The 259131-nt window shown below is 40.3% G+C and overlaps 7 protein-coding genes and 1 long non-coding RNA gene across 16 annotated transcripts; 3 read left to right on the plus strand and 5 right to left on the minus strand.

Moving 5' to 3' along the window:
• Nucleotides 1–8860: 8860 nt before the first annotated feature.
• On the plus strand, nt 8861–33402 carry LOC129769005 (uncharacterized). 2 transcript variants are annotated; one of them, XM_055771010.1, is made up of 7 exons: nt 8861–9013; nt 28327–28433; nt 28494–28678; nt 28745–28847; nt 32341–32473; nt 32534–32839; nt 33118–33402. In XM_055771010.1, exons 2-6 carry the CDS (start codon nt 28335–28337, stop codon nt 32818–32820), a joined length of 807 nt encoding a protein of 268 aa, XP_055626985.1. In that variant the 5' UTR covers nt 8861–9013; nt 28327–28334; the 3' UTR covers nt 32821–32839; nt 33118–33402. The 2 variants fall into 2 exon arrangements, with proteins under 2 accessions (XP_055626985.1, XP_055626984.1); XM_055771009.1 differs by having other exon boundaries at nt 33133–33402.
• Nucleotides 33403–36968: 3566 nt separating this feature from the next.
• On the plus strand, nt 36969–38044 carry LOC129766346 (tigger transposable element-derived protein 1-like). Its single transcript, XM_055766865.1, has 3 exons — nt 36969–37161; nt 37230–37904; nt 37948–38044. Exons 2-3 carry the CDS (start codon nt 37237–37239, stop codon nt 38042–38044), a joined length of 765 nt encoding a protein of 254 aa, XP_055622840.1. The 5' UTR covers nt 36969–37161; nt 37230–37236.
• Nucleotides 38045–70462: 32418 nt separating this feature from the next.
• LOC129766347 (uncharacterized) lies at nt 70463–75910 on the minus strand. The gene has a single exon (XM_055766866.1). It carries the CDS (start codon nt 75908–75910, stop codon nt 70463–70465), a length of 5448 nt encoding a protein of 1815 aa, XP_055622841.1.
• Nucleotides 75911–82187: 6277 nt separating this feature from the next.
• LOC129768998 (anoctamin-1) lies at nt 82188–143207 on the minus strand. 6 transcript variants are annotated; one of them, XM_055770976.1, is made up of 17 exons: nt 143061–143169; nt 142909–142997; nt 142086–142302; nt 141626–141950; nt 141493–141561; nt 141295–141366; nt 128009–128169; nt 123520–123688; nt 123223–123455; nt 122800–122960; nt 86224–86456; nt 85788–86156; nt 84634–84880; nt 84375–84580; nt 84037–84318; nt 83294–83432; nt 82188–83236 (listed from the first exon to the last, which is right to left on the minus strand). In XM_055770976.1, exons 1-17 carry the CDS (start codon nt 143096–143098, stop codon nt 83058–83060), a joined length of 3189 nt encoding a protein of 1062 aa, XP_055626951.1. In that variant the 5' UTR covers nt 143099–143169; the 3' UTR covers nt 82188–83057. The 6 variants fall into 6 exon arrangements, with proteins under 6 accessions (XP_055626951.1, XP_055626953.1, XP_055626952.1 ...); XM_055770978.1 differs by lacking the exon at nt 142909–142997 and having other exon boundaries at nt 82202–83236; nt 143095–143207; XM_055770977.1 differs by lacking the exon at nt 141295–141366 and having other exon boundaries at nt 82205–83236; nt 143061–143167.
• LOC129768996 (uncharacterized) lies at nt 94457–98779 on the minus strand. 3 transcript variants are annotated; one of them, XM_055770975.1, is made up of 3 exons: nt 97990–98779; nt 97849–97921; nt 94457–97794 (listed from the first exon to the last, which is right to left on the minus strand). In XM_055770975.1, exon 3 carries the CDS (start codon nt 97713–97715, stop codon nt 94599–94601), a length of 3117 nt encoding a protein of 1038 aa, XP_055626950.1. In that variant the 5' UTR covers nt 97716–97794; nt 97849–97921; nt 97990–98779; the 3' UTR covers nt 94457–94598. The 3 variants fall into 3 exon arrangements, with proteins under 3 accessions (XP_055626950.1, XP_055626948.1, XP_055626949.1); XM_055770973.1 differs by having other exon boundaries at nt 94457–97921; XM_055770974.1 differs by having other exon boundaries at nt 97849–98779.
• A 17794-nt stretch (nt 143208–161001) lies between the features above and the next one.
• Nucleotides 161002–163688, minus strand: LOC129769014 (uncharacterized). Its single transcript, XR_008741782.1, has 4 exons — nt 163482–163688; nt 162978–163422; nt 161476–162854; nt 161002–161419 (listed from the first exon to the last, which is right to left on the minus strand). It is a non-coding gene; the product is annotated as an uncharacterized LOC129769014 (long non-coding RNA).
• An 11897-nt stretch (nt 163689–175585) lies between these two features.
• Nucleotides 175586–176299, plus strand: LOC129769006 (iron-sulfur cluster assembly 2 homolog, mitochondrial). The gene is made up of 2 exons (XM_055771011.1): nt 175586–175808; nt 175866–176299. The coding sequence occupies exons 1-2, from the start codon at nt 175759–175761 to the stop codon at nt 176242–176244; spliced, it is 429 nt and encodes a 142-aa protein (XP_055626986.1). The 5' UTR covers nt 175586–175758; the 3' UTR covers nt 176245–176299.
• Nucleotides 176282–180480, minus strand: LOC129769004 (4'-phosphopantetheine phosphatase). Its single transcript, XM_055771008.1, has 5 exons — nt 180151–180480; nt 179900–180099; nt 176962–177104; nt 176591–176879; nt 176282–176539 (listed from the first exon to the last, which is right to left on the minus strand). The coding sequence occupies exons 1-5, from the start codon at nt 180396–180398 to the stop codon at nt 176352–176354; spliced, it is 1068 nt and encodes a 355-aa protein (XP_055626983.1). The 5' UTR covers nt 180399–180480; the 3' UTR covers nt 176282–176351.
• Between the last annotated feature and the right edge of the window lie 78651 nt (nt 180481–259131).

Below are 259131 nucleotides of genomic sequence, written 5' to 3' on the forward strand. Positions count from 1 at the left end.
TTCCAGGGAAAGCTGTGCTCGTTCATGATTCTTCATAGCTGTCGTCGGTCGATGGCATCATTTGCGGCTTTGAAGTCAACGAAGATGTTGTGCGTAGGGATCTGCCGCGGTGTAAATATCTGGTCCTGGTCCGTTGTCGAGCAACTGGGCAATAGTAAGCAGGAGTAAGTTACTGATCGATGCGACATAGAAACTCTTGTAAAACCAGTGGAAGAATTTGTATCGTATTTTTGCGAAAAAATAGAAAAATTACTTACTCATGATTACATTAAAACACAACAGTCCACATTTCTTAACAATATAAAAGCTAATTTGCAAGAAAATGAGGTTGTTGTGATTTGCGATTTTTCCGAAAATTATTCATTTGTGCTTCAAGATGAAGTTCAAAGTCATCACTGGAACAATGTTCAAGCAACAATCCATCCATTCGTTGTTTATTATAGAGATGAAAAAGGTTCTCTGGCAAATTTAAGCTTTGTAGTTATATCTGAAGTTTTAAGTCATGACACAATAGCTGTGCAAGTATTTATTCCGAAATTGGTAACATTTTTGAAACAACAAATGCAGGTAAAAAGAATAAAATTCATGTCGAATGGTGCTGCATCCCAGTATAAAAATAGGAAAAATTTTGCGAGTTTATGTCAGTTTAAATCGAAATACACGGCAAAGGACCTTGTGATGCAGTTGGTGGTACATTAAAACGGATGGCAACAAGAGCTAGTTTGGCTAGGCAGCATGAACTCCGATTACGAGTGCAAAAACGTTATTTGACTGGGCTAGCAAGCGAAAAGAAGACTATCTTACAAAATTGTCATTTTCATATATGTCACAAGAAGAATATGATCAGGGTGTGGAAGAGTTGAGCAGTATGTATGATAACACCAAACAAATTCCATTAAAACAAAATTAAAAAATATGTACTTTGGATATTGCAAATTAAATTTTTTTTTGTTTTAAATTGCTCTATGGGGACCAAATCGTTCAGGAAATGAGGAACTTGCTCAGACCAAAAAAGAGAAAACTTCTAGACTGAATTCGTCAATCATTGACATGAGAACAACTGGATCGCACGATTCACTGCTATAAGTCTTGTAGTTTGCAAGTTCCCAAGGGCTTTCGGAAGAGAATAAACGAGGTGATAAACCGAGAGAATTGCTCTCTGTGCACCGTAGAAACGAGTTGCTAGTTTTTTCTAATTTTTTTTCTAATTTGCTAACTCCACGACCGTGTTGTACGGTTCTTCGGAACGCGTGAAAGTCAAGGAAAAAAGTTTACAGTAGACCGCTTTCGTGACGGAAATGTGCCGGTGAGCACTGTTTACCGGATCCTGGCATCCCGAAACGTCGAGCGAATGACACGTAGTGGCCATTCGCTAAGATCATGACGAAAAAGAAGAAGGAATCTGTGAAGAAGCTGTTCGATAACAAGGACGGTACGAGTCTGCGTGACGCCGGCCGAAAATTCCGCTGCTCCCATTTCTACATACACAGGACCCTCAGGCAGGAGGACATCGTCTGTCGGAAGAAGACTAGGTCCCTAGAGTACACGAACGAGCAGATAGCGACCGTGAAATCTCAGTGCCGGTGGATGATAAAGAATTATCGCGACCGTGAAATCTCAGTTCCGGTGGATGACGAAGAATTATCGCGGGACGTCGTTCATGCTGGACGACGAGAGTTATTTTCCGCTGTCAAAGTCCCACATTCCCGGCAATGACCGATACTATACTCTCGACAAGGCGTCCATACCCCCGGGGTGAAATACAAATGCAAGCATAAGTTTGAGAAGAAAGTTATGCTGTATATTGCAATCTCCGACAAAGGGATCTCAATGCCCTGGTTTAACAAGTCGAGCGGACTTGCCATCAACCAGAAGGGGTACCAGGAGGAGTGCCTGGAGAGGATTCTGGTTCCGTTCTTAGAGGTTCTTAGAATTGAGCCGTACGACTGAGCACGACCCCTTTGCCAACATTCACTGACTTTTTTTAAAGAACAACCGTTATTTTTAATAAAAAAATACTAATTCTGATTCTTATTTTTTTATTGAACACCCGTTGATCTCAAATATTTTAGAACAAGCGTCACGGGAAGTGATCCCTCGATAATTTTCGACGTTCTGCTTGTCTCCTTCCTTAACCCATTAACGACCAAACTGTAAAAAATATTTTTTTAACGAAAGCCAATGGTGTAATTTTGATTATTGGCGTTACAGAAATCCCTATCTTCAAGAATTGTTTTTTTCCGTTCTTCCGTTTTCCGGAAAATCGCCAAACAAAAACATTGGTTCAAAACCTACATTTTCGTTCCTGTAGGAGGTTCAATTCAATGGTTTCCTGCCTACATCACATCGCATCAAAAAAAATTTTTCGAAACCCCCGATTTCCTTTACTTTTCCTTGGGAGATTTTTCGATTTTCAAAAAACTCAAACTTTGACCGCTTTGCGCCACTCTCCCTTAAGTCCGATTGAGCTAATATTTGGCATAGGGTGTTTTTTCGAGGTGGTAAATATTTTGTATAGGGTAACTTTTTGAATTTTTTTCCCATATATTCATTGGCACCCTAGTGCTCATACACTGTTTGACCGAAGTCAAATATTTGACCCTTTTTGATAGATAGAATTTGATTATCGTGTACTGATCAAATATATTCGACACAAAACACTACAAGCAAATATTCAATTATTAAACGCCTAAAATATTTTTTCGGTCTGTTCGTCAAACCTGTCGGTACATGGTTAGGTTACCTTAACACTAAATCTACCGATATTCATGTATACCTATTCCTACCACAGCGGGTCAAATGACCCTTCTTTGAAATATTATTATGTAAAGCTCAATATATATTATTTCGCACAATTTTATAAGGAGTAAATATTGAAGAATACACTGATGATTTTTCTAAGAAAAGTAGTAAAGACAAATGACGATGAGGTAATGTTACTTGTATAGCAATTTTGAAAAAAATTCAAAAGGGGTCATTTAACACCGCCGTGGTAGGTTTAGTGTTAAATATTTCAGTAGATTTTTTTACATGTTCGCTGTTTGACGTTGTTTGCCATTATTGATAATTGAAGAGTGGCAAAACAAATAGTTTTTGTACAAATTTCAAACCAAACATTATCTGTCCAAAAGTGAATGGCCAACTTTAGAAAATTTTAGTTTTTTGATGATAAATTCGACCCCGGCTTATACAATTCATCTGAAATAACAACGAATATATCATTTGAATATATATGTTTTGATTCATCATAACACGAGAAAAAGGTTCATCTGATTCTGTTCTATTTCTAAATAATCCAAGCTCTATAACGAAAAGATATATATATAACTGAGATATCATATATTTTCACATAGTTTAACATAGAAGCAAACGGGATATCACTATGTATATAGCTATACCAACATTCAACTCGGCACACATTTAGCATTCCATATGGTATGAACCATGTGATGTATTAAATTACACCTCGATAAGAGCGGTTTGTGTACACACCTTCAATACCCCATCAAACATCATTCAAAATAAACATCAAACCACCATTAACACTGTGTGTTTCACAGATTAAATGAATATTATTTCTACGTGTAATACAAGCTGATACTAACTAACAAATTTAGTGCGATTTTTTCGTAACTTTGTAATACAAGGTTGAATGAGAACGAAGAATTTCCTATCAAACATTGGATGAAAAAGCAAAATATGCAAAACAGAAATGGATTAAAAATTACACTTGTTTTCTACTGATATATTGCTCTCCCACCGAGTTCTGCTCTACGGAAAACAACTTGATAGTTTGAACAAATTTCCACGACCTAAAGCGAAAACAAAATTGATGGCGATTTATTATGCTATTGGAGATTTAGTCAAGCATTCGATTTTTTTTTGCGGCGTGTTTAGGGCATGTTTGAAGACATTTTTAAGAAATTTTAGGACTATAAATATTGTTCATTAGGACGCTGGCAGTTGTGCGCGTAAGTGCTCTCTAAAAGCCGTTGGAACAACCTCTCGAAAAGGCTTGAAACAATCAGAATCCGGAATCACAAAACCAGCGGTATCTAGGGATTTTTATTTATCCCGTTTGTTTATTTATTCAGGCTCACTAGTATTTTAGCTGTAACAGAGCCGCGTTTTAATCGTGTACATGCTACATGTTTTTATGGATTCTATAAATTGTACATCATTGTTGGATTACTAACCGCTTGTCATATTATTTGATTTTAAGCAGAATGAACCAAACACGAACACAACGAGTCATTCCCCTACTGTGCTGTGTGTGCGTATTTAAGTTGTACCGATGAAAGAGACATGTTTTGAGCCTTCCTTTCCAACGAATACCATGCGACTGGAGCTATGCAATCATTTTATATCGATGCACCACGAGTGAGGTTCGATGTTATACGTTCTGGCACAGTCTAATCGTCACGAGTGTCGTTCGACGTTGTACGCCAAAGGGTTAATAGCACAACAGCCCGATGTTTCTAGCAGAGCAGAACAGTTGTATGAATGAATCGATCTTCATTCGACCGTGGATCGATTTCCATCGATGACAGTTGTTGTCTGGACGTAGTTATCCTATAACAGCGTAAAGATGGACCACGCGCAACCAGTGTGGCTACGAAGACCCTCATATATTTTATTCCGCGATCTCTTCATGTATGCAACATCCAGAGTCATCCCGAATTTTCGGTTGGGCTAAATTGAGGGTAATTGAGAGAATTGAAGTCTTTTTCAATGTAATCGACCCCATTGTCACGGTACCACTGAAGCACTTCTCGACTGTGGTGGCAGTTTATCAAATCTGGCCAAAACTTTACAGGACCTTTTGTGAGCCTTAATAAACAGAAGAATGCCTGCGAAAACGTCGAGTCCATTGACTTGTTTTCTGTTCAGAGCTGCAAATCCCTTGGCGAATCAAGAGCGTTCTGGCAAAATTATCAGCGGAAACGAGCATGAATTTTCTGAGGACATCTCCTTTGACAGTGTCCCGATATAATTTCAGGTCTAGGAGATGTCCAAAATACATCTTCACGTACGTTTCGTCACCCACCAACATACATTCTTTGTACTCCGTACCTTGTTGTTTTTTGAGTTTGAATTCATCGACGAATTTCCGGCTATTCCGTACGCCCTTCGGCCTAACTATTCCGTACGCCACTACGCGTAACTAAAAAAGATTCGTTATGTATATATATATACCCTACAAACACATTGGAGAGCCCCTCTGGACAGTGTCAATCTGGTATCGATCTTTGTATGTTATCAAAAAAGAGAGACTCCTAAGAACGGTCAACTATCCACGTGCCAATCCGCCGCTAATCACATCAAATGCAACAATTTTGTTTGTTGACGTACGAGGGTAGTCCGATAAGTATTTAGCCTATAAAAAAAACAAAAGTTTTGGAAAAGTGGCGATTTATTTCGGCGGCATTTCCATTTTTTCCATTTTTCTAAAATACGCGGATACGCCCGCTTCCACACACGGTCAAAACAAAACAACGAGTCCGATTTGGCTGAAATTTTGACAGTAGCCGGAACGGGTGGTTGTAGCCGTAGTTCGCTCTATGGTATGGGACTGCTATTAGTGCTATTACATATAGGAATGACGATTGAGGCAGTCGGAGCGGGAGTAAAGTAAGCAACATTTCACGTAGTATATCTGGACGTAGCAAATATTATTCATCAGGAGGTCGAATATGGACAACTGTTGCAGCCTCAGTCTTCACACCGACAGAAGCTTCAGGACAATCACACCGCAACGATCTTAGTAATCAGAAAAATTGAAAATCACTCTCTAATTCCATGACAGGTTCCGAAAGGCGAAATGTATATACAGTTTCCGGGGGTAGATCATCTAGGACATGGGTGGTATAGCGGCGTTCCTACCCACAATAAGGAAACTCAAAGAGGGGAAGGATAACATTTCGGGTTTATATATTTTTTTCTTTTTTTTCTGGTCATCTATTACTCACGGCACAATGGTAGGAACTGCCAGTCACCGGATGTTGCGGCTCCAACACGTTGTGGAGAATTCGGTGGAAATTGCACTGCGTCCTGGAATTCCGTCAGAATTCATCGAGCGGGAAACTCTTCCACCATTCGCTCGGGTAACACTTTCCACTACCCGCACTCGCACGTCACACGGAAACGGATTCTTGCTTTTTTTCCACCACGTCGTTTCTGCTCAATTTTCCGCGCTCGTTTTCGTATTTTCACAACTCACGGCTTTCGCGGTCGCCACCAAAGTGCTTTCGTTTCTGATCATTCTTCCCGAGCTCCTCTCTTTCTTTCTTCGAGACTTGTCCTCCCTTCGCCACTTTGCCAGCCTCTTTCTTTTTTTTTGTTCAGAAGAATACGTATTTCCGATCCACTTAAGGTGAAGGTGGAAGCTAGCCATTATAGTAGTATAGGTAAACCCACGTGTAAAAATGGGGTAATAGTGTTTGTGAGAGAAGAGCAAAGCACACGTAAATAGATCAATTAACTTATCTGACTGTGTGGCGCTTCATTGACGCGGGTCTTTGAATACATGTGAAAAAAAAATTAAAAACTCAATACTGAAGTTAAATGTATGAACGATATGTTCCGATGAACAATTGCAAACATAAATATATATATATAGAAGGTGCATTTGCATATGAACTAAAATTCTAATTATACGCGAGCGTAACATGAGTAAATTTATAACACATGCGAATTGGGGCTTTTTTGATATTAACAGGTTCTTCCACATCTGCATACTAACTCGATGCTGATCATTCCTTAATATTTTCCTTCGTTGGTCGTATTGTTTTCACACATTCACGTTGGAGAGCCTTAACCCTTCTCTTCGTTGGCCGAGGCATTTTGATTGAATGTAATACTTTTCCGTTTATTGGGACGGAGATGAAAGAAATGAGCGCCATTGTGGCAGCCATTTGTGGCTAGCTTCCACCTTCACCTTAACATCGCAGGGAAGATTGAGTGGAGAATGTGGAGAACGAGAAATGACTTGAAAACGGAACATATATTCTCCGTCGACGTTAAGATGGCGCTAGTCGATATCCGCTCTTGGAATTAACAGAACGTTTACAAACGGTAGTCCGCGGCCTACCGGCCGTTCGCGTAGCTGTTCCTAGGCGCTCGCCAGATGATCTACGATAGTGTTTCCTTCATATGCAATGTATTGAATATCCCTTTACCTTTTGCTGTGATCATTTCAAAATGTGTTTATATTGATCTCAATGAAACATTTTGAGTGCGCAACTCAATTAATTCCTTTTTTTTGTATGAAAAACAGATTTAAAAAATAAAATGAATTATAATATTATCCAAAGTATTGGCTACTTTGTCCAATTTCTCTTGCAATTTACGGATTCCGGCACCATAGACGCGTACATCTTTTGAATCCATGAATGAATCCAGCCAATTTTTGATACCCCGTTCTACAGTGAAGCTCCATTTCACTCCAAGTATTCTGCATCAATCGAAACAAATGGTAGTCGGAAGGGGTAGGGCCTGTGCTATAAAATGGATGAACCAGAATTTTCCATTCGCTATTTTCCCAATAGATGAGAAGCATGAGGTTGAACGTTGTCATGACGGAATATTATTTGCTCGTGCCTGATCGCATAATCTGGTGAAGGATTTCGTACAATTTTTCGTAGGATAGGAGAAAGTTTTTGTCGATGAACTGTGCGTATGTCAGTTGATGTAAAATATTGTCAGTTGATGGAATGTAAAATGGAGTAAAATTATGTCAGTTGATGGAATAAAACGTGGCACTCAGCAAATCGAACTTGAATCACCTGAAGGTCAAGAAAACGATTGAGGTTTTTGGCTGGGAAGAACTCTCCCACGTGAATTATTCGTCGTATAGCTAGAGTTGTGTTGTTGAACGAAATAAATAGTTTCATATGATAAATATGTTCTATCTTTTTTCTGTTCAAATGTTTTATATCTTATATCTTTCATATTTTTTTTTGTATTATAGTAACTTTCAACACTTTTGGTTGGTTCGTCACTTTACTTCCATTTATGAAAGAATGTCGGGAGTGAGAATTAAACTCGTGACATTGAGTGTGAGGTGTACGGATGTTACCACTACACCAGATCACCTCCTACCATTTCTTTATGTCTTCTATGTCTTATATTTATATATTTATTTTTTCATAACTGGCAACATTAACATCATTCTTAATGAGCGTCTCATTCGATCTGAGAATTTTCTCCGTAAAGTAACGAAGTGAAATTCATTGCAAATACAAGACGCACAGAATTAGACATGTTTAACACTATAAATGATGTTATACTTCGGCGCAATGACATACAATAAATTCAATGCTAGCTTAGATTTCATTATGAATGTGCTACTATCTTAAACTTTATTGTGAACTTATTATCGGCAACTATAAGAACTATATTGTTTAATGTCAGCTAGGTTGTATCATAGAAAAGTTATGTTTCATTACTTAGAACATTAGTCAAAACAACGTTAGATTTTGGTTTTGAACTCTATGTTCAATGTGTTAATATCTTAGGGCGATTCATTCGACTAAAATGTCACTTGATCACGTTCTTCCTACTTCTTCTGTACAGTATAGAAAGCAGAGAAGTTCATACATATTTTTCTGATTTTCTATTGCCTGCGGCAATAGTATACACAATTGTTTATTCCTTCTTGTTTTACGGAGTGATCATCTTTAAATCCTCCAGAATGTAAAATGTGAAACCCTCGGTAACAGGTGATACTGTGGACAAATAATAATAATGCATTGTGGAGAATAGTATACATGTGATGCATGCTGCGCATGTCACTCTTTCCTTTTTTTCATACCACAACATCATTCCCTACGCTGTATTTAAAATCAAATGCAAAAGCTTGCACTTCGACATCGGTTGGTTTCATTCATTTATCAGGTTTCTATCAGGTAACGTGGTTTGTACTGACTCTGTTGAATTGCGGTGTAAAAATTAGTAAGAGTGCAATATTCAGTGTTGGCGCCTAAAAACGACGGTTGGGCTTGTTTATGATCAGGTTGGTGGTTCGAATGTATCGTGAGGGTTCCGTGGGAAAATATTTTAGACAAAAGTTTAATATACATAAGATCATGAAATTATGAATTTGTTTTGCAAATGACGGATGAAATGAACATTATGAACAATACATAATTACTTCGCGAGGCTAGCTTAAGTTAATATGATTTTGAGTTGATCAATTTTCCAACGTTGTGACTACCAAGGTTTGTGACCGTTACGTGTTGAGCGACATCAGTGCTAATTATTCCGGTTTGAACTTCCGTTCGGACCGGAGAATTTTTCGTTGAATACTCGTGTGCTTGGATTTGTTACTCCAAACTATAATTATGTCTAGTCATTTGACAAAGGATTAATTCAAATAACGCAATACATACTTTTAAAAGGCAGAGCTCCTCTAGTATGTGTATTTTATGTGTAACATAGAAGACAAACAAACATTTGAAATAAATCAAATTTGTGTTGTTTTCTTTTTGAATTGTGTTATTAATTCGTACTGAAGTCAGTAACATTTTGCGATCAATCAAGTTGAGTAAATGCATATAAATAGTTATTGATGATTTTTCTTGATTTCGGTTGAGTAAATCCACAACAAGTCCGTTCAGATTTCAGTAAATAGTTGCATCTTACTTAACACTATTACTTAACTTATTACTATAACAAAAATGTTATAAAATAATATTCAAATTGATCATCAAAAATTTTCAACTTAAGAAATATGGCAAACGAGTGTTACATTCTGTCAAATATATTCCGGGAATTTGAAATTTTAAATCTTTCCACTGTACATTGTTTAATTTTTTTTATAGTTGGTACTACTGTGAGTGGTCTTAATGACTCGACTACACGGGTCTATGAATGGTATAAGATATTCAAAGACTACCGAGAAAAGGAAAGATTTGCCATATCAAGGACAACCATCCATGATAAAAACATCGACGAAATAGAAGGAATGGTGCTCGGAAATCGTCATTGAGATGTGTGAGAGCTAGTCCGTGAATTAAATGTCTCTCAGGGGCCCGTTTGTCATATTTTGTTTTGGGCATGAGAAAAGTTGCAGCACAACTAGTGCCAGAAGAGCTCATTTTTCTTTAAAAATTTCATCACAACGAAATGACTGAAGACATACTTGAACGATCAAATTCTGATCCTACGTTCATCCAATGCATAATTACTGGCGACGAAACACGGGTCTACGAGTATGACATGCAAACGAGTCAACAATCATGAGCATGGACCGCTGCCATCGAGTCGAAAACGAAATAAACGTATTAAAGTCGATCAGAAGTGAATGTAATGCTGACCTTTTACTTCGATAATCGTGGTGTTATTCATTCGGAATTCCTCCCGGAGGCCCAAATGGTCAATAAAGAGTATTACATTGGCGTTATGAGGCGTTTGAATTTGAAAATTCGTCGCAAACTTCCAGATTTGTGGAAGGATAATACTTGGGTTTAACATGTTAATGCACCATCTCATCGATTGATCATTGAGAACGAATTTTTGATCAAAAATGGCACAGATGTGATTGAACAACCACCGTACTCTCGAGATATAGCCTCGTGTGACTTTTTCCTATTTCCGAAACTCAAAATACCGCTTCGTAGGCCCGTTTTGATAGCATTGAAGACATAAAAACGAATTGACTCCCTGAACTGAAGACAATTCCTAAAAACAGCTACAAAAATGTTTCGATGACTAGATTCGGTGTTCAAAAACACCAAGTGCTCGTGAGTCCTCTTGGAACTTCGTCCATGCTTCGTGCCCGTAGAGGACTACGTGTCAGAGATGTGTACACTTCGTACAGGGTCGGACTTTGTGGAATTATAGAAACTTGTGGAGCCCACAGTCTCTCCATAGTCTCTCGTTGATTACGCGCCTTTAAACTACACACTTGTTGTCAACGAGATTAGGTGGATAAATTCGTCGATTATTTCGAGCTCCTTGCCGTCGATTACAACACTACTACAAAAAGGGATTCTGTTAAGATCAGCCCCTTCTGTTGAGCTATAAGGACTGTATCGAAAAATCTTTAGAAACATCTATTCGCGAATAAAAATAAAACGCGATCATTATTTCAACTTTTCTGTATGTTTATTGTAGATCAGTACAATGTGAAACAATAGTGTAGCTAACATAAGTCAAAATATTATGCTCTATAGAACGAACGCACTTTTAACGAAAGACCTTTCATCAAAATTTGCACAGTAGCTGTTGTGCATTTCCTGGATGCTGCTGTCCATTTTTTTCTGAATTCTTACATGGTTTGGAAAACTGTTCCCTCCTTCTTGAACATCATTTTCACAATCGCCAAGTAACGTTCAATTGGTCGGAGCTCTGTACAATTTGGCAGCAATCTTTTCTTCAAGCATCCATCAGAACTAATAGCTTTCCATATTAGAACCTTCTCTCCAATTTTTCTCAGCGTAATCGTGCATTCAGTATCGTCCACCTCCTCTTCCGCTTGACATGTTGACATGTAAACAAACTTTTGCTTCCATCCACACTTAAACATGTTCACCCATTTTTGAGTAGAATCTTTATAAGTGTTGCTAATTACTTTTCGGTACAATTCTCATTTGATCTTTGATGCATCGATCCCAAACCCAACCAGCCCTGCTTTGTGTTTCAGTCGGGTATTCGAATCCGCTACCGTTTCCGATTATACCCACGTCATTGGTGAGGTAAATAATCTAACTGAATTTGTTGAAAATCGTGCTTGGAATGAAAAAGCAAGCGTATCATTAATTTAGAAAGATCCGGTTCATGAGATGACATGAGATTCCATCAACTCAAACGATTCCGACAGATCACCTGAGATAAACACTCTGCATCGGACACCGTTTATCGTTGGCTCTTGAATCAGTTTTGTCAGCATTCGGGATAAGCCGTACTCTTCCATAATTCTCCATAGCAGCCGTCGGTCGATGGTATCATATGCGGCTCTGAGGTCGACGAAGACATGGTACCTAGTCACTTGATACTTGCGGCATTTATGGAGAATTTGCCGTAGTGTAAAAGTCTAGTCAGTTATCGAGCAACCGGGCATTAATCCGGCATGATAGCTTCCCACAAATCTGCTTACTATCGACCAAGGTGCGTATATATATACATACCAGGTGAAGCAATCATGTGAAACGTACTTTCGGCTATATTGGAATTGCTGTCGGTATTGTTTACAAACAACTCTGGTGAAAATCTTTACCCTAATCATTAGGTAAAGATGATTAGAACGAGCAGGTAATACTACAGGCGGTCAAGCACCGGCGTAGTGAGGGTAGACAGCGCCCCCGACAAGCGATGAAAATGGCGCCCCAGAAAGTACCACTTTTTTCGATTTTTTTACTAGTTTTGAAATTGTGATATTTTGTATAAATATGAGGAAAACTACTCACTTATACCAATGTTCACTTTGAGCAGTTTATTCTTATTTAGAAGTCTAGAAATATCATTACCAGCTTCGCTTATTCGCTAGCCAAATTATTGCATCGCGTGCTTTAGCTGAATCGAAATGGACCAAAATTGCATCAAAATCAAGGTCTTAGCGATTATTTATCGCCGTTGAGTCGGCCCTGGCTTATTTTAGAACGCAAATAATTTTCAATCAATTTAAGCTTGCTGAAACTGCGTTCGCACGATGTCACTGCAACTGGAAGCGTTTGTAAAATTCGTAGCGCCGTCTCGATGTTAGGATAAAATACACCGAGAGAATATCTGGAAATAATGTTCAAGATGCCTAAAGGCATCGAAGAGTTCAGGTCGGGGAATTGGTCCTCCATCTGCGTCTCAAACACTCTAACCTCTGATACAAGTTCCTCTGTTTCAACATATGATCATTGATCCTGATCCAAATGATCTATGCTCATAGATGTTAGTCAGTCTCTCGTTATAAATGAAAAATCTGCTATGCTATATCCGTTATAGCAGGGATGGCCGAACTTCTCAACAACCCTTCCTACCAATACAATATGTTTTTCAAGTCATCGTTAATAAGTAGAAGTTTGATTGTGGAATGTTGTTTTAGGTAGCGAGAATAAAGATTTCTTCCCTAAAACTAGTTAGTTTTCAGCATGTTTCATCTCTCTTGATTTTAAAAATATATCGCCATGAAATTGAAGATTTCATTTCCAATCAATGCTGTTTATTTTCATTGACATTTCTTCTATGTTGATACCATCATTGAATAGAAATGACATGAATTATATAATGGATTATATTATTTTTGGAATATTTTCAAATCTTCTGTCAAACTCGTTTTGTAAACAAAAACAAAAAAAAAAAGATCGGCATAAGGATCGTATTCATGTGTTTTAATCTGCTGATTTAGTCGCAATATTTGCGAATTTCTTCAAATCTCGTCTCCTAAATTGTGCTTTTAAGAGTGTTTTTAGTTTGTTTTTCCATGATGTTTCAAATTTAATTCATTTTGTTTCGCTATGATGACACATTGAAGAACGAGATCATATCGATAATTTCTTTTTATTTTAATATTTTTTGGGAACGACTCCTTTTATATGTATATGTATACGGATTTTAGTGACGTGTAAATATCAGACAGGCGGACGACTAAGAAAAGCTACACGGGCGACCAGTCGCTCGCAGTCTACGCCTTGGCCACTCCTGCGCTATAGCTTCTCCACGCTGTTCCAACTGTATGCACAGTATGCGTTCTTATAATGTAAAGGGTGTGTCACATCAAATTGCATCACGGAAAAAACGCTGTAGAAATTTAGTTTTTAGGAATTATATCTTCAGCTTTCGCTTATAATCAGATAAGAGTGTATAGATCACGTTGGCCATGCTTCACTGTCAATTTTTCGTAAATTTGGAAAAATGTCGTCGAACGAAAAAGAGCGTCGTGAATTAATCCTGTGCACTCATTTCGAGAATCCGGAGTTGTCACATCGGGACATCGGTAAGATGCTGGGAATCGTCCAATCCACGGTCAGCAGAGTACTAAAACGATACTTCGAGAACCTAACCATCGACCGGAAGGTGAAGAACGGCAAAAATGGATGCTCCGTCAGTGAAAAAGATCACAAGCGCGTAGTTAAGCAGTTTAGACGTGATCCGAGAAGTTCGGTCCGGGATGTCGCCAATAAGCTGAATTTGTCAAGTTCATTCGTCCAGCGGACCAAGCAGCGGGAGGGCCTGCGTACATACAAGGTTCAGAAGGCTCCTAACCGCGACGAAAGGCAATGGTGGGGAAGACGCGAGCCCGGAAGCTGTACACCGAAATGCTGACGAAGCCGCATTGCCTAGTAATGGACGACGAAACCTACATCAAAGCGGACTTTCGTCAGCTGCCGGGCCTGTTGTTCTTCTCCGCAGAGGACAAATTCAGCGTTCCGGAGGAGATTCGCAAGCAGAAACTATCCAAGTTTGCCAAAAAGTACATGGTGTGGCAAGCGATCTGCTCTTGCAAATCGGAGGCGGACTTCAAGAGAAAATGGATTTCTGTTCAAAAAAAAACTACAACCTGACGTTGTACAGAACCTTATGGACGGGGTAAAGAGGAAGGTGTGAGCATACGGGCTTGGGCTCGAAGTATGAATAAAAAGAAAATGCCAAAAGTTGTTTAATAGTTTTTATTTTACTGTCTAAAATTTTCAAAAGGATCGGTCTACTGGGCGAATTTCTACAGCGTTTTTTCCGTGATGCAATTTGATGTGACACACCCTTTAGCTTAAGGGGGGAGCCCGGTCTGGAAGGTCGAAAAAAACGATTTTTTTTTATTTTTCGGTAGTTTATGCCCTCAGAAATGTTGTGCTGAAATGAGTTTTCGATATTTGATTTCGTTGGAAAGTTTCAGTCAAAAAAATGAGGTCACCTCAAGAAATATAGTATTGCTGTACGAACTTTTCAACGCGTTTTTTTCTGGAAACCATGTGTTTTCAGCTGGGTTTATCGATGCTTCAGGATTTACTCGTCCGATTTAACTGAAATTTGTTTTCAGCATGTAAAAATGGATTATCTGAAGCGTTAAATAGCCGTTTTCTGATATTTCATTTCTTAAAGTTTTTTACGAGCTTTCAAACACCGATTTTTCATTAAAAACAACTCATTTTTAACAAAAATGGCTACAATTTTGGCATTTTTTCGGATTTTCAAAAAACCCCTATTTTACGCTTTAGGTATTGTCCTGAAGTTTCAAAATATTTATTGAAATTTGTTTTGCGACACCCCGTTACTTTAGAACCGATACCAAGGTACCGATTTTCAGACAGCATCTACGCATCGAGCTGTCAACAGCGTAATGATCATTATTCGTACATTAAACAATAACAAAAATACCCGAATATTTCACTTTATTCCTAACATCCGTTAAAAAAAAATCACGAAAATTCATTATTTTTCGACCTTCCAGGAAGGGGTCCGCCTTTAATCCCTCCACGTATAACGTCGAACCACACTCGTGGCGATTAGACCAAGGCGCCTCTATATGTACCAGGTGAAACAATCATATGAAATGCACTTTCAGCCATATTGGAAATGCTGTCGGTATTGTTTACAAACAGCATCAGAACGCTGCCGGCGGCTCTCTACAAACTGCTACGACGCTTATTCGAACGATGCCTACTATGTTCGGGTTTCGCGAATTTATGTGAAAAAGAAAGAATGATTTTGTAGAATTTCATTCTCATATCCACTACTCTTGCATGTGAAAATGCAAAAATGGCGTATCCTAGCAATAACAAAACAAACAACCCCCGCTCCACAAACCGTAATCCCCTTCTTATTGAAGTGATGATGTTGCTTCACCTGTTCTACATTTATGCAAGCGCCTTGGATTAGACTATGCCAGAACGTACAACATCGAACCTCACTTGTCGTCTATCGATGTGAAATAGATACGTGTGATGATGCGGGACTGCTACGATCGCAAGTAAGATACACACACTCAGCAGAGTATCGAAACGACTCACTGTGCTCGTGTTCGGGCCCTGTTGTTGGAAATTAAGGTCGGGTTAAGCATTAACTGTAAAACAACGCATAGCATATAGAGGGGCGCCCAGGCATACGTGGCAAAAAATTAAAAGGGTATTGATATGAGTGATGTTGCTTCAATTTTGCGAAAATTAAAAAAGGTTATCGGTTTCATGTACGGGCAGAAGCAACTACTCATAATAGATGTTTTTTTTACTCAATTGAAAAATGAAATATAATACAGGAAAAAAATTGCAATTGAAAATTCTTGGATTTTGGCGCCCCAAAGAAAGAGGTTCTGGGGTAGATTTTTTTTAGACATACCTCAGGGTTGTGATTGCGCGGTAGTTCTCAGAATCAAGCTTGTCTTGTAATCTATCACAATGTATGGAATTGACCTAACATTGTATTTGTTCTAACTCTTTTGAAAAGAGAGCAAAAGCAACTTTTCTCGTAGCTTTGTTAAACTCAGAATAGGCCGCAAGGCGCAAGATCTGGCGAATTACACAGATTGTTGATGGAGGCTGTAGTTGAGCAGAAACCTCTTGACAGTGTTGACCAGAACGGCCGTTGCAAATTTGGGGAGTCGGGTCAGGACCGCGTGCTCCCTTGGCCGAGTGGTTAGCGTCATAACTAACATGCCGGGTGTTCGGGTTCGATTCCCGTTCTGGTCGGGGGAATTTTTCGTCAAAGAAATTTCTTCCGACTTGCACTGTGATCACGCGTATTCTAGAGCTTGCCACTCAGAATGCATTCAAGGCGTGTTATTTGGCATAGAAATCTCAACTAAGTACTAATAAAAATGACGCAAGTAATACTACGTTGAGACGGCGAAGTTCCTCTAGGAACGTTAGTGCCATTGAAGAAGAAGAAGAAGAAGAAGTCAGGACCGCTTTCCCCTAACACATTATAAGCGAAAATCAGTGCTTCATTTATGTCAATTATCAAAAATTAAACTGTGTACAAAAATTCACAAAAACGTGTAACTTTTTTCATTTGGGTTTCAGTTTAGGGATACGATTCGATAGAGCATGTTCGCCATACGATTCCATAAAAAAACATTAACCTTTATGCAATTTTTTATGCAATCGCTTAACGAAACGCTTTTTTTAAATCATTTACATGATTTCATTTTCAACTCAGATGTTCTTAAATTCTGAAAAAATAAATCAATCAGTGCTACCACGTATTCCTAGAATATATGAACACAAATATTATTTCATAGCTCGAAGAAAGAAGCAAGACGAACATATTAATCTCCATCTATAATTCCATCTATGTTTCATTAATCCATATCTGAAGTGGTGCGGAGTGCTGGAATGAACTAATGCTAGGGGAGCAAATGCATGTGTTAAACCAACGTTTACGATAATACAAGCTAAAAGATAGAAGAATTGAAATTCAATTACAGTTAAACGTAATTAACATGAACGCATATTAACCAAGAACAGCAAAAGCTTTCCGATGCATTTACTTTTAAGCTACCCACATGTATACATGCGATGGTAAATTTGCTGTACTTGGCCAGAAACATTTCGACAGTGAGTGTAAAACACACTTGTAAAGGTTATTATGTGAAATTTTAATATGTCTTACTTGCTAGCCGATTAGTTCTTGAGTTATGCAGAAATTTATGCATCATTTGTATGGCAGCTCCTTTCCTTAGAGAAGGGGGAGGAGTGTCTATTCATCATAGAAACGTTTCTTGTCCCCTAAAACCTTCACATGTCAAATTTGGCTCCATTTGATTGATTAGTTTTCGTGTTATGCAGAAATTTATGTTTCATTTGTATGGCAGCGAAAAATCTACAATTTGTCGGTGGTCATCTTGAAAACGCTGAAAGTATTAGAAAAAGTAATCCATTATTCTCTCGGTAGCTGAGCTAAATCGGACAATCCGAAGCATATTAAATAAATTTTTGAATTTAACCCAAAAATGGATTTCGTTTTCCTCAACCTTATATTTAAAAACACGTTCACGTGTATGACAATCAACTACGTCATACCCTTCTTCGAATAGAATAAATCAGCAATTCCATCAGACGCGATTCTCTCCATTTTGTTTTGAAAAATGCGCATATGGTGGTAGCTAACTTAAATCACAATTTTCATTGTCATATGACTAATTCTAATTATGACTGATTTTTGTTAGGGCGTATGCAGAAGGAAGGTATTGAATTAGAGAGACTTTAAACTCTGAGAGTTCATTCGTCTCTGGCGTATGCAGAGTGATTAATCTCTTATTTTAAAAAAATCGTATCTCGGAATTTAGACGTCTGATGCACGACAAAATTTTTGGGAAATCAATGAACTATTTAGGAAAAATAATATTTTAAATCACCGTTGGAAAATTAGATTGGATTTTTATGTCTACGAACAACTTTGTGACAGCCTGTATCAAACGCCAATGATTCTTTTAATTTAGATTTGTGCAAATACATTTTACCAGAGCAGTGATTACAGTATGAACGTTGAGAGCTTTTGTTAGGAATCCACGCAATAATCGTACGCTTTAACAACATCGGATAACGATAATCGAAAGGGAGACAATGCAAACACACATTTTTGTGTATGGGCACGAGTTGTTTATGTTGCACTGTTTTATTTATTCCATCATTTACTTGTTTATCCATCCAATTGATAACACAAATATTGTCGATTAATATTTTCTGTGAAAATACATGGAGTTCATACAATGAAGCAGAAATTTTGTTTGTTTTTTACTTATCACTTTGGGCGTCATACTCGTATATGGTGTTCAGTCAGACCGGACTAATTATGATGCCTAGTAAGTCGATCTCAAAATTTGAAGCTGTTTAGTTTTAATAGGTTTCGATCATTCTCCCTAATTGTTTTTGTGCAACTCTTAGTTACTTTTTAACAAGGTCGTGTAATTATATTATTACACAAAAAACAGGAAGTGGGTTATATCTATGGTATAACCGCAAGGGTGACGTAGGACTATCGTTGATTTAGAAATCATTTGTTTGAAGTTGAATCTAAATCCATTCTGAATGAATGAATAAATGAATATTTGGGGGACTTCGAAAACGAGAGCGTTACGTTGGAGGCACAAGGTTTTATGCATCCAATATAGGATACGAAAAACCTTGTTCTGAAGAATAATCTTCAGAAGCTAACCTGCTAACTGTACTTGATTGACAAATCACAAACCCAAATGTATTATATGTATATTTTATGGATAGAAAACATTAAAATAAACTCTTTCACATGAATGTAATTTTCAATTCCAAGGGGAACTGGCAGATTATTTTCCAGCAACGTTTAGATATTTCCACATTTTCCTCGATACTGGAAGCCCACCAGTGGTTAATACTAACTCGATAACCACCTGTTAATAGTACTTGATTGAAAAATATTTGGTCACAGTGTTACATGGATAGAAAACATTCAAATAAACTCTTTCACATGAATGTATTTTTAAATTCCCAGAGGAACTGGCAGATTATTTTCCAGCAATGTTTAGATCTTTCCGGAACTTTTTCGATGCTGAATGGCATCCAAACGGAAAGAATTCTGCGCGTGTATGTGTCGATCCTTCGCCGTCCACCTCCTCCAGCACGTTAGGCAACGATGTTGTCTTGTCGATGTCCTCACGAAAAATGAATGTGTCTCACCACCAGAATATCGCTTAAGTATGCTTTTTGTGTGTGATTGAATCGAGAGAAGGTGTGGTTTACAATGGCAATTTGGAAGGCAAACTAGAGGGGAATGATCTCTCTGAGCTCGGAACTTTCGGCGACTGAGCAATAATCGATTGCGGGCGCATACAATATTGGATACCGAAATATCCTACTGATGGGGAAGAATAATCTTCAGAAGCTGTTAATTGCGATTGATTGAAAAATCACAAAACCAAATGTATTTGGTCACAGTGTTACATGGATAGAAAACATTCAAATAAACTCTTTCACATGAATGTATTTTTAAATTCCCAGAGGAACTGGCAGATTATTTTCAGTAACGATTAGATATTTCCACATTTTCCTCGATACTGGAAGCCCACCAGTGGTTAATACTAATTCGATAACCACCTGTTAATAGCACTTGATTGAAACATATTTGGTCACAGTGTTACATGGATAGAAAACATTAAAATAAACTCTTTCACGTGAATGTATTTTTAAATTCCCAGAGGAACTGGCAGATTATTTTCAGTAACGATTAGATATTTCCACATTTTCCTCGATACTGGAAGCCCACCAGTGGTTAATACTAACTCGATAACCACCTGTTAATAGCACTTGATTGAAAATATTTGGTCACAGTGTTACATGGATAGAAAACATTAAAATAAACTCTTTCACATGAATGTATTTTTAATTTCCCAGAGGAACTGGCAGATTATTTTCAGTAACGATTAGATATTTCCACATTTTCCTCGATACTGGAAGCCCACCAGTGGTTAATACTAACTCGATAACCACTTGTTAATAGCACTTGATTGAAACATATTTGGTCACAGTGTTACATGAATAGAAAACATTAAAATAAACTTTTTCACATGAATGTATTTTTAAATTCCCAGAGGAACTTGCAGATTATTTTCAGTAACGATTAGATATTTCCACATTTTCCTCGATACTGGAAGCCCACCAGTGGTTAATACTAACTCGGTAACCACCTGTTAATGGTACTTGATTGAAAAATATGTGGTCACAGTGTTACATGCATAGAAAACATTCAAATAAACTCTTTCACATGAATGTATTTTTAAATTCCCAGAGGAACTGGCAGATTATTTTCCAGCAATGATTAGATCTTTCCGGAACTTTCTCGATGCTGAATGGCATCCAAACGAAAAGAATTCTGCGCGTGTATGTGTGTGTAGCGATGTCTTCCCGGGGAACCGTTTGTGGCATCACTCTCCTCCTGATGGATTCCCTTCTGGCCTAGGGTGCACAAACAGGCTCTTGGTGACACCGTTCATCCGCGCTTTCATGATAAACGAAGAGCTTCACCACAACAGCGACAACATGCTCCAATCGCTGTTCAATTAGAACTGAGTGGATTTCCGAGCGGCGCTCGCTTATATACCGATTGGTGATTTCAATAGCCTGTTTTGAAAGCAATTTTAAGACTATTGAAACAAGTTTTTGGATCAAAAAGTAACAAGTATAGAACGCGTAGACATTTTATCTTTCGAATGAAGTGTTTATCATACCATTTCGTTCAGTTGTTTAGGAGCTATTAACGCTCAAAATCTCGGTCTCCGGCGTAACGCTTTCGTTTTCGAAACTTTGATTTTACACCCCGGTATAGAAATGAAAGACGTAGTCCTACGTCAAAAAACTTTTTAATATCAATCAAGAGGGTTTTACGATGTAACAGATGTATAGCTGAATATAATATGTATTTAGCTTTTCACCAAGTGACACATGGCGAATGGCGCGTTTGTGAGACCGAACGGAAATACTTTTACACTTTCTTCGCCCCGTCGCCCAGATATGGGTGACACTTTCCTCGTTCAAATTGAATAGGATTTTTAAAAGGAATTTGATAGAATAGGCACCTAAGTGTAACTATAGGATACGTAGAAGAAAAAAAATCTTACCATTATAATGTTTATACTACACTACACATTGGGCTCCGCAAGAAACCCAAAAAAGTCGCTTTGGGTGACGAACGTGTTAAATCGAAATAATCCCTTCAATGTTTTGAACGCCGTATAATCTCGATTTTCTTCCTTTAGCAGAATTTGGAAATAAGCGTCCTCGATCACCGAGAAAAATTGATCGGTTTCCAAGCGATGAAAAATGTCCTTCATATCCTTCATAGGATCAGAAAGGATATGGATATGAATCCTTTTTTTGTTAGAGCGTTTATTCGACGTGAATCTAAACACACTCTACTAATGGTTCTGGAAGGTCTAATTCTGGAATATCCAGTGATTTATCCGGTGCTGATTCTACCATAATAGGAATTGAATCAATTGGGTGAGTTGAGATCGGAAGGTTAACGTATTCTAGACAAGAATATCGGATTCGATCAGTTGTGCAGATTCTTCTGGGATGCTTGTTGCAAGATGACGAAATTTTCCCCGAGTTACTACAAACATAACAAAATGTTGTTTTTGGTTCTAAACTTTCTCTTCAGAAGTGTCCTTGATGACAGTAAATCCAGCAACTAGGAACCCTCGTTGTCAATTGACAATTATTTTGTTGAGTTCCATGCTATGACAATCGCAAGAAGCATATTTCTTGACTTCTGAGTTGATTCCTTTGCATTCTCCTGTTTATCATGTTCACTTTTTGATCTGATTCATCTTCGTTTGAGCTTGCCTCTATATTGTATACTGAGTATCTTGATCCGATAAGATGCAAAGTTGGATTGATGACGAAGTTTGATTGTACACGAAGTCTTCTAAACTTGTTGTACGCGAAAAGCTGAGGTTTCACTTTCCTATCCTTCTTTTTGGCTTTGAAAAGTATTTCTATCCTTCGATCGTAGTGATTTTCTGTATAACGGTTTCATTGGTTCCAGATTGCTAACGGTTCCATTGTATCTTCAATGTCACTACTATCTCTATGCGGTTCCTTTCGACGGAGTTGCCTTAGTGGCTATTCTAGGTAATTCGTTGATTATTCGAAGGCTCTGCTCTATATGTGGAAGGATGTCTGGAATAATTTATCCATCTCATTAATTTGAGTATGTCGAGAAGCTAATTCCTGATTTTCGTTTCTCACAGATCCGCTAGGTTGGAAGCATTTGGAAGATTCTGTTGTCAATTGTAATCCCTCTGGCTGGTTTATTGAAATTTGTGGAAGTTTAACACTAGTTAGTTATTAAACCAGTAAGTTCTTGAGTTCGTTAATTTGTGTTCCAAGTTGACAACTTTGTTTTTCAATTCCTCCTCGTATAGCGAGTTGTGTAAAATGATTGAGCTTTATAATATCCTCAGTACACTGTGTTGAGCCGTCCGACAAAAACAATATTTACTGGTGACGTTATGCGAGATTGTTCGGATAAAAGAAAAGAAAAAGGTCTAATGACTTTCGAAAAATTTTGGATTAATCTGAAAGGACAGACAATCCCAATACAAAAATGAAAACCCCTACTTATCAGATGAAGCGAATGTTAGAATCATAACCTATGTTAGTACTTACACTTAATGTTAAAGTTTTAAAAGGATACAGCTTTGCTGACCTGGCACTTCGTCTATTTTCATAAACTTGTCGCTTAGCCAACGAATACCAATGTATTTTTGAAGGTTGTGCATGCCAGGTGCACATTTCGTTATTGCATGGTTCTCTGTTTATTTTATAACTAGCTGACCGGGAAACTTGGTCCCGCCAAACATTTGTTTTTTGTTATCAATACCTTCAAACATTCATGTTTTCTTACTATTAGCAAGTTCATGGGTCCAATCGCAGAACTGTTCATTGATTGATCTTCTATTCGTCTCCGTTGAATTTACTTTTTACTATAAAATTCCTAATATTTCTAACAAAACTCATCATTATAATATCAGATTATTTTCAGACACAATTCTCGTTCAAGATTTTTCAACCACTTGTAAATAAAGGGTGTGTCACATCAAATTGCATCACGGAAAAAACGCTGTAGTAATTCGCCCAGTAGACCGATCCTTTTGAAAATTTTAGACAGTAAAATAAAAACTATTAAACAACTTTTGGCATTTTCTTTTTATTCATACTTCGAGCCCAAGCCCGTATGCTCGCACCTTCCTCTTTACCCCGTCCATAAGGTTCTGTACAACGTCAGGTTGTAGTTTTTTTTGAACAGAAATCCATTTTCTCTTGAAGTCCGCCTCCGGTTTGACAACTTTTGGGTTCTTCCGGAGGGCCTGCTTCATAATCGCCCAATATTTCTCTATTGGGCGAAGCTCCGGCGCGTTGGGCGGGTTCATTTCCTTTGGCACGAAGGTGACCCCGTTGGCTTCGTACCACTCCAACACGTCCTTTGAATAGTGGCACGAAGCGAGATCCGGCTAGAAGATGGTCGGGCCCTCGTGCTGCTTCAATAGTGGTAGTAAGCGCTTCTGTAGGCACTCCTTGAGGTAAACCTGCCCGTTTACCGTGCCGGTCATCACGAAGGGGGCGCTCCGCTTTCCGCAAGAGCAGATCGCTTGCCACACCATGTACTTTTTGGCAAACTTGGATAGTTTCTGCTTGCGAATCTCCTCCGGAACGCTGAATTTGTCCTCTGCGGAGAAGAACAACAGGCCCGGCAGCTGACGAAAGTCCGCTTTGATGTAGGTTTCGTCGTCCATTACCAGGCAATGCGGCTTCGTCAGCATTTCGGTGTACAGCTTCCGGGCTCGCGTCTTCCCCACCATGTTTTGCCTTTCGTCGCGGTTAGGAGCCTTCTGAACCTTGTATGTACACAGGCCCTCCCGCTGCTTGGTCCGCTGGACGAATGCACTTGACAAATTCAGCTTATTGGCGACATCCCGGACCGAACTTCTCGGATCACGTCTAAACTGCTTAACTACGCGCTTGTGATCTTTTTCACTGACGGAGCATCCATTTTTGCCGTTCTTCACCTTCCGGTCGATGGTTAGGTTCTCGAAGTATCGTTTTAGTACTCTGCTGACCGTGGATTGGACGATTCCCAGCATCTTATCGATGTCCCGATGTGACAACTCCGGATTCTCGAAATGAGTGCACTGGTTAATTCACGACGCTCTTTTTCGTTCGACGACATTTTTCCAAATTTACGAAAAATTTACAGTGAAGCATGGCCAACGTGATCTATACACTCTTATCTGATTATAAGCGAAAGCTGAAGATATAATTCCTTAAAATTAAATTTCTACAGCGTTTTTTCCGTGATGCAATTTGATGTGACACACCCTTTAACATGTTTCTCCGTTACATGGAATAAATGTTTTACACAGAAAATATGATAGAATAAAGATAGCCCTAAATCGGACAATTACTTCCTCAAGTTCTGCTCTTATCAACACATCTGGCGATCCTTTTTTTGGGTATAGATAAAAGAAGATATAGGAGTGCGTTTCATCACATTAAAATCCATTTCCAGTTTCGCACAAAGATCAATTTCGTTAGCACAAACATCAAATGGACTAACAGTCCTTGTCACTATGCACTTGTAGAACATATGTCAATTTTATTTTCCGAATTTTCCCTTTTTCCTTCAGAATTTTCCGAAAATTTTCAACTGTCATGTTTGGCTGAAATATTTTTGGTTGAACTATGTGTAATATTTTTATGGGACCCCCTCTTCATTCCCGAGGTGAGAGGGGGTCATACCATAATAGAAACATTTCTCATACTCAAAAACCCTTACATCCCAAATTGTGCTTGATTAGCTTTCGAGTTATGCAGAAATTTGTGTTTCATTTGTATGACACCCCACCCTCAGAGAGTGGGAGAAGTGTCTAACCACCATAGAAATATTTATTGCATCCTAAAACCTCCACATGCCAAATTTGGTTTCGTTTGCTTGATTAATTCTCGAGTAATTCAGAAATTTGTGTTTCAATTGTATGGCCATACCGCCATAGCCATAGAGGGGGGGGGGGGGTAGGGAGTCTAACCATCATAGAAATATTTATTGCACCCTAAAACCTCCACATGCCAAATTTGGGTTCATTTGCTTGATTAATTCGCGAGTAATGCAGAAATTTGTGTTTCATTTGTATGGCAGCCACCCTTAGAGAGGGGAAGAGTCTAACTACCATAGAAACATTTATTGCATCCTAAAACCTTCACATGCAAAATTTGGTTTCATTTGCTTGATTAATTCTCGAGTAATGCAGAAATTTGTATTTCATTTGTATGGCAGCCCCTTAAAGAGGGGGGTGGGGAGTCTAACCATCATAGGAACATTTATTGCACCCTATAACCTCCATATGCTTGATAGTTCTCGAGTTATGCAGAAATATGTGTTTCATTTGTATGGCAGCCCCAACAAGTTATGTAAATGAATACTCTCCGTCCGTTCTTCAGGATCTTCCTGCTTTTTATTCTTGTCGAAATTTAGCAATGCTAGTTACGATCAGTCTTTCGTACTTCTATTTTCGTCGTATCCGTATGAATTCGTCATCTGTTTTTTCATTTTTGTTTGGTATTTCAATCCACTGCAATTGTTAAGGCGTGCATAAGTTGGTGGAATATTTCGTATAACAGTTATAAGAAAATATTTCAATATTTCGAAATTAATTTTGTCAAATTCGCGATGACAGTGGTGCGGGGCCCACGTCTTGTGGCGACTTTCAATTAGGGGCCTTAATTTGGGGTCCAAACTCGTTAGTGTGAACTCTATTAGATTAAAAGACACCAAACCGGTTTTAAAATGTTAAAATTTGAATGAAAATTTTCACGTATTTCTGGCTTTTATTCAATCATCAATGCTCAATGCCGTCGAGGCGGATAGTGATTTGATGTAGAATTTAAGGTAGTATTGCGCTTGGTGGCAGAAGTGGATATGTTTCTGATGTTGATATTCAGGGTAGGCCATTACTCCACAAACAGTTTGTGCGATGAGAATGTTCTTTATAGTGAAGCACTTAGCATTAGTCTTCCGTAGTTTAGGGTAGAGTTTCGGATTGTGGACGTTTAGGTTTGAAATTCGTAAGTCTGATTGATAGATTGAGTTCCGATATCTCTCAAAATCAATAGGACCTTCTGGAAGTTGAGTCTCACATGCTGGATGAATCGAGCACTGGCGCGTGGTCCTCTCCCGAGGTGGCTCATAAGCCACTCGCTCAAAGGGAACCAAATTTGAATTCTTTTAAGGACCACATGATTCGGTCTGCGGATTTTAGCTAGCGATGTTCTCATTACCGCTCTACACCGAACCGCTACAACGGCTGGCTATGTGTACTTGGTCAACTATGACTTAACAATTTGATAATGAAATCATACCATTTAATTAGTACGCAGTCGACGTTTATTTCAAACTGTACCTTTTTATCCACTAGACCTGGGCTGAAAAGTCCCGGGATTTTTAATAAAAACAATCGTTTATTAGGCAAAGCTGTTTATTCCTCAACATAGTTTCCTTCGAGAGCAATACACTCGGTCTAGCGAGTTTCCAACATTTTGATTCCCTTCTGTAGTACGAAACGTCTAAGTCTTCGAAATATGTCTCAGTGCCACTCTGCAAACTGTCTATGGGACTCAAGAGTGTGGTAATGGATCCACTTTTCATCCATTGTCACAAAACGTCGAGAAAAGTCCACTCGATTACGCTTCAACAATCGCGCGGATAGTTTTTTCAAGTCAAAAATGTCGTGCAAAATGTATCGCTCTTTTGAAACGATCGTTCAAAACGAGTCGATGCACTTATTTTACGATTTCTGAATTCGTAGCCTCTTTTGGTCTTCCAGAGCGAGGTGCATCTGCGGTAAAGCTTGTACGGCCCATTTTAAATTCACTAAACCACCGACATTTCGACATTTCGTCAACCACAGCATTAATTGTTCAGGAGTTTTCCCGGCCAAATAAACTATGTTTGATCAAAATACAATATTCCTCTTTTTCCCTTTTCTATACGAATGCTCAGATAGTGCCAATTAAACTACTGTAGTTCGTGAACAAATCAACGAAATGTCAGGAAACTTCACACATAATCTAGTGACAGACGAACCTCTCGAAATGAATCTTGTTCATTTGATTGATAGGAAGCCAGAGAGAGGTTGGAACTGGTGAGAATTGTTGAATGGGCCTCGAGTGTAATTGTTTCATCTCAATCCGTAACTCGGAAATAGGCGTCAAAAGCGAATTCAATAGCGGATCAGTATGGTTCGAGATATGTAATGCGAAGTATGTAATACGAAAACGAGAGTTCAAAAGCAAATTGGCGTTAGGGTGCTCATACACTGTTTGACCGAAGCCAAATATTTGACTCTTTTTGACAGATAAAATTTGGTCAACGTGTACTGATCAAATATATTCTACACAAAACACGACAAGCAAATAATCAATTATTGGATGCCTAAAATATTTTTTCAGTCTGTTCTTCGAACCTGTCGATACATGGTTAGGTTACCTTGAATATTTCAGTTGATTTTTTCCATGTTCGGTGTTTGGTATTGTTTACTACTGTTGAAAATTGAAGAGTGGCTATTTGTTGTTTGTACAAATATCAAATCAAACCTTATCTGTCAAAAAATAACAAATATTTGACCTCCGGGCAAACAGTGTACGGCCACCTTTAACAACACATATCTCAACAACCATCCTGAGCAGGTGATTGTATGGAAAAAAAAACGCACAAACACACACACACACACATCACAAAACCCCTTTTTTTCTGAAAATTACATCCATAATTTACAAACGGCACACATATCATTAACATAATTGATGAATATTCTGAATAACAACTACTTTTTTCTTTCGTCACTTAATTTTATTTAACCGTGTATCATTTTAGAACTAACCATGGATAAGAGAAAAATAATTCAAGGATGTACAATACTTGTCGTAATAAATATATCCTGGATAAACGCCAAACAAAGCGAATATATTTCAGACCCAATGGTAAAGATAATGTTTTTTTGAAAAAGTTGAATAATTGTAACTTGCTATATTATTTCCCAGAATATACAGATGAAGAGTGGTGCCGGGTTCGTCGGGCATAGTAATGAAGATTTTTACTCAGATGTCAATCAAATTGATGATGTAATATTGCCACTCTCGCTGCCAAACGGAAGAGACATGCCACATGTTCCTGAGATTAATTCTCTCGTCCCAAATGCACCTGAAAACGTATTCAATTATACTCGGTAATCAATAAATCAATTTGACTCAACAAAATCAAATTATCAGCCAACAAAATGATATTACTATAGGGATGCAGTAGGAAGTAAAATCAGCGACAAAACGGGAGTTTATGATAATTATATATCACTGGAAAAACCCTCCATTCAATTCCCTGCCAATGAAGGTTTTGTGGTGAGTATGAGTGTGCAGTAAATTGGATAAGGGGAAAATAGTCTTAATATTCTTACTATTCCAATAAAATGATAGGTTCAGTGTTATTTTTTTGTGAAACTTAAAAGACTCATCATCATGCACTGACTTGATGATTATTCGAAGAAGAGAATTTATCCTATTCATAGCTCTAATTACTTGGAATCCGTTTTATAGCAACGCTCTAATAACATATACATTAATCCTCCTGTACTCGCGCGCAAAATCATAACACGTTTACTCGCGCACGGTGTCACAGACCGAAAATTGAACTTCTGTTTAATGTTGCCATTGTGTATTTTTCAGGCTTTATTAGCATTTATTTGAAGAAGAGGGTATGATTGAATGAAAAAACTCCAAAACATATGTTTTCCTCGTCTTTATTATGTTTTAATAGTCATCTAATTCAGCCTCCTCAAAATAGAGTAATTTTTGATACTCCAACACAAATAACGAAATTCAAATTTTTCACTGTTATTAATTAAAAGTAAGCAACTGAATATAATTTATGGAAGTATAAAGAGCTATAAAATAACATAAAAACGTATTAATCGATTGTGGTTTCATTGGAGTAAGAATCATAACATAGCATTACTGCATGCTCGAAACAAACATATTTTTTTTACATTTCATGCAGTTGTTGCGTGTTTTTCGGGTCTTTTATCGAAGAGAAGAATGTATAACGACCTTGTAGATAGTTACTAGATCATAAAGGTTCTGGAATATGAAATTTGCATATTTCTAATATTCTTTGTCTCTGTTTTCTTGGTAAACTAAGAATTAATGCTTTTTTTAGATGGGGCATAAAAAGATGATATAAAAGGATTTCTAGGAACTTCCTTTTCTTTTTCTTGTTTTCTTGTCGATATTGTCCATTATTAAAAAAATATCCCCGAAACTGTAACTGTTACAAAATAACCATAAGCCACCGATTAGTTTATAGTTCACTGTTTACAATTCTTCCATAAGTGAAATTATTTCACAAGTGTGTATATGTATGTATGTAGCGAATAACTATACGAAAGTCAAACATTTATATTTTGCTTTCAAACGTATGAATCTAACGACGAATAGTTAATATATGGATCCATTCAATCCAGTTACAAAAGGGACTGAAATCAAATAAGAATAGTCCGGAATATTTAATAAGAATATTTAATAAAGATTCCACGCCACTAACATTAATTTATACATTTCATTCAACAATATTCTGGAATATAAAAAAAGCCACTTGTCCAAAAAAGTTACTCCTATACTCGCGTCGGAGTGTCAGACCGAAAGTGTTAAAAAAGTGGCACACGTCCCCTTTGTACCAACACATGCGATACGCTAAACGATGACGAACGCCGAATAACGAAGCTAGAGAGAATCGTAAAGTCGTAGTGTTGATATTTTCTGAGAAATGAACGGATTATTGATTTCTCGGTCTGACAGACCAATGCGCGAGTATAGGAGTGTTAAAGAAAATGGATTCATTTCGGATGGTGATGAAAAAAGCTATAGATGATATTCAATGGATCGAATTTTCCTTAACATTTTCGTCGCCCAGAGCGATTCGGTCGAGTTCAGGTTCGATTGAGGATTACTTTTCTGTTGAATCCGAATGAAATCAACCGACTGCTGATTAGAAAACTTATAAAATTTTTCAGCCAATTGTACAGTGTTGCCAATGATAAAAAAATGAAATTCAACCGAACGTACTTGCTCTGTATACTACGAGGGTCGTTCAAAAAATAAGTTTCAGTGCCTTAGAAATCGCGGAAAAATAAAGTTAGGACAAAAAGCAAGGTGATTTTCGTAATCTACGTTTTATTTTCTATTTTTCTACATAAACGCTGTAACGTTCGAAACATTTTTCATAGCGTGGCACGAGTTTTTCTATTCTGAGCGCGAAGTGTGTAGCGTCCAACTTTTTGAAGTACGATGTAACTGCGTCACGAATTTCTTCCGTGTTATCGAATCATAGACCGCTGAACGCGAACGTTACGCGAGCAGAATGGGGCCGCGCATTATCGTGGATAAGGAACACGTTAATAAACCTGGCCGTATTTTGTTCTTAATCGATCCAAAACTTCACAATAGTACGGTGATGTAACAGGCGTTCAGCGGTCAAACGGATTTCTGAGGTACTGAAACTTATTTTTTGAACGACCCTCGTATATTCGATGACGATGGATAATTACAATTTTATTGGAGAATATGAAATATTCTGTTCAATCGATTGCGAAGATTCTGTGTATATATTATACCAAGAACATATGTCACTTTTGTGGGAAAATAATTGTCATAAACTATATCACATTTGGCAACCCCGACTTTCCACGAGATTCGTTTTCATTATTCTTTGCGCTTGGTTGGTAAAAAGCTGAAAGGAGAGGCAAGTTGCAAGTTTTTTTTTCTGAGAATGAGAATAATAATTGCGCAACTCGGATAGGCCACTGTTCATTCTTAAAGATTTTTCTTAGACGCCATGTGTTTTTTCAACCTCAAAATGTTCACCGGACGGCGTAATAGTAAATCTGAAAGCGATGGAAGTAGTGACGACGAAATAGTGCGAAGAGTTAGAAGAAAAGTTTCGAGTATTATCTCATATGTCATCTAGATCGGGGTGACGGGGCGATCAAAGTGTTAAACCGTACTTTCTTCTACAAATCCCATCCTCCCTCGCGTCATACTTCTTGATGAAGACGACAACTTCGTGTTGTATATCTCCCCGTTCACCGCAAGCTCCAAAGGTAAGATCAGCGGTTAGACATTCCCCTCTCGTTGATCGTCAACCACAGACGGAACTTCTTCGAGAACTTGATATGGTAGATATATTTGGCGTCATCGCTTACCACATGATGGGGGACGTAAAGTACCTGACCGTCGTTGCCGAACAACGTCATGTAGGTCTCGTTATCCCATTATGACCACGACGTCGCGCTTTGCCAAAAAAATATTTTTCACCAAAAAAATATTTTTCAGCCTACCATGCCATTCGGCGACACATTCTAAACTTAGTCATGGTTTAATGTTCTCCACTGAGTACTTATTCGCAAGCGAGTTTTGCTTTTGGGTACTTTATCTCGTTCCCCTATTATTTAATACGTCACACATCAAGTGATTTCACTACTCCGGTGAGCGCCACGAGTGAGACTCGATGTTGTAGGGAAAGGGTTAATCGGAATATTATTCACGATTTCCCTAACATAAGCCCCTTCACATTATTTCATTCGGACAGCAATAAAATGTAGTTATGCTGCATTCATAGAATATTGCAAACCATTGTAATTGTTTACCATATTAATTGTTTAAATCGCTGAGAACGCAAGGTAGGACAATTGAGTATGCCGCATCAGGATATTTTGACTATTCGTGCCAAAACCATGTTATTCAATTATGGAATTTTTCTTTCATGCGTTATCACATTTTTTTTATAAAACATTGATTCATTCGAGGTTGCATTATATTCACGTTTCATTTTCATTCTCAGGATATTCATGGTAAAACTGTTTTAGCAAGATATCCCCCGGTATTGAATTCAAAGCGTGCTCCTTCTGGCTTTCTTGGTTTAAGAGGCAAAAAACATAATAATGCGCCTTGGCGTTCATCTAAGGAATATTTGGGTAGGCAGTGGATCTTAAAAAGCTTATATTGAGGGTTACTCATTTTTTGTTCCGTTGTAGGAACACTCCAAAGAAAAACCAACTTCGATGGAACCAAAGAGATGACTAATGAATCAGCAGATTATAAACTACCTGTAATGTTAGAACTTCATGACCTAATTCGAGAAAATCGTAAAATTTTGGGTGAAATTAATGAAATTAAGCAATTTAACGAAAATTTGTTGGACCTTATTAGTACTGAAACCATTGCGCTACGTCCGGTTAAAAAGCGTGTTCCATCTGGATTTCTTGGGATGCGTGGAAAAAAGATGGTCGACATGGAGAGAGAACATGTAGCAGAAAAATGATCACCTTTAGGATTTCTTGGTGAGTATCTTGGTCTTTGTAAACGTATAGCGCATGTTTTAAATTTGTATAATTTTGAATGACAAGGAAGCCGAATTAATAAATTTAAACATTCAACACACATTTCCATTACAATGGATCTGATTGCACTTGTAAAAACAATTAACCAACTCATCCAGTGATGGCTGTGGCATATTTTCGTACCCCAATGTTTACAATTTTTTACAAACTACGATCGTTTCTTGCACATAACCATGTTTGCCTTATGCTAACATCTAACTAACTAACATTGAAAAAAGAAACTTTATTTGCAGGCACAAATCTTGGAAACAAGTGATCTGGTCTAGTCTGAGTAGGAAATAAGGAACGATACTTTCCATTATTCGTTAACCAATAATAAAAAATTACTACATCTTACTGAATGGTACAGAACAATGAAAATATAAATTAGTTATATAGCGATGTGATATGAAATTATATTATCTCTAAGGAATGTTAAGAGTACTATACTATGAAATTCATGTTTATACAGTGAGAAATAAATATTGAAATCATCAACGCAGAAAAATCTGTTATCCTTGCAAGCATTTTGTTTCAATTTTTGTTCACAGTTTCTTTCGGATGCAATGATCGAGTATTTCGTCAACTGATCCAGATCCTCACGAATGTTAACCAGTTTGATTTTAGCGATATTAATAAACTTGTAGGCTTTGTAGTTGCTGGAATACCCCACCAGTAGCGTTGAGTGCGGGCGGCAAACCAAACCAATTTTCAATTGAATTTTTTTACCGTATTATATTTTATCTTTCAATTGAGTTAAAAAAACATCCATCATGAGTAGTTGCTTCTGTCCGTACATAAAACCAATAACCTCTCTTTGATTTTCGTGAAACTGAAACACATAACGTCACAATACACCAATACTCTTTTAATTTTTCGCTACGCATGCCTGTCTTGAAGGTCGAAAAATAATGAATTTCCGTGATAGTTTTTCGGATGTTAGGAATAAAGTGAATTATTCGAGTATTTTGGTTATTGTTTAATGTATATTTGAAAATGTATTTTCCATTTTTTAAATGCAGGAATAATGATTATTACGCTGTTGACGGCTGGATCGTAGATGCTGTCTGAAAATCGGTACCTTGCTGGTGGTATCGGTTCTGAAGCAACGGAGTGTCGCAGAACGATTTCCAATGAATATTTCGAAAATTTATGACAATACCTAATGCGTCATATAGGGATTTTTGAAGATCCGAAAAATGCCAAAATTGCGGCCTTTTTTTGTTAAAAATGAGTTATTTTTAATGAAAAATCGGTATTTGAAAGCTAATAACAGGGTGTCGACTACCTTGAAAATCCATGAAAATCAGGGAATTCAAACAATGTCAGGGAAAGTCAGGGCATATCAGGGAATTTCGTCACCAATCTAGAAAAAATGAAGTTCTATCAACCATAATTTTGATTATTACAATAGTTACAAAGTTAATGACTAGTTTGGGTCTCTGTAGGTTTTTCAGTATATGTTGTTTGCTTTTGCCTGTAGGTGAACTTAGTCCTTCCGAAGGGTAAGCAGCGCAAAAGTACACGGCTTTCACATTCGCGATGTTTTACTGGCATTTTTGGCATCAGTATCTGCCGTTCAGCTTCAACCAATTCCCTTCCTTTTCTTCGTCGAAAACTATTGATAAATTAATGCTTGAAAATCATACTATGAAAGTTGAGCTCCTGTGGTGTCTGGAAACAGTTATGTAGCACAAATCACTCCACACTGTTGAAAGATACATTATTGTATTGAGAAGAATGTTTCATGACAACCAGGAAGCTGAGAAGGTCTAACTAGGGCGTGATAAAATGAGCTTTATGACGATTTTTGGTTCGATGAAACTATGTAAGCTATACATTGCCTTTGGTTTCGGCGAATCTTTAAACAATACTACAAAGAGTATACAGATGGATCTGAATGTCAGATTTTGGGATGAAAATTAGAAGGATTTGGTAAATCTTTACATGACGTCAATGTTCTTGGGACATTCTCAAGCATCAGGACTTGCAGCTTTTGAAGAAGGCATGGAAATTATATATTTGAACAAACTTCCTTCTGTGTCGATGGACGGTATAAACGTGAATTGGTCATATTACCCGAGCTGCAACTGGTTTTGAAGAGAAAAAAAAATCTTGAAAACTCGCCAACATTTTACGACTGACAAATAACCATGGAATCCCAGATCACCTACGCTCCGATTCTATTCCGCCGATATTTTCGGCAGAATATGGGAAAGTTAGATTTGATAAAATGTTCTTTACTGACGGTTCATACATAAACGGGTCCACTGGCTTCGCCATTTTCAATGAAAATTCCAGTGCCTCTTTCAAACTCAAAGATCCTTGTTCCGTGTATGTCGCTGAACTGGGTGCGATATACTTCTTCTTCTTCTTCTTCAATGGCACTAACGTTCCTAGAGGAACTTCGCCGTCTCAATGTAGTATTACTTGTGTCATTTTTATTAGTACTTAGTTGAGATTTCTATGCCAAATAACTCGGCTTGAATGCATTCTGAGTGGCAAACTCTAGAATACGCGTGATCACAGTGCAAGTCGGAGGAAATTTCTTTGACGAAAAATTCCCCCGACCAGAACGGGAATCGAACCCGAACACCCGGCATGTTAGTTATGACGCTAACCACTCGGCCAAGGGTGCGATATACTACGCTACGCTACTACGATAAACGCTCATCTTATTTCCTAACAAGAATAAGACATCTATTGAGTGTTTTGGTCGAAAAATTATTCAAGATTACCTTAGCATGGGTTCCCTCTCATTGCTCGATTCCGGGGAATGAGAAAGCGGACTCGCTAACTAAGGTGGGCGCATCAGAAGGCACACTTTTTGAAAGGCAAATTGCTTATAATGAATTTTTCCACATTTCTCGTCAGCACACGCTCGTAAGTTGGCAGCGCATGTGGAGTGAAGATGAGTTCGGTCGTTGGTTACACACGATTATCCCTAAGGTCTCGACGAGTGCATGGTTCAAGGGATTGAATATAGGTCGTGATTTCATTCGCGTGATAACTCGACTTATGTCCAATCACTACAACCTAAACGCGTATCTTTATCGCATTGGGCTCGCAGCAAGCAATCTATGTGATTGTGGCGATGGCTACCACGACATCGAGCATATTGTCTGGTCGTGTATCTGGTTCCATGCTGCCCACTCTCAGCTCTCCAGAGCATTGAGGGCACAAGGCAGACAATCAGATATCCCCGTCCGGGATATCTTAGGTAGCCGTGATCCTGATCTTCTGCTCCATCTATACCTGTTCCTCAGAAACGCCGATGTCAACGTTTAATGATGTTTCCTTCGTTGTGTCCCTGTTTCATATCCCTCCTATCCGATCTATAAACTTTTACTTAGTCGCGGCAATACATACACACACTCTTTACAGATACATGGGCCGAAGGTTGTGCAGTCCACTGATGATTAAACAAGAGCCAAAGTTTGTACCGCTCATGACAACTCTACACGAGCTGATGATTGCGCCGGCTAGTGATCATTCTATCCTGGATTCCTCGAGTCGAGAAAGACGCACCACGCTAGATATGGGATGCAAACTAGGGGGGCGTTGCTGATTAACGGTCAGCTGCATCCCAATAGGAAGTATCCTGTGTCGGGCACACGTACAGAGCACTGAAGATCGCAACATCCCAATTATGAGAACACTTGTAATACTAACCTCGAGCCAACCGCGAATAATCGGTTACATATTACTAACATAGTTGTAAGCAAACATTGTCAAAATATTGAACTCCCGGCCCCGTTAGGCTGACGCCATATGAGCCTTAATAAAAATATATATTTTGGATAAAAAAAAATCTTGAAATTCCGTCTGAGATGCGAAGCACTGCGTTGAAGTATCCTCGATCTTTCCATCATTGATTCCGATAAAAAATGGAGGAAAAACGATTCGAGAAGCTTGATTTTTTTTTTGACTTTTTGATATTTGACGGATTCACTATGATCCGAAAAATGAACGACTGAACAATTTTTGAAAAGGACAGGTTTACGAAAGTTTTACCCAAAACGGTCTTCTGTCTCTCATTAGAAACCCCAACGTTGAGAGGGCTTGTCCATTAGCGAATGTTTATACAGTCGAATTTCACTCGTTGCACTAAGCTCTTAGCCCAATTTGTGAAAGACTTTCACTCGTTGGGCTGAACTGTCAAAGTCGAAAATCGATCGAGGGTCACACCGATTGTTTGTTGTTATGGGAAACGCAGAAAAGTTTTCACACCACTGACGTTTATTTCATTCGTGGTTGAGTTTCGTTCTAGGTTGGATTAATTGGTAAGTTCTTAATGAAGTTTGATATTAAAATTAGCGTAGATTTAATATACGTTCATTTCGATCGCAAGGCTCAAAATGGATGGTTTGCAAGGATCCAGTACGAACGTTAACCGGAAACGGAGGAGCAATTTCCTGACGCTGGTGGAGAAGGTTCGCATAATTGAAGATTTTGAAGCAGGAGGTGGTACGCATGACTTTCTTGGGAAGAAGTACGGCGTAGGATCTTCTACGGTCACGAGAATAATCCAAAAGAAAGAAGCAATTCGTGAGGCGGTGGACAAGTTCAAGGAATATGGTGTAAATAATCGAAAAACATTGAAAGAGCAGACGTTCCCTTTGCTGGAAGAAGCTATTTACATCTGGATTTTACAGCAGCGGCAGTCCAACATTTTGTTGACAGTGGATATTCTTAAAGCAAAGGCGGAGCTGCTGTTTAAGATGTTCCAGGACCGGGGGCTCTATGCGGTGCACGGTTTTTCTGCTTCGGATGGCTGGATGCATCGTTTTAAGCAGCGGTTTGGATTGCGCGTGAAAGCCGTAACAGGAGAAAAGGCATCGGTAAACGTTGAAGCGTACCTAAATTTCAAGAAGGTTCTACAGAAGAAGATTCAGGAAATGCAGCTATCACTATCCCAAGTATTTAATGCAGATGAATCTGCCTTGTTCATCAAGCTCCTAGCCACACGCTCTGTCGTTACCTGTGATGAGACCGTGGCAAGCGGACGGAAGCAAAACAAGACAAGGTATACGTTTATGCCTTGCTCCAACATAGATGGTTCCCTAAAGCTTCCGTTGTATTTCATTTGCACTGCTGCAAAACCACGAGGAATCAACATCGAAGAACTTCCCGTTTCATATAATCATTCCAAAAAGGCTTGGATGACCAGACTGTTGTTCCGTCAATGGTTCCACGAAGAGTTTGTCCCCGCTGTTCGAAAATTTTCGGCCGAGAGAGGATTGGAGCCAAAGGCATTGCTGGTTCTTGATAATTGCACCAGTCATTATGACGTTGACGAATCTCTACATAGTGACGATGGATTGATTCAAGTGATCTACTTCCCACCAAATGTAACTGCTGAATGCCAGCCGATGGACCAAGCGGTCATCAATGCAATCAAGCGAAAGTATAAAAGAAAACTGATGCTCGCATTAATTCTGGAAAACGAACACTTAAGGTAAATTTCCAAATATTAAACATTAAATTTTTGTAATTAATTCCAAATATAAACACAAAACTATGCGCACGATAGTTTTTCATCTGTGCTTTTTCAAAATTTAAATTCAAATTCTAATTGAGGTTTTATTTATGTACTTTCCTCTTTAGTTTCGATGAACGATTGAAGAAGATTAATCTTCAACAGTGTATTTCGTGGTTGGCAACCTCTTGGGAGGAGATATCTGACAAAACTATACGTAATTCGTGGAAGAAATTGATCGATGGTTTGCCGGAGGATGCTGTTAATGTAGACTCGAAAGCGGCCGATGATGACTTCAAAGCGCTTGTGTCCAGGATTGACAGTTTGGCAGGAACAAAAACATCTGAGCAAGATATGGAAGTAATTCGTTTGATACATCCATTACTAGTACCGGAGATGCTGATTTTGGCGATGCAATCAAGTCAATTGATTGCCTAGTTCGCTATATGAAGCATGATGTTGCAGAAGTATGCCGTTTGAACGCGCTACGTTCGAAAATCACTGAAGTTGAATGGCTAAAACGAGCATGTTGAAGAACTCTACCATTTTGTTGAAAATGAATTTACGTGGTTTGTTTAATTTTGTTTGAAACGTTTAAAATAAATATTGTTTTTGTTGAATAATATTCGATTTTATTTATTTCAATGATTCATTTAAAATTTATTTTAAACCTAAAAACACCATCCACGAGCCCCTCGAAAAAAATTTTACGTTGTCAGAATTTACGTTTGTCTTCGATTTAGTTGGGCTATAGCCCAACGAACGGGAGCCCAACTAAATCGAAGCCCAACTAAAGATAGCCCAACGAGTGAAATTCAACTGTATGAAAGTAGGTGGGAGGAAACGGTTGTTTTTTTTTTTTTTTTTTTTTTTTTTTTTTTAAAGAGGTGAGGAACGCTCTACCAGCCTTACCTGGGAAGGGTTAACCCAGACGTCGAGTGGGGATCGCACCCACAAAAACCAAGCCCTCTACTCGTTGCCTTATTCCCCCTGGGACCACATCTAGGCGACTACTTCAGGGGGCGGCTGTGCTCATGCACTTCTCGAGTTTTCAACGCTAACTAGCGTTGTCCTTCCCTTTTTCTCAATATTTTTTTCTTTCCATTCGTTATTAATTCCACTGCGCTGATGTCCTCTTCGCAGGCATTTTGAATTTACCCGTCGAGACGTGAACCGATTAGGAATTGCCCTCCAACTTGACGCGCAACCCGTCACAGCCACCCTGCGGGGTTTCTCACCTGTCGAGACGTGAACCGATTAGGAAGCGCCCTCCAACTTGACGCGCGCCCCGTCACAGTCACCCTCGCAGGATTTCTCTTCCCAACGGAGCGCCGATTAGGCAGTGCCCTCCAACCTGACGTGCACTCCGTCACAGCTACTCTCGTGGGGTATTCACCATTTTGATCGTGGCTTCATACTTGATGCTCGTTCCTTCGAAATGTTCGCGGTGTTCCTCCATCCAGGCCACGATCAGGCGTTGTCAGGCAGGCCTTTTGCTGTTCTCCGCGGCAGTATCCGTTTACCTGTCGAGACGTGCACCGATTAGGAAACGGTTGTGCTATGCGACAAGTGTATGATGCTATACTTCACTTTGGACGGATAGCTTCAATAAAGATGTTGAGCTCTTTTTATTGTCATATGAATCAAAGTTAATAAAACGGATACGGGAAACAGAAGTGGAATCTCTGGAGGTAAAACGGGAAAAATTTTGGAAAACGTACAGAAGGAAGCCAAAAGATTGCGAGATAAAACATTTCGTTAAAATCGTAACAGTTTCATGAAATTGATCCAAATCAAAATGAAAATGTCTCATTCTGTACTAGTATTTGAGGCTCCTTCAAGAAAACTTTGAACTGTATTAGAAAATCCATTTTTTGAAATCTTTTAGGACCCTTATCAGTCGTCGTTAAACTCAATTAAAAATCACAAACAATTCATTAATTGTAAAATATCGACAGAGGTTCATTGTTTAAGCTAACTAAATGTTTTAGGAGCTACAGCTAAAGTACTTTTAGATAATTTAATTACTAGTCTACATCTGGAATTTTTCTGAAAAAATTACTGGAAAATCAGGGAAATCAGGGAATTTATTTTCGGATTTTGAGTCGACACCCTGAATAAAAAAATGAAAAATAAGACATCAAAAAAAGGCTATTGGCTTTAGATAATCCATTTTTACATGTTGAAAGAAAAATCAGCCAAATCGGTCAAGTATATTTTGAGATATCGATACAACCAGCTGAAAAAAACATGGTTTCGAGAAAAACGCGCTTAAAAATGTATACAGCAACTAGTTGTACCCAGCCATGCTTTGATGTGGAACATTGTGGTTACATGGTTGAGTTGATTTTCTTCAATTTTTCATGTCGTAAGAACAATCTAACAAGTGTAGGTTGTTTTGTATATTGTATCATAGTTTGAGCTCAATCGGTTCCGAATTTTTGGAGTTTTCGAAACGTACACAAACGAACAGAACATTTTTTTATATGAATAGAAAGAGATGGAGGGAAATCGATAAATTTTAAATCATTATGAAACACAATTTCAGTTCACGATTTTGTCAAACACTTGGAAAAAGGATGTTTCCATCACATAGAAGTCATATTTAACACAGAATGGTCGATTTTCATCGGAAGCTTAATTTCAGAAATGCACTATGGCCATTTAAAAAATCGTTTTTCTCCAATTTTTTCAATTTTTTATGCCGTAACAATATTCCTTGAAGTGAATTGTATATTGTGTCCAACTGTGAGCTCAATCGGTTCCGTATTTTTCGAGTTTTTGACGCGTACACAAACGAACACAACATTTTTATATAAATAGAGATGATATATCCCTAGAGGTGGCTTCATATTTTTGGCTGTATCTTTTCAACGAAATCAAATATCGAAAAATCCTCTTATTAAAATAAAAAGAAAGTATCGTTGGCTCCAAATCAATGTTCCGCAGAGTTTGTTTTCTCTAAATCGAATTCGAGGTTGAAAACAGCCACAATTGCATCATTTGAAGTAAATGAAATTTCATTAAAGCATAGGAACCCTTTTGAATACGGTGAAAGGAGTTTTATTGCATCAGGAGAATCATTGTTTGAAAATTTTAACAATGTTTCTGAAATATTTTTTTTTATCCAAAATATATATTTTTATTGAGGCTCATCTGGCGTTGGCCTAACGGGGCCGAGAGTTCAATATTTTGACAATGTTTGCTTACAACTATGTTAGTAATATGTAACCGATTACTCGCGGTTGTCTCGAGGTTAGTATTACGAGTGTTCTCATAATTGGGATGTTGCGGTCTTCAATGCTCTGTACGTGTTCCCGACACAGGATACATCCTATTGGGATGCAGCTGACCGTTAATCAGCAACGCCCCCCTAGTCTGCATCCCATATCTAGCGTGGTGCGTCTTTCTCGACTCGAGGAATCCAGGATAGAATGATCACTAGCCGGCGCAATCATCAGCTCGTGTAGAGTTGTCATGAGCGGTACAAACTTTGGCTCTTGTTTAATCATCAGTGGACTGCACAACCTTCGGCCCATGTAACTGTTAAGAGTGTGTGTATGTATTGCCGCGACTAAGTAAAAGTTTATAGATCGGATAGGAGGGATATGAAACAGGGACACAACGAAGGAAACATCATTAAACGTTGACATCGGCGTTTCTGAGGAACAGGTATAGATGGAGCAGAAGATCAGGATCACGGCTAACTAAGATATCCCGGACGGGGATATCCGATTGTCTGCCTTGTGCCCTCAATGCTCTGGAGAGCTGAGAGCGGGCAGCATGGAACCGGATACACGACTAGACAATATGCTCGATGTCGTGGTAGCCATCGCCACAATCACATAGATTGCTTGCTGCGAGCCCAATGCGATAAAGATACGCGTTTAGGTTGTAGTGATTGGACATAAGTCGAGATATCACGCGAATGAAATCACCACCTACATTCAATCCCTTGAACCATGCACTCGTCGAGACCTTGGGGATAATCGTGTGTAACCAACGACCGAACTCATCTTCACTCCACATGCGCTGCCAACTTACGAGCGTGTGCTGACGAAGAATGTGGAAAAATTCATTATAAGCAATTTGCCTATCAAAAAGTGTGCCTTCTGATGCGCCCACCTTAGCTAGCGAGTCCGCTTTCTCATTCCCCGGAATCGAGCAATGAGAGGGAACCCATGCTATGGTAATCTTGAATAATTTTTCGACCAAAACACTCAATAGATGTCTTATTCTTGTTAGGAAATAAGATGAGCGTTTATCAACATTCATTGAGCGGATTGTCTCTATTGAGCTGAGACTGTCATTGACTGGTAATTGATTTGATTAAAAAAAAGTTGCTGTCAAGAAAAACACTTACAAATAGTTATGAGTAGAACATAAGCTAAAAGTACAACTCTATGAATGAACTGATACCGCACGGTTATGTGTATCAATAAGGATGTGTTTGCAGGATATGTCTAATAAAAAAGTATTTTTAACATTTTTTTTTATCAAAGAAAGGACAAACGGCATGTCGAAATATATGTATACGACTCGTTCAAGTCCTTCATCACTAAAACATGATTTACAATAAAAAATTGGTATCGATTACGACTGATGGAACTCCTCGCACGGTTGAAAATCATAATGGATTGCAAAATTAATGATAATATTCCAAATTTTATCAATTACCATTGTACACATTAGTAAGTACTGTGCGCAAAAATGTTGAAATCCGATGACGTGAGGAATTTGACACTCGAAAATGTCAATATAGTTAGTTGAAATAGTTAACTACGTATAGAAAACAGTTTGCAGAAACGCAAATTCAGGGCAATAGAATTGTGAATCAAATATTTTTTATTATTATTATACCCCGAGGTGCCAATTTATTTTATAAAAGATTTAATGGCAACTGCCAAGAAATCATATCCTAAATAAATAATGCATGATCTCGTTTTTCGTTGTGTCATCCAAGTGAAGCAAAATGAATTAAATTTGAAACATCAAGGAAAAAACTGAAAACACCCTTAGAAGCACAATTTAGGAGATGAAATTTAAAGCGATTCGAAAATTTAACACATGGATACGATCGTTACGCAGATTAAATTTTTTCGTTGCGAAATGAGTTCGACAGAAGATTTGAAGTTATTCCAAAAATAGACGACATAATATAATTCATGCATTGCATTGAGGATTGCCGTCAGTTACAAAGCTTGCTCAACAGCTTCTGGGTGTGGTGTCAATTGAACAAAATGACAGTAAGCATTGCCAAATGTGTTATCATGACATTTCATCGCAAGAAGCAACCAATATCCTTTGACTACTCTCTGGAAAACCATGTGCTGGCCCGTGCCAATCAGGTGAACGACCTCGGTGTGATACTGGATCCGAAGCTTACTTTCAGCATACATCGCTCGACGTTAGCTTCCAAGGCCTACCGTCAACTTGGATTCATCTTGAGGATCTCCCGAGAATTCACGGATCCTTATTGTTTGAAGGCGCTATATTGTTCATTAGTGCGCCCTATTTTGGAAAATGCTTCTGTAGTGTGGATGCCCTATCAACTATCGTGGATCCTACGTATTGAACGAGTACAGAAAATGTTTATTCGTCGTGCTCTCAGCTCCCTGCCATGGCGCTGTCCTCAGAATCTTCCGCCTTATCCTGACAGATGTCTCTTGCTATGGTTGGCTACTCTTGAGCGAAGACGGAAACATCAACAATGTACGCTCGTCGCCAAGATACTCAACGATGAAATTGACTCACCCGTGCTGCATTCCCGCATCAATATGCGTGCGCCATCTAGAGTTCTTCGCTTAACAAGCCTTTTACAACCCGCGACACACCGTTCTAGTTTTGGTCATAATGAACCCGTAACGGGAATGATTCGTGCTTTCTCGATAGTAGAAGATCTGTTCGAGTTTGGAGAGTCATCTACCAGATTTCGTCAATGGATTGGACGCATTCGTGTTTTTAAATGTTTTGTTTTGTTTTTAATGTTTGTATTTTAAAATTTGTTTTTTTATTTTTATATTCATTAAGACATTTGTCAGATGAACAAAGAAATAAATAATAATAATAATAATAAAAATAATAATAAAAAATAAAAGAGATGATTTTTGGACGTTAAAATTTGATGCGGGGTAATTTGGACCGTCTGTGGGGTGATTTGGTCCAGTGTGTGTTTCATCGAAAAAAAACTTATGTTTATGTAAAGTATTTTGGGATAATGTTACAATCAGTAACAATATTTTGGGATCGATACCAGGTGTCTTAGTCAGATTCCAGACCAGAAAAGTTGGATTGACGCCATCTCGAATTCTGCATGAATCTTTTCACTGTTGGTCGAGCATTTTCAAACACTTTTGATGCTTGTTCAAAGAAAATCCGTTCTCAATAGCCTGCGTTGCTCTTTCAAGATCCTCCTTCTTCCAACGTTGTCTGTCCATCCTATATTTGTAATTCAGCGGCATCTGGAATCAATTATACCAAAGAAAAGTCTCAAACCTGTAGGACAAATTCACCCCACAGAAACGTGTCCATGTCACCCCACACAACACGCAAAAATTAAAATGCAATTAATTTCATTTATTGTTATCAAACTTACAGTTTCGCTACATCAAATTGTTCCTCTTCTGTAGGCGAACAAAACTTTACTGCACAATACACGAAAAGTTTGTTTAATTAGCGGGAAAAACCTTAAAATCAGTATCGGAAAACTCACATTTTCTGACGATCAAAGTGCTTGCTGTGTTTATGCTACCGTTTCCTTCTACTTGTGAAGTTTAACCAAAGTTTTTTACTTTAGGTTCATACAGTTCAACAATAGAAGGGAATTGACATTATAAAAAATCCAAGTTGAGCCATAATTTTTTAGATAAAGGGGTGGTCCAAATCACCCCGTTGTATCCTATATGAAATAATGCGCTCCTACCTACTGGGAAGAAAGTTTCATGTTCGGTATAACCAAACACTATTGTCAGAGCGAGAAATTTATGCTGGCATTCCTCAGGGCAGTGTTCTTGGACCAATTCTCTATCTCATCTACACAGCTGATCTCCCGACCGCGCGGAACTTAATGACTACAATATTCGCAGATGACACTGCTATTCTCAGCAGTCACAAAAACAGAACGATTGCGTCACGGGATCTCCAGGAACATATAACGGTCGTGGAAAAGTGGCTTCAAAAATGGAGAAATCAAGTAAATGAAACAAAATGTGTCCATATTACGTTCACACTTAATCAGAACCCCTTTCCTTAGCAGTTGCAAGGACGTGGCCAGGACAATTCTTAACTGTTGGAGAAAACATGCTTTCATCTAAGAGATATTACCAATCATCAGCAACGGATGGAGGCTAGTTTCTAACCTGACAGTATTGAATTCGTACCACCTACGATATTGTGCAACTTGCTCAATGCTAATGCTAATGCTAATATTACGTTCACACTTAATCAGAACACATGCCCACAAATCAAGCTCAATGGATCTGCAGTGCCTCAATCAAATGAAATTAAATATCTCGGTGTACATCTAAACCGCTGTCTAACCTGGAAGAAACACATAGAAGCAAAGAAAACGCAATTGAAATTGCGAGCACATCAAATACATTGGCTAATTGGGAGGAAGTCGAAATTAAAACTAGAGTTCAAACTACTTCTATACAAATCCATGCTGAAGCCTATTTGGCATTATGGCTGTAAACTTTGGCAAACAGCTTCAGCAAGTAATATCGAAATCATCGAAAGAGTACAAAATAAACTGCTAAGACAAATTACTGGCGCCCCTTGGTACATCCGCAATAGTGTCATACATCTAGACTTAAGGCTGATTTAGACGATGCCAGTCAGCGCTCTAGTTGAAGTATCCAGTGAATAGAGAACAGACACTCTGTTCAAGTTAGAGGCCAATTACTTGTTCGATACTGGTACAAGTAACTTGAACAGAGTGTCTGTTCTCTGTTCACTGGATACTTCAACTAGAGCGCTGACTGGCATCGTCTAAATCAGCCTTTAGGGATAGCGACGGTTAAAGAAGAACTTCATAAAACGAGGAAGAAATATGCGGAAAAGGTGAAGAATCATCCAAAGTTCTAACAGCAAGGCGACTCGGTCAACCTATGGTAACACGTCTGAAGAAAAAAACCTTAATTATTTGAACGAGATCAAACGCTAGTGTTGTGCTCCAGCACACATGTGAAATTTGAACTGTAAGAATTGATAACAAACGTAATACTTTATTATGTTAGAACTAATTGTATAACCAAATATTGTTATTTCCACATCATGGAAGATTTAATAAATGTATGTATTCAAAAAAATTTTTCCAGCGCTTTATCAGATACAAAACAATCATTCAGGATAAAATATATTTAAAATAAAATCGTTAGCAGTAAAAATTAAAAAAATTAAATAAAAGAGCCTATTGTTATTATAACTAATTAGTTTTTGAGTTGAAATCATCATTCTTGCTAACTAAAACAATATTTTACATAACATTTCACAATCAAACTACTACTTATTATCGGTCACTTAAAAAATATTTTGTATTGGTAGTCCGCCGTCTGCTTTTGAAAAAAGGCGCACATGGTGGTGAAAAGTTTGGCCAATCCTGCTATTGCGGATATAGCATCAGATTTTTTTGTTTATAACGAGAGACTGACTAACATCTATGAGCATGGATCAATTGAAGCAGGTTGCGTTAAATTTCGGGCGGAAGTATTCTTCAGATGTTGAAACAGAGGAACTTGTATCAGAGGTGGAAGTGTTCAAAAGATAGATGAAGGACCTATTCCCTGACCCGAACTCTTAGACATCTTGAATATTATTCTCAGATATTTTCTCGAAGCATTTTATCCTAACATTGAAACGGCGATACGAATTTTACTGACGCTTCTAGTTACAACGTGCGAACGCAGTTTCAGCATGTTTAAAATAATTAAAAATTATCTGCGTTCTAAAATAAGTCAAGACCTACTCAATGGTTTAGCAAATCATTGGAAAAAATGGCTGAATAATCGCTAAGACCTTAATTTAGATGCAATTGAGGATGATTTTGCTTCAGCTAAAGCACGCAATGCAAATATTTGCCTAGAGAATAAGCGAAGCTGGTAATGATTTTTCTAGTTTTCTAAATACGAATAAACTGCTTAAAGTGAATATTGGTATAAGTGAGTAGTTTTCACAAAATAACAGGTGTTAAATAAAAAATGAGCATTTTTTCAATCACATATAAAAAAAATTTTTTTTTTTCATCGATTTCAGTATTTTTTATTAATAACATAATGTATTTTCTTCAAAAAAATGTCAGTGAAATGTTTGAGTAAGGACGGTGGTCTGCTGTTCGACGCAACTTTGTCGCGATGCTCTCACAAGAACGTTGTACGGCACTTACGTCCATTTTCCGGATACAATTCCGGATTCTTGTAGTCAGTTGCTTCGTGTCCTTGGCCCTCCAATTGTTTTTATACACTAGGGCACTGAGTGAGCCAAAGAAATCCTCTATTGGGCGGCACTGAGGCAAGTTTGTTGGGTTACGATCTTTCGGCACGAACGGTATCTTTTTCTCTTCAAGATACGCCAGCGTCTTCTTGGCGTAATGGGAAGACGCCTTGTCCGGCCAGAAGACGTACTTCCCATCCGCGTGATGCTCGTTCAGGAACGGCAGCAGGATTTTATCGAGGCATTCTTCTCGATAGATTTGTTGGTTGATTGCCAGACCGCTCGGCTTAAACCAAGGTTTTGAAATGCCCCGGTCGGAAATGGCGATGTACAACATAACCTTTTTTTCAAACTTGTGCTTGAACTTGTATTTCACTTCAGGCGGTGTGGATGACTTGTCGCTGGAGTAGTAATTATCATTTCCTGGAATATGCGTTTTGGACAGCGGAAAATAGCTTTCGTCGTCCAGAACGAAAGACGTCCCGCGGTATTTTTTGGTCATCCACCGACACTGTGATTTAACCGTCTCTATCTGCTCCTCCGTGTACTCTGGCGACCTCGTCTTCTACCTGCAGACGATTCCTTCCATCTTGAGGGTCCGATGGATCAATACGTGGGAGCAGCCATATTTCCGACCGGCGTCACGCAAACTGGTTGCGTCCTTGTTGTCAAACAGCTTCTTTAACGATGTCTTCCTCTGCTTCGTTATTATCGTCACCGGACGACCACTTCCGACCTTCCGCTCTACGTTCAGGGAACCCAGGATACGATATACCGTACTGACAGGTACATTTTCTTCCTTAAAATGTGCCACCGTGAACTTTTTCCTTGCTGGAAATGCGTTTCGTAGAACCGTACAATGCGTTCGCGGAGCACGTGCTGTTTCGACGCCATCTTTGCTTTGACTAAATTCAAACTAGCAAAACACGCCTACTGTTTCTAGGGAGCCCAAAGAGCAATTTTCTTGGAGAAATAAAATTTTACGCTCTTTATTTGAGTTACTGAAAGGTAGTGAAAAAATTCTCATTTTTTATTTAACACCCGTTACGCTGAAGGAAAAACTTGACATACGATAACAAGATAATGAGAAAGCGTTCAACGACTACATTTTCGACGAGAAGCCCGACAACAGCGAAGGTTTGCCAAGGTATGATGATGATAATGATGGTCCCGCCCCTTCCCCTACAGAGGTTTAAGCAAGACGAGTTATAATATTAGGTAATATTATTTTTCGTCAGTTTTGAAATCAGTTTTACAAAAGAAACAAACTGATTTTAATTACAGATATAAATTCAAAAAAATGCATTTTTATTGCATTATCGAAAGACAAGCCAATAGTCAGTCTTGTTCACCACAGAGCCGATACGGTCCCAACAAGGCCTACTACGGTCGACTAACGGTCGCAAAATTTGCAAGTACCAACCATTGGCTGTGGAACTGTGGGGAATAAGGGAGATCCCAAGAATTATTCCAGTCGTTCTCTCTAGAGCTGGAATTGTCCCGAAGACGCTCCTAGAGACATCCAAAAGTCGGACATAAAGAAACAGGGTTCACTGTGGTGGAGTTGCCTACCTTCCAATTTTTCCTGTATATTGCCAGCTTGTTTTTAAGCATGCCAACGTAACAGCCAAAGGCAAAAAATCTCCAGTTTTTTTTTAAATTTTCACAATTTTATCCAGCTTTTTCATTTGATCGGGATTTGCAAGTTTTTTTTCTCCCCAAAATTATATTCTTTTCTTCCAGATGTGAGAATTCTTCTCCGTTCCACTCACTCCACTCACATTTCGACGATTATCGTATTTAACTATATCTAATATACGAGGTATGGCTATTAAATAACGAGACTGGTTACGAAAAAGGGTTATATTTAAAAAATTACGGTACAACGATATGCTCCCCTTCAATATACTCCCCTTGGCTCCTCACACACCTTTCCATACGTTTTTTCCATTGTTCGAAGCAGTGCTGAAACTCTTCTTTTGTGATGGCATTCAAAAGCCGCGTCGTTTTTTTCCTTCGCCTCTTCTACGGACTGAAATCGGGTACCTTTCAACACGGGTTTGATCTTGGGGAATAGAAAAAAGTCGCATGGGGCTAGATCTGGCGAGTACGGGGCATGTTCGAGCACTGGAATGCCCTTATCGGCTAAAAATTGCTTCAGGTACGGCTAATATGGGCAGGTACGTTGTTGTTCGTGTTTTTCGTCACATGATTTCCGACGCACACTACAAACCACGTTCCATTCAAACCACTGCTGCTCGCAAACTACTATAGTGTTTTCGTACGTTTTCGTACGTGTTTTCGTACGTTTATAGTAGACACTTCAAGCTATCGAACGCACTATACGTTTTCCCCACTAGTTTCCCTCTCACTAGTTTCCCTCTCTTTTATCGATATTCAGTTCGACCAGGATAATTATATCAGTTTGGATAATGTTTATGTAGATGCTGCTATCGAAATGTTGATCAATAAATATTTGGGCCCTATTATAGAAATCGAGGCGATAAGAATTTTGCTCGTTAGCTTTATATTATTATTATAGAAATCGAGCAATTCGATAGCACCGAGCGAGTGATAACTATCGATGCAAGTGTCAGAACTTTTCGAGTTGTTTGGTTCACTTGTTGCATATCTTCAGAGAATTATTTTGTTTTGGCTTGCATCCCTTTGGGAAACATTTCAGAAACGCTTCAATATATGCAATTTGCAACACATGTTCGTTTGTTTTGATCAGCATTTGTTTTACGGTGCTGCCAGAATAGTCAATACAAGGTAAGTGTTCAATCCAACATTATTTATATTAATCATGTTATAACTTATAATGCAGAATTTACTTCCAGCGCATATTTCAGTGGCTGAAAATGAGTGGCGGAAGAAAAAAAAACAAATCACCACCAGTTTGAACGGCTCCTTGAAACAATGGAAGCGAATGTAGACATAGCTCGAGGTTTTTGTGGAGGCATTTCTAATATAATCCCGGTGTAGGAAAAGTTGGAGGAATTCAAAGAGGAGCTTAATGCACTGGGACCACTAATGCATCTAGGTTCAGAACGGCAAAAAGTAAGTATTTCTTTTACGATACACATAACTTTCATAAGTAAATTTTATCATACTCTTTGAATTTCTTTCAACCGAATTTCCTACCAAAAATTGCTTACTTCTACTAGCATACATTAGAACGTTATTTTTGGCAGCAATTTTCTTTTTTTTTTGCTATACTATGCCAAACTATACCACTTTAATTACAATAGATCAAACTATTGGTCGGAGTGGTTTACTGCTCTATACCATATGCTAAAGCTATCCTGCAAAACAATAATGATTTTAGTTAAATTACAGGTTTGGATTGACATGAGGGGAAAGGTAAAGAAAACATTACCACACAACCAGTGAGAATTTAGAGCAACAGGTGGTGGCCCCAATACAATAAAGCTATCGACGCCGCTACAACAAGAAATCGACGCTAAAAGAGAATTACATGTTGCAATACATGAATAACAAAAATTGTTTTGCTAAAAAAAGTGAAATTCGTGCATGACTCTTTACGGAATTTCATAGATTTTCTAATAATTATATTTTTTGTACAGCAAATTGTTCCACGCTGTCGTTTTTATAACACATGCATGCGTGCCTTACGCCTATTAAGCTTTATTCTTTGAGGAAATATCAATTTACTCCAAAACATAACCATATTAACACTTTTGGAAATACATTTTCATAGCAGATGCCCAAAAAAAAAGATTTGGCATCCTTTTTATACTGCTTCATGAAACATTTCAAACTTGTTTCAAAATATTTTATCACAACCGCTGACATTCGAGCTTGCTAACGAATTGAGCAGTTTTCCTCGATTTCTATAATTCCAGATTTAACTCGGTGTGATAGTGATAGTGATTGTATCGAATCCTCGATTCGATTTCTATAATAGGGCCCTTTGTCAGTATGTAAAATTTCTTCACTTCACTTCACTATAAACAAACAGGATCCTTTTTTTCTTTTGGAATAAAATTTCATCAAAAAAAAAGACGGGTGGGTAATGTCGGGGACATAACCGGAGTGACGTAGGACTATACAAAGGGGACAGCTTTTGTTAAATATATATTTTAAATATATTGTTTTATTTTCTTCTCCTATGTGAATACCTACCTATATACCTGAAAAATGGATTAGTTTACTGTTTACTCTTTATGAATATGTTGATGGTTCTGAAAAGAACCTTTGGTGTTGTGTTTTTGTTATCACTCGATAGTCCCATCTTGTTCGGTTAAACCTTCCTGTTTAGCTATTGCGTTTGCCACAGCTTTCACAGTTGGAAAATTTCTTCCCATCCAGCTTGTGACATATTGTTCAGTAAATTACATTTAATGCGACCTGCCGGAGAAACACTTTGCCACTCACTGAAACTAATTGTTGTCTTGATGAGCGCCGAAACGAAGCTGCTCTGTTCTTGATGCGGGTTTTCTGATTGTCGTGAGCAGCTTTGCAAGCCAACTCGAGCACTCCGACGGCCGAAACTCTATAATCGCTGTTAGGTATACTGGTGCTCCGGCACCAATCCGTTCGGCCTAGTTACCCTTGCGGAGCAATCAGTGAATGCGACCAACAGTGAACTGGAGACCTGTACGGTTCGAGTGGGACTTTGCCTTTCCCTTAACTTGTCCTCCTTTGTTACGTCCACGATGCCGATGCCGTACAACCACACGGGTTTACGGTTTGAAAGAAAATAAGATATTTTTTTGGGGTCCGCGTGTTTTATACTCTAGCGGTACACACTCACAGGATAGAGACAAATCGGCAAACTCAGCCAGAGGGGCGAGTCCAACGAGACGAACGAATGAGCGTTAAAAGGGAGCGATGGCAAAAAAAATACATTCATTACGATTTGTTCGCTCGTTTAATTCACATGCAGGCTAAAAAGGGTCCTTTTTAGGATCACAAAATTATCTTCAATCTAAAGAGTTTATTGTTTTGTTATCACTCGATATCCCCATCTTGTTCGGCTAAACCTTTCTGTTCAGCGATTGCATTTGCCACTCGCCACAGCTTTCACAGTTGGAAAATTTCTTCCCATCCAGCTTGTGACTTATTTTAGAGTAAATTACATTCAATGGCAATTGAACATTTGCGATGACAGTGGTACAGTGTCGACTTTCAATGTGGGGTCATAATTTGGACCCCGAACTCTATGTTTACAAAAATGTCCAACTAAATATGTCGCATTGCAGGTCCGTCCAATTAGCTAAATGTCGAGATAAGTGTAAATTACTGTACTTTCAATCTAGAAGCAATTTAAGAATTGGTGAAAATCAATAAGCTCAGAACAACTACCAAATTCACATACTCATCATATCCTGGCAAACAAATTATGAAAAAATCAATTTGTGTTTTATTATTATTTTGGATATTGTTTTAGAAAGCATTGAACTGTATTTCCTAAACTCTTTTTTGGAAGGTTTAATGGCCCTGAAAAGCGCCTTGTTTTATGGAATGGTTCCAATTTAGAAAACTTAGTACTCGTGGTTTTGAAAAAAACAATTTCGAGCGCCCTCGATGCCGCCTTGTTCTGGATTTGCCACCAAAGCAGTTTGTATAAAGAACAAACTTTTTTCTTCTGCTACCTGATGCCGTTTTGCGATTGCGTTTGCCACTCGCCACTCGCCGCAACTGCCTGTTGTTGTCTTGATGTCCACCGAACCGAATGTGTTCTGTTCCGAATGTGGGTTTTCTTATCGTTGCGACCAGCTTTGCCAGCTAACTCGATCACTTCGGCGGCCGAAACTATATAACGCCGGCTAGGTGGACTGGTGCACTGGTACTAACGCGCTCGGCCTAGCTACCCTTGCGGGGAACTCCAGATCAACACGGTTCGAGCGGGATTTTGCCTTTCCCTTCACTTTTCCTTCTTTACCATGTCCAGACATGGCTGCTTGGGTTGGTTTGTTGATGTGTTGTGATGCGAACCGATGTGGTGTACGGTTTGAACGAGAATGATTGTTACGGTAGGTAGGTGGGTATTGTATTATAGAGACTTTAAACTTTTGCAGTTCATTCGTCTCTAGCCTTGAGGAAGGCCCTTTGAAAACTCTACTCTACTCTACTCCAGCGCTACCACCTCCGCCCTCTTGCCTTGAGAAAGGCACTCGATCCCTCGCCGTCCAGCAACGATGTTGTCCAGTCGGTGTCCACACAAAGAATGATCGTTACGGCAGCGGAGCGGGGATTTTTAAGCTGACTGGCTGGCTCGAGAATTACGCATGTGTGAGACTGCGACCAATGTTTCGTCTTTTTTTTCTTTTTCCTTTCCAATCGTGCTTCATTCTATTTCGCTGCTGCTCTGGTTACCCGTTTTGGTCGGTACGATTTGAGGAGCACAAAATGGACCAATCAAAAATGGGCACATAGTGCATTTTGACAATGCTTGATATTTCACAATTATTCAATTATTTATCTCAAGAAAAATGAAATGTTATTCGTTATGATAGATGCGTAGATATATTTCCTATCAATTGATGCAAAAACCTTTGCGATCTATTGAGAAATGATCGAGTTATAAGCGTTCCAAATCTTGCATTTTTTCCTACTTGTTCAGTGCCTAGATTTCCATTTCACCCCCTATATCTTCCGGTTAGACGTAGTCCTACGTCAAAAGTATGACATTAATTCAGCTTTCCCCAAATTGAAATAAAAAAAAATTCAACATTTCTGATTCTGCCGCATTCTTCAGCAAGCGTTGAACGATTATTTTCAGAATACAAATTGAATAAAACAATACTAAGAAATCGAACAGGAACAAAAAAGACGCGAGGAATTCTAGCTTCCAAAAGTCAGGATTATTTAGAATGACATAAAATGTAAAACAAAAAGTATAATGATTAAATGTATGTTCTCAAACAGGATGAGAAAAATTAAAAATGCTACAGTACTTACGTGTTAACGCCACCCGGGTGCAATTTTTATAAATATATTTTTCTCAATAACATTGATTCGCATGTTAATGTAATGGGGAGCGAAGTCTCCATCTAATGAGGATAATGGTAATGGTAATGAATTAGAGAGACTTTAAACTCTGAGAGTTCATTCGTCTCTTGCCCTTGAGGGCGGGAAATTTAACTAAAGGAAAACTAAGAAAAACTATTGCAAAATTCGTTATTCTCGCTCAACTCAGTCCTAGTAATCGCTATGGATGTATGTCGCAACGCCGCACCCTACACGGCTCTGGGGCCAAAAACACAACCAAACAAATGGAGCAGGGAAAAAGCCCCTTTTAGTGTGCTTGACGAGCTCGCTTCTAAAAAGGGCGTAAAAAACCTGCTCATCTTTTGCTGAAATTAGAAGAGAAAACAAACGTAGTTTTATCAGTATAGGTAGATTTAGTAATTTGACATTAGATCTGATCGAATAAACCTGTATCCTTTAGGAACTCGATGGTCCTTTTTTGCTCGACGGCGTCGTCCGATAGTGCTGTCCTTATGGTGTCTGCAACCGTGAGTCTTCGCCATCACTCCCACTGAGTGAAATGGAGGACAACTCCCGGCCTTTAGAGAAAATATAATATTAGACTAGGAACCGCCGCTCACCCTACCATCTCCAAAATAAGGTGAGAGTCGGTTTCCGGTCCTACGATTTTGAAAGTTATTTAAAGAATTAATCAGATTAAATATAATATGAATAAGTGAAAGCCCGAAGACCGCCCTCCGTCCCATCCCTCTTAAATAAGGCGGAAGGTGACTCCAGGTCTTTCGATTTATGAATTATTTTATGAAAAGTATGGTAAATAGTATCAAGAGATCGAGGGCTGGAGCCGCCGTCCATCCTACCTCCCTCAAAAATAAGGTGGACGGCAACTCCGGGCCGTTCGGTTTAACTAAAATAATATTGATTGATATAAAAATGCTGCAGATCAAAGGTTAAAATTATGTAATAGAAGGAATAATTTATTTGTTTTTATTATTACCCTTTGGAGGGCTGGAAACTTTCCTGGTGTGTGTGTTATTTGTGTTAGTGTTATTTTTATTTGGAGTGGAGTGGTATAGAGTGTTAGCATGTGATTGTTGATTGTTGTTATGTGGGTGTTTATTGTTGGTGTGTGTGTGTTGTTTCTTTCATTTATTTGATTTGTTTGTTCGTTCCTTGTCCGTTTCCGTTGGACTTCTTTGGTTTGCTTGTTTTCCTCATCAGAAGACTTGAGATTAGGAATGGGTAGATTTGCTGGGTTTGTTCTTCAGTCTAGGATCATTTTTGGAAGCTTTGGCAATTGATTTGTTGCCAGGTGGGGTGGGTTTGTTTGAATGGTTGGATTGGTTGGAAGTTTTAGTTTTGGTTGCGGTGATTGGTTGGAATGAAGTGGATGGCTGGGGGGAAGTGGATGGTTGGAAGGAAGTGGATGGTTTGGATTCGTTGGCTGGTTGGGTTGAGTTATATTTTTGGTTTTTGGATTTCTTCCTATTGGATTCTTTTCCTCTAAAAATTTCCTCTTCTGATGATTTGAATTCATCTGAGGTTGACCTTTTGTTTGTATTTTTCCTCTTGTTGGAAGGGGTAGTTTCGATTTCCATAGAAATTTCTGGGTCGGATTCTGAATCTGACGAGGAGGTGCTGAGTTCCGATTCCTGTGGATTACTGGACGGGGTTGGAACTGCTTTTTCTGAAGAAGTTAGCTTAGCCTGATTGCAGTTGCATTTGCATTGAGAACAACCAGTATTCTGGATTTTGACTAGTCTTTCTTGAAGCTTACTAGCAAAGGAAGGACCATTTTTGTTTTCAAAAATGGATTTAGCTTCCTTATAAGATACACCTTGGTCAATTCGGACTCTGGTGATGTTATCCTCTGCGATCCACGCTGGGCACTTCCTACTGGTAGAGGCGTGATTTCCCTTGCAGTTCACACAAGAGGCAGGTGCATTGCAGATAAAATTTTTAATTTTGTCCTTCTCATTACTATTTGTGTTAAGTTCAGGGTGGGCTACACCGCAGTTACGACAAAGTTGGATTTTTTTGGCGCACTTTTTGGCAGTGTGGCCGAAAGCGAAGCATCCGAAGCATTGCATCGGGTTTGGGTAGAAGTTTCTTGTTGAAGCACGGAGGAATCCGAAGTTAATTGCTTCAGGGATAACTGTTCCGTTAATGGTGAGGATCATGGTTGAAGTAGGAACTCTTTCCTTCAAGACTGGGTCAAATCGTAAGATTTTTTTAACGCCGATTACATTTTGGTCGGCTAGTTCAGATAGGAGGAGGTCTTCGTTTAAGAACATTACGTCACGACAGGACACAACGCATTTGCGTTGGTTCAAGGTGGGATGGTATAAAATTTCAATGGGTGTTTCGTCGATCAGCGACTTTGTACCCAAAAGCAATTGAACGAGTTTTTCATCTCGTAGATGTAGCGCATATTGAAGGCGATTTTTATCGTCGCGTTGAGGTTTAGCGTCTTTAAATTCCGTACCGATCACTCCTTGGATCGATTTGGAAACGGTGAAAGGATTCGATGGGAGAATGTTACCTTCAGTGGCTCTCAACAGTAATATTTGCAAATTGCCACCTAAAGGATCAGCCCATCTGGGCAAGGTACGAGTGGTGGTAACACCTCTGTAAATATTGGTTGGCTTTCCGGCGCCGGAGCTGCTGGAAGCCATGATTGGGGCCTGGCTATATCGAAATACAGCCAGGCGCGGAAAAATATTCACGAACCAAAGTAGACTATACGACGTGCGACGGGGGACGAAAACGGCGGAGGACGGTAACGGCGGGGGACAATGCCAACGCAGTTACAAGAACAAACACCGAAATCACTTGGCGGAAAAACACTATTTTTTAAAACACTTGGAAAAAATCACTTTTTAAATGTCAGTTAAATTAAAATCAATTTGGGATATGTAGTAAAAAATTTTTTCTAACCTATACCCTATGGGCGTCCTATTTCTCACTAGCTCCTGGTATTAATAAAGGTTTGGTCACTCACCGATCGTGTTGAAGAACCGCTCCTAATACACCACCAAATGGTAGTGGGGTAGCGGGGAAGGGACCAGATACCGCCGACGGCAGGGCAATCGCCGCAGCGGTTCGAAGCGACGAAGCGAAGAAAAACTCTTTTCACACCTCCTGAGCTGCTGATGATTGATGAGAAGAAAATTGCGCCAAAATCGCGCGTCACTGGCAGGGAAAACGTTGCTGATGAAACGGGCGCAAACAGCGGGACACGCAAGGGGCAGTGAAAACTGCCGGTCAAAGTGGCCAATCCGACCGAACCAACTTCCTGAATGGCCGTTGGGGGCTTCTCGGCTGCTTCCTCCTTTCCTGATGTCCGGACAACTGTTGCTGAAAAAGAACGCTTTATTTAGTACCGAAGACAGCTTTGAAAAAAGCTATGCATCCGGTTGTAGGAGAAAACTTCTATAGTTATTATTCTCTTTTAGGATGGCGCTAAAACATAACCGTTGCGGTCGAGTGTCAGTAGCACCATAAATGAGGATAAGAATCCGAGGCGTCCTTAAAATTGGCATCAGAATGAATTTCATTTAAAAAAATCCCTACGGTGGCATTAATACGTAAATACCAATGCTACATATTGACACTGTCCTTTTTTATCCTATTTTTTATTGTTAATATAAAGAAATTGTCGACGTAACAACTCCGCCACCCCCAAACAGTACTGTTATCCAACTAGTGTCATCTACGCAAAGCTTGCACGTTGTCGATCAAATCATCTGCCCTTCCAATCTTGACACTGCGGCAACATTATTCTCAAAACATTTGACACTTTATTATCAAAATGTTCGAGACATGCGTACTAAAACTTGCGAGTTCCGTAGGAAAACGACGAGTTGTGACTACGACATAATTGTTCTGACCGAGACGTGGTTGCGCCCAGACGTAGTAAACGCTGAGCTTGCATCAAACTACAGCATTTTTTGTTGTGACCGTAATGCCAACACAAGCACTCTACAACGCGGTGGTGGCGTTTTGGTCGCCGTTAATCCGATATTCGGTGTTGTGCGTTTACGTTAACAAACTGTACTCATCTCGAACAAACGGTCGTTTCTATTAGTCTTCCCGGGACAACTATTTACGTCTGCGGAATTTATATTCGCCCGAGCTCTCGTCCTGATATTTATGAATCGCACGCAGCTGCTGTTCAAGAGATTTGCTACCTGTCCTCCGCAAACGACGTCATTGTTGTACTTGGCGACTATAATCTCCCACATCTATCATGGTGTTTCGACGACGACTGCAACAGTTACCTGTCAATCAACGCCTCTACCGAATCAGAAATTGCATTTGCAGAATCCATCCTCACATCCGGACTTTACCAAATCAACTCAGTTCGTAACGCAAACGGACGTCTTCTTGACTTGGCGTTTGTGAGCGAATCTACCTATGTAGAGCTCATTGATCCACCATCTTCGCTTTTAAAAATTGATCCTCACCATAACCCGTTTGTTCTCCGGCTTGAAATCGTGACTGAAAATCAAAACCCTATCAGCGTAAGTGATGTTGATGATTTCGATTTTAAACGATGTGACTTCGTAGCGCTTAATGACCTGCTTGCGGCGGTTGACTGGGATGCTATACTCGGCGACGCATCCACAGACCAGACAGCCGCACTGTTCTATGAAAAGGTTTTTGGCATACTCGATGATCAAGTTCCACGAAAACACAGGACTTCCGCAATTCACTCAAAACTTCCTTGGTGGACACCAGAACTACGACACCTTCGTAATATCGTTCGGAAATCACGTAAACGTTTTTTCCGCGAAAGATCTTCGTGCAACAGGGATAGATTAAAACACCTTGAAACGCTCTACAATGAATGTCAAGAATACGCGTTTCGAAGTTACAACAACCGCACAACCGAATCGAACTTGAAACGTGATCCAGCATCTTTCTGGTCCTATATTAGGAACCAGAAAAATACTACTCGAATTCCTTCAGGAATGACACATGATGGAGCTACTGCGGACTCGCCCGAGAATATCGCTGACTTATTTAGTAGCGTGCACAATCGTGACACTCCCAGTTTATCAGCGGCTGGTCGAAACATTCCATCGTTTGACATAAACCTTCCGCTATTAACTTTCGCTCCAAATGACGTAGCTGCAGTTTTGAAAAACCTTGACGCTTCCAAGGGTGTCGGTACAGACTGTCTACCTCCAGCATTTCTAAAGGAATGTGCAGATGCATTGAAAACTCCTATCAGCACAATCTTCAACCGTTCCCTGAGCGAGCGTAGGTTTCCAGAGGTGAGGAAGATGGCATCGATCACTCCAATTCACAAGTCTGGTAGTGTTCACGCCATTGGTAACTAGCGAGGAATCTCGATACTATGCTGCATTGCTAAAGTTTTTGAAGAACTCGTCCACCGGAGTCTCTTTAATGCGGTTCGTTCGTTCATATTTGATGCTCAACATGGTTTTGTGAAGAAAAGTTCAACCGTTTCAAATCTGATGAGTTACATGAGCGTTCTGTCGGAAACTGTAGAAAGTCGCAGTCAGGTAGATGCTATCTATTTTGATTTCTCGAAAGCTTTTGATAAAGTCCCCCACGAATTGGCTATCGCGAAACTCAAACATATTGGACTTCCTGAATGGATAAATGAGTGGCTCAGATCGTATCTAATCGATAGAAAAGCTTTCGTGAGAGTTGGAAATGCTCGTTCCCGTACATATCATATTTCATCCGGCGTCTCTCAAGGGAGCGTTCTTGGGCCCTTGATTTTCATTCTCTTCGTCAATGATCTCGCCAGCCGGCTGAGGTCTGGTAAGCTTTTCTACGCTGATGACCTAAAAATATTTAGGAAAATCTCTTCCATATTGGACTGCTGTGCTCTACAAGCTGACGTGAATGAATTGTTTGCATGGTGTGCTGATAATGGCATGGAGTTGAACATCAGCAAGTGCAAGACAATCACATTTACAAGGCGCCAATCGTTTCTGTCCCATGACTACATCATCGGTTCTGCTGTTATCGATCGTTTTAACTCCATTCGAGATCTCGGGGTAATTCTCGATATCAAACTAAAGTTTACCGAACACATCAACAACGTCATCGCAAAAGGATACGCTGTTCTAGGGTTTATCCGGCGGAACACGCAGTCCTTCCGTGACCCATACACGCTGAAGGCTCTGTACAGCTCAATGGTTCGAAGTGTCCTTGAATACGCAGCATGCGTGTGGGCTCCTTACCATACAACTCACATCATCAGGATCGAAAAAGTGCAACGCTGTTTTATTCGCTACGCCTTAAGACAACTGCCATGGAATGATCCCGCTCATCTTCCTGATTACGAGAGTCGCTGCATGCTTATTGATATAGAAACGCTTTCGGCGAGGCGGAAGAAAATTCAACGTCTGTTTGTCTTTGATTTACTGTCCGGAAACATCGACTGTGCGGAGTTAATCAGCGAGATACGGTTTTACGCTCCCACCAGACAGCTCCGCGAAAGACAGCTATTGGCGATACGGCCGCATACAACGTCGTACGGGCAAAACTGTCCTTTGTCCAGCTGCTTCCGTGCGTTTAATGAAGTTCAATGTCACTTCGATTTGAATGTATCTAAATGTGCTTTTAAACGTAGAATTAGGAATATTAGGTAGTATTTAAGATTTGTCAGTCTGTGAGATGTTTTGACGTGGGACTACGTCTAACCGGAGTATATGGGGGGTAAAATGAAAACCTAAACACAGAACATGCAGGAGAAAATGAAAGATTCCGAATGCTTATAACTTGAACATTCCTTACTGGATCGGAAAGATGTTTGCATCAATTGATAGGGAATTTTTCTACGCGTCTATTGTAATTAATAAAATGTTATTTTTCATTAGATAAACAATTGAATAACTGTAAAATGTTAAGCGTTATCTAAACGCCCTAACTGCCTCGTTTTGATTGGCCCAATTTACGGCTTCCCCAACACAGCCATCTTAACCAAGCAGCCTTGGGGAAATCGGCATTGCAAACACAACACAGACTTCAGAATCAAGATGTCTGGGGAGTTGGTATTGCAAATTCATGCAGGTCAGGAGTATTTTTGTTCCGACCGGAATGTATTTCCCTAACACAGACTTTAAATCCAAGGAGCGTGGGAAATTGGCATTACAAATAACGTAAGTTGGAGGCATTTTTCTTCCAACTGAAATGTGTTCCCCTAACACAGACTTCAAATTCATGAAGCGTGGGGAAATTGGCATTGCTAATTCATGCAAGTCGGGGGTATTTTTGTTCCGATTGAAATGTGTTTAACCAGTATACGTACTTTGGTACTCGCTTATCTTTGTGCAGACTAATATATGTTTCCTTTACACTGTCTTCTAAACTTAGGAACCTGGGAAAATCGTGCAGACATTAGAGGTGAATGAACTTTCAAGTTTAAGCAAGCAAAATTCATGTTTGCTGCTCACTGAATTTCTACGCATACCATTTGATGATTAGGCAAAAAAGACGGGTGGGTAATGTCGGGGACATAACCGGAGTGACGTAGGACTATACAAAGGGGACAGCTTTTGTCAAATATATATTTTAAATATATTGCTTTATTTTCTTCTCCTACGTGAATACCTACCTATCTACCTGAAAAATTGATTAGTTTACTGTTTACTCTTTATGAATATGTTGATGGTTCTGAAAAGAACCTTTGGTGTTGTGTTTTTGTTATCACTCGATATTCCCATCTTGTTCGGTTAAACCTTCCTGTTTAGCTATTGCGTTTGCCACTCGCCACAGCTTTCACAGTTGGAAAATTTCTTCCCATCCAGCTTGTGACATGTTGTTCAGTAAATTACATTTAATGCGACGTGCCGGAGAAACACTTTGCCACTCACTGAAACTAATTGTTGCCTTGATGAGCGCCGAACCGAAGCTGCTCTGTTCTTGATGCGGGTTTTCTGATTGTCGTGAGCAGCTTTGCAAGCCAACTCGAGCACTCCGACGGCCGAAACTCTATAATCGCTGTTAGGTATACTGGTGCTCCGGCACCAATCCGTTCGGCCTAGTTACCCTTGCGGAGCAATCAGTGAATGCGGCCAACAGGGAACTGGAGACCGGCACGGTTCGAGTGAGACTTTGCCTTTCCCTTAACTTGTCCTCCTTTGTTACGTCCACGATGCCGATGCCGTACAACCACACGGGTTTACGGTTTGAAAGAAAATAAGATATTTTTTTGGGGTCCGCGTGTTTTATACTCTAGCGGTACATACTCACAGGATAGAGACAAATCGGCAGACTCAGCCAGAAGGGCGAGTCCAACGAGATGAACGAATGAGCGTTAAAAGGGAGCGATGGCAAAAAAATACATTCATTACGATTTGTTCGCTCGTTGAATTCACATGCAGGCTAAAAAGGGTCCTTTTCAGGATCACAAAATTATCTTCAATCTAAAGAGTTTATTGTTTTGTTATCACTCGATATCCCCATCTTGTTCGGCTAAACCTTTCTGTTTAGCGATTGCATTTGCCAGTCGCCACAGCTTTCACAGTTGGAAAATTTCTTCCCATCCAGCTTTTGACATATTTTACAGTAAATTACATTCAATGACACGTAGCATTACCACCACTCAGTATCGGATTGGAGGTAATTTTAACCTGTAATTGAACATTTGCGATGACAGTGGTACAGTGTCGACTTTCAATGTGGGGTCATAATTTGGACCCCGAACTCTATGTTTACAAAAATTTCCAACTAAATATGTCGCATTACATGTCCGTCCAATTAGCTAAATGTCGAGATAAGTGTAAATTACTGTACTTTCAATCTAGAAGCAATTTAAGAATTGGTGAAAATCAATAAGCTCAGAACAACTGCCAAATTCAAATACTCATCATATCCTGGCAAACAAATTATGAAAAAATCAATTTGTGTTTTATTATTATTTTGGATATTGTTTTAGAAAGCATTGAACTGTATTTCCTAAACTCTTTTTTGGAAGGTTTAATGGCCCTGAAAAGCGCCTTGTTTTATGGAATGGTTCCAATTCAGAAAACTTAGTACTCGTGGTTTTGAAAAAAACCATTTCGAACGCCCTCGATGCCGTCTTGTTCTGGATTTGCCACCAAAGCAGTTTGTATAAAGAACAAACTTTTTTCTTCTGCTACCTGATGCCGTTTTGCGATTGCGTTTGCCACTCGCCACTCGCTTTCCGTCAGTGGACTGCACAACCTTCGGCCCGTGCATCTGTAAAGAGTGTGTGTATGTATTGCCGCGACTATGTAAAAGTTTATCGATCGGATAGGAGGGATATGAAACGGGGACACAACGAAGGAAACATCATTAAACGTTGACATCGGCGTTTCTGAGGAACAGGTATAGATGAAACAGAAGATCAGGATCCCGGCTACCTAAGATATCCCGGACGGGGATATCCGATTTTCTGCCTTGTGCTCTCAGTGCTCTAGAGAGCTGAGAGCGAGCAGCATGGAACCGTATACACGACCAGACAACATGCTCGATGTCGTGGTAGCCATCGCCACAATCACAAAGATTGTTTGCTGCGAGCCCAATGCGATAGAGATGCGCGTTTAGGTTGTAACGATTGGACATAAGCCGAGATATCACGCGAATGAAATCACGACCTACATTCAATCCCTTGAACCATGCACTCGTCGAGACCTTAGGGATAATCGTGTGTAACCAACGACCGAACTCATCTTCACTCCACATGCGCTGCCAACTAACGAGTGTGTCCTGACGAGGAATGTGAAAAAATTCATTATAGGCAATTTGCCTTTCAAAAAGTGTGCCTTCTGAAGCGCCCACCTTAGCTAGCGAGTCCGCTTTCTCATTCCCCGGAATCGAGCAATGAGAGGGAACCCATGCTAAGGTAATCTTGAATAATTTTTCGACCAAAACACTCAATAGATGTCTTATTCTTGTTAGGAAATAAGATGAGCGTTTATCAACCTTCATTGAGCGGATTGCCTCTATTGAGCTGAGACTGTCTGAAAAAATAAAATAATGGTCGATGGGCAGTGTTTCAATGATCCCTAGAGCATAGTATATCGCACCCATTTCTGCGACATACACGGAACAAGGATCTTTGAGTTTGAAAGAGGCACTGGAATTTTCATTGAAGATGCCGAAGCCAGTGGACCCGTTTATGTATGAACCGTCAGTAAAGAACATTTTATCAGATCCAACTTTCTCATATTTTTCCGAAAATATCGACGGAATAACATTGGAGCGTAGGTGATCTGGTATTCCATGGATTTTTTGTCGCATGGACAGATCAAAAATGACAGAGGAATTGCAAAAGTATGGGAAGCAAACTTGGTTGGAGATGCCTGGTGAAGGGTGCACGTCGTGGGTAAGGTACTCATGGTATAAAGACATAAAACTTGACTGAGGAGTCAGTTGGAGTAGATTTTCGAAGTTATCAATCACCAATGGATTCATGATCTTGCAACGGATGAGAAATCTGTAGGATAATTCTGTGAACCGAAGAGTAAGCGGGGGTACTCCTGCCAAAACTTCGAGACTCATCGTATGTGTCGAATGCAAACACCCCATAGCTATACGCAAGCAACGATATTGTATCCTCTCCAGCTTGAGAATATGAATCCTGGCAGCTGATCGGAAGCAAAAACTGCCATATTCTAACACTGACAATATCGTTGTTTTGTACAACTGAATGAGGTCTCCTGGATGGGCGCCCCACCATGTTCCGGTTATTGTTTGGAGAAAATTGATTCTTTGCTGGCATTTCTGTTTCAAATACGCAATGTGTCTCCCCCAGGTACATTTAGAATCAAAATATACACCCAGGTATTTGAAAAACATAGAGTGTTGGATCGTTTTGCCGGATAGGTAAAGCTGGAATTGGGCGGGTTCGTGCTTCCTAGAAAAAACGACCATTTCAGTTTTCTCCGTAGAGAATTCGATACCCAGCTTGAGGGCCCACGTGAACAGATTGTTCAGGGTATCTTGCAACGACTTTTGCAGAGCGACGGGATTAGTACCCATGATGGAAATAACTCCATCGTCTGCAAGTTGTCTCAGCGTGCAGTCTCTAGTGAGACAATCATCCATATCATTGACGTAAAAACTGTACAAGAGGGGGCTTAGGCAGGAGCCTTGCGGTAGGCCCATAAAACTGTATCGAGAAGATTTCAAGCTGCCATGATTGAAAAACATGTGCTTTTCTGACAGTAAATTGTACAGGAAATTATTCAGAATTGGTGAAAGTCCACGATTATGAAGCTTCTCTGAGAGAATTTCCATGGAAACTGAATCAAATGCCCCTTTGATATCGAGAAAAACGGAAGTCATTTGTTCTTTGCGAGCAAATGCGATTTGGATTTCAGAAGATAGCAGCGCGAGACAATCATTCGTCCCTTTACCTCGGCGGAAGCCAAACTGCGTATTTGACAGCAAATTGTTCGCTTCAACCCACTTGTCCAAACGAAGTAGAATCATTTTCTCTAACAATTTGCGAATACAGGATAACATTGCAATCGGCCTATACGAGTTGTGATCGCAAGCCGGCTTGTTGGGTTTCCGTATGGCTATCACTCTCACTTGTCTCCAGTCATGCGGGACAATATTCAGCTCCAGAAACTTGTTGAACAAGTTCAGCAAACGCTGTTTTGCCAAGTCGGGAAGATTCTTCAACAAGTTGAATTTAATCTTGTCCAACCCCGGAGCTGAATTGTTACATGAGAGGAGGGCAATTGAGAATTCCACCATCGAAAAATTCTCATAATCGCATTGGAGCGGAATATCGCGTACGACGCTTTGTGCAGGAACAGAATCGGGACAAACCTTCCTTGCAAATTTGAAAATCCAACGGTCAGAGTATTCCTCACTTTCATTGGTATGGTTCCAGCCACGCATTCTCCTAGCCGTATTCCAAAGAGTACTCATAGCGGTCTCCCTTGACAAACCATTGACGAATTTCCGCCAATATCCACGCTTTTTTGCTTTAATCAGACCTTTTAGTTTGGCTTCTAGAGCTTGGTACTTTCGAAACCATTCCACTGATCCAGTTTTCCTGAATTTTTTGAAAGCGGATGATTTTTCAAGGTAGACCTTTGAACACTCCTTGTCCCACCAAAGTGATGGAGGACGACGTCGGAAAGTGGTAGCCGGTACACGTTTCTTTTGAGCTTGAAGTGCGCTATCGTAAATCAAACTTGATATAAAATTATACTCTTCAAGGGGAGGAAGTTCATGCATCGAAATGATTGCTTCAGATATTAATTCTGCAAATTTTCTCCAGTCAATATTCTTCGTGAGGTCATACGCAATATCGACTGACTCACTAGATTTTGATTCATTGGCGATCGATAAAATTATTGGTAGGTGATCACTACCGTGGGGATCTTGGATTACCTTCCATGTGCAATCCAGGGATAATGAAGAAGAGCAGAGAGATATGTCTAGCATGCTTGCCCGTGCAGGAGGGTTGGCTATCCTAGTTGCTTCCCCAGTATTTAAAACTGTCATGTTGAAGTTGTCGCACAGATCATAAATCAACGTGGCACGGTTGTCATCGTAGAGTGACCCCCATGCTGTTCCATGGGAGTTGAAGTCACCTAAGATTAACCGCGGCTCCGGCAATGCCTCGATAATATCAAAGAACTGATGGCGGCCTACAGTAGTCCTGGGAGGAATATATATCGAAGCAATGCAGAGTTCTTTGCCATTGATTTGTATCTGGCAAGCGACAACTTCAATGCCTGTAATCGATGGGATAGTGACTCTATAGAAGGAGTGACGTTTTTTGATCCCCAATAGTACGCCACCAAACGAGTCGTTACGATCTAGGCGAATAATGTTGAAATCGTGAAAATTCAGCTCGTCGGCTGAACAAAGCCATGTTTCACAGAGAGAAAATACATCACAGTTAGAACTGTGAACTAAAAATTTAAATTGGTCTAGTTTAGGGATGATGCTTCTGCAATTCCACTGTATGACAGTGGTCAAATCCTTGACCTCTTGCGCTGAATTAGGCATCGAGGGAAATGAACGCTGCTAAAAAACCACATTTTTCTTTCAAAAATGTTCTCACAACCGGAAGCAAACATAATACTATGCTTTTAAGAGGATCATTTATATTTAAAGCATTTAAAATGTTATCCACAAGGTCTGAAAGCGCAAGCAGGCCAGGTAGTGGCTGTTGCTTCGACCGCGAAAATGGAACAGACGTGTTCGTTGTTGTTCCGGGAAGTGCTGAGGACCCCTGGTTGGTAGCATGACCACGTAAACCGGGAGGTACTTGCTTCGGCCTATTCTCAGCACGTTCAGTTCGAGGCTTCATTCCAACTTGGGAAGTTTCGGTATTCTTTCTGGGGAGTGATGGAAAAGAAGTAATTTTTCTTTTCCTGATGGCACCCTGCGATGTACCGGAACATCCGGCATTGGGAGCGTCAGCAACAGGCTCGTCGTTCTGCAGAATGGAGTAGGGATTGTCCTGTGTCGTTGGCACGGAACTCTTAAGCATTTCTGCAAAAGTCCGCTTGGAACGTTCCTTTAAGGAACGTTTGAGTTTTTCCCCTCGTTGTTTGTACACCGGGCATTGAATAAGATCATGAGGAGTCCCGCCGCAATGAAGACACTTGTGCTCTTTCGCGCAAGGATTCTCATCATGGCTCTCTCCACAATCTGCGCAACGTTTTTTATTGCAACAATAGGCGGCCGTGTGACCGAGTTGCATACATTTGTTGCATTTCATTACCCGGGGTACAAACAATCGAACAGGTAAACGAAGTGCCCCTATTGCAACGTAATTTGGAAGGGCGGAACCCTCAAAAGTCACACGAAAAGAGTTTGTCCGATTGAGAATTCTTTTGTCATTTTTATGTGACACAGATTTCAGTCGATCGCATGCAAGAATCTTCACAGTTTTTAGTGTGGAGTTCTTGAAGCGACCGACACCATCGATTATCTCTTTTCGGGTCAAACCCTTTTCGGTTATTACGCCGTCTATTTCGACGTTGCAACAGGGTACGTATACACGATACTCAATCGCAAAGAGGTCGCAGCGCGTTATTTTGTTCGCTTGGGTCCTGCTTGAGACGACAACTCGTAGTTTGTCTGGCCCCATCCGTGTAATTTCGGTAACGTCAGAAAAATGTTGAGTTAGTTTCTTCGTGATACGAATGACATTGAGAGGTTTGGATTTTCGTCTAAAGTACACAATGAATGGGCCTTTGGAGCCTTCAGGGTATTCTTTAGGACGAAAATCCTGTTTCTCGTCGATTTCCTCATCTTCGGAACTATCAACTTCGTAAACAGAATTTTCTACCTCAATTTCTGCTTCATCCTCCTGCTCTTCAGGAGGAGGTTCGGTATCAGAAATATTCAATTGCGTCAACGGGGGGTCCTTTCCGCCCTCAGCCATATTAGAAAAATCGGCCAACTGTTCGATATGAACAGAATATAATAATTATCAAAATGAATAAGTAAAAAAAAATATATTATAAGGTTATGCTGCGGATAATATTTATATTAATTTATTTTATTTATATAAAATTCTAAAATGAAAAAAAGGTCCAATAAAATTTCAACGGTAATGTAACCAAGAAAAAATAGACACCCCTAATGCCAACGTTTGCCGATTTGGTAAACACACAGATGAACAATGGTGTAAATCGAGCACAGATGGTAGAAGGAATGATAGGAGGACAAAAGAAAAATAAACTTATACTTGCCGCTGCTGTGTGGCGTGTGTGATAAATCTGTCTGAATTGTATCCTCTGCGTCTCGGTCGCGCCCCACTTTGAGCTTCGCTCTACTCGCAAGCGTAACCGATGAAAAAAAACACAGTCTGATTCGCTGTGGAAAAAAACACCTTTGTTGGATCGTTTCGAAAACCTATCCGATCTACTTGCGAGTTATCGAACGAATGAATGACATTACAAATTAAACTAATAAAAACAACTTAGCTCAATTCTTTCCAAGTGTCAAAAATTTTTACACCCCCTAAATATAAAAATATTTTAACTAATAAAATTTTTCAATTAATTTATAAAAAAAAATAATTAATTTAATAATATATTCATCATAATCAAACAAACAAATTAAACTAATAAAAACAACTTAGCTCAATTCTTTCCAAGTGTCAAAAATTTTTACACCCCCTAAATATAAAAATATTTTAACTAATAAAATTTTTCAATTAATTTATAAAAAAAAATAATTAATTTAATAATATATTCATCATAATCAAACAAACAAATTAAACTAATAAAAACAACTTAGCTCAAATGGACCAATCAAAAATGGGCACATAGTGCATTTTGACAATGCTTGATATTTTACAATTATTTAATTATTTATCTCAAGAAAAATTAAATGTTATTCGTTATTGTTGCGAGCGACGAGGGACTGGTATTCCTGTCCCAACTCCACGGCCGACTGCCAACTAGTACTAACTGAATAATTCGATCGACTTATTTCGGATAGACTTTAAAATACTGTTGCTTCTTCAACGTTTGTATTTCGACTGACTGATATCGGACACATAGAGGATAGATCGTACGACTTTCTACAATAGTGTGAATGGCGAACAAAGAAACGCAGAAGGCGATCTATTTCCTGTTGACTGTCACTCTGACTGTCATTCAATTGCGTTTTCATAATGGTAATTTTTATAGCAAAGGTTTGAGTTCATTTAATTCAACTTTATATTCAATATAATTAAACCTAATCGACGACACACCGGGCCCCGTTGAAACCGTCCGTTTCAACGTTTATTGTGGTGGTTGGGATACTCCATTATCCTCTCCCAACACCCGATGCTCATGGTTTCCTTCGTTCTCCAGCGGTAGGACTCGAACTTCGGTGATGGCTCGCTTGTACGTTCCTTGACCAGTTCGTACAAGTACCACCCTTACCAACCCATCGGAACCGACGTACGTCTCTACCACCCGGCCAAGATTCCACATGAACGGTGGTAGTCCATCCTGCTTAAGCAAGACTAGCGCTCCCTTTCGGACGTTGGTAACAGCTGTCTTCCATTTCGATCGCTGGTGAAGTTGGCTGACATAATCCCTGGACCATTTGTTCCAGAAATCTTGCTTCAATCTCTGCATTTCCTGTAATCGAGAGAGACGCGTCAAATTTACGTCTGAAACATCGGGCTGAGGTATCGAGAACATTGGCTCCCCGATCAGAAAGTGGCCGGGAGTCAATACGTCAAGGTCATCTGGATGGTCTGTTAAGGGAGTGAGAGGCCGAGAGTTTAAGATACATTCGATGTGGGCAGCAGCAGTAGAGAACTCGTCCAGTGTATAGGACCCGTTTCCGAATATCCGGCGGAAGTGATATTTGAAGGATTTCACTCCGGCCTCCCACAACCCCCCGAAGTGTGGTGAGCGAGCCGGGATGAAGTGGAACTCAATTCCTGAATCCAGGCAGTAGTTCTCCCATTCGTTCGTTTGGAACTGCTGCAGATAACGCGCGCGTGCTGCTCTCAACTCGCGATCAGCCCCGACGAAAGCTGTCGCATTATCACAATGGAGCTCAAGTAATCGGCCGTATCGCGAGACGAATCGTGTAATTGCGTTTATACAGGCAGCGGACGTAAGGTCGGGAACGATTTCAAAATGCACCGCCTTTACCGCCAGGCAAACGAAAACCGCGATATACATTTTCACGTTTGCCCCCCTCCCATATAACGGACGAATTAGAAATGGCCCGCAGTAATCGAGGCCAGCCTTTGAAAACACTCGGGACGGAACAACTCTAACCGCAGGTAACGGTGCCATTTGTTGGTGCATATTAGGTGGGCGACACTTGAAGCAGGTAATACAATAGCGCACGATCTTACGCACCAGCTGCCGACCACGCAAAGGCCAAAACCGTTGGCGCATGGTTGCTAACAGCAATGAAGGTCCAGAGTGAGCTGTTTGCAAATGCAGTGATCGAGCTAGGAGGAGGCTCAAGCGATGGTCTGCTGGGAGAATCATCGGATATTTCGAATCGTAGGGGATTGACGCATTCCGCAAACGTCCATCGAGGCGTAGTAAACTATTGATGTCGAGGAAGACATTCAGATGTTTCAGGGGGGATTTATTATCAAGTTCGACCGTGTAGTTGGAATCACGTCTTTGTAATTCGAGCTGTATAATCTCACGATGAAAAACTGTTACCTGTGCCTTACGAACGAGGATCTTCAACGCGCTATCTATCTCGTGTGGTGTAATCCTTTCAAAGTTACGTTCATCCTTCTGGCGACGACAGTTTGCGGCAAACCGGATGCACCATGCAGATATTCTCAGCAAGCGTCCCAGCTCGGCGTAACGATAAAAAATGGAATTATCCACGACGATGGAAGTCAAAGCGATGATTTGGCGCCGTTCCTGGATAACATCGATGTCTGATGAGTTTGGCAAGATTTCAGGCCAGTCCTCCTTCGGTCCAGCGAGAAAGTTTGGACCGTGCCACCACAATGTGTCTTCCTGTATTTGTGTTGGGCGGACGCCACGTGAAATACGATCCGCTGGATTTAGATGTGTAGGAACGTGTCTCCATTGAGAGCCTCTGGTGAGACCCTGAACCTCAGCTATTCTGTTGGAGACGAACACCTTCCATTTTGTAGACACCGAACGAATCCAGTGTAGTACCACAGTTGAGTCTGTCCAAAATGTAGCACTAGCGACGACGAATTCGGTGGTCCGTAATTTCTGTACCAGCTGACTTCCGAGAACCGCAGCACATAACTCTAGGCGCGGTATTGATAAGCCACGTAACGGAGCGACACGTGACTTGGCGATCAAAAGGTGTCTTTCAATTTCTCCACTTGCGTTTTGTCCCACAACATAGACACAGGAACCATACCCTCGCTGAGACGCATCACTGAAACAATGGAGTTGATATTCGCGTTGTTGATTGGGAAGCACACACCGGGGCACTGTGATCTTCGCGAGAATGGGTAATTCCACACGAAAATTCTGCCACCAATTGCTGTCTTCGTCAGATAACTCTTCGTCCCAAGATAGACACTTCGTCCATAGCTCCTGAATGAACATTTTGACGTTAATCACTACCGGTCCAAGGAATCCGAGTGGGTCGAAAAGCTGAGACATCTCCGACACCACGACGCGCTTGGTTACTCCATTCAATTCCGTCAGCGAAGGAATTTTTATTCTGAAGCAATCTGAGCTGGCATCCCATAGCAGTCCGAGAGTTTTTGTAAGATGGGACTGACCGATTTCGATTTGCGAAGCATTTTCCCACAGCTCGCTAGGGATGTGTTGCAACACTCTTGAATCGTTTGTGCACCACTTCCGCAATGTGAATCCTCCCTTTGCTAACAGAGCCTGCAACTGTCGACAAGTTTCCGCTACCTCCCCTGGATCGTCTCCTCCGGCCAAAACATCGTCAACGTAGAAACGTTCTTTTACGACGGGTGCCGCAAGAGGATATTTCTGTCCTTCGTCCTCTGCCAGTTTGTTGAGCACAGCAGCTGCATGGTACGGAGAACTAGTGAGCCCGTACGTGACCGTTTTGAGCTGATATGTTTGTACTGGTTGCGAAGGATCTCGGCGCCAGAGGATCTGCTGAAACTTCCGATCTTCCGGGTGTATCCAGACTTGGCGGAACATTTTCTCCGCGTCAGCCGTGAAAACAAACTTGGGCATCCGGAAATTGATCACTGTCGAGATCAGTGGGGGCTGTACGATGGGGCCAGTCTGCAACACTTCGTTTAGTGATAGATGACCAGTTGCTTTGCTGCTGGCGTCGAAAACGATACGGGTTTTAGTGGTGCTGCTTTCCGGACGATGGATGGCGTGGTGTGGCAAGAAGAACTGCGGGCCCGCGACGCGTATGACCACTTCCATATGTCCCAAATTGACGTATTCATCCATAAACCTGATGTACTCTTCTCGAAGGCTTGAGTTTTTAGCGAAACGTCTCTCGATCATCAAAAGGCGGTGAAGAGCAGAGCTGTAAGAGTCACCAAGCAGCGGCAGCATGGATTGTCGCAGGGGGAGACGAACAGTGTAGCGACCATCTCCGCTCCTTGTGACGTTTCTTGTGAAGTGGTGTTCCACTTCCCTTTCCTCCTGGGTCAGAGCCTTCCCAACATCGAAGTCATCAACTTCCCACATTCGAGCTAGCTGGTCATTTAGATCTTGGTCAGTTACTAAGTGGCACGACACCAAACCAGGTGTGGGAGTGTGAGCCTTCCCAGAGACAACGTAGCCTAAGAGTGTTTTCTGTAATAGAGGGTAATTATCAGCGATTGTGATTTGATGAGATTCGAGAAGAGTGTAGAATAATTCCGCTCCGATAATTAGATCGACTCTTTGACTTATGTTAAATTTTGGATCGGCTAGCTGCAGATTACGAGGCATGTTCCATTGGGAAATATCCACATGGCGACTAGGCAAGCAAACCGTTAGTCTTGGCAGCACCAAACAGTCGAGTAGATGCTCGAAGTTTCCAAACCGAGAAGCGATCATAACATCGACTTTAAAATGAACGCTTACTGTTGCTTGGCCTATTCCGCTGATGGGAAGATTGATTCGCGAACGTTTTAGACCCAATTTTTGCGCAAGGGATTCGGAAACGAAATTCGATTGTGAGCCACTATCAAGTAGTGCCCTGGCATAATGATAGGCACCGTTGATATCTCGAACTCGTACCACGGCTGTTGAGAGGAATATGGTTGCTTGATGAGGCTCATTTGATTGTGTTAACGATGCGGCTGGAACATGGGAACTATATGGAAGCGGCTCTGATTCGAAAGGACCGTACGAAACCACCGGCGACGAAGAAGGGGGACTTTCGACCGAAGTGCTTATCGACAGCGGTCTACGCGAAACCGACTTAATTGCCTGGGGTAATGTATGTGTTGGTACCACCGATGGTACCATCGCGCCCGAATACGAAACTTCTGATTTAGAAGTGGTGGCTGGTGTGGCGCAGACTGCTATGCGTGTATGTGATGTGCCTTCTTCGTCGCTCGTGCTAACAGCTGCGGGGATCGACGTTACTGTTGGTAGATGAAGCAGGCTGTGGTGCTTCTTGCCGCAGATTCTACAAAGACCACTACGGCATTCCTTGGCCATGTGGCCACCCCTTAAGCAATTGATGCACAGGCGATGACTTTTCGCGAAATCGAAACGGTTATTCGGAGTCAGCTTCTGGAACATTTCACACTGTGTTAGAGGATGAGAGTTTTTACATCCCGGACACTTCGACACACTTTCGGAAGCAACATGGGAAGAGGAAGCTTTGCCTTTCACTGGTTTAGAAATGTTTTCAACGGGAGTATTGACAAATGCAGAGCACTTCTGTAAAGTACGGGACCTTTTGTGCATAAAGTCGAGTAAGTCGTCGTATTTCGGAGTTTCTTCCTCCTTGCACTGAGTCTCCCATTCCAGCAGGGATTTTCCATCAAGCAAGCTACTTAAACGTTCCACTAGGAATGAATTCCAGTGGTCGTTTACGTCTTCAAGTTTGTCGAGGATTCTAACGTGTCGGTTGAATTCATCTGCCAGCTCGTCCAAGGCAGCAGCGGACCCCTTCTTGGCGGGAGGGGTTTTGAAAAGAGCTGTCATATGTTGCTTGACTAGGTAATTTTTATTCTCATATCGGTCGGTGATGATCTTCCAGGCTATAGGATAGTTATCCGCTGTAAGGGCGGTAGACGAGATTAAACGTGACGCATCACCCGCTAGCGAGCTTCGAAGGTAATGTAGTTTTTGAACCGCTGACAGCTGGGTGTTCGAATGGATAACCGCTTTAAAGAGATCCCGAAATTCTATCCATTGCTCCGGTTTTCCGCTGAACTCCGGAATCCGCAGTTCCGGAAGCTTGACGGACATAGTAGGGTTCACATGCACGGGCGGAGTCTGAACTAGAGACGCAGACTGAAGAACGGGGGCTGTTTGCGGAAGTTTACCCATTAGAGACGCCTTCAACTCAAAATATTTATCTTGGAACTGCTCACGGTCATCAAGAAACTCTTCTTCCCTATCCTCGATCAATTCTATTTCATCCTGCACACTCTCAAATTTCCTGAATAGCTCATCGAGCCGTTCGATCCGTAGCGCTACCTGATTTATTTGCGAAACCTCGAAATTTTCATCGAACGTTTTTATCAGTTCAGCCGAAGCAATAACCGATTCTCTCCGACGCAAAAGTGTTTTCAGGTTGAGAGCACCCTTTCGCAGAGCCGATTTCCTCATCTTGCGGTTAAATAGTAATTTTACCCACCTTCAGATACGGCTTAGCTAAACTTACTCCTCCTCGACCACGTGTTCTTTATAACCTCACTCCCAAGTACTGGAAAGCTATTTGGCAGCCTCGAGTATCGGGACTGTCGGAACGGTCCTCTTGATCACTGCTTCGATACGCCGGAAGTCTCCTTCGTGATTCCCTCGACAGATAGTAGTGATGTGGCTACTGGAGCCACCGACGACAGGATGGTGTAGCGGGATACCACTTATAAATCTTCCGGAGCACGTGGTATCAAGATCCTTTGATCCACGAGACGTCGACAGAACGGGATTTCCTCCCGGGTTTCGGCACCAGAATGTTGCGAGCGAAGACCTTCCAAACGACGAGGGACTGGTATTCCTGTCCCAACTCCACGGCCGACTGCCAACTAGTACTAACTGAATAATTCGATCGACTTATTTCGGATAGACTTTAAAATACTGTTGCTTCTTCAACGTTTGTATTTCGACTGACTGATATCGGACACATAGAGGATAGATCGTACGACTTTCTACAATAGTGTGAATGGCGAACAAAGAAACGCAGAAGGCGATCTATTTCCTGTTGACTGTCATTCAATTGCGTTTTCATAATGGTAATTTTTATAGCAAAGGTTTGAGTTCATTTAATTCAACTTTATATTCAATATAATTAAACCTAATCGACGACAGTTATGATAGATGCGTAGATATATTTCCTATCAATTGATGCAAAAACCTTTGCGATCTATTGAGAAATGCTCGAGTTATAAGCGTTCCAAATCTTGCATTTTTTCCTACTTGTTCAGTGCCTAGATTTCCATTTCACCCCCTATATCTTCCGGTTAGACGTAGTCCTACGTCAATATTGATAACCATTTGCTGCGATAACGCCTATCGATCAAACAATATGCGTTCGACGTACATGTCAAAATCGAAACTGAGTACCAGAAGTTCATCAATTCATGCAAATCCGCTGTTCGAAGAAGTACGTACACTTGAGAGATGCACCTTCAGAGTGAAATGTAAAATAAAAAATAATCGTTTGAAAATTCTTCCGTTCACATATTTTGTCCTAGACATCAAACCAAACGTAAAAGGACTGTCATTCAATTTACTTGGAACGAAGAACATAATCTATCACAATGCATGCATGACATTACATGGCATTTATTCAATCTCTTTACTTAAAAAGCAAAGATATTGAATTCAATTAAATTCAGAAATTGTTTTACTCAATCAAAAATTCAATCAATACAAACAAATGATTGCTATGCTAAGGTAGTCCCACGTAAACCTTGCGGTTATATCAAAGATATAACCCACCCATTTTTTTTAAATCTAAGACGAAGTGAAAGTAAATATAATTGAGAAAAACATTTTAAAAAAATCTTCCAGCATTCCTCCAGTTTTTCCTAGATTTCCAGTTTTTTCTAGTTTTTTTTTCAATCTTTTCCAGCTTTTCAAAAAAATTGGTTGGTATCTCTGGTGGTAGTTGATGTGATAAGGCGGAGTTCACATTTTCTTGAAATGCCGCGTAAGTTTACATTACAGTGTCGGACAAAACATTAAGAGCACTGCTCAAGAAAAAAAAAAGAAAGTGACAAAACTTTGAGAAAAAATAATCCAATCCAGTGCTTCAATTCATTTATAATAATTTATGTGCTATGTTCGAAGAAATTTATAACATCTGTACTGCCGTTCTACGCATAGTTGTCCCATGTTTCTTTTTGACGATTTTCACTTTTCTTCATAAAACGTTGTTTTTATGCATAATCTTACGAAAAAAAAACAAAAAACTTATAATTTGTTCCCAGCTTTAAAAAAAAAACAACATCAAGCTCACTTGTTCCATGTTGATATTCTATTCATAACTGTCCCACCATGTATTTTTGTAGATCAATATCGAATAAATCGGTTCAAGAACAAGAATTTCAAGTCACACTTTCAGCAGGGCTAATGCACTCATTTCTGGTTTGGAAGAACGAACTAATTCTCAAACAAATAAGAAAAAGTTGAACAGAACACGTGTACACCTTGGTAGCGAATGCCTAATAACAATGAGATTCATATTCTGCGAAGGTGTTGCAGATCACTCATTTCTTCATAAAACGATATTTTATGCACAATCTTTCGGAAAAAACACAAAAAAACTTATTGTTTGTTCCCAGTATATTAAAAAACAACATCAAGTTCTATTGTCCCATGTTGATATTATAGGCATAACAGTTCCACCATGAACTTTTACACCCGTAATCAAACTTGATTGATTCAGTGAGGGGATCTCATCACATTTCATTAAACAATAATATAGTGCTTATAAAAAAACCCGGTGAATTGCTGAATTGAAACGCTTAAAGCTGTAGACTTTATATACTAGTGACGAAAAGTTTGAGTTTTTTGAGAACCATAAAATCACACAAGGAGGAAGTTTGATTTTATGGTTCTCAAAAAACTCAAACTTTGCGTCACTAGTATATAAAGTCCTATTCAGCTGAAATTTTGCATAGGGTATTTTTTTGGGAAAACTACATTATACAGGATGTCCCATTCGAACACTCGCATACATTCATTGGCACTCTAATGTACACAGTTACTCTTTACGCTGAGTTATCAATATTACATATGAAATGTGAGCATGATGATTTTCTGTACACTCTGTTATATGACCTGGATCCAGTGTTTGGATTTCGATCAAAATCAAATGATACACAATGTGTCATGCAAGTAAACTCTCACGAACATATAACCAAATATGAGAGGATCATTCAGATACTTGTATGAATGTCAGCAATCACTTTTGTAACATTTAGTGATTAAACGAAGAGAGGAACGAAGACTGTTGTTTGCATATTCGAGTTGTATCAAACATGGCACACTATTTTCGAAGCCTGCATACAAGTTTGAACCGCATATATCGTCTCATTTTACTATAGCGAAACCCACTGCACAGACAAGTGTAAAGCAATAAATGATACAAGAAAAATTACGTCATCATTACGTCACCATTTGCGGAGAGCAGCGAATAGGAAAAGAGATAAAACTCGAGAGTTTTTGCTTCTCACTGGAGCGGTGTTGCTAGTAAAACTATGCGGTCTATATGAATATACACATTTCAAGGGATAGCGACGTTAAAAATGGAAAATATAATCTGACTACCCTTCCCTTAGCCTCTATCGAGCTAAATAATCATATAGTTTGCACTCTCTGAGACTTTAAAATCAGGATCTGCTACATTAGCTGAATATGACTCTTTCGCTTTGCGTTGTCCGTATGATCCTGCTGTTTCATGATGCATGGAGAGGTCGGTATGCATATGTTAGAGGCAAAGAAGAAAATAAGCTTTCTGCACTGAAAGCGTATATGTTAGCTTTGCTTGCATGCTGGTGTGCAATGAAGTGCGAGTCGATGCAGAGTTGTCTCGTTCTCTTTTGTGTCGTGATTTGCAGCACATAACAATAATAGAATACCGCTGGGGGAAATGTTTCCTGAAAGATCATATTTGAACGAACGAAAGCGATTTTTTCAATGAGTGGATCATTTGGCAAACACTGCCTGGATCTTCACAAATATCTCGAGGCTATCGAGACTGCGATTTTTGACGTAGAACTACGTCTTTCATTAAGGGTGCCAAATCAGAAAACAGGTCACGTTTTTATGAAATAAAGTTAACTTTAATAACTTTTTTTGTCGCGAACGGATTCTGGCGATTTACATACTAAACGAATCGGAAATTCCGTAAGATTAGTTTAAGGGGGTATTCTAGTGTAGAGACACGAATTTCGGACGTTTTTTCGAACTCCGTAAAAATAAAACAAAGAATATTTTTACTATCCATTATATCATTATTCGTTTATCTATCTTTCAACAATAAAACAAAAATAGGACGGAAAAAAAATATTCATAATTAGAATAGTTACATGCTGGTGAAGTGAGGGTGTTCAAAAAAAAGTTGTGCCATGGCGTACACGATTCCAGTCCTTCTGGTTATCTGAAACAAAAAAATCGAACAGATTCTGAATCAGTAAAGATGTCGCTATGGCATGAACCTCGGACAAGTCAAAAACATGGGTTTTAACAAAATGGCGGTCGTTTGAAAACAAAAATGCTGTTTAAAACGTTTTTTTGCGTTTACCGATTTTTTAAAAATAGTAAAATTAAATAGTTATAATTTTTTATTGGTTCATGCGATAGAGAGATGTATGCAGATTATTTTCATATAAATTTGACATAAATCGGTTCAGTAGAACTTGAGATATCGTGTACGCCAGTTAGAAAAAAACTAGTTCCGAGAGAAACGCGTTTGAAGTTCATTGTGATGGCCGTAACAGGTTAGATACCACATCACTAAGATGGCTCTAACTAGGTAAATAATAGGATTTTCGATAAGTCCTTTCTAGAGTATATTCTTGAATGCCTAAACTACAGAAATATGGTAAAAAAAAATTTCGATTTTTTCAGATTTCTAGACTAGAATACCCCCTTAATATGCTATACATTAGAAACCCCTGGTTTGTAAATGGTTAAAATTCATGAAAACTTTAAGCGTTTCCATTTTCCCATACATTTGTTCTGCCCATTTGTGTGCTTTCCCGAACAGAGCTGTCAATAACGACGAATCGTATGATTTAAAGTCTCCGTGAACAAAGCAAAAGTAGGAGAATGAAGGGGAATACTTGATTAGAGTATAAACAGTGGATCTCGCTGAGACAAACTTTCATTCGGTATCGGACTGTTGAGCAATCCCGTTCACTTTGCTTTCGGTGCGCTTCGATCTAAGATTGGACCCCACCAGTGGTAATCCAACTTGGATATCGTCGTTTGATTTTTCTGTTCGTTTTTCGCGTTATTCGTATCGTGTGTTTTTCTTTTCGCGTCATAAATTGGAAGCTGTGTGATGAGCAAGAAGAGGAAGGCAGACTCGAGCCCTGCAAAAAACGAACGCATTGCCAGGGGCAATAAAATTTCGAGGCAAGCGTCATCTAATTGTGCACGCGATGTTAGTGCAGTGAAAAGCGCTCGCACTGAACCGAGCCTTCGCGAGTGGTGACACCGCATCGAACAACAGCTAAGTAGGCGATTTCGGCGTGTCAGTCAGAAAATGTAAACACCGTTACCCAGGCAGCAATCAAAATCAAGCTCCCCCCGCTGGTGGTGAAGGCGGTCGCTCTTGACAAACTGATCAGCGAATTCGCATCGATGGGTGTTACAGAAGAGTACAAGCTGTGTGGCATAATTCAGTCTTTTTCAAAGCAGTTAACATTGTTTGTTTTTCGTCATAATAAGGGCTTCTATGGTGCCTTTGAGAATGCATCAATGCATTAAACTGACGTTATGACGAAGCAGGCGTTAAGGTTGTGCGCCAAAAAATTATTTGGGGAATACCAAGTATCTTGAATGTCTTACTGGAATGTTATAAGTTATTTGGGTTCGCGTGCCAGTCGCAAAACTGCCTTCAACTAAGATTGCATTCGCGCTAATATTGATCATAATGAAGCAATGCTACTGTTTTCGATGTTATTAACAAAAAGAGTTTATTTCGCTTGTTTAATCACCAAGAAAGTAAATGTCGTTCTGGGATGTTGTATGTGCTTAGGTTTCACTTGCCAGTAGCAAAACCTTCTCCACTAATGGTGACAACTGCGCTCCTCTCGAGCATGAGAAAGTAATGCGACTTTTTTTGAGGCCAGTAATATTATCAGAAGCGTTTCTTTTGAGAATAGCGCAAAATGATGAGAAGTGTTTATATTCCTAGTAGTTTCAAGCCAGCAATGTGTGGCGACTTATATAAAATAATAGTGTAGTTCTACGTCAACAATGCGGTCGTATCTTGGACACAACCTCTTATAATTTTTTTTATCCAAAATATGTATTTTTATTAAGGCTCATATGGCGTCAGCCTGACGGGGGCCTGGAGTTCAATATTTCGACAATGTTTGCCTTTCAACTATGTTAGTAATATGTAACCGATTACTCGCGGTTGGCTCGAGGTTAGTATTACAAGTGTTTTCGTAATTGTGATGTTGCTGTCTCCAATACTCTGTACGTGTGTCCGACACGGGATACTTCCTATTGGGATGCAGCTGACCATTAATCAGCAACGCCCCGCTAGTATGTACCCCATATCTAGCGTAGTGCGTCTTCTTGACTCGAGGAATCCAGGATAGAATGGTGACTGAGACTGCGGTGATAATTCTAATATATTCTAACTCAGGAAAATCACATTTTAGACGTCGAGACGTTAGAAATAGAGTAACAATAAATATACAGCAAAAAATATATATTTAGAGAGTAAAAAATCACAGAAAGCGAAGAACTCTAAAGAAAATTTAAAATGTATTAACCTAGTTTAAGTAACAAGCACATGAGAATAACATATAAAATTGATTTGGTTAATTAAATTTTGGTTAATAATTTCACAGCATGTAACATAGACGTATAACATTAACTGAAGTTAGAACGGAAGTTCTGAGCGTTATGTAATATATATCCTAGTGCCCTATGACACGGTGCTAACGGTTTTAGTTCAATTTTTTCTGGAAAGAGTGCAACATTTCCTTATATTAGTGAATCTCGATTAATCCGATAATGCTGTTGCGACGTAACTAAAAACAATTTCGAACACTTTCAACATAATGAACCCCGTGTCGGTTTCTGGGAACCGACATTGAACTTTCCGTGTAGTCGACCCATGTGAACTGGCAATGGACTTTTTTTTAGGCGGCGGTTGGTGACTGGAACCGTTAATTACAAAAAAAAATGAAATATGAGTTGTTTTCGAATGCATTACAAGAATGTAGCCACTTTTAGTCAAATTTTTGATTGTCTTCTTTTTATCAAACAAATTTCTCTGATATTATATTCCCCGTTGAGTACTCACTCGCTCTTGATACGGTCTAAATGGAAAACGCAGCAATAGCGGTGCGGAGCTCTACATGCTAACTTTTTTGCTTGAATGTCGTCAGTGGCGTCGATAGGGAGGCGGCAATTGTGCCCCGAGCCAGAAGGCATTACTCGACGCCACTGAATATTATGCCAAATTGATCTAATAAACGCTCAAAACATTCGTTCTACCCGAATTCAATTAATTTCATTAATTAAAATTTGTGAAAGTCAACTCTTATTCTTGTAATTTATCTCACAATATTTTTCGTCTATCTAATATTTGTGCTTCTCGTTCATTATGTATAAATAAGTCTAGTTGTGATCCGGAGAAATTACCGGAGGCGATTCGCTCCAATTGCACAAGGGTGTCGTTTTCAGACTTTGGTAGTTGCTCTTTGCTATGTTCATCTGTGGCAGCATTTCGCTCCCGATCTGCAAAATACTATCTAATGAGAAAAGCGAATACAGGACAATTTCAATGCTTTATACCCATTCTTGCGCGTAAAGTTTCTTGCTTAATAATAATTTCGTTGGTGATGTACGCCTCTCGTCGAATTTGATCTCGCAGCTCTTGAGACATATTAGGAATACACCAACGAACTAATATTATAACACATGCTACCACATTCTGTTGAAAAAAAAAAACATATAATAGATCTACACATACATAATAAGAGTACCGGTAAGTTTCTTCGTTTTTTTTCAAAAATTAATGCTTTATTCTGCAAAAATGGTTACAAATTTAATATTCAAAGTATTGCTCATCGCTAGTCATAACTTTTTCCAATCTTTTTGGCAATTCACGGATCCATTTGCGGAAATAGTCGGCCAGTTCGTCGGCTAACCACGAATCGATCCAATTTTTTGACTTCAACAAAATTGGAGAAGTGCTGATCAAGTAAGTAATTGGACGGAGCAATGTCTGAAGAATACGGCGGTTGGGATAGGACCTCCATTTCAGCGTTTCCAAGTATGTTTTGATCGGTTTCGCGACATGCGGCCAAAGTAACACTTTCCGCAAGAACACTCTCGTTGGTACGAAATTCGACACATTCGAAGTGGCAAAAAACTATATTGTTTACACTTCAACTTTTTGACATATACTGAAAAGGACGCACAATGACAGTAGCTTTCCAAGGAACATCTGGAAATTTGACTCACTGGAATAATAATCAAGTTACGTCATCTGTTGTAAAACCGAAGAAACTTACCGATACACCTAATAATTTTACCTCAAATATAACTACAAAAGCCAATCGTGCCGCCATGATGAGCCAGTACATGGGTGTCCTTTCATAAGGCCTATTTGACCATGGCGGCTCTCGAAAGTCCGGATAGCGACAGATCGTAACATTGTATTGTGATTGGAAGGGTTCACTTCCTTTCTGGAAATCAGTAGTGTTGAAATACGATAACGTGTAGTTGAGGTAACCATTTAAGGAACCATCCGATGAAACGGCGATACGATATATAATCTTTGGGATAAAATCCGATGTGAATGCTATTATAAACCCCTGGAAAAGATAACTTGAAGTTATGAAATAAGTACTCTATAGATATTGATTCTTACATTAGTTATAACACTCAATTTCCCTATACTATCTAAAATACGATACCAAATACCAATATCGCGAACTCGTTGCGAAACCGGTCGGCGATAATAAGTCAAAAGCTTTTTGGCATCAAGGCGCATTTCGAGAACATTGTTGAGTAAGGCAAAGAATGGAGCTAAAGGGAAGGCAGCAACAAAAATTGTTACAAATCCGTATTGTAAAACTGAAAAAAAAGAAAATCAAACAATGCTTACATTTGTGGTTAATGTTTTATACCCATTTCAAGATATTCTGGGAACAATCCTCGCGAACCCCACTCAACTAATTTCAGATCTTTCACAAAACGTTGGCCTTTACTTTTTAACGATTGATTACGTTCTTTCCCAATTCGTACTTTAAACGAGTTGAGCCATCTGTAGAAAACAGGGAGCGCCATTTCGAGAACAGTATTCACAGCCTGTTTGCCGATCATGATGATTCCAAGTTGAATACACAGCTCCATCAAACAACCTCCGAAACCACACTGACGAAGAAGGAAAATATTACATATCTCGCGTAACTTTTGAAAAGGTCCTATGTAACAAATGTAAACAAATCGAGTTAATGGATACACGCTATTAGTTTCCAATCATTGAATGTATTACAAAAACAATCGTTCACGTATCTATCTTCTTGATCTTTTTGTCGCCGATACAAAAAATATCCAATGTACAGAATCGAATTTTAAGCACCCGGCTGTTACTTCGGACGCCACTTTCCTCCGACGGCCGAAACGTCCGAAGTAACAAAGCAGTCAAAACAACTCGCAGTCGTACTTCGGTCGTTTTGGAATTTGTTTCTTACGGGTGTTGTTATCGATTTCAGTGCAATTCAACGAGTGATAACAATTATAATCAGTCTTTAGAACGAAATGCTGATATTTGGATTGTTGTTTATTAGTTAGTTTCAAATTGTCAAATGTCCAATGTGCAAACGCGGGCAGTCAAAACGTCCAATGTAACATTTTTCGCTCCGAGGCTTCAACCTTAATCTCAAATCACGGAACAATAGTTACGATTGGTTTTACGAAGTTATTCTTGACAGCTAGTGGTGAAAACAGTGATAAAGATTGATAGCTTTTAAGACAATTCGCGAAATAATGTTCGGGTCTTCAACTACGTTTTTCTCGAGTTTTTTTTTTTTTTTTTTTTTTTTTTTTTATCTGTATTATAGTGATTTTCAACTCATTTGGCTGGTTCGTCACTTTTTACTTCCATTTTTGGAAGAATGTCGGGAGTGAGAATTGAACTCGTGACCTTCAGCGTGAGAGGCATGGATGTTACCACTACGCCAGATCGCCTCCACTTTTCTCGAGTTGGCGAAAATGTTACATTGGACCTTTTCAAAAGTTACGCGAGATATGTTCATTATAACAAAAGACTTCCAATCACCTCTTCTTGTCTAAAATTGAAAAATCTATTGTAGTTTCCCGGATATCCAACAAATTTTCCTTTAAAAAATGCTATGTAGAATATAGAAGCGTAATAATTTACAAATTGAAGAAGATATATTTTTAATGTTAGAGAGTCATCGAATTCGGTTTGTGTCCTGAGTAATTCTTGTTCAGTTAACCATTCCGCGAGGTAGGTGTACATCCAGTTGAAAACAACGATGAGGCATAAGTTGATTGTGGCAGCGGTGGCAGTCGTGAAAAGAATGGCGACGGACGTAGTGACTTCATCTCCATAAACGCTGAGGGTAGCTAGCACTGACATCCTATAAAGAACGACGGCAAGTACGGCAACTATTGCAAGACACACCTTCAAGAAACATCGAAGTTGAGCATAAGGAAATATAAAGTATACATCTCAATGCACATGTCCTTACTAGTAGCAAAATAACCGAAAAACTTAGTATCGTCGCGGGTAGCTTCATTCGCCAAAAAGGTACAAGAGGTTCTTCGGTATTTGTCACAGCGTTGATCCTTTTCGTTCGAACGTGTGCTAATCGTGCTAGGTACTGGGGGCGTGGGTGTTCTTCATAGACATCGAATCCAGTAAGATCCCATCGGTGGGTTATTTCGGCGGAATAACGCTTCCATAGCTCGAGAAATAATGTGGCTGCGGACAGAAAGTATTGATTTTATGCAAACTTGAATCTTTTGATATCCTAGACTCAGAGATGAATTAAAATGAAGGTGCAATACCTTCATATATGCTAGTGCCATGACACAATTAATGCATTTAAAGGTTGAACACGAAAAATTCGAACACACAAAAATGCTGCATGAATCTATTTCATGAGTAAAAATTCTTATACAAAGATTTCCCCCTAATTGGACACACCGAGGCACCCCTCAGTGTCGCGTTAGAGGCGATTGTGACATCAGGTCACATTTGCTGCATGTTAGTTAGTCACAACACAATTCACACGCTACACACGGCGCTCTCATGCAACAACCTATCCCGGTTGCGGGAGATGATCGCAAACGACGGAAAGACAGCCGAAAGCTGTGACGAAGAAATGTTGGTGGCGAGTGTGGTGTTTACCAACACACAAACCAGCCAAAGCGAAGCCACGCTAGGCCACACTAAGGAACGGGAGAAGTTGTTAGATCGTCAACCCGAACGGTCGAGTGCTCCGTCTCGTACGTAACGGAAATTTTTCTGTGCCCACGAGGTGAAATAATGGCGCCGCGTACAAGCTCGATCAATTGTACTATCTCGCGCGAAAAGAAAATTGTGCCCGCGGAGTGAAGAAACCATAACGCCAACAAGAACGGCCGTGCGGTCCCGCTCGAATACGGAAAAGCTGTGGTGTGATGCCGTGTCGCTCACAATTGAAGAATTTTTCGAAGTGCCTGTTTTCCCCAGGAAGCGGTGGATCTTCATCCCACGGAAGTGCTTTTCCGTTCAGATCCGGTTTGGAAGTGTCCGTTCAGCTCTTAGCTTTTGGAATTGGCCATCGGGTGTGGTGCTTAGTACATTCGCCAAAAAGAAACGATTGTCTTACGCGGCGATTTAGTGTCCGCCATTTTTACTTGGCCGCGTGTTTGTTGCGTGCGTTGTGCGGTGTATTGGCTTTGATAAAAAGTGCGATTAAAGGAAGAAAAGTGTATTCTTGTAACGGGCGGATACGCCGCAAGTAATCGATTAGTTTGCCTGCTTTACGATCGTATTATGAGGTGTAGACAGAATCGTTTGGGTGAATCGCGTCGTAGTGACCGCGAGTAGTGATAAATGAATACCGCGACGGTGATATCACTTGTATCAGGATGATTAGGCGATGTTTCGCCTAGCCCACGAGGTTGTGGTACGATTGCTGGGAGATTGTTGGCTGCACAAAGGGACCCAGCAAAGAGAGGCTTCCGGTTGACGAGAGGACGACTCAGCGTGGAGAGCAAAGGGCGCTGAGGGAACTCAGCAGAGAGCGCCACGCATCAGGTTCGAAGAAAGGTTAGTGAGCATGTAGTGTGTGTGTGCGTGTGGCCTTCCTTTGTGTGCATGCAGCAAATCAAAAAGACAAGAGTTAAGCATGTGCCTTTATGCATGATGGCGGCGTTGAGATCCGCATATCCACGTGGTTTGTTGAGTTAGAGCGAGAAAGACGAATGGGCAAAATAAAATAAGCAGGAAAGTTTTCGCAACAACAAACAAAACACAATGTGAAAAATAAGTTAAAACCTGAAAAATAAGTTAAAACCTGAAAATCATTGAAAATATATAATTTCAATACATTGTAAAATCGTGATCATTCTTCTAAATGAAAAACTATTTATTTATAATAATACTACCTCCCATTCAAATATTAGGTCTTCTTCACAATTTTTCGTGAATAAACCCGATCCATTGCTGCAGTTCTCAAATTCTCGACCGCACCTATTCTTGCCAAGTCCTGCTCCGCTTGGTCCAACCAGTTCGTGTGCTGAGCTCCATCTTGAACCTACTGGAACCTACTGCGAAAACCATCTTTGCAGGGCGTTCGAAAACACCAAGTGCTTGTGAGTCCTCTTCAAGCATGGTCCATGCTTCGTATCCATAGAGAACAACCGGTCGAATTAGAGATTTTTACATGGTACACTTTGTACGGGGTCGGAGTTTGTTGGACTTCAAGGATTTGCGTAGCCCATAATGTTTGCATTAAAAAAATGAACAAAAATTGCCGATTTTTTATGAGTTTACCTTCACTCGCACTGACGAAACTGCCCATGCAGCATCAATCATAGTAACCCATAAGTAAGCAGAAAAAAATTTACAGCTCTATCAGTCGAACTCTAACCGTGATGGCGAAAACAGTGAAGCTACTCCATTCAAAAATGTGAGCGCTTAACCATCTAAAACCCATTTTTTTTATTCGGGGTTAAGGCGGGGTTGGGCATCTGGTCGAAAATAATCTTTTTTTTAACTATTCGTAGTAGTTATTCCTTATGATGGAAAGCATAAAAACAATTCTGGTTTGGCTGCAAATGTAAATTGATGTCGCATTTATGGAATATGACATGCGATTCTGATTTGCATCTCGAGTTTTTACAAGCCCTCTTCCCGGAATATCTGGAAAATGATCCATTCTATCATGCCTGACATCAGAGGGTGGAACATACGCTCGCTTCGAAGTGATTTTTGACGTAGGACTACGTCTTTAATTTCTATAGTGGGGTGTAAGTTCAAAGTTTCGAAAACGAAAGCGTTACGCCGGAGAACGAGATTTGGAGCGTTAATAGTTCCTAAACAACTGAACTAAATGGTATGATAAACACTTCATTCGAAAGATAAAATATCTACGCGTTATATGCTTGTTACTTTTTGATCCAAAAACTTGTTTCAATAGCTTTAAAATTGCCTTCAAAACAGGCTATTGAAATCACACCAATCGGTACATAAGCCAGTGCCACTCGGAAATCCACTCAGTTATGATTGCGCAGCGATTGAAGTACGATCGATGGAATGGATGGATGTTTCCCTAACACAGACTTCAAAACCATGGAGCCTGGGGAAATCGACATTGCAAAATAGATGCAAGCAGCCGGTACTTTTATACACGCTTGCGTATCTAGAAATTGGAATGTTTCCCTAACATAGGCTTGAGAACCATGGAGCCAGGGGAAATTGTTATTTCAAAATAGATGCAAGCTGCGGGTACTTTCGTACTCGGTTGCGGTTCTGCAAATTGGAATGTTTCCCTAACACAGACTTCTAAATCATGGAGCCTGAAGAAATCGGCATCGCAAAATAGATGCAAGCTGCGGGTACTTTTGTACTCGCTTGCATTTTTGTAAACCGGAATGTGTTTTCCCAATACAGATTCTGAAACCAAGAAGTTGGAAAAATCGGCATTGCAGATACATTCAAGTCGGCAATACTTTTATACCTCCATGCATCTTTACACTCCGGAATTCGTTTTGCTAACACGGTCTACAAAAGCGGGTACAAATGCCACGCCTTGGCTCGATTATTGAAGACTGTATTAGAAGGTATCTCTTCATGTCGCCAGCTTACTGAACTTCTACGCATACCGTTTGAGGATTAGGCAAAATGTTAATAACTATTTACTGCGATAACTTCTACCATAATGCATGAATTGACTAAAACTGGGATTTGATTGCAATTAAATTCGTAAATAGTTTCATTCATTCACTAGTTTAATCAATAATAAATTATTGGATTCTTGATCAATACACAAAAAGATAGATCTGCGCAGCGGCGATATCGTACCCAATGAGGAACATCCGAGGTGGGATTATTGCTAATTGAAGAAATACAATTGATTACTAAGCCAACGGCAGTCCTACGTCAGCCTTGCGGTTTTATCACAGGTATAACCCATCCATAGTTTTTTTTTGTGGTGATCATACGTGGACGACCGGGAGTTTTACAAAACATCTGGGCTTGATAGGATTTCGTAACCTCCGTCGGAAAGTTCGGTAAATGAATATTTGAATGAGGATTCCAAAAAAATCAGAATTTTTTATGTTTTTAAATTCAGTAAACTTTGTATCAGTTTTGTCTGGGGATCCAGTAAACTTTCCGGATCCTACAAGTAGGCCTGACACATTTGACTGCTTTTTATCTCTCTTTTTTGTTGTACTTCAATTTCCTGGTCATTGTAGTTGTTACGACAGCAAAGAAAGGCAACGCACTGATTCCTGTAGCGAGTTTTATTCAACTGCTTCAAACTGCAAATTAATTTGGCATTAATTTCAGATAGCATTATCATTTCATTTCCTTACATTTCAGTGGCCCGTTCAATAGGTTGGCCTTTCAATTCACCGTCGAATTTTAGGTTAAATCTAGATCCTAAGTAATTCGTAGGTTTAATAGTATAATTAGGCTCTAGCGTAATATATTAATATAAGTAATTTTACCTTATCTAGTTCGTAAGTAGGTTTAGAACTAGATTATAAGTTTTTATCAAATTTCACCTGAATGCTACTATACTTTATTTTTCTGACTATTTCACTACACGTTAGTTCTCCTGTTGTTTTGGTTTGTTATGTTCATTTTTCCTACAGCTTCTATACGTCACATCATCGCTGCTGACAGCTTATCATTGGAACGGTAGAACCGGTTGAGACAGGGTGGCCAGCTCGACGGTACCGTCAACATCCTCCCCCCGGTGCTTCCCACCGTCTTCTGGGACAGCACGAGCATCCACGTCGAGCACGGCGAGTTTTGATGTCGGTCGCCTGAAGGTTCCCTGTTGCGTTCGCACTAAGGCTTGCCGAATCTTGCCGTCACAGCCTTGGAAGACCTGGGTCACTTTGCCTCGGGCCCATTCGTTGCGCTTTCCTCCGTCTGCAACCAGCACTAGATCGCCGACCTGCAAAGGTTTGGTTTCGGCGAACCATTTTGGTTGCCTACGGATGACCGGTAGATATTCGATCAGAAAACGCTGCCAGAACTTGTCCAGTTGCCGTCGAATTCCACCCTAGGTTTCCCGCAAATTATTTTGGGATTCGCTAATCCCCACACCAGTCTGCTTCGCTCCACTAGAATTTCCCAAAAGGAAGTGATTGGGTGTTAAAGCTTCTGACTCCTCGGAGTCAAGGGGTAAGTATGTCAGAGGCCTCGAATTAAAAGTTCTCTCCGCTTCTACAACCAGCGTTAAAAGTTCTTCATCGTTTAATTTCCCCTCCATGTATGCATCCTTCATAGCCGACTTGACAGACCGTACCAACCTTTCCCAAGCGCCCCCCATGTGTGGAGCCCCGGGAGGTATGAAACTCCACTTCGTCGTTGTGCTGGTGAATGTCACAGACAACTCTTTGTCGATCTGCTCACGTTCCGCACCTTGGAAGTTCGTACCGTTGTCGCTAAAAATTTCCATTGGCGACCCTCGACGACCGACGAATCGTCGTACACAGGAGATACAGGAAGCCGTTGACAGACTATAGGCAACTTCAAGATGAACAGCCCGAACGGTGAGACACGTAAAGAGGGCGATCCATCTCTTCACGTTCGACCTTCCAACTTTCGTCAGGAACGGGCCAAAATAATCCAGGCCTACGTAGGTGAACGGACGGTAATGCATCGCTAGGCGGGCTGGAGGAAGTGCCGCCATCGGTGGATTGCTGGGACGTGCCTTGCCGATCTTGCACAGCTGACACTTATAGACCACTGACTTAACAAGCTGACGTAGACTCGAGATGGTAAAGCGCTGGCGCAGTTCGTTAACGACGGTTTCGTTGTTCGCATGTCGATAGCGACGATGATAATCTTCTACCAGAAGTCTCACTGCTCGGTGCATTGGTGGCAGGATGAATGGAAACCGGGCATCGAATTCCAATTCTTTTGCCGCAGCTACACGACTTTGTTGCCTCAGCAAACCATTTTCATCTACTGCGGGCATTAATTGGTACAGCTTGCTGTTTCGATCAATGGACCCATGACCTTTTTGTTGAGAATCTCTCTGTTCAAGAACCGCCGTTTCGTCTGGATAGCTTTCTCGTTGGACCAGCTTCATTATCGTCCGTTCAGCGTTGAGCAGTTCAGCTTGTGTAAGGGATCCGCACCGCTTCTGTTCCGGTTTAGAGATGTTGAAGAAGAAACGTAGAACGTAAGCCGTAGTGCGTAACATCCTCTTCCAGGTCGAAAATCGTTCGAAATCCAGCACTGGTTCCATCGCGAAATGAAACAACACCGAAGGTCTAGCATCTTCGGTTGTCACCTCCACCGTTCCAGTCATTTGCGGCCATTTCTCCTCGGGAAGTCGCAGGAAATCCGGCCCGTTAAACCATTGGCTATCTGAGTGGAAATAAGGTCCTCGGCCCCACTTGGTAGCTTCATCTGCAGGGTTAAGTTTGGACGGTACCCACCGCCATTCACTGACATCCGTGATCTCCAATATCTCGCCTACCCGATGAGCTACGAAGGGTTTGTAGCGTCGCGGGTCCGACCGTATCCAAGATCTTGCTGTCGAAGAGTCTGTCCAAAGGAATCTCTTGGAGAACACAACCGGATGATTGTCTTGCACGAATTTAAGAAGACGCGCCCCAAGGACGCATGCTTGCAGCTCGAGCCTCGGGATGGACATCGGTTTTAGCGGAGCTACCTTGGATTTTCCGGAAACTAACACACAGTCGCCTACGGTCGTTCGGATATAAGCTGCACACGAATAAGCAATCTCACTTGCATCGACAAATACGTGAAGCTGAGCATCCTCATACGTGTCTTCTGTGGCTCGGGGAAAATAACATCTGGGTATTCTCAATGTTGAAATGAACTCTATCATCCTTGTCCAGCGGTTCCAGTTTTCGAACACTTCATCGCTTACTGTTTCATCCCACTGCGTTCCAGCTCGCCACAATTCTTGGATAAGTACCTTTCCATGGATTATAAACGGCGCAAGTAATCCCAGGGGATCGAACAACGACATTACGCACCGCAGTACCTGACGTTTCGTCGGCCGGGTGTCATGGTGCAGAAGGTTCGTAACTTCATCGCTCATACGGGTGGAGAAGCTCAATTCGTCAGAGCTTGAGGTCCACAGCATTCCAAGCACGCGATCCACTTGTTCGCCGCAATCTAGGTTAAGGTTCTTGCTGTCTATTACAGCTGGTTCTCCGAGTTCCGTTAGGACCCTTTCATTGTTTGATCTCCAGTTTCGTAGATGGAATCCTCCGTTGTGATGAATCAGCCGTACTTCTGCCGAAACCTTCACCGCTTGCGTTTCGGTGCCGAAACTGTCGAGGTAATCATCGACATAGTGGCTCTTTAAAATTCCTTCGACAACTCTTGGGTATTGCTTGATGTGTTCCTGGGCATTCACGTTTTTGACGTACTGCGCCGAAGCAGGTGAGCACGTAGCACCGAACGTCGCAACGTCCATCAGGTAGATTTGGACCGGCCCATCCGCAGTATCGCTCCACAGAAAGCGTAATGAGTTTTTGTCATCCTGTATTATACCCAATTGGTGGAACATTTGTTCTATGTCTGCACTAACAGCAATATAGTACAGACGAAAACGGAAAAGTACAGCGGGTAAGAGGGTAAGCTGGTCCGGTCCTTTCAGCAGTACACTGTTCAGTGATACACCGGAGGCCTTCGCCGCTGCATCCCAGATGAGTCGCACCTTTCCAGGTTTGTTTGGGTTCGTAACTGCTCCCAATGGTAAAAACCAAGCTTTCCTGGGGTTCGCATTCTCCAATTCGGCCGGCGTCGCTCTATGTGCATAACCCTTTTCTACGTACTCTTTTATTTGACGACTGATATTCTCACGTAGAGCTGTGTTGCGGTCCATCCTTCGTTGTAGACACTGATGCCTTTGCAATGCCATACCGTAGCTGTCAGGTAACTCTATTTCTTCTTCCGTCCACAGTAAACCTGTTTCGTAGTGTCGGCCGATACGCTTCGTCGTTTTTTCCAGCATTTCTTGAGCTCGCTGTTCTTCCGCGCTGAGACAGTCCCCAAGCTGCCTTACTCCACTCTCCTCCACAGCAAAGAACTGTTTAACAGCTTCGTGTAGCTCGTCGTCCCTGTTGCAGCCGCAGATATGGAAGCTGAATCCTTCGTTGAGCTGTGAACCTTGACGTCCGTAGACACACCATCCTAATCGCGTTTTGGCAGCGATCGGTCCGGATCCATCTCCCTCTCTCGTCTTCAACGGCACTGCCAGCTTCAGGTTGTCTAACCCGATCAGAATTGCTGGTCTAGCGTTATGGTAGCTTTGAATCGGCAACTGCCTCAGGTGAGCAAACCTCTTTGTTGCCCTCTCTACATCGAAGGATTGCATCGGTAAGTCCAAATTCTGTACCGTGCGGGCATTCACTAATTGGTAACGACGCTGTGGTCCAATCCCGAAACAGTAATCGTCACCGTCTTTGAATTCTTCTCTACTCTTGACGTATTTCCGGTCCACCTCAGACAAAGTGGTTGCGAGTCTCCTGCTATGCCAAGCTGCGCTACCAGACCGTCCTCGACCAGGGTTAATGATGACCCCTCGTCCAAAAAAGCAAAGCCGTACCCGTACAACGTCACGGGTAAGATCCGGAACAAAACACCGGAATCCTGGGGCCGATGGGTATTGATATTCGCTAATTGCGTTACTGGTGTCGTTGCTTTCCCGTGCAGCAATGGATGGTGTTTGAACTGACAACCGTTTACGTTGCACTTGCTGCTAATACGGCATGCTCTTCTGCCGTGTCCATACAGACAAATTTGACACAAGGTTAGTGCCCTAACCCGTCGCCATCGATCATCGATTGAGAGCGCTCTAAACGCTTGGCACTCGCGAATCTTGTGACCTTCTTTCTCGCAATGTAAACACCTACTGGTCTTAAGCTGGGTTGTCGTTGTAGTGGCTGTCTCGTCGGCCTTATGTGAATTGACGTACACTTTCGATTTCTCTCTTGCGGTGTTCTTTTGTGGGTCCGATTCATACAGCACTACGCTTGAAGCGTCTTGCATCACCCCAGTCATATAGTCACTGAAGGTTTTCAAATCAACTACATCACATCCTCGCTTGTAGCCGGCCCACATCAATTTCTGATCCGCAGGCAACTTTCCGACGAGTTCCTGTAGTAGGGTAGGATTCGTCAAATGCGCTCTCTCGTTAGCTGCTTCAATATGATCGCACAGCTCTTGAACGACCATCCCGTATTCGATAAGAGCCTCCAGCTTATCTCCTCGAGGGGCGGGCATAGCTCTAACTTTCTGCAGCAAAGCGTTGATAAGCAACTCTGGTCGCCCATATCTCATGCGTAGAGTCTCTATCACCTGCGGTACTGCTGCCGGAAATACAAGACGACTTCGAACGCTCTCCAGTGCACGGCCTCTCAGGCATCTTTGGAGCCGAACCATGTTCTCCCCGTGAGTGTAACCGCATGTCGTCGTCGTATACTCAAAATTGGAGATAAATATCGGCCATTCGGCTGGATCGCCTGAGAACGTCGGAAGATCGCGCGCCAAAGATTGACGTGATGTAAGTTGTCGTGGAGTAGGTATCGACTCTCCCTCGTCCTGGTTCCAATCTGGTGGTGGTTCTTCCCAAGAGCTCGGAGGATTATTAGTCGAAGGCTGCTGCATCAGAAACTGCTGCGTCGGTGGAGTTTGCGCTTGAAGCGGCTGTAAAGGAGACTGATACGTTGACTGCTGCATCGGTGCAAATTGTGCTTCAGGCTGGATCGTCGACTGCTGCGTTTGCGGGTACTGCGCTGGGGGCTGCTGTATAGGGAGAGAGTACAGTGGATGCTGCTGCATCGGAGGTTGCTGTATATGGGATTGTCGCATAGGTAAATCCTGAACTGAATACTGCATCATCGGATGACACTGCACCTGTGGATACTGCGCTGGTGGTTGCTGCACATGTGGATACTGCACTGGAGATCGTTGTACCTGATAAGGTTGCCACGGAGTGGACTGTACCGGAAGCTGCTGCGCTGGAATCTTCTGCACCGAAGCAGGCTGCCTTGGAACCTGCATTACCGGTAGATGCTGAGACGACTGATGTTGCGTTGAATTCTGCGGCATCGGCGGAAATTGCACCCGGAGACACTGCATTTGAGGATTCTGCAGAGAAATTTGCTGAAGTGGAGGTACTAACGACTGAGTGGAAGATTGCTGCGCTAACGATGGCAGCGTAGGTTGCTGCACTGATGGCTGCATCACTGAAGACTGAACCGAAGGCGGAGTCATTGATGGCATCGTAGGCTGCTGCATTGCAAGCTGTTTTTCTGACGACTCTGGTATGGGGGGCAATTGAGTTGATACGAAGGAGGAAGGTGTACATTGACTAGTCTGTTTTTGCAAGATAGTATGATTCTTTATTATATTTGAGTGCGCGTGGGCTAAACGCTGCTGCTCGTTTCGGGGAGTTTGCATAGTTGGACATAGTATTGATTGAGAGATATTGCTTTCTTTCGCTTGATCGGTTTGATTTTCAGAGGCATGACACTTACCAGGTGATACGTTAGGATTAGGGTTAGAAGGTAATACGCTAGGAGACGGCACACCAAGTGATTTTGCGCTCTGTCGCGGCAGTCCGTCTTCGCCAGTTGTACCTTCGGTAGTCAGTCCTCCTGTTGGAGGCATTATTGACAAACGATGTACGGTTGAATGCATCGCTTCCATTGCCATCCGGCACAATTCCAATTGTCGCTGTAAGTGAGTCATGTGAGGGACGGTTGGTTCCGACTGCGCTAAACACTGCTCCAATCTGGCTCGCAAGTCACGGACCAGATTCATAGTCTCTCGCCGATCCACGTTATCTTCTATCGTAGGTACTAGTAGGTGGCTTAGATCTTCGGTAGTGTCGAATGTTGGGATGGTTCGATCTCGAAGAGGGGAACTATGGTGAGGGATGTTAACGTCGGACGGCGCAGCTAAGGGAAATTCCTCGACAATACCTCCTACTGTCGCATCGGAATTCAAATCAGTGGATTGAAGATTATGCTGCTGGATCTCCGAAGCTGCTGGCATTTGATTTCCGCCTGCCGCGCTAGATTGTGGATTCGCGCTATTTTCAATCCAATCGTTCACTCTTCCGATGCTGTCCGCTCGACTCACTCGACTCACTCGGCTCCTTCTCTCTTCCTCAGCGGCAATCGAAACTTCCAGTAGTTCCTTTTGCTCCTTCAAGAACTTCTTTTCCAGTCCAATCTCCGCTCGTTGTTTCTCCAACTCCTGGCGTTCCCGCAATCTGGCCATGCTATCCGTTAAGTGCGATGATGACCGACTAGCGACACTGGCTCTCGACGATGCACGGGAGTGAGGTTTACATCGAATGCATATCCATGCACGATCGGCGATCGAATCGGCGACTCCAGCACAGCTGAAGTGCCACCAAGTATCGCATGCGTCACATTGGACCATATTTTCCGCATCTTCTGGTATGGTGCATCCAGCACATCCAACCTTTGGTCCGGAATTTGATGGGTTGCTCATCATGAAATTTTGAAGTTTGTTACGACAGCAAAGAAAGGCAACGCACTGATTCCTGTAGCGAGTTTTATTCAACTGCTTCAAACTGCAAATTAATTTGGCATTAATTTCAGATAGCATAATCATTTCATTTCCTTACATTTCAGTGGCCCGTTCAATAGGTTCAATAGGGCCTTTCAATTCACCGTCGAATTTTAGGTTAAATCTAGATCCTAAGTAATTCGTAGGTTTAATAGTATAATTAGGCTCTAGCGTAATATATTAATATAAGTAATTTTACCTTATCCAGTTCGTAAGTAGGTTTAGAACTAGATTATAAGTTTTTATCAAATTTCACCTGAATGCTACTATACTTTATTTTTCTGACTATTTCACTACACGTTAGTTCTCCTGTTGTTTTGGTTTGTTATGTTCATTTTTCCTACAGCTTCTATACGTCACATCATCGCTGCTGACAGCTTATCATCGGAACGGTAGAACCGGTTGAGGCAGGGTGGCCAGCTCGACGGTACCGTCAACAGTAGTATTCACCATCGCTCCCGAAGACGTCTTCAGGATCTACTTCGTCATGTCCCCATACCGTGCTAGAAAACAAACTAATAACAACCACGAAAATAGACCCAATTTCTGCAGAACAGCTGTATCCGATGTTAATTTTCAGTAGATTACACTTCAGCAGGTGTCTGATTTTTTTTCGTTCAACTGCCCAACACCACCTCAAGGCGGGTTATGGTTTTCACCGAAAAACTGTAATTTTTTGTTACCATAATAACAAAATTTGATATCGAACGTAAAATACTAATGAAAATAAACTTACCGAACAAATTTTCCACCAAATAAATGTTCAAAAATGTGTTTGTTTTTCGTTTGGAGTGCGCGACCGGAATCGAATTTTTGACGTAGGACTACGTCTTTCATTTCTATACCGGGGTGTAAAATCAAAGTTTCGAAAACAAAAGCGTTACGCCGGAGACCGAGATTTTGAGCGTTAATAGCTCCTAAACAACTGAACGAAATGGTATGATAAACACTTCATTCGAAAGATAAAATGTCTATGCGTTATATACTTGTTACTTTTTGATCCAAAAACTTGTTTCAATAGTCTTAAAATTGCTTTCAAAACAGGCTATTGAAATCACCAATCGGTATATAAGCGAGCGGCGCTCGGAAATCCACTCAGTTCTAATAGAACAGCAATTGGAGCATGTTGTCGCTGTTGCGGTGAAGCTCTTTATTTATCATGAAAGCGCGGATGAACGGTGTCACCAAGAGCCTGTTTGTGCACCCTAGGCCAGAAGGGAATCTATCAGGAGGAGAGTGATGCCACAAATGGTTCCCTGGGAAGACATCGCTACACACACATACACGCGCGGCTATTAACAGGTGGTTATCGAGTTGGCATTAACCACTGGTGGGCTTCCAGTATCGAGGAAAATGTGGAAATATCTAATCGTTACTGAAAATAATCTGCCAGTTCCTCTGGGAATTTTCAAAATATATTCATGTGAAAGAGCTTAATTGAATGTTTTCTATCCATGTTACACTGTGACCAAATATGTTTCAATCAAGTGCTATTAACAGGTGGTTATCGAGTTGGCATTAACCACTGGTGGGCTTCCAGTATCGAGGAAAATGTGGAAATATCTAATCGTTACTGAAAATAATCTGCCAGTTCCTATGGGAATTTTCAAAATATATTCATGTGAAAGAGTTTAATTGAACGATTTCTATCCATGTAACACTGTGACCAAATATGTTTCAATCAAGTGCTATTAACAGGTGGTTATCGAGTTGGCATTAACCACTGGTGGGCTTCCAGTATCGAGGAAAATGTGGAAATAACTAATCGTTACTGAAAATAATCTGCCAGTTCCTCTGGGAATTTTCAAAATATATTCATGTGAAAGAGTTTAATTGAATGTTTTCAATCCATGTTACACTGTGACCAAATATGTTTCAATCAAGTGCTATTAACAGGTGGTTATCGAGTTGGCATTAACCACTGGTGGGCTTCCAGTATCGAGGAAAATGTGGAAATATCTAATCGTTACTGAAAATAATCTGCCAGTTCCTTTGGGAATTTTCAAAATATATTCATGTGAAAGAGTTTAATTGAACGATTTCTATCCATGTAACACTGTGACCAAATATGTTTCAATCAAGTGCTATTAACAGGTGGTTATCGAGTTGGCATTAACCACTGGTGGGCTTCCAGTATCGAGTAAAATGTGGAAATAACTAATCGTTACTGAAAATAATCTGCCAGTTCCTCTGGGAATTTTCAAAATATATTCATGTGAAAGAGTTTAATTGAATGTTTTCTATCCATGTTACACTGTGACCAAATATGTTTCAATCAAGTGCTATTAACAGGTGGTTATCGAGTTGGCATTAACCAATGGTGGGCTTCCAGTATCGAGGAAAATGTGGGAATATCTAATCGTTACTGAAAATAATCTGCCAGTTCCTTTGGGAATTTTCAAAATATATTCATGTGAAAGAGTTTAATTGAATGTTTTCTATCCATGTTACACTGTGACCAAATATGTTTCAATCAAGTGCTATTAACAGGTGGTTATCGAGTTGGCATTAACCACTGGTGGGCTTCCAGTATCGAGGAAAATGTGGAAATATCAAATCGTTACTGAAAATAATCTGCCAGTTCCTCTGGGAATTTTCAAAATATATTCATGTGAAAGAGTTTAATTGAATGTTTTCTATCCATGTTACACTGTGACCAAATATGTTTCAATCAAGTGCTATTAACAGGTGGTTATCGAGTTGGCATTAACCACTGGTGGGCTTCCAGTATCGAGGAAAATGTGGAAATATCAAATCGTTACTGAAAATAATCTGCCAGTTCCTTTGGGAATTTTCAAAATATATTCATGTGAAAGAGTTTAATTGAATGTTTTCTATCCATGTAACACTGTGACCAAATACATTTGGTTTTGTGGTTTTTCAATCAATCGCAATTAACAGGATAGCTTCAGAAGATTATTCTTCCCCATCAGTAGGATATTTCCGTATCCAATATTGTATGCGCCCGCAATCGATTATTGCTCAGTCGCCGAAAGTTCCGAGCTCAGAGAGTTCATTCCCCTCTAGTTTGCCTTCCAAATTGCCATCGTAAACCACACCTTCTCTCGATTCAATCACACACAAATAGCATACTTAAGCGATATTCTGGTTGTGAGACACATTCATTTTTCGTGAGGACATCGACAAGACAACATCGTTGCCTAACGTGCTGGAGGAGGTGGACGGCGAAGGATCGACACATACACGCGCAGAACTCTTTCCGTTAGGATGCCATTCAGCATCGAGAAAGTTCCGGAAAGATCTAATCATTGCTGGAAAATAATCTGCCAGTTCCTTTGGGAATTTTCAAAATATATTCATGTGAAAGAGTTTGATTGAATGTTTTCTATCCATGTAACACTGTGACCAAATATGTTTCAATCAAGTGCTATTAACAGGTGGTTATCGAGTTGGTATTAACCACTGGTGGGCTTCCAGTATCGAGGAAAATGTGGAAATAATTAATCGTTACTGAAAATAATCTGCCAGTTCCTCTGGGAATTTTCAAAATATATTCATGTGAAAGAGTTTAATTGAATGTTTTCTATCCATGTTACACTGTGACCAAATATGTTTCAATCAAGTGCTATTAACAGGTGGTTATCGAGTTGGCATTAACCACTGGTGGGCTTCCAGTATCGAGGAAAATGTGGAAATATCTAATCGTTACTGAAAATAATCTGCCAGTTCCTTTGGGAATTTTCAAAATATATTCATGTGAAAGAGTTTAATTGAATGTTTTCTATCCATGTAACACTGTGACCAAATACATTTGGTTTTGTGGTTTTTCAATCAATCGCAATTAACAGGATAGCTTCAGAAGATTATTCTTCCCCATCAGTAGGATATTTCCGTATCCAATATTGTATGCGCCCGCAATCGATTATTGCTCAGTCGCCGAAAGTTCCGAGCTCAGAGAGTTCATTCCCCTCTAGTTTGCCTTCCAAATTGCCATCGTAAACCACACCTTCTCTCGATTCAATCACACACAAAAAGCATACTTAAGCGATATTCTGGTGGTGAGACACATCCATTTTTCGTGAGGACATCGACAAGACAACATCGTTGCCTAACGTGCTGGAGGAGGTGGACGGCGAAGGATCGACACATACACGCGGAGAACTCTTTCCGTTAGGATGCCATTCAGCATCGAGAAAGTTCCGGAAAGATCTAATCATTGCTGGAAAATAATCTGCCAGTTCCTTTGGGAATTTTCAAAATATATTCATGTGAAAGAGTTTGATTGAATGTTTTCTATCCATGTAACACTGTGACCAAATATGTTTCAATCAAGTGCTATTAACAGGTGGTTATCGAGTTGGTATTAACCACTGGTGGGCTTCCAGTATCTAGGAAAATGTGGAAATAACTAATCGTTACTGAAAATAATCTGCCAGTTCCTCTGGGAATTTTCAAAATATATTCATGTGAAAGAGTTTAATTGAATGTTTTCTATCCATGTTACACTGTGACCAAATATGTTTCAATCAAGTGCTATTAACAGGTGGTTATCGAGTTGGCATTAACCACTGGCTTCCAGTATCGAGGAAAATGTGGAAATATCTAATCATTGCTGGAAAATAATCTGCCAGTTCCTTTGGGAATTTTCAAAATATATTCATGTGAAAGAGTTTAATTGAATGTTTTCTATCCATGTAACACTGTGACCAAATATGTTTCAATCAAGTGCTATTAACAGGTGGTTATCGAGTTGGTATTAACCACTGGTGGGCTTCCAGTATCGAGGAAAATGTGGAAATATCTAATCGTTACTGAAAATAATCTGCCAGTTCCTTTGGGAATTTTCAAAGTATATTCATGTGAAAGAGTTTAATTGAATGTTTTCTATCCATGTAACACTGTGACCAAATACATTTGGTTTTGTGGTTTTTCAATCAATCGCAATTAACAGGATAGCTTCAGAAGATTATTCTTCCCCATCAGTAGGATATTTCCGTATCCAATATTGTATGCGCCCGCAATCGATTATTGCTCAGTCGCCGAAAGTTCCGAGCTCAGAGAGTTCATTCCCCTCTAGTTTGCATTCCAAATTGCCATCGTAAACCACACCTTCTCTCGATTCAATCACACACAAAAAGCATACTTAAGCGATATTCTGGTGGTGAGACACATTCATTTTTCGTGAGGACATCGACAAGACAACATCGTTGCCTAACGTGCTGGAGGAGGTGGACGGCGAAGGATCGACACATACACGCGCAGAACTCTTTCCGTTAGGATGCCATTCAGCATCGAGAAAGTTCCGGAAAGATCTAATCATTGCTGGAAAATAATCTGCCAGTTCCTTTGGGAATTTTCAAAATATATTCATGTGAAAGAGTTTAATTGAATGTTTTCTGTCCATGTAACACTGTGACCAAATACATTTGGTTTTGTGGTTTTTCAATCAATCGCAATTAACAGGATAGCTTCAGAAGATTATTCTTCCCCATCAGTAGGATATTTCCGTATCCAATATTGTATGCGCCCGCAATCGATTATTGCTCAGTCGCCGAAAGTTCCGAGCTCAGAGAGTTCATTCCCCTCTAGTTTGCATTCCAAATTGCCATCGTAAACCACACCTTCTCTCGATTCAATCACACACAAAAAGCATACTTAAGCGATATTCTGGTGGTGAGACACATTCATTTTTCGTGAGGACATCGACAAGACAACATCGTTGCCTAACGTGCTGGAGGAGGTGGACGGCGAAGGATCGACACATACACGGGCAGAACTCTTTCCGTTAGGATGCCATTCAGCATCGAGAAAGTTCCGGAAAGATCTAATCATTGCTGGAAAGTAATCTGCCAGTTCCTTTGGGAATTTTCAAAATATATTCATGTGAAAGAGTTTAATTGAATGTTTTCTATCCATGTAACACTGTGACCAAATACATTTGGTTTTGTGGTTTTTCAATCAATCGCAATTAACAGGATAGCTTCAGAAGATTATTCTTCCTCATCAGTAGGATATTTCCGTATCCAATATTGTATGCGCCCGCAATCGATTATTGCTCAGTCGCCGAAAGTTCCGAGCTCAGAGAGTTCATTCCCCTCTAGTTTGCCTTCCAAATTGCCATCGTAAACCACACCTTCTCTCGATTCAATCACACACAAAAAGCATACTTAAGCGATATTCTGGTGGTGAGACACATTCATTTTTCGTGAGGACATCGACACGACAACATCGTTGCCTAACGTGCTGGAGGAGGTGGACGGCGAAGGATCGACACATACACGCGCAGAACTCTTTCCGTTAGGATGCCATTCAGCATCGAGAAAGTTCCGGAAAGATCTAATCATTGCTGGAAAATAATCTGCCAGTTCCTTTGGGAATTTTCAAAATATATTCATGTGAAAGAGTTTAATTGAATGTTTTCTATCCATGTTACACTGTGACCAAATATGTTTCAACCAAGTGCTATTAACAGGTGGTTATTGAGTTGGCATTAACCACTGGTGGGCTTCCAGTATCGAGGAAAATGTGGAAATATCTAATCGTTACTGAAAATAATCTGCCAGTTCCTCTGGGAATTTTCAAAATATATTCATGTGAAAGAGTTTAATTGAATGTTTTCTATCCATGTAACACTGTGACCAAATATGTTTCAATCAAGTGCTATTAACAGGTGGTTATCGAGTTGGCATTAACCACTGGTGGGCTTCCAGTATCGAGGAAAATGTGGAAATATTTAATCGTTACTGAAAATAATCTGCCAGTTCCTTTGGGAATTTTCAAAATATATTCATGTGAAAGAGTTTAATTGAATGTTTTCTATCCATGTAACACTGTGACCAAATACATTTGGTTTTGTGGTTTTTAATCAATCGCAATTAACAGGATAGCTTCAGAAGATTATTCTTCCCCATCAGTAGGATATTTCCGTATCCAATATTGTATGCGCCCGCAATCGATTATTGCTCAGTCGCCGAAAGTTCCGAGCTCAGAGAGTTCATTCCCCTCTAGTTTGCCTTCCAAATTGCCATTGTAAACCACACCTTCTCTCGATTCAATCACACACAAAAAGCATACTTAAGCGATATTCTGGTGGTGAGACACATTCATTTTTCGTGAGGACATCGACAAGACAACATCGTTGCCTAACGTGCTGGAGGAGGTGGACGGCGAAGGATCGACACATACACGCGCAGAACTCTTTTCGTTAGGATGCCATTCAGCATCGAGAAAGTTCCGGAAAGATCTAATCATTGCTGGAAAATAATCTGCCAGTTCCTTTGGGAATTTTCAAAATATATTCATGTGAAAGAGTTTAATTGAATGTTTTCTATCCATGTAACACTGTGACCAAATATGTTTCAATCAAGTGCTATTAACAGGTGGTTATCGAGTTGGTATTAACCACTGGTGGGCTTCCAGTATCGAGGAAAATGTGGAAATAACTAATCGTTACTGAAAATAATCTGCCAGTTCCTCTGGGAATTTTCAAAATATATTCATGTGAAAGGGTTTAATTGAATGTTTTCTATCCATGTAACACTGTGACCAAATATGTTTCAATCAAGTGCTATTAACAGGTGGTTATCGAGTTGGCATTAACCACTGGTGGGCTTCCAGTATCGAGGAAAATGTGGAAATATCTAATCGTTACTGAAAATAATCTGCCAGTTCCTTTGGGAATTTTCAAAATATATTCATGTGAAAGAGTTTAATTGAATGTTTTCTATCCATGTTACACTGTGACCAAATATGTTTCAATCAAGTGCTATTAACAGGTGGTTATCGAGTTGGCATTAACCACTGGTGGGCTTCCAGTATCGAGGAAAATGTGGAAATAACTAATCGTTACTGAAAATAATCTGCCAGTTCCTCTGGGAATTTTCAAAATATATTCATGTGAAAGAGTTTAATTGAATGTTTTCTATCCATGTAACACTGTGACCAAATACATTTGGTTTTGTGATTTTTCAATCAATCGCAATTAACAGAATAGCTTTTGAAGATTATTCTTCCCCATCAGTAGGATATTTCCGTATCCAATATTGTATGCGCCCGCAATCGATTATTGCTCAGTCGCCGAAAGTTCCGAACTCAAAGAGTTCATTCCCCTCTAGTTTGCCTTCCAAATTGCCATCGTAAATCACGCCTTCTCTCGATTCAATCACGCACAAAAAGCATACTTAAGCGATATTCTGGTGGTGAGATGCATTCATTTTTCGTGAGGACATCGTCAAGACAACATCGTTGCTGAGGGTGCTGGACGGCGAAGGATCGAGATCTGCCCTGAAACTCAAGCAGTTTGTTTAAACCTGTGAGGGAGCACAGGGAAGCCGATCCTTCAGGAGAAGAGAAGGTGACCATCAAAGCAGCCGCTACACACACATACACGTACGGAATTCTTTCCGTTTGGATGCCATTCAACATCGAGAAAGATCCGGAAAAAAATCTGCCAGTTACTCTGGGAATTTAAAAATACATTCATGTGAAAGAGTTTATTTGAATGTTTTCTATCCATGTAACACTGTGACCAAATACATTTGGTTTTGTGATTTCAATCGCAATTAACAGGATAGCTTCTGAAGATTATTCTTCCCCATCAGTAGGATATTTCCGTATCCAATATTGGATGCATAAAACCTTGTGCCTCCAACGTAACGCTCTCGTTATCGAAGTCCCCCAAATATTCATTCATTCAGAATGAATTCAGATTCAACTTCAAACAAATGATCTCTAAATCAACGATAGTCCTACGTCACCCTTGCGGTTATACCATAGATATAACCCACTTCCTGTTTTTTTTTCCTCTTTTATGTCGAATTTCCGATTTTTGACATAAAATACTCCTAGCAGAAACCAACCAGCATAAATCCGATGTATTTGTAGTGTGGGTGAACATTAAAAATAATGTCTGAATAATGAAAAAAAAATCCGTGAAACCCGTCTAAAGGCGGAGTTAGGTTGTGGAGGGTTAAAGAACAGTACCCCGCTGCGTCGAAAACGGACATCGTGCGGTACTTTGTGGACGCCAGATACACCCGTTCCGGCATCTACAACATCTTGGCACTATTGAACAACAATCAGAGCATCGAAAGAAAGCCCGGTTCCGCGCTGCGAGCGCTTGGCCGGTGCTACCGGCCAAACAGTGAAAACAGTACCTGGCGAACATGGACATACATGTCAGGAAGCGGAAGTCCTGTCCACTCGTCTTAAAGCTGCAGGCAATGACACAGCGGCAGCGGCTGAATAAGATGGTCAAGTTGATTTTCCGAATCGCGACATGGCGGTGGTGATGGACGACGAGACCGCACCCTGGATGACAACGACTGGCAGGGCACTTCGTATTTTGCTTCCCCCACGAAGGAAGTGAGCTCCGAAGTGAAGTTTGTATGACACACCAAGTTACCCAAGAAGGTGCTGCTCTGGATGACAAATCAGCGAGAAGGGGATGTCAAAGCCGCTCTTCTTTAGCTCCGGACTGGCCGTGAACGGGGAAATTTATAGTACGAAGAGCTTGCCGGAAGTTGCGTCGTTCATCAGGTAATACCATAAGGTCGAAGACGCAGTGTTCTGGCCGGATCTGACGTCGGTCCACTACTCGAAGTGATCGTTAGAGGAGATAGAGCGGCTGAATATCGATGTGGTACTCAAGTCGGCGAACCCGCCCAACGTTCCCTAGCTGCGTCCCATCGAGAATTTCTGGGCAAACCTGAAGCGTAAGATCTACTCCAACAATATTGTGGATCTGAGGATCTGAGACATAATTTTGTAAGCACCATAGTTCCCACAATCCAGCTTGTCACCTTTTTCAGAGATGGGGCAGATTACCCCGTCCTTCCACTCCTCCGGAAGCTGTTCTATGTCCCATATCTTGACTATCAACCGGTGCATACACTCTACAAGTTTTCCCGGACCTCCCTTGAAGAGCTTCGAGGTTGGTACATCATCGTTGCTCACTGCACCCCGGAGTAGTTCTCATTAACGCCGTCTTAGTCTCTTGTCTGCGCGCTGTTCAGGTGTTCATCGTAGTGCTGAATCCACCTTTCGTTCACCTCGCGTTCGATCATCAAGATGCCGCTTTCCTTGTGCCTGCACATTTCGGCCCGCGGCACAAATCCTTTGTGCGCGGCGTATAGTTTCTTGAAGAACTTCCGCGATTCTCGAGAACGATAAAGCCGCTCTATATCCTCACACTCTTTCTCTTCCAGGCGGTGCTTTTTTCCGATGTGTTTGCTACCTTCGCTTCAGTCTGTATCGTTTACGTTTTGTCGAATCGCTCATTGCAGCATGACTGCGCGTGCTGCTTCCTTCTCGTTCAGGAGCGCTCGTCACTTGTCGCCAAACCATTCGTTCCTTGTCCTCGTTGTTCATAACCTCTCTGCTGCTGTTCTCTGCTGTGCCCAACTGCTGCTTTTAAGGTCTTTCAGCATTCACCGGAGCGAGTATGTTATCGGAATGGATGAAGAAGGTTCAGTATGCACGGGGAAGGGCAGCGTAACCCGCGTCATTACTCTGAAGACGTCCAAAAGTGAGTACAACTTATTAAATCTTGTTATCAAGTCTTTGTTCTCTAATGAAAAATCAAATTTACTGATCCAAAAAACCTAAGTTTGAGGTTAATTATAATTAATAAAACGGGTGATTTTTTAAACATTTGGTTTTGAATTAACAGAAATTGAAAATCACCGCACAATAGCGATCACCATTGTCAGTAAAATTGTTCTCATCTTCATCTTTAAAGAAGTACGGGCCAATGATTCCTCCGGACCACAAACCGCACCAAACAATACATTTTTCGGGATGCATTGGCAGCTCTAGTTTTATTTGTGTCTGCCCATATGACCAAATACGACAATTTCGTTTATCAACGTATCCGTTCAACCAAAAATGTGATTCATCGCTGAAGCATTGATTTTGATAAAAAAATAATTATTTGTAAGTTTAATAATGAAACGTCAATGAACACTTGCAACTCTAGTTTTAACACATGGCACGAATTACTTGTGATCTGTCAAAACAGTGCGCTGAAAAACTAAAGAGAAAAAACACGAACAACAAACCGTAAAATCATAACACATCGTCAAAGTCAACAGAATTAGTCAATTTACTTTCGACTCACAATAAAGCCAATCCATTCAAGCATGCCGGTCCCAACGATGACCGCAAATAATTTTTAATTAATTTCAATTTTGATAAGCCTATTCCATTAGGTGATGATTTCATGATGAACTGAATCACTTCGAATGTACCCTAATGATTGACATTGTCTAGGTTAATTCCAGCGACCTATAAATGTCCACGGAATTTTGAAATCTCAGGTAACTACTCGCTTTCCGAAACTTCGTCGTAAAAAATTTGGGAATCAACGTTTTCAATTCACTGCCAGATACTGCTGACATGTATATTACTTGATTTACGGCTACTTATTTGGCGATCCTGATCGCTCTTGTAATTCTCAATGAAAACGATCAAGGCTCTTTTCTGGAACAGGCATGTTGTCCTAATAAGTTCGAAGAGTGGCTTACAAACCCTTGAATACAGCTTTTTTGTTTTGCTTTCCCTACAAAACTTGAACTCCTCCTGACATGGTTGGAGCGTTGTCGAAATTTGAGAACGGCACTTCATGAAAACTGAACCGTCACTATCCATTCGAGGGAGTATGTGTTGTAGTATAGAAATTAAAAAAACACGATTTTTTTCTTCATATTCCTGAAGTTTGGACATTCAAGAATATACCCTAGAAAGGACTTTTCGTAAATTCCATCGTTTACCAATTTATAGTCATTTCAGTGATTTTTCACTTGTCCGAGGCGCATACGATCTTTACTGATCTGTTCGATTTTTTTTTCATTTCAGAGAACCAGAAGGGCTGGAATCATTTACGCCATGGTACAGCTTTTTTTAAGCCCCTCACTTCACCAGCTTGTAACTATTTTAATTTTGAATATTTTTGACGTTCATTTCTTGTTGTATTATTAAAACATAAAGAAACTAATCATGAAATAATGGATAGCGAAAATAGTCCTTGTTTCATTTGTTCAGAGCTCGAAAAAACGCCCGAAATTCATGCCTCTACACTAGAATACCCCTCTAATGAGGGGTGCCGTTGCTCAAATCAGTAACTTTTTTCCATCCAAAACAAAAAAAAAACAAGAAAGATTCTTCACATGAACATTTTCATGGTGAAATTGTTCGCTAAATAATGACACCAATCCCAGAATGGACTTGAATGAATTTCAAAGAAGATGGGCTACGTTCATTCTGAAGCTTCAAAGATTTTTTTTTTCGAAACAAATATAATCATCACGGTTGTGAGTGTCACGCCTTTGAGGGTTTTCTATTCAACAGATTTCAACTGCTATCTGGCAATGAGTACAAACGTCGCACAAACAAACAAACGCCGGTCAGAAACGCATGCAATTATGATAGGTCGAAAATAGCAGACGCTGTGGAAATGGTGAAAACTGGATGTTCCGTTCGAAAGGCGGCCAATTTGCATGGAATTCCGTATTCAACACTGTGCGAAAAGGTCTTAGGAAAGTATTCTATGCCAGGTTCTGGAAAAGAAACCGTTCTCAATGCCACGGAAGAAGGACGAATAGTTGGCTGCTAGCCAAAGCAAAAGCTGGATTCCCCGTGGACACAAAGAGATTGCTGTCAAGCGTAGCACATTATGTGCGAAAATCAGCTCGTTCCAATCCATTCAAAAACGGGATACCTGGTCGTAAATGGATTAATAGGTTCATAAAACGGCACCCAGAAATATCATGACGGGCGAAGCCAAAGCATCGTGTGGCCGTTTCCGAGCAACAAATCAGGAGCTGTGGTTAAAAAAAAATCACGAAATTCGTGAGTATTTCGTGAGAGAGAGAGAGCGAGAGAGAGAGGCGCTGTCCAATGTTTTGAAATTTCAGGGACAGATATTCAATTTGGACGAAATAACGATACGCACAATACCTACAAAGGAACTGATTTTAGCTGGTTGCGGCCAAAATACGTCCGCGCAAAGATAGGTAACTCCGATAGAGAGCCTTATACCTCACTGTTTTGTGGAAACGCAGCCGGGCAGTTAGCGCCAACGTTGATGCTATACCCGTACAAATCCAGGATGCCAAAAGAGATCTGGCAGAGATTACCCGAAAGCTGGGCCGCTGCAAGAACGGTATCGGGTTGGATGAAACGGGACATATTGTTCCTGTTTCTCAAGCATGGTTTTTACCCTTGGTTTGTCCAGCAGAAAATATTGTTCCCTATTACTGTCTTTACTCAAAATGGACATGTCTGTTATGAAACGATGCTGCTATGCACGGAACAAAACATAATCCTGGTTTGTCTTCCACAAAATTCCACACAAATCACTTAGCTGTTGGACGTCAGATATTTACGACCACTCAAAAGCTGTGGATAGATTGACGAACCTACAATCGTCATTGATCAACGGTTTCCGTCGATGTGGATTGTATCCGTTGGATCCTGAAGCTATTAATTACTCAGTTCTTATTAGAAAATCCAGTGAAGCATCTTCATCACAATCTGTGTGGCCAATAAATAAATGACATATTACTACTGTAACCTATCCGATTATTGATTTCAACTCATTTAACTTGTTTACAACATAAAACATTATCAAATCTACTATTTAAAACGACACATTATTATAACAATTTGATTTGGAATTAGGACCACCAATTAACGGAATTTAGAAAAATTATGTTTATGCCGGTTGGAATTAGGACCAAAAGGTGCAAAATGTTTTCCATCATGGTATAGTATCATTGCTTCGACAACTCGCAAGCAGATCGGTCGAACCTATATTTGATCCGATACAGGTGTTTTTTTTACATCCGTTTCTAGTGTGTATTTTTTCATCTGGTGCGCTGCGAGCGAAGTAAAGCTCATAAAAAGTGGTGCGCTATCGAGACAATCCGGCAGCAAGACACATTATCACACACGCTACACAGCGGCGGCAAGTAGAAGTTTATTTTCCTCTTTCTTCTTCCATCATTCTGTATAGCTTCTGTGCACGATTTACACCATTGTTTAAACTTTGTGTTTACCAAATCGGCAAGCGTTGGCATTAGGGGTGTCCATTTTGATACATCACCGTTGAACTATTATTGGAACTTTTTTCATTTTCAAATTACATATAATAACAAAAATTGAAATAAATAAAATTTTCAACAATAACTAATATAGAAATATAATTTCTTTTACTAATTTATATTTTCCAAATTATTATATTCTGTTCATATCGAACAGTTGTCTACTTCTTCGTTTTTATTAATATGGCAGAGGGCGGGGAGGATCCCCCATCCACGCCATAGAATATATCAGATAATGAACCTCCTCCTGAAGAGCAGGAGGATGAAACAGAAGATGAGGAGGAAAATTCTGTTTACGAGATAGAAAGCTCTGAAGATGAGGAAAAAGACGAGAAGCTGGATTTTCGTCTAAAAGAATACCCTGATGGCGCCAAAGGCCCATTTATCGTATACTTTAGACGAAAATCCAAACCTCTTAACGTCATTCGCATCTCAAAACAGTTGACACAGAAATTTTCCGAAGTTACCGAGATTACTCGGATGGGGCCAGACAAATTACGAGTTGTCGTCTCCAGCAGAACCCAAGCGAATGAAATAACGCGCTGTGTTCTCTTTGCGATCGAGTATCGCGTATACATACCCTGTTGCAACGTTGAAATAGACGGTGTAATAAACGAAAAGGGTTTGACTCGAAAAGAGATACTCGATGGTGTCGGTCGCTTCAAGAACTCTTCACTTAACGTGTGAAGATTCTTGCATGCGATCGACTGAAATCTGTGTCACATAAAAATGACAAAAGAGTCCTCAATCGGACAAACTCTTTTCGTGTGACATTTGAGGGTTCCGCCCTTCCTAACTACGTTGCAATAGGTGCACTTCGTTTACCTGTTCGGTTGTTTGTACCCCGGGTAATGAAATGCAACAAATGTATGCAACTCGGTCACACGGCCGCCTATTGTTGCAACAAAAAACGTTGCGCAGATTGTGGAGAGAGCCATGATGAGAATCCTTGCCCGAAAGAGCGCAAGTGTCTTCATTGCGGCGGGACTCCTCATGATCTTACTCAATGCCCGGTGTACATACAACGAGGGGAAAAAATCAAGCGTTCCTTAAAAGAACGTTCCAAGCGGACTTATGCAGAACTGCTTAAGAGTCCCGTTCCAACGACTCAGGACAATCCCTACTCCATTCTGCAGAACGACGAGCCTGTTGCTGACGCTCCCAATGCAGGAAGTTCCGGTACATCGCAGGGTGCCATCAGGAAAAGAAAAAGTACTTCTTTTCCATCACTCCCCAGAAAGAAAACCGAAACATCCCAAGTTGGAATGAAAACTCGAATTGAACGTGCTGAGAATAGACCGAAGCAAGTACCTCCTGGTTTAAGCGGTTCTTCTACGCACCAAGGGTCCTCAGCACTTCCCGGAGCAGCACCCAACACGTCTGCTCCTTTTTCGCGGTCGAGGCAACAGCCACAATCTGGCTTGCTTGCGCTTTCTGACCTGGTGGACAACATTTTAAATGCTTTAAATATAAACGACCCTCTTAAAAGCATAGTATTATGTTTGCTTCCGATTGTGAGAACATTTTTGAAAGAAAAATGTCGTGTTTTGGCAGCGTTCATTTCCCTCGATGCCTGATTCAGTGCAAGAGGTCAAGGATTTGACCACTGTAATACAGTGGAATTGCAGAAGCATTATTCCTAAACTAGATCAGTTTAAATTTTTAGTTCGCAGCTCTAACTGTGATGTATTTTCTCTCTGTGAAACATGGCTTTTTTCAGCCGATGAGCTGAATTTCCACGATTTCAACATTATTCGCCTCGATCGAAATGACTCGTTTGGTGGCGTACTATTGGGGATTAAAAAATGTCACTCCTTCTATAGAGTCACTCTCCCATCGATGACAGGCATTGAAGTTGTTGCTTGCCAGACACAAATCAATGGCAAAGACCTCTGCATTGCTTCGATATATATCCCTCCCAGAACTACGGTAGGCCGCCATCAGCTCTTTGATACTATCGAGGCAATGCCGGAGCCGCGGGTAATCTTAGGTGATTTTAACTCCCATGGAACAGCATGGGGATCACTCTACGATGACAACCGTGCCACTTTGATTCATGATCTGTGCGACAACTTCAAATTGACAGTTTTGAATACTGGGGAAGCAACCAGAATAGCCAACCCTCCTGCACGGGCAAGCATGCTAGACATATCTCTATGCTCTTCTTCGTTATCCCTGGATTGCATGTGGAAGGTAATCCAAGATCCCCACGGTAGTGATCACCTACCAATAATTTTATCGATCGCTAATGAATCAAGCTCTCGTGAGTCAGTCAATATTTCGTATGACCTCACGAAGAATATTGACTGGAGAACATTTGCGGAAATAATATCTGAAGCAATTGTTTCAATGCATGAACTTCCTCCACTCGAAGAGTATAACTTTATATCGAGTTTGATTTACGAAAGCGCACTTCAAGCTCAAAAGAAACGTGTACCGGCTACAACTTTCCGACGTCGTCCTCCATCACTTTGGTGGGACAAGGAGTGTTCAAAGGTCTACCTTGAAAAATCATCCGCTTTCAAAAATTTCAGGAAAACTGGAATAGTGGAATGGTTTCTAAAGTACCAAGCTCTAGAAGCCAAACTAAAAGGTTTGATTAAAGCAAAAAAGCGTGGATATTGGCGGAAGTTCGTCAATGGTTTGTCAAGGGAGACCGCTATGAGCACTCTTTGGAATACGGCTAGGAAAATGCGTGGCTGGAACCATACAAACGAAAGTGAGGAATACTCTGACCGTTGGATTTTTAACTTTGCAAGGAAGCTTTGCCCCGACACCGTTCCTGCACAAAACGTCGTACGCGACATTCCACTTCAAAGCGATTATGAGAATTTTTCGATGGTGGAATTCTCAATTGCCCTTCTCTCATGTAACAATTCAGCTCCGGGGTCGGACAAGATTAAATTCAACTTGTTGAAGAATCTTCCCGACTTGGCAAAACAGCGTTTGCTGAACTTGTTCAACAAGTTTCTGGAGCTGAATATTGTCCCGCATGACTGGAGACAAGTGAGAGTGATAGCCATACGGAAACCCAACAAACCGGCTTGCGATCACAACTCGTATAGGCCGATTGCAATGTTATCCTGTATTCGTAAATTGTTAGAGAAAATGATTCTACTTCGTTTGGACAAGTGGGTCGAAACGAACAATTTGCTGTCAAATACGCAGTTTGGCTTCCGCCAAGGTAAACGGACAAATGATTGTCTCGCGCTGCTATCTTCTGAAATCCAAATCGCATTTGCTCGCAAAGAACAAATGGCTTCCGTTTTTCTCGATATCAAAGGGGCATTTGATTCAGTTTCCATGGAAATTCTCTCAGAGAAGCTTCATAATCGTGGACTTTCACCAATTCTCAATAATTTCCTGTACAATTTACTGTCAGAAAAGCACATGATTTTCTCTCATGGCAGCTCGAAATCTTCTCGTTACAGTTTTATGGGCCTACCACAAGGCTCCTGCCTAAGCCCCCTCTTGTACAGTTTTTACGTCAATGATATGGATGATTGTCAAACTAGAGACTGCACGCTGAGACAACTTGCAGACGATGGAGTTATTTCCATCACGGGTACTATTCCCGTCGTTCTGCAAAAGTCGTTGCAAGATACCCTGAACAATCTGTTCACGTGGGCCCTCAAGCTGGGTATCGAATTCTCTACGGAGAAAATTGAAATGGTCGTTTTTTCTAGGAAGCACGAACCCGCCCAATTCCAGCTTCACCTATCCGGCAAAACGATCCAACACTCTATGTTTTTCAAATACTTGGGTGTATATTTTGATTCTAAGTGTACCTGGGGGAGACACATTGCGTATTTGAAACAGAAATGCCAGCAAAGAATCAATTTTCTCCAAACAATTACCGGAACATGGTGGGGTGCCCATCCAGGAGACCTCATTCAGTTGTACAAAACAACGATATTATCAGTGTTAGAATATGGCAGTTTTTGCTTCCGATCAGCTGCCAGGATTCATATTCTCAAGCTGGAGAGAATACAATATCGTTGCTTGCGTATAGCCATGGGGTGTTTGCATTCGACACATACGATGAGTCTCGAAGTTTTGGCAGGAGTACCCCCGCTTACTCTTCGGTTCACAGAATTATCCTACAGATTTCTCATCCGTTGCAAGATCATGAATCCATTGGTAATTGATAACTTCGAAAATCTACTCCAACTGACTCCTCAGTCAAGTTTTATGTCTTTATACCATGAGTACCTTACCCACGACGTGCACCCTTCACCAGGCATCTCCAACCAAGTTTGCTTCCCTTACTTCTGCAATTCCTCTGTCATTTTTTATCTGTCCATGCGACAAAAAATCCATGGAATCCCAGATCACCTACGCTCCGATTCTATTCCGCCGATATTTTCGGCAGAATATGGGAAAGTTAGATCTGATAAAATGTTCTTTACTGACGGTTCATTCATAAACGGGTCCACTGGCTTCGGCATCTTCAATGAAAATTCCAGTGCCTCTTTCAAACTCAAAGATCCTTGTTCCGTGTATGTCGCTGAACTGGGTGCGATATAAAGGGTGTGTCACATCAAATTGCATCACGGAAAAAACGCTGTAGAAATTCGCCCAGTAGACCGATCCTTTCGAAAATTTTAGACAGTAAAATAAAAACTATTAAACAACTTTTGGCATTTTCTTTTTATTCATACTTCGAGCCCAAGCCCGTATGCTCGCACCTTCCTCTTTACCCCGTCCATAAGGTTCTGTACAACGTCAGGTTGTAGTTTTTTTTGAACAGAAATCCATTTTCTCTTGAAGTCCGCCTCCGATTTGACAACTTTTGGGTTCTTCCGGAGGGCCTGCTTCATAATCGCCCAATATTTCTCTATTGGGCGAAGCTCCGGCGCGTTGGGCGAGTTCATTTCCTTTGGCACGAAGGTGACCCCGTTGGCTTCGTACCACTCCAACACGTCCTTTGAATAGTGGCACGAAGCGAGATCCGGCCAGAAGTTGGTCGGGCCCTCGTGCTGCTTCAATAGTGGTAGTAAGCGCTTCTGTAGGCACTCCTTAAGGTAAACCTGCCCGTTTACCGTGCCGGTCATCACGAAGGGGGGCTCCGCTTTCCGCAAGAGCAGATCGCTTGCCACACCATGTACTTTTTGGCAAACTTGGATAGTTTCTGCTTGCGAATCTCCTCCGGAACGCTGAATTTGTCCTCTGCGGAGAAGAACAACAGGCCCGGCAGCTGACGAAAGTCCGCTTTGACGTAGGTTTCGTCGTCCATTACTAGGCAATGCGGCTTCGTCAGCATTTCGGTGTACAGCTTCCGGGCTCGCGTCTTCCCCACCATGTTTTGCCTTTCGTCGCGGTTAGGAGCCTTCTGAACCTTGTATGTACGCAGGCCCTCCCGCTGCTTGGTCCGCTGGACGAATGAACTTGACAAATTCAGCTTATTGGCGACATCCCGGACCGAACTTCTCGGATAACGTCTAAACTGCTTAACTACGCGCTTGTGATCTTTTTCACTGACGGAGCATCCATTTTTGCCGTTCTTCACCTTCCGGTCAATGGTTAGGTTCTCGAAGTATCGTTTTAGTACTCTGCTGACCGTGGATTGGACGATTCCCAGCATCTTACCGATGTCCCGATGTGACAACTCCGGATTCTCGAAATGAGTGCACAGGATTAATTCACGACGCTCTTTTTCGTTCGACGACATTTTTCCAAATTTACGAAAAATTGACAGTGAAGCATGGCCAACGGGATCTATACACTCTTATCTAATTATAAGCGAAAGCTGAAGATATAATTCCTAAAAATTAAATTTCTACAGCGTTTTTTCCGTGATGCAATTTGATGTGACACACCCTTTATTACGCATTAGGGATCATTGAAACATTGCCCATCGACCACTATTTTATTTTTTCAGACAGTCTCAGCTCAATAGAGGCAATCCGCTCAATGAAAGTTGATAAACGCTCATCTTATTTCCTATCAAGAATAAGACAATTATTGAGTGTTTTGGTCGAAAAATTATTCAAGATTACATTAGCATGGGTTCCCTCTCATTGCTCGATTCCGGGGAATGAGAAAGCGGACTCGCTAGATAAGGTGGGTGCTTTAGAAGGCACACTTTTTGAAAGGCAAATTGCTTATAATGAATTTTTCCACATTCCTCGTCAGTATACGCTCGTAAGTTGGCAGCGCATGTGGAGTGGTGATGAGTTCGGTCGTTGGTTACACACGATTATCCCTAAGGTCTCGACGAGTGCATGGTTCAAGGGATTGAATGTAGGTCGTGATTTCATTCGCATGATATCTCGGCTTATGTCCAATCACTATAACCTAAACGCGCATCTCTATCGCATTGGGCTCGCAGCAAACAATCTTTGTGATTGTGGCGATGGCTACCACGACATCGAGCATGTTGTCTGGTCGTGTATCCGATTCCATGCTGCTCGCTCTCAGCTCTCTAGAGCACTGAGAGCACAAGGCAGACAATCGGATATCCCCGTCCGGGATATCTTAGGTAGCCGGGATCCTGATCTTCTGCTTCATCTATACCTGTTCCTCAGAAACGCCGATGTCAACGTTTAATGATGTTTCCTTCGTTGTGTCCCCGTTTCATATCCCTCCTATCTGATCGATAAACTTTTACTTAGTCGCGGCAATACATACACACACTCTTTACAGATGCACGGGCCAAAGGTTGTGCAGTCCACTGATTATTCAACAAGAGCCAAAGGTTGTACCGCTCATGACAACTCTACACGAGCTGATGATTGCGCCGGCTAGTGACCATTCTATCCTGGATTCCTCGAGTCGAGAAAGACGCACCACGCTAGATATGGGGTACAAACTAGGGGGCGTTGCTGATTAATGGTCAGCTGCATCCCAATAGGAAGTATCCCGTGTCGGGCACACGTACAGAGCATCGAAGACTGCGACATACCGATTATGAGAACACTTGTAATACTAACCTCGAGTCAACCGCGAGTAATCGGTTACATATTACTAACAAAGTCTAAGCAAACATTGTCAAAATATTGAACTCCCGGCCCCGTTAGGCTGACGCCATATGAGCCTTAATAAAATATATATTTTGGATAAAAAAAAAATTGTATAGTGGTATGAATACATCATCTCATCCGTATGTTTATCAGTAGTGGAACGAATATCAAGCAATGAGCACATTTAAGAACATTATATACGCGTAAGCAGTAATTTTTAGAGCACACAAACGTTAAATATTGTCTTAGCTGAGCGATATATGGGTGCTTTACGGTACTTAGTTGAGATTTCTATGCCGAATAACACGCCTTGAATGTATTCTGGAGTTGCAAGCTCTAGAATACGCATGACCTCAGTGCAAGTCGGAAGATTTTTTTTGACGAGAAATCCCCCGGCCAGAACTGGAATCAAACCCGAACCTCCAGCATGATAATGGGCCTGATCACGAACATCACTGTCACAAACGCTTTCACGTCACTTACACTTCACTTAATCTTGTTGTGTCTATCATCATTGTCACGGACAGTTGCGTGTAAAAATAAACTCCGTGAAGTGAAAGAGTTCATTCCGTTTGTAAGAGACATGTAAGTTGCATAATTTCGGGCGTTTGAACGTTATGTCGGTTGCATAATTTCGGACGTTTGAGCCTTATGTAGGTAAAATTAATAAGTGTATGAGATAATATTCCATTTAATTGAACGTATGTTTTAGAATGACAAGTTTGCGATTATACCTCGATGATTAGGTATTTCAATGCCAACTATTCGGACTCATTCCATGAATGATTTGCTTGGTGCGTTAGTTTGCTGAATCAAACGCTGGTTCAAAAATGAGGAGGAATACTTGGTTGCTCTTGAATAATGTAGTTGTTGAACATATGGGAATCTAATTTTATTTCCTCTTTCTATAAATGACTCTAGAGATCAAGCATGACTATCATGAATTTAATATCGCATGCTCTTGTACTCAGCTCTGTCTTACTCGTTTGAATAGTGAGAAGTATTTAGTATAGGTCAACGTTAGAATCATTTTTTAAGAACCGTTTCTACAATTTTGATGAATAATAATATCTTCTATATCTCAGAATAAACCCGAATTTATCCATCTCATGATCAGTATAGTCTGAGCAACTCCCATATGGGATTCTGAAGTTTAATCCTCTTATCCTTCCCATTTTCGTGTAATTTTATATACGGGACATGAGGTTTGATATAATTATTTAAACAGAAACTGGTCAGAAGCATAATATTCATATGAAACATCTAATGAGTTTCAAGAAATTTGCCAAAAGCAGAAAATGATTCAGATTTTCTTTAGACGGATATCAAAATTATGGAAATAGAACTAGAGAATAATTTAAAAATTATTAATTTAAAAGGTTTGCAATGATAGATTCATTTTTTCCTTATTTGAAACTTAAATATTCTTTCATTCAAAGTATGTCTTCAAAATAATATCGTTTAAAATATCTATTACGTAAAAACAAAAGATCAATGGTCTTATTCGATGTAACTATCGTCCTGATTCGGGTCTTGTCCACCAATTGCGAATGTTTGAACTACAAAAACCAGCTTTGCAATGTTGGAAAAACATTACAGTTATTATTTTATATTCAAAATATCAACAAATCATATTATTCATTATATATTAGATATAATCAATCATAATGATCTTTTGGGCCAGTGGCCTCCATTGCCATTTTATGGGGTTACAACTCTCTGTTAGTCTAATCCTCAAAATAGAAACAAAAAATTTCTATTCATTTAGGATAATAGAAATTAGACCTTTCGCCATGTTTCAATCGATCTACGGGAGCTATAATTTTAGTCCTCAATTACATCCCAAAGCGCATTTATCGAATCCTAATAAACAAATTTACGTCCTCTGGATACGTCAGGATTTCGTTCTAAAAATGTCACCAAGCGGGTGAATTGCTGTTTGTTTATCTTTTTTTTTCTCTTAAAAAGCAAATCAAGATTCAAAATGTTAGTAAAAAAGCTAAATAAAACCGAAACTAAACTTACTCCATTCCGCGTGACTAACTTTCACCATCTAAAACACAAGTAACAAATATACTTGTTTTTGCCCGTGACGTGACAGTATCGTGGTATTCATAATAACACTGAGTTCACCAAAGTTGTCACGAAGGATGAACTCTTCCGGATTCTACAAAACACTTAATTTTCTTTTAACATGATCTGTGTGTTGGAATATTTTCCGTGTTCAACCTCTATTATGCTTTAACACAACAACCTCTTAGGACATTAACTTAGTTTCCGCCGGCAAATGGTATATGGTGATATAAGCAGCTCGACTAGTCATAACTAACGGGTTCTTTATTCTAAGTTTTTATATCCAATAATTACAAACAATTATTTGCGTACACTTTGTTTTTGTTCCGTGGAAAATGAAACGTGACAAAGGATTTCTTTTCGTCGTGTGTCTTCGCACTGCTTCAAATTAAAAGTTAATCATACGTTTATCGATTATTTAAAGAAGATTATGGTAGATCAACATGATTTAAACTGTGGTAAAGAGTGATACAGAAGATTCAAAGATAATGAATGTATCAGACCGGACAGCCAAATCACCAGACAAAGCGCCTCCTGTTCAGATCGATGCAGCATAGTTTAAGTGCTAGAAGCGTTCGAAACGTTGAATATGTGTGAGAATGGGTAGACGAATTTGTTCGATTGCTTTGAAACCGGCATCGTTTTATCCAGATGGTATCGCCTAGTTAAGGCCGGTTTAGAGTACCCGTGAACGTGAACTTGAACAGGCGGTGGAATAGGACGATCATTTCACGGTGAACTACATTGCGAACAAACAATTAAAACAATCGTGGTGAATAGAATGATTTTGTTCACGTTCACGTTCATTTTAAAAGTTCGACAGTGAACGTGAAGTAAATAAACATCGATCTTCAATAAAGTAATTCGGATAAAATATACAGTTGTTCACGAATCAACCCAAACCAACGAAGTTTTTTAACCCGCGCAGAGATCCGATTGATTGAAATTGCATCCATATCAAAATTTTCATTGAAAACTTGAGAATTGCTAAACATATCCTTTTACAGTTCGCGGTGAAATAATTTTCAGAATGCCTTGGGACATTCGAACGTGAACATGAACGTGGAAATATTTTGACGTCTATATTCACCACTGTTTTCACGTTCACGTTCACCGAAGTCGGTGAACTATGGTGAGTTCACCAACATCTCGATTCCACGGTGGAAATTCAGAATTGTTGTGAAATATTGAATTAATTCATTTTTATCAATATGAATTGTGTTTGAACATGTTTTTCAACTAGAAAATGTTCCTATCGTTTCAAGATGTTTTCCTCGCGTTTTATATATGGACTGATGAATTATTAACAAAAAAGTGTTTGTCCGCGTTCACGTTCACGGGAACTCTAAACCTACCTTTACCAGAAAGATGGGAAAATTTTTTAGAAAGTGAAATTTCGAGTGGACCTCTTGGTGTACAAATTTGTTCTTATGAATGCTTTCCTCGGCCTTTTTCGACCGGAAACTGAGTTAAGGTTCTAAAATTAAGTGTAACCACTCAGCTCTACTGAATTAACCCTTTCCCGTACAACATCGAGTCTCACTCGTGGGTACTTGCATAACATAGGACGCTAGAATGCTTGGAAAAGTAGTGAAATCACTTGATTTGTGACGTATTAAATAATACGGAAGGGGTTAAAACCTAAACTCATTTCTAGTTGCCAGAAAGATAATATGAACATTCGTTGTAGTTCAATATTAGTCTGAAGAAGATTGGAAAAGATCCAAATTCAATCATTCAACAGTTGAACTATATTACTTATGATATAATGAAAAATTGAACAGATTTCAATGACATTTACTGATGTCTCATCGAGATATTTTCCGTTTGCACAACGGTTAAAAAACTTGAGCCTGTTTTCACTCTGCTTCGTGTTACCTTCTAATAGTAAAAGCTGATGTCAAATTTGCTTACCCCAAAACGACATGAATACAGCAAAAAGTACCGTTGTTGGATTATCAAATAAGTACGTTACTCGAGCATGCAAGCAAGTTTCACTCAGCTCCCAATAATCACACCAATGATCACACAGAGGGCACATCTTGATGTCATTGTTTACGGAACAAATTTCTTCACTGAAAAATAATAACGGTTGAACTTACAGTACATATTTCAAATGTCAAAATTCGAACCAGTCAAGGAGGAATGAATTTAAGTTAAAGTACATGTTGTTCTTAAGTTTTGCAATAACATTTACTAGTTTTGTTGAACTTGATTCATGACCCCGCCTGAAAATTCAGTGTCTTTCCCCAGGGACCGACATAGGGCTCAGCGCGTTAATCCACTTGACTGGTTTTAAACATAAAGAAAAAGAGAGAAAGTAAAATGTAAACTTACCTCGGAGTGTTATATTTCAAGGTTTTCCAAGAATACACGAAACAGATTATCCCCACGATAGATGCTAAGAGTAGCATATAGGTATAGTATCCCAACCAGGCAAAATATAATCCAATTTTCACTCCAAAATAATCCTTAACATAATCCAACGGCTGATAGCGGTACCATTTAAATAGTGCAGCCCACTTAGTGTACAAAAGATGACGCATACTACCCGGTACGTTGATCTCACCCTAAAAATACGTAGAAGATTAAAATAGACTGTTGCTTTCCAATTAATTAGTTCTCAATACTGACATCATGTAGGGGATAGGCAGCAATGTATATTTCTTCGGTTATCATCCGCTCTATTCCAAAAGAGTAACCACTACTCGAATCATCTGTGAATCGCTTTCGATCTAGGATGAACTGTACTATACGTGAACGAATAGCAGCAGTGAAGAAACGTGCCTGTTTGTGATCAAATCTGGAAGAAAAAAAACACATTAAAAATTATTGGAACTTTGTACAAGCACAGTATTTTATTTTATGTCTATACAGATGATTCAATTGCAAAATAAGAGCATATATCAAGTACCAGCATAGCCAGCTGTGCTGCCATTCTACGCATAGTTGTCCCATGTTCCAAAATCAACAATCGAGAAAAACGCAATCAAAGTTTTCTAGCATATTTGTCTACCAGAGGCTTTAGGCATTTCAGTTCAGCAATACAACGGGTTTTTTACTAGCAGTAAACTATTGTCTAAGGAAATGTTGCCCTTACTTGAACCAATCAAGCTTGATTATAGGTTTAATAATTTATGGTGGGACAGTGACTTGATGTTGTTTTTTTTAAATACTGGGAACAAACAGTGAGTTTTTTGTGGTTTTCCGAAAGATTATGCATAAAAACATCGTTTTTTGAAGAAGGGAGTGATCTGCAACACCTTTGTAGAATATAAATTTCATTGTTATTTGGCTTTCACTAACAAGGTGTACACTAGGGTGCCAATGTATGGGAAAAAATCGACCCTAAATTTTCAAAAAATTAACCTACACAAAATGTTCGGACTTAAGGGAGAGTGGCGCAAAGTGGTCAAAGTTTGAGTTTTTTTGAAAGTCGAAAAATCCCAAGGGGATAGGAAATAGGGGTTTTTGAAAACATTTTTTTGATGCCAAATGTCTTAAAATTGCATGAAACGTCGAGATCTAGTGTCAACAAAGCTCAATGCCGTCAACGCGAATTGAGCTTCCTTTACGAGTTTAGGGGAACGTAAAAGATAATAATTGATTTTCAGGCGGAATGAACACTTTTTTGTTTCCAGATGGCTTTATAACAAATGAGAAATATTAGTCGAACTAGTTATTTCTCTCAGTACGACAATTAATCGATTAATCGATTATTTGTGGCGATTAATCGTATCGAATAACAAACTACTGAAAAGTATTCGATTAGTGGATGAACGATTAATTCAAAAAATAGGGGATCACTAGATATTCCTAATGCGCTCGGCAAAATGGGCAAACCCATAAGCCGTTATAAAGGGTGTGTCACATCAAATTGCATCACGGAAAAAACGCTGTAGAAATTCGCCCAGTAGACCGATCCTTTTGAAAATTTTAGACAGTAAAATAAAAACTATTAAACAACTTTTGGCATTTTCTTTTTATTCATACTTCGAGCCCAAGCCCGTATGCTCGCACCTTCCTCTTTACCCCGTCCATAAGGTTCTGTACAACGTCAGGTTGTAGTTTTTTTTGAACAGAAATCCATTTTCTCTTGAAGTCCGCCTCCGATTTGACAACTTTTGGGTTCTTCCGGAGGGCCTGCTTCATAATCGCCCAATATTTCTCTATTGGGCGAAGCTCCGGCGCGTTGGGCGGGTTCATTTCCTTTGGCACGAAGGTGACCCCGTTGGCTTCGTACCACTCCAACACGTCCTTTGAATAGTGGCACGAAGCGAGATCCGGCCAGAAGATGGTCGGGCCCTCGTGCTGCTTCAATAGTGGTAGTAAGCGCTTCTGTTGGCACTCCTTAAGGTAAACCTGCCCGTTTACCGTGCCGGTCATCCAAAGGGGGCGCTCCGCTTTCCGCAAGAGCAGATCGCTTGCCACACCATGTACTTTTTGGCAAACTTGGATAGTTTCTGCTTGCGAATCTCCTCCGGAACGTTGAATTTGTCCTCTGCGGATAAGAACAACAGGCCCGGCAGCTGACGAAAGTCCGCTTTGACGTAGGTTTCGTCGTCCATTACCAGGCAATGCGGCTTCGTCAGCATTTCGGTGTACAGCTCCCGGGCTCGCGTCTTCCCCACCATGTTTTGCCATTCGTCACGGTTAGGAGCCTTCTGAACCTTGTATGTACGCAGGCCCTCCCGCTGCTTGGTCCGCTGGATGAATGAACTTGACAAATTCAGCTTATTGGGGACATCCCGGACCGAACTTCTCGGATCACGTCTAAACTGCTTAACTACGCGCTTGTGATCTTTTTCACTGACGGAGCATCCATTTTTGCCGTTCTTCACCTTCCGGTCGATGGTTAGGTTCTCGAAGTATCGTTTTAGTACTCTGCTAACCGTGGATTGGACGATTCCCAGCATCTTACCGATGTCCCGATGTGACAACTCCGGATTCTCGAAATGAGTGCACAGGATTAATTCACGACGCTCTTTTTCGTTCGACGACATTTTTCCAAATTTACGAAAAATTGACAGTGAAGCATGGCCAACGTGATCTATACACTCTTATCTGATTATAAGCGAAAGCTGAAGATATAATTCCTAAAAATTAATTTTCTACAGCGTTTTTTCCGTGATGCAATTTGATGTGACACACCCTTTACGAATTAACGATGAAATGTATCGGAAGATAAATAATAAATTAGAGCTAACACACGTATATTTATTCTCTAAATCTATATTCAAACTCGGAAGTATATCGTGAAGTGTGAAAGCATAAAAATGTGGTTTCGGGTGTCAATAAAATAATTTTCTCGATTCTTCATTCGGAACTTGCTGTGAAATGTTGATTTGCACGATGATATATGAGCAAAATATGAGCAAAATATTTTGTGATAACTGTAAATCTCGACGAGTAATGCAATTTTAGGACATTTGGCATCAATTTTTTTATCTCGGTTTTCGATGATTTTTAGTTTTTCAAAACAACTCAAATCAACATTTCAACATCGAGATAACTATTTTTCATTGGCACCCTAAACCATACTGTTCGTCTCGTATTGCAAAAAAAAATAAGTCCCAGAGATTTTTGACAAAAATTTTTTTTCGAGATGACACTAGATCTCGACGTTTTATGCAATTTTAAGACATTTCGCATCAAAAAAAAATTCAAAAACCCCCGATTTCCTTCATCCAAGGGGGGAGGATGATTTTCGACTCAAACTTTGACCGCTTTGGGCCACTCTCCCTTAACCCTTTCGCTACGAGCGTCGTCTATAGACGACATCCGCGCGACGACTTTTGTGTACGAGTGTCGTCTGTAGACGACATCCGCGCGATGAGCTGTGTGTCGTCTTTAAACTACATGAGAGTGATACTGCACATCGATTACACCAGCGCGACGTGCATACTTTTCGGCGCAGTGCTCCGTACAGCGGTAGAACTCCGGCGCAGCACACTGCCGTATTGAAAGGGTTAAGTCCGATTGAAATGATATTTTGCATAGGGTGTTTTTTCGAGATGTGGAACATTTTTTATGGGGTAACCTTTTGAAATTCGAGATGACCATTTTCATTGGCACCCTAGTGTACACGTGTTCTGTTAAACTTTTTTTCATTTATTTGAGAATTAGTTCGTTCCTTCAAACCAGAAATGAGTGCATTAGCCCTGCTGATAGCGTGGCATATAATTCTTGAACCGATTCATTCATTATAGATCCACAAAAAATACATAGTTGGACAGTTATGCTTAACATATCAGCATGAAACAATTGAGCTTGATGTTGTTTTTTAAAAGATGGGAACAAACAATATCTTATATAGGTTAGTGTCTTTTTTAAAGGCGAGTGAAATATACCTTTGTCTTTTGCCGTGATTATTTTATCAGGTTCTCAGATTTTCGTTAAAGTTATATTAGACCCGTATTTTTTTCATTAGAGTGACCATTTCGATTGGTCGGTAGTTTTTTTCTTTTTTTTTTCAAAAATGCATTTTTTCAATAACTCATAACTTTTGAACTACTAGACCGATGCAGACGATCGACATTTCAAATTAAGGCCTGGTATTTTTTGAAAAAATACTATACCTGCGAGCAATTTGAGTTTTGTTTTCGTGATTTTTGATTATATTTGTTTTTTGTAGTTTACATGGTTTCGGGACCAAGGATTTATATTTTTTCGTATTTTTCTGGATTTATTCTGGTATTTTTCTTTCCAAAAATCAGAGATGTGTTTTTTTGTCATTTTTTAGTTATGCTTTTTCGAAGCTAACACTTTTCTGTCTTCGAGTTGTTTGTTTATTTATTGTGCTTAAATATGATAATTTCAGCTGTCCAGTTTTTATAAGACCATTTAAAAATTCATAAATAATATCAATGAAAAATTAAATGAATAAAATGAATTGAATTGAAAAAAAAATAAGTCAAAAATCACTCGTAATCCGGTCGGTAAACTAGACTGACTTATGTACTGGTTACACAACAAAAGACCAAAGCAGAAAACACTATTTGGCAGATGGTAATAATGTTGGCAGTTAAGACATTTTGGCAGATGTTAAAAATGTTGGCAGTTAAGAAAAATTGATGTAAGAACATTGAAGACCCCATAAGATAAAAATATTTTATACACTTACAGGTATTCCTTATCTCGACTGTAAACCGCTGTGAATCGTTGTGATCGAGGTGGGAAATATTTTTCTTCCACTAGAATCCGTCGTGCTATTTTACCACCAATTCCTTTCAAGCGAGACAGTACGGATGTCGTGCGAACTTTGAAGCCAGCCATTCCCGGTATCTACAAATTGAAATACAATCACGCTTTTGTTAACTTTTTGTACGTTTTAAATAAATAAATTAATACATAAATAGGTAGAAAAATAATAGAATAATAGAAAACAAGCACCGAATGTTAATAAGAACACAATAGTTATAAAATGTATACCTAAATTAAGCCTATTGTTTTGTCACACGTGTTTCTATTTGGTCCTCACTATACTGCAAACAGAGTTCTTATTTTATATCCTAGTAGATACGGTATTGATGAGTACGCCAATCCAAAACCAAGTAAAAGCCAAATAAATAGAAAACTGGAATCAAAAGCATTTGTTATTTCGGGCAAATAGAGAAATATTAGCGGACAGTTGAGAAATTTTTTTCAACTATACAACAATGTTTATTTGTTGAACTTCAGATTTCATCAATATGATCTTTATCTTTATTTTATGTTTATTGCAAATATCAAATTTTATATTCTTTTACTATCCTTATCCCATTATACACTCTGTCCAACTTCTATAAGACCATCCTGATTCTATTTCGTTGCAACACAAACAATTAGAATTTCAACATGATACATTCATACATTGTTGAATGCTTAGAATAAAGTATATTTAACGTCAATTTCGTTCAAAAGAGTTGTTTGTTTATTTTTTATACTTAACTATGATGATTCCAGCTGTCCAGTTATAAAAGACCATTTCAAAAAGTATTATGAATGAAAAATTCAAAACGATCGGCTGATTTACATGTCAATAATTGGCAAACTTGCCTTTTCGGCTAATGAACTGTAAAAATCGTGTTGGTATACTATTTACCAAATTCTGCTGAACGGATTTTTCGATATTTTATCATGTTTACGAAATTGCGAACAGCTCTTCTATTGTGATGTACCGCTTTCCCTCGGTGTAGATTCTGCCTACAAGGATCCCCCTAAGATTTTCAACAGTATTCAAGTCTGGAAAGCGAGCTGGCCAGTCCAAAAAATCAAACGATATGAAAGCTATCTTGGGCTTTCCGGTTGCACAGAATCCCGCCCAAACCATGCACGAGCCTCCACCAATGTTCCTGGTTGAAAAATACTGCTCCTTCTTCCGTAAATCACGTCGGTACCCGTTGAAACCATCAGGACCATCCAAATTGAACCTTTTTTCGTCAGTAAAGATAAGCAATACATTGAAGAACTTTTCGTTATGGTATATAGCAAAATTTATTCTGTTGGAATCATTCTTCTCATAACATACCATGCCCCACTGTCGGTTCATATGAGCTTCGACAAAACTCAGACGTCTTCCGATGTGAGATGGTGTAAGATGAGGAGCTTTAACCTTTTAAGCCCTCTTTATGTATTTAAATTGAAATATTGCTTCATTTGCATAAGCGTTTCTGAGGTATTCGAAGCTGTTCTATCTATTTCCCGCTCCCGGCCAGAGAGCTTCGATTTACGCGGAGCTCTCTCCTTCTTACCGTATCCTTGAGATTTCGCCAAATAATTGAACACTACTTGATGGGATCGTCCAATCCGACGAGCAATTTCTCTGATACCAACATTTTCCTGGTGAAAGGCATCGATTTGTCTTTATTTTTTCTCCGTGAGAACTTTTTCCTTTTGCCTTTTCCAGATTTATTGATCAAAACAACTAAAACAACGGAAGATCTAACTGGTCTTATAGAAACTTGACAATTGAAAAAGACAAAAACATTCGTTTACGCTCAGTGCTTGCAAACACACATATGAAAATCATGCAATGTATGGTAGTCACCAGTACCTACTCACTAGAATATAAATTGAAGCATTGTCTGTTAACCATTAGAGGCGAAGTTGAAAGCCCCCTAAAAACAAAGAATTGAATTGAATTGTTAACCATGACACAAAGCAGCAAAATCATGCCCTGATCTTATAGAAGTTGGACAGAATGTTCCAATAAATATGTAACATACTCGTGATAACTAACAAAAATATGTTTCATTATGACTTAGTATAGTATTATATTAGTATAGTGGTATATGCGGAGCATGATATTCGAAATATAAGCAACTGCAACACCATCGCTGTACTTTATGCCAGAAAATTCTCATCAATCAATGCATTCTTTAAAAACTGGATGACAATTACTACATGGGCTGAAAAGCTCCGAGATTTTTCAACAGATGTCGCCGCTAAATATTCATTTCGAGAGATTCGTTACTCAAGTTGGAACTGTATTTCTTTTGATGGTTTTCGTTATGTAACAGGCGAATCATTAGTAAAGGCACTAAATTCAGGTCACATTTTCAGCAACTCAAATTCCGTATCATCAGATGTGCCAAAGAAATTGGACCTTGAGGTGGTCCATACCATGAGGCGAGGTTTGCAGGACCAGAAACGTTATTGCCATTCAAGAAGAAGGTCTAGTCCATTTTGATGATCTCATCTAAATAAAGTCTATTGTATTAAAAATGATCAACATACTGTTTTCTTTCAGACATACTAAATTTTGTCCCTGTTCTGGTTCTGTTATTTTTGCAAAGTGGACTGATCTTTCGAAGACTCAAGAGTTCCATCGAAATGCAAAAATTTGAAGGAGTTAGGAGTTATTAGTCGTTTCTTTAATATTCACAGAAGAACAAGTATCAATATATCCCAAGTTATCGTTCGCTTTATGTGGAATCAGTCACTACTTTTTTTCTATCTCATTACATTACACATTTTTACAAAGCCTACTGATTTACATCTATATGCGTAACTGAAATAAATCGACCCAGAGAACTGCATGTAATAATATATGGTAATAAATATGGTGATTTTTCGAGCGACATAGCATGCGATACCATAACTATTTCTCAAAGAGTGACGTCAGTCATTATGTTTATATTCGATTGCCTACCACATCCATGTGGAAATGCTATTTTCAGTATCTGTTTTATCAATGAAAAACATACATTTTATTGAAGTTCCCATAAGTATAATGTGACAGCGTGTAGTGGATATTTGTGAAATTACTTAATTACGTTGAAAAAGACGAATGAAAGTGATATTTCAGTACAACATTTTCACTCCCCCACGGCCATACAAACGAACGAAGTTTCGTTAGTTTTACCGTACCATATAGATATTACTATGGATCTCAGTGTCGGTGTGTGTGATGTAGGAAAATGGTGTTCAATTAAGCAGCATTTCACCGAAAATGCTTCCGAGGACTAAGAATACGACTGTCTCTGGACCGTTTTACCATATAAATAATGGAAATAAGTAACAATACAATTGCCACCTGTTAAAAACAAACCGTTGCAAGATTTCATGAGAAATTGGACTCAAATCATCATGAAAACGTGAGTATTTTGAACATTGTTTTGTTTCTTCCATATACATTTCATAGAGAACGCAAATAATTACGACACGAAATTTTGCATGCGAATAAAAGTATACTTCGCCTACTAGAGATGATCAAACCGTTCACGAACGGTACGAAAGAACTAGTTCGTCGAAAAGAGTGAACGATCGGTCGTTCTTTTTCAAAGAACGGTAGTTCTCCCCACGAACTGATTGCGAGCGAACGGTTTGTGAACGAACGGAACGAACTGATTCCGTAAGAACGGTTTGCGAGTGAACTGTTTGAGAGTGAACTGTTGGAGAGTGAACTGTTTGCGAGTGAACTGTATGGCAAAGAACTGATTTAGAGTGAACTGTTTGGGAACGAACTGTTTGAGAACGAAGTGTTTGCGGCCGAACTGTTTGCGAACAAACTAGTGCAGCTGAACTGATTTGCGCTGGACGGAATGGATAAATATAACGAGAACGCTTGTAAGGAAAATAAAACGATTTGTCATTTATGAGCAAAATGCATGAACTCATGGTTTATTTTGTTAATGTATACTCAATTTTGTGTTAAATATAAAATTAGATTTTCGTAGTTTTAAAAGCAAAACTATATATTTTCAATTTCATGTATTTTTTAAATTCCGCGTAACAATCATATACTTTCTGATTATCAGAAAAAAAGCTGGGGGAAGCTGGGGCGATTCATGGATTAGGTAAACATTAAATATTATAGTGAGGGCATGTTGAGAAAAAAGTTTTTTCGTTGCTTTCAATTCATTGTTTGGCCTATTGCGTGTACGTGTTATCGTGATTGTTTGTATGATTGATTGTTAGTGAAAATCGCTGGTGATTTTTTTGCCTGAATGAAAATTATAAAATATGATCTTACACGGAACCTGTGTGTTGTCCAAAAAGAGAATATGAAAAATTGCACATATGTTATGCGCATCAAATTATTACATAAACTTTTGTCGACCGATAAACATATTTTCACATACAGTTCGCGACTTTTAAAGAAGCAGCTTATCTTTCCCCACTAAATATCAAAAATATAAATCCCATACGTACACTATCCAATCCAACGATATCAATTAATAGCTGTCTATTGATGTTGGGTTCCTGCTAACATTCTATGTTGTTCTTAATACTGTTGAACAAAAGAGCGAAAGAACGGTTCAAAAGAACTGATTCACTTAGATGAACGGTTAGTGAGTGAACCGTTCATCAAAGTGAACTGTTTTGCCCATCTCTATCGCCTACTGCTTCACCTCGATATGTATCTCATTGGAAACAAACCCACAGAAAATGTGTATTGTCACAAGCAAGGCGCTCGCATAAATGTATAACAGGTGAAGCAACATCATCACTTCAATAAGAAAGGGATTACGGTTTGTGGAGCAGGGGTTGTTTGTTTTGTTATTGCTAGGATACGCCATTTTTGCATTTTCAAATGCGAGTGTAGTGGATGAACTGGATATGAATGAAATTCTACAGAATCATCCCTTCTTTTTCACATAAATTCGCGAAAGTCGAACATAGAAGGCATCGTTCTAATAAGCGTCGTAGCATTTTTTAGAGAGCCGCCAGCAGTAGAGATGGGCAAAACAGTTCACTTTGATGAACGGTTCAGTCTAGAGATGTGCCATCCGCTCATGAACTGTTCCGAAGAATCGACTCTTTGAAGTGAGTTGACGCGGAACAGCTCGCAAAAAAAATCAAACAGCTCTTCAGCTCACTTTGATGATGATGAAGGAGAGAAAAGAGCTGTTGAATTGAAGAGTGTGTGTGAGCTGTAAGATTCAAATGAACTGACCGTCTCTCGCTCTTCGTGTTAAGACATCAGTTTAGTTTCATTTGTCCCTCGTCTTTTCAACTGTTATATTCGCGTTGACGGCATTGAGCTTTGTTTACCAGTTTAGGGGGCGCCAAAAATAATAATTGGCTCTCAGGCAGAATGAACACGTTTTTAAAATTCAAATTATTAATGAAAATTAACTTCTGTGTATCAAATGAGTATTCTATTTCAATGAAAAACACTTTGTTTGCAGGCGGTGCAAAAATCTCATAAGATTTTTTTTTTTTTTTGAAGAAAACTTTCTATTGTAATGTAAAGCCTCAATAAAAATGTCGGAAATGTTGTACTCGCCGAGTCTGTTGTAAATAATAGTCTGGAATACGTGTTTCAAGTAATTAATAATATGGTGTGAAAAATTTCATTTGAATTTTAACATTTTCAAACTGGCTTCGTGGCTATCGAGTTTGGGACCCAAATTGAAAGTCGGCACTGACAACTGAGCTGAAGAGCTGTTCATAAAGAACAGCTCATTTAGATGAGCTGATATGATCAGAGCTGTTCATCATGATGAGCTGATTTGCACACCTCTAGTTCAGTCACAAACCGTTCATCTAAGTGAATCAGTTTTTTTGAACAGTTCTTTCGCTCTTTCGTTCAGCGGTATTCAGAACAACATAAAATATTAGCTGGAACCCAACATCTATAGACAGCTATTCATTGATATCGTTGGATTGGATAGTATACGTATGGGATTTATATTTTTGAAATTTAGTGGGGAAAGATAAGGTGCTTCTTCTTTAAAAGTCGCAAACTGTATGTGAAAATATATTTATCGGACGACAAAAGTATAAGTAATAATTTAATGCGAACAAAATATGTGCAATTTTTCATATTTTCTGTGTGGACAACACATAGATTCCATGTAAGATCATATTTCATTCAGAGGAAAAATTCAGCAACTATTTCTACTAACAATCAATTAATAAACAATCACGATAACACGTACACGCAATAGGCCAAACAATGGATTGAAAGCAACGAAAAAACTTTCTTCTCAACTTGCCCTCACTATGAGATTTTATGTTTACCTAATTCATGAATCGCCCCAGCTTCCCCTAGATTTTTTTCTGATAATCAGGAAGTATATGAATGTTTCGCGGAATTGAAGAAAATACATGAAATTGAAAATATACAGCTTCGCCTTTATAACTACGAAAATCTAATTAGATTTTTAACCCAAAATTGAGTATACATCAACAAAATAAACCTTGCGTTACATGCATTTTGCTCGTAAATAACAATATCGTTTTATTTTTCTTACAAGCATTCTCGTTCTATTTATCCATTCCGTCCAGCGCAAATCAGTTCAGCTGCACTCTTTCGTTCGCAAACAATTTGCCCGCAAACACTTCGTTCTCGAACAGTTCGTTCTCAAACAGTTCACTCCTAATCAGTTCTTTCCCATACAGTTCACTCGCAAACAGTTCGTTCACAAACAGTTCACTCTCAATCAGTTCACTCACAAACCGTTCTTTCGGAATCAGTTCGTTCACAAACCGTTCGCTCGCAATCAGTTCGTGAGAACTATCGTTCTTTGAAAAAGAACGACCGTTCGTTCACTCTTTTCGGCGAACTAGTTCTTTCGTACCGTTCGTGAACGGTTTGCCCATCTCTAGCCAGCAGCCTTCTGATGATTTTCCTGTTCTTCCGACCGTGTAGAGATATTAACCAGAGCTGTTTGTAAACAATACTGACAGCAATTCCGATATGGCTGAAAGTGCATTTCATATGATTGTTTCACCTGGTATAAATTAGAGCTTATCAATACCAACATTTTGCCATGCAGAACATGTCGATATCTTAATCCTACTTAAAGTTATTGATGTTTCTTTACCCAAAAAGTCATGATTTCAATTTTAATTTACTCAAACACAAAAAAATAACATAGTTATGAAAATCACATATTATATAGAGCGAAATTTTTTTTTTAAATTCCGTTAACAAATATTTTTATGTTTGCCCCAGAAAGAATGACAAACAAATGAAAAGAGCCTGTTTTTTGGGAAAAAATATCAATATCTTTGAGTGATTTTAGGTATTGACAAGTTCTGCGTCACAAAATGTTTGTATTAGTAAGTTCTAAAACTCTTCGAAGAGAGTTTGTATGTAGAATTTTAAATATAAAAGTAAGAGCGAAAAACAGTTTTTTTTCATGGTGACCCTAACGTAACTTAGAAAAAAGGCGCTATATCGGTTATTTCAAGAGATAGATCTTTGTTCTACAAAGATGTTTCAAATAACTAGGACTACAACATTGTCGAACTATGTTTACCTCTATCTATAAAAATAAGAAAGTAAGATTTTTTTATTTCATCGACAATTTTGGTCACCCTATTTTTGATAACATAAAAATGAGCGCTCTATCGTATGTAACAACTTTGTCGAAGACAGTTTTTGTCTAGAGAATGACTGTCGAGCTCTAAATGCTAATTTCCAGTTAAATACATCTCCTGGACCATTGTGCAACGGTCTAGTGGCGAGGAGAATTCAGTGCATTTTGAACCCTGAGACTGTGTACAGCACGAACCAAACATGGTGTGCGAGAAATCACTGTTTCCATCGGGAATAAGGATCCACCAATGGAAAAACCCCGAATCTCCTGTTTTGAAAATAGCGACCCGCAAGAAGGAAAGCTTTTTACAGTAGCAGCAGTTTTCTTCTTGCTGGTCCACCGGTGAACGAGATGATAATGACTACCATCAAAACGCTGAAAGGAGGCGATCTGGCGTAGTGGTAACATTCATAGGTCTGACGCTAAAAATCACGAGTTCAACTCTCACTCCCGACATTCTTCCAAAAAGTGGAAGTGAAGTGACGAACCAGCCAAAAGTGTTGAAAATCACTATAATACAGAGAAAAAAACGCTAAAGGAACACAAAGGTTCATGGCTGCAGTTCATTAAGCAAATACTTAGCACCTACAGGGTGATGTGGCGAAGTTACTTCATTTATCAAGCCGGTGAAGAAGGCGACCAACAAGAAGAAAGCTATTGCTACCGTTGTACCGTTGCACAGAAGCCGAAGACGTCGGAAATCAGAAGCAACTGCAAAAAAGCTTTACATCATCACGCAAATGAATTTTGAAATAGTTCTTCTCAAAATTCGAAATTTCTTGAAAGCGAAAGAGTTTCTCAAATACTGTGATCAAATACATTCTTTTGGTAATTTCTTTAATCAAGAGCGATCAGTATCACAGACTGTCTTATACCCATGTTTTTCCGTGCCACAATATTTTTAGCCTACTTGTGACCTTACACGTTTTCTGACCGGTTGCTTCTGTTGCAGTTGTTTTCGGCGGCGATTTATTTCATGAACCATGTATACGCTAGATGATAAAGCCAATCCTGACCCAAGATTATAAAGAACGTGTTGTAATCCGCTTAACAGCTGCCAGTAAGCAGGCACCGATTGATGCATCTAGAATATCTCGGTAATCTACCGGATCATAATGCTTATTCCGTCTTTTATTCCAGGATGCAAAATAAAGCTAGGTCACCTCATGCTAAAGTCATGCTGAAGCAGTTCGAACATATTTTCTCATGGACTCGATCGACTTTGGAGTGTCTGAGCTGACTGAATTCGAGATTATTCGGTATCAAGGAATAATGAAGCCAGTTCATAATTCATGAATGAGGAAGGAGGAACAGACCAGAACCCTCGTTTTAAGAAGATCATAGATATTTTCGGTTTATCTCTTTAATCAATTGAATATTGATGCAATATTTGTTGCTATAAATGCTCCAGGAAGCATTGCTTTTAACCGAGTTGAACGTCAGATGGCTACTCTTTCACGGGTCCAAAAACCGCATTTTTATCGTTATGTAATATGTGACCACGCTAGTTATTCCTTGGAAATACGCAACCATCTCAAACTACACGGACTAATTATTCCAAACATCACGATCCCTTCAGTAGAAGACGAAAAAACAACAGTTAGAATGGAAAAAATAAGGAATAATATAATAAACACAAACTTCGCAATATAAAATAATTTAAAGCCAGAGACAATCCAAAACAAAATGTTAATCTTATAGGTAGTTGTTAATGCCACACATTGTACATTTCTTTTTGACGTAGGACTACGTCTTTCATTTCTATACCGGGGTGTAAAACCAAAGTTTCGAGAACGAAAGCGTTACGCTGGAGACCGAGATTTTGAGCGTTAATAGCTCTTAAACAACTGAACGAAATGGTATGATAAACACTTCATTCGAAAGATAAAATGTCTACGCGTCATATACTTGTTACTTTTTGATCCAAAAACTTGTTTCAATAGTCTTAAAATTGCTTTCAAAACAGGCTATTGAAATCACCAATCGGTATATAAGCGAGCGCCGCTCGTAAACCCACTCAGTTATGATTGAACAGCGATTGGAGCATGTTGTCGCTGTTGTTGTGAAGCTAATTTCGTTTATCATGAAAACGCTGATGAACGGTGTCACCAAGAGCCTGTTTGTGCACCTAAGGCCAAAAGGGAATCCATCAGGAGGAGAGTGATGCCACGGTTCCGCTTGAAACATCGGAGCAGCCGCCACACACACACACACACATACACGCGCGGAATTCTCGTTGCTATCATCGTTACTGAAAAATAATCTGCCAGTTCCCCTGGGAATTGAAAAATACATTCATGCGAAAGAGTTTATTTTAATGTTTTCTATCCATATAACACTGCAACCAAATACATTTGGTTTTGTTATTTTTCAATCAATCGCAATTAACAGGAAAGCTTCTGAATATTTTTTTTCCCCATCAGTGGAAATTTTCGTATCCAATATTGGATGCATAACATGAAAAACGGAAAATGTTTCACATCGCGAATATCAAGTCATTTTCGAGCGATTATTTGCTTTCTACTCATATAATGCTGCGACCAAATACATTTCGTTTTGGATTTTTTCAATCAAGTGCGATCAAGTAAGACCATGTCTTTCGGCAATTTATTAGAGGTGCAATGAATCTTTAGGAATTCCTGCTCTACGTGCACTGGCAAACAATGTTTACTCAACAATTTCTCAAACGAGAAATGGGTGTTGTGAGAAAGGATTAGCGAACGCGAAAACGACAAACGGGAGAAAGATACGTTTGGAGGTTGAAGGAAATTGGCAGAAAACTTCTTCATTCTATCATTCAAATAATGTGATTCATACCACATCGTTTTGCCAGAAAGAGATTATTAATGTTCAAAGGAGGAATCGAGTCCTCCGAGGAAATTACCCAGCGCAAATTAGAGTCGACTATCGATTGCGGCATTCGTACACAAATAATTTCATAATGCAGTTTCACCAAAGTGATTTCTTCGGATATATTCACTACATCATGTCATGTATTTCATATTCTTCATTAAGAAATCCATATCCATGGCACCTATCGGTAACGAATTATTATCGAAACCACGATTTTCGCTAAATGCTCCTTTCAGTTCGGCCTGTAAAAAACTTTTCTGTACTCTAATCCATCAAATTTGGAGCCCTGAAAAGGGCCGTTGATTATATGCTAAGCTAATATAGCACGCTCTCCTCGGATACGATGGGCCAGCTGGATGTCCTTGGGCATGATGTGACGCGTTTTGCATGGATAGCACACAAATTGGTATCTTCGAATAAGCCTCCTGCAGCGTCATAGCCGCGGAACTTTGGAAGCGCAAGTCGGGTTTGAAGTCCTGAGCAATTCCACGATCCAAATGCTGCAAAGGTAGCTGCGGATCAGCAATTCGATCGACTTCTGATAGCGATGAATTTCACGCAAAGTTCCCGGTCGATAGCGATGTGGCTTCTCCACCTATCCTGCTACTGGTGCGCTTATCCGAGCTGACTTCGTGTGCCTTACCACCAAATGACTAACGAGCTGTCTGCGAAAGACTAACGAGCTCGAGTCCTCACGGTGCGAGAGTAGAGTAAGAAATGAACGAAAGCAAAGGAAGCGTCATTTTATAAACCATAAAAGTATAGAATCTAAATCCCACCCTTATTATATTCGTGAGTATACAGTAAGCTTATATAATAAAGAGGGTGGGGTTTACATTCGATTCTTTTATGTTTAATAAAATGACACTTCCCTTGCTTTCGTTCATTTCTTACTCTACTCTCGCACCGTGAGGACTCGTTTCATCGGGACTAAGCAGACAGCTCGTTAGTCCTTCGGTGGTTAGGCACCACGAAAGCAGCTCGGATAAGCGTACCAGTAGCAGGATAGGTGGAGAAGCCACATCGCTATCGACCGGGAACTTTGCGTGAAATTCATCGCTATCGGAAGTCGGCCGAATTGCTGATCCGCAAGCTACCTTTGCAGCTTTTGGTTCGTGGAATTGCTCAGGACTTCAAAACCGACTTGCGCTTCCAAAGTTCCGCGGTTATGACGCTGCAGGAGGCTTATTCGAAGATACAAATTTGTGTGCTATCAACGTAAAACGCGTCACAGCATGCCCAAGGACATTCAGCTGGCCCGTCGAATCCAAGGAGATGGTGCTATATTAGCTTAGCATATAATCAACGGCCCTTTTCAGGGCTCCAAATTTGATGGATTAGAGTTCAGAAAAGTTTTTTGCAGGCCAAACTGAAATGAGAATTTTCGTTTGGATGCCATACAGCATCGAGAAAATTCCGGAAAGATCTAATCGTTGCTGAAAAATAATCTGCCAGTTCCCTGGGAATTGAAGAATACATCCATGCGAAAGAGTTTATTTTAATGTTTTCTAATTATATGGCGAACACAGCGACCAAATACATTTGATTTCGTAATTTTTCAATCAAGTGTAATTAGCTGGAAAGCTTCTGAAGATTATTCTTTCCCATCAGTAGGATATTTTCCTATCCAATAATGGATGCATAACATGAAAAACGGAAAATGTTTCGTATCGCCAAAATTATATATTTTCAATCGATTATTGCTCAGTCGCCGAAATTTTCATACTCAGAGAGTTCATTCTCCTCTAGTTTGCCTTCCAAATTGCCATCGTAAACCACACCTTCTCTCGATTCAATCACGCACGAAAAGCATACTGAAATGATATTCTGGTGGTGAAACCCATTCATTTTTCGTGAGGCGTCGTGCACAAATTACGTAACGCGATAAGGGGGGAGGGGTTAGATGTTGCGTTACTTTCTGTTTATTAGAGATAGGAAATTGCGTTACGAAAGGGGGGGGGAGGTTCAAAATCCGGATTTTTGCGTTACGTAATTTGTGCACGACGCCTGAGGACATCGACAAGACAACATCGTTACTGAACGAGCTGAACGGCGAGGGATCGAGGTATTCATTACCTGGCTTGACCTGACCTGAAATGCAATCAGTTTGTTTTAACTGTGAGGGAGCGCAGAAAAGCCGATCGATCAGAATGAGAAGAGAAGGTGACCAAGAGAGTATCAGCATCGAAATACGGTTCCTCGGGAAGACATAGAAGCAGCCGCCACACACACACACATACACGCGCGCAACTCTTTTCGTTTGCTGGTTATCGAGAGGAAACCTGGAAAGAAATGATCGTTACTGAAAAATAATCTGCCAGTTCCCTTGGAATTGAAAATTACATTCAAGCGAGTTTATTTTAATGTTTTCTATCCATATAATACTGCGACCACATACATTTGGTTTTGTGATTTGTCAATCAATTGCAGTTAACAGGAAAGCTTCTGAAGATTATTCTTCAGAACAAGGTTTTTTGTATCCAATATTGGATGCATAAAACCTTGAGTCTTCAAAGTAACACTCTCGTTTTTGAAGTCACCCAAATATTTATTTATTCATTCATTCAGGATGGATTTAGATTCAACTTCGAACAAATGATCTCTAAATCAACGATAGTCCTACGTCACCCTTGCGGTTATACCATAGATATAACCCACTTCCTGTTTTCATTTCGTTTTTTCTCTTGTATGTTTATCAACATTAGCTATGTTATACGATAAGTTGTGCTCGATATTCATAAAACTCTTTGTAATATGATTTTTTAAAAGCAAAACATACTTATTGGTTCTTATGTATGCAAACCTTTTGACTAATAAATTGTGCAGTGCTCGCCAACTTGCTTTGGGTTTCAAAGTTCTTCACCAAGCATAAGGACTAATAGTTCGTCGCAAAGGAAAATATAAATGAAACATTAGAAACACAACTAAACCCAAAATATTCGAAAGAAACGCGATACAAACACAAAGTTTTACACGAAAAATGCATAACAATGGAACATACCTCTTTCATTGGCATTCGAAGTTTCAAAATTTCGCTGTACCTCCTCAGTACTTCTAAAGGAGCATGAATCTGGGAAATAGAAATGAAACGAGATTAGACTTGTTGCTGGAAACCGTTCCAATACACAATGCACCTTGATGAAGTGAATTTCTCCTTCGATTGTTTCCGTTTCAAGTTGTAAACCATCTCTTAGGAGATTCTGCTCGAAAATATTTCGTTTTTTCTGTTTCATGTCTTCTAGGTGAAGTTCCTCCCTACTGGGATTCTTCCATACCAGCACAAAATCAACAGATCGGATGCCATCCAGGAAATAAAGCGAATTGATGACTGATACAGAATCACCTTGTCGATTGTAATGGGGATTGAAGTCATTCGAAGGTTGTTCAAAACATGGCTCTGCCTGATTCTGGGCCGCTTGGATGTTTGATATCGTACTGGAGCTTTCGCCATCATCTTGCCTTTAATAGAACGTATTATTTCATTCTAGATATCCAATGATTAATCTTATTTTAATATAAACTCCCATCTACATCGCTAATAGTGCTAGAGTTTTGGAATAAACGTTGAAATTTCGAATAAAAAACATTAATTACCTGATAGTATTCATATCGCCAACTTCATCCTCAATGATGTGAAGATTTGCTAATGACATAGCTTGAAGATCATTTGAATGACCATTAGTCTTCAGCTTATTGACTGTAGAACGTGATTCAATATTATTGAAAGCTCGAGACGGAACATTACTATCATTCACGTCCTGATTATAGAACATATATAATTTTTCAGCCTCTGTTGACAATATTCCATTTTCTGAAAAAGGAAATTATTGAACTTTTAAACACTATATTCAAACTCAACTAATTAACTTTATCAGAAGACCTCGAAAGTAATTTTGTGAGATTTTTTCAATTTGATTATTTATCTAAACATTTTCGCTGAACTAAAGAACCAGGTTTGCCATACTAATTTGGAAATAAAGCTTCCAAACAACTGTGAAGAAACGTTATTCCAATTAGACGACTGTTCTCAATGAAAATTTATATTGAATGAGCAGGCTGAATCGATTCTCATGCCTTTCACTTTAGAATTCATTTATCTATAGGTGTATCTTTCAAAACATATCAATATATAAACATCAATCGGCATCCTAAATTGGAGTCCATTACAAAATAGCGAAGAAGGATTAGCCTATTGGGATATCTTCGTTATCCGGCGATACTTGACAAGGTAACAGCACTTCAAATGGACCAAAAATTTGCTTATTCGCCATAGTTTAAGTATCCGGCTATATGTTCGATTCAACAAGCGCAAACCAAGCTGAAACTGATGTTTACTCATTCAATTTTATCATACATACAGTGCAACTTATCTCAAATTTGTCGAAAATCACTAAAATGTTTGGACTAAGTAAATTACCTTTGTAATAATTTCGAGATCGTAAGACCTGACTGAAATGTACATATAGAACCCTAATTACTTGGAATTTTTTCCTTCCCAAACGTACTCTATAATGCAGTATAACATTGCAATTATATAACAGCAGATTTTTTTTTGTGTCCAGTACTCACAAATTCTGGAATTTCTTAGAACCAACACACTCACCCATTGAATAAATAAATTCCGAAACAGAAAAATCGAAATATTTTCCCGATGACCAGATGTTCAATCAAAACAATGTTAAGCCGACAAGTCAGGGATCAAGGATACAGAGAGGTGAAACGTTGTGTCAAGCGTTGAAATGAACGAACTATTTTTTGACGTAGGACTACGTCTTTCATTTCTATACCGGGGTGTAAAACCAAAGTTTCGAGAACGAAAGCGTTACGCTGGAGACCGAGATTTTGAGCGTTAATAGCTCTTAAACAACTGAACGAAATGGTATGATAAACACGGTTCCCGGAATAAATCGCCACAGAAAACGACTGCAACAGAAACCACCGCTTATAAAATGTGTAGTAGGCTATAAATATTGTGGCGCGGTATTGTATTTCAAAACAAGAATTAACCGGGCAAACGTATCGCCCCAGGCAAACGTAACGCCCCGGGCAGACGTATACCGTCCGACGCTCGCTAGAGCTCGGTCGGACATTGCTAAAGGATCGTATCCTATGTTTCAAACTAACCGGGCAATCAGTGGATCCCAGGTTTGCGTGCGAGACACCGCCGCTTCCGACGGCGGGTCGGCGGTGGACTCGGATTGCGTCATCTTGGCGGCATGGGCCGCCTCGATTCCTTATCCTCGCCAAATGGGGACTTCGTCCCCATTACATTGTCCTCAGAATAAATTTCGAAAAACGAGAACAAGAGAATAAATTTATAATAGAAATGTGAGGCACATGATGTTTTTCCCGCGCCAAATATTTCTAGCCTACTACACTTTTTCTAAGCGGTTGTTTCTGTTGCAGTTGTTTACTGTGGCGATTTATTCCGGTCACCGATAAACACTTCATTCGAAAGATAAAATGTCTACGCGTCATATACTTGTTACTTTTTGATCCAAAAACTTGTTTCAATAGTCTTAAAATTGCTTTCAAAACAGGCTATTGAAATCACCAATCGGTATATAAGCGAGCGCCGCTCGTAAACCCACTCAGTTATGATTGAACAGCGATTGGAGCATGTTGTCGCTGTTGTTGTGAAGCTAATTTCGTTTATCATGAAAACGCTGATGAACGGTGTCACCAAGAGCCTGTTTGTGCACCTAAGGCCAAAAGGGAATCCATCAGGAGGAGAGTGATGCCACGGTTCCGCTTGAAACATCGGAGCAGCCGCCACACACACACACACACATACACGCGCGGAATTCTCGTTGCTATCATCGTTACTGAAAAATAATCTGCCAGTTCCCCTGGGAATTGAAAAATACATTCATGCGAAAGAGTTTATTTTAATGTTTTCTATCCATATAACACTGCAACCAAATACATTTGGTTTTGTTATTTTTCAATCAATCGCAATTAACAGGAAAGCTTCTGAATATTTTTTTTCCCCATCAGTGGAAATTTTCGTATCCAATATTGGATGCATAACATGAAAAACGGAAAATGTTTCACATCGCGAAAATCAAGTCATTTTCGAGCGATTATTTGCTTTCTACTCATATAATGCTGCGACCAAATACATTTCGTTTTGGATTTTTTCAATCAAGTGCGATCAACGTAAGACCATGTCTTTCGGCAATTTATTAGAGGTGCAATGAATCTTTAGGAATTCCTGCTCTACGTGCACTGGCAAACAATGTTTACTCAACAATTTCTCAAACGATAAATGGGTGTTGTGAGAAAGGATTAGCGAACGCGAAAACGACAAACGGGAGAAAGATACGTTTGGAGGTTGAAGGAAATTGGCAGAAAACTTCTTCATTCTATCATTCAAATAATGTGATTCATACCACATCGTTTTGCCAGAAAGAGATTATTAATGTTCAAAGGAGGAATCGAGTCCTCCGAGGAAATTACCCAGCGCAAATTAGAGTCGACTATCGATTGCGGCATTCGTACACAAATAATTTTATAATGCAGTTTCACCAAAGTGATTTCTTCGGATATATTCACTACATCATGTCATGTATTTCATATTCTTCATTAAGAAATCCATATCCATGGCACCTATCGGTAACGAATTATTATCGAAACCACGATTTTCGCTAAATGCTCCTTTCAGTTCGGCCTGTAAAAAACTTTTCTGTACTCTAATCCATCAAATTTGGAGCCCTGAAAAGGGCCGTTGATTATATGCTAAGCTAATATAGCACGCTCTCCTCGGATACGATGGGCCAGCTGGATGTCCTTGGGCATGATGTGACGCGTTTTGCATGGATAGCACACAAATTGGTATCTTCGAATAAGCCTCCTGCAGCGTCATAGCCGCGGAACTTTGGAAGCGCAAGTCGGGTTTGAAGTCCTGAGCAATTCCACGATCCAAATGCTGCAAAGGTAGCTGCGGATCAGCAATTCGATCGACTTCTGATAGCGATGAATTTCACGCAAAGTTCCCGGTCGATAGCGATGTGGCTTCTCCACCTATCCTGCTACTGGTGCGCTTATCCGAGCTGACTTCGTGTGCATTACCACCAAATGACTAACGAGCTGTCTGCGAAAGACTAACGAGCTCGAGTCCTCACGGTGCGAGAGTAGAGTAAGAAATGAACGAAAGCAAAGGAAGCGTCATTTTATAAACCATAAAAGTATAGAATCTAAATCCCACCCTTATTATATTCGTGAGTATACAGTAAGCTTATATAATAAAGAGGGTGGGGTTTACATTCGATTCTTTTATGTTTTATAAAATGACACTTCCCTTGCTTTCGTTCATTTCTTACTCTACTCTCGCACCGTGAGGACTCGTTTCATTGGGACTAAGCAGACAGCTCGTTAGTCCTTCGGTGGTAAGGCACCACGAAAGCAGCTCGGATAAGCGTACCAGTAGCAGGATAGGTGGAGAAGCCACATCGCTATCGACTGGGAACTTTGCGTGAAATTCATCGCTATCGGAAGTCGGCCGAATTGCTGATCCGCAAGCTACCTTTGCAGCTTTTGGTTCGTGGAATTGCTCAGGACTTCAAAACCGACTTGCGCTTCCAAAGTTCCGCGATTATGACGCTGCAGGAGGCTTATTCGAAGATACAAATTTGTGTGCTATCAACGTAAAACGCGTCACATCATGCCCAAGGACATTCAGCTGGCCCGTCGAATCCAAGGAGATGGTGCTATATTAGCTTAGCATATAATCAACGGCCCTTTTCAGGGCTCCAAATTTGATGGATTAGAGTTCAGAAAAGTTTTTTGCAGGCCAAACTGAAATGAGAATTTTCGTTTGGATGCCATACAGCATCGAGAAAATTCCGGAAAGATCTAATCGTTGCTGAAAAATAATCTGCCAGTTCCCTGGGAATTGAAGAATACATCCATGCGAAAGAGTTTATTTTAATGTTTTCTAATTATATGGCGAACACAGCGACCAAATACATTTGATTTCGTAATTTTTCAATCAAGTGTAATTAGCTGGAAAGCTTCTGAAGATTATTCTTTCCCATCAGTAGGATATTTTCCTATCCAATAATGGATGCATAACATGAAAAACGGAAAATGTTTCGTATCGCCAAAATTATATATTTTCAATCGATTATTGCTCAGTCGCCGAAATTTTCATACTCAGAGAGTTCATTCTCCTCTAGTTTGCCTTCCAAATTGCCATCGTAAACCACACCTTCTCTCGATTCAATCACGCACGAAAAGCATACTGAAATGATATTCTGGTGGTGAAACCCATTCATTTTTCGTGAGGCGTCGTGCACAAATTACGTAACGCGATAAGGGGGGAGGGGTTAGATGTTGCGTTACTTTCTGTTTATTAGAGATAGGAAATTGCGTTACGAAAGGGGGGGGGGAGGTTCAAAATCCGGATTTTTGCGTTACGTAATTTGTGCACGACGCCTGAGGACATCGACAAGACAACATCGTTACTGAACGAGCTGAACGGCGAGGGATCGAGGTATTCATTACCTGGCTTGACCTGACCTGAAATGCAATCAGTTTGTTTTAACTGTGAGGGAGCGCAGAAAAGCCGATCGATCAGAATGAGAAGAGAAGGTGACCAAGAGAGTATCAGCATCGAAATACGGTTCCTCGGGAAGACATAGAAGCAGCCGCCACACACACACACATACACGCGCGCAACTCTTTTCGTTTGCTGGTTATCGAGAGGAAACCTGGAAAGAAATGATCGTTGCTGAAAAATAATCTGCCAGTTCCCTTGGAATTGAAAATTACATTCAAGCGAGTTTATTTTAATGTTTTCTATCCATATAATACTGCGACCACATACATTTGGTTTTGTGATTTGTCAATCAATTGCAGTTAACAGGAAAGCTTCTGAAGATTATTCTTCAGAACAAGGTTTTTTGTATCCAATATTGGATGCATAAAACCTTGAGTCTTCAAAGTAACACTCTCGTTTTTGAAGTCACCCAAATATTTATTTATTCATTCATTCAGGATGGATTTAGATTCAACTTCGAACAAATGATCTCTAAATCAACGATAGTCCTACGTCACCCTTGCGGTTATACCATAGATATAACCCACTTCCTGTTTTTTCTCTTAAATTATTGCTAGCGTTCAAAATCATAAGGGCCCAACTGACATTTTAGAAGAAACTGAAACATCAGTGTTAATGAGGTGTTTTTAACTTAATTACAATTCAGTGTTACTTCTAGTCAAATGTTAACTCTAGGATTATTTGAATAAACCTCTTGTTTGATATTGCATTTTTATACGATAATGTATTCAGAAAAACTTTTCCGTGCATGCTATAAGTATGGAACACCTTCAATCCAATGTACTGAAATTACACAAGCTTGAATATTATGAATTATTTTGAATTCTACTGTTTCCTCTGTCTATTGGTATCGCATTATATAAAAGCCCGAAGTAGATAAATAAAACTCTCTCTTATCATACAACTCTACATCTGTGTACATCATTTATTGGAAGAAGTCATTGATTTCGACAAGTTCGCCTCGCTCGCTCTCAGAGGATAGAGAAAATAAGTATATCTAAGTCTTCAACAGTGGTGCCGAAACCCGGGAATCGTCTCGCCGGATAACTATCGGGTCAAAAGTGTGTCGCAGCAGTACAATTCGAATGTGTCTGAGCCCCCTTTGGCTGACTCGAAGCAATTGATCGACGAATTCTACATCAAGAATACGTGACCAGCCGTCGTCACCTCCGAAAGCGTGAAGTTGCCTCAACTTCTCTTATTCATCTCGTTCATCGAAAAACCGACTCAGTTACCAGGTACGTCACATTTATCTCGTTGATTGTCCGAGATCATGCCAACACCTGCAATGAGAAAAACTCGCACTAGTGTAGTGAATCGGTTAAAAATTTTACACAGACGTAGGTCGAACATTCTCGGCTCCGCGCAGCTTATAAAAACTTTTAATGATGAATACCATGAAGGCATGGTTCATCAAATACAGGTTAGAATAGATCTACTCGATGATCTATGGAAAAGATTTTGTGAAATACAGAATGAAATCGAAATATATGAGGAATCCGAAGATTCTGAGGACCTTTCAGAACAACGTGTGTCATTCCAGAACATTTATGTTGATCTCAAATCCTCTCTAATCACAAAATTGCCTCATGATAATCTCGTTTCAACTTCTCGTGTACCGACAGGTCAGGTACAGCCACAAATCACACAAGCAATTCGTCTTCCGGAGATTAGAATCCCAGAATTCGATGGGAATCCGGAAAAGTGGATTGAGTTCCGAGATCTTTTCAAGTCGCTTCCTAACTTCCGTTCAAAAAATGCATTATTTGAAGGCTGCATTGAAAGGTGAAGCACATCAAATAATTTCGTCAATTCTCGTATCCACCGAAAATTATCAAATTGCGTTGAAAGCTATCGAAGAAAGGTATGATAATCCTAACCTATTGATTAAGCGTCATATCTCTGCATTGTTCTCTATTCCTACATTGAAACGCGAATCTGCTTCAGGGCTATCCGAATTGCTCGATCAATTTGATCGCCATGTTAGTGTGCTGAACCAATTGGAGGGTCCAGATCGTCACTGGAATTCGGTCCTCGTGGAGAGTCTAAGTCGTCGTTTAGACTCAGTGACATTAAGGGAATGGGAAAAACAGGGCAAAGATAATGAGCGACCAACGTATGAACAATTAGTGAACTTCGTCAGAAAACAAGCTCGTACGTTACTATCGGTGAAACTATCCCAAAATGCAAGTGTATTTAGCAATGATGAGAAGCGACCAACCAAAACGGGTTCGACATTGGTCGCCACCGAACCTTCGATTAGATGCCCTCAGTGTAAGCAGAGTCATTTTTTGTATAACTGTGTACAATATAAGAGTTTACCGCCAAAGCAGCGTTTTAATCTTGCCAAACGATATAAATTGTGTATAAATTGTCTAGGTGGTTATCACATGGCTAAAAATTGTAACTCGGCTAATTGTGGAGTGTGTGGAAATCGGCATCACACACTATTACATCTGCCTACAGCAGATAGTTTGGATCGTTCTCAAACTAACTCGAGAGTATCGCAGTCATTTATCGCTAATGAACAATCGGTAGAAAGTGAAGAACAATTATATCCTAATCAGTACAATACGCAATCGTATAATATATCACCGTCGGGTTCGAAATCTACGCATATGCCAGTGGTTCATACCCTCGCGACTCTCTCGTCGACTACATCTACCACAGTGAGTTCATTATCTGCACACTCTGAAGGAAATAAGCCAGAGTCAACCTTAACACAGATGTATCCGTCGCGTAATATCGGGTGTGAACTGTTTCTAGCAACAGCCTTGATCAAGGTGAAAGATTTGTTCGATCGTAATCACTTCGTGCGTATCGTGTTGGACAGTTGTTCGCAGTGTAATTTCGTTTCGGAGTCCCTAGTTATGAAACTTGGACTCAAGCGTAGTAAAACAAACGTGGATGTGATCGGTGTCGGTACGGGAAAAGTACATATCACGGAAACAGTTATGCTTAATATAAAGTCTCGAGTAAGCAAATTTGAAGCTGCAGTGTCATGTCTGGTTATCCCGATAATACCGGCGATTTTGCCCAGTAAAAACATCAACATTTCGAAATGGAATATACCGTCGAATGTAGTGCTCGCTGATCCTCGTTTTAACATTAGTGCGGGAGTTGATGTTCTCTTCTCGAGCTCAGCCGAAACAAATTTTAAATGATAAATTGTGGTGGCATGGTCCAGAATTTTTATTGAAACCTGAACATCTTTGGCCAATTATTGAATCTGCAACAGGTGAAAATGATATACATTCAACTGAACGTAGACTTGTCGTATCGTTGCTCACTAAAAATAGTACTCATGAGCATTGGGACATTTTTGAAAGATTTTCGGAGCTGTCGAAATTGTTGAAAGTCGTTTCATGGTGTACGAGATTTTTCTACAATACTTCGAAGAAGCATTTAAAAATTACTGGTCCGTTAACACCAAACGAGTTAAACACTACACTGAAACTATTAATTCGAGTTGCACAAGAATGTTCTTTCCCGAATGAATTTAAATCAATTAATAAAATGAAAGGTGAAGACTGCACTCAGCCTGAAATGAATTTCAAATCGCTATTGAAAGGTTTAAATGTGTATTTGGATGATTTTGGTTTACTTCGAATCAAAGGGCGCCTCGAAAGATTGTCCGCACCTTTGGATACCAGATGTCCGATCCTGTTACCTTCAAACCACAAAAAATAAGTAAGTAAAACAAACGTGGATGTGATCGGTGTCGGTACGGGAAAAGTACATATCACGGAAACAGTTATGCTTAATATAAAGTCTCGAGTAAGCAAATTTGAAGCTGCAGTGTCATGTCTGGTTATCCCGAAAATACCGGCGATTTTGCCCAGTAAAAACATCAACATTTCGAAATGGAATATACCGTCGAATGTAGTGCTCGCTGATCCTCGTTTTAACATTAGTGCGGGAGTTGATGTTCTCGTCGGCGCGGAATTATTCTTTTCGTTGCTAGAATCTAGCCGAATTTCGTTTGCTCAAGGTTATCCTCTATTACAGAGTACCGTATTCGGATTCGTGGTGTCGGGAATGTATTCATCTGCTGCAAATCAATCGCCGATTTGCATTATTAGTACCGCCAATAGTCTAGAAACAATGCTCCAAAGGTTTTGGGAAATTGAAAATTTCGACGTCGGTAGAGCGTTAACTTTAGACGAGCAACGGTGTGAAGATCATTTTAGAAGAACTGTGTCGCGGGAACCTGATGGAAGATACGTGGTTCGACTACCGCTACGCGAAGACCGGTTACCCTATCTTGGAGACGCGTATCAGCTGGCTCATCGCCGGTTTCTATCAACTGAACGGCGTTTCAGGACGGACTCGAACCTCCGTGACAGCTATCATCAATTCATGGATGAGTACGCAAGATTGGGGCACATGCAGCGCACTACGCATACAGGTAAACCATTTACTTTTCTACCTCACCATCCTGTAATCCGCCCTGATAGTACCACAACAAAAATACGTGTAGTTTTTGATGGTTCGTGTAATGAAGGTAATCAATTATCGTTAAATGACGTTTTATATGCCGGACCAACGGTTCAACCAACTTTAGTATCGATTGTTTAAATTTTCGAATCCCAAGGTATGTGTTTATCGCTGACATTGAAAAAATGTTCAGACAAATTTGGGTTCATCCGGAGGATCGACGTTGGCTTCAAATTTTTTGGAGAATAAATTCGACTGATCCGCTTTCAATATTTCAATTGACAACAGTTACATATGGCACAACGTGTGCTCCTTTCCAAGCTACGCGAGTTTTGATGCAATCGGCAGATGATGAAGAGTCGCGGTTTCCGTTAGGTGCAAAAATAATTAGGAAAAACACTTATGTTGACGATACATTGGCTGGTGGTGACAATTTGAACGACGTTGTCAATGCTGCAGCGCAGTTAAGGTTGCTATTAGCCGCCGGCGGTTTCAGTCTTCGGAAATGGTGTGCTAATGACGCGAAGGTTTTACGGGAAATACCCCCTGACCTAATTGAGATGCCGAGTGAGATTGAAATAGATAGGTCGTCGTCAGTGAAAACTCTAGGGTTGCTCTGGAATCCTCACATCGATCAATTTGCTTTCAAAATTCCAGATTTATCCAGCACAGATACGATCTCTAAACGCGTTGTTGTATCGGAAATGGCCCAATTATTCGACCCCATGGGCCTAGTCGGATCGGTAGTTGCAGCAGCTAAAATCTTCGTACAGCGTTTATGGATAGGTCAGCATACGTGGGATGAACCACTCCCGGATGAGTTGAAAGACTGGTGGCAAGATTATCGCGAACAACTGCCGCTACTGCACCAGTTGAGAGTGCCTCGACGTGTAATCACTAGTACGTCATATACGATCCATTGTTTTTGTGACGCATCCGAACGAGACTATGGATGCTGCGTATATATAGTTTCTACTAACACGCGTGGTGGTAGAATAAGCAACCTACTAATCACTAAATCGAGAGTTGCTCCTCTAAGAACACAATCAATCCCTCGCTTGGAATTGTGTGCTGCTTTGCTAGGCAGTCAACTGATTAATCAAATTCTAACTTCCACATAATTTTCTGGATCTGTGGTATTTTGGACAGATTCGTCAGTGGTATTGCAATGGATTAATTCACCGTCATTTGCTTGGAAAACGTTCGTATCGAATAGAATTTCAGAAATTCAAAAACTTTCTGACGGACATACATGGAGGCATGTTCCATCAGAAATGAACCCAGCTGATCAAATATCTCGAGGAGCTTAGCCGAAACAAATTTTAAATGATAAATTGTGGTGGCATGGTCCAGAATTTTTATTGAAACCTGAACATCTTTGGCCAATTATTGAATCTGCAACAGGTGAAAATGATATACATTCAACTGAACGTAGACTTGTCGTATCGTTGCTCACTAAAAATAGTGCTCATGAGCATTGGGACATTTTTGAAAGATTTTCGGAGCTGTTGAAAGTCGTTTCATGGTGTACGAGATTTTTCTACAATACTTCGAAGAAGCATTTAAAAATTACTGGTCCGTTAACACCAAACGAGTTAAACACTACACTGAAACTTTTAATTCGAGTTGCACAAGAATGTTCTTTCCCGAATGAATTTAAATCAATTAATAAAATGAAAGGTGAAGACTGCACTCAGCCTGAAATTAATTTCAAATCGCTATTGAAAGGTTTAAATGTGTATTTGGATGATTTTGGTTTACTTCGAATCAAAGGGCGCCTCGAAAGATTGTCCGCACCTTTGGATACCAGATGTCCGATCCTGTTACCTTCAAACCACAAAATTACATTTTTAATTGCTCGGTCAATCCATCTTCAAACGTTGCATTCTGGTCCTACATTATTATTATCAACCATTTGTCAACGTTTTTGGCCATTACATGGAAGGAAGATTACACGAAAAATAGTTCGTGAATGCATCCAATGTTTTCGTTGTAATCCTCGGATGAGTAATCAAATCATGGCTCCACTCCCTGAAGTGAGGATTACGCCAGCGCGAATATTTTCGAACTGTGGATTAGATTATTGTGGACCTTTCCTCGTTCGTCCACTCGTAGGTCGGGGTGCATCGGTTAAAATTTACGTTGCGAATTTTATTTGTATGGTCTCGAAAGCCATCCACCTGGAAATCGTGTATGATTTATCGTCACAGGCTTGTATAAATGCAATGAAACGCTTTATTGCCAGACGTGGACGTTTAGTAAACCTGTACTGTGACAATGCAACCGCCTTTGTTGGAGCAAAACGAGAGCTCAAAGAACTTCGCTTACAATTTCTCGACCAATTTAAACATGAGTCTTGGAACAGTTTTTGTTTACAACAAGGAATTAATTTTAATTTTATTCCAGCTCGTTTCCCTCACTTCGGAGGCTTGTGGGAAGCAGGTATAAAATCTTTTAAATTTCATTTCCGTCGAATTTTGGGAAATAAAGCACTTCGGCTTGACGAAATGGTAACAGCTGTGACTCAAATTGAGAGTATACTAAACTCCAGACCACTAACGCAGTTGTCTGACAATGCAGAAGATTTAAATGCATTGACACCAGGTCATTTCATAATAGGAGAGCCAATGTTCTCTATTCCTGAACCAGATATATCAAATTCAGAACTTAATCGACTGAATCGATTCCAGGAGCTAAGACGTTCCGTCCAAGATTTTTGGCGCCGGTGGTCCCGCGATTACGTGAGTCAACTCCATCAACGACCGAAATGGCAAACCGAAACGTAGCTCCATCCCATCGAAGGCGTTTTGGTATTGGTCAAACAAGAGAACCTCCCACCTCTACAGTGGAACTTAGGACGCATTGTACAAACGCTTCCAGGGAGCGACAGTCACGTCAGAGTAGTCCTAGTTCGCACCGCACTGTTCACTGTTCAAACGCGCCGTCACCGAGGTATGCATCCTCCCAATAGACGTCCCACAGAAGCCAGGAACAATCGAGGACCAAGTGTTGACCGAACCAAAATAGGATAGGGTTCGCATGCGGATGCACTGAAGTGGAGGACCTGGATGTCGAAGTGTTGAAACTAGGGAGTTTCAACAGGGGCCTGTGTGTTTGATATTGCATTTTTTATACGATAATGTATTCAGAAATACTTTTCCGTGCATGCTATAAGTATGGAACACCTTCAATCCAATGTACTGAAATTACACAAGCTTGAATATTATGAATTATTTTGAATTCTACTGTTTCCTCTGTCTATTGGTATCGCATTATATAAAAGCCCGAAGTGGATAAATAAAACTCTCTCTTATCATACAACTCTACATCTGTGTACATCATTTATTGGAAGAAGTCAGTGATTTCGAAAAGTTCGCCTCGCTCGCTCTCGGAGGATAGAGAAAAGAAGTATATCTAAGTCTTCAACACCTCTTCTTTCATTAAACAGATGAACAAATCGTGGCAGTTAGGTATAACTATTGAAACCGACAAGGAATTTTAATATTTTGAATAAACATTTCCTGAATTTTCGATACCTTCGTCTCTCAGCTGCGTGTAGCAAGATTCTAACGTCACAAAGTAAGGCAACACCGCATTCTGCAGAAGGATAATCTGGTTCGACCAAAAACGTAACGTAAACGTAATGAACAAAGTCAGGCCATCTACACATTAGGTAACCGCAACCCGATTTGTGTTGGCGATGTCAATCGGATCTCCAACTCAGCTTTACACATTGAGGCAACTCAAACGTATTGAATTCGTTAAGTTTTCATCTGTGAACAGCATAATCGTTGGAAGAGATGTCATATTTTCAAATATCAAAAGAAATCATATGAAGAGCGAATTATTTAAACCCGAAGCGAATTATTTTACTCTAGCGAAAAGAGGGAAACAACAGTACATAATTTTTGCAAACGACATTAAATTGAAGATAAGTGCTACATTTTTAAGATACAATGAAATCAAAACTAGCAGCTTCATAATCAGGGCCCTAAATCTTCGAAGGTGAAAAATGAAGACCGACTCTACTCTCAGTAGCTTCGCTTCGACTACACTCTGTCCAACTTCTATAAGACCAGGTGATGATCTTGCTGCTTTGTGCCACTATGAATAAACAATGCTTCAACTTATATTCCAGTGTGTAGGCATTGGTGACTACCATATATTACATGATTTTCATATGTGTATGTGCAAGCGCTGAGCGTAAATGAATGGTTTTTGTATTTTTCAAGTGTCAACTTCCTATAAGACCAGTTAGATCTTCCGTTGTTTTAGATGTTTTGATCAATAAATCTGGAAAACGTCGAAGGGAAAAGTTCTCATGGAGAGAAAAGAAAGACAAATCGATGCATTCCACCACGAAAATGTTGGTATCAGAGAAATTTCTCGTCGGATTGGGCGATCCCATCAAGTAGTGCTCAATTATTTGACGAATCCTCAAGGATACGGTAAGAAGGAGAAAGAGCTCCACGTAAATCGAAGCTCTCTGACCGGGACAAGCGGGAAATAGCTAGAACAGCTTCGAATACCTCAAAATCGCTTATGTAAATAAAGCAATATTTCAATTTAAATGTTACTCGAGTGACAATTTGACAAAAGTTGTTAAAATATCCTCATATAAAGAGGGTTTAAAAGGTTCAAGCTCCTCATCTCACACCATCTCACATCGGAAGACGTCTGAGTTTTGCCAAAGCTCACTAGAACCGATAGTGGGATGTGGTATGTTGTGACAAATAATGTTTCCAAAAGAATACATTTTGCTATATACCATAACGAAAAGTTCTTCAATGTATGGGTTATCTTCACTGACAAAAAAAAGTTCAATTAGAATGGTCTTGATTGTTTCAACGGGTACTGACGTGATTAACGGAAGAAGGAAGAGTATTTTTCAACCAGGAATTTTAGTGGAGGCTCGTGCATGGATGCGGGATTCTGTGCAACCGGAAACCTCAAGACAGATTTCATATCATTCAAGGATTACATACATGTTCTGGAATCCTCTCTCCTACCGTTTTTTGCGTGGATATCGTCACAAAAGAATCACATTCCAGCAAAACAATTCAACTATTCATACCAGCAAGGAAGCTAAGCAATAGATTAAAGACCGAAAATTTAAGGTTTGGGCTGGTCGGCTCACTCTCCAGATTTGAATACTGTTGAAAATCTTAGGGGGATCCTACGCAGAATCTACACTGAGGGAAAACGGTACACCACGATTGAAGAGCAATTTCGGAAACATGGAAAAATATAGAGAAATTCGTTCAGCAGCATTTGGTAAATAGTATTCCAACGCGAATTTTACATGTTATTAGATTAAATGGCAAGGTTGCCATTTATTGACATGTAAATCAGCCGATCGTTTTGAATTGTTCATTGATAATCCTTATGAATTTTGAAATTGTCTTATAGAAACTGGACAGCTGAAATTATCATATTTAAGCACTATTGTGCTTAAACAAACAACTCTTTTGAAAAAAAATTGACGTTAAATATACTTTATTCTAAGCATTCAACAATGTATGAATGTATTTTGTTGAAATTCTAAGTGTTTGTGTTGCAATGAAAAATAATCAGGATGGTCTTATGGAAGTTGGGCAGAGTGTAGAACTGCTTCGGCAGTCGCCCACAACAAAAGGTGACTTCACTAGAAAATGAATTGACTAGCGTTGACTAGCGAGGATGACTGGTGAACTAGTCCAGTCAGTGGTTAATTCAACTGACTCGACTAATGAATACAAATCTGCCTCTTCATTCAACTGACTTCAATCCACACTTCCATTTCCCCCTGATACTAATTTTATACCCGCGTATGCAATCTTATTTTTACGTCCATATAAATAGGTACGAAAACTTGATTTCTGATGCATAAAAGAAGTTACCCCATCAATGGACAGTTTATTGCCTACCCATCGTGAACTCAAACCAACGAACTTAGACATTTATCAAGTATTCTATAAAGGCCCTCGGGTTAGCATTAGTAAATAGCGAGCAAAATAGCGCACACACACTGCACGCTATTTTATACGTTTGAGTAATTTTCGTGTACGATACAAAAGAATCTAGCTCACCTGTACATAATGCATATAATGAAAACTTTACGTTAAGGGCTTTCGATTTGCCATGTTCACAAATAAAAATGATCCCATAATTCAACTGATTACAAAATGAAGACATGTTATCATATCTGGCATCCTTCTGCTGGGTTGTTTACATGTGGAATGAAACATCAAAACACGCGTGATCTGAAGCGATCAGTATGTCATAGCACGCGATGAGCTCCAATTCATCGCTCCGTATCGCATCGCACCGCATCGCGTTTACTATGTCCTCAGCCTAATGTGTATGCTCCCATTTGTTTATACGTGCTCTCGCCTTTTTTGCGATATTCTTTAAGTTGGTATCCAACCTAGATTACCTAGTGTGTAGATGGCCTCAGAGTCACAGAATCGTTCGTTCCTTTGACGGAGAAACATTTGACAGCGCATGTGAAAAAAGGTTGCAAGTTTTTTTTTCATGTAAAATGCACTTAAAAATAAATTTCATTAACTCCGTTTAACTACGTATTAAAAAAAACGGAAAATTTTTCCACTTGCGTGCTAGTTTTGTTTAACTCCGTATTAAAAAAGACGGAAATTTTTTCCGCTTGCGTCCTAGTTTTGGACGAATGAACTGAACACACCCTAGTTGCGAAAAAAGTAATTACCATTGCTGACAAGAGATGAACTTCTACTAATTCTGATATAAGAATAATTGAAAGAAAAAATGAAACATGTTCGTGACATGTTATATTTTTTAAAATGATGAATGTAATACATAAAACATTTTTAGCAAATATATCATTAGTTTCTGTATATTCATTTTCAACGTTATTCGTTGACACATTCAATTTTGTACCATTTGAGTAACTGACTGGTATGTGAACTACCTACCTTCCTGACTACTAATACAATCAAAGTTTAACACAACCAAAACTCGTGAATCTTCCCACCTTCTATTCTTCATCTCAGTGTTCATATACACAAGGGTAAAGTAGTAGGCGGAGTGTCAAGTAAAATCAAGTAATTTCACTACGTTATGCAAATACACTACGAATGAGACTCGGGGCCTGATTCTTGAATACACTTCGAATACACTTCACGGTGGAAACGGAATGAAACGTATCTGCGATAACAACGGTACGGTGTCGACATCGGGATACGAGATTAGTTTCTCACTGAACTTAGTGATAACCCAGCAAACATTAAATCGTATAATTTTGCACGTGCCAAGTCTTACAAGAAATCCGAATAAATCAGAATCGCATATAATATCAATCAAAGTATGTATCGTGTATATTTTAAATCGCATAAAATGTAAAAACTCGATTTTATATACCATTATCAAATTAAGTCGCAATTCGGTATAATAAACAACAATTTTATTATGTATATTGTCGTAAAATATATTTAATCCGCATCATATGCGTATATTACGCCGATGCAGTTTATGTGTCGTATAAGCGTACAATTTAAATCGATTCAGTAATGTAGCAAATCGTGTTGCATGCTGAAGAAAATCATGAAACAGTAAATCATATTAGATCCTAATAAATAACATATTACATCATATTGAAATGTCAATGAAATGCTGATGCACTCGAAAGTTTTAACCACTGTTGAATTAAATTTCAGATAGCTGCGCGAGATAGCTGGTGGATGATAATCCAGACGACCGGAGTTCGAACCCACATCGGAGCAGTTTCCACCAACATCAATCTATGTCATTTTAAACATTCATATTCCACTCCCAACATAAGTCAATCAAACAATTATTATTTCTACGAACATAAATACTCATATATAAAAATGGCGATTCGAGAGGTTATAATAAACATTTCACGAAAATATTTTGCGCCATTTGTTTTTTTCTAATATATGAGTATTGCAAAAGTCGTATTTGGTGCTTTGACAACTCATGAATATATTCATATTAGATCGCAATTCAATTCCAACATAATCGCTATTATAGCCGATCAAAGTTTCATATTCATCCAAACAAATTCGGTAAGCATTTGCCATGTATGTATAAAGCCTCCACTTTTGCATGCATATGCCAGTTAGGCGCACTATATGCCAACCAAATTTTAGGGCATATGATGTTATATATACGCTTGTTATGCGATTTAATGTTTGCTGGGAAGTTCAAATTATCTTCAGATGAAATTTTTGTATGAGATTATTATATCACATGAAGTTTTCCACTCACATTGAATACCAGTTTGATACGAATAAGTTAATTTTCATTAATTATTTTTATTTGAAAAGTGCTCATTCTGCCTGAAAACTCATTATTATCTTCGACACTTCACTAACTCGTAAAACGTAGTTCAATGGCGTGCCGTTTATTTCGCTTCCACCGTGAAGTGTATTCGAGAATCAGGCCCCTTGTTTCTCGCAGTGGCTGCTCGTGTGTGCAATCGGAAATTCATAGTGAATAGTGATTTTATTTCAATCAGATTGAACCGTTCCGCATCCGTGTGGGAACGCATTTGCAGAATAAGGTGACAGTTGATCCGGAGAACGGTTGGAAGGTTAATTTGATGGTACATTTCGACGTATGATCTGGGGTACGGATTTCCCAAAGATTTCGGGCCTGATTCTCGAATACACTGCACGGTGGAAACGAAATAAACGGCACGCCATTGAACTACGTTTTACGAGTTAATGAAGTGTCGAAGATAATGATGAGTTTTCAGGCAGAATGAGCACTTTTCAAATAAAAATCATTAATGAAAATTAACCTCTTCGTATCAAACTGGTATTCAATGTGAGTGGAAAACTTTGTTTTCTTCGTGTGGTATAATAATCTCATACAAAAATTTGATCTGAAGATAATTTGATTTTAAAATGATAAATTTAGTGGGAAACTAATCTCGCATCCAGATGTCGACACCGTACCGTTGTCATCGCGAATGCGTTTCATATCGTTTCCACCGTGAAGTGTATTCGTAGTGTATTCGAGAATCAGGCCCATAGTTCCATGATCGCACTTAAAACGTTCAATGACGTGCTGTCCATTTCGTTTTCACCGTGAAGTATATACGGGAATAAGGATCTGTAAGGCAGTGTCCGGTGGCGACTTTCAACGTGGGGTCATAATTTGGGCCCCGAACTTGATTTTTACAAAAAATGTCTAATTAGGGGTAAAAATGTCCAATTTTAACGTGTCGCATTACAAATTTGTCCAATTAGCTAGATGTCGACTTAAATGTAACTTACTGTATTTGTCTTTGTTTGGATTCCCACATTCCGTTTTGCCTGCCAAGATCAGGTCGATGAAATGTCAACAATCGACCTCAAATGCTGCCACCTTGCAATCGAGTTATCGACCTTTCATATGCATTCATCGAACAACTTGACGCCACCTTTTCGCCAACATGTGCAAGGCGTCGACCTGCTTGCAGCGCTGCTTCCAGCACTGCTTGCTGCTTGTTTGTATTGGTTTGTTATTGAAAATGAAAAGGAAATACATTGATCGATTTTAATCATTTTATTAAAAAAAAATAATAAAAATCCATGTATAATAAAAATAAGGTATATAATGGAATCGGTGCATCCGGGTTGTCTGGATTGACGATTCAAATCCGACTGAGTATATTGATGAATACCTCCTTGCCCTTGATGACACAGATATGTGGCTGAGGAGGATTCTTCAATGTGCGTGAACCACGGGATCTCCGATGGGGAAAATTGCTCGAAATACTATCGATGGCCAGGTCCTGCTGCTGTTGCTGTTGATGCTGTTCCCCGGAATAGCACCCTGGACTTAAAGGATACTGCTGCGGGAAAGCTGATGCTGTTGGCTGGTGTGATAGAAGTGGAAATAAGCAATGTGGTGATGAGGGAAATCATCTTTCTCATTCGCCGATTGATTGAGTCGGATGTATTCATAGCTGAAACAAAATAAAATGATTAGTAAGTGAAAAGCAGAAATGAATTCCCTACTCACCAGTTGTATGATCCGGATAAAAATGCGAACATTAAAATATCATGCGATTACGTTCGCTTACCTCGCCTATTTTCATTCTACTATACAATGGAATCAGTGCATTCGGGTTCCTCCGGGTGGTAATTCAGCTGAGCAAGTTGATAAATACCTCCTTGTCGTTGAGTTTTCGTGTCTGAAGAGGATTTTTGAATGTGCGCGAAGCACGGAACCTCTAATGGGGAAAGTTCTTCGCAATTCGCGACTACGAAGCTGAATTTGACAGCTTGTGTGCGTGAAGCGAATGTCAACAAAGAATTGCAAAAAAAAAAGTGATTTTTAAACGCACCGTTTTTAACGTTTTTTGCAAAAATTTTCGTAATGGTGAGTATGTATCGAAAGAACTATCCTCTAGGATGCTAATTTAGTTAAACCACATAAATTTACTGCAGGGGAAAACGTTTTCTTACCGCATCCAAAGGACACTGTCTTTACTTGTGAAAAAGTAAACAAACTTTCAGGATACTAAATTTTAATGAAAATTTATAATTGTGTGCAAAATTTATCTTCCAAACGGTTGAAAAATGAGTTTTCCTTATGCAGTGAAAAAAACTTTGCCGTAGCTTAAGCTGAATTTAACTTATAAGTGTTTTTCTGTGACCTTGTTTCATGCATTATCAGGAGCCATCAGTCGGAGAAAATGAAACCTGCTACGTGGCTGTGGAGTTTGCGGATGTGTTCGATTACGCTGCGGGTGGAAGCCGTTTAGTCGTCGAAGGCGAAAGAGTATTCAAAGCTGGACATATTTTAATAGTTGGTGTTGAAGAAGTTCACGATGAAGGCTTCAGTATTTTCTCGTCCTGCCTCCAGTCATCATCTCCAAGCTCGGAACCCCATACAATAAAAATTCGTACGAAAATCTCTTTCTCCAAATAGTTGTTTTCGTGTTCCTGCAAAGCTGGCAAAGGGAAGTGCAAACACGTCATGGCTGTTTTGTGTCATTTGCTTAAGTATGTTTCATTTTATTTCTTTATTATTGCACATTTTGCACCAAGTTGAACTGCTTCACACTTTTTCAAAAGTGCGAAAATGTGAATGTGAATACTTGGAGAGTAGAAGTTCGACACGGTGAAATGGAGGCTACAAATACGGGAGGTTTTTGTAGGTTCTATCTTTAGCCGTAGTCGTTGGATCCAGTCTAGATACCGCGATTTGTCCATTTTCGGAGGGAAGGCATGAAAAGAAATTCCGGGGCGATATCTCTGCTTACATCCGGGGACGACACAAACAATACGGCTTTTGAATTTTGCAGATTGTTCGGAGTCAGCTCCAAGCTAATTTCGTCTGACTTGCATGTTCTCCGGGCAATTTGCGCAGCTTTTGACGTCCATATTTCACACGTTCTAAGGAAAATATTTTGAAAAATATTAGAGCACTGATTGAATAGAAGCCAGATCTTTGTATTTTAGGTATTTTATGAACACTAAGCGGATATTTTTATATCAAATTTCATTAATTCGGTTTACCTCTCTCGCAAGTAGATTGACAGAGGGTGTACTTCAACGGCTTTTTTTCACTACCAAATGACAATAAATTTTGGTTTGGTAAATTTTCAACAATTTCCACTAATTGTAAGATAAACACGGTACAAGTTTTCGAGAAATCAGTATATTAATTACAGAGAAAATATGCAACGGTTTGTTTACATATTTTTCACTCACACGCGAAACTTTCATAGGTGGCGACACCGTACCTTCGATGACGCGAATACCATACCATGGTCAAATTCTGCTGCTGCTGCTGTTAATGCTGTCCCCCGGCATTGCCAACAGGGGTTGGAGGTTACTGCTGCAGGAAAACGGATGTTGTTGGCTGCTGTGATATAAGTGGAAATCCGCACTGTGGTGATGGGAGAAATCATCTTTCTCACTTACCGATTGATGGAAGCAAACGAGTCGAATGTATTCATAGCTGATAAGACAAGATAAAATAATTAATAATTAAAAAGCCGAAATATATTTCATACTCACCAGTTGTATGATCCATTTGTTTTTGTTTGAGATGACAGTTTAGCGGAGTGGAAAAAAGAACCACCAGTGATGCCATTTGGTTTGTTTAATTATTCAGTATTTTCGACTAACGAACTATCCGCGTTGGCGATATTGGGGAATATGCATGACAGTATGGATTTGCAGAAGGAATGAATACACTTTTAAAATGAAAATTATGAATGAACATGATTTTTCCTTAATCAAATTAGTACTCTATGTAAGTGAAAATCACCAATGCCTGTAAGTGGTGAAAAAACGTCATAAAAAAATATGTTTAGAGATAATTTTATATTATAATGATAAGTTTTTTTGAGAATATGTGAACGTCTATAGAAAATAATGCAAATTAGGGTCATGACAACGTACTTTAAGTAGAAAAATTATGCCAAGAAAAACAGGAAGTGGGTTATATCTATGGTATAACCGCAAGGGTGACGTAGGACTATCGTTGATTTAGAGATCATTTGTTTGAAGTTGAATCTAAATCCATCCTGAAGGAATGAATAAATAAATATTTGGGTGACTTCAAAAACGAGAGTGTTACGTTGGAGACTCAAGGTTTTATGCATCCAATATTAGATACAAAAAACCTTGTTCTGAAGAATAATCTTCAGAAGCTTTCCTGCTAACTGCACTTGATTGACAAATCACAAAACCATATGTATGTGGTCGCAGTATTATATGGATAGAAAACATTAAAATTAACTCGCTTGAATGTAATTTTCAATTCCAAGGGGAACTGGCAGATTATTTTTCAGCAACGATCATTTCTTTCCAGGTTTCCTCTCGATAACCAGCAAACGAAAAGAGTTGCGCGCGTGTATGTGTGTGTGTGGCGGCTGCTTCTATGTCTTCCCGAGGAACCGTATTTCGATGCTGATACTCTCTTGGTCACGAGAGTATCAGCATCGGCTTTTCTGTGCTCCCTCACAGTTAAAACAAACTGATTGCATCCAATATTGGATACGAAAATATCCTACTGATGGGAAAGAATAATCTTCAGAAGCTTTCCAGCTAATTACACTTGATTGAAAAACTACGAAATCAAATGTGTTTTGGTCGCTGTGTTCGCCATATAATTAGAAAACATTAAAATAAACTCTTTCGCATGGATGCATTCTTCAATTCCCAGGGAACTGACAGATTATTTTTCAGCAACGATTAGATCTTTCCGGAATTTTCTCGATGCTGTATGGCATCCAAACGAAAATTCTCATTTCAGTTTGGCCTGCAAAAAACTTTTCTAAACTCTAATCCATCAAATTGGGAGCCCTGAAAAGGGCCGATGATTATATGCTAAGCTAATATAGCACCCTCTCCTTGGATTCGATGGGCCAGCTGAATGTCCTTGGGCATGATGTGACGCGTTTTGCGTGGATAGCACACAAATTTGTATCTTCGAATAAGCCTCCTGCAGCGTCATAACCGCGGAACTTTGGAAGCGCAAGTCGGTTTTGAAGTCCTGAGCAATTCCACGATCCAAAAGCTGCAAAGGTAGCTTGCGGATCAGCAATTCGGTCGACTTCCGATAGCGATGAATTTCACGCAAAGTTCCCGGTCGATAGCGATGTGGCTTCTTCACCTATCCTGCGGCTGGTGCGCTTATCCGAGCTGCTTTCGTGTGCCTTACCACTGAAAGACTAATTAGCTATCTGCTTGGTCCCAAACAAACGAGTCGTCACGGTGCGAGAGTAGAGTAAGAAATGAACGAAAGCAAAGGAAGCGTCATTTTATAAACCATAAAAGTATAGAATCTAAACCCCACCCTTATTATATTCGTTGCTTACCCTGAGAGAGAAACGAATAACATCGAAGTAAGTATACAGTAATGTATTTGAATCCGGACACTTTGCGTTACATTTAATACCATACCGCAGCCACAACATTTTCTGCATGTTGAATTAATGCGATTGATAAGTAACTATCAAGAAACTATCAGTAACTATATTAGCAACTATTAATCGCATAAATTCAACATGAAAAAAATGTTATGGCTGTGGTATGATATTGAATGTAATGCAAAGTGTCCGGATTCAAAAGCATTACTGTAAAAAAGAGTTAACTCGACTGAAATTTTTTCGGTTCGGCCTGCAAAAACGAAATTAAGAGCCCCCGCCGACTGCAGACTGACTTGTCGACCGATAGTTCGGTCTGCTTCTTAATCAGTACGGAGAAAAAAAGTATGTAGTGTACAGCATAATGCATAGACGTAAGTATGAGCTTCCCCATTTCACATTCCAATAAGATTAATGGGTTTCCAAGTGGGCGCGCTACATACGGATACGAATGATTTCAATAACCTGTTTTCGAAGCTATCATTAAGCTATTGAAACAATTTTTCGACTCAATAAATAGCAATCATATAACTCTTGGGCATTTTATCTTTTGTATGAAATGATTATCATACTGTTCCGTTGATCCGAAGCAGAATGAATCACGCTTAAAGAAGGAATGGATTTTTTCTTGGAATTTAGTCAGCAGAAATAATGCCCTTTCCCAACAATTAAAAACGACAAACGGTAAACAGTTTCATCAAAGTGATTTCTTCGATATGGAGATATATTCACTACATCATGTCATATATTTCATATTTTTCATTATGAAATTCATATCCATGGCACCTATCGGTATCGAATTATCATCGACACCACGATTTTCGCTAAATGCTCCTTTCAGTTCGGCCTGTAAAAAACTTTTCTGAATTCTAATCCATCAAATTTGGAGCCCTGAAAAGGGCTGTTGATTATATGCTAAGCTAATATAGCACGCTCTCCTCGGATACGATGGGTCAGCTGGATGTCCTTGGGCATGATGTGACGCGTTTTGCATGGATAGCACACAAATTGGTATCTTCTAATAAGCCTCCTGCAGCGTCATAACCGCGGAACTTTGGAAGCGCAAGTCGGTTTTGAAGTCCTGAGCAATTCCACGAACCAAATGCTGCAAAGGTAGCTTGCGGATCAGCAATTCGGTCGACTTCTGATAGCGACGAATTTCATGCGAAGTTCCCGGTCGATAGCGATGTGGCTTCTTCACGCTTCCTGCGGCTGATGCGCTTATCCGAGCTGCTTTCGTGGTGCCTTACCACCGAAAGACTAACGAGCTGTCTGCTCAGTCCCGATGAAACGGGTCCTCACGGTGCGAGAGTAGAGTAAGAAATGAACGAAAGCAAGGGAAGTGTGATTTTATAAAACATAAAAGAATCGAATGTAAACCCCACCCTCTTTATTGTATAAGCTTACTGTATACTCACGAATATAATAAGGGTGGGATTTAGATTCTATACTTTTATGGTTTATAAAATGACGCTTCCTTTGCTTTCGTTCATGGTGCTACTGACACTCGACCGCAACGGTTACGTTTTTAGCGCCATTCTAAAAGAGAAGCATAGAAATAAAAGTTTTCTCCTACAACCGGATGCATAGCTTTTTTCAAAGCTGTATTCGGTACTAAATAAAGCGTTCTTTTTCAGCAACAGTTGTCCGGACATCAGGAAAGGAGGAAGCAGCCGAGAAGCCCCCAACAGCCATTCAGGAAGTTGGTTCGGTCGGATTGGCCACTTTGACCGGCAGTTTTCACTGCCCCTTGCGTGTCCCGCTGTTTGCGCCCGTTTCATCAGCAACGTTTCCCCTGCCAGCGACGCGCGATTTTGGCGCAATCTTCTTCTCATCAGTCATCAGCAGCTCAGGAGGTGTAAGGTGTGAAAGGAGGTTATTTTCGCTTCGTCGTTTCGAGCCGCTGCGGCTGTTGCCCTGCCGTCGGCGGTGTCCGGTCCCTTCCCCGCTACCCCACTACCATTAGGTGGTGATCTTCGAGGAGGTCCTTCAACACGATCGGTGAGTGACCAAACTTTTCATTTTACCAGGAGTTAGTGAAAGATAGGACGCCCAAAGGGTATAGGTTAGGAAATTTTTACTACATATCCCAAATTAATTTTATATAACAGATATTTAAAAGTGACTTTTCCAAGTGTTTTTAAAACAGTGCTTTTCTGCCCCAAGTGTTTTTCAGCCAAGTGATTGCGGTGTTCGTCCTTGTAACTGCGTTGGCATTGTCCCCCGCCGTTACCGTCCTCCGCCGTTTTCGTCCCCGCTGTTATTGTCCCCCGACGCACAACGTACATAGAATAAGAAAATTTAAAAACTTTTTACCTGGCTGTACCTAGGTATAGCCAGCCTTGAACATGGCTTCCAGCAGCTCCGGCGCCGGAAGGCCAACAAATATATACAATGGTGTTCCCACCACCCACACTTCCCCCAAATGGGCTGATCCCTTTGGCGGAAATTTGCAAATTTTATTGTTGAGAGCAACTGATGGTAATATTCTTCCACCCAACCCCTTCGTTGTATCGAAATCGATCCAAGGTGTGATCGGAGATAAATTTAAAGATGCAAAACCTCAACGCGATGATAAAGGTCGCCTTCAATATGTTCTACAAATACGCAACGTCAAACAGGTTGAACCTTTACTGGGTATGAAGTCGCTAACTGACTCGACCCCAATTGAAATAATTTTTCATCCCACTCTTAATCAACGCAAGTGTGTTGTATCTTGCTGGGATGTTGTTTCCATGCCAGAGGATGTACTTCTTACTGAACTCTCTGAGCAAAAAGTTATCGGTGTCAAAAGAATATTTAGATACGATACAATTAAAAAGGAAAAGGTAGCAACTTCTACCCTAATCCTAACTATCAACGGAACAGTCATTCCCGAAGCGATTAACTTCGGTTTCATTCGCGCACCAACCAGAAACTACTATCCAAGCCCGATGCAATGCTTCGGATGCTATAATTATGGACACACTTTCAAGAAGTGTATGAAGAAAATACAGTTATGCCGTAACTGTGGTGTAGCACACCCAGAACTAAACCAAACCGATAAAGAAAAGGCAAAGAAGTTTCAATGCAATGCACCTGCCTCATGCGTAAACTGCAAGGAAAATCACTCCTCCACTAGCAGGAAGTGCCCAGCTTGGATCGCCGAGGACAAAATAACACGAGTTAGGATTGATAAAGGAATCTCCTACAAGGAAGCTAAATCCATTTGTGAAAACAATAATGGTTCTTCCTACGCTAGTAAATTGAAAGAGCGGCTCGACAATATCCAAAACACAGGATGCCAACAATGCAAGTGCAACTGTACACAAACAAAGTCAGCTCCTATTAAATCGAATAAGACTGTTTCTATTCAGGCCAATAAAAAATCTGAACAGGGATCCAGCATCATTCCAATTGACTCTGAGGAAGATTCTGAATCTCCAATGGAAATCGAATCAACTTACTCAAACAAAAGAAAAATCATCTCGAAAACAACAACTTCAGATGAATTCAAATCATCGGAAGATGAACAACCAATTGAGAAGGAATCTTCTAGGAAGAAACCTAAAAATAAGAAATCGACCCCAACCCTACAGAAGACCCAATCCCACCAGAACTACCTATCACAACCCAGCACTTCAACCCAACCAATTGGATCCAATCCACCTACTACCCAACACAAACCCAATCCTACTACCAACAAACCAATTGTTAATGTTTCCAAAAATGATCCGAGACTAAAACTCAAACAATCCAAGGGTGAAAAACTCAACCACAACTAATTTCAACTGATTTCTACTCCACCAATCTCCAATTTATCCTCCACACCTCAGCCCACTTCCCCCCTTCCAATCTTAACATTCAATCCCCCACCTAATCATACACCATCGTCTCGAGACCCTATCCCTAATCGCAAACTTTCCATTCAATGGAACTTGCGTGGGCTTTACAGTTCAATGAACGAAATAAAATTAATGTTAGCGGAAGAGAAACATCTCCCACTAACCCTAGCTTTCCAAGAAACTAAAGTACCGACTGGTACAAACATGAATAGTGCCCTAGGAGGCAAATTCAAATGGTATTTTTGTGACGGACTATCTTCACAACAAGGAGGAACATGCCTCGCTGTCCTAAGTCACCTTTCTCATACTGTGATCCCCATAACATCACCACTACAAATATGTGCAGTCCAACTCAAGGGACCTTTCCAGGTAACCCTTGCTTCAATATACATATCCCTTCAGCACAATATCAATGATTTTGAAGTTGATTTGGTAAATGCTTTCAAACAATTACCACACCCATTTATTATCATGGGTGACTTCAACGCACACCATACTTCCTGGGGAGGAAAAAAATGTGACGCAAGAGGTCATACGATTCTTAGAATCATCCAAAAACTGAACCTCATTATCATCAACGATCATCAACATACCAGACTCGATCCACGTTTTGGATCAACGTCTGCCCTCGATCTCACGATCGCATCTTGGGAACTGGCACCCAGACTAAATTGGTTTGTTGACAATGACCTCAGAGGAAGTGATCACTTCCCAATTCACATCAGAACATCAACAAGGAATCCCAATATTACACTTCGCAGAAAATGGAAATACCAATCAGCCAACTGGGAAGGCTTCGAATCTACAATTGACAGCTTACTTCAAGCACACATAAGCTACTCTGTTGATGACTTTACTCAAGCCATTCTCTCCGCTGCAGAAGTAAATATCTACAGAACAAGTGGGAACCCCGGTCGTAAGGCTGTCCCCTGGTGGAATAATGAAGTAGCACTTGCCATCAAAAAAAGAAGAAAACTGCTTCGTCTTCTCAGACGTCTTCCAGATGGAAACAACAGCAAAAGGATTGCTTTATCCAATTTTCAGGAAGCTAGAGCTAATGCCAGAAAAGCAATAGCCGAAGCAAAAACCCAAAGCTGGACTGAATTTCTTGATGAATTTAATCCTTCAACATCTTCAAAAGAACTATGGAACAAGGTCAACGCTCTCAGTGGCAAGAAAGCTTCTAACTGCTATTCCATTGAGATCAACGGTATTACTACTGAAGACCCTGGTACCATAGCCGAACATCTGGCAGATCATTTCGCCAAATCTTCATCCACTTCGAATTACACCAATGCCTTTAAGAATATCAAAGCCAAAGCAGAACTAGAAGTGTTTCCCTCTGCTACAGGTCAACAGCACGAATACAACAAACCTTTCTCCATGGACGAGCTGCTCTGGGCCCTTAAAAGGTCCAAAGGTAAGTCAGCCGGCCCAGATAATATCGAATACCCGATGATAAGACACCTGCCCCACCATGCGAAAACCCTGCTTTTGCAGATTTTCAACGAGTGCTGGACAAACAGATACTTTCCAGATTCATGGAAAGCTGGCATGGTAATCCCGATCCCCAAAGCAAAAGAGGACAAACGTGATGTGAATAGCTATCGCCCTATCACGCTCCTCAGCTGCTTAGGGAAACTTTTTGAAAGGATGATTAACCGAAGACTGATAACAACCCTCGAAGAACAACAACTACTAGACCCCAGACAACATGCTTACCGTCGAGGAAAAGGCACAAGTACATATTTCTGCCATCTCAACCAATTTCTTCATGACTCCACACAGAAGAGACAACACAATGAACTTGCTTTGCTTGATCTTTCCAAAGCATTCGATACCACCTGGAAGCATAATATCATAGATCAACTCCACCAATGGGGATTCGAAGGTTACCTCTTCGAAATCATTCAAAGTTTCCTCCTCAACCGAAGTTTTCAAGTTTTCTTCGGAGGGTCAATATCTGAAAGCCGAGTTCAAGAAAACGGAGTACCACAGGGCTCTGTTCTTTCGGCAACTCTCTTCCTAATAGCAATGCAATCAGTTTTCGATGTTATTCCACCAAACATCGAAATACTGGCATATGCTGACGATATACTGCTTATGGCCCGAGCATCATTCACTGAACTTGCACGCAGAAGACTCCAGATAGGAATCTCTGCTATCAGCAGCTGGGCAGATTCAATTGGTTTCAAAATTTCAGCACAAAAATCCAATATACTTCATTGCTGCAGTCTAAAAGGTCACAAGAAAAAATTCAAACCATGCAAAATTAATGGTGCACTTGTGAAACGAGTTAAATCAGCTCGAATTCTAGGTGTTACAATAGATAAAAATCTTTCATTCACAGACCACATCAAAAAGACAAAAGCAGATATCAAAAGCCGTATCCGGTTAACGATGGTAATAAGTGGTCGCAGCCGCTTAAGCGCGCGTAAAACCATTTATAAAATCGGTAGAAGTATCGTCTTCACAAAAATGCTATACGGGATTGAACTCTTCAGCAGTGCATCCTGGAAATCAATTGATCATTTAAAACCTTGCTACCATAGCGTAATCAGATATGCCTCAGGAGCCTGTAAGTCCAGCCCAATAAAAGCTTTGCTTGTGGAGGCTGGCCAAGTTCCCTTCGAAATGTTCATCACCAGAGCCTTGGCCAATCGAGCCATCCGAATCTCACAGAAATATCCAAATCTCACATCAACCACCACGAGAGCTAGCAAATGGCTTCAAGACATTTGCAATATCACTCTCCCGGGAGCCGCTCCTCTAACTAGAGAAGGCCCTCGACCATGGTACGACCAAGGACCAAAATTTGACTGGGCTATTAAAAACTCTGTTAGAGCTGGTGAAGCCAACAGTATAGTCACAGCTATCTTCAACAATCACATACATAAACAGTTCCCCTTCCATCGCAAAATCTTCACAGATGGATCTGTTGATGGTGATAAAGTAGGATTTGGAATATTTTCCGACAATGCTCAGATAAAATTCCAATTACCATCCATTTGTTCAATTTTCTCAGCAGAAACAGCTGCCCTCCTCGTTGCGATATCACTATGTGATGATAACACGAAAACGGTGATTTTCTCCGATTCCTACAGCTCCCTGCTTGCACTCCAGAGTGGCGAAAATAAGCACCCCTGGACCCAAAGCATTGAAGCTGGAATCAAGGGAAAGGACATCGTTTTCTGTTGGATCCCGGGACATTGCGGAATTCAAGGAAATGAATTAGCTGATCGTCTTGCCAAAGAGGGAAGAAATTCTGAACTATGGACTGATATCCCCCCGTCCGAAGACATCATCAGATGGGTTGATAACAACCTACGATCGTGTTGGGATATAAATTGGAACACCTCTAATGACTTCTTTCTAAGAAAGATAAAGAATACCACCCATCCTTGGGTGGACAGTACTAAGCGCCCCATTCAAGTATGCCTGACACGCTTGCGTATCGGGCATACTCTCTTAACACATAATTTCTTGATCGCAAATCAACCGCGCTGCACATGGTGCAATGTAAGGCTCACAGTAGAGCATTTGTTAATCAATTGCCCAGTTTTTAACATCTCTAGAACAAAATTTCAGGTTGGAGACAGCATCAGAACTGCATTAGCAAGAGACGACATCGAAGAGGACCGGACCATAAAATTCTTAAAGGATACAGGTTTACTCGACAAAATTTAATAATATAATATCGAAATGAATACACATTAAAAGTATTTTCCTTTTATGTTCTTTTATTTTCAGCAAAAGATGAGCAGGTTTTTACGCCCATTTTAGAAGCAAGCTCTTCAAGCACACTAAAATGGGCTTTTTCCCTGCTCCAATTGTTTGGTTGTGTTTTTGGCCCCAGAGCCGTGTAGGGTGCGGCGATACGACATACGTCCATAGCGGTTACTAAGACTGAGTCGAGCGAGAATAACGAATTTTGCAATAGTTTTTCTTAGTTTTCCTTTAGTTAAATTTCCCGCCCTCAAGGGCAAGAGACGAATGAACTCTCAGAGTTTAAAGTCTCTCTAATTCAATACCTTCCTTCCTTCCTGCTTTCGTTCATTTCTTACTCTACTCTCGCACCGTGAGGACTCGAGCTCGTTAGTCTTTCGCAGACAGCTCGTTAGTCATTCGGTGGTAAGGCACACGAAGTCAGCTCGGATAAGCGCACCAGTAGCAGGATAGGTGGAGAAGCCACATCGCTATCGACCGGGAACTTCGCATGAAATTCGTCGCTATCAGATATCGACCGAATTGCTGATCCGCAAGCTACCTTTGCAGCATTTGGTTCGTGGAATTGCTCAGGACTTCAAAACTGACTTGCGCTTCCAAAGTTCCGCGGTTATGACGCTGCAGGAGGCTTATTCGAAGATACCAATTTGTGTGCTATCCATGCAAAACGCGTCACATCATGCCCAAGGACATCCAGCTGGCCCATCGTATCCGAGGAGAGCGTGCTATATTAGCTTAGCATAGAATCAACGGCCCTTTTCAGGGCTCCAAATTTGATGGATTAGAGTACAGAAAAGTTTTTTACAGGCCGAACTGATAGGAGCATTTAGCGAAAATCGTGGTTTCGATAATAATTCGTTACCGATAGGTGCCATGGATATAGATTTCCTTATGAAGAATATGAAATACATGACATGATGTAGTGAATATATCCGAAGAAATCACTTTGGTGAAACTGCATTATAAAATTATTTGTGTACGAATGCCGCAATCGATAGTCGACTCTAATTTGCGCTGGGTAATTTCCTCGGAGGACTCGATTCCTCCTTTGAGCATTAATAATGTCTTGAATGAATCACATTATTTGAATGATAGAATGAAGAAGTTTTCTGCCAATTTCCTTCAACCTCCAAACGTATCTTTCTCCCGTTTGTCGTTTTCGCGTTCGCTAATCCTTTCTCACAACACCCATTTCTAGTTTGAGAAATTGTTGAGTAAACATTGTTTGCCAGTGCGCGTAGAGCGGGAATTCCTAAAGATTCATTGCACCTCTAATAAATTGCCGAAAGACGTGGTCTTACGTTGATTGCACTTGATTGAAAAAATCCAAAACGAAATGTATTTGGTCGCAGCATTATATGAGTAGAAAGCAAATAATCGCACGAAAATGACTTGATTTTCGCGATGTGAAACATTTTCCGTTTTTCATGTTATGCATCCAATATTGGATACGAAAATTTCCACTGATGGGGAAAAAATATTCAGAAGCTTTCCTGTTAATTGCGATTGATTGAAAAATAACGAAACCAAATGTATTTGGTTGCAGTGTTATATGGATAGAAAACATTAAAATAAACTATTTCGCATGAATGTATTTTTCAATTCCCAGGGGAACTGGCAGATTATTTTTCAGCAACGATGATAGCAACGAGAATTCCGCGCGTGTATGTGTGTGTGTGTGGCGGCTGCTCCGATGTTTCAAGCGGAACCGTGGCATCACTCTCCTCCTGATGGATTCCCTTTTGGCCTTGGGTGCACAAACAGGCTCTTGGTGACACCGTTCATCAGCGTTTTCATGATAAACGAAATTAGCTTCACAACAACAGCGACAACATGCTCCAATCGCTGTTCAATCATAACTGAGTGGGTTTACGAGCGGCGCTCGCTAATATACCGATTTTTGATTTCAATAGCCTGTTTTGAATGCAATTTTAAGACTATTGAAACAAGTTTTTGGATGAAAAAGTAACAAGTATATGACGCGTAGACATTTTATCTTTCAAATGAAGTGTTTATCATACCATTTCGTTCAGTTGTTTAAGAGCTATTAATGCTCAAAATCTCGGTCTCCAGCGTAACGCTTTCGTTCTCGAAACTTTGGTTTTACACCCCGGTATAGAAATGAAAGACGTAGTTCTACGTCAAAAAATTTCATGTAAATTTTAGCAAATATAAACTGATTCGGGCCGACTAATATGATAGAGAATAGTTTGCCTCATACAAACTAATGCCGTATCCAGATGTCGATACCTAATCGTCGTCATCGTGAATAGGTAACAGCGTTACGGTCGTTGTTAGGTCGATGTTTTTTTCGTCGATTGGATTGTGGGTGATTCCAGGGGTACGACTAAAACGTCAAATCCCTCATATTGCCAGTGTACCCAATATTGCTGCGGTTCACTGACATTTTGGTTCTATCAATTACTGTTGTTTACATCTCGGTCCGGTTATATAGTCGAATAGTGGCTAACTTTAAACTCCATGTTAAATGTGAACACCTCCATGTGAAACCGAAATATGAAAATCGCTCATGCAGCTAGAATAAAGCAGCGCATTTTTCGATTTCAATCCTCGTAAATGATATGTTGATAAACAAATGACGCCATATTGATTTTGATTTTGGGTAGCCTATATTCAATTTATGTCTAACCCCTGGGTGATTCGGGCCGACAGCGTTACGGTCGTTGTTAGGTCGATGTTTTTTTCGTCGATTGGATTGTGGGTACCATCTTTACAGTGAATCACATTTATCCAAAATGAAGCATATCTTTACATTTGGCATCTCTGGTTAGAAAACAACACTTGTATAATATTGTCAACAAAGTTCATAAAAAATTGTTGTGAAATCATAGTCAGTGGGAAGAAGTTCATATGTTGCCGGTAACTTTTTATAAAACTCTAGCTGCTAGAAATTGTTCATGGTAAGCTCGTAAATGCTATCGCTATTATCGGCTATTTAACTATTGTTCTTGTTCTAGCTTCCGAAATGCGTTCTATTTTCGCAAGCAATTCTCATCTGCGGTGGAAAATAAACGTTTGAATCTAAGCGACACATGTATAAAACAACTAAAAAAGATCTGCGACGGTCGGAATTTCATCCGGGTTACGGTCGAAGGTGGAGGATGCTCTGGATTTCAATACAAATTCGATTTAGACGACAAATTGGAGGCAAATGATTTAGTTTTCGGTGAAAATCATGCAAAAGTCGTCATCGATCAAGAATCGATTGAATATGTAAACGGGTCCACTGTTGATTTCCACACAGAACTGATACGGTCAGGATTTCGGATAATTGATAACCCTAAAGCGGAACAAGGTTGTTCATGTGGAGCCTCATTTTCCATCAAAATTAATTGATTTTGATGGGAGAATGCTTCCGAAATAAAGAACTTAGTTGGATGTAGTAATAAAATGTATTTAAGTGTTTCTTACTGGAATCTGCGAACATATTAGAATATTTCGTATCAAATATTTTCATACTTGCAAATAACAGAAAACGTTTCACCACCAAGGCGTCTAGCTAACCATTCATTTTTAACAACTGCCAGTTTTAATGTTTCGCATGTAAATTTAGCGTTTAAGTTAGTGTGAAGGGCTCTTGCCATTCCAACTATGATCAACAAATCACTTTCCCATATTGCGTCACTGAGATCTGTAAAGAAAGATGTCAGTCATATACGGAGTACTTTGTGTGCAGACAGACCTGGTGTTATAAGGCGAAAATCTAGACATGGGCCGTTTTGTTCATTACCAAAAATTTGCAGCATGCCGGTATTGTATGCGTAACTAATAATCTTACATTCCATACAACATTGTTTTACCAAATGTTTTAGTTCCCCATACGTAATATCGTTCAACGCTGGTTTCGTGTTGGCACAAAGTAACACCTTTGTTTTTCTCTTGAGAAGCTCTCTTACGAGAGGTAGAATTCCTAGTACTATGTCTGTCCCTGAATTGTCTGTAAAAATTGTTGCACAAGTATGTGGTGGTCCCTAGAAAAACAACAATTAGAACAAAAAAAAAACCTTTCAACAGAAACGCCGATTCAAATTCAATGAACTATATGATTCTCACCTGTATTCTTTGAAGCCATTCGTCTAAACAATCGATTAACCAAGGACGTTTCTGAATGCGTTCCATAGCTTCATCTAATCCGAAGTTAGTATCACTCTCGAGTATCTGGGAAACCGCTTGTGCGCCCCAGTCGAACATATTCCCTGTTAGATTGGGATGTATATATTCATAATGTCAAGTCAATTTTAGTATGGTTAAATTAAAGGTTAAATATGATTATAGGCGACTGTTAGTTTTTGTAAAACAAATGAGGAAATTATTGAAACACGAATGTGCGCAATAGATATTCACAATCGACTCGTTGTGAATATATTCAGAGGAAGATTGATCTGCATCAAAGCATGGAGTTATTTTGAATTTTTTATTAAAACCTAGTAATAGCAAACCGCGGTCCATAACTTTTAATGGCACACTTGAACAGTCTGAACAGGCTATAGCATCTAAGTTTAACGATTATTTTGTCAATAGTGTTTCATTGATCAATCAGCCCGTTGAATAGGTCGATGAATCTGATGAAATAAAACAGCCGGTTAATAGTAGATGTACATTTGAATGTTTTCACCCAATTACATCAAACGAACTTAGAACTATTTGCTTTTCTTTAGGAAAAACGGCTAGAGTGGATAATACCAATACTAGAGTTATTCAAGATTGCTTTCATATCATCGGTCACATCTAGCAGGACCTTAATAATAAATCTTTGCTAACTGGGCTTGTGCCTAAGGTGTGGAAGGAATCTTTAAAAGTTCCAATTCAAAAGGATGCTGGAACGATTCAAGCCGAAGAGTTTCGTCCCATCAATATGTTGCAAACGCTACAGAAAATATTAGAATTAGTCGTTAAAGGCCAGCTGCTGGAATATTTAAATTCCAATGCTTTGCTAATACCAGAACAATCGGGATATCGGGAAGGTCATTCCTTTGAAGCCGCATTGATCTTGATATTAGCAAAATGGAAAGAGAAGCTAGAGTGCAAAGAGAATATCATTGCTGTTTTCTTGGATCTAAAACGCGCTTTTGAAACAATTTCTAGGCCCTTGTTGTTGAATACGATTAAGCGCTTTGGATTTACGAATACTGCATATAAATGGTTTAAAAGCTATTTAAATGACACAACTCAACAGACTATTTTTATTGATTTAATTTCCAATCCCCTAGAGAATAATCTAGGCATACCTCAGAGATGTGTATTAAGGCCTCTTTTATTTATTATGTATATCAATGACATGCGAAGAGTTTTACGATTTTGTGATATCAATCTTTTTGCAGATGATACTGTGTTATTCATTGCAGCTCATGATTTAGATCAGATCGTTTTACATTTGAATGGAGATTTACATTCTTTAAGTATGTAGTTGAATTATAAGCAATTGAAATTGAACACAAGTAAAACTAAATATATGGTAATTTCGCGAAATCGTTTAAATGAAAACGTCTCCATTGTAATTGATAATGTGACTATTGATCGAGTTCGGGACATTAAATATGCGTGATAATTGATGACAAACTCAAGTTCAACACTCACATTAACAAATCAATCATCTCCCCTCATTAGGTTTTTGCTCTTCCATTTCATTTTTAGCCATAGATACACAAATATCGAGATTACAGCGCTCGCGAAACAAAATAATGCGGTTGATACTAAAATGTAACAGATTCACTTCCTCATCTTTAATGTTGGACGCTCTGCAATGGCTATCCGTGAAGCAAAGAATTGTTTATTTAACTGTAGTGTTCATTTTTAAAGTAAATAACGGTTTGCTGCCTCGATATTTGTGTGAGCGAGTTGAAAGAGTAAGTGACTCTCATAGTTATAACACTAGAAACGCGAATGAATTAAGAACACCCCATTTCTTGACATGTGCTCCACAAAATTCGTTGTATTCTAAAAGAATAAATTTGTTCAACTCGATGCCAAGACATATTAAATGTGCAAAAACACTTACAGAATTTGAGAGGCACTGTATTTCACATGTGAAAGCTGTGTTTTATTAATAACCGAACGAATTTTTTTCTAATTCTTATGACGAAAATCTTTACTGACGAAGTTTTATACGAATGGATCATTTAATGTGGACAATTCTTTTGCGATTTGTTTTTAATATTTTTTAATGAATCTGACGAAGTTTTTCTGAACGGATTATATTATGTAGACTATTTCAATTTTTTGAAATATCATTTTTTTAAATTTGTATTGATCTCTATTATGTGTCATGATCTTGGTGATGATGAACTATTTTTATTTTGTCGTTTTTGTAGTTGTATTAATTAAAAAAAGAAAGTAGTCTACAAAATTAAATTGAATGATATTAAATTGAAAGTTTTTTAAATGCTGGTCTAGAAATTTTTCGTAAAGGAAATTTTCTCGATTCCTCTGAATCAGGATATTCATAGTCAATCCAAAACAAGGCTGGGGGTTGGACTTGTGCTCTGGTGGACCACTTTGCTGCAAGGGGCTTGTCGGGACCGTATCAGCTCTGTGGTGGACATGACTGAACATTGACTCGTCTTTTGACATTGCAATTATTTGAACATATATCTGTAAATGAAATCAGTTCGTTTTTTTATGTTTGCTAAACTGATTTCAATGTCGAGAAAAAATTTTTTTTAGATAACTCGTTTTGCTCAAAGCTCTGTAGGGGAGTCGGGACCATCATCATCATGTGCTCTATTGAAAACGTGAAAATAATTGTTCAAGCACTAACTTGGATATCTGTTCAAATTACCTAACCCGCAATCATCCAAAAATTTACAACTACTATTCGAGTCAGCCTTTACACCGTCTACAGCCTAAATTTGTATACATAATCAAAAAGATAGATCTGGCTCCGTTCCTTCGTTAATTGACAGGAACACAATGAAATAGATTTTGAATTAAAAACCACAAAGAACTCTACACGATTTATAACTAAACATATGTATAATAAAGCTAATATTACCCGCCAGTACTCCTTTAATTATTTCCATCCATTTTGCGTTTGTATCTTTCAGAAGGTCTATCCGTTGCAACCGATATTTCAATCTCTTTAGGGACGCTTCGTTCTCCAATCGTTTCTGTTCTTTCCAAGGATCATCAAATCCGTACAATCTGAGCGACGCTTCGTTGAGTTCCAACAGGTTCCTTATGGCCAGAGGATTCCTGTAGAAAAACATCCTGAAACAATAATCATACGTTGGGAAATCAACTTACGAATGAGAATTTTGCTGTTGCAGTATTTTGAGTTGGTTCACAAAATGTTCGCGAAACTGGGCAGCACGATTGAAAGCTGTCGGATCCGAGCCCTGACTTTTGGCAGCTTGTTGTTCGAATTTCAGCACTAGCCGGTTGAAACATTGGAACCAGTAATCCTTAGCCTCGGCATCCTGGCTTAGGTCAAGTGTATCAGGATTATAGCTTTGAAAGTCCTGGAGAAGATGAAAATGTTTAGAAGAAGCCATTTATAAGAAGTTTAATCGACTCCTTTTAATTTGCGTGATATAAACTATTTGTTAATATCTGATGAAAATATAAATAAACCGCTCAGCACCAAGATAAAACAATTGTAGAGGTCATGCTTTTCGTTTGTTTGTTTCTTGTTTTTAGGAGGCTTTAAACTTTGCAGTTCATTCGCCTCTACACTGAGAGGAAAATTTAGTATATATGACCAATTTTTTGGTAAATATTACCAATTCTCTAGTCATTTTCTACTCTACTAATCGTTGGTACATCCTACGAAAAAAAAAAGGTATACACAAATGTCAAACAAAACTATGGTTTGTAAGTCCAGTGTTGGCTCAATTTCGGCTTTAGTAATGACTGATTTTCAGCCAAACTTGAAGACTTGAATCCGGGAAATTTGCAGAAAATTACTGATTTTTCAAAACAAATCAAACCAATTTCATACAAAAAAAAACAAAACATCATAATTTTACTCGCTGCGCCATCTGGTTGCCATTCTAGCGTAAATTCGGCTGAATCAACTCATACGACACCTACATTAGAGCTCAGAACCACATAAGTGATGATGTTTGTTTATTTTACGCATTATTCATTTTATTTCTATTTAGATTCATTTCAACCATTAAATGTCGTCAGTATATGGTAAGAAAGTTAGGGCTTTGTATATTTACGATGCCTTTGATGATCATCGAAAATTTTAAGTTTGTTAATGCATACTGGCTATGAATACTGTGGATAATGGTGATGAAATCGATATCACATTAAGAGCCCCGTGTAATTACTTCGCCTGCTTTTCTGGCTTACTGTTCGTCCGGGTCTCAAACGTCGTTTTTAGCTCCTTGAATTCCTCGTTAAATCCACTTCTTTCACTCACTCGATATGCGCGTCCTTCCGCTCTCGAACGTTCACGCTTATCTGTCTTCCTACAATCAAGGATCTTCTATCCTCAGGTCAATCCAATTCAAAAGTCAAAGTTATTCATATTCCAGGTACGCTTTATTCGGCATAGAACCCTACACCCCTACCCTTCATTAGATTAACAAAAATATCATTGAACCTTATGCTTTATCTCAATATTTAATAGTCTTCAGACGACTTGGCTCAACTCTATTTCTCTTTGATCTTGTTATTACGTTCTCTTCACTAAAATCTGTAACTGACTCTTCTAAGTTCACCGCGTCCTCATTTGCGCTTGATACCGGCACTGGTATTTGTTCATCCTCATGTGATTTTTCACCCAGTTCCTCTGAATCACCTGTACCCTTTAGTAAGACCTTCAAATGCGCAGCACTCCTGTTGAGCACCTTCCCAGTTAATCTTGAGCGAATGGTTACATACAAGGTACTAGTCGTATTACATGAACTCACGTTCTAGAAGCATCAATTCATCGCAGGCCTCCCACTAAATTTTCTTGCTAGACCCTCACACACACAACAGGTTCTGAAATATTCAACGGCCCATCTAGTCACGGTGATCATTCTAGGCCCTCACACACTAAAATGTCATGTTTACACCGGGCCCCCTAGTCACGGTAATCATTCTAGGCCCTCACACACTAGAATGTCATGTTTACACCGGGCCCCCTAGCCACGGTGATCATTCTAGGCCCTCACACACTAGAATGTCATGTTTACACCGGGCCCCCTAGCCACGGTAATCATTCTAGGCCCTCACACACTAGAATGTCATGTTCACACCGGGCCCCCTAGCCACGGTAATCATTCTAGGCCCTCACACACTAGAATGTCATGTTCACACCGGGCCCCCTAGCCACGATAATCATTCTAGGCTCTCACACTCTAGAATCTCAAATTTGCATCGGGCCCCCTAGCCACGGTCATCATTCTAGGCCCTCACACACTAGAATGTCATATCTACACCGGGCCCCCTGGCACCGGTCATCTTTCTAGGCAACTCTAGAATATTTAAATTACACCGGGTCCTCTACCACAGTAATCATTCGGTAAACCCTCACACGCTAGAACCTTTTCAACAATATCACATTTGCCGGAGTCTAACTTTTCAGCTTTATTTAAGACATTATAATTCAAAGCTCTCTTCAAAACATTGATTCGATTATATTAAAACTCTGATTATCCGTGAACTTGTCACTCAATTTCGAGCCTCTACTGTATAGCTTGTGACTTCAGACTTCTACTTCACATAAATGGGTTGTCACTAGTCGCCGGTTGGAGGCGTGAATGTCGCTTCATGAAAATTATTATGTGTTTTCTTTGCCGTTCTGTTTCATTTCACCTAACCTAAAACTCGAATTTCTTCAATCGGACGCGGCCATTTTATTCATATGGCACACGATACAAACAAACACGTCATTTTGAAAAAAAATGAGAAATACCTTTAATCCCATCTTCGTCGCCAGGTGTAATTACTTCGCCTGCTTTTCTGGCTTACTGTTCGGCCGGGTCTCAAACGTCGTTTTTAGCTCCTTGAATTCTTCGTTAAATCCACTTCTTTCACTCACTCCTTCCGCTCTCGAACGTTCACGCTTATCTGTCTTCCTACAATCAAGGATCTTCTATCCTCAGGTCAATCCAATTCAAAAGTCAAAGTTATTCATATTCCAGGTACGCTTTATTCGGCATAGAACCCTACACCCCGCAGACTGCAGAATGATTTGTCGGCCGATAGTTTGGTCGGCTTCCTAATTAGTACGGAGAGGTATGCATGTGCGCACATTACGCCGATTCAGTTGGGTCGGTTTTTGCACCAGATGGCCTACCCGACTAAACTGTTGGTTGACAGAAAGTCTGTAGTATGCGGGGGCTCTAAGTTGGATGATGTCATTGATAATTTGAGGACCAATACAAGAAAGATTTGCAGTATTTTGAGCGCAACACATGCTACTCATCGTTTATCTAGTTGAAAAAAAACTAGAGTTATAAAACTTACACCAAGCCATTCTTCATAATATACATACCACATAGTAAAATAATGATTTTCTAACCTTTTTAGCGTAGAAAGAATACTTAAAACCGGGAAATTTGAAGACAAATTCTGATTTTTCTAAAAAATTTGAACTAAATTCATACCAAAAAAAAAGGTTTGGGGTTGTATCTAGCACACGACCGCATATTTCCGACGTAGAACTACGCAATTACATTATGCAATCCACTTGTTTATCACTTTGAATATTATTTTAGAATGCATCATTCATTCACCTCTAGTATCTGAAATGACGATTTTTCCATGCTTCTCAGTTTAAAAGTACGTTTCAGGGAAACATATTCCGATCTGCACAACGACAAGCGAGTACAAAAGTACTCAACACCAAAAAATACCACCGACTTGCATATATTTGCAAAGCGGATTTCCCCAGACACATTAATTTTGAAGTCCGTGTAAGGGAAACACAGCTCGGTGGGACCAAAAATACCCCCGACTTGCATGTTTTGACTAATCATTATAATATCAAAGTATCTTCAGATGAAATTTTTGTATGAGATTATTATATCACATGAAGAAAACAAAGTTTTCCACTCACATTGAATGCCAGTTTGATACGAAGAAGTTATCTTTCATTAATGTTTTTTTTTTTGAAAAGTGCTCATTCTACCTGAAAACTCATTATTGTCTTTGACACTTCGCTAACTCGTAAAACGTAGTTCAAAGGCATGCCGTTTATTTCGTTTCCACCGTGAAGTGTATTAAAAAATCAGGCCCAATATAACCTAATACTCAAGAACAAATCACGTATGTTTTACTTCCGGACTTTCCAAAGTAGTCCTCACATGCAGGAACCATGTATTTTTCAACTTGTTTTTAATTGTGCTCTCGAATTTCCTTTTTTGATTCAATTCATTTATACAGTTTTCACTACTGAATGAGGTAACAAAGGGCCTGATTCTCGAATACACTTCACGGTGGAAACGAAATAAACGGCACGCCATTGAACTACGTTTTAAGGGTTAGTGAAGTGTCGAAGATAATGATGAGTTTTCAGGCAGAATGAGCACTTTTCAAATAAAAAATCATTAATGAAAATTTACTTCTTCGTATCAAACTGGTATTCAATGTGAGTGGAAAACTTTGTTTTCTTCATGTGATATAATAATCTCATACAAAAATTTAATCTGAAGATAATTTGATATTATAATGATAAATTTATTGGGAAACTAATCTCGCATCCAGATGTCGACACCGTACCGTTGTCATCGCGAATGCGTTTCATAGCGTTTCCACCGTGAAGTGTATTCGTAGTGTATTCGTAGTGTATTCGAGAATCAGGCCCAAAATAACATGTTATATATAAAATTGCGCAGAATTAATTTATGACTATTGGCGATCTAACGCAAAACGTAAACGATCGGTGAGACATCTGGATTTTGTTTTTGAACTAAGAAAATGATGCTAATGTAACCTAAAACTCAAAAACAAATCACGTATATTTTACTTCCGAGCTTTCCAAGGAAGTTCTCACATGCAGGAATCTTGCATTTTTCTACTTGTGTTTGATTGTGCTCTCGAATTTCCTTCTTTAATTCAACCATTGTCAACATTTTTATAGTTTTCACTACTGAAAGAGGTAAATAAATAACATGTTATATATAAAATTGCGCAGGATTAAATTTCTTACAAACTCATCGCAATCAAATAATCTTTTATGATTATAACATTGTAATTTATAGAAAGAACTACAAAGCTTCCATAAGCTGACATGGCAAAATTTAAAACCATCATTACTTTCACCGCAGCGCCGCCTAGGTGTTGATTTGTACGTTAGATCGCCAATAACATTGTAATTTATAGAATGAACTACAAACCTTCCATAAACTCACATTGCAAAATTCAAAACCATCATCACTTTCACCGCAGCGCTGCCTAGGTGTAGATTTGTACGTTAGATCGCCAATTGACGAATTTACGTTGGATTTACAACCAGATGGCGCAGCGAGTAAAATGAGGATGTTTTGTTTTTTTTGGTATGAAATTCGTTCAAATTTTCAAAAAAAATCAGAATTTATCTTCAAATTTCCCGGTTTCATGTATTCTTTCCACGCTGAAAAGGTTTGAAAATCATCATTTTACAATGTGCTATGTATATTACAATGAATGGCTTGTTATAAGTATTGTAACCTTAATTTTTTTCAACCAAGTAAATGATGAATAGGGTGTTTTGCGCTAAAAATACTGCCAATCCTTCTCGTATCGGCTCCTGCATAATCAATGATATCAGCCAATTTGATATGATATCGGTTCCATCGCAATTATCCATAGTATCAATAACCGGTATGCATTATCAAACTAAAAATTTTCGAAGGTTATCTATGACTTTGGTCAAATCGCGTGTTGAGACCATCGTAAATATACAAAACTCCAACTTTCTTACCATATACTGACGACATTCAATGGCTGAAATGAATCTAAATTGAAATAAAATGAATAATCACCACCGAATCTTGCTTTTCAGTGCGTAAAATAAACAAACTCCCTCACTTTTATGGTTCTGAGCTCTAATGTAGATGTCGCATGAGCTGATTCAGCTTTGCGTAAATTCGTCAATATCAAATTATCTTCAGATGAAATTGTTGTATGAGATTATTATATCACATGGAGAAAACAAAGTTTTCCACTCACATTGAATACCAGTTTGATACGAAGAAGTTAATTTTCATTAATGATTTTTTATTTGAAAAGTGCTCATTCTGCCTGAAAACTCATTATTATCTTCGACACTTCACTATCTCGTAAAACGTAGTTCAAAGGCCATCTACACACTAGGCAACCTAAGTTGGAAAGCAACTTAACGAATCTGTCAAAAAAGTTGAGAACATGTGTAATCAAATGGGAGCATACACACTAGGCAACTGGCAACTTTGGTCGGACCAACTTTTTCGATTCAACCTAGCATGTCGAGTCGCGCGCGATGTGTGTTGGCAACCTTTTCGTTCAATTGATGTTGACATTTCGATTTCTGCGTTCGTTGAGTTTCGGTATTTGTCAGTTGCAATACCAAACATTGTTTCCAAAATTGAACTAGTTTACAAAAACACGAATGAAATGTAAGGATTTTACTCATTTGATATACAATTTCATATATTGTTTTATTGTTTTCAGGTGAAAATATTACGGAGCAAGACGCAGTTATTGTGGCGGTCGCTCTTCATACATTCGTGTGTATGTATGGATTCGGGGTAGTCGGTCACTTTAAAAACAATGAATCAGATCGTGAATTACGAGAGAGCACTCCGGTAAAAACATTGTTTCATTAAATAACTCGCAACTTTCCTGCCTTCTAGACCCGCATGACACGATTCACTAGAATGATGCATCTTCAATTAACACCGGATCTATGAATGAAATAGAGGGAGAGAGAACAGAACCATAGCTGAGCACAGTCCCTGTGATGCTTCAATGGATGCTGATTTAACCACTACCGAGATCATGTCGGAGGTGATACATGAGAACAGTACGGCAGTACTGCGAGAATTTAACAAACATTCGAATTCGCTAGCGATAAAATGTTCAACATGAATGTTTCAATTTCATCATTTGTTTTTGTTTTATGTGAAATATTATTAAAGTCGCCTGTCCAAGAGCAACACGTTATATTTTCTTGTCTTTTTCATGCAATCACTAAATTTGTAGTGATGATGATTATCTGTTTCATGCAGTTGATATGAATATTGGACTGAATTGGAAGCATTTTTCTACACAAATGTTGTACTATAAAGCTGCTCGTTTTTATATCAATGAGAGTGTTGAAAAGTTACGTATATATTGATGCTTTTGATTTTATTTCTTTTCGTTCGAATTAAGGAAAAATTTAAGCAAAACAGATTTTTTGAAAACAAACTGTTTTATTAATAATTCGCTTTCCATATGATTTCCTGGGGTAATTGAAGAAATGACATCTCAGCTAGCGTAATGACGTGTGATGCATGATGACGGATGAAAACTTAACGATTTTATCACCTTTGAGTTGCCTCAATGTGCAGAGCTGAGTTGGAGATCCGATTGACATCGCCAACATAGATCGGGTTGCGGTTGCGTAATGTGTAGATGGCCAAAGGCGTGCCGTTTATCTCGTTTCCACCGTTAAGTGTATTGGAGATCTAACGCAAAACGTAAACGATCGGTGAGCCATCTGGATTTTGTTTTTTAACTAAGAAAATGATGCTAATGTAACCTAAAACTCAAAAACAAGTCACGTATATTTTACTTCCGGGCTTTCCTAGGTAGTTCTCACATGCAGGAATCTTGCATTTTTCTACTTGTGTTTGATTGTGCTCTCGAATTTCCTTCTTTAATTTAACCATTGTCAACATTTTTAAAGTTTTCACTACTGAAAGAGGTAAATAAATAACATGTTATATATAAAATTGCGCAGAATTAAATTTCTTACAAACTCATCGCAATCAAATAATCTTTTATGATTATAACATTGTAGTTTATGGAAAAAGCTACAAACCTTCCATAAGCTCACATGGCAAAATTTAAAACCATCATCACTTTCACCGCAGCGCCGCCTAGGTGTAGATTTGTACGTTAGATCGCCAATTGGAGAATTGGCGATCTAACGCAAAACGTAAACGATCGGTGAGACATCTGGATTTCGTTTTTGAAACTAAGAAAATTATGCTAATGTAACCTAAAACTCAAAAACAAATCACGTATATTTTACTTCCGGGCTTTCCAAGGTAGTTCTCACATGCAGGAATCGTACATTTTTCTACTTGTGTTTGATTGTGCTCTCGAATTTCCTTCTTTAATTCAACTATTGTCAACATTTTTATAGTTCTCACTATTGAAAGAGGTAAATAAATAACATGTTATATATAAAATTGCGCAGAATTAAATTTCATACAAACTGATCGCAATCAAATAATCTTTTATGATTATAACATTGTAATTCATGGAAAGAACTACAAACCTTCCATAAGCTCACATGGCAAAATTTAAAACCATCATCACTTTCACCGCAGCGCCGCCTAGGTGTAGATTTGTGCGTTAGATCACCAATCAGGCCCTTCTTCATTTGATGAATTTACGCAAAGCTGAATCAGCTCATGCGACAATCCAACGTAAATTCGTCAATTGGGCTTAGAATTTCCTGTAGTACACTCTAAAGCCGGGTTCAGACGGTGCGAGTAAGCATACGAGTCGGTCTAGTCAGTTACTGCAGTGCAGCTACTCACACCGTGTGAACACATCATGCCAGTTATTGTCATGTGTGATCCGGCGTGCGAGCTACTTCAAAGTTTTTTGAATTTACTCGCACTTGCATGCTTCACAACGTCAAAAACAGAATTTAGCGTTCGAATCAGTGATGCCAAATGTAATGAAATGTCTCTATTTTTAAGATATTTGAAAATATGTGAAGATATTTATAGACTTGAAAATTATTGGAAAAACAAATAAAACCCTCATAGTTTCTAAACGAAATAATTGTTATTTCGTTTTGCACGCTGGCGGGGCACGCTTTCTTTTTGAGATAGTTTTCTTGAGAATCTCTAATATAGAATCATTATCAGATCACAACTTACAAAAAAAAGTATTGTTCTAAGAAACAGAATACATATTCGATTTAAAAAAGTACATTTTCATTCATTATTAAAATTTTTGAAGCGTATTTATTGCACCTGCAAATCGACTATCATTTTCATTTCACAAAATAAATAAAATTAAAAAAAAAAATCTTTTAGACTACCATTTATAACATCACATCCTTTCGGAATTATCTGAGCTATGGATGTTTTCGAGATTCTAAAAAATATCGACAACAATCCCAACGATATTCCAAAACAAAGGCACATCAATGTCATTTCTAATTTAACTCTTGCAGGTACAGCATCCCTCATGACTGTATCTTGGCGTTGTATTCGTGGAGCAATTAAATCCAACAGTTTTTTCACTTGTTCAGGTGTTATTATCAACACTGCTCTGTAATCTCGGGGATCCTCATCGTAGAGTTCCTTCAATATTGTATTTGTTGCTCCTTTTCTTTGCATCTAATTCCTGGCCCGAATCCTTTTCTCTTTCTGCTTTTTCGGATAGTACCTTCAGTTCAAAGAAATTCAGCACAAAGTATGTATTTTTAAACACGATCAGCGTTTGTTTTGCTATAAAATTGTGTGATGATACATTCAACTGAAAACCTAAGATGAAAACTGCCAATAAAGAAGTCGATTTTGGACCAATCATTTGACAAATTCGGACCTGATTGCTGTTTCTGACTATTTGATGGACATTTGAAAAGTCGCCTGGCATCCCTGGTAAACCCGTGCCGTAGTATCTAGTTTCTCGCCAGCAGCTCACACTGTGTGAACGGACAAGGCGAGTCAACCAATTGTCAAGCGAGTCCACCGGGTCAGTAGCTGCTCATTGTCAAGTCAGCTACTAGCAACGTATAAATGGGCCTTAATGCATCAGATATTGCTTTATTGAGCGTCAATGGGTTTCTTGCATTGATAAAAAATCTTGTTGACAGTTTTTTTTAATCCATCGATAAAAGATTGAACCGATTGAAGATTGAGGTTCCACAATATTTACCGCTTCAGCTTCATTTTGAAACGTTCCCATTGAAACATGGGCTGCTGCCAATTTTGCTGACAGCGTTTCAATTTCTGTCCCAAAATCAGATATTGGGCCTGATTCTCGAATACACTACCCACATTCCGTTTTGCCTGCCAAGATCGGGTCGATGAAATGTCAACAATCGACCTCAAATGCTGCCACCTTGCAATCGAGTTATCGACCTTTCATATGCATTCATCGAACAACTTGACGCCACTTTTTCGCCAACATGTGCAAGGCCTCGACCTGCTTGCAGCGCTGCTTTCAGCACTGCTTGCAGCTTGTTTGTATTGGTTTGTTATTGAAAATGAAAAGGAAATACATTGATCGATTTTAAACATATTTATTATTATTCAAATCCGACTGAGTACATTGATAAATACCTCCTTGCCCTTGATGACACAGATATGTGGCTGAGGAGGATTCTTCAATGTGCGTGAAGCACGGGATCTCCGATGGGGAAAATTGCTCGAAATACTATCGATGGCCAGGTCCTGCTGCTGTTGCTGTTGATGCTGTTCCCCGGAATAGCACCCTGGACTTAAAGGATACTGCTGCGGGAAAGCTGATGCTGTTGGCTGGTGTGACAGAAGAGGAAATAAGCAATGTGGTGATGAGGGAAATCATCTTTCTCACTCGCCGATTGATTGAGTCGGATGTATTCATAGCTGAAACAAAATAAAATGATTAGTAAGTGAAAAGCAGAAATGAATTCCCTACTCACCAGTTGTATGATCCGGATAAAAATGCAAACACTAAAATTTCATGCGATTACGTTCGCTTACCTCGCCTATTTTCATTCTACTATACTACGGAATCAGTGCATTCGGGTTCCTCCGGGGTGGTAATTCAGCTGAGCAAGTTGATAAATACCTCCTTGTCGTTGAGTTTTCGTGTCTGAAGAGGATTTTTGAATGTGCGCGAAGCACGGAACCTCTAATGGGGAAAGTTCTTCGCAATACCATACCATGGTCAAATTCTGCTGCTGCTGCTGTTGATGCTGTCCCCCGGCATTGCCAATTATGCCAAGAAAAAAAAATTCATACAAATTTTAGCAAATATAAACTGATTCGGGCCGACTAATATGATAGAGAATAGTTTGCCTCATACAAACTAATGCCGTATCTAGATGTCGATACCTAATCGTCGTCATCGTGAATAGGTAACAGCGTTACGGTCGTTGTTAGGTCGATGTTTTTTTCGTCGGCCCGAATCAGTTTATATTTGCTAAAATTTGTATGAAATTTTTTTCTTTGCATATTTTTTTCTACTTAAAGTACGTTGTCATGACCCTAATTTGAATTATTTTCTATAGACGTTCAGATATTCTCAAAAAAAAAACTTGTCATTATAATATAAAATTATCTCAAAACATATTTTTTATGACGTTTTTTCACCACTTGCAGGCAATGGTGATTTTCACTTACATAGAGTACTAATTTGATTAAGGAAAAATCTTGTTCATTCATAATTTTCATTTTAAAAATGTATTCATTCCTTCTGCAAATCCATACTGTCATGCCTATTCCCCAATATCGTCAACGCGGATAGTTCGTTAGTCGAAAATACTGAATAATTAAACAAACCAAATGGCATCACTGGTGGTTCTTTTTTCCACTCCGCTAAACTGTCATCTCAAACAATAACAAATGGATCATACAACTGGTGAGTATGAAATATATTTCGGCTTTTTAATTATTAATTATTTTATCTTATTTATTATTTTACACTTTTAAAATGAAAATTATGAATGAACATGATTTTTCCTTAATCAAATTAGTACTCTATGTAAGTGAAAATCATCATTGCCTGCAAGTGGTGAAAAAACGTCATAAAAAATATATGTTTTGAGATAATTTTATATTATGACAAGTATCTGAACGTCTATAGAAAATAATTCAAATTAGGGTCATGACAACGTACTTTAAGTAGAAAAAATTATGCCAAGAAAAAAAATTCATACAAATTTTAGCAAATATAAACTGATTCGGGCCGACTAATATGATAGAGAATAGTTTGCCTCATACAAACTAATGCCGTATCTAGATGTCGATACCTAATCGTCGTCATCGTGAATAGGTAACAGCGTTACGGTCGTTGTTAGGTCGATGTTTTTTTCGTCGGCCCGAATCAGTTTATATTTGCTAAAATTTGTATGAAATTTTTTTCTTTGCATATTTTTTTCTACTTAAAGTACGTTGTCATGACCCTAATAATTGTGGTAAACTGTGGTAAACATGAAGTGGGAGTAATATCGGCGCATAGATAAAAACCAAAATTACCGTGGTAATTCATCGTAACAACTCCAAGTTTACTTTTTTCTAAGAAAGAACGAATCGACGAAAGTGTGACATCGTAATCCAGTTACTACATCATTGTTATCGACAACAAATTGATCTTATACAATCGATCGCTCCGGTAGTTTGCAAGCGCATTGAAGCTACTTCAATAGATTGTCGCCGTTCGTTCCTTTTCCACTGTCCCCGAAAGAGTCAATGAGTCAACTGTGTCTGAGAAGTAAAACATCTATAATGTCAAAACAAGACTCGAACAACAAACAGCGCAAACAAGTGTTTGATTCTCCAAATTCCAACTCGAATGTTTCCAACAGCGATCTAGCCAGGATGATTGCACAACAGGGAAAATCGACGCAGGAACAGATAAGTCAACTGGGAAATGAGCTGCGTGATGAACTGAGTAGAAGACTAGAAGGCATCAAGGTGGATTTGATGAACGTTCACACCAACGTGTCCCGGATTGAAAGCGAAGTAGATGCAAACACAGATGCAATTAGTAGATCTGTACTACGTAACGACCTGATCGTTAGTGGGGTTCCGTATCTGAAGGACGAAAATTTACTGTCCTACTTTCAAAGCTGGTGTACTGTGCTGGGCTATACTGAAGCTTCCATTCCGCTCGTGGATATTCGTAGAATGGCAAAATCAGGTATTCGTGAGGGCAGCAACCGTTTCATACTGGTTCAATTCGCTATTACGAATCAACGAAATGATTTCTTTGGGAGATACTTACAACGTAGATCGCTCGCTCTTTCTCAAATCGGCTTCAAGTCAGATAAACGAATCTACATCAACGAGAACCTGGTCCCAACTGCTCGCAAAATCAAATCCAACGCACTAGTTCTGAAGAAAGAAGGTAAACTGAAGCGTGTCTACACCCGAGGAGGAATTGTCTACGTTGGGATCGCTGATGCTGATCAAGACTTTGCTGTAAGGAGAAACGAAGAGCTTGAACAATTAGTTCAACAGAACACAACCTTTCCTCAATAAGCTTTTACTTTCCTTTCCACTCCCTTCCTTTCATCCTGTGTCTCAGATCCTAAAAGTATTATAGTATAAGTAATTTTTTCGAATTGTTAATTTTGGTTTTTGTCTGCGTAAATTGTATTTTTTTTTTTTTATTGTTTTTATCATTGTTAATAGTTATTTGTTATACCAATAGGTGTGTAATTATTAAATTCATTTTCCTTAGTTGGTTCCTCAGTGCACACGTTATTTTTCTCTTGAATTTAGCTTTTAGAAACTATATGGCTGTAATAATGGCTAATGGATTCCAGAGTAGAGGCACATCTAACGAATGGTGTATCCCAGGTATAGTAATGAAGTCCGCCCTGGTTGATGGGAAACTTTCCATGTGTTGCATGAACAGTCAGAGCATTTGCGCGAACAGATTGACAAAAATAGACGAATTGCGAAAAATAGCTCAAGTTTCAAACGTCGATATAATGGGTGTTAGTGAATCGTGGTTGAACGATAGGATTCCCGATGATATTTTGAAGATTACTGGCTATACAATTATTAGGAACGATCGCGTATTTAGACTAGGTGGTGGAGTACTAGTATACGTAAAGGAATCGATCAAGTATAAAATTCTTAAGGTATCTCAAAATGATACAGGGGAGCACAACACTGAGTTCATACTGATCGAAATTGACATAAACGAGGAAAAGATTCTTTTCGGTTTTTTCTACAATCCACCGGACTGCGATTGTTCACAACAGATGACCGATATTCTGAGCGATTTAAGATATCAGTACTCCAGAATAATATTAATGGGTGATTTCAATACCAACCTTTTGAACAGATTATCTAATAAAACTAAACGTTTTGAAAATGCCATGGCTAATTTTGCGCTAGAATCGGTAGGTATTGAACCAACTCATTTCTTCAACACTGGATCTTCACAAATTGATTTGTTTTTGACCAATACTCCAGAAGATTTCATTAAGTTTAACCAGGTTAGTGTACCTTTCATGTCAAACCATGATCTACTATTTGCCTCTGTTGATGTAAACACAGTTGTGAGGGAACAACAAATTTATTTCCGTGATTACAATCGCATTGATCCTGGTTCAATTATTGCACTGTTTAACCAGATTGACTGGGATTTATTATACAACTATGATAATCCTAACGATATAGTCAGAACCCTTAATTCATATTTGAAAAACATGCTGGAAAATTGTGTGCCGATGAGAACAATGAAAATGAAAAAGAGAATAAACCCGTGGTTTACTTCTGCCATCTCAAAAGCTATCATCGATAGGGAGCTTGCCTACCGTGAATGGAGAGTAACTAGATCTGAAAATCATCATAATACTTTTAAAGTATTACGAAATAGAGTCACTAGTATGATAAACTCAGCAAAGAGGGATTATCATAACGATATTTTTTCACAACATCAAGCGCCCAAGGAAATGTGGATGCGCCTAAAGTCTCTGGGGGTTTGCAAAGCCACCACCGACACAGTGAATACATTCTCTCCAGATGAAATAAACGACTTTTTCATTGACAATTTTTCAATGATTTCTGACAGCTTTACTTGCAACAGATCAACTGTCATAGAAAATTCATTCGGCTTTCGCTTAATCGAAGAGTACAGTGTGGTGAATGCAATTCATTCCATTGATTCTAATGCAGTAGGTCTAGATGAAATACCCATCAAGTTTATTAAATCAATTCTTCCTCTAATCCTCAAACCCATTACTTTTTTGTACAACCAAATTATAAAAACAAAGACCTATCCGGATATTTGGAAAACCTCGAAGGTTATTCCATTCAAAAAGAAACCTCAAGGAGCTAGTCTCAATAATTTAAGGCCAATAAGCATTTTAAGTTCAATATCGAAGGCTTTTGAATCAATTGTCAAAGCGCAAATTAATTCATTTGTGACTGAGAACGATCTTATCTATAAATTTCAATCCGGTTACCGCAGTGGGCACAGTACTAAAACGGCCATGATGAAAATCTGTGACGACATAGGCTTAATTTTGGATGGTTCTGGTACTGTTGTGCTCATTATGCTGGATTTTTCGAAAGCATTTGATAGAGTGTCGCATAAGAATTTGCTTCAAAAACTGAGTTTGCAATTTGGCTTCGATCGTAATGCTGTTCAGCTAATTAACTCATACTTGTCGAATCGTTTCCAAACCGTTCTAAGTAACAGCATTTTTTCACAGCTATTACCAGTAACATCCGGAGTGCCACAGGGGTCTGTGCTAGGACCCTTGCTTTTCTCACTCTACATCAATGATCTTCCGAACAATCTAAATAATTGCAGAGTTCATCTTTTCGCAGATGATGTTCAAATTTATTTTGATTGTTCCGGCTTATCGAACCAAGATGCTTCGTTATTAATAAATAGGAACTTATCACTGATCGCAAAGTGGGCAGAAACTAATAAACTTCTGTTGAATGCAGATAAATCACAGGCTATATACATTTCACGACCCCAAAATCAAATTTCCAGTAAACCCCCGGTTTACTTGAATGGAAATCTCTTGCCATATCACGATACAGTCACTAGCCTTGGAGTCATAATTCAACAGGATTTAGAATGGGACACCTATATATTGAAGCAGTGTGGTAAGATCTATGCTTCTTTACGATCGTTGAAAATGAAGACCTTTTTTCTCAGACCTGCTACTAAATTGCTACTGTTCAAAAGCCTAATATACCCACACTTTATCTCATGTGATTTCGTTATTCCACAGGCCTCTGCATATGCCTTAGGTAGGCTGAAGGTGGCATTGAACTGTTGCGTTCGTTATATTTATAACATCAATCGTTATTCCCACGTTTCACATTTACAACATACATTATTGGGATGCCCATTAATAAATTTTGGAAAATTGAGAGCTGTTAATTTGATATTTAATCTACTCAAAAAACAGAGTCCGTCATATCTACTCGAAATCATGAAACCATTAAGAACACAGCGAGGTAGGAAGTTTTCCATCTACAGATGTAGGACATCTCATTATTCAAATTCGTTTTTTATCAGGGGAATTGCCTACTGGAATCAATTACCTCACAATATACAGACCGTCACTTCTGCCATTAAATTCAAGAGAAACTGCAATGAGCACTTTAGATAATTAGAAAGAATCGTATTTTAAACAATCAATACCAAGAAACAAATATTATACGACGCACTTTGTTTTACCAATTGAAACCTAGAACATAAAAGGCAGCAGCCTTAAGTTTATGAGCTATATGAAATAAATAAATAAATAAATAAATAATTTGAATTATTTTCTATAGACGTTCAGATATTCTCAAAAAAAAACTTGTCATTATAATATAAAATTATCTCAAAACATATTTTTTATGACGTTTTTTCACCACTTGCAGGCAATGGTGATTTTCACTTACATAGAGTACTAATTTGATTAAGGAAAAATCATGTTCATTCATAATTTTCATTTTAAAAATGTATTCATTCCTTCTGCAAATCCATACTGTCATGCCTATTCCCCAATATCGTCAACGCGGATAGTTCGTTAGTCGAAAATACTGAATAATTAAACAAACCAAATGGCATCACTGGTGGTTCTTTTTTCCACTCCGCTAAACTGTCATCTCAAACAATAACAAATGGATCATACAACTGGTGAGTATGAAATATATTTCGGCTTTTTAATTATTAATTATTTTATCTTATTTATTATTTTACACTTTTAAAATGAAAATTATGAATGAACATGATTTTTCCTTAATCAAATTAGTACTCTATGTAAGTGAAAATCATCATTGCCTGCAAGTGGTGAAAAAACGTCATAAAAAATATATGTTTTGAGATAATTTTATATTATGACAAGTATCTGAACGTCTATAGAAAATAATTCAAATTAGGGTCATGACAACGTACTTTAAGTAGAAAAAATTATGCCAAGAAAAAAAATTCATACAAATTTTAGCAAATATAAACTGATTCGGGCCGACTAATATGATAGAGAATAGTTTGCCTCATACAAACTAATGCCGTATCCAGATGTCGATACCTAATCGTCGTCATCGTGAATAGGTAACAGCGTTACGGTCGTTGTTAGGTCGATGTTTTTTTCGTCGATTGGATTGTGGGCATGCACAGCGGTAAAATAGGTCGGTACAGGTACAGCGATTGTACCGAGTTGCTTGCATGGTTCTAGCGCTGTACATGGTGACAGACATACAATTTTCGAAGTACAACGCAAGTACAGCTGTATGTCTGTCATAAGTATAACGCTGTTACCTATTCACGATGACGACGATTAGGTATCGACATCTAGATACGGCATTAGTTTGTATGAGGCAAACTATTCTCTATCATATTAGTCGGCCCGAATCAGTTTATATTTGCTTAAATTTGTATGAATTTTTTTTCTTGGCATAATTGGCAATGCCGGGGGACAGCATCAACAGCAGCAGCAGCAGAATTTGACCATGGTATGGTATTGCGAAGAACTTTTCCCATTAGAGGTTCCGTGCTTCGCGCACATTCAAAAATCCTCTTCAGACACGAAAACTCAACGACAAGGAGGTATTTATCAACTTGCTCAGCTGAATTACCACCCCGGAGGAACCCGAATGCACTGATTCCGTAGTATAGTAGAATGAAAATAGGCGAGGTAAGCGAACGTAATCGCATGAAATTTTAATGTTTGCATTTTTATCCGGATCATACAACTGGTGAGTAGGGAATTCATTTCTGCTTTTCACTTACTAATCATTTTATTTTGTTTCAGCTATGAATACATCCGACTCAATCAATCGGCGAGTGAGAAAGATGATTTCCCTCATCACCACATTGCTTATTTCCTCTTCTGTCACACCAGCCAACAGCATCAGCTTTCCCGCAGCAGTATCCTTTAAGTCCAGGGTGCTATTCCGGGGAACAGCATCAACAGCAACAGCAGCAGGACCTGGCCATCGATAGTATTTCGAGCAATTTTCCCCATCGGAGATCCCGTGGTTCACGCACATTGAAGAATCCTCCTCAGCCACATATCTGTGTCATCAAGGGCAAGGAGGTATTCATCAATGTACTCAGTCAGATTTGAATCGTCAATCCAGACAACCCGGATGCACCGATTCCATTATATACCTTATTTATATTATATTGGTGTGTTGCAAAAGTTTTGGAAAGGATGGATCAATACTTATGCACTGCTTTCGGGGCCACATGTATATGTTAAACAGTGGTCGGTAAATGGCTGAATACAGCGAACATATAACTCATTATGATGATCCATTTATGATGGTAGCCTATGATTCAGCAACTCCTATCTCTACCTCCCCGTGGTACCGACTGGGATACGAGCAACCTTCGGAAAGATCGAGTAACCAACCTCGGTGGGACCTTAGGTCGTATGCAGACAGAGAAGGGGGCACTCGGGCCCCAAAGCTTAAGGTGTGTATACGATCCGTGCCGATAGCTGAATGGTGGAAGGGGCGATACAAATATGAAGCCGCGAACGGACCCTGTGGGGTACCGGGGCAAACCTCACAGTAATGTTGCCCTTGCTGTGGTATGGCAGGGTAGTCCACAGTCGACCATATATTTTCCCTAGCGACTCGTGGGAACCACATGAAAAGCAAAACCAACCCAATGCGAAGATCGAAGCGTATTCATCACCCTAAGAAGTGTCCTTGTTGTGTGAACTCAGTGGCATCGTCGTCCTCATCGTCATCATCGTCCTCATCATCATCGTCCTCGTCCTCGTCCTCGTCCTCGTCCTCGTCCTCATCGCTATTCCCTTCTCCGGTTATAGATATAAATCCGGATGAAGAATCGAAGAGCGAGCAGCAGTGGTCTGACCACCCATTAGCACCGTCATCGCCATCCGAAATGACACAAGACCCACTGTACGAAGAATCGAAGAGCGAGCAGCAATGGTCTGACCACCCCTTAGCATCGCCATCGTCATCCGAAATGACACAAGACCCACTACACGTGGAATCGAATAGTGAGCAGCAATGGTCTGACCACCCCTTAGCAACGCCACCCTTATCAGTATCATGGGAACCACTAGCATCGTCATCCAGAGTGATGCAACTACCCCAGTCCCCTTCTGTAGACATAGAGTCGTTTGATACACAGCAGACGATCCAATTAGACTCTCTGAAAGAACTCAGAGTTGTCCTAGAGCCGATAGATGCTAGTCAATATGATATACAAACCATAAGACTATCTAGAACTGAAACAAGAATGTTCATCTTGCACCACTACGACATGGGTGATTCAGTGTCGGACACCCTCTTGGCATTGAATTCCACATATGGACAAACTGTTACTCGTAGAACGGTTACGATGTGGTACAAAAGGTTCGATACCGACAGGAACTGCGCGGATCGTCCACGCAAAGGCCGTCCGAAGGCAATCGATAACACAGCAACACTGCTTGCTGATGTGAAACAAAACAGCCAGCAATCTACGAGGTCTATGGCCCAGAAATACAACTGTTCGGCAGCGACTGTTATGCGAACGTTGCATAAACTAAACTATGTGCCAAAAAGAATGGGATACCACCCACACAAGCTAGACCCAGTCAACCTTGCAAAGCGGGTGAAACTAGCCCAACGACTACTCAGACAAAGTGAACGAGACCAGGGTATGCTCGATAATTTGGTCACTTGTGATGAATCTAAGATACCCATGTTTGCGCCTCACAGAGGCATACATTGGATCGTAAAAGGCGCCATGCCGAAGACAATCGCCAAAGACAGGATGAATCGCAAGTGGAACATGCTCTGTGTGTTTTGGGATCGACGAGGCATTATACACTGGGAATTGCTAGACAAGGGTGTATCTGTTAACCGTAAACGATATCAGAAGCAGCTGGAAAAGGTGGCTGGTATACTGGGAGTGAGTAAACATAGGCCGGTACCCCTACTACACGATAACGCTCCGTGCCATAGGGCACATGAAACGATAGATAAGGCGAGGAGCCTGGGATTTAACATATTGAACCATCCTCCTTACTCACCAGACATCAGTCCATCGGACTACCATTTATTCAGGTCTTCTAGGTCAGTGTTATGTCATGTATGTTATGTGTTGTGTATCGTCCAATAAAAAAGAGAGAAGCCCCCCTAAATGTGTGGGGCTTCTCTCTTTTTTATTAAATTCCCCTGCGCCTTAATCTATGCAACACGCATTACATCTGGTTCTACGGCTAAGTCCCAGAAACGAGGTCATAAGTCGAAAAAATTCTAAGTCCGAACAATATTCTAAGTCCAAGAAATATGTTCCCGGATCACCCCCCATCGGAATCCGACCCACACCCGGCACTGGTACTGATTACGGTGTCCCAAGTTGCCCCGATCGAACGAGGTGTCTCTGCTAGCGGTATAAGCTGTGCACCATGTCCTGGAATGCAAAGTAGCATGTTTTGGAAAAGTCCCCCCCCCCAGCACAGCACAGCACAACAGTTTGTTCAATTTCTCACTGCGCGACCCAGCACGCAGTACGTGTAACAATGCCCCATCAGCATCGGCGCGGCACAGTAGCTTGTGCAGTATTGCCCTTGCGATGCGCTATGTGATGGGCGGGTGCGTCGTGTCCCGTAAGAGAGAAGTCCCACCGTGGTAGCTTAGTGCTGCCCGCGCTGGCGGCTTCTCTCTTTTTTCATTAAATCGCATTGCGCCTGGTAGTATGCAATCGTGCGTGTGTGTGAAATCATCCCATGGCCGGGAATAACAACTGTCAAGTGTTGTCCCCCAGCACAACACAGCACACAACAGTCTGCGCGAGCCAACGCCCGCAGTACGCAGCATCGGCGATAAGTACGATAATGCTATAACACCAAGTGCGTGTGTGAAGCCATTCCCCTCGCTGGATATTACTTTACTTTTTTTTTATTTCATCCTGCGCCTGGTAGTATGCAACCGCGTGTGTGTGTGAAACCATTCCATGTCCTGGAATGACAAGTCTCAAGTGCACAACACCCGCACACCAGCACCCGCAGTACGCAATGTGTAAAACACTGCCCCGCCGACAATAACACTAAGTCCCAGAAAGCGTCCAAGTCCCCCCAGCATACAGCACACAACAGCGCTGCGCGAGCCAACCCCCGCAGTACGCAATGTGTAAAACACTGCCCCGCCGACAATAACACTAAGTCCCAGAAAGCGTCCAAGTCCCCCCAGCATACAGCACACAACAGCGCTGCGCGAGCCAACCCCCGCAGTACGCAATGTGTAAAACACTGCCCCGCCGACAATAACACTAAGTCCCAGAAAGCGTCCAAGTCCCCCCAGCATACAGCACACAACAGCGCTGCGCGAGCCAACCCCCGCAGTACGCAATGTGTAAAACACTGCCCCGCCGACAATAACACTAAGTCCCAGAAAGCGTCCAAGTCCCCCCAGCATACAGCACACAACAGCGCTGCGCGAGCCAACCCCCGCAGTACGCAATGTGTATAACGCTGCCCCGTCGGCAATAACACCAAGACCCGGAAAGCGTCCACGTCCCGGAATGCAATGTGTCAAGTGTTGGAAAAGTCCCCCGCACAGCGCACACAACACAACAGCGCAACAGTTTGTTTAATTTGTCACTGCGCAAGCCAGCACTCGCAGTACGAAATGTGTATAACGCTGCCCCGTCGGCAATAACACCAAGACCCGGAAAGCGTCCACGTCCCGGAATGCAATGTGTCAAGTGTTGGAAAAGTCCCCCGCACAGCGCACACAACACAACAGCGCAACAGTTTGTTTAATTTGTCACTGCGCAAGCCAGCACTCGCAGTACGCAGTATGTGCATCGGTCCGGCACTGGTATTAAGTCCAATTCGATAACACAATAACACCAAGGCAACATCGAGGGTAAGAATGCGCGTGTCAAGTGTGATGAAAAGTCTCCCCCACACAGCGCACACAACACAACAGCGCAACAGTTTGTTTAATTTCTCACTGCGCGAGCCAGCACTCGCAGTACGCAGTGTGTGCATCGGCCCGGCACTGGTATTAAGTCCAATTCGATAATACAATAACACCAAGCCAACATCAAGCACAGCACAGCACAACAGTTTGTTTTATTTCTCACCCGCAGTATTACATCGACAACGGCGCGTACATGACTATTGAAAAAAAAAAACAACACATTCACACATTGGTCACACATCATCATCTTTACCTACGGGAAAACTGAAACTGTTGGAAAAAAGTTCAACTATTGAAAAAATGTCAACTATTGAAACAAGTAACCAACTATTGAAACAACCAACACCTTAGGCACGGCCCAAGTACAAGTACGAGTTCAATAGTAGGGTTACCCCCCATCGGAATATGACCGACACCCGGCACTGGTACCGATTGCGGTGCGTGAACATTTCCCGACCCAGCATGGTGTCTCGGCTAGCGGTACAAGTCTATCCAAGGCACTCCTATAACGATGCCCCCAGTGTGGTATATACCCATACCGAGGCAACGTTGGTATGACCATGTTTACACTATTGTGGGGAAAGTTGGTGAGTGAAAAGTTTGAGGCATAACTTGCGAAGCTTGTATGGATGTTCGGTAGTACGATGCCGTACGGGTGGGGTCAAGTTACTGTCGGTAGGGTCGAACGTCTATCGAATCCAGTGAGTCTGGTCGGCACCCGGGAGGGTAAACCTTTTGAGCTTGTATCGAATCCAGTGAGTCTGGTCGGCACCCGGGAGGGTAAACCTTTTGAGCTTGTATCGAATTCAGTGAGTTTCGTGTGTCGAACCCCTACCCTCACTACGTGGTGAGACGTACGTACTCCAGTGTGTGGTGTCGTGCGTTGAACGTCGAAGGGGCATAAGGCGATTGTGGCTTTCTCGTGTGCCATGCGAACCCTGTGCAGTACGGTGTGTCGAACATTGAAATACCTCCCATGTAAGACGCATCGCATCAGTGCAGCTAGTAGCACCACACGGGTAGTTACCGCTCTCTCGCTCCGAGTTTTTTTTCTCCCTTGTTATGCCTCCTCAGCGTATGCTGTAGGTATGCAGTAGGGGAAAAAAAGCGTGCGCTCGCTCGCTCGTCTGTGTGTGTTGGGTCGTTTACATCAATGTGGTGCAGCTACCTCGTGATAAGCGAGCGTGGACATGTGAACAATACCCCCTCTCACGCTTTTATGCGTGCTAGTAATTGTGTATGGGAATCTTTTGGCTAGTGTATGGCTATCGTGTATGCGAACGAGGAACGAATTTACCGAGGATGAACGTTGTGGTGATGTTGTGCGAAGTTAATATACACCCCTATCGAATTGTTTGCGGGCCGGCGTGCCGCGCATCCATCAGTAGATAGTGATAGTGAATTCTGGTTGATCCTACCAGTAATATACGCTTGTCTCAAAGGTTAAGCCATGCATGTCTAAGTACGAACAGATTTAATGTGAAACCGCATAAGGCTCAGTATAACAGCTATAATTTACAAGATCATACAACTAGTTACTTGGATAACTGTGGAAAATCTAGAGCTAATACATGCAAAATGCAGGGACCTCGCGGAACCTGTGCAATTATTAGGCAAACCAATCGTCCCCCTTCACAGGGCCGTGACGCTTGAGTTTAAATCTGGATAATTCCGCTGATCGTACGGTCTCGCACCGACGACGGATCTTTCAAATATCTGCCCTATCAACTATTGATGGTAGTATAGAGGACTACCATGGTTGCAACGGGTAACGGGGAATCAGGGTTCGATTCCGGAGAGGGAGCCTGAGAAATGGTTACCACATCCAAGGAAGGCAGCAGGCGCGTAAATTACCCAATCCCGGCACGGGGAGGTAGTGACGAGAAATAACAATATGAGACTCTTGAATGATGTCTCATAATTGGAATGAGTTGAGCATAAATCCTTCAACAAGGATCCAGTGGAGGGCAAGTCTGGTGCCAGCAGCCGCGGTAATTCCAGCTCCACTAGCGTATATTAAAATTGTTGCGGTTAAAACGTTCGAAGTTCATTCTTGTCCAGCACGGGTGCTACTCCTAATGTTGGCAGTAGGTCACTGGTATTGCTGCGACTATAAGACTGGGTGCACATACACGGTGGCACTTTGTGCCCTTTATCGGGTGCGGTGTTTCCACCTGCCCAGCTGCGATTACCTTGAACAAATTAGAGTGCTCTAAGCAGGCCACACAACGGCCGAGAATAATCTTGCATGGAATAATGGAATATGACCTCGGTCCTGGCTGGTAAAGCCAGGGTACAGCGCAATCCAGTGCCAATTATTGGCCCTTCAGCTTCCGCCCTGGAACTCCTATCCTTACCTCCCCGAGGTACCGGCTGGGGTATGAGCAACCTTAGGAAAGATCGGGTAACCAACCCCGGTGGGACCTTTGGTCGTACGCAGACAAGGAAGGGGGAAAACGGGCCCCAAAAGTTAAGGTGTGATGCGACCCGTGCCGAGAGCTGAGTGGTGGAAGGGGCGATATAAATGAGAAGCCGTTAACGGAGCCTGTGGGGCACCGGGGCGCACCCCACAGTATGCAGCCCTTACCGTGTTACAGCAGGGCACTGACGCGGAGGACCCCACCTTTCCCTAGCGACTCGTGGGAATCACATGGAGAATAATAAACAAAACCAACCAAAACAAAAAACTGTATCGACGATGAGCGGAGTAGGAGGTAAAACTTACCTCAGCCTTACGGCAGAAAAAACCGATGGAAAGATAACAAGAAACCCCTTCTTGATATCAAAAACGCTATCCAAACTAACGAAAGACATCATAGAAATAAAGTACATAAAAAGAGACACAAGCTTTCTGATTGTTCTAGAGAACAACAGAAACGCGGAAAAGCTACTAATGCTTAAAAGCTTAGTAAACGGAGAAAAGATAAAAGTAGAATACCACAAGAACCTGAACATTTCAAAATGTGTGGTCTACAGCGAAGAAATGATGGAAATGGAAACGAAAGAGATACAAGTTGAGCTAGCAGACCAAGGTGTGCTAAACGTACACAGAATCACTAGGAAAAACGAAAAGAGAGAAACGGTTAACACGCCTCTTCTTATCATTACGATCAATAGATCAGAGCCTCCGGAACATCTGAAATGTGGTCTACTAAGACTTAAAACTAGACACTATTTCCCGAAACCAATGCAATGCTTTAAATGCTACAAATATGGGCATACACAGAAGAAATGCCAAAGAGAAGAAGCAAGGTGCAAAAAATGCTCGAAAGACCATATAAACGCATCTTGTGAAGAACCACCATATTGCATCAATTGTAAAGGGAATCATGGGCCTGGCGACAGAAACTGCCCATTTTACAAACGAGAGAACGATATACTAAAAATTAAAGTATCAAGAAACATACCATATGGGGAAGCAAAAAGAACGTACGTAAACACACAAAGACAAACAAAAAGTTACGCTGATGTAGCCAAAAGCCAAGTTCAGCAAAGATTGGTGGTAAACAATGAGGTCATAAACGAGAATAACGCTCTTAAGGCCCAGATCCAAGAACTGAAGCAACAGATAGAAGAATTGAAATCAATCATTACAGAGATGCAGAAGAACAACATGATAAACAAAATTGTTCAAAACGAAGCCGATCTGATAAAACCTTCAACCAGCCATAGCGCTCATGAGGGCATGAGAACGAGCGAACCTAATAACAAGGTGAACAAAAAACAAAAAAAGAGGAAAGAGAAAAGATCCTCTGACTCCTCGCCTCCGTCAAGGAAAAATAAGAAAAGCGGAAACTTTTCCGATTCCGAAATGTCACAAAGTGACACAACGGAGCTATAGTGAAATTTTTAATATTCCATAATGAGCTATCACAAATTCACAAACGAAACACTAATATTACAATGGAACATCTTTGGCTTCCGAGGCAGACTACACGAGCTACAGCTACTAGTAAACGAACACTATCCATCCATCATTGCACTTCAAGAAACAATGGTACCCAAAATACCGCAAAATGTATTAGGTGGTCAATATGACTGGAAAATATACAATGATCACAGTCACCCAAACAAAAACGGGGTTGCATTGGGAGTACTCCACGACGCACCTCATAAGTGGATAGATGTAAGTGGGATCGATAAGGTGCAAGTCGTAGCAGTAACTATACACCTCCCACTAAAACTTACGATCGCAAACATATACATATCGCCACACTATACAAACATCGAATATGAAAGGGCCATAATTGCAGAAATAACACACATTGCGAGACAACTCCCACAACCGTACATACTAGTGGGCGATTTCAATGCCCACAACGAAAATTGGGGATCATACAAAAACGATACAAGAGGCAATCTCCTCCTTGAGGAGACAGATAAACATCGATGGAAAATACTAAACGAAGGTAATCCGACTAGGATGCACCCAACCTCTGGTAAACCATCGGCAATAGACCTGATGATAGCCTCGCATAATTTGCCCAACAGCTATTTATGGAGAACTGACGAAGACACAAGAGGAAGCGACCACTTCCCTATTTTACTACAAAAACATGGCCAAACAATAGTACTTCCCACAAGAAGGAAAAGATGGGTAACAGAAGCAGCTAACTGGAACAAATATGAGAGTGAAATCGAACGTGCCTTAACAGGTATAGAAAGTATAGACCCCATGGGACTAACAGATATCATAACAACTGCGGCTAGCAAAAGCATGAGGAAAACAACTGGCTACAAGCCAAAGAGAGAGGTCCCATGGTGGACCAGCGAAGTACACCAAGCCATAAAAAGCCGTAAAAAGGCACTCAGGAAGTTGAAGAACTCCAACCCTTCCTCACCTGAATACCAGGAAAACGCGAAAAAGTTCAGAATAGAGAGAGCAAAAGCAAGAACCATAATAAAGGCGGCAAGAAAAAAGAGCTGGGAGGAATACCTAGCAGGGATCTCCCCAAACACAAGCAGCTCCAGCATGTGGGCTAAAGTTAGAGCATGTAAAGGAGAATACAAATGTGAGAGAATAATAATGAATATTGACCAAAAAATAACAGATGACAATAACATCATAACAGAAGAACTTGCCAAGCACTTCACTAAAGTATCGTCAGATGAGGTCTACGAGACCTCCTTCAGAAACTTCAAAGAGAACGAGGAGAAAACAGTGGATATAAAAATAAGTGAAAATAATGAAATTTACAACAGAAGCTTCGACATGAAAGAACTCCTATGGGCACTGAACAGTGCCACAGGAAAATCTCCAGGTGAAGATAATATAACCTATCCACTACTACAAAATCTTCCAATTAAGGGTAAAGCTATACTACTAAAAACACTTAACGAAGTATGGCATACCGGCAAAATACCAAGAAAATGGAAAGAAGGTATTATCATACCCATTCCCAAAGTAGGTAGCAACACCATGAAACCAGATGGATATAGACCTATAACTCTCCTTAGTTGTGTGGGAAAAACATTAGAAAGAATGGTCAACAGAAGACTCATTGATGAGCTAGAGTACAGAAACCTGTTAGACGAAAGACAACATGCTTTTAGAAGAGGCAAAAGTACAACCACCTACCTAGCACACGTCGAGAGTATAATTAATACAGCCACAAGGCAAAATGCCCACCTAGACATGGTCTCGCTGGACCTGTCCAAAGCTTTCGATAGGACGTGGAGACTACCAATCTTAAAGCAAATGAAAGTATGGGGTTTTGACGGTCGCATTCTGAGCTTCGTTAAAGACTTCCTGACCGATAGGAAAATTAAAGTGTTTTGCAAAGGAGCATTGAGCTCATCTAGAACCCTACAAAACGGCATACCGCAAGGTTCAGTCATGTCAACAACGCTATTTTTAATAGCTATGGAGTCCCTCTTCGAAAGGGTACCAAATAACGTGTCTCTGGTGGTATACGCAGATGACATTACACTTATTAACTACGGTGAAACGCCAGGCTGGAATAGAAGGAAAACTCAAAGAGCGATCAACCACATACAATGTTGGGCCGATGAAAGGGGATTCAAGATTAATCCCCAGAAATCAAAACTAGTACATATATGCAGAAGACGACACCATAGAAAGGCCCCCTCGCTCCATCTGGGAGAATGCATAATCCCCCAAGATAGAAAAATGAAAGTACTGGGAGTAACAATAGATTCAAAATTAACCTTCAGACAACACTTCGAGGACGTTAAGAGAACAACACAAGGCTATATAAGAGTAATGAAAATAATAGCAGGAAGGTTCAAACCTAGCAACAGACATACCCTAATAAAGGTAGTAAACGCTACAATATTAGCCAAAATATTACATGGAGCTGAGCTGTACTCAAGAGCAGGCGATAAAGCTACTAAAGCTCTAGAATCTGTATACAACGAAGGAATCAGAATAGCATCAGGTGCTTTTTGCACCAGCCCAGTACTATCAATTTATGCCGAATGTGGAGAGCTCCCTCTCAAATACCAAATCACTAGAAACATTTGTACAAAAGCATATCAACTGAAAGACAGGCTTACATCAGACCAATGGGAAACCCTCCCTCTATTGGAAAGAGCAAACTTCAGCTTTAAACAGCTTACAAATCAAGATCTACCTCAAACCGTAACAAGTGTACCAACCAAACAAAGAACATGGGTACACCAATGTCCAATTATTGATTGGACAATAAAAGCCAATACTAAGGCAGGATGCCCAAATAACGTCGCAAAAACGAATTTCAGAATGTACACATACAATTACCCAGGAAGAAGCCTAATATACACTGATGGTTCGAAAACAAAAAATGATGTGGGGTATGGTATAACGATCCCCAACACAAACGTGTGCATAAACGGTAGACTACCAAAACAGTGTAGCATATTCTCCGCTGAGGCATATGCTCTCCATAAGGCAACCCAGGCTGCCAGAGAAGGTTCAATAATATTCACGGACTCGGCAAGCTGTCTGGCTGGGCTAGAAAGCGGAAACTGCGACCACCCATGGCTGAAGCAGGCCAAAGCAACAGCTTGGGAAAAAGGTATAAGGTTTACATGGATTCCTGCCCATACTGGGATTGAAGGCAACGAGAAAGCGGACTTTTTAGCCAACGAAGGTCGATCCAAGCCACTTGAAGACAGAACCATACCTAAGGAAGATGCCATCAGGTGGATCAAAGAAGCAATAAAGGACGAATGGAACAAAACCTGGTTCCACTGCAGAGAACAGAAACTCAGGAAAATTAAAGGCAGCGTAGAAAAATGGACCGAAGCAGACAACCCTAGGGACCAGAAGTTGCTTACTAGGCTCAGGATAGGCCACACCTGGATGACGCACAGCTCAATCATGAGCCAGAGACACCAAGATGGACCCACGTGCGAAACTTGTGGAACAGCTTTAACAGTAGAACATATCCTTGTGGAGTGTAGAAAGTACGACACTGAAAGACGGAAACATGGACTAGGAGACAACATCCAAATAATTCTGAAAAATAGCACTGAGAACATAAAAAGAACGTGTGATTTCATAAGAGACTGTAATTTGACTAATATGATCTAAGTTAGGGACTAGAGATAGGCCCACCATATCACGAATACTCAAAAAATGAAAAAGAGTGAACAGAGCAAAAAACGCCCGCTCAAAGTGATGGTGAACAGGAGTATAGGGAATATAGGGAATAATGTAAAAGAGATAAACTTAGGCGAATGACAGAGCAGCTAGTTACTGTAGAACAAATGTTAAAGCCTAATAAACAAGATATACACACACACACCTCGGTCCTAATGGCTGGTAAAGCCAGGGTACAGCGCAATCCAGTGCCAATTATTGGCCCTTCAGCTTCCGCCCTGGAACTCCTATCCTTACCTCCCCGAGGTACCGGCTGGGGTATGAGCAACCTTAGGAAAGATCGGGTAACCAACCCCGGTGGGACCTTTGGTCGTACGCAGACAAGGAAGGGGGAAAACGGGCCCCAAAAGTTAAGGTGTGATGCGACCCGTGCCGAGAGCTGAGTGGTGGAAAGGGCGATATAAATGAGAAGCCGTTAACGGAGCCTGTGGGGCACCGGGGCGCACCCCACAGTATGCAGCCCTTACCGTGTTACAGCAGGGCACTGACGCGGAGGACCCCACCTTTCCCTAGCGACTCGTGGGAATCACATGGAGAATAATAAACAAAACCAACCAAAACAAAAAACTGTATCGACGATGAGCGGAGTAGGAGGTAAAACTTACCTCAGCCTTACGGCAGAAAAAACCGATGGAAAGATAACAAGAAACCCCTTCTTGATATCAAAAACGCTATCCAAACTAACGAAAGACATCATAGAAATAAAGTACATAAAAAGAGACACAAGCTTTCTGATTGTTCTAGAGAACAACAGAAACGCGGAAAAGCTACTAATGCTTAAAAGCTTAGTAAACGGAGAAAAGATAAAAGTAGAATACCACAAGAACCTGAACATTTCAAAATGTGTGGTCTACAGCGAAGAAATGATGGAAATGGAAACGAAAGAGATACAAGTTGAGCTAGCAGACCAAGGTGTGCTAAACGTACACAGAATCACTAGGAAAAACGAAAAGAGAGAAACGGTTAACACGCCTCTTCTTATCATTACGATCAATAGATCAGAGCCTCCGGAACATCTGAAATGTGGTCTACTAAGACTTAAAACTAGACACTATTTCCCGAAACCAATGCAATGCTTTAAATGCTACAAATATGGGCATACACAGAAGAAATGCCAAAGAGAAGAAGCAAGGTGCAAAAAATGCTCGAAAGACCATATCAACGCATCTTGTGAAGAACCACCATATTGCATCAATTGCAAAGGGAATCATGGGCCTGGCGACAGAAACTGCCCATTTTACAAACGAGAGAACGATATACTAAAAATTAAAGTATCAAGAAACATACCATATGGGGAAGCAAAAAGAACGTACGTAAACACACAAAGACAAACAAAAAGTTACGCTGATGTAGCCAAAAGCCAAGTTCAGCAAAGATTGGTGGTAAACAATGAGGTCATAAACGAGAATAACGCTCTTAAGGCCCAGATCCAAGAACTGAAGCAACAGATAGAAGAATTGAAATCAATCATTACAGAGATGCAGAAGAACAACATGATAAACAAAATTGTTCAAAACGAAGCCGATCTGATAAAACCTTCAACCAGCCATAGCGCTCCTAAGGGCATGAGAACGAGCGAACCTAATAACAAAGCGAACAAAAAACAAAAAAAGAGGAAAGAGAAAAGATCCTCTGACTCCTCGCCTCCGTCAAGGAAAAACAAGAAAAGCGGAAACTTTTCCGATTCCGAAATGTCACAAAGTGACACAACGGAGTTATAGTGAAACCTTTAATATTCCATAATGAGCTATCACAAATTCACAAACGAAACACTAATACTACAATGGAACATCTTTGGCTTCCGAGGCAGACTACACGAGCTACAGCTACTAGTAAACGAACACTATCCATCCACCATTGCACTTCAAGAAACAATGATCCCCAACACAAACGTGTGCATAAACGGTAGACTACCAAAACAGTGTAGCATATTCTCCGCTGAGGCATATGCTCTCCATAAGGCAACCCAGGCTGCCAGAGAAGGTTCAATAATATTCACGGACTCGGCAAGCTGTCTGGCTGGGCTAGAAAGCGGAAACTGCGACCACCCATGGCTGAAGCAGGCCAAAGCAACAGCTTGGGAAAAAGGTATAAGGTTTACATGGATTCCTGCCCATACTGGGATTGAAGGCAACGAGAAAGCGGACTTTTTAGCCAACGAAGGTCGATCCAAGCCACTTGAAGACAGAACCATACCTAAGGAAGATGCCATCAGGTGGATCAAAGAAGCAATAAAGGACGAATGGAACAAAACCTGGTTCCACTGCAGAGAACAGAAACTCAGGAAAATTAAAGGCAGCGTAGAAAAATGGACCGAAGCAGACAACCCTAGGGACCAGAAGTTGCTTACTAGGCTCAGGATAGGCCACACCTGGATGACGCACAGCTCAATCATGAGCCAGAGACACCAAGATGGACCCACGTGCGAAACTTGTGGAACAGCTTTAACAGTAGAACATATCCTTGTGGAGTGTAGAAAGTACGACACTGAAAGACGGAAACATGGACTAGGAGACAACATCCAAATAATTCTGAAAAATAGCACTGAGAACATAAAAAGAACGTGTGATTTCATAAGAGACTGTAATTTGACTAATATGATCTAAGTTAGGGACTAGAGATAGGCCCACCATATCACGAATACTCAAAAAATGAAAAAGAGTGAACAGAGCAAAAAACGCCCGCTCAAAGTGATGGTGAACAGGAGTATAGGGAATATAGGGAATAATGTAAAAGAGATAAACTTAGGCGAATGACAGAGCAGCTAGTTACTGTAGAACAAATGTTAAAGCCTAATAAACAAGATATACACACACCTCGGTCCTAAGGCTGGTAAAGCCAGGGTACAGCGCAATCCAGTGCCAATTATTGGCCCTTCAGCTTCCGCCCTGGAACTCCTATCCTTACCTCCCCGAGGTACCGGCTGGGGTATGAGCAACCTTAGGAAAGATCGGGTAACCAACCCCGGTGGGACCTTTGGTCGTACGCAGACGAGGAAGGGGGAAAACGGGCCCCAAAAGTTAAGGTGTGATGCGACCCGTGCCGAGAGCTGAGTGGTGGAAGGGGCGATATAAATGAGAAGCCGTTAACGGAGCCTGTGGGGCACCGGGGCGCACCCCACAGTATGCAGCCCTTACCGTGTTACAGCAGGGCACTGACGCGGAGGACCCCACCTTTCCCTAGCGACTCGTGGGAATCACATGGAGAATAATAAACAAAACCAACCAAAACAAAAAACTGTATCGACGATGAGCGGAGTAGGAGGTAAAACTTACCTCAGCCTTACGGCAGAAAAAACCGATGGAAAGATAACAAAAAACCCCTTCTTGATATCAAAAACGCTATCCAAACTAACGAAAGACATCATAGAAATAAAGTACATAAAAAGAGACACAAGCTTTCTGATTGTTCTAGAGAACAACAGAAACGCGGAAAAGCTACTAATGCTTAAAAGCTTAGTAAACGGAGAAAAGATAAAAGTAGAATACCACAAGAACCTGAACATTTCAAAATGTGTGGTCTACAGCGAAGAAATGATGGAAATGGAAACGAAAGAGATACAAGTTGAGCTAGCAGACCAAGGTGTGCTAAACGTACACAGAATCACTAGGAAAAACGAAAAGAGAGAAACGGTTAACACGCCTCTTCTTATCATTACGATCAATAGATCAGAGCCTCCGGAGCATCTGAAATGTGGTCTACTAAGACTTAAAACTAGACACTATTTCCCGAAACCAATGCAATGCTTTAAATGCTACAAATATGGGCATACACAGAAGAAATGCCAAAGAGAAGAAGCAAGGTGCAAAAAATGCTCGAAAGACCATATAAACGCATCTTGTGAAGAACCACCATATTGCATCAATTGTAAAGGGAATCATGGGCCTGGCGACAGAAACTGCCCATTTTACAAACGAGAGAACGATATACTAAAAATTAAAGTATCATGAAACATACCATATGGGAAAGCAAAAAGAACGTACGTAAACACACAAAGACAAACAAAAAGTTACGCTGATGTAGCCAAAAGCCAAGTTCAGCAAAGATTGGTGGTAAACAATGAGGTCATAAACGAGAATAACGCTCTTAAGGCCCAGATCCAAGAACTGAAGCAACAGATAGAAGAATTGAAATCAATCATTACAGAGATGCAGAAGAACAACATGATAAACAAAATTGTTCAAAACGAAGCCGATCTGATAAAACCTTCAACCAGCCATAGCGCTCATGAGGGCATGAGAACGAGCGAACCTAATAACAAGGTGAACAAAAAACAAAAAAAGAGGAAAGAGAAAAGATCCTCTGACTCCTCGCCTCCGTCAAGGAAAAACAAGAAAAGCGGAAACTATTCCGATTCCGAAATGTCACAAAGTGACACAACGGAGCTATAGTGAAACTTTTAATATTCCATAATGAGCTATCACAAATTCACAAACGAAACACTAATACTACAATGGAACATCTTTGGCTTCCGAGGCAGACTACACGAGCTACAGCTACTAGTAAACGAACACTATCCATCCATCATTGCACTTCAAGAAACAATGGTACCCAAAATACCGCAAAATGTACTAGGTGGTCAATATGACTGGAAAATATACAATGATCACAGTCACCCAAACAAAAACGGGGTTGCATTGGGAGTACTCCACGACGCACCTCATAAGTGGATAGATGTAAGTGGGATCGATAAGGTGCAAGTCGTAGCAGTAACTATACACCTCCCACTAAAACTTACGATCGCAAACATATACATATCGCCACACTATACAAACATCGAATATGAAAGGGCCATAATTGCAGAAATAACACACATTGCGAGACAACTCCCACAACCGTACATACTAGTGGGCGATTTCAATGCCCACAACGAAAATTGGGGATCATACAAAAACGATACAAGAGGCAATCTCCTCCTTGAGGAGACAGATAAACATCGATGGAAAATACTAAACGAAGGTAATCCGACTAGGATGCACCCAACCTCTGGTAAACCATCGGCAATAGACCTGATGATAGCCTCGCATAATTTGCCCAACAGCTATTTATGGAGAACTGACGAAGACACAAGAGGAAGCGACCACTTCCCTATTTTACTACAAAAACATGGCCAAACAACAGTACTTCCCACAAGAAGTAAAAGATGGGTAACAGAAGCAGCTAACTGGAACAAATATGAGAGTGAAATCGAACGTGCCTTAACAGGTATAGAAAGTATAGACCCCATGGGACTAACAGATATCATAACAACTGCGGCTAGCAAAAGCATGAGGAAAACAACTGGCTACAAGCCAAAGAGAGAGGTCCCATGGTGGACCAGCGAAGTACACCAAGCCATAAAAAGCCGTAAAAAGGCACTCAGGAAGTTGAAGAACTCCAACCCATCCTCACCTGAATACCAGGAAAACGCGAAAAAGTTCAGAATAGAGAGAGCAAAAGCAAGAACCATAATAAAGGCGGCAAGAAAAAAGAGCTGGGAGGAATACCTAGCAGGGATCTCCCCAAACACAAGCAGCTCCAGCATGTGGGCTAAAGTTAGAGCATGTAAAGGAGAATACAAATGTGAGAGAATAATAATGAATATTGACCAAAAAATAACAGATGACAATAACATCATAACAGAAGAACTTGCCAAGCACTTCACTAAAGTATCGTCAGATGAGGTCTACGAGACCTCCTTCAGAAACTTCAAAGAGAACGAGGAGAAAACAGTGGATATAAAAATAAGTGAAAATAATGAAATTTACAACAGAAGCTTCGACATGAAAGAACTCCTATGGGCACTGAACAGTGCCACAGGAAAATCCCCAGGTGAAGATAATATAACCTATCCACTACTACAAAATCTTCCAATTAAGGGTAAAGCTATACTACTAAAAACACTTAACGAAGTATGGCATACCGGCAAAATACCAAGAAAATGGAAAGAAGGTATTATCATACCCATTCCCAAAGTAGGCAGCAACACCATGAACCCAGATGGATATAGACCTATAACCCTCCTTAGTTGTGTGGGCAAAACATTAGAAAGAATGGTCAACAGAAGACTCATTGATGAGCTAGAGTACAGAAACCTGTTAAACGAAAGACAACATGCTTTTAGAAGAGGCAAAAGTACAACCACCTACCTAGCACACGTCGAGAGTATAATTAATATAGCCACAAGGCAAAATACCCACCTAGACATGGTCTCGCTGGACCTGTCCAAAGCTTTCGATAGGACGTGGAGACTACCAATCTTAAAGCAAATGAAAGTATGGGGTTTTGACGGTCGCATTCTGAGCTTCGTTAAAGACTTCCTGACCGATAGGAAAATTAAAGTGTTTTGCAAAGGAGCATTGAGCTCATCTAGAACCCTACAAAACGGCATACCGCAAGGTTCAGTCATGTCAACAACGCTATTTTTAATAGCTATGGAGTCCCTCTTCGAAAGGGTACCAAATAACGTGTCTCTGGTGGTATACGCAGATGACATTACACTTATTAACTACGGTGAAACGCCAGGCTGGAATAGAAGGAAAACTCAAAGAGCGATCAACCACATACAATGTTGGGCCGATGAAAGGGGATTCAAGATTAATCCCCAGAAATCAAAACTAGTACATATATGCAGAAGACGACACCATAGGAAGGCCCCCTCGCTCCATCTGGGAGAATGCATAATCCCCCAAGATAGAAAAATGAAAGTACTGGGAGTAACAATAGATTCAAAATTAACCTTCAGACAACACTTCGAAGACGTTAAGAGAACAACACAAGGTTATATAAGAGTAATGAAAATAATAGCAGGAAGGTTCAAACCTAGCAACAGATGTACCCTAATAAAGGTAGTAAACGCTACAATATTAGCCAAAATATTACATGGAGCTGAGCTGTACTCAAGAGTAGGCGATAAAGCTACTAAAGCTCTAGAATCTGTATACAACGAAGGAATCAGAATAGCATCAGGTGCTTTTTGCACCAGCCCAGTACTATCAATTTATGCCGAATGTGGAGAGCTCCCTCTCAAATACCAAATCACTAGAAACATTTGTACAAAAGCATATCAACTGAAAGACAGGCTTACATCAGACCAATGGGAAACCCTCCCTCTATTGGAAAGAGCAAACTTCAGCTTTAAACAGCTTACAAATCAAGATCTACCTCAAACCGTAACAAGTGTACCAACCAAACAAAGAACATGGGTACACCAATGTCCAATTATTGATTGGACAATAAAAGCCAATACTAAGGCAGGATGCCCAAATAACGTCGCAAAAACGAATTTCAGAATGTACACATACAATTACCCAGGAAGAAGCCTAATATACACTGATGGTTCGAAAACAAAAAATGATGTGGGGTATGGTATAACGATCCCCAACACAAACGTGTGCATAAACGGTAGACTACCAAAACAGTGTAGCATATTCTCCGCTGAGGCATATGCTCTCCATAAGGCAACCCAGGCTGCCAGAGAAGGTTCAATAATATTCACGGACTCTGCAAGCTGTCTGGCTGGGCTGGAAAGCGGAAACTGCGACCACCCATGGCTGAAGCAGGCCAAAGCAACAGCTTGGGAAAAAGGAATAAGATTTACATGGATTCCCGGCCATACTGGGATTGAAGGCAACGAGAAAGCTGACGTTTTAGCCAACGAAGGTCGATCCAAGCCACTTGAAGACAGAACCATACCTAAGGAAGATGCCATCAGGTGGATCAAAGAAGCAATAAAGGACGAATGGAACAAAACCTGGTTCCACTGCAGAGAACAGAAACTCAGGAAAATTAAATGCAGCGTAGAAAAATGGACCGAAGCAGACAACCCTAGGGACCAGAAGTTGCTTACTAGGCTCAGGATAGGCCACACCTGGATGACGCACAGCTCAATCATGAGCCAGAGACACCAAGATGGACCCACGTGCGAAACTTGTGGAACAGCTTTAACAGTAGAACATATCCTTGTGGAGTGTAGAAAGTACGACACTGAAAGACGGAAACATGGACTAGGAGACAACATCCAAATAATTCTGAAAAATAGCACTGAGAACATAAAAAGAACGTGTGATTTCATAAGAGACTGTAATTTGACTAATATGATCTAAGTTAGGGACTAGAGATAGGCCCACCATATCACGAATACTCAAAAAATGAAAAAGAGTGAACAGAGCAAAAAACGCCCGCTCAAAGTGATGGTGAACAGGAGTATAGGGAATATAGGGAATAATGTAAAAGAGATAAACTTAGGCGAATGACAGAGCAGCTAGTTACTGTAGAACAAATGTTAAAGCCTAATAAACAAGATATACACACACACACCTCGGTCCTAATGGCTGGTAAAGCCAGGGTACAGCGCAATCCAGTGCCAATTATTGGCCCTTCAGCTTCCGCCCTGGAACTCCTATCCTTACCTCCCCGAGGTACCGGCTGGGGTATGAGCAACCTTAGGAAAGATCGGGTAACCAACCCCGGTGGGACCTTTGGTCGTACGCAGACAAGGAAGGGGGAAAACGGGCCCCAAAAGTTAAGGTGTGATGCGACCCGTGCCGAGAGCTGAGTGGTGGAAGGGGCGATATAAATGAGAAGCCGTTAACGGAGCCTGTGGGGCACCGGGGCGCACCCCACAGTATGCAGCCCTTACCGTGTTACAGCAGGGCACTGACGCGGAGGACCCCACCTTTCCCTAGCGACTCGTGGGAATCACATGGAGAATAATAAACAAAACCAACCAAAACAAAAAACTGTATCGACGATGAGCGGAGTAGGAGGTAAAACTTACCTCAGCCTTACGGCAGAAAAAACCGATGGAAAGATAACAAGAAACCCCTTCTTGATATCAAAAACGCTATCCAAACTAACGAAAGACATCATAGAAATAAAGTACATAAAAAGAGACACAAGCTTTCTGATTGTTCTAGAGAACAACAGAAACGCGGAAAAGCTACTAATGCTTAAAAGCTTAGTAAACGGAGAAAAGATAAAAGTAGAATACCACAAGAACCTGAACATTTCAAAATGTGTGGTCTACAGCGAAGAAATGATGGAAATGGAAACGAAAGAGATACAAGTTGAGCTAGCAGACCAAGGTGTGCTAAACGTACACAGAATCACTAGGAAAAACGAAAAGAGAGAAACGGTTAACACGCCTCTTCTTATCATTACGATCAATAGATCAGAGCCTCCGGAACATCTGAAATGTGGTCTACTAAGACATAAAACTAGACACTATTTCCCGAAACCAATGCAATGCTTTAAATGCTACAAATATGGGCATACACAGAAGAAATGCCAAAGAGAAGAAGCAAGGTGCAAAAAATGCTCGAAAGACCATATCAACGCATCTTGTGAAGAACCACCATATTGCATCAATTGCAAAGGGAATCATGGGCCTGGCGACAGAAACTGCCCATTTTACAAACGAGAGAACGATATACTAAAAATTAAAGTATCAAGAAACATACCATATGGGGAAGCAAAAAGAACGTACGTAAACACACAAAGACAAACAAAAAGTTACGCTGATGTAGCCAAAAGCCAAGTTCAGCAAAGATTGGTGGTAAACAATGAGGTCATAAACGAGAATAACGCTCTTAAGGCCCAGATTCAAGAACTGAAGCAACAGATAGAAGAATTGAAATCAATCATTACAGAGATGCAGAAGAACAACATGATAAACAAAATTGTTCAAAACGAAGCCGATCTGATAAAACCTTCAACCAGCCATAGCGCTCCTAAGGGCATGAGAACGAGCGAACCTAATAACAAAGCGAACAAAAAACAAAAAAAGAGGAAAGAGAAAAGATCCTCTGACTCCTCGCCTCCGTCAAGGAAAAACAAGAAAAGCGGAAACTTTTCCGATTCCGAAATGTCACAAAGTGACACAACGGAGTTATAGTGAAACCTTTAATATTCCATAATGAGCTATCACAAATTCACAAACGAAACACTAATACTACAATGGAACATCTTTGGCTTCCGAGGCAGACTACACGAGCTACAGCTACTAGTAAACGAACACTATCCATCCATCATTGCACTTCAAGAAACAATGATCCCCAACACAAACGTGTGCATAAACGGTAGACTACCAAAACAGTGTAGCATATTCTCCGCTGAGGCATATGCTCTCCATAAGGCAACCCAGGCTGCCAGAGAAGGTTCAATAATATTCACGGACTCGGCAAGCTGTCTGGCTGGGCTAGAAAGCGGAAACTGCGACCACCCATGGCTGAAGCAGGCCAAAGCAACAGCTTGGGAAAAAGATTCCTGCCCATACTGGGATTGAAGGCAACGATGAAGGCGGACTTTTTAGTCAACGAAGGTCGATCCAAGCCACTTGAAGACAGAACCATACCTAAGGAAGATGCCATCAGGTGGATCAAAGAAGCAATAAAGGACGAATGGAACAAAACCTGGTTCCACTGCAGAGAACAGAAACTCAGGAAAATTAAAGGCAGCGTAGAAAAATGGACCGAAGCAGACAACCCTAGGGACCAGAAGTTGCTTACTAGGCTCAGGATAGGCCACACCTGGATGACGCACAGCTCAATCATGAGCCAGAGACACCAAGATGGACCCACGTGCGAAACTTGTGGAACAGCTTTAACAGTAGAACATATCCTTGTGGAGTGTAGAAAGTACGACACTGAAAGACGGAAACATGGACTAGGAGACAACATCCAAATAATTCTGAAAAATAGCACTGAGAACATAAAAAGAACGTGTGATTTCATAAGAGACTGTAATTTGACTAATATGATCTAAGTTAGGGACTAGAGATAGGCCCACCATATCACGAATACTCAAAAAATGAAAAAGAGTGAACAGAGCAAAAAACGCCCGCTCAAAGTGATGGTGAACAGGAGTATAGGGAATATAGGGAATAATGTAAAAGAGATAAACTTAGGCGAATGACAGAGCAGCTAGTTACTGTAGAACAAATGTTAAAGCCTAATAAACAAGATATACACACACACACCTCGGTCCTAATGGCTGGTAAAGCCAGGGTACAGCGCAATCCAGTGCCAATTATTGGCCCTTCAGCTTCCGCCCTGGAACTCCTATCCTTACCTCCCCGAGGTACCGGCTGGGGTATGAGCAACCTTAGGAAAGATCGGGTAACCAACCCCGGTGGGACCTTTGGTCGTACGCAGACAAGGAAGGGGGAAAACGGGCCCCAAAAGTTAAGGTGTGATGCGACCCGTGCCGAGAGCTGAGTGGTGGAAGGGGCGATATAAATGAGAAGCCGTTAACGGAGCCTGTGGGGCACCGGGGCGCACCCCACAGTATGCAGCCCTTACCGTGTTACAGCAGGGCACTGACGCGGAGGACCCCACCTTTCCCTAGCGACTCGTGGGAATCACATGGAGAATAATAAACAAAACCAACCAAAACAAAAAACTGTATCGACGATGAGCGGAGTAGGAGGTAAAACTTACCTCAGCCTTACGGCAGAAAAAACCGATGGAAAGATAACAAGAAACCCCTTCTTGATATCAAAAACGCTATCCAAACTAACGAAAGACATCATAGAAATAAAGTACATAAAAAGAGACACAAGCTTTCTGATTGTTCTAGAGAACAACAGAAACGCGGAAAAGCTACTAATGCTTAAAAGCTTAGTAAACGGAGAAATGATAAAAGTAGAATACCACAAGAACCTGAACATTTCAAAATGTGTGGTCTACAGCGAAGAAATGATGGAAATGGAAACGAAAGAGATACAAGTTGAGCTAGCAGACCAAGGTGTGCTAAACGTACACAGAATCACTAGGAAAAACGAAAAGAGAGAAACGGTTAACACGCCTCTTCTTATCATTACGATCAATAGATCAGAGCCTCCGGAGCATCTGAAATGTGGTCTACTAAGACTTAAAACTAGACACTATTTCCCGAAGCCAATGCAATGCTTTAAATGCTACAAATATGGGCATACACAGAAGAAATGCCAAAGAGAAGAAGCAAGGTGCAAAAAATGCTCGAAAGACCATATAAACGCATCTTGTGAAGAACCACCATATTGCATCAATTGTAAAGGGAATCATGGGCCTGGCGACAGAAACTGCCCATTTTACAAACGAGAGAACGATATACTAAAAATAAAAGTATCAAGAAACATACCATATGGGGAAGCAAAAAGAACGTACGTAAACACACAAAGACAAACAAAAAGTTACGCTGATGTAGCCAAAAGCCAAGTTCAGCAAAGATTGGTGGTAAACAATGAGGTCATAAACGAGAATAACGCTCTTAAGGCCCAGATCCAAGAACTGAAGCAACAGATAGAAGAATTGAAATCAATCATTACAGAGATGCAGAAGAACAACATGATAAACAAAATTGTTCAAAACGAAGCCGATCTGATAAAACCTTCAACCAGCCATAGCGCTCATGAGGGCATGAGAACGAGCGAACCTAATAACAAGGTGAACAAAAAACAAAAAAAGAGGAAAGAGAAAAGATCCTCTGACTCCTCGCCTCCGTCAAGGAAAAACAAGAAAAGCGGAAACTTTTCCGATTCCGAAATGTCACAAAGTGACACAACGGAGCTATAGTGAAACTTTTAATATTCCATAATGAGCTATCACAAATTCACAAACGAAACACTAATACTACAATGGAACATCTTTGGCTTCCGAGGCAGACTACACGAGCTACAGCTACTAGTAAACGAACACTATCCATCCATCATTGCACTTCAAGAAACAATAGTACCCAAAATACCGCAAAATGTACTAGGTGGTCAATATGACTGGAAAATATACAATGATCACAGTCACCCAAACAAAAACGGGGTTGCATTGGGAGTACTCCACGACGCACCTCATAAGTGGATAGATGTAAGTGGGATCGATAAGGTGCAAGTCGTAGCAGTAACTATACACCTCCCACTAAAACTTACGATCGCAAACATATACATATCGCCACACTATACAAACATCGAATATGAAAGGGCCATAATTGCAGAAATAACACACATTGCGAGACAACTCCCACAACCGTACATACTAGTGGGCGATTTCAATGCCCACAACGAAAATTGGGGATCATACAAAAACGATACAAGAGGCAATCTCCTCCTTGAGGAGACAGATAAACATCGATGGAAAATACTAAACGAAGGTAATCCGACTAGGATGCACCCAACCTCTGGTAAACCATCGGCAATAGACCTGATGATAGCCTCGCATAATTTGCCCAACAGCTATTTATGGAGAACTGACGAAGACACAAGAGGAAGCGACCACTTCCCTATTTTACTACAAAAACATGGCCAAACAACAGTACTTCCCACAAGAAGGAAAAGATGGGTAACAGAAGCAGCTAACTGGAACAAATATGAGAGTGAAATCGAACGTGCCTTAACAGGTATAGAAAGTATAGACCCCATGGGACTAACAGATATCATAACAACTGCGGCTAGCAAAAGCATGAGGAAAACAACTGGCTACAAGCCAAAGAGAGAGGTTCCATGGTGGACCAGCGAAGTACACCAAGCCATAAAAAGCCGTAAAAAGGCACTCAGGAAGTTGAAGAACTCCAACCCTTCCTCACCTGAATACCAGGAAAACGCGAAAAAGTTCAGAATAGAGAGAGCAAAAGCAAGAACCATAATAAAGGCGGCAAGAAAAAAGAGCTGGGAGGAATACCTAGCAGGGATCTCCCCAAACACAAGCAGCTCCAGCATGTGGGCTAAAGTTAGAGCATGTAAAGGAGAATACAAATGTGAGAGAATAATAATGAATATTGACCAAAAAATAACAGATGACAATAACATCATAACAGAAGAACTTGCCAAGCACTTCACTAAAGTATCGTCAGATGAGGTCTACGAGACCTCCTTCAGAAACTTCAAAGAGAACGAGGAGAAAACAGTGGATATAAAAATAAGTGAAAATAATGAAATTTACAACAGAAGCTTCGACATGAAAGAACTCCTATGGGCACTGAACAGTGCCACAGGAAAATCCCCAGGTGAAGATAATATAACCTATCCACTACTACAAAATCTTCCAATTAAGGGTAAAGCTATACTACTAAAAACACTTAACGAAGTATGGCATACCGGCAAAATACCAAGAAAATGGAAAGAAGGTATTATCATACCCATTCCCAAAGTAGGCAGCAACACCATGAACCCAGATGGATATAGACCTATAACCCTCCTTAGTTGTGTGGGCAAAACATTAGAAAGAATGGTCAACAGAAGACTCATTGATGAGCTAGAGTACAGAAACCTGTTAAACGAAAGACAACATGCTTTTAGAAGAGGCAAAAGTACAACCACCTACCTAGCACACGTCGAGAGTATAATTAATATAGCCACAAGGCAAAATACCCACCTAGACATGGTCTCGCTGGACCTGTCCAAAGCTTTCGATAGGACGTGGAGACTACCAATCTTAAAGCAAATGAAAGTATGGGGTTTTGACGGTCGCATTCTGAGCTTCGTTAAAGACTTCCTGACCGATAGGAAAATTAAAGTGTTTTGCAAAGGAGCATTGAGCTCATCTAGAACCCTACAAAACGGCATACCGCAAGGTTCAGTCATGTCAACAACGCTATTTTTAATAGCTATGGAGTCCCTCTTCGAAAGGGTACCAAATAACGTGTCTCTGGTGGTATACGCAGATGACATTACACTTATTAACTACGGTGAAACGCCAGGCTGGAATAGAAGGAAAACTCAAAGAGCGATCAACCACATACAATGTTGGGCCGATGAAAGGGGATTCAAGATTAATCCCCAGAAATCAAAACTAGTACATATATGCAGAAGACGACACCATAGGAAGGCCCCCTCGCTCCATCTGGAAGAATGCATAATCCCCCAAGATAGAAAAATGAAAGTACTGGGAGTAACAATAGATTCAAAATTAACCTTCAGACAACACTTCGAAGACGTTAAGAGAACAACACAAGGTTATATAAGAGTAATGAAAATAATAGCAGGAAGGTTCAAACCTAGCAACAGATGTACCCTAATAAAGGTAGTAAACGCTACAATATTAGCCAAAATATTACATGGAGCTGAGCTGTACTCAAGAGTAGGCGATAAAGCTACTAAAGCTCTAGAATCTGTATACAACGAAGGAATCAGAATAGCATCAGGTGCTTTTTGCACCAGCCCAGTACTATCAATTTATGCCGAATGTGGAGAGCTCCCTCTCAAATACCAAATCACTAGAAACATTTGTATAAAAGCATATCAACTGAAAGACAGGCTTACATCAGACCAATGGGAAACCCTCCCTCTATTGGAAAGAGCAAACTTCAGCTTTAAACAGCTTACAAATCAAGATCTACCTCAAACCGTAACAAGTGTACCAACCAAACAAAGAACATGGGTACACCAATGTCCAATTATTGATTGGACAATAAAAGCCAATACTAAGGCAGGATGCCCAAATAAAGTCGCAAAAACGAATTTCAGAATGTACACATACAATTACCCAGGAAGAAGCCTAATATACACTGATGGTTCGAAAACAAAAAATGATGTGGGGTATGGTATAACGATCCCCAACACAAACGTGTGCATAAACGGTAGACTACCAAAACAGTGTAGCATATTCTCCGCTGAGGCATATGCTCTCCATAAGGCAACCCAGGCTGCCAGAGAAGGTTCAATAATATTCACGGACTCTGCAAGCTGTCTGGCTGTGGATGCGATCTGGCGTAGTGGTAACATCCATGCCTCTCACGCTAAAGGTCACGAGATCAATTCTCACTCCCGACATTCTTCCAAAAATGGAAGTAAAAGTGACGAACCAGCCAAATTAGTTGAAAGTCACTATAATACAGATAAAAAAAAAAAAAAAAAAAAAAAGCTGTCTGGCTGGGCTGGAAAGCGGAAACTGCGACCACCCATGGCTGAAGCAGGCCAAAGCAACAGCTTGGGAAAAAGGTATAAGATTTACATGGATTCCCAGCCATACTGGGATTGAAGGCAACGAGAAAGCTGACGTTTTAGCCAACGAAGGTCGATCCAAGCCACTTGAAGACAGAACCATACCTAAGGAAGATGCCATCAGGTGGATCAAAGAAGCAATAAAGGACGAATGGAACAAAACCTGGTTCCACTGCAGAGAACAGAAACTCAGGAAAATTAAATGCAGCGTAGAAAAATGGACCGAAGCAGACAACCCTAGGGACCAGAAGTTGCTTACTAGGCTCAGGATAGGCCACACCTGGATGACGCACAGCTCAATCATGAGCCAGAGACACCAAGATGGACCCACGTGCGAAACTTGTGGAACAGCTTTAACAGTAGAACATATCCTTGTGGAGTGTAGAAAGTACGACACTGAAAGACGGAAACATGGACTAGGAGACAACATCCAAATAATTCTGAAAAATAGCACTGAGAACATAAAAAGAACGTGTGATTTCATAAGAGACTGTAATTTGACTAATATGATCTAAGTTAGGGACTAGAGATAGGCCCACCATATCACGAATACTCAAAAAATGAAAAAGAGTGAACAGAGCAAAAAACGCCCGCTCAAAGTGATGGTGAACAGGAGTATAGGGAATATAGGGAATAATGTAAAAGAGATAAACTTAGGCGAATGACAGAGCAGCTAGTTACTGTAGAACAAATGTTAAAGCCTAATAAACAAGATATACACACACACACCTCGGTCCTAATATTCATTGGTTTGTAACCGGATCCGGAGGTAATGATTAACAGAAGTAGTTGGGGGCATTAGTATTACGGCGCGAGAGGGGAAATTCGTAGACCGTCGTAAGACTAACTAAAGCGAAAGCATTTGCCATGGATGCTTTCATTAATCAAGAACGAAAGTTAGAGGATCGAAGGCGATTAGATACCGCCCTAGTTCTAACCGTAAACTATGCCAATTAGCAATTGGGAGACGCTACTGTATGGTGCTCTCAGTGGCTTCCGGGAAACCAAAATCAGGTTCCGGGGGAAGTATGGTTGCAAAGTTGAACTTAAAGGAATTGACGGAAGGGCACCACCAGGAGTGGAGCCTGCGGCTTAATTTGACTCAACACGGGAAAACTTACCAGGTCCGAACTTATTGAGGTAAGACAGATTAATAGCTCTATCTCAAAACTAAGGGTAGTGGTGCATGGCCGTTCTTAGTTCGTGGATTGATTTGTCTGGTTAATTCCGATAACGAACGTGACTCAATCAAATTAACTAGAACGCTATCAGCAGTCAGACGTAGAAGCTGTCGTCCGGTTGTGATGTGTGCGTGTGGGGTTGGCTTTCGGGTCGGCTTTCGCGCGCGCTTGCTGGCGCAGTCTAGTATGACCTGATGACACGTCAACTCATCGAGGTTGACTTCTGCTTAATGGAACAACTTGTGTTAAGCAAGGTGAGATTGAGCGATAACAGGTCCGTGATGCCCTAAGATGTTCTGGACTGCACGCGCGCTACAATGTGGGCAGCAGCGTGTACCCTATTCCGAGAGGAACGGGAAATCACTGAAATGCCCACGTAGTCGGGATTATGGACTGAAACGGTCCATATGAACTTGGAATTCCCAGTAAGTGCTGGTCACTAGCCAGCGTTGATTACGTCCCTGCCCTTTGTACACACCGCCCGTCGCTACTACCGATGGATTATTTAGTGAGGTCTTTGAAGGTGAACATTTGCTGGCCCCCTCGCTGGGGCTACATTTGACTCGCTGAAGTTGACCGAACTTGATGATTTAGAGGAGGTAAAAGTCGTAACAAGGTTTCCGTAGGTGAACCTGCGGAAGGATCATTATCGTATCCCCATGGTGATCTGATTTGGAGGAGACCGAACGCATTGGGGTCTTGCTGAACAAAAATAAACATGCGTTACCCAGTGGTTGTTTTGCGAGGACTAGGAGTTGCGCCGTACTCGTACCCCCATCTGTGTGTGTGGTGTTGTACGAACGTACGTTTAATATGCTCTCCTGGCGAGTCCGTTATGTTTCAATTCATACAACAAACCCTTTCATCTCGGTCTTCAGATCGATAAAAGGATTTACACTCCCTTACTGCACTAAAGGTATTACTGCTTGGATGAAGGGCCGGGGCCTTCGAACTTTCATCCTATTGTAGGGGCCATACCTTGCAGTGTGTGCGCGGCTCGAAACTACTAGACCCGGCGTTATAGATCTCATCTGTTGGACTAGGTGCGGTGTCTCGTACTTCGCATGTGCGCATATGAACGTACAGATGCCCCCTGGCGAGTCCCCATACTAGTGAGGTGGGAATGGAAGGAAAGGGTTGATCGTCTCGGTCTTTGGATCGATGATGGGATTCCCATTCCTTACTGCACTAAAGGTATTACTACTTGGATGAAGGGCCGGGGCCTTCGAACTTTCATCCTATTGTAGGGGCCTTACCTTGCAGTGTGTGCGCGGCTCGAAACTACTAGACCCGGCATTATAGATCTCATCTGTTGGACTAGGTGCGGTGTCTCGTACTTCGCATGTGCGCATGTGAACGTACAGATGCCCCCTGGCGAGTCCCCATACTAGTGAGATGGGAATGGAAGGAAAGGGTTGATCGTCTCGGTCTTTGGATCGATGATGGGATTCCCATTCCTTACTGCACTAAAGGTATTACTACTTGGATGAAGGGCCGGGGCCTTCGAACTTTCATCCTATTGTAGGGGCCATACCTTGCAGTGTGTGCGCGGCTCGAAACTACTAGACCCGGCGTTATAGATCTCATCTGTTGGACTAGGTGCGGTGTCTCGTACTTCGCATGTGCGCATGTGAACGTACAGATGCCCCCTGGCGAGTCCCCATACTAGTGAGATGGGAATGGAAGGAAAGGGTTGATCGTCTCGGTCTTTGGATCGATGATGGGATTCCCATTCCTTACTGCACTAAAGGTATTACTACTTGGATGAAGGGCCGGGGCCTTCGAACTTTCATCCTATTGTAGGGGCCATACCTTGCAGTGTGTGCGCGGCTCGAAACTACTAGACCCGGCGTTATAGATCTCATCTGTTGGACTAGGTGCGGTGTCTCGTACTTCGCATGTGCGCATGTGAACGTACAGATGCCCCCTGGCGAGTCCCCATACTAGTGAGCTAAAGGTTAAGCCGATCACACGGTCTTTGGACGAATGATGACAAAAATACGTCCCAAGTGATGAAACCGGCGTGATGTTCATTCTGCAAGTGCGATGGGTTCTAAGAACCCAGGAGTGGCCTGTACATCGTATGTTTACATGCGAACGTACTCTCCAAGTGTGTGTTTCAAATTTCAACCCGTGTTTCAATTTCAGAATGTGAACTGCAGGACACATGAACACCGACAAGTTGAACGCATATTGCACATCGTACAATCATTGTGCGATGTACACATTTTTCAGTGCCGCCTATATTTACCAATTTAACTATATGCGCTGCTTAGGTAGCGCATATGCGTAATGGTGTTTTTCGGCCTTCAGTGGTGGAAAAACATTGAAGATAGTCAAACGTGCGAAGGCCCCGGCGCACGGTTTGATGAACACACGTCCCAAGATGAAAGTCTTTGTGTGTTCCATCTTCTCCATACATGAGATTGTTCTTATAGGCCTCAAATGATGTGTGACTGGATTCCCTGAGTAGCTGCGAGCGAAAAGGGATGAGCCCAGCACGTAGAGGTGGTGCGCGTTTGCGTGTCCACCGTGTTGCGTGGCATCTGGACACCTGAGACCTCCTACAAACGATAGGTTTACAGGCTGGGAGTTGCGAGTTGCAGAGAGGTGTACACTTTGATCCTCTCAGACTACCCATGCTTGAAGGTTGGCCTTGTACGTGTACGGTTGTTGTGTTTGAAAGAGAAGTCCTACTGTAGCTTAGTGCTGCATGTGGTGACTTCTCTTTTTTTTATTTAAACATTTTCGGGCACTTGAAGGTCCATGCCGAGTGTCGGAGATAGGCATGTGGATGGGGTACGTGTACGGTTGTTGTGGTTAGAAGAGAAGTCCTACTGCAGCTTAGTGCTGCATGTGGTGACTTCTCTTTTTTTTATTAAAAAATTTTCGGATGCCTGAAGGCATGTGGATGGGTCACATTCGACTGCAACGTGGTGCGTGAGCGATGATATGTGCGGGTAGTCACACTGATCGCGCATAGGATGGCTTCTATTGATTTGTTTCTGTGGTGATACATCTGTTCATTATCTGTGACCTATGTAGAGAGAGACGTCAACATGAAAAATAAACAGACGGAAGAGTGATCTTGTAATCGACAGACGCGTGTTTAATTTGCTATACCACAAATTGGCGACGAGGTCGGGATTTTCGGCGAATTTGGGGATTGAGTTTGTGTATAAACGGAAGCGGATTTTTTTATTGGTGTCGAGAGAGTTAGAAGGTACGTATTTAATGGATCTAATAGTCGGGAAACGACAAAAGAAAAATCATTCCCAGAAGCTGATTGGCAGCGGCAGTTGGGAGTAAAAGAGACGAACCTATTGTTGTTTGTTCGATAGCTACTGCGCAAGAAGCAGGTTATGGTTTTGCTAAGGCACGGAAAAGTTGCCTGGATTTGCGACACGTAAGCAGGAAGTTATTGCTAAGGCTCATCGGCCTGGATCTGCGACTTGAGAGCAGGAGCTTTGCGACTTGAAGCAGGAGGAAGGATTTTCTCGGATACAACTCGGAAGTTGTCAATAATAAGTCGAAGACCGGAGACAGGTAACATGTTTTGTAAATGTTGAGCGGATTATTCCTTACAAAAGTGTTCATTTAAGGATGGACCAAAACAAAGCGTTTGCAAATCTGCCAACGTTCTCTTGTATGGGCATTCCTCTCAATGAAAGAAGGAATAAGTGGAATACATGGAAACGCGGATATGAGATCTGTTTGCGAGCAGCCAAGATCAAAGAGTGCTCTGAGAAAAAGGACTTGCTTCTAGCATACGGCGGGTTTGAATTACAAGAGATATTTTTCACTATCCCGGGGGCGGATATTGCGGAGGATAAGGATAAAACGGTTGATCCCTACCAGGTTGCTATCGATAAGCTTGACAGTTATTTCGCGCCACAACGTCATGAAGCTCATGAACGTTATCTTTTCTGGGCTATGAAGCCTGAAACGGACGAAACGTTGGAAAAATTTCTAATGCGAGTGCAGATGCATGCAAACAAGTGCAACTTTGGAGAGACGCCGTTAGAGAGCTCTGGTATCGCCGTTATCGACAAAATATTACAGTTTGTCCCGATACAGTTGCGTGAGAAATTATTACAATCGTCGGATTTGACATTGGATGAGGTAGTGAAGCAAATCAATGCATATGTGGCTACACGTTCAGCGAGTGATCAATTGTCAGGGCAAGTCAAATCAGTACCAGTCAGTACCGACATGGTACAACGCGTTCAAGCGGTCTGCAAGTTCTGTGGTCGTACACACGACGTGAATCAAATGTGTCCTGCGTGGAATAAAACGTGTTCGAAATGTGGTAAGCGAGGACATTTCCGAGCAGTTTGTTATTCTCGCACCAAAGAAATTTCCCGAATTAATACTTCATCCTTCCAACCCGGTAAGCGAAGTTTCAATCAGGCGTATCCTGCGAATTCGTCCAGTGATTATATTCGGAACAAAAAGGCATCTTTAGTTCGACGACTTCATGCCATAGACATACGGATATGGACGAAAATGTCGAATTAGTTGAAATGGTTTCTTGCGACAATGACTTCGAAGAATTGGTTTGGGCGAGAGTTGGAGGCGTTCTGATAGAAATGCAGATTGACTCCGGTGTGGAGTCGAACATTATCGACAGCAAGACTTGGGAGACTATGGTCCGAAACGGAGTAAAAACTACTAGACACAGTCAACACCCTGATAAGAAGTTCCGAGCTTATGCACAGGAACACTATCTGAACGTTACCAATAAGTTCGAATCCGATATTGTCATCGATGATGGAAGCAAACAGTTGAAAACTGCGGCATGTTTCTACGTAGTAGAAGGGGGACCTCAGCCGTTACTGGGTAAAAAGACAGCGAAAGAACTTGGAGTGTTGATCGTTGGACTCCCAAGTCGACAGCAGCTGGTTCATCAAGTTGAAGTTGTAAGACCATTCCCCAGCATTCGAGGAGTTAAAATTCATATCCCAGTTGATAGATCGGTGCAGCCGGTATCACAACGACTGCGAAGACTGCCGTTTGCCACGTTGGAGAAAGTCGACGGAAAACTTAAGGAACTTTTGGCCAAGGACATCATCGAGAGAGTGTCAGAACCAAGCCGTTGGGTTTCGCCAATGGTTATCGTCATAAAGGACAACGGGGACATCAGATTGTGCATCGATATGCGACAAGTCAATAAGGCGATCTTGCGTGAAACACATCCTCTTCCAACGATCGAAGATATTCGCTGGAAGTTGAATGGTGCGGTATATTTTTCTCGGTTGGATATAAAGGATGCATTTTATCAATTAGAACTGGACGATGAGAGTAAACCGTTAACCACGTTCATAACACACAAAGGTAAGGATAACTTAGACAATTAATGTTTGTGTGTAGGGTGCGATTGAAAAAACACATAGATTTAACTAACAGTACAGAATGAACTGCTTTGAGCTTACACATATTATTTTTTTTGCTTTATTTTCATCACTAGGTTTGTTCAGATACAAACGTATGGTTTTTGGAATATCTTGTGCACCGGAGATATTCCAGAAAGTCATCGAGCAAATTTTGTCTGATTGTCCTAATACCACAAACTTCATCGACGATATTATCGTAGTAGGAAAAACTGAAGAGGAGCATGATAGGAGCCTTCAGCGGGTACTAACGAAGTTTCGAGATTATGGCATTCTTTTAAACCAATCGAAATGCGCATTCAAACTTTCTGAGATCCAATTCTTGGGACACCATTTTAATAAGCAAGGTATACTTCCGTCTGAGGATAAAGTTGAAGCGATTCGAAACTTCAGGAACCCGACTACTGGAGAGGAAGTACGGAGCTTTCTGGGATTGGTTAATTATGTTGGCGCCTTTATTCCGGATTTGGCAACTATCTCTTTTCCTTTACGAGAGCTTACAAAAGCCAAAGAACCATTCAAGTGGGATGTAAATGAACAAAATGCATTTGTAAAACTGGTGGAGCTCATTTCTCAAGTTGAAAACCTATCTCATTTTGATCCTAATCTGAAAACAAGAGTTGTTGCCGATGCATCCCCCGTGGGTCTCGGGGCAGTCCTCTTACAGTTTCATGAAGGTACCCCAAAAGTTGTATCGTACGCTAGTAAGAGTCTCACGGATACGGAGAAGCGCTACGCCCAAACAGAAAAAGAAGCTTTGGCTCTGGTATGGGCAGTCGAACGATTTCAAATATATCTTTTCGGCATTAGATTTGAATTGGAAACTGATCATAAACCGCTTGAAGCCATATTTTCTCCGCAATCGAAACCGTGTCTTCGCATCGAGCGCTGGGTGCTTCGCCTTCAAGCATTTAGTTTTGATGTTGTATATCGCAAAGGAAAAACCAACATTGCAGACCCCTTGTCACGCCTGTCGAACGCTGAAGCGAAACCATTCGACCCGGATTGTGATGTCTACGTTCGAAGTGAATTGGAAAATGCAGCAGTTGATGTGTATGAATTGGAAGTGGCGTCCGGAAATGATTTAGAACTGAGTGAGCTCCGAGAGTTCCTAAATCGTGGTGTTTGGAATTATACTTCACAACAAATCAAACCATATCACGCTTTCCGTAACGAATTAGGCAAGGTGGGAGACCTAGTTGTGAGAGGATCTAGATTGATTGTACCGAAATCACTAAGAGATAGAATGTTGAATCTGGCACATGAGGGCCATCCAGGGCGAACTAAAATGCAACAGCGACTTCGACAAACTTGTTGGTGGCCAGGTATGGATGATTCTGTGGTTAGAGTTGTCGATTCTTGTTCCGGATGCAGGTTAGTAAGTCAACCTGAGCGTCCCGAACCTATGCAACGTCGAAAGTTACCTGAATCACCATGGATAGATGTGGCAATCGATTTTCTCGGACCCCTACCTTCAGGTGATTACCTACTCGTCATCATTGATTATTTTAGCCGATACAAAGAGGTAGAAGTCCTGAGGAAAATAACTGCATGTGAAACGGCTAATCGTTTGGAAAGCATTTTTGTGAGATTCGGTTATCCCCGAACTATTACTCTGGACAATGGGCGTCAATTTGTCAGTAATGAGTTTGATGAATATTGCAAGACTCGGGGAATAGTTCTCAATAGAACAACACCTTACTGGCCTCAAGAGAACGGGTTGGTCGAACGCCAGAATCGTTCTTTGGTGAAACGATTGAAAATCAGTCAAGCTTTGAAAAAGGATTGGAAGCAAGATCTGTTCGCATACTTATCCATGTATTACTCGACACCGCAAAGCACTACAGGAAAGACACCAACCGAATTAATGTATGGAAGGAACATAAGAACCAAGCTACCGTCTCTGCAAGACATAACCACGGCGGTTCCATTCACTGATTTTGCTGATCGTGATCAACAAGCCGAAGAAAAAGGGAAAGAGAGAGAAGATGTTAGACGCAGAGCAAAACCTTCAGGTCTGGTAGTAGGTGATAAGGTTTTGGTAAAAAATTTAATACCTGGTAATAAGCTCACACCGACCTTCAATCCGTCGGTTATGACAGTCACTGCGAAAGAAGGAGCACGAGTTACAGTTGAAGATAATAATAGGAGAGTTTATCAGAGGAACTGTAGTCACCTTAAGAAGCTAGGTTCAGAGCAAAATTATGCAGATAAAGGTAAATCATGCCATTGTTATTTCTGTGTATTTGTTTAAATTTCATTTCAGGCGAAGCTCTCAACGTGATGGCACCGGTCGGTGATCATCATGAAGTCGAACGTCTACGAAGCTCCGAATTACTTATGGAAAGGCCCGATGAAAGTTCAACAACCGCAGCTGATTTATCAAGTGATCCTGCGTCGCCACTTGCGGCTTCGTCCAGTCCAGTCGTCACCATGCCATCAGAAGGAGGAAGGGCCCGCAGGAACACAAAGATGCCAAATCGTTTCAATGATTGTGTCATGGAGTATTAAATTAAACATTTGAATGTTCTTTAATTCCATCTTTTGAGAAGGGGAGATGTGGTGATACATCTGTTCATTATCTGTGACCTATGTAGAGAGAGACGTCAACATGAAAAATAAACAGACGGAAGAGTGATCTTGTAATCGACAGACGCGTGTTTAATTTGCTATACCACAGTTTCAAAAGAACCTTCCTCGAGGTGCACGAACTTTCTCAACACTTGAGATGCCTTATGCTAGACATAAGATAGGCATGTGGATGGGTCACATTCGACTGCAACGTGGTGCGTGAGCGATGATATGTGCGGGTAGTCACACTGATCGCGCATAGGATGGCTTCTATTGATTTGTTTCAAAAGAACCTTCCTCGAGGTGCACGAACTTTCTCAACACTTGAGATGCCTTATGCTAGACATAAGATAGGCATGTGGATGGGTCGTATTCGACTGTAACACGGTGCGTGAGCGATGATAGGTATGGGTGGACATATCATTCGCGTGTAGGATAGTAGATGCTGAGCAAATCATAAACTTTTGAAACAGCCCAATACATGGTTTTTTATTATTTTTTTTCAATAAAATGATTAAAATCGATCAATGTATTTCCTTTTCATTTTCAATAACAAACCAATACAAACAAGCAGCAAGCAGTGCTGGAAGCAGCGCTGCAAGCAGGTCGACGCCTTGCACATGTTGGCGAAAAAGTGGCGTCAAGTTGTTCGATGAATGCATATGAAAGGTCGATAACTCGATTGCAAGGTGGCAGCATTTGAGGTCGATTGTTGACATTTCATCGACCCGATCTTGGCAGGCAAAACGGAATGTGGGTGGCTAGAGTTGTACTGTGCGCAGCGCCATAGACGATTAGTGGTGGGTAGCATGAACAAAACGAATCAAAACATTTGGTATACATTCTTTTCATTGACTTTCTCTTGAGTTAATAACTCAGATTGGAAACATATTTGTTGTGTTCGATAGTTTAGACGCTAAATAAAAACCTTTTTCATTGAAATATTGGTGAAAATATAATGCAATAAATTCAAACTTCTGATTGTCAGTCTGACATGCGGTACAATGTACAACCAAAGTATGTGTGTCATGCTATCGTGGTACCTGTACAACGCTGTACACGTACAGCGCTAGTACAGTTGTATGTCTGTCCATGGTATTATACCAGGGACAGACATACAGCTGTACTTGCGTTGTAAGAGTACAGCGTTGTACAGGTACTATCGTACCATGACAGACATACTTTGGTTGTACATTGTACCGTATGTCAAACTGACAATCAGAATTTTTCCAATTTTCACCACATATTTCAATGAAAAAGGTCTTAACTATCAAACACAACAAGCAAATTTCCACTCTGAGTTATTAACACAAGAGAAAGTCAGTGAAAAGACTGTTTGCCAAGTGTTTTGATACGATTTGTTCATGCTACCCACCACTAACCGTCTATGGCGCTGCACACAGTACAACTGTAGCCATGTACAGCGGTAAAATAGGTCGGTACAGGTACAGCGATTGTACCGAGTTGCTTGCATGGTTCTACCGCTGTACATGGTGACAGACATACAATTTTCGAAGTACAACGCTAGTACAGTTGTATGTCTGTCATAAGTATTGCGATCGTTGTTAGGTCGATGTTTTTTTCGTCGATTGGATTGTGGGTACGAATACACTTCACGGTGGAAACGGTATGAAACGCATTCGCGATGACAACGGTACGGTGTCGACATCTGGATGCGAGATTAGTTTCCCACTAAATTTATCATTATAATATCAAATTATCTTCAGATGAAATTTTTGTGTGAGATTATTATATCACATGAAGAAAACAAAGTTTCCACTCACATTGAATACCAGTTTGATACGAAGAAGTTAATTTTCATTAATGATTTTTTATTTGAAAAGTGCTCATTCTGCCTGAAAACTCATCATTATCTTCGACACTTCACTAACGCGTAAGACGTAGTTCAATGGCGTGCCGTTTATTTCGTTTCCACCGTGAAGTGTATTCGGGAATCAGGCCCATTGTCTTTTGGTGTTGTTTCTTAGTAGACATCTCATTTTCTACTGCTTTAGGTGTTAATTTGACGGCAAATTTAGTTTTCAATACTTTGAAAACTTGCGCAATGGTTGTTGAATTGTCAATAGCACCATGCGCAGCTCCTATTCATGTTGTTTTAAGAATTTGATGATTGTTGTTTCTGGTACACCTTCTGCGTAGTCATTCAGTAGTTCTACGCTTTCGATGTATCCCATCAATTTTTATGCGGAACCATCGAAGGATTTCACAACTTTTAGCGCAAGACTCAAATAAAGTTTTGGAGCCATGTTGTCCAATTCCTCTTCTTCGTCCTCTTCGTCCGCGCACTTAAATTATCGCTCTAATGAGCACATACGCGACCGCGAGGGCCGCCAACACATATGGCAACGGTTTGCGATTCCGACGTTTTATCACTCGCAGCGGTGGCTGGGGCGACGATTTCGTCTGCCGAAAACCAGCCCATTGTTTTTAACAAACACTTTCGCCGAACAGTCACTGAATTATTTGCGTGTACAGTTGCACTTTACATTTAGCTAACTTTCTCTCAATCACTGCACTAACTAACTGAATCTCCTGTCTGAAAAAATGGCAGGATCGCCATGCGGAATTTCGGGATAAGTAGGTGGTGACACTCCAATGGTTGGATTGGGAATCATTCTATTTCAATTCGTTCTGCTTATGCTACCCTATCGGTGGGTGCTCATAGTGTCTTGCATGTCAGCACATTCTTTCATCGTACGATCGCGTTGGTAAAGTTCGTTCAAAAGGAACGAACCTTCGCGCAAACAATAATCAAATGAACTCCCATGGGTATAGCTAGTGAGGGTCATCCACCACACTGGTATGCTTACTCGCACCGTCTAAACCCGGCTTAAGGTGGCCGTACACAGTTTGTCCGGAGATCAAATATTTGACACTGTTTGACAGATAAAGTGTGGTTCGAAATTTGTACAAACACAATTTTGTTTGCCACTCTTCAATTATCGACAGTAGCAAACAATGTCAAACATTGAACATGAAAAAATTCGACTGAAATATTTAAGCTACCAAACCATGTACCGACAGGTTCGAAGAACAGATCGAAATAATATGTTAGGCATCCAATAACCGAATATTTGCTTGTCGTGTTTGTGTCGAATTCATTTGAACAGTACACGTTGATCGAATTTTATCTGTCAAAAAGATTCAAATATAATTGGCTTCGAATAAACAGTGTATGAGCGCTAGGGTGCCAATGAAAATGGTCATCTCTAATTTCAAAAAGTTACTCGATAAAAAATGTTCGCCACCTCGAAAAAATTCTCTATGCAAAATATTAGCTCAATCGGATTTAAGGAATAGTGGCGCAAAGTGGTCGAATTGTTTTCAAAACAAAAAACAGGAAGTGGGTTATATCTATGGTATAACGCAAGGGTAACGTAGGACTATCGTTGATTTAGAGATCATTTGTTTGAAGTTGAATCTAAATCCATTCTGAATGAATGAATAAATGAATATTTGGGGGACTTTGGAAACGAGAGCGTTACGTTGGAAGCTCAAGGTTTTATGCATTGTTCTGAAGAATAATCTTCAGAAGCTTTCCTGCTAACTGCACTTGGTTGACAAATCACGAAACCAAATGTACGTGGTCGCATTATTATATGGATAGAAAACATTAAAATAAACTCGCATGAATGTATTTTTCAATTACCAGGGGAACTGGTAGATTATTTTTCAGCAACGATTAGATCTTTCCGGAATTTTCTCGATGCTGAATGGCATCCAAACGAAAAGAATTCCGCGCGTGTATGTGTGTGTGTGTGGCGGCTGCTTCGATGTCTTCCCGGGGAACCGATTTCCGATGCTGATACTCTCTTGGTCACCTTCTCTTCTCCTTCTGATCGATCGGCTTTTCTGCGCTCCCTCACAGTTAAAACAAACTGATTGCATTTCAGGTCAGGTCAGGCCAGGTAATGAATCCCTCGATCCCTCGCCGTCCAGCTCGTCCAGCACGTTCAGCTCGTTCAGTAATGATGTTGTCTTGTCGATGACCTCACGAAAAATTAATGCGTTTCACCACCAGAATATCGCTTAAGTATGCTTTTTGTGCGTGATTGAATCGAGAGAAGGTGTGGTTTACGATGGCAATTTGGAAGGCAAACTAGAGGGGAATGAACTCTCTGAGTATGAATCTTTCGGCGACTGAGCAATAATCGATTGAAAATTATATAATTTTCGCGATACGAAACATTTTCCGTTGCGCGCGCATACAATATTGGATACGAAAATATCCTAATGATGGGGAAGAATAATCTTCAGAAGCTTTCCAGCTAATCACACTTGATTGAAAAATTACAAAATCGTCAAATCTTTGTTCGCTGTGTTATATAGTTAGAAAACATTAAAATAATCTCTTTCGCATGAATGTATTTATCACTTCCCAGGGGAACTGACAGATTATTTTTCAGCAACTATTAGATTTTTCTAGCCACATCGCTATCGACCGGGAACTTCGCGTGAAATTCGTCGCTATCAGAAGTCGACCGAATTGCTGATCCGCAAGCTACCTTTGAAGCATTTGGTTCGTGGAATTGCTCAGGATTTCAAAACCGACTTGCGCTTCCAAAGTTCCGCGGTTATGACGCTGCAGGAGGCCTATTCGAAGATACCAATTTGTGTGCTATCCATGCAAAACGCGTCACATCATGCCCAAGGACATCCAGCTTGCCCATCGTATCCGAGGAGAGCGTGCTATATTAGTTTAGCATATAATCAACTGCCCTTTTCAGGGCTCCATATTTGATGGATTAGAGTTCAGAAAAGTTTTTTACAAGCCGAACGGAAAGGAGCACTTAGCGAAAATCGTGGTGTCGATGATAATTCGATACCGATAGGTGCCATGGATATGGATTTCATAATGAAGAATATGAAATATATGACATGATGTAGTGAATATATCCCCATATCGAAGAAATCATTTTGATGAAATTGCATTTTAAAATTATTTGTGTACGAATGCCGCAATCGATAGTCGACTCAAATTTGCGTTGGGTAATTTCCTCGGAGGACTCGATTCCTCCTTTGAGCATTAATAATCTCTTTCTGGCAAAACGAAGTGGTATGAATCACATTTTTCGAAAGATAAAATGAAGATGTTTTCGGCCTATTTCCTTCAACCTCCAAACATCTCTTTCTCCCGTTTGTTGTTTTTGCGTTCGCTAATCCTTTCTCACAACACCCATTTCTCGTTTGAGAAATCGTTTAGTAAACATCGTTTGCCAGTGCGCGTAGATCTGGAATTCCTAAAGATTCATTGCACCTCTAATAAATTTCCGAAAGACGTGGCCTTACGTTGAACGCAATTGATTAAAAAATCCAAAACGAAATGTATTTGGTCGCAGCATTATATGAGTAGGAAGCAAATAATCGCTCTAAAATTACATGATTTTCGCGATGTGAAACATTTTCTGTTTTTCATGTTATGCATTTGTGGAGGCGATCTGGCGTAGTGGTAACATCCATGCCTCTCACGCTGAAGGTCACGAGTTCAATTCTCACTCCCGACATTCTTCCAAAAATGGAAGTAAAAGTGACGAACCAACCAAATGAGTTGAAAATCACTATAATACAGATAAAAGAATGTTATGCATCCAATTTTTTTTTTTATCCAAAATATATATTTTTATTAAGGCTCATATGGCGTCAACCTGACGGGGCCGGGAGTTCAATATTTCGACAATGTTTGCCTTATAACTATGTTAGTAATATGTAACCGATTACTCGCGGTTAGTATTACAAGTGTTTTCGTAATTGTGATACTTCCTTTTGGGATGCAGCTGACCATTAATCAGCAACGGCCCCTAGTCTGTACCCCATATCTAGCGTGGTGCGTCTTCTCGACTCGAGGAATCCAGGATAGAATGGTCACTAGCCGGCGCAAACATCAGCTCGTGTAGAGTTGTCATGAGCGGTACCTTTGGCTCTTGTTGAATGATCAGTGGACTGCACAACCTTTGGCCCGTGTATCTGTAAAGAGTGTGTGTATGTATTGCCGCGACTAAGTAAAAGTTTATAGATCGGATAAGAGGGATATGAAACAGGGACACAACGAAGGAAACATCATTAAACGTTGACATCGGCGTTTCTGAGGAACAGGTATAGATGAAGCAGAAGATCAGGATCACGGCTACCTAAGATATCCCGGACGGGGATATCCGATTGTCTGCCTTTTGCTCTCAGTGCTCTAGAGAGCTGAGAGCGAGCAGCATGAAACCGGATACACGACCAGACAACATGCTCGATGTCGTGGTAGCCATCGCCACAATCACAAAGATTGTTTGCTGTGAGCCCAATGCGATAGAGATGCGCGTTTAGGTTGTAGTGATTGGACATAAGCCGAGATATCACGCGAATGAAATCACGACCTACATTCAATCCCTTAAACCAAGCTTTCGTCGAAACCTTAGGAATAATCGTGTGTAACCAGCGACCGAACTCATCTTCACTCCACATGCGCTGCCAACTAACGAGTGTGTCCTGTCGAGGAATGTGAAAAAATTCATTATAGGCAATTTGCCTTTCAAAAAGTGTGCCTTCTGAAGCGCCCACCTTAGCTAGCGAGTCCGCTTTCTCATTCCCCGGAATCGAGCAATGAGAGGGAACCCATGCTAAGGTAATCTTGAATAATTTTTCGACCAAAACACTCAATAGATGTCTTATTCTTGTTAGGAAATTTATCAACTTTCATTGAACGAATTGCCTCTATTGAGCTGAGACTGTCTGAAAAAATAAAATAATGGTCGATGGGCAGTGTTTCAATGATCCCTAGAGCATAGTATATCGCACCCATTTCTGCGACATACACGGAACAAGGATCTTTGAGTTTGAAAGAGGCACTAGAATTTTCATTGAAGATGCCGAAGCCAGTGGACCCGTTTATGAATGAACCGTCAGTAAAGAACATTTTATCAGATCTAACTTTCCCATATTCTGCCGAAAATATCGGCGGAATAGAATCGGAGCGTAGATGATCTGGGATTCCATGGATTTTTTGTCGCATGGACAGATCAAAATTGACAGAGGAATTGCAAAAGTATGGGAAGCAAACTTGGTTGGAGATGCCCGGTGAAGGGTGCACTTCATGGGTAAGGAAATCATGGTACAAAGACATAAAACTTGACTGAGGAGTCAGTTGGAGTAGATTTTCGAAGTTATCAATCACCAATGGATTCATGATCTTGCAACGGATGAGAAATCTGTAGGATAATTCTGTGAATCGAAGAGAAAGCGGGGGTACTCCTGCCAAGACTTCGAGACTCATCGTATGTGTCGAATGCAAACACCCCTTTGCTATACGCAAGCAACGATATTGTATTCTCTCCAGCTTGAGAATATGAATCCTGGCAGCTGATCGGAAGCAAAAATTGCCATATTCTAACACTGATAATATCGTTGTTTTATACAACTGAATGAGGTCTCCTGGATGGGCGCATCCAATATTGTATACGAAAATTTGCTACTGATGGGGAAAATTATATTCAGAAGCTTTCCTGTTAATTGCGATTGATTGAAAAATCACAAAACCAAATGTATTTGGTTGCAGTGTTATATGGATAGAAAACATTAAAATAAACTCTTTCGCATGAATGTATTTTTTCAATTCCCAGGGGAACTGGCAGATTATTTTTCAGCAACGATGATAGTTACGAGAGTTCCGCGCGAGTATGTGTGTGTGTGGCGGCTGTTCCGATGTTCCAAGCGGAACCGTGGCATCGCTCTCCTCCTGATGGATTCCCTTCTGGCCTAAGGTGCACAAACAGGCTCATGGTGACACCGTTCACCAGCGCTTTCGTGATAAACGAAGTTAGCTTCACCACAACAGCTACAACATGCTCCAATCGCTGTTCAATTATAACTGAGTGGGTTTCCGAGCTTATATACCGATTGGTGATTTCAATAGCCTGTTTTGAAAGCAATTTTAAGGCTATTGAAACAATTTTATGGAAGAAAAAGTAACAAGTATATAACGCGTAGACATTTTATCTTTCGAATGAAGTGTTCATCATATCATTTCGTTCAGTTGTTTAAGAGCTATTAACGCTCAAAATCTCGGTCTCCGGCGTAACGCTTTCGTAACTCGAAACTTTGATTTTACACCCCGGTGTAGAAATGAAAGACGTAATCCTACGTCGAAAAAAATTCTATGCCAAATGTCTAAAAATTGCATGAAACGTCTACTGTGATTTCGAAAAAAAATTTTTGGTCAAAAATCGACACTGTGAGACTTTTTTTCGGAATAAATACGAGATAAACCCTATAGTTTAGGGTGCCAACATATATGGTCATCTTGGTTTTTCATATAGAAATTCGAGGGAAATGTTGAATTTACGATAAAATACCCAATGCAATCGATGTTTCATGCAACTTTAAGACATTTGGCATCATTTTTCTTTTGAATACACCATTTTCATGTACGTCATTCTACGCATAGTTGTTAGTTGTTGTTACTTTTTGACAATTTTCTCCTCCATTAGGGAGGAGGAGAGTGTGGTATGTTTTGCGGGTGTTTTATGGGTTGAGATGGGTGGGTTTTACGCTCCACAACTACGGACGCTCCACAACTACGAACTTGCTCGCCTTCACATCGCATGTCACCGACGGCTTTTCGAAGGGAAGCCAGACAGACGCTATCTATACTGACTTGTCAGCTGCCTTCGACAAGCTGAACCACGCAATCGTAGTGGCCATGTTGGAACGCATGGCAGTTTGCGGTAGTCTGCTGCAATGGTTCCAATCTTATCTGACGGGCGGAACAAACTGAGTGAAGATTGGCGATCATCTATCCTCACATTTTGCATCGTTCCCTGGAATACCACAGGGCAGCCATCTCGACCCACTTGTTTTTTGAAGTCACATCAACGATTGCAACTATTCATTAGATGGTCCACGATTACTATACGCGGATGATATGAAAATCTTCTGTCACATTAGAAGGATCGATGACGCCGCGTTCCCTTAAAAGCAACTGGATTCCTTTACCATGGTGATAGCTGACGTTTTAACTTCAAGAATCGACAGTCCTGCAATTCTCCAAAGGACCAATCTTTTAGCTCGCCGAAGGCAACTTCGGAATACTGCGCTTCTTTGGTTTCCCACCCGGCGAACGAATTATGGTGCTTACGGTGCTGTTACAGACCTTCTGCGAGTTTTCTACCGTGTAGTTTCTGTGTTTGATTTTAACCTGTCAAGTGACTGTATTAAGCGTAAATTTGTAATGTTTTATAGACCTTGACTCTGGACAATGCAATTTTTAATGTTATAATATTTTAGGCTAAATTTAGATACTAAGACTACCATTGGGACCCCGAGCCTGTTGGCGACATAACATAAACATAACATACCACGTGGAAATTTTTGGGAGCCTGATCTGATGCAGCTTAAAGGTGCTGCCCCACGGACGCTATTTCTAGTATATAGTGAGTTATGTGATAGAAAACTGAAGTATATCATCGTAGAAACACCAAAACTATGGGCCTGATTCTCGAATACACTTCACGGTGGAAACAAAATGAACGGCACGGCATTGAACTACGTTTTACGAGTTAGTGAAGTGTCGAAGATAATGATGAGTTTTCAGGCAGAATGAGCACTTTTCAAATAAAAAATCATTAATGAAAATTAACTTCTTCGTATCAAACTGGTATTCAATGTGAGTGGAAAACTTTGTTTTCTACATGTGATATAATAATCTCATACAAAAATTTCATCTGAAGATAATTTGATATTATAATGATATGTTTAGTGGGAATTAATTGAATGGCGTTAACGTTCCCATGGAACTTTTGCCGTCTCAACGTATGCATTACCTAGCGTCATTTATTAATACTTAGTTGAGATTTCTTAAGCCAAATAACACGCCTTGAATGTATTCCGAGGGGCAAGCTCTAGAATACGCGCGACCACAGTGCAAGTCGAAGGAAATTTCTTTGACGAAAAATCCCCCGGCCAGAACGGGAATCGAACCCGAACACCCGGCATGATAATGTGAGACGCTAACCACTCGGCCACGGATGCACCACCTGTTTAGTGGGAAACTAATTTCGTATCCAGATGTCGACACCGTACCGTTTTCATCGCGAATACGTTTCATTCCGTTTCCACCGTGAAGTGTATTCGTAGTGTATTCGAGAATCAGGCCCTATGAGGTGATAGTTAATAGTTATGACTTGCGAGTAACAGTTTTTAGCTATAACATAGAGAAAATAATTTTATCGTGTGTACACTCTAGTACTAGTTTTCATGTCATAGCTGCTAACCAAGGCGATTATATTAATGTATAACAGGTGAAGCAAGATCATCACTTCAACAAGAAGGGGATTACGGTTTGTGGAGCGGGGGTTGTTTGTTTTGTTATTGCTAGGATATGCCATTTTTTGCATTTTCACATGCGAGAGTACCAGAGAGTCCTACAAAATCATCCCTTCTTTTTCACATAAATTCGCGAAATCCGAACATAGTAGGCATCGTTCGAATAAGCGTCGCAGCAGTTTGTAGAGAGCCGCCGGAAGCATTCTGATACTGTTAGTAAACAATACTGACAGCAATTCCAATATGGCTGAAAGTGCATTTCATATGATTGTTTCATCTGGTATATATAGAGGCGCCTTGCTGCTAACTATCAACTATTCCGTCATGACGGAATAGTTCATAGCTCCTATGTCGTAGCTATCTGACAATCTATCGCGCTTTGGCGGCACTGCTGTTTTGTTGTTCTGACAACATATTATTAATTTTGCGCGTTTTTTGTGATGGTGATGGTTTTGATTGGTTGAATTATGTTTGCGCGAAGGGGCACAAAAAAGCCCGGGATGTCATAACTGCCGAGCTGGGGACTGACGAAGAGACGGTCATAAAAACTATCAACGATTCAAAGGCGCAGTTTTCATGTAAAATCATTATTAAAAAATATAAAATTAATTGCTTTTTTTAATGTTCAATGACTTTGATTGATTTTAGGAGAGTGTACTAAAGTGCGCAAAGGTAGAAAGAGTGGTGCTGGTGGCAGCGAGTTGTATATACCCAAATGGATATATTATTCTGCATTTCAGTTTCTCGTCCGAGGGAAATCGGGATCGGGAGAATTTGACTCACTGGGAAAATAACCTTTTCTGGAATTAAACATAGAACGTGTTGAGAAATTTCGATTTTCAATTACGTAGCATATGACAGCATATGACAAGAAGAAGATTTATTTTGTGCTCAAAAGATATCCAATTGAGTGCTCAGTCTGTTGGAAAATGTGTTATCATTTTGATTTTTTAATTGTTAACTCGTTTAATTGTACAGCATCAGTCGATCAATATGATGTAGTAGCAAGATTTTTTGCTCTCGTTTTTCATCTTTAAACCATTACTAGGACAGAATCGATAGCAATCTATACAATATCAGAAGAAATATTCAAATCGGTTTCCAGTTCTTCTCGGAATATCAGTTTCACAGTGATTAAATTGAAGTATTTTTGTTTGAACTGTTTTAGTGCTGAAAGAGCAATCATTGATGTTACCAATAGCACATTATTACTTATCGAGACTTTTCAAAAGTCTTTAAAACTCCCCTGAATCAATGATCCTTCCAAATTAAAAAAAAACTTAAAAAGCTTGTTTCTGTTTCAGAATGATACACCCAAAAACAATGATTATCAAAATGAGTAGGACGTGAAAGACTCGTCGGAATCAAAGGGGAATCAGCCTCCCATTCCAACTACGGGTGCAGAAGTTCAATCTCCTATTCCGAGAATCATACCACCATGTGTATCAAAACCAAATAAGAACCTGCGGGTTTCCTGAGTTTGTCTTTTGAGAAGTATATATGTCAGAACTGCCGCGATTTTTTTCTTCTTCTGTTTAAGATTTATGTCCATGTTTATGTTCTGATAAAATTATTTCTGTGATAACACTCACAAAAATAGATTGAATTATTTATGGCTGTCAACCAAACAATACAGAAAAACAAAAATTACTCGTTTGTACACCAAAAAACTGTAGGTCATAGTACTAAACGATAGTTTTCTACTACATAGCTTCTATTATGTCATAGCTCAAACTTTCCAAAATTGTATCCGAAATCTCATAGAACTATGACTATCACGTCTATGTTATATAGAACTATATCATAAATTTCATGCGCCGTGGGGCAGCACCTTAAGATGCATCATTCCTGATACTGACTATTTAAATCCGTTGCTCCGTTCTTGAGTTAAATCGAATGGACACCAAATCATTTTTATTTATATAGATCAAGTTAATAAATACGTAGTTACCTTCATTTGATTTATTTAAAAACTCATTGTTGAAAAAAAAACAATTTTTTTTAAGCTCATTGTGAAAACATAAACACAAACGAAACATAACCGTTATTTAATTGAATGCATGGTGAAATAAAAAAACAATTTTCCCTTGAAAATCATTTTGAATTATTTTTAAGCATTTGTTTATTTTTTTCCCTCATCTTGAATTTTGGCCATCTTGAATTTTGCCCATAAAATGTCACTGAGCACCGGTCAAATGACCGGTAGCTCCCCCACTCCACCTGGGCTTCCCCCAGAAGAACCTCCTGGATTCCAAGACCACGGGAAAATCCCGCATTATATGCGGGGTGATAATGAGTTGAATCAAACTATAGTTCTAGTTTTGCAGCGAAAAATGGAAGAAGATAAAACAAAAAATCCAGAGAAGAATGAGAGGAAGATGATACCTCGCCTCCCTGAACCATTCATCATCGAAACTTCAGTTGAACTAGCAGTAGGCAAAAAAGAAGCTAAAACTATTAAAGCCTCCCGCGAAGGACGTCGATACCTTCTCCGAACGAAGTCGAGAACAATTACAGAAAAGCTGACTAAAATGACGGAACTCATAGATAAAACAGAAATTGAAATATTCGTCCATCCTACTCTGAATACGGTACAGGGAACGGTGTATGAACCGGACTCCATCAATACCGATGTGAATGTGTTAACTGGGAAGTTGAAATCGCAAGGTGTACAATCAATTCGACGTATAAAAAAACGAATAAACGGAGACCTACAAAACACCCCTTTACTGGTCATAACGTTCAATGGCTCGGTTCTACCCAAGTATGTATACTTTGGTATGCTACGAATTGCAGTACGCCCATACTATCCACTGCCCCTGCTCTGTTTCAAATGCGGTGCTTATGGTCACCCACAAAAATTCTGCCCACAACAAAATAGTATCTGTATGAGATGCTCACAGGCCTCTCACCTTGCTGATGGAGAGCGGTGTGAAAATCCCCCTCACTGTTTTCATTGTAAGAACGGGCACCCAACAACATCTCGTGACTGCCCAAAATACAAGGAGGAGAATCAAATTGTTCATATCAAAGTGAACCAGTGTATCTCTTTCATTGAAGCAAGGCGTATATATAACGAAGAAAATAAAAAGGAAACAATTGCGCGAGTTATCCAGAACCAACTGAAGCAAGAATTAACGGCCAAGGACATATTGATAGCAAATCTGCAGAAGCAAGTAGACCTCTTAGCAAAACAAGTTGCCCAACACAAATCAGCTTTGAAACAACGTTCTCAAAGTCGTCCTTCAACCCCAAAAACCCCACTCACCCAACCAAACACAGTAGCCAAGACAGGATCTTCACCAAGCCAAAAAACTACAGCATCGCAGCAAAACAACACTCGTTTATCAAGAAAAGACCAAGCTTTCATTTCGCCATCAGCTAGTTGGAAAAACAATTCAATCAGCGATCACGAACAAGAACCGGACTACGATACTCGAAATCGGAGCAGAAGTGGAAAAAGACCTATGGATATATCACCAATTGACTCACACAAAACTGGGGGCAAGCGTACAGTGACAAAACCATGTACAAGGAGCACTACCATTAACTTGGACGATTGATGGATCGAAAACTCATCAATAAATCTACTTAACACACCGTGTTACTGACTCTGCGACGGACATGAATATGAAAACGGACGAACAACGTACACCACTTGCTACACATTTACACAACAGCAACACTACCATGAAACATGACTCAAGACCACCCTCTAACATAATGCCAGATATCAACAATGAACTAGACACTCGGTTAGAAGACGTGGAACATGGAGTATCCTTTCCACATTCAGTAAAGGAAGCAACGATTGAAATAATCCGGCAAGTTAACACCCAGTCCGTTCATCACCAATCTTCCAACTCGGTCGCACCTACATTGCAGTTAAAACCTCCACCATTTACAACAATACTCGATTCCGAATCATACGATTATATCCGAAAACAAACCAGCGTTCCATCATCCAGCAGGTCATCCGAACCTATATCATATCAATCGCCAATCGCGAAGCCTTCCACGTCGACCCTGACCAGGGAAGTTCCGCATTTTCACGATGAGCCCCCGGCGGCAGTCGGCGTGGACAGCTCGCATCTCCGGGCAAGTATCCCTACACATAGTTTTTCTAAAAAGCAGTCAAACCCCAAACACGTCCCCTCCTATTCAGGTCCTGACAAATCCCCAATAGGAACAGCTCGATAAAACTACCAGCGATCGTCTTCACAGTCCTCGAACGATTCATCTGTCTCCAGCAACAAGCAATGTAATGCTACACCCTCATTTGCAATCCAGTGGAACATATGTGGCCTTCGTTCACACCAAAGTGAGCTGCAGATCCTAATCGCAAAGTACCAGCCTGATGTTATATGCTTACAAGAAACGAATTTCGATTATCCCAGGAAGAGTTCATGGCAGGCAAGGTGCAGGTATAGCCATCAAGAGGGGAATACCCTTTCAGCAGATCCAAATACAAACCAATATCCAAGCTGTTGCGATACAGCTTTGCGCCCCACTCAAGATGTCAGTGGTATCAGTTTACCTACCACCTAAGGACAAAGATAGTGCAAGACTGCTATGTGAATTACTAGACGAACTACCAAAACCTATAATACTCTTGGGTGATCTGAACGCACATCACATAGCCTGGGGCAGTAGAATTTGCCCAGCAGCCTCCAAAGCCAGACAAAGAGGTGAAATTTTTTTAGAATTAGCGGTGCAACATGATATGCTAGTGCTCAACGACGGTTCCCACACTCGAATAAATCCAGCCACCGGAGTTTCACAGGCTCTTGACGTCTCTATCTGCTCAACATCGATAGCATCCAAATTCAACTGGAAGACATTACCGGACTGTTCTGATAGCGATCACCTACACATTCTTATTGACGCTCCTAGAGTCTCAAACGAACAGAGTCATCGACCTAGATGGATTTACGACAAAGCTAACTGGAATCTATACGAAAATCTCACTAACATATCTCTGCGTCCTGGAGACACACTGACGGTCGAAGAATTCACAAGAAGGATAATTGCAGCGGCAGAAGCTAGTATTCCGAAAACTGCTGGAAAGGTCGGACCGAAAACTGTTGTATGGTGGAATCTAGATGTTAAAACAGCAATAAAGGAAAGACGTAAGCGACTTCGCATTCTTCGCCGGCTGAGCCCAGACGACTCACGAAAAATCACAGCACTAAAGCAATTCCAAGAAGCGCGATCAACATGTCGTAAAATCATTCGAGAAGTGAAGAGAAAAAGTTGGGAAGATTTCGTTGAAAGTATCAATCCAAATAGCTGCGCCAGCCAGGTCTGGAGCAACATAAACAAATTGCTTGGTAAAAGAAGAAATAATACAATAACTCTGAACCTTCCAACGGGCATGACCAACGACGGCCAAACGGTAGCTAACGCCCTAGCAGATGATTTCCAAAGTAAGTCATCCGATGCCAACTACCCAGAAAAATTCCAAAAGAAGCACAAAGCAGACCTCCGCACGTTCACTAAATCTCAGCGTCCAAACCTGCACAAACTCTATAATGCGGACTTCTCGATGGAGGAACTGTTATGGGCTCTTGACCGTAGAGGAGGCTCATCAACCGGAGCTGATAATATTAGCTATGTGCTTTTACAACGAATATCATTTTCTGCAAAAGTTGCCATGTTAGAGCTCTTCAACAGAGTATGGGACGGTGGCTCGTTTACGGAGCAGTGGAAGCTAGATACAGTAATACCCATTCCCAAGCCTGAAGCGGACCGAAGTAAAACAGATGGCTACCGACCGATAACGCTCCTGAGCTGTTTTGGCAAACTTTTCGAAAGATTGGTGAATCGTCGTTTTATCACTGAGCTCGAATCTACAAGAAAGCTTGATTCACGTCAACACGCTTTCCGTGCGGGCAAAGGAGTCGACACCCACTTAGCAAATCTAGAATCTCTCATTACTCTCGAAAACGATGAACACGTAGAAATTATATCTCTCGACATCTCGAAAGCATACGATACGACGTGGAGACCCGGAATTCTCCGTACACTGGTAGATTGGAAAATCTCCGGGCGTTTATTGAACATTCTTTCGAGCTTTCTTTCTGATAGACACTTTCAAGTAGCTGCTAACGGATGCATTTCAAGCCTCAGAAAAGCAGAGAATGGTGTGCCACAAGGATCCATCTTATCTGTTACCCTATTCTTGGTAGCCATGCAACCTATCTTCAAGAAAATACCCCCTGAAGTCAATATTCTTTTATACGCCGACGATGTGATCCTTATAGTCAAAGACAAAAATCACAGTGCAATACGGAAGCATCTAAGAAAGGGTGTTAAAGCCGCCACCGATTGGGCATTGAGCGTCGGTTTTGCCATCGCTCCAACCAAATCCAAGCTGTTACATGCCTGTTTCCAACAGCACCGAAAACGAGGACGAGCCATTAAAATAAACGACGCGCCAATACCACGAGTAAGAAAAATAAAAATTCTCGGAATCCTTGTCGACGCAAAGCCCAACTTCAAACAACACCTAAACTCTATCAAGAATAGTTGCAGTAGAAGAATACAAATCCTGCGAATCCTAGGTCGCCGATTGAAAAGAAGTAGTCGATCTACTCTGTTAAAAGTCGGCTCAGCGTTGATCATCTCCAAGCTGTTTTTCGGATTAGGACTCACTAGTCTTAACGTAGATGATATTGAACGAATTCTTGGACCAACATACAACGAGGTAGTGCGCCAATCCTCTGGTGTATTTATAACCAGCCCAATCAGCTCTATCATGGCTGAGGCGGGATGCCTTCCGTTTCGACTAGCACTAACTCAACGCCTGTCGCAACTGGCAGTGCGCCTCCTAGAAAACAATCCGGAAGCAATCGACTATCCGGTGGTTGAACGATCAACAATCTACAGGATTTATATTTCCGAAGGTAAGCTGCATCCAACGAGCTAGTGATAGACCATGGCATGCTCCACCACAGAAAATCGATAACTAACTAAGAAACGCTATCAAAGCTGGCACAATAAAAAACATCGTTCTGCCACAGTTTCAAGAGTTTATCGCGAATCGTTATAACTCTTTCACTCACGTTTTCACTGACGGCTCTAAAGACGGAAACTCCACTGGTGCTGGAGTGGCTATAGGTAGGGAAAATTATAGCTACTGTTTACCAAGTATCTGCAGCGTTTTCTCCGCGGAAGCATTCGCCTTGAACGTTGGTTTGTCAAAAACGGGTGAGGAACAAAACACACTGACAGATTCTGCTAGTTGCCTCGATGCTTTACATGGTGGGCGATCGAAACACCCATGGATCCAATCTGTTGAAAAACTGATCGGAAACCGAAATGTCCAATTCAGCTGGATTCCAGGGCATTCTGGTATTCCGGGAAAAGAACAAGCAGATCACTTAGCCAAACAAGGATTAACAGAAGCTCAACTTGACATCCCAATACCAGCCCAAGATGTCACACATGCTATCAAAAGCAACATCTGGCAGGCGTGGGAACTGGAATGGAACCGAAGCCGAGTACAACTCAGGCAAATCAAAAACACACCTGGAAAATACCCGGATCGCACGTGCGCTTCCGATCAGCGTATCTTATCACGAATACGAATAGGGCATACTCGTCTCACTCACTTCCATCTGCTAAAACACAACCCTCCACCGATTTGTACATGTTGTGGAATACGACTAACAGTGCAACACATTCTAATCGATTGCAGAGCATTCGCCCAAACACGCAGTGCTTGCGGGATCAACGGAACTTTAGCTGATATCCTAGCGTACAATCCACAGAAAGAAGAATTAGTTATTAAATTCCTCAAAGACAGCAACTTTTATAACGAAATTTAACCGAAAACAATGTTAAGTCACGTTATGTAATTATCTTTCAAAGCGACACGAATGCCATAGTAATGGTAAAGTGTCTTTAATAAACAAAAAAAAACAAAAAAATTGGTTCTGAGGATTCCGGCGTTTTGCCTTGGAGCGCTGTTGCTTCATTGCGCTGTTGTGGGATTCGAAGAGACAGACGATGGTCCCTCATAAAGCTAGAAGCCCAATCTCTTCCTGCCAGTTTTGCAACTTGGTTGAATTCGTGCTGGAGGTTGTTGACTTCCGCAAAATCAAACGCCAGGCGCCGTAAATCTTTGAGAGTCATATTATAGAAAGCTTTTTCCAGTGCCCTGCAGTGGTCCGCCAGAACCTCAGACTGCTCACTCGTAAAATCAGTTTCAGATAAGTTTGCTTCTTATGGGTCCCGTTAAAAATTTAGTTGAAAACATTTTATAATTTTTTTTTGACTGCAAAACGCTGGTGCGAACTTTTGCCCCACAGTCACTGCGCACTTTTGCCCCACAAGCAATTTTTGAACTAAATGAATTTTTTTAAAAAAGCTCTTGAACTATTTCACAAAAACGAATTCTCACTATCATCTACTATAGAATGAAGGTTTCTTCGACAGTGTAGCTTCGAATTTTCCAGTTATTTTAGGTAAGTAAATTGCCATACCCAAAATTGGAAAAAATAGATCAACACATCGCAAAACTCTTTTTACCTCATAACTTTTTGCCACTTTCATGAAATGTATCTTGTTTATATGTGTGAGCTGTTGGTGTGATAATGTATCAAACGAATGCACTATTGTCGAATGTTTATGCTCGTTTGCTTCAAAAAGGCCAAAGCGCACTTTTGCCCCGTGCGCACCTTTGCCCCGCACTACTCTAGAGCCAATTCAAAAATCAATCTAGATATATCCATCCATTATATTGTTTGATAGTATTGGTAGCCAGGAGGATATCCATTCCCGTAAACAACTGATGTGTGCGTTGTGCGCATTTTTCACGCACTCCTTAGGCAAAGACTTTGGTCCACTAATTGGACAACCCAGAGAACATTTTAAGCCAGAATTCTGTTTCAGAAATATTCAACTTCAGTCCTATTGAGTTGAAATTTTGCATAGGATGTTTTTTCGAGGTGGTGAACATTTTGTATGGGGTAACTTTTTGAAATTTTAATGTAGATTTTCTCATACATTCATTGGTACCCTAAGGAGCATTCTAGAAATCAAAAGAAAGTTATTTGATAAGTTTACTTGGATTCGTTATTGAGTTGGCTAGCAAAAAATAGTGTTGGTCTAAAAAAGATTTGAAAAAAGTAGAAAGTAACCGATTTTTTATTTCTTCCCGATATTTTTGTTCACTAGTACTCCCGTGGTCGAGCGGTTAGCATCCCATACTATCATGCCGGGGGTTCGGGTTCGATTCCCGTTCTGGCCGGGAGATTTTTCGTCAAAGAAATTTCTTCCGATTTGCACTGTGGTCACGCGTATACTAGAGCTTGCCACCTCAGAATACATTCAAGTCGTTTTATTCGGCATAGAAATCTCAACCAAGTACTACTAATAAAAATGATGCAAGTGTAAAAAAAATTATGCAAGTTCACTGGAACGTAAGTGCCATCCAAGAAGAAAATTTTCGTTCACTACAACTACACACATCCAGAAAAAAAATGTTCGTAAAATTCGTTCGTATAAAACTAGAAAGTTGAAGTTTCAAAATCTGGTATATCCCATATTCATGTGTAGATTTTTCATTTTTTAATTATTTTTACGGCATTCAAAAAATTATCTTAAAATCTCGACTCCGTACTCTGTTTCTCTAATTCGTTTTGCCGAGTTGAAGCAACATGAGGACCATACGATCTTCTGACCGGATCTAGCTCTGTGCTACTATTCATAGGATGTCTTGGATTGGTACGAAGCCAACGGGGTTACCTTCATAAACGGAGCAATCGTTCAAAAAGCCAACTCAGATGGCTAGAAAATCCTAGCTTAGCGGTTTTTAAAACGTAATCCGAATCTGTCATTCCAGATGCCGAAGCTATTTAAGACATAAAAAGGGAAACATTGTAAGGCCCTTCTAGATGATTAGTCAAGCCTTTTTGTTGTTTTGCCTATTTGAAGACCTCCAAAACCTGTTCAGTACATCAACTTGAATTTCGAATAATAACTAATAACTTTTCAGTCAGTGTCTATCTTTCCCTTCAAGTATCCGTCTTTCCCGACTCTTTCTTATTTTTCACATCAATTTAGCGAAATTTCTACCTTAGAAATAATTTAAACAATTTGATTGATATTATGAACAGAGAAATGGAATATCGAGTCGTGGTAAGGTAGCAAAATATTTTTTTGCGAAATTCAAGAAAAAAATCAACTTTTACTAAAGGTGTCCGTCTTTATCACCCTTCCTCTTATATTCAAGAGCCGCTTTGTCGTACCTTGGATTTGACACCTTCTAGCAAACAGTAGCCTTCTTGCACTTCCTGGACGCTGCTGACCAATTATTCCTGAGGTGTGACATGTTCCGAAACATTATACCACCCTTCTTGAATATGTCATTGGAAATTGTTCAGTAACGTTCGATTGGTCGCATTTAGGGACAATCTGGTGGGTTGATGTCTTTTTCGACGTAGATGATGTTATTTTCTACAAACCACCGGAAAGTAGATTCGTAGTAATGAGACATTGCCAATTCTGGCCACAATAGAGGAGGTAGATCATGCTTTCTATACAATGGAAGCAAACTCTTCCTAAAGCATTCGTCTAAATAAATTCGAGAATTTATGGCCCTTTTGTGGGAAAACTAGATGATCCGTAATCGGTACACTCCCCAAAAGATTTAGTGCAGGACTGAGACCCATTCATATATTTCCATCAAAATACAGTGGTTGGGATTATCCAGAATACGTTCAAAAAGCCTTCAAGCCCTTGCTTTAGCACGATGTTGCTGTTCCGGAGCTTGTTTGGGTAGTTTCTGCTTCTTGTAGGTTTTCGAATCATGTCTCTTCTTAATCCGCTGGATCATTCTGATGATGGTATCAAATTTCATGGTCATGTCACGAATAAAGGTAGATCGGTACATTCTGGTCCAATTGAGTGACACTAGAATCGAGTTTACGTCCACTTCTTTGCAGATCCTTCAGGGAACACTAATTGCCAAACATTTCATTTGAGCGTTTCACACTCCCGGGACGCATTTTGGCGCTTTTCGTGATTTGCTTTTATGTCATACCCTTGAGATTACTCATAACACAAATCAAATAATATGTTTTAAGTTATGAGAAAACGCAAATTACTTCGAAAAAAAAATTAAATAGAGAAAAAAAATGTTTGCGTATACTATCGTGTGTGTCGTCGAATAATCGAGAAAAGTCCAAATTAAAGAAAAAGGACCATATGTGTAGGGAATGGTAATGAAGGAAACTATATTGACATTTTAACATCGCATTGAATAAATGTAATATGGTTGTTTGATTGCACATTGACAACACAATATTTCATTTACAGGGTGTTCAATAAGTTCGAATACAACTTTTGATCGTTGTGTAGGTGCACACCATGTGCATTCTGAGTATTGATCTTGGTGTCAGCTTTAGCTCCCAGCTAATATGTCATAAAGGTTCTCAATAAACTTTGCCTGAATAAAAATTGACGCAGAAATGATCTTGTATTTTCATTTTTTAACACATTTTCAAAGTTTATTCGAACTTATTGAACATCCTTTAGATTAAGTGTACTACTGTTTTATTCTCACTCCCATTGTAAAGAGTTCGAAGATATATTTGTGGGACGTTTCATGAGAAGTAGTGAAACCAGCGGCAATATCCTTTCCCCACCAATTTTACCACCAATGCCAAAGATAGTTAGCTCAGAGACAAGTCTTCGCAGAAGCTCCCTCGCTGTTAATACAATTACGTAGGGCTAAAAATCTGGATTTTGAACCCCTATGTCTTATACACAGTAAGTTACCCAACTTTGACCCTCTCCCTCCCCCTTCTCGCGTTACGTAATTTGTATACAACGCCTTATTTGTCTGATCCAACCATCAGTTTTCGGTATAGGGGTAGTGGGGGCAAATTGGTCATGGGGGGCAAAGTGGTCACCTGCTTGTTTGGTAGTATAACTATTGACTATATATGCCGTATTGATAGTCACCTTATGTTTGAAGAATCCAACGACTTTTGAGTCACCCTGTATTTAAGTAGAGCTGTCGCATGTCAAAATACAAATAAAAACAGAAATTACTCTCTCGATAGCCATTCGGCCGTAGTTCTGTGCGCATGGTATCTAAGGAATTTTTCATGAAATTATATGTTTATATGTTTCTTACTACGCCTTTGTATGCAAGAGAAAATTTAAATTGAGACTCTAGGTGAATAGGCCAATCTTATTTCATGCATGTACCTACTATAACAAATATGATTTGAACAAATTTGGACGAAAAACACGCATAAACCTATCACATTTAGCTTGATATCGGCGGGTGACCACTTTGCCCCCACTAAGTGACCACTTTACCTCCAAGCAAAAACAACGTTCGATTTTCACCTTTTTTTCTAATGATGGAAAGTGTACTATTTTGAATTTTTATAGTAAAATCCGTTTGTTATCTTGAAGAACAATGAGTTGAACTGTAATATTCTTCGAGAAACGGGAATTAAATCAGAATGTGGGCGCTAAAAATGGGCATATTCCTTAGGATGCCCCCACTTCCCCTAACCTCTTGCACGCGTTCTTGCATGTTTCTCTCTCATCGCATTCTATGATGGACGCCAGGTCCTTCTAGAATTGATCAGCGTCTCACAGGTCCATCATCTCCACAAGCAATCCAGATGTTCGAGGAATTCTTCAACGCTCCTGAAATATTAGTCTGCTTTGCTACATGTTGCTAAATTTCACGAAACCGGTTCCCCGGATGCACTCTTAAAGTTTTCCTTATATGACAGGTGTTTTACGGAAGCTGCACATGTTTCGTTTAGATGTTGGTTTCTTTAGACCATGATATTCGAAGTTTGGAATGCAAATATTAAGAACATGAAGCATTTGATGCAGCCGTTGGGGCCTGAGTCCCATGGTATATTTGAAAAGAGTGCTTTGCTCGAGTTTTTTTTGACGGTCCATAGAGAACAAGATAGCAAATGTCGGGTGTTTTCTTCACTGAGTGTTGTTTTGTTCTTGGGTGTTTCCTGGACGTAATTGTAATTGTTGATACCAGAGATCGCGTACACTACTTCAGGACTATCCGTGAATTGATGTGGAACTGGACCCTTGTGCGGGGATTTGAACGAATTGGTCAGCTATGATAAGTTCAAACAGCATCCACGAGTTTGTCATGAAGAGTCTGCCGAACCATTGGCCACCACCTCCATTCAGAGCAATTTCTTCGTGCAGCAGTCGAATCAAACCATCCTTCTGATCACTTCCGCTGGGAGACATCTCTCTTGCAAATGATCGTGGAATCAATCCCATCCCCCATTTATTAATCAGCATTTGCAAGGCTAGAGGAGAATGAATTTTGCAGGTTAACCCCTTGCCGTGAGTGAGTCGTTTCGATACTCTGCTGAGTGTGTGTACTTACGATCGTAGTAATCCCGCATCATCACACGCCTGAAGTATGTATCCAATTCACATCGATAGACGACGAGTGAGGTTCGATGTTGCTATTTTATCATCAGCATCTATTCAGTTTCAACCAGAATTTGAACAGCTCTTCATCTCTCATTTTATCTGACTCCTGCGAAAAATATTATTGGGGAACCAGAGAAGGCAACCGAAAGAACTCCTTCAATTTCCAGTATCGTTAGACGAATTAAGAAATTTATAAAAATCGGCCATATGATATTTGACTCATTGTGTTTCGAAGTGTTTCTAAAAAAAGATATTTTACGCTTTGTTTATCCCGGGTCCGAACGTGAACTATTGATTCGAGATCCGTATTTTTTTAAACAAAACATTAAAGATCTTCACCGAGTCGTCTTAATAGTTTCCTACAGTAATCTTCCCTTTTTAATTTTTTTTATTCATTAATCATGGAGAAATTGTTTTTTTTTATAATTCGTTTATTTTTATAGGTTCATTTACATAAATTTTAAGGAGCCGAATTGTTAACTATATTTCAATAATCATATATAAACAGTTTTCTTAACTCTATGGTAAGTAAAGTACAAAACTGATTACTCGCGGTCGACTCGACTCGAGTTTTTCAGGATGTAAGGAGTGTAACAGTGTTGTTGATCACACTCAATCTTTAATCTATTCGTAT

Source organism: Toxorhynchites rutilus, chromosome 2 (assembly GCF_029784135.1).
Source record: "Toxorhynchites rutilus septentrionalis strain SRP chromosome 2, ASM2978413v1, whole genome shotgun sequence".
NCBI classification, from domain to species: Eukaryota; Metazoa; Arthropoda; class Insecta; order Diptera; family Culicidae; genus Toxorhynchites; species Toxorhynchites rutilus.

What these genes read in the sequence shown, in the direction of transcription:
- LOC129769005 (XM_055771010.1), top strand. Translation starts at nt 28,335, where the DNA reads ATGGATAAGAGAAAAATAATTCAAGGATGTACAATACTTGTCGTAATA. An exon ending in CTGCCAATGAAGGTTTTGTG is followed by an intron (nt 28,848 to 32,340) that starts GTGAGTATGAGT and finishes TTTCATTCTCAG; the next exon opens with GATATTCATGGTAAAACTGT. An exon ending in TTCATCTAAGGAATATTTGG is followed by an intron (nt 32,474 to 32,533) that starts GTAGGCAGTGGA and finishes GTTCCGTTGTAG; the next exon opens with GAACACTCCAAAGAAAAACC.
- LOC129766346 (XM_055766865.1), top strand. Translation starts at nt 37,237, where the DNA reads ATGGATGGTTTGCAAGGATCCAGTACGAACGTTAACCGGAAACGGAGG. An exon ending in CGGAAGCAAAACAAGACAAG is followed by an intron (nt 37,905 to 37,947) that starts GTATACGTTTAT and finishes GGTTCCCTAAAG; the next exon opens with CTTCCGTTGTATTTCATTTG.
- LOC129766347 (XM_055766866.1), bottom strand. Translation starts at nt 75,910, where the DNA reads ATGAGGAAATCGGCTCTGCGAAAGGGTGCTCTCAACCTGAAAACACTT.
- LOC129768996 (XM_055770973.1), bottom strand. Translation starts at nt 97,835, where the DNA reads ATGATTATGCTATCTGAAATTAATGCCAAATTAATTTGCAGTTTGAAG.
- LOC129768998 (XM_055770976.1), bottom strand. Translation starts at nt 143,098, where the DNA reads ATGGGTGAGTGTGTTGGTTCTAAGAAATTCCAGAATTT. An exon ending in AGTCGAGATAAGGAATACCT is followed by an intron (nt 123,689 to 128,008) that starts GTAAGTGTATAA and finishes TTTTTCTTCCAG; the next exon opens with ATTTGATCACAAACAGGCAC. An exon ending in AACTTTACGCGCAAGAATGG is followed by an intron (nt 83,237 to 83,293) that starts GTATAAAGCATT and finishes AGTATTTTGCAG; the next exon opens with ATCGGGAGCGAAATGCTGCC.
- LOC129769006 (XM_055771011.1), top strand. Translation starts at nt 175,759, where the DNA reads ATGTTGCCGGTAACTTTTTATAAAACTCTAGCTGCTAGAAATTGTTCA. An exon ending in GCTGCTAGAAATTGTTCATG is followed by an intron (nt 175,809 to 175,865) that starts GTAAGCTCGTAA and finishes TTCTTGTTCTAG; the next exon opens with CTTCCGAAATGCGTTCTATT.
- LOC129769004 (XM_055771008.1), bottom strand. Translation starts at nt 180,398, where the DNA reads ATGGCTTCTTCTAAACATTTTCATCTTCTCCAGGACTTTCAAAGCTAT. An exon ending in AATGGCTTCAAAGAATACAG is followed by an intron (nt 176,880 to 176,961) that starts GTGAGAATCATA and finishes TTGTTTTTCTAG; the next exon opens with GGACCACCACATACTTGTGC. An exon ending in TTTTCGCCTTATAACACCAG is followed by an intron (nt 176,540 to 176,590) that starts GTCTGTCTGCAC and finishes CTTTCTTTACAG; the next exon opens with ATCTCAGTGACGCAATATGG.